Raw genomic sequence first — 223484 nt, forward strand, 5'->3', positions numbered from 1 at the left:
AACATTCAAATTGCACAAATTCAGTCTGGTGCCATGTTACTGAAACTTCAGTAAAACCCTGAGTCTCTTTTTGATAGATCACACCACGTTGCATTTTCTGAGCAGGCAGGTAATATGCATGTCTTCCCTGCCACTTAGACTGTATTTAACATGCTGGTCCCTGGTTGTTTGTCCTCTGCTCTGAGCGTTGGGTGGTCAAGACGTCTGCAATTCCCCAGCTGCTGCACAGAGTAAATAGGCCTTACGTGCTGTGTCGCCATCATCTGACTTTTATTAATGAGCCAATCAATTCCTATTTGTATCACCCTTTCAACTCAAATCCTGACCTCACCACACTTAACTAATTGGCTGACCTGGTGTTGATCACAAGGAACAGAAACGCTCCTTTGCTGCTTTGTTCACATTTTCATTTTCATTGACAATCACCAATGGCTGTTAAATAGATTGTTAAATAAAATCCTTCAAGCCACAGCAATGAAGAATATCAACACCCTGCTGACGTACACAGACACTGAGAGAGGATGTCATTTACAATGTACATGGACAAGTGTAAGTGGACAGGCCACACGCGGTTGTGTAACTTCGGTCTGACCATTATTGTAGATTTACAGTTTTGGTCTGGCTCTTTCTGGAAAAGAGAAGAGTTTCCCAGTTTGCTATGGAGGAGCTTTTACGCCTGCACAGAGCTCTGAACACATCCAACACCTGTGCAGGTTATGAACCAGGTCTCATTGTCCATTATCACTGGTGGTCACTCAATAAAGCTTTTTTGGATGAAGGGAAATAAATCCTCTCAGCCAGGTTCCCAAATATTGTTGAGAGCTTTAACTGGTTGTGATGAATCACACCTTAAAAAGGGTTTGCAAGTTGTCATTGAAGGTTTTATTTGTGGTAATATAATTGATTACTAAAGCTTTGTTTATCAGTTATATTGATCTCCTAAAAGTTGTATAAGTTCACAAGCCTTTAGGTTCCATTCATTCAAATAAATATTATCAAGTTGTATCAATCATTACTTGTGGTTTCAGATTTCTATGAATCAGATTATAGGTGAGTATGTGAACTATGATTATTGACTATGATTCTTTGAGGGTTTATCCAAAGAGACAGTAATCCATTACAGGGTCACAGTGACAAATGCTCTGCTGGAGGATTATTCACCTCCTGGAAAAACCATTCCAAGTTACAGTGGTAAAGAAAATTTGGTAAAACCTTTGAATTTTGCGTTTTATGTGTTTATTTTGTGTCTTAAAATGCAGTCAGATATCAATTATAAACACATACAATTGTTTTTCAAATCTATCTTAGTAACATACAAACATATTATATTGTTCTGGTCAAAAGTTATAACGTTCTTATTGAAGGAAACCTGTGAACCCTGAGGTGTCTATAAATCTGATCACTCTCCCACAATCCATGGTTTTATCAAGCACCCACTCAAAGAAGCTCTTGGCTGCCATCTAGTGAAACGTGGCCATCATTACACCACATTCCTGATAAACTTCGAAGCTTCACTGACACGGAGGGTTTGAAACAACAGAAGATCAACGACATGCTTTTCAATGATGTACAAAGTTTTATTATTGAAGAGAAAGAAAGTGCAGTTACATGAGGGTGCTGAGTTAAAACCACTGTTTCATGTATGAGTGAAAGGAGGGGGAACAAATGTCTGCAGGTTTGTTTATTCTTTTCAGAGATTGTGTGTGAAAAGAATCCACTAACTGAAATCCCCCTTCTGCTATCACATCCATATTGTAGAGTTAATTTAAAAATGCTAAAGTAGATTTTCTATGACTCGCGTTAGCATCATCTGTAGTCAAATGTACTTCAACCTCCAGCATCTGTTATGAGTACATAGTTAAACCTATAACACCTGGAATGGTACATGAAATGTTAATAATGATATAACTGATTTACTTATAAAACAAAGGATTTTGTCATGAAAAATAAGGCCATGTAGATGTTGGTAAAGGATGGTTCTCGATTGCCTCGCTCGATTTTTATTGCATTTTCTCATTTAGTGCAGAACAAATGTATCTACAAGGAATCTAAATGATTGACATATGCATCACAGCATAAATCTCCCTTATGGTTTACTCAGTCCAACATCAGCACTAATTGTTGTGTAATAACAACATAAAACACACAAGTTAATGTCCACACATATAGACTGTGCTATAATAAGCATCTGCCCCTGCATACATAATCCATGAATTCACGTATTTGCCCAGAAAAGAAGAGCCATGAAAAGTAGCGAGCTCAGGCTGTCTCTCACCGGAGTGGAATTCCAGCAAAGCTCCTTAAAACTCAACACACTGTAGCTTGAAACCAGTCATGCATGCACATTGTAATGTGTATCCACTGCTCTGTACAGAAGGGCAACACTCAGTGGGTTGTTGTGCTGACTTTTTGCCACCATTTGGTTTGGAAGCCCGCCTTTAACCACTGTCCTTAAATCAACTGTTTAACATGCCATGCAGGACGTCCTCTGGTTTACTGATGGGGGAAGTATCTGCAATACTTTGAGGGGAGATTCTCTTTACTATTTTATTAAACACCAGGCGGAATTAATGATGCTTTTTTTTTTTTTTTACTCTGCAGGAATCTAATTGATTATCATAGCTATGATTTTGGCATCATCATAACACCTCAATTCATTCAAAGGTATAGAAGCTTTCAAGACACTACACTAACCACATGATAAGACTAACAATCTTTGCTTTACTAACTGCCACTGTGGTTTCAAAGTTATTTAAAGTGGTTTAACAGAAGAAGTGCACTCGCCACTAAAAAAAGCAAAGGGACTTACTCATTTCAAATCAATGTCAAGTTCAGTGCAAAATGAAATCCTCACCACAAATCACACTGACACGTATCTGTCATCAAAGACAGATCAAAACTCAGTAGAAGGCAATGAAAGTGTAATTTAACAATTCTTGTCAAGTGTAACATCACAAAAAAAAATGTGATAAAGGACCACCCCATATGTTTATAAGAACATATTTTCCCATCTTATGTAATAAAGAGCTAATCACATCCATTCAATAAACCTTTGATAGTCTGTAGGTGCATCAGACATCAGTCATTTGGCTGTATGGTCTGGGGACAGGTTTCCTGTTGGCCACTGAAGCACTGATCTCGTTCGCCATGAATCTACTTCAGTCCTGGCCACCCCCTCTCCACAAATGAGACCTCTCCAGTGAAGGACAGTGGTGAGGGGGCATACAGGTCTGAGTCTGTGTCTGATTCCCCCTCTGCTATGAAGGGTCTCACTCTGGCACAGAGTGAATTTCCAGGTACGGCTTCAGTCCCTGCTCCCGCTCCCCCTCCTGAGCCTGTGAAGAAAGGAGGCCCAAAGAAGTCCTCCTTGGCCTGGGAGATGCTGAAGCCGCTGAAGGAGCGCTCCAGCTCCTCGTGGTCAACGGACGGGATGGAGAGAGACGTGTCGCTCTCCACGGCGATGGCATCCTGCTGACACCTCTGCCTCCTGTGGCGCCTCCTGTTCTTGGAGCAGCTCTCTCTGCTGTTGCCACCCGGGCCAGATGACGAGCGGTCGTGGACCAGAGCAGGAGGAGGTCGAAGGCGGAACGGGTTGGGCGAGCGCTCGCCGCCTTCACCGGTCGGTGAAGGCGTGTTGGCCACGCTGCTGTTCCAGGCAGGCTGGCTGAGGGGGTGCTGCATTTGGTGCTGCCAAGAGGTAGAGGGGCGGCTGAGGCTGCCAGAGGGAGTACCCACTGACCTGGCCACAGACTGATGCAGTAGAGGATCTTTCTTTTCAGAGGACCCATCAGAGCATGGGACATCTGCAGGGGAGCAGGTTTTAACCTCCTTTTCTTCCTTCACCTCCTCTCTTCCCTCCTTCTCCAGCTTGATCTCCTCTGGGCTGTGGTAAGGCGGAGCTGGATACAGCTCTTTGGAGTTGAAAAAGGCGTCTGTTTCAGAACGAGGGATGCCCATGCGCTGCACGTACACGTTGACCAGGAAATCAAGTTTCCTGTCCATACCCGTCATCTGCAGGAAAAAAATAAAACACACGAAAGAATGTAGTTCCTTCACCAGAATGAAAATAAACAGCACTGCAAAAAAATGAAGAGACCACAACAGTTAATTACAGTGTCTGTTTGATTTAGAATCTTTGATACATGTTGCAAACAGATCGTACACATTTTTACAGACCTGGGTGAAACATTCCTACCTGTTTCTCCACTTTGACCAGACGTCCATTCATGCTCTGGTCCTCTGCAGCGTCTCCGTCAGCTTTAGGACCTTTGCCAACTATCATGTCAACTCTAGCATTTAAGAGAGGTAACATCAGCGATTATCAGTCTGCCACAAAGGTTTAACATTTTTAGTGAAGAAATGCATGACGCCATTATGAGAATTACTTTTTAAATGGAAAATAAGCAAAGAAAGAATTTATGTGGATGATATTCATCAAGATACAATACCATGTGTTTTGTATGAATGAACACTGAGTAAGTTAGGAATTTCAGGTGGAGGATGTGGATGCATGCATTATGAGGTGAGGCCATTTTTAACTGAAACAAAAAGGTGAATAGAGGGATAATTTTGTCTCAGGTCAAAATGCATCACTTAGCATGCTACATGCTTCATTTCCATTGCATCCTACCAGGGGGAGCTCTCGCTATATGTCTCTACAGTATGAGATCAAGCATCTAGCACTGTCAAACCCCTGTTGAGTCAGGCCATATGACAGGGCTCATTAACACTCACTGAGAAAGTCTCAAATTTGTTACCTTTTCTTAGTTAACAGCTGACATAATGTTACCTAACAGCTAATAAAAAAAACACAACATCATTAATATGGTGCACATAAAACAGGAATTTCATGCATCTCATTTTACTTCGGCTCAATGAGACAGGTCACTCGGCTTGAACTCAAAAGGGGTGCCATCAATCAGAATATAATAAGGTAGCATGTAGCTGCTTCGATATTGTGTCCCTGGTACAAGTAGCATAATGCTGGTCAAATGGTCATTCTAAAGGTGCAGTCTATTGACCTAACCTAGGACCTTCAGTGGACTTCTTATGGCGTGGTGTTGAAGGGGCAGGGGGGCCAACAATCATATCTATCCTGGCAAGGCACACAGAGACGATATGAGTGCAATGCAAAATGAAGCAACGTGGGAATCACATCAGCTGTGGAGAACGAGTCCCGATATATTCCACATACCCAAGACATACAGTGAATCTGACTGTGGATGGAAGGTGTATGTATGTATTTGACTTTTGGAATATATTTATCCTACATATTCCACCTTTAAGGGATCAAGATGGGAGAAACTGATTTGTGGGGAGGGATAACTGATATAGAAAACAATCGGAATCATACATCAATGCTGTATACCTCAAAGGAATCAGAGAGGCCATCAGAGTGAATCAGAATACAACACATGTGGCTGAGCAAATGAAACAGTGACAGTGTCACAACATGTGTGTATCCAGTGACACCACAAACATCACACATCGTTCGTAAAGTGCAACAATACTAGTTATTCTAGGAATACCTTTTAAAAACTAACTTTTAATATGCTAAAACACACTAGAGTAAAATTGCACTTGCCTGGATTGTAGGTTCTTAATGCGACAAAGCATGTCCAGGTGACCTGCAGAGTACTGCTCGATCACATCCATGACATCATAAGGCCGCAGGCTCTCTTTAAACCTCCTCTTTGACACCAGGAACTTCATGATGCTGAGGAGAGACACACACATTGTTTTTTGGGGGATTTACACCAGTTTATGACACCTCAAACAGGATCAGTACAATAATTTGACACTTCCTTGTAATTCCTTGTCAATTGATAACTTATTATAACTATCTTATCTTATTCTTTATTCTTTATGATTGTTTTTTTCCATCTTTACAAATCATCCCGCCCATGGTTTTTTGTGTCTGTTAGCAGGATGGAACTGTGACCTGGAGATTTTATCAAAGCAAGGATCCAGGAATTTCACTTTCTATTAATTTGCAAGATGATGGTAGCCTTAGTGGAGGGATGAGCACTCATTTAGCACTTAAATTTAACCCATGACATGTAGTTGACTCCAGGGACAAGCTCATGAGTAAATGTTGTATGTTTATGTTAAACCAGAGAGTTTTCAAAGACATTAATGACATTTTTACGCTTAAACGTATAGTTTATTATATAAACTAAATGCTCATCATTGTGTGGTCATAATTTGTTATCATATTTTTGCCATACTTTTTACAAAGAAAAACTAGAATGTCACTCAGCAGACTACAAACTTCCACCAAGGCCCAACCATCTCCGTATGAAACCACATTTAAATGTAATAGATCACAAGAACCGTTATTATCTAAACAACCTATTAAGAAATAACCCAGAAGTTTATTTCTATGATATGATGCTCATGTTTCCCCATCTGAAGTATCTTAGTGATGTAGTCATAAGAACAAACATTATTGGACATCACAGATTGGAAATGTGGCCCAACTAAGAAAGTACACTCAAGATCACCCAAACCCTGCAACAGTGACCACAAAGTTAAGAGAAGCTACAAAAATTGCACAATAGAGTAAACACTTACCAGATTGCCCGTATTGTAACCTTCAACCCTGGAGGTAATTCCTGGGAGGCAAAGTCACAGTCGCAGCTCTTGTCGTCAGCCATTTCCTCTCCTGGGAGGCTCGCCTCTACAGAGCAAGGACAAGGACACGCTTAAAAAGGATTTCACTGACTTCCACGCGGCCAGCGTAGACAAGCAAAGCAGAGCGGTCGCTTTCAAGGTGTCAAATTCAATAGTGGTTGGTTTCAAGCCAGTGAGCGAGCTTTGTGGAACAACAGAAAAAAGACAGGATGCAGAATTGAAGGATAGTGCTGATGGAATAAAGCTAGTTTAAAACCTTTAATGACAAGTACTCTCTTCCCACCACCAATGACAGCGTAGATTAGCATAATCGCTAGCATTTTTAGCTTAGCCAGAAGGCTAATCGGCTAATATGGATTTTGGAGCATAGTACATTCAGGCAAAGGTGTCAAGGCTTAATCACTGTTGATCAGATATTGGATGAGAATCTGGTAGGGAAAGTGAGGTATCTTCATGCAAAATAAAGCAAGGATATTGGCCATTTTTGTCACTTGGAAAATTTGAGATCATCGTGGCATCACTTGACTTGAACCCGGTTTAGCTTCTAAAGTACCACCACTGTTAGGAAATATGTATAATCACTCTTAAAATTGTGAGGAACTCTTAAATCATCACATGCTTGCTCTCAGCGACACGTCAGGTTCAGATCCTGAAGTGATGATGGAGGAAAACCCATATATGACAAAATCCAAATAAAACGGGTTCATGTCAAGTGAACAAATATCATCAGATTTTAGCATGCAGGTATCTCAGACTGGTGAAGCTGACTTGTCGTTTGATTATTTTCGCATAGTAGCCGACCAACAAAATATCGACCCAATGTCTTACTTATTAAACCTTCAATTGCTGCAGAAAGAGAGAGAGGAGAGACATGGGGAAAGATTTGTTATGGATTCTAGCAGGATGACAATGGCTGACAAATCCATTCCAAACATGGGAACTGTTGGTGTCCACGGAATGGTTTCTAGTTCATGTTTGAAAAGGCTTGTCTCTCTTCTCTTGCATTTACACTATCCACTGAATGTGTGATTGTGTTTTATGCTTGATAAACTACACATCTATTATATTACAGAGTAAACAGTCTTAACTGAAGACATGCCGAGGTGACTTGTCTAACCTGGAGAACGCTTCAGTCCAAAGATTTGAAGTGCTGATTTCAATCAGCACTTTAATATGCCATGAAGCGGAAGAAGAAAACTAATGACTAAAGGTATAAAAATGTTGAACAAAAAGGCAAATAAACAGTGAAGGAGATACATATATTTGTAGATAGTGACACAGTGACCCGGGTGACGTATGGATGCAGTTGGGCTGTCTGGCAATAAATGATAGATGGACGCTGACGTCCAAACCAACAGCCATCTCTCTCCCCAGCATTATGTTGAAATGTCGGCTGCAAAATGTCCCCATACTCATCATATGTTCAAGCACATGCAGGAAAACTACAGAGCAGCTTTACCTGCATGACAAACGATGCACAGTTACTGCATCTTAAAGAGGCTTGTTTGCAATTCATTAAATGCCATCAACACCCTCCTTCTAAAAATACACACATGATGAGTTTTGAGCTCACACAGAGCTCTAGTGTACATTATTCCACAAGTTCATAAATGTGGAAAGATCCACGGTCAACAATTTACATTAGTCGTGTAAATTAAGATTTTTTTTTATAAGCATCAACCTAAGCATCAATAGAAATATATATCTTTTTATGTATTCACCATCTTGAAGTTATTCAAAACGTGGATTTTCCTAAAAGAAAATACATATTTCTGTTCTTCCTGAGAATTAGATACCACTCTCAACTCTGAATGCTAAATATGAAGCTGGATATTACATTCATCTTGTATTTGCAGGTGCTTGTTGGTGTATAAAATGTGTTCTACTTTGAACATGGACATGCCTGTTGTTACTTCATGTATATAATCTCCATTTTATGTTAAGATAACATAACCAACCACTGGTTCCATCTGGCTTTTATTTGCATAGAAACTGCTTCCAATCTCTATGCTAAAGTATGCTAAACTAAGCTAACCTATAGCTTCATATTTACCATACAGATATCTTAAATTCCACTTCAGTACAATTTTAGGTTTCACAGCTGAGTTTATTTGTTTCATGATATCATAGACTGTATTTAAAGATGGATGAAGTATCTCCTCTTCCTCCTGTTGTACATAAATCAAGCCAAAATATTATGGTTATGGGTGCCACCATCTTGTGCTTTTTATGTCTTCCAGGGTCTATGCAGTAGTTATTTTGGTGTGGAGCCATGGTATCCAGGTCCAACTGAAACATGATCTGGACCAATCTTAGCTGTCAATCATAATTTCAATCTGTTTCTACACCATCATATAACTAAACATGGCCACATTTATGATAAAAATAAACTCAACATACAACAATGTGATAAGAACTACCTAAAATCAACTATGTCATGACCTAAACATATATTTAATGTGTTCTTTCCCATTGACTAACATGGAGGAGGAGGCAGGGTTTATGACCTATATTTCATCCAGCCACCAGGCTGTGATCAAAGTGATATGGCTTCACTTTTGGAGAGCTGTCATTTAAGTCCATCTTTAAAAACAGACTATGTTTTAAATTATAGTAATCTATGTTGCTAAATAAGTGATAGACTATTTGTTATTCAAGAGCTGTCCTTGGAAAGTTTACATTTGACACCACCCTTCTCTGCCCCCCTTATCTGGTCAGATGTTACTGGTCAGACGTCAGACGAGTGTAGGATTCCCTCACCCTCTGAGTTTTGGCGTGAAGCGCTGCCCCGGCTCCTGAGGCTGTAAATGGGCCCTCGGTTCTTCTCAGTGAAGCTCCAGGTCTTGGAGACCTTGCTGGGACTTCCCTCAGCCCCCTCCTCTGCCCCTTCAGACTGGCCCTTTCCTTTGGCCATGGATCCCTTGGACGGACTGGGAAACACCTTGTCCTTCAAGCTGGCCTTCCGACTACACAACACAGGAGGAGAAATGTTCCATATTTCTTTCTTTATAGTTTCAACAATATAAATAACTAAAAGAGACTAAATGTCTTTATCCTACTACTTTGTGGCTTAAGGTGTATTTAAAAAATGTTTATGATTCAGCACTGTTGTGTGGATAATTCTTACCTCAGCAGAAACGCAAAATGGGCAATGTCCTACAGCAGAAGGCGCCATGTCCACATACGAACATAGTGGAGCATTCAGTGGGTCAGGCAAGCGGCAGGAAGCTAAAAGCAAGCATGCATGGGAAGCAGAGGGACCCGGCACGAAAGAGCTGTGGTCTCACTCTGCGCAAAAAAACGTGAACACAAGTCGTGCAAAATAATTCACCATCATACTGTTCACGCCCCGTCTGACATACGGTCAATCAAAAGGAGCCATATTGTTAGGTACTCAGCGTTATGCAAGTTGCCCACTGAACAGAAAGTTTGTATGGGCTGATCAGGCAAACGAAGGCAGCAAGCAAATCAACTGTACACTAAATATAAATCATAAATCAACTGTGACAGGGAGGTAAACAAAGATGTATATATATATAATAAGCTTAGAGCTTTTCATGTAGACATTAAGGGCTGAGCTGCACTACCGTAGGAACTGTAAACTAGTCAAATCGTCTTGTGCGATTCCTCTACCTTTACTGTACTTCTGTTTAAAGAAGAAGGGGAACAGAGGTAGGGATGGAAGGAGACACACAGACTTGCAGTGCAGCTGTTATTATCTGTGCAGCAACTATACCTAATGGTTCTCGGACAGCACCCGCAAAGTCTGTCTTTGTGTGCATTTTCATTACTGGAGTGGTGGGCAGTAGAGGAGACACAAGAAAAGATAAAATAGCAGTGGATACAGTCACAAAAACAGCAGTGTGTGCCATACTGTGATGCCAGTAACACTTTATTGTACTTTAGCAAACTCTTTGTCAACCATAACATGTAGAGCTGAATGTGTCTTTTGTGCTTGGACTGAATTTAGAACTTTTCATACTAAGACACAAAACATGCAAACGGCTTACAAAGGGCTAAGTCACGATGAAGTGTTACTACATTGACAATATTTACACTTGTTTCTTTTGTCAAAACAGAGTGATAAAAAAGTCAAGTGAGCTCTTTCAGTGTTCGAAACCAGTTTTCCTGCGGTGATGCTGAAAGCTATAGAGTTCCAGAGAACAGCTTAGTGGTGAATATTTCATAAAGCTGCCGGTCGGGAGCGAGGCCAAAGTGAGCTGATCTTGGAGCATCATGTGAGCAAATGCAGCATGACTGTTCTTGAAGGAGGCACTTAATACACAGCCACGACCATGTGTGACACGCATCAGAACTGACAGTGTGTCCCGCAACACACACAAACAAATGCACGCAAATCCACACACACACACACAGACACACACACACACACACACACACACACACACACACAGGTATGGTATAACACACATTTCTCCAACATGAGTACACTCCCCCAAGAAGAGTGCGGTTCTTAGCAGCAGCTAAGAGCGGAATTGAAGAGAAGCCAAACAGAGGTGAAGGAAGATATAAACCAATCAGATAACCAACCTTGGGGAGGTTTCTGCCTGAGAATCTTTCCTGTGAGGAGAAGAGAAGCACACGGTTACACAATGCAACTCATTTGTGTATGATACTATGTTATCATCAACACTACTCTGTTTTTAGGGTTGAACATTTCGTTTTCCTGAGGAATCTTCGTTTTGCCTTTAGGAAGGTTTTCTGTGGTAGTAGTAGTTTTTCCTCACTCTAGTCCGAGTCAAGGGCAGAAGATGTGGCACCTTGAACAGATTGTTTAGCCCTTTGAGGAAAACTGTGACATTGGGAATATGAAATATACAATAAAGTTTAATCACTTTCAAGCAGGAGAGAAAACCGGGAGGACTAATAAGTAACTCAAGACACAATTACATTGATGTGTATGGCGAAAGGTTCTTGGTTTAAACCTGCATCTACCCATGTTTTGGCCACTTGGAGGCAGTGCAAACAAGAGCTGAACATAATACACTGAACAGTATACAGATAACACTATTAGCAATACAATCATTCATTTTTAAATGTTAGTCAAACAGTTGCTCTCTTTTAACTCTGTATTTGTCTCTATATAGTCTACGCAGAAACATGTAGCTCCAGTGACGGATCTTGAATTTTTCTAAATCACAGGGCATAAAGGGGCCACAACTTACAAGATATAGTGTATATATATATACACATACACATACATGTATATGTGTATATACATATATATATATATATATATATATATATACACATATACACATATGTATATATATATATATAACAGCATCCATGCACAATTCTTGATTCAGTAAGGTGCACATTTGATCATTCCTTATTTACTGTGAGTTCTTTGAGCAATGCCACACATCATTGAATATATTTTGAATATATATCTTCAAAAAAGCCTTAAAATAAAAAATTGTCGATACATTTTCATGTCGTCTTGTTCGTATTGTTAGTGGATACGAAGTGAGTTGAAAAACTACTGACTAGACTGGGGGCACTTCAGGGCCAATCAGATGTCGGCTGTGACCAGGGACTCTTTTGAAATAAAGTAATCCATTGTAGCTATTTACAAAGCTCTCGAGCAGCAATTAGCTATGACGTGAATTGGAGTCAGATTTCTGGCAAGATGACAAATTTGGCCCAATTAGATTTTCTTTCAGTGGTCTTGGTCACCACCATTTCTTGAGATATTAAATTGAATCTTCGGCCTTGTTAAATTTTCCATTTCATTTTCCATTACAGTACATGTTTTGATTGGCTGCCTGCTGTTGAGTGATAGCTCTCTCTGGGTTTCCTATCATTTCTGACCTCTTCTGTTTTACAGTTATGTCAGCCTTGTTAATAAATAATATTGATCTATGCAGCTTTTACATGGATGGTAAATTATTTTTTTTCTCAAATTTGTATTCTTTATTTCAAGATTATTGGTTCACTGTTAACTAATTCTTATCATCACCTGTATTGTCATCACTAACATCCTGATAGCTTTATCATCATCATTGGCTGCATCACTGCCCATCATGTTTATACCTGAATGACTTGCCCTTCAGGTTCCTCAGCAGGTCCAGTTGATTCAGGGGTGGAATGAGTCTGCGAAAAGACAAAAAAGCATTTTGTCCTTCTGTCAACAGAACTGTTCAGTGTTCAAAGGTTACACGTTGCTGTCGGGCACTTAAAGCTAATTCCATTTAGTTTGGCAGTTCTCTGTTCTCTCCGCTCATCACCTTTTCAACTCAAATTACGACTGGAAAGAAAGTCATCTCCAAACAGAGCAAACAAGCAGCTATCGTCTTCTTCTTCCAGACACTTAAAAGGCAGAAATCTGCACTGTGAAAGTCAAGCTTGACGATATCTGCTGATTCATTCAGCTGGCTGGCAAAAAATAAGTGGCTAATTTACAAAGTAGCCACTGGCAGTGTTTGTCGTTAGAACAGCATTTCAGAGATATTTTTGGTGTCACTGCTAAAACTCCAGCTTCCCCCACTGGAATATTAACCTTTTTAAAGCAAAAAGATAAAAAGCCACAGCACCAGAGTGTGTTTATCCACATCACAGGGTCTTTTATCTGATTCAACAAGGACTTTCTATAGTTGCAGTCATCCACTGGCTTTCCCAGTATTCAGAAACTTATGGCAAAACAGTTGTATTTGTTAGCTGAATAATGCACAGCATTTTGCACAAACAACATTATTCGGCCAGTTTCTTTCTCTTACCTGTACATTGGAATAGCTACAGTCTCCTCATAAAAGTCCCATGTGCAAAACAGATCTGTGCGGGACAGGTTGGTAGCATAAAACCTCCAAGCAGCCTGGAAGGAGAGAGAGATATGTAAGGAGATAATCTGTTTGATAAATCTCTCCATGCTGATGTTATGGTGCAGTGTTTGGTAGACGTGTGAACCTGGATGAGGCCCGCTGCAGGGCTGCGTCTCTTCTGAAAATGTTTTTGCCTGTGCTGCTCCTGGACTTTGAGGGCAAAGCCAGAGCCCAGGATGCCCTGAAAGGAGGAGAAGTTATCAGTGACCTTGATTGACCCCTGCTGGCCAGAGGTTGGAATTGCAACAACAGAAAGTTGTCTCCTCCAACAGCCAAGTGAAACAAGTATCACAGATGTTCACATGTCTGCAGAGCCTCCAGGTGACAGACAAGTTAGAGCATGCTGAGTTCCACCAAAACCATTACAAGTCTACGCAGTGAACATAATGAGTGTTTCCTGTTATCTGAGTGCTGATTGCGCAAAACATGGTCCAGTTAGACTGAACGGGCCTGAGCTGATTATTCACAGCCTACTGCTGACATCCTTAGATGTGCTGTAAAATGCTGAGCATTTAACAGCAACTGACAAACATATCACTGACTGGAGCTACCGCATCATAAGCTGAGAGCTTTCTGAATGTAAGGTGGCAACAGTCCAAGCACCACGGTAGACAGATGCATGATTCATTTAGAGTGCTCTATTTACTAAGTAACTAGAGTAGTATCATAAAGACAAAATATCTATTAGATAAACTAAACTGTATCAGGCTGTGCAAATCATTTTCCAGTGTATATTGTATATTATTGTCATGGGAGATATAGTGGATGCAGTGGTGATCCACATCCAGGATCCTGGATGCTGCTCAATAAGGCAATTAGATGTAACCAAGTCCTGATTGTTATCAGTTCCAACGCTGCTTGTCCTGCTTTGATAACGTTGAAGAAAGTCTGCACATCTATTTTGTGACCAAATGTGCTGTGAATTGTTTCAATGTTCCCTTTGTTTGATTGTTTCTGGAAGCTCCAACTCCTGGACGACCTTTAAAGAAAAGGGCTGCACCTCGGAACGCTGCCTCTCAGCTCACTGTGTTTTCTGTGTCAGAGGGATCAGAGCTGTGGACCTGAGCTGAAACTGAGATGAACAACCAAAACAATAATCTGAAAGTTGCTAAAATGCTTCATAGAGCAAAGAGTTTTTCACTTTAAGATTCATCACTGGTGATAACAACAATACTCATTGTCTTAAGTTATAGGTTCAATGGTGAGAAACACACTGGGTTTTATCTGTAGGGCCCTTATTTGTTTGCCACCCTCTTACATCACCTCACTACTGTCTTATAATGAGGGCTCTCCTCACACACTTAAATGACTGGATGACACTGCAGGTCCAGACTATTTTCACTGAGCTCGGAAAATTCAGTTTTTCTCATCATGCACCTACATTATAGAATAACATACAGAACAATCTTGAATCAAAATTTACATTCAATTTTTTGTTGTTGATTCATTTGTTTGAAATTCAATTTGATGTTCCGTGATTAATTTATCTATTTGGCAAATTTGACAGTTTCTTGTTTGTGTTTTCTCCGGATGTTTTGTTTATTTTCTGTACTCGGCTGTATTGTAAATTAGTTCTCCAGCTCAATGTTTTCCGGACTTAAAACATAGGGATGATTGAGTAATTTGGCTATCACTATAAGCAACACAATATCGATATTTGGTCTTCACGATATATTTTATCAATTTTATATTATTATATTATTTATTTATTTCGAGGGTCTTACAGTGAAAGGAACTGGGGAGAGTCAGGGACTGAGATACATTAAATAGTAATGCTTTGCCATGGAACCAGGGACCTGCTGCTCAGAGCACTCATGTGGTATGTGCTCTGAGCATTACATCTTCCAGGATGTCCATTTTAAACCATTGTTAACATAAAAATATTGATTAGATATCAGCAATAAAGACTGAATTGCATTGGTTGGTTTTAATAGCCGTGCATTTGCTTATATCAAGTACCAACTGGACACAGTCTTTCCGATGGAGGGATAGAGCTGGTATGCTGCACTTATGAACCCCATGACGGACAAAACACAAATCCACACCACTGAGGCTCTTCTACTTCTCTAGCATACTCCTCTATTAATGTTTAGACTGGGTTTATAGAGCTGCTGATGAGCCCTCATACTTACAGCAGGAAGTGCGAAGAAGGCCACCCCGATCATGCTGAACGTGGCGGCCAGCAGGCGTCCGTACCAGGTCTTGGGAACCTTATCACCATAACCTATGGTGGTGAGAGTGATCTGGTGACAAGACAAAATAAAAGTCCTTACATGATTTTCAGCAGGTGAAATGATTAAAATCACAGAATGATATTTTTTCGTTTGAATCTTACCAGTCCCCACCAGAGAGCATCAGCGTACGTCTCAAACTCATTATTTAACTCCTTCTCCACTGAGTAGACAAGGAACGAGGCCAGGATCAGACACAGGAAGCCGATGTACCACGCTGTGATGAGCTCCTGCACACAAAACCAATACAACCAGCATAAGACAGTGTAAGTAATAAAGTGACCTCTGCAGCTTCTCAAAGGGTGGTGATGTCACCTCTGTGAATTGGTCAAAGATGCAATTGTGCAATAATATTGGATATGTAAGTCAGACGCCTTCTGTAGCAAACCAAGTATTTCATAAATGTATTTTTGTTTTCCCGCAGCTTCACACGTACACACACACAACCTGTCCACACCTTATTAGTGAAAGGTAACAAGTCTATTTTAGAGCTGAGAGAATAAGGCTGAGAGAAAAAGTGTTTCCTCACAGTGGAAGATAAATGGCTGAATATTTATCTTAGAAACCATGTCTGAAGTAAACTTTTCATTTTTACTTTAAGTCTTAACATAAACAAATTCAGTTTCAGCTATACAGATTATCACAGAGTGTGTGTAAAATATACACTATATTTGTACCTGATCACAATGTTGACTGAAAAATCAGCTCTTCATGTATGTGAATGTATCTAGTAACATTTGAGTGATGGTATAATTCCAGGAGAACCGGTTAAAGAAGGTCAGTGATCAAGGTGCTGGGTTGTTTGTCTCGGTCGACCGGAGGGAGAGCCTGCGGACATTACAACTTTGGTCTCCTCATGCAGGAATTCTGATTTAAAAAAAAAAATGTAGAAGGGAAGTAAGAGAAGTTTTGCTTTGGTTTAATGCACTTTGTCGATTTTCTTTTTTAATAATCATACTTTTCTCCATAATGTTTTTTTCATATTTTTACATATTTACACGATCCACATAGTTTTGCAGTTACAACTGCCATGGTGGCTCAGGCTTTGTGCAGCACATTATGTAATATATATATATATATGGTGGACTAGTGGCAGAATAATTGGACTATGGGCAGAAAGTTACGGACATCGGACTGGAAGGTCGCTGGTTCGATTCCTTGCAGTGACAATACAACATACCTGCCAGGACAACACCCGGATCTGTTCCAAAGTCCAAAGAGCACTCTCCCTACCCCCACTGTCTAAGTGCCCCTGAGCAAGGCACCTTACTCCCCCAACATCTGCTCTGTGTCCTGTGATGTTCACCAGATGGGACAAAAGCAGAAGACAAATTTCCCTACTCTGCATGTTGTGTGATTGTGTATGTGTTTGGGATCAATAAATGTATCTTATCGTATCTTATATATATATTAAACCTCAACATATGTTTCGTTTTCCAATCACACCGATACCCTCAGTTTTAAGATGCACAGATACCTTATGATTTGTCAATAATCAATAAAAAAGAATGTTGGCAAATAATCCAAAACATTTCCTTTGAATGTAATCCAGGGTTTATAGAATTGTGTTGATCAGATCTGTTTCCAACCAGATAAGCCAGTGACTGGTTCAAACTCTTTAATGTCACAGTAAATCTGAATACACAGGACATCAGCTTTGGTTGACGGAGCAGTCTACTCCTAGAGAACCTCTGCAGACATAAAGGAAACAATGTCAGGATCACCTTGCTGTGGGCGTAGACGACAGATCCGAGCAGCTTCCAGGTGCCTCCTCGTCGATCCATACGTAGCATGCGCAGGATCTGCAGAAACCTCAAGCTCCTGATGGCTGAGGTGGCAAAAACATTGCCCTGCGATCCAGCTGCCAGAACCGACACTGAGGCGATCAGCACCATGATGTCTGGAAAGAGAGAAGATGCGCACAGTCAGATTCCCTGAAGCAGTGGAAGCCAGAGAGTAGTTTACCACTGATCATATCAAAACTACATTTACTGTGTACAATAAGTGGCGGTATTTTCTCACCTATGACACAGAAAGGCTTTCTGGCAAATTTCAGCCTCCCACTCCATCCTCTGTATCGACAGCAGCAGCCAGCAGCCCATATCCTCACAATGTACTCCACACCAAACACCACAATGGTCACAATTTCCTGTTGACCGGAGGAAGACGGTGGCATTAACCTTGTTGTGGACAATATATGTAGCAAGAGTGTTGTAGAATCATTTTTAAAAGACACCCACCAGTATGTACAAGGCACTCTCTGAGCTGTTTTTGAACTCTTTGATTGTTGCAAAGACGGAGAGGATGAGACAGGAGAAGACCAGCAGGAAGCTGGAAGACATGACAGGGTGCAAATAGAAAACAAGTCAATGCAGTTTCTTGATAATGATCCTATATTAGATGGGAAGTACTTCCAGCGACATAGTGAGTTTGACTCATAACCCCTGACTGTAGAACCACAGTCTTTACAACACCTGATGTCAGCAAACATATTAAGACATATTTATTCCACATATGTTACATGAAAGCAACATAATTGTTTTTGATTGCTCCTGGTCAAATGATATGTAAATATGTAATTGTATTTTTCAGAAATAATGTTAATTTGAATCACTCCCAGACATCTGGTCACAACTATAACAGCTCTGGGTGAATTCAATTTGAAGAACTGAATCACAGCTGCAGACCCTGGGGGGTGCCTTCATTAGTGGAAATTTCTATACTTTAGAATGAGTAAGTAGAATGGTAACCAGAACACACAACTTTATCAAGGCCTACTATGAAATCACATTTCATTTCAGATCTTTATTTGGATCTGCACCTTATTGCACATAGTCACAAAAATCTATATCATCAAGATCCATAAATATTTATCTGATTATCAGTGAAAACGTTGAACAGCACCTTGTGGCACATGTCGATGCCACCGGGGTCTCACCACAACAACCACAGACAAACCAGTTGCTTTTCAGCATACTGTTATTCTTTTAACACAGGTGAGGAAACATATATCCAACTCAAGAGACGCCCAAACCTTTTCAGGTTTCTTTGCAGGGCTCAGCCCTGTCTCTGTCTGCGTCCTCTGTGTGTGTCTCTCATGTCTTTCCCATGTGTCTCACTCTGACAGCTCTGCTGCTGCCTTTTAAATATGGGGATCAATCAGCCCTCAGCTCCCAGCCACCCCCATGCCCACACCGCTCACAATACTAAAGAACGTGAAAAAATGATTTCCCAACCCCTGATCCAGATCTGCATTATAATGTAATGGGTTCTTCTCTGACCCAAACCACATCCTCCAACCAATAATATAATACACACTCCTGACACATAAAAATCTTGTTTTTCAGAAACAACCTTCCTCTGGATAAACCTCTGCACACAGTTAACACTGCAGCAGTTTCAGTGTGAGTGGGTTCACAGCAAAACTGAATGAGTAATTACAGCTGCAGATCTCTGAAGGTGGAGCCTTCATCAGTAGTAACAACCTGAACTGCATCAACAGCAGCACAGTGTAGACTAGAGTATAGAGGAATGTGACATTGTCATCAACCTGTCAGTGTGCAACAATACATTACACAGACAATGTGTTTGCAGGCCTGATCAGTCAGTAGCTCTTCACAAGAAACACTTTTGAACCTCCTCCTTACTGTTCAAGGCACACCGTGCACCTTCGTTCCTCAAGGGTGTTTATTGTATTAGTTGTTTTTTCTATGTGCAGCGACACCTCACATAACAGGACAGCATCAGGGGAACCTATTATTGGCTGGGGGATAACACATTTAGAAAAGATCTTCTGGAGGCAATCCAGAGCAGAGCTAATGGAGAGTGAAACCCAACACTGGGACAATGCAGGATTTATAAAAGACACAGGATCAATCTCAGCAGAGACACTGTAACATGGTAGACACCTCCAGTATCTGGTGGTGATCAGGTACATTTTAAATCTCGAGTATCACTCTACAAACTAATTCCACATCTGTCTGTCTGTCTGTCTGTCTGTCTGTCTGTGTCTGTCTTTTCTGTCTGTCTGTCTGTGTTTGCAAAAGATGTGTCTCAAACCGCTCACACTTGGCAGGATTTATTCTCGGTAATCATAAGAAGGGCAGTGACGGCTTTGCTATGATTTGGACTTGCAATATGTTGAGTATTAAAACATTTGAAATAACCTGAGACCAGCGCTCTGTAGAAGACAGTGGAGGTGGGGCACGCTGTCTTGACAGTCTGCAGAACGAGCTGAACATGTCTTCTTTCATTTGATCAAAATGATTGATTATAAAATCTTCATTGAGGATAAACCAGGTAGGATAAAAACAACAATTTCTCTACTTCACTCTGCAACATAGACCATAGTTTATAAATATCTGTGTTCATAACATCCAGGACACAGACAAAAAAGTGACTCTAGGATACGACTCACTAATGACAAGAAATAAATCAGAGGCAGAATTGGAGCATTAAGACAGGACAGGACAGTAGAACAGAACATTCCAAACAGGCAGGCCCAGAGCAGAAACTGCACTAGTTTTAAAGTAAACACACAACCATAAGTTGGTTTTCTCTTCTCATGTTGCAAGTTAAAACATTGTTTAATAGTTGATTCTTTAGTTCTGACCCTCAGTGCAGAATAAGGGTTTAGAGCAGTGATTCTCAAATGGGGGTACGCGTACCCCTGGGGGTACTTGAAGGTACTCCAGAGGGTACTTGAGATTTTGTTTTTATATATTTAAAATTAGCATCCATTCAAAAATTCTTGAAAATTTGTTATTTAACAAACATTCAATAAAATATAAGTGTAAGTTCATGAACTAAATTTTATATTCAGTAGGCTTTTCAATTTAATTATCCTAAAAAAATAGAGTCTCCCCCATACCGATGGTTTGACCCAACCAAGCACACACCACCTGTCATCACCTGCCTTGAAAACTTCAACAATGGAGTCGAGTTGAAGTGCAGCAGCAATGCTGCTGAAACACGGTGGGACAAGCGCCAAAGAAGGCGAAACCAGAGCAGAGAGCCTTCCCTAAACAACACCGTGAGAGCTTGTGCCTCTTCGGAGGCTCGCTAAAACGTAAAAGTTTTCCGTTGTGAAGTTAATGATTCATAACAAGTCCGCGTCTCTACCGGTACCCTTTCAAAATAAAGCATGTAATACAAAAGCGGAAATGAAATTGTATGACCTTAAAGCGAGCAAATATTTCACAATAAAATAACAGAAAGACACTTCAACAATATTAACAATAACATAGATTGGGTTATTTACACTTTTTGCTTTTTCTGTGGGGAGAGATTAGCCAACAGTGGCATTAAGCCACCACATTTTCAGCGGTATCTCCAGACAAAACATGAAAGTCATGTTGGTAAGCCACCTGAGTTTTTTAAGAGGAAACTTTCTGAATTCAGGTCATCTCAAGACACGATGCGAAAAGCCTCCCAGAAGCAGAGGAAAACAAGCTACCTGTCAGTATTCTTTTCGATCCTTAAAGAAGATATTTTAAGATGATAAATATTGAAAAAATATGTTTTGAGCTAATTTTGTATTTAAAACTAAGTTAATGATTTATTTTTTGGGAAGAAGTGTTTAGCTATAATTAAGTTCATGAGTTCAGTTTGAGAACATATCTTTATTATGATCCCAAAAGAGGTCACTTTAAGTTGATAATTATTTTGATGTGCAGAAATCTTTATTTGTATTGAGATAATAATTGTTATTTTTTATATCTTTTTATTTCAAAATAGTTCAAGAGAGACCACTAAAAATGAGCAATGTTATGGAAATTGATGGAGTTTTAAAATGCTTTGCGCTGGTTAGGGGGTACTCGGCAGAATTTTTTCTTCGAAGGGGGTACGTCACTGAAAAAAGGTTAGGAACCACTGGTTTAGAGCACACTGCCCAGTATTTTCTGGGACAAACCAAGTGGTTTTCTTTTCAACAGGAAAGTTCACTTTCCAGACGGTAACATTTCTGTTTTGCTTTGCAATTTATTGACGTAAATTAGCTTCTAAGGTGTTAATGGGGGTCAGTGGATTGTCTGTGAATAAGAATACTGTGTCTAGTTGCCTGCTAATTATGAATCAAGTTAATGGTGTGAATTAAACACCCTATAAAAATGGATGAATATGGTTTTCCACAGGATAAGTGAAGCTATGGTGCCACTGACACTAAGTTTCGTGGAGTTTGGTGAGTACTGCAAATAAAAATATTCAGCTATGTAGTAATAGTACCTTGCCTAAGGGCACTTCAGCATACAGAATGTGTCGGACAGGGATCGAACCCCCGACCTCCTTAGCCAAAGCTGCCCCTAAGGTCGTTTTTGGGAACCCCTGAAGGTCATAGAGGGGTTCCAGGGGGTCCCCGGCAAAAGGGGAAGTGATTAAATAAATTACCAATTGAATTCAATAGCAATAACTGCCTGAAATAAAATGTATAAAAAACGAATGGGTGTCCGTGGTCAGGTGTGTAGGGGTTCTCATCTCATCTCATTTTCATCCGCTTATCCGGGGTCGGGTCGCGGGGGGAGCAGCTCAAGCAGGGGGCCCCAGACTTCCCTTTCCCGGGCCACATTGACCAACTCTGACGGGGGGATCCCGAGGCGTTCCCAGGCCAGTGTTGAGATATAATCTCTCCACCTAGTCCTGGGTCTTCCCTGAGGTCTCCTCCCCACTGGACGTGCCTGAAACACCTCCCAAGGAAGGCGCCCAGTGGGCATCCTTACCAGATGCCCGAACCACCTCAGCTGACTCCTTTCTAAGTAAAGGAGCAGCGGCTCTAATCCGAGTTCCTCACGGATGGCTGAGCTTCTCACCCTATCCCTAAGGGAGACGCCAGCCACCCTTCTGAGAAAACTCATCTCGGCCGCTTGTACCCGTGATCTCGTCCTTTCGGTCATCACCCAGCCCTCATGACCATAGGTGAGGATAGGAACGAAGATCGACTGGTAGATCGAGAGCTTTGCCTTGCGGCTCAGCTCTCTTTTCATTACAACGGTGCGGTAAAGCGAACGCAATACCGCCCCCGCTGCTCCGATTCTCCGGCCAATCTCACGCTCCATAGTACCCTCACTCGCGAACAGGACCCCAAGGTACTTGAACTCCTTCACTTGGGCTAAGGACTCATTTCCTACCCGGAGTAAGCAATCCATCGGTTTCCTGCTAAGAGTCATGGCCTCAGATTTAGCGGTGCTGATCCTCATCCCAGCCGCTTCACACTCGGCCGCCAGCCGATCCAGTGAGTGCTGAAGGTCACAGGCCGATGATCCAATGAGGACCACGTCATCTGCAAAAAGCAGTGACGAGATCCTCAGACCACCGAACTGCAACCCCTCCCCACCACGACTACGCCTCGATATCCTGTCCATGTATATCACAAACAGGATTGGTGACAAGGCGCAGCCCTGGCGGAGACCAGCATCCACTGAGAACGAAACTGACTGGCTGCCGAGGACGCGAATACAGCTCTCGCTTTGGGAGTACAGGGATTGGATGGCCCTGAGGATAGACCCCCTTACCCCATACTCCCGCAGCACCTCCCACAGTTTCTCCCGGGGGACCCGGTCATACGCCTTCTCCAGATCCACAAAACACATGTAGACCGGATGGGCATACTCCCAGGCCCCCTCCAGGATCCTTGCGAGAGTGAAGAGCTGGTCCGTAGTTCCACGTCCGGGGCGAAAACCGCATTGTTCCTCTTCAATCTGAGGTTCGACGATCGGCCGAACCCTCCTTTCCAGCACCTTGGAGTAGACTTTACCAGGGAGGCTGAGAAGTGTGATGCCCCGGTAATTGGCACACACTCTCTGGTCCCCCTTTTTGAACAGGGGAACCACCACCCCGGTTTGCCACTCCTTTGGCACTGTACCCGACTCCCACGCGATGTTGAATAGGCGTGTCAACCATGACAGCCCCTCAACACCCAGAGCCTTTAGCATTTCTGGCCGGATCTCATCAATCCTTGGGCCTTGCCACTGCGGAGATGTTTGACCACCTCAGTGACCTCCACCAGGGAAATTGACGATGAAACACCATCAACCTCGAGCTCTGCCTCCAACATAGAGGGCGTGTTATTCGGATTCAGGAGTTCCTCAAAGTGTTCCTTCCAACGTCCGACAACCTCCTCAGTTGAGGTCAACAGAGTCCCATCCTTACTGTACACAGCTTGGATGGTTCCCCGTTTCCCCCTCCTGAGGTGCCGGATAGTCTTCCAGAAACACTTTGGTGCCGACCGAAAGTCCTTCTCCATGGCCTCTCCGAACTTCTCCCACACCCGCTGCTTAGCCTCCGACACGGCAGCAGCTGCAGCCCTTCGGGCCTGTCGGTACCCTGCAACCGAGTCAGGAGTCCTCCAGGATATCATATCCCGGAAGGCCTCCTTCTTCAATCGGACGGCTTCCCTGACCACCGGTGTCCACCACGGTGTCCGAGGGTTACCGCCCCTTGAGGAGCCTAAGACCCTGAGGCCACAGCTAGCCGCCACAGCTTCAGCAATGGAGGCTTTGAACACCGCCCACTCCGGCTCAATGCCCCCAACCTCCACAGGAATGCCAGAAAAACTCCGCCGGAGGTGTGAGTTGAAGATACCTAGGACGGGGGCCTCCTCCAGGCGTTCCCAGTTCACCCGCACTACTCGTTTGGGCTTACCAGGTCTATCCGGAAATTTCCCCCACTCCCTGATCCAACTCACAACCAGATGGTGGTCGGTTGACAGTTCCGCCCCTCTCTTTACCCGAGTGTCCAAAACATGCGGCCTCAGATCAGATGACACGATCACACAATCGATCATTGATCTTCGGCCTAGGGTACTCTGGTACCAGGTACACTTATGAGCACCCTTATGTTCGAACATGGTGTTTGTTATGGATAATCCATGGCTAGCACAGAAGTCCAATAACAAAGACCGCTCGGGTTCAGATCAGGGAGGCCGTTCCTCCCCACCACGCCTCTCCAGGTGTCTCCATCGTTGCCCACGTGGAAGTTGAAGTCACCCAGCAGAAGTACGGAGTCCCCTACTGGAGCCCCATACAGGACTCCATTCAGGGTCTCCAAGAAGGCAGAGTTCTCTGAACTGCTGTTTGGTGCATACGCACAAACAACAGTCAGCGTTTTCCCCCCTACAACCCTTAGGCGCAGGGAGGCGACCCTCTCGTCTACCGGGGTAAACTCCAACACCGCGGCGCTCAGCCGGGGATTTATGAGTATCCCCACACCCGCCCGGTGCCTCACGCCCTTGGCAACTCCGGAGAAGAATAAAGTCCAACCCTTATCCAGGAGTACGGTACCAGAGCTGAGACTGTGCGTGGAGGTAAGCCCCACCAGATCTAACTGATAGCGCTCCACCTCCCTCACAAGCTCCGGTTCCTTTCCCCACAGCGAGGTGACGTTCCACGTCCCCAGAGCCAGCTTCTGCCGCCCGGGTCTGGTCCGTCGAGACCCCCGACCTTCGCTGCCACCCATGTGGCTGCGCACCCGACCCCAACGGGTCTTCCCACAGGTGGTGGGCCCATGAGATGAAGAGAGGGGGGGTGCCACGTAGTTTGTTCGGGCTATGCCCGACCGGGCTCCGTGGCAAACCCGGCCACCAGACGCTCGCCATCGAGCCCTCCGTCTGGGCCTAGCTCCAGACGGGGGCCCCGGGCTTCCTCCGGGCTTGGTCCCATCTCCTCTTGTATCGATATTCATTGAGGGTTTTTGAACCATTCTTAGTCTGGCCCCTCACCCCTGAGACCACTCTGCCATGAGAGACCCTACCAGGAGCACAAGGCTCCAGACAACACAGCCCTCAGGTTCACAGGGACACGCAAACCTCTCCACCACGATAAGGTGACGGTGTAGGGGTTGTTGATGCTCAAAAGGATGAGAACCTCTGGTTCTTCACTATGTTGCAAATACAATTATTATCTTTTTACTATGAAATGTTGTGCAATAGTAGGAGTAGAATTGACGTTGGCTTATTATTAATAATCATGAAATATGATTATTAAATTAACAATTATTTATTAAAAATAATCAAAAATGATAAAGCTATTAATTAAGAACAGTAACACATTTAATTATAAATGATACGGTTATCCATTAATAATAGTTAAAATAATTAATGAAAACAATAAAATTATCAATTAAGAATAATACAAATCTGTAATCATTGCTTATTGTCGCGGGGCACCACCCTGGTTACAGGGACCAACAATTCAATCTTTAAATATCAGTCTCATAATGATAAATGTCAAATCAATAATCTCAATATTTAATATTAATAATTATTTAATTAACAGTGAAGGCTTCTAAGTTCGAGCACAGGCAATCATAATCCAGCTGCAATCACATACATATGCACAAATAATCACAGACTGCAGATACTTTAATTACAAAAGCATTTATTAAAAAGGGGAAATAAAGTTAGTGTTATTTAATGTTTCATCATTTTAACAAACTCCGATATTTCAAAGATAAACACAGCAGCAGCACTTATCACAAGTCAGAAAGTACATGTAAAACCGGCGGTCTACCTATGTATGTCTGTCATGGTATGCGTGTGTGTCTGTGTCAAAGTGTCTCTCTGTGTGTGTGTGTCTATGTGTGTGCATGTGAAATACAGTTAGTGTTATTTAATGATTCATCATTTTAACAAACTCCCATATTTCAAAGATAACAACAGCAGCCGCTTATCACAATTTAGAAAACACATGTATTCATCTATGTGTATCTGTGTGTGTGTATCTGTCTGTGTCTATCAATGTGTCTCTGTGTCTGTGTGTGTGTGAGAGAGCGAGAGAGAGAGAGAGAGAGAGAAAAAGAAGGGGGGCGTGGCGATGACGAAGTCACGTCACATCTAAGATGGCGGCCGATCATGATTCGTGGAACCAAGGCCTAAAAACTCTCAAAATGGCGAATTGACTACAAAACAAGATGGCGGAGCCGTTATGAATTTAGAGCCAGAATGGGAGGAGAGTGATAGAGGAGGCGTGGCAATAATAGACTCAAAATGGTGGTTTAACTTGCGTTCTTCAAAATGGAGTCTATGTTAATGACACCATGTGGCCGGAGCTCACACTGGTGGTCACATGAATTACACAAAGGGATTTTCAGACAAAGAGAATTCTTTGTCTCTGCTTTGGCGTTCGGCCGCATGGCTTCCAGATGTGTCCAGCCTCTCTGAATATAGATTTAACTATGTCACATGAACTGTATTCTAAATACAGATCGGATGTGTGTATAGGTCGGCTTAGAAGGAGAGAGAGAGAGAGAGAATACAAGGAGAGAGCAAAGCTCTCTAAAAGCACCGTCAGAGACAAGTTGCATTTACTTTACCACTCAGCACCCAAGTGGCGTTGTGTGCTGAGGTTTGACCGGTAAAGTATCTTTACAGTTGTTCAAACGGTCACAATGAGCTGGAGACGCTGCTCACGGCGCTTAAAACTATGGCACAAGGCCGTAACCGGAAACCGGAAGTGGCGAATCGCCGCTAAAACACTGGAGACTCTGCGGTCTCATACAAAACAAATACATTCAAGTATTAAACAATACGCTACGTATTAGATTAACATCTGCCCAGACAATAAAGCCTCTTACTGTGACCTTCACGGTGTTGCATGCGCGTGTCGCGCGGATATTTCGGAAGTCCAGTGAATAATCGTGGCCGCTCAAGCTCTGCTGCGCTGGTTCCTCTGTCGCAGCGGCGTCGGCTGGGCCGAATAGGAGTAGATTCGTCTTGCTCCTCAACGGGATGAACATCGTCCTTCGTCAGGGATGTGGAGGTCGTGCTCCTCAGCGGAATGAATCTCGCGCTTCTGCAGGGGACGGCTGTGGAAGCCGTTTGTAGATTGTTGGGAAAAGAAAGTAAAGTCCGTGGGGAAAGTGAAACAGTCTGAGATTGTTCCGCGTGCAATTTCCTGTTTGGTCTTTTCAAGTTAAAACAGCAAAAGTCCTTTTGAAAATAAAAACGTCGACTGAGATAAAAGACAATGAAAGAAATGAAAGAAAATAATTAAGGTTACCCCCTTTAGCAACTAAAACAGCTGGGAGGCCCCGAAGGGGCCTCATGATGTCTTCAGAGCAGGGTAAAAATGGCTGATAAACTAGAAGTTAAGGTTACCCCCTTTAGCAACTAAAACAGCTGGGAGGCCCCGAAGGGGCCTCATGATGTCTTCAGAGCAGGGTAAAAATGGCTGATAAACTAGAAGTTAAGGTTACCCCCTTTAGCAACTAAAACAGCTGGGAGGCCCCGAAGGGGCCTCATGATGTCTTCAGAGCAGGGTAAAAATGGCTGATAAACTAAAAGTTAAGGTTACCCCCTTTAGCAACTAAAACAGCTGGGATGTCTTCAGAGCAGGGTAAAAATGGCCGCGAACATTGATGTCTCAGTGGTTTTATTCTACCTGAGAGGTTCTGCCTCCTTGAGGTGCTGGTCATGGGATGATGCTGGCTTTTAGCCAATTGAGTGTCAGAGGTCAAAGGAGAGTGGGAGGGGCCAGGAGCAGAGCAGGGGTTTCTGGGGAGACCCCAGGGATTAAGTTAACACCAGAAGATACAATCTCCATGCTGGGTCTTAGAGGGAGACTTTAGCTGGCTTAATCTTGGCTCAAAGGCCACGCTTTTACGACCCATTGTGTGTGGATCCTACCACATGGTTAGTCTGTAGGGACTCTTGCCCAACAGAAACCACAGTTAATATATATAGTAGCCAGCTGTCAGAGAGCTGAGCCAGAGTTTAACTCAAGGACAATGTCTGAAATAATACATTGACAAAGACACAGCAGATATACAGCAGGGTCAGCTCATGCCTTCTGCATCCATAGGTAACTTTTTTATTATGAGTTTATTTAAGTAGTTGGAGAAATTGTTGGCAAGATCCGTGGCAAACTTTCATCAGCTGCTCACCAGATTTTCCCTTTTCTGCTGCTGCAGCTCCACAGTGATCACGTTAAACTCTTGGCAGTGGCCACTGGCCGCCAGCCAGTCAGAGACAAGGCAGCAGAGATCAATGGTTTGTAGCAATGGCCCAAAAGAAAAAAAAGTCAATGGACAAGCTTTTTCCTTTATTATATGCTATATAATTCTTCACCAGAAGCAGAAACTCATGGCCCGGCTGTGGCTGTAGCACTTCTGCATTTTCCACATTGTTGGGTGAGACTCAGGTCATTCCTTCCCACCACTATGATATGTATTTTAGGCATGTCATGCATCATTAATAACTACAGCAGTCGAGGGGCTTGCTTGGTAAAAGGGAGCTCTTCAGGCACTAGGAGTCTGCAGCTTGCCAGTATGTTGAAAGGCAGCATGTCTGACTTCACATCTTGTTGTTTGCAGCATCACAGTCGGTGAAAGGTGATGGAAGCTGATTTGGAAGGAGCCAGGCTTCCAACAGCCTTAATGCTAAGCTAAGCTCCATGTTATAACAAAAATGGCTCGTTCCTGTTCTTAAATCAGCAGATCTCTTTCATTTCTTTGACATATAAAGACTAAAACAAACGTGGACAAGGAGCTCGCAGACCTCAAGCCTTATTGATCATCACTCTCCTGACTTGACCTTGCCAGGCTCATCAGTAGCTGCTAATGAGGACACATGCTGATGAAGGACGGGGACAGAAGCTGCTTCCTTAAGCAGCCAAACATTTAGCTTGTGCAGCTACTCACTTATCCTCCACTTAACATCAGCGGAGCCCAGCTTCCAGAGATCTGTTCATACCTCTCCACACCGCGCTGTATGCAAACAGACGCAGAAGCTAGGGTGTTATTAGAAAGTCTGGATGGGATACGTGGTCAAATAAACATGAGGTCGAGACAGAGCAGAGACAGCAATGAGCTTTTCAAGCATTCAAATATTATAACTGAGTTTGACAGTCCTCACATATGTCTCATCTATGCTTAAAGAAAGTGAGGTGACAATATAGATACAATACTGTCTGTATATGTACACCAAATATGACCAGCAACAATACAATACAATATACAATATGCAAGGAATGGGTATCCCTAAAGGTAATTACCATTGTCAATCAAGCCAGTTACATTTCCAGTACAGTCCTGATCTTTACTAACCGCACTACATACTTAATAGCAGTTAGTTGCAAAAAAAGAAAGGAGAAATTAGGGTTAGGGTTAGCCACTATACAAAGAAAATAATGAAAATAAATCAATGATAAAAAAAATTCCCCCAAAATTTTGTGCAAATTGTATCAACATGTGGATTGACACAGAGAGTCTGTAGATCTCAGTCCTTGTTCCACATTGTCCCATTTCTAAGGCTCCTTCAAATGTGCTCCTTTACCACCGATAAACCATTGCTCCAACCGGGTGGATCCCTCCCGGCCCAACTTATCTAATAGCTTATAATGGTGCCGGCAAGTGACGAGACATTCAGTGCTTAATGTATCTCAAACTGCAACCAAACAGCTTACGGTACACTGTAAACATGTAAGAAGAAAGGTGGCCATTACAACTTTCTTGTTGTGTACAATTTTCAGCTCTTTTGCCAGGCAGCAGCAATAAGAACAGGACAGGCTGGGGAAGGCATCACGGCAAGGTCTCATTTCAGTTCGGCCTTCTCAGTCTCCTCAGGCTACAGAGGACGTGGTCTTCGTGGGTTTGGTTGACTGCTTCCCTGAAGGATGCAGACTCTGAATTGAGAAACAGCCGAGGAACGTATTCCACACAATATTAATATTTACTGATCTATTTATACGATATTTTCATATAGATCATCTGAATCATCTCAACCAATGTTGCAAATGTTGCTTTATTTCAGCGTTCCAAGTATAATCCTGCAATCGGAGTAACTCAGTGATTATGTAGCTCAACATCTTTTCCATTGTTTCTGATTCAATATCAGTTCAATCTTAGTATTCTGATGCCACAGATTCCACAGCACACACACCTGACCACAGAGCTCCCAGTGTTTACCAGAGGTCCAGGCGACATCATATTCAACGTCACTTGAGGAGGCGGCTGCTGTTGTTGCAAAAAGAGTTGTGTGTTTCCCTCTGAGCTGCAGAGATAGAAACATTGATTTGCCCTGTTCAGCACAACACTGCCTATAATTAGATGCTGATGAATTCAGAGGAGAGCAAACGAGGAAGAAAAGATCTTCAGAAAGCAAACAGTGCCTGCGACACCCCTGAGCCACCACTGCTGAGTTGTCTCTGGGCCCCCTGGGGGATGTTTGAGGGTTACGATGACTTTCAGGGGCACTTAAGTTCCCTGAATAAATGTACGAGTGATCCTTCTGCTCCAGCGGCTGTCATTGTTTTCCCTCTGAGCCAAAGGGGCGCCTGCAGTAGCCATTACTGAGAGATACTGATCTTTACATCAGGTCTATTCTACGTGCAAAATAAACGTACTCCGCCATTAATTCATAAATGAAATAAAGAAATAAAATCCACCAAGAATGCACTGTAACAATTTTCTACGTATCTTTAAATTGACATATAATTAATAATATAGAAATATTGACTGCATTAAACACTGGTGGTCAAAATAAACTAAATAATAATGATAATTAGAGCTGAAATTGTTTTTCATAGAATTTTTTTCATTCATTTTTTAAAATGATATTCTGTTATGTTTTTTTATTTAGTTAATTAGTCATTTGTAGCTTCATGAAATATTGTGAAAAGACTCAAAATATGTTATGTTTATGTTGCTGTTGCTTATGGCTGATAGAGATAGAGAGAGCAGCAATGACAAATTAATTGAGGTTCAGTATTGGTAGAGTATGTAAGTAGACAAATTTTATATCAAGCAGTCTTGTCGTAACGCTTTCAGTAACCAGAGGTGTCAATTAACGAAGTACAAATACTTTGTTACCTTACTTAAAGGGGACATAGTATGAAAATTCCACTTTTTTAGTGCTTCTATACGTTCATTTGGATATCTGGCATGTCTCCCAACCCCAAAACTCTGGAAAAAAATCAACTCACGAGGCGTGTTGTGGTTCCTCTATGTCAGAAACGATACGCTTGAGTGCGTCCAATATGATTACGACCGATAAGTACGTTGTCATTTTCAAACCATGCCCATGTAGGGAGTCTCGCTACATTGCCTTGCAATGTCAACATCTCAACCCCCCCCCCCCCCCCCCCCCACACTCATTATAGATGCGATATTTGCCATAGCACCTCACATTTTTTTTGCAAACCTCGGATACACCTTGAATTGCTACCTAGAAGCATGAAGCAAATGAAGCACTCAAGATGCGCTGTGGTCGGCTGCACAGATCCGCACAGATCTGTACAGCCAACAATATGTCCCCTTTAAGTAGAAATGTTAGGTATCTATACATTACTGGAGTATTTATTTTTCAGACGACTTTTTACTTCTACTCCTTACATTTTCAAGCAAATATCTGTACTTTCTACTCCTTGCATTTAAAAAATGGCCTCGTTACTCCTATTCCATTTTGGCTTGTTTTCATTCCGGTTTGTCATCGTTCAAAAACACACAAAAAAAACTATCCAGATAAATCGCGCCATTCGGAGAGAGTCAATTTGGTTGTGGTTGGATGAGAAGTATAAACATGTACCATTCCGACACCCTATTGGTTTTCTACGCCAGCATTCCAAAATCTTTTTTGCGCTACGGACCGGTTGGATGTTGGACAATATTTTCACGGACCGGCCTTTAAGGTGTGGCTACGGACCCTCACTACGGAGGCCCTCTGGTACGGCCTCTGGTGACATCGGAAGATTATTTTTTAATTTAACGAAATTAACGAATTGTTAATACGCGGCCTCAAATTAATTATTGCATGGTAAGATACCAACAAGATGGAGACGGAAGTATACCAAAGCTCCATTACGCACAAGCTGCGCCTCTGTGCGCTTTGGAGAGTTTATTTTTTTATTAAAATTAAAAATGAATTCGTTAATTAAAAAAAATTCCACCGATGTCACTAGAGGGGCGCTGCCTGTGACGAATAAATACGACAAAATAAAATTATATACGACTAGCATAAAAACTGGGGTATTTTCTAAATATAATAATAATAAATGTGTAACTGTATTCTTATGCAACTTTATTAGCAGCACCTGCTTCGCACAGATATGATGTCGGAAATGGCAACAGAATTTTTTCGTGCTGTTGTGCCGATCCCAGGGTATTCTACCGTGACTTTAATCCAGAACACCGGCAGAGTTGTTTACTCGAACATACTATTAAGGGTGCCGTCATTTGCGATCTCCAGCAACTGGTCTTCCTTTTGCACAGACATGCTGGATTCACATGGTTTGTTGACAAATTTGTCCAACAAAAACTGTGTGGGTTTGTGTTTGGCGAAAAAGTCACGTGACTGAGACAAGCATCTTGAAATGCGTAACTCGCAACTCTCCGAGTCAGAACGGAGAGGATCCGGTCATTTTTCAAATTTTTTGTGGCTTCTGTTGTTGTGCATCTGGCAAGACTGTGCCGTGGCTGCTCATGCTGAAGCCATAAGGTAGGCTCTTCAGGGGCTGCCTTTCGGAATGTTTTAGCAGTGTTGGGACATAGTATTGGTGAACAATAGATGGGAACATACATTTGTAGCACAATCCTGACCACATTAACATCTCAATAATAACTCATCATTGATAAGTCATTATTAATAACGACCACACACTGACCAACAGTAGCCGTAAGTTTGGTCCAGGGGCAATTTTCACTGCTAGCTGTGAAGATGTGAATGAGTCTGGGAGGCTGAGTTCAGGAAGCTCGCCTTTGTCTTCAATCAGATCTGATCTGCTACGACTTAAAGCACGTGAAGCGGGATTGGAAAAATCTGTGAATCTTCTTGAAAACACCTGCAATACAGGAAGGACTAGAGGATGATGACTTTGCCTTGTTCTTTGGTTTCACTGGTGGTTTCATGCACTCCTTACTGGTGCAAGTGGCAGTTTCTTCCTGAACTGAATGCAAGTCATCCCAGTTAGTATTGGCTGCTTCTTTCCTGTGAATTCTGGACTTTCCCTTGTGCTTAGATTTAGCTGGTGCTTTCTGCAGATTGCCTTTAGCATTGATGGAAGCAGCAGTTTCTTTATGATCGGAAAGAACATCAGCGACTTTAGTAGAGGATGCTCCTTCACTGCGCACAGCGAACTTTACCTTGCTCTTGTGGTTCACTGGTGCTTTCATCAGTCTGCGCTCCTTACTGGTGCAAGTGGCAGTTTCTTCCTGAACTGAATGCAAGTCATCCAAGTTAGTATTGGCTGCTTCTTTCCTGTGAATTCTGGACTTTCCCTTGTGCTTAGATTTAGCTGGTGCTTTCTTCAGACTGGATAGAGGTTTGATGTAAGCAGCAGTTTTTTTATGACCGGAAAGTGCATCAGCGACTTTAGTAGAGGATGCTCCTTCACTGCGCACAGTGAACTTTACCTTGCTCTTGAGTTTCACTGGTGGTTTTGTCAATGTGCACTCCTTACTGGTGCAAGCAGCAGTTTCTTCCTGAACTGGATGTGAGTCATCCAAGTTAGTATTTGATGCTTCTTTCATGTGACCTGGGGCATAAGGTGAGGCTTGAAATGTCTTACCAGCCGCCTCTGGGTCATTTCCATCCTGGTGCCCCTACAGACTTAATCTGCCTCTAGCACACTGCCTCTCTTCAATCAGCAGTAAACACAATCCGTACAATCAGCACAGTTCAACGACACAATCACCTACAATTATACCTGAAGAATCATCTAATGAATCGACTCTGGGCTGACAGAAAGGTCACCTTAGTTAACAATTCTTAACAACAACAAACTCTTAAGATTAAGTAGTTTGTACACATTTATACACACACTAGTTCTGCTCATGCAGTCATAATGATCACTCTCTTCTAGTTTAAGCAACTTTCTCGTTAATCCCACAGTTGTTTACACATTAATCAGATCTGCTAGTTACTTAGCTTAGCGGTTAGAAATGGCTCTCTTAACCTAAACTCTTACCGCAGTTTTGGGTTTGTGAATCTGTCTTTTCTTATTCGACTCCTCCATGCGGAGCAGGTTAACATTGCTTTCCAGCGCAGCCGACCCCTCATCCAGGGAGAGACGGCTGGTTCTCACTCAGTGATTTGTTGAGACAACTCACTCACCACATCTTCCACCAGAGTGTCGTCTGAGAGGCTTCCATCATCGGGCTGTCCACTGTGCGGAGGAGGAGAGACGTCGTCCACTCGCTGTGGAGACTCAACCAGGAGGCACACAGTTTGAAATTTATCACACGTGTCTGTGTTTACATACTCTTGTCTCTCAAGGTCCTCCATGTGACCATTATCTTCTGCATAAGAACTCAGATGCTGCCTGAATTCTCCTTTCACCAGCTTCCAGAAAAGCTTCCATAACACTTATACCAGAGATTTTCATATAATGGAGTTAGGACCTCATAGAAAAAGCTGTAACCTCTGCAACACTGGTGAGTCAAACTAAAACCTTAACTTCTACTGTGATTTAAAGTGTTGTTTACTGATCCACTTTCCATGCAGTGAATATTATAGCAGGAGAAAGAATGAAAGAAATTAAATTTCTTTGAGTATTCAATTGCAATAGTATATAAATTCAAAGTCGTCTCATGTCAAGCCAGGTTTTACTTAAATCAAAAGTAAGACTTTGCAATCTGTGGTGTAAATGCAGTCTACAAAGAATCCTTCAGATCAACAGAAAAACATTTTACTGTAAAAATATAATTAACTTTAGGCTAAAATGTTCTAATTCGTTGTTGCGTACCGGGACCACAGTACTTAGTTTTATTCCCTCTTATGTACCTCATGTTTTGGAATGAAAATAAATCTTCTTGAATCTGAAACCTGTAACAACTGCTGTGATGTTTTTAATTCTTTTGTCAGTGTAGAGGGGCACAACAAATCTGTGATCACAAATGTGACAAATTAACATCTTTTACACAGTGAAAGAGATGTCTCACAGAAGTGCATTAATGGAAATTACAATTGCAAAAACCACAAAACCAAACCACACACTTTAAACACATCCACAACGGAAGTGAGCAACAGCAAATGCTGGCAATGAATGGAGCAGATTTCCTCACCGCTGTCGTGTGAGTCGTTGTTTGTGAAAAGCAAGACAAGCTGACATTGAGCAAGTGGCAGGGTAGAACCTGTTCAGGTTGCCGGTGTTAAACAGGGTCAACATACAGCGGTGAACAACTATTCACTCTTATAATCACAACAGGTCTCCAATGAACTAGACTGACTATGAGAGGAAGCTGGAGTACCCACAGAAAACCACAGACACCAGGAGAACAAGCACAGAAGACAACACAAAATGCATGTACAAACAAATCTGTGTAAATGAAACGTTTCCAAATCAACCTACTATACTGAATCACTATTGTCTCTCACCAAAGCAGTAGCTTTTAGTAGTGGATCTGCACTCTCTAGCTTTGTTACTTCCACATAAAAATCACATTCAAATATAGAATAGCCAGCAAACCAACTCTGTAATTTCTGTTTCATAGCAACATTTATCTCATATAAGAGACCGTAAACTAAATGTGTCGATGTGAGCAAGGCAGATTTTTTTTCGCGCAAAGCACCTCAAACGAAGCCAAGACCCCACTACAGGACTCACAGTTGACCCAGCAGCTTGGCAGCCAACATCTGTCTGATGCTGTCCTCGCCCTATTTCCTCCCCAGCTCTGTCCTGATTCAGCCAGCTAAGCAGAACAGTGAATGGCCTGACCAAATCCTCAATCTGCCTCTTTGAATCACTTAATGGGGACATATTATGAAAAATCCACTTTTGTAGTGCTTCTACACGTTAATGTGGGTATCTGGCATGACAAACGTCCCAAAAACTTTTGAAAAAAACAAGTCCTGCGATTTGTTGTGGTTCTTCTATGTAAGAAACTATACGATAGAGTGCGTCGAATGGGAATACGACCAGAATTGACGTCATAGTCGGTCTACATGGCATAGCCCCCCCCCCCCCCCCCCCCCGGAGGCGGAGATCTGGTGGAGGAGGAGACCGGGTTACGTTACGATCCATAGCACTGGTGTTACCTGGAAAGCTAGCTGAGGGGGGACGCTAACCAGCCAGTGAGTGGGGTGAGAGGCGGAGATCTGGCCGAGAAGAAGAGCCTGCGGTCGGGGTAAGTAACAAGCCCAAGCCCCCTCCTCAGCTCGGGCTCGCTGGGTGATGTTCTCGGGATGCTGGCTCCATGTCAGCAGCTCGCTTCTGGTGGACCTGTCGGTGTTTGTTTATGGTTAGCAGCAGGGGGCTATCGCTAGCTTGCTGTTAGTTTGTGTTTAAAGTTGCAGCACTTTCTGGAATGGCTGCTTGTGCACGTTTTTACAGCAGTATTGCATTTGGCAGTGCACCTGGGAAGCAGCGGAGATCTGGCCGAGAAGCAGAGCCTGCGGTCGGGTAAGTCACATGCCCAAGCCCCCTCAGCTCGGGCTCGCTATGTGATGTCATCGGGCTGCTGGCTCCATGTCAGCTGCTCGCTTCTGGTGGACCTGTCGGTGTTTGTTTACGGTTAGCAGCAGCCGCCTGACTGATCTCCCCACGGTCAGGGGAGCGTTGACAGTGCGTGTCGCAGTGAGTGTCTTCAACTAGAAAAGCTGTTGTTTTGTCTCGGTAATATACGGTGACATGTAAGCTAGGTGGCGCTAGGTGAGGGGGGGTGGGGCAGGGCACTCAAAACAGGTCAATCTGAGGAAGGCTGTTTTTGACAGGGTATAAAAGGTGCTGTTTTAAATGTTCCTTGTGGTATTTTGACCAAAAAATGTTACAGACATTTCATTAAGACCCCAAGGAGCCATATCAACTGTGGTGAAATGAGCATAATATGTCCCCTTTAAAGAAAATCTCAATGGGGATTTACTCTGGTTTTCTCTGATTGATCACACTCTAAACTCTTTGTTAGTCCTCCTCTCTTTTCTGTGATATTCCTGCGTTCCCCCTTTGGTGCAGTACTGACACATTTTGTCATCTTACAGCGGCAGAGGTCATTTAAGTTTCTCACACAGCGGCTGCTTCCTTCAAGAGGGCGCACAGTAATGAGGCTCCTGTTGAAGCCACACACAGGAGAGGCACCAGAGCTCCAAAATCTGGATCAGTGCAGGGACGTAGATGTGAATAGGCTGCTGAACTGCAGCTACAGATGAGCGTCTGTGGGACAAATTAGTCTGTTGAATTGTTCCTCCCAACAAAAGAAAGTCTGCAGCGGTTCCTCTGACGACAGGCTGTTCAATGAAACCTTTGTTTTCACATTTTCACTCATTAGAAATTGAAACACTCACTCACAGTATTATTGTGCTTACAATTTAGATCCACAGGGAATATCCTTGAGTGGAAAGCAACACAGTTAAAACAAGGTCTCTCCCCTTATTCGTCTGATCTTGTCTGATCTTGGACTGTTGAAAACACCGAAAGGGAAAAATGGCCCTGACCTCAGACGGCTACACAACAGGCGGTGTGACAGAGACATACAGGCAGCCTGTCAGAGAGCACCCTGGAGATACAGTTGGTACTCGTGTTCCACATATTGATGATCCATGCATGCATTACAAACGGGACCATGGAACAAGACACCTGCTTAACATTTACAGAGGAAGGCAGCGAAAAAATAAATAGAGCAGCTGTTGTTGTCCTCAGTTTAAGGTAGCGGTGTTATTTGATTTGAAAAACTTTGTCTTGTGGAGCTTAGAAAAAGAAGGAGATTGAGAGAGGAAGAGATTGATGCCACTGAAGTTAGCACACGTAAGTTTTATAAATCGGCTGAAGTAAAGAGAGTTGGGAGATTAAAAGGTCAGTGTGTAGAATTTAGTGACATCTAGTGGTGAAGTTGCATGTTGCAGCTGAACACCCCTCACCTCACCCTGCCCTTCCACACATGAGAGAGAACCTGTGGTAGCCTTCAGTTGTCATTACAACTCAAAAGGTGTTTAGTCTGTCCAGTTTGGGCCACCATAGAGAGGACCGTCTCCAGATTTAAATATAAAGTACTTATAAAAAGGGCTCATTCTAGGGTGCAGAAAACCACTATTCATACGCTTTGGAGGAAACACACTACAGAAAACATCAAGATTAATTTTTATTCAACACCTGCCATTATGTCCCTTTCTTATGTGTTCTGTCACCTTTCTCCAATCCCATTACTTTATCCCTCTGCAGCACTGGTGCCACTGGTCCTCCTCTAACTAGGTTCCTGCAGCATTTTGGCTACAGATGAGGAATCATATCATCCGACAAAGAGAAGCCCGTTCTGCCTGCACTGGATTCAGCCACCATGACAGCCCTATTTCCTGAGACATACAATGGTCAATAAAGATCTACCGAAAAACAAAACAAATGGCAAAGAGGGGTTAGACTTAGCTGGCTGCCATGGTATTCTGTTAATATTTAAGTGCTCACAGGGCCTGTGTGAATGTGAGCATGCGCACGTGTCTGTGTGGTTTCATGTTAGCACACAGGCTTACTTCTGGGCATCCAGCCTTCTCGGCGGAGTCGATATGCTGTGCACTCTGAATTCCTTAATGCTGTGGCATTTTCAACTCTTCACTATCAGGCATGCGGTTTCACTTCAGGTATGGCTGGAGAGAGAGCTTCCATAGATATGCAGCTGACATTATGAAAAGACCATTTCACACCTGAATATGAAGCACAAATCTGCTGTTGATCACATGCAATAAATCACCAATGATTTGACACATCTAGATAAATTTGCTGTACAGCAGGGTAGTACTTAGGTTGTACAAACCGTGAAGGAGCTTTAGTATTATCTCACAGTGTTGTAAATTTTTTAAAGTACAGTGTTGAATTTCTTTTCGGTTTTGAAGACGCGGTACATTAAGAAATAATAAACATTGACTAAACAGGCGACCAGCGCTCTGTGCCTTCACTTAGAACAATAGTAGAGCACATTCTGTCTGACAATATATTACACAACTGTTTGGGGAGGACTCACTAATGACAGAGAACGTTCAGAAGTAGTTCAGGAGAATTAACACAATCAAATATAACTGGCAAGTGTAGAGCAGACACTGCACTGGTATAGAAAACGTGCACCAAATTATGATACATAACCCACTGCTGCACAAATTCTTGTTGGGGTAAGTCTGCCAACTTTATGAATGAGTAACCACTGACAAATTGCTGCAGTGGCCATTTAACATGTATGAATTGAAGAATATATTGGTTGTTCTTGGCCTTTGTTATATGCCTCAGTGCTGAGAGGTGGCATATCATCGAACTACATATTTATGATGGCTACACTGAAGTCTGAGAAGGTTCCCAGACAGTCTAGTCACTGGCTGTAGTACCCAGAACACTCCCTGTGTGCTGCACGCACTCACACACGCTCCACACTCTCTCTCTCTCTCACACACACACACACACACACACACACACACACACACACACACACACACACACACACACACACACACACACACACACACACACACACACACACACACACACACACACACACACACAGTGCAGAACTAGACTGCAACGTTAATTATGGAAAGTGGCGATGCGGTGCGGAGCTGTCCACGGTGCTGAAACCTACTGCAGCAACATATGAGCCACAACTGTGTGTGTGTCTGTGTGTGTTTGTCCATATGATGGCACATGCATGAGTCTCGTTATTAGGAGTTCGAGCAGGAGTTCTGCAGGTGAAGTGATGCCCTCCTCTAATCAGACTACAGCAGGTTGGCAGCTGGGCCACATTTAAGCCTTCAATGCTCCATTTGAACATGATCCTCAGTGTGGAGAGACCCAGTCAAAAGCTCCACAGCAGCCCCCCCTCCTATACCATGACTCAGTATCATCACTGCACGGCAAAGTAAAAAAGGCCAAAAGTCCACAATCACTCAGGAGGCATCACTTACACATAAGCGTGGTAGATGAACGCCCATCCCCGCGGTCTCTCCAGCGCGTTGTAGAGGAAATTCTGCAGTTTCCGATAGCTGGCATATTTCTTCGACGGTCGGGGTCTGCCTGCGGAGAGGCTGGACCTGCGTCTGCAGAGGATGCTGCCCCGCTTGGTGCTCCCCGAGCCCTCGATCAGCAGCGCGCCGTCCCTGCTGGATTCGGGAGCCCCGGGGTCCAGTCCGACGAACCCGACTTTGTGCTTCTTCTCTCCGGCTGGAGTTGGGTAAGCCCCGCCGTTGAGAGATTTCTGCACCATTCTAAAGTCGCGAGGACTCTGCCGGGGAGTTGTCGGTGCCTCTGCCGCGGGGCTGCATCACCGGCGCTGAGGGGTGTGTGCTGGATGCAGTCCGTGCCCCCCCCTCAGAAAAACCAATCGCAATATCCACGCGAAACTGCACAGTACGAGCTTTTACATTAGCCCCATCCGGCCACTTGACATACACAGCAGGGTTGGACATGCACATTCTATTCACTCTACCCTGCTCAGGTTGAAAAGCAGCAGATTATTGGTTATTTTATAATCATTGAACTGCCCATTGCTGAAGACTTACGTTAAATAGAACATGCACAACCAGTCTTGCTCTGGTGCATTCACTTCCAAGCTGCATGTGTCTTCATTTGTCCTCTTTCTGTGAAAAACAACCACAAGTTTCTTAGTTAGGTGGGTTCAGGATCATAACTGCACTAACTTATGATCCTATAGTCAGCATGTGTGTTTTGGGGAAACAAAGGTTTCCTGTTTGTTTTCCCTGAGATAACCTTCCATCCTCTTCAGGTCCTAACCTGAGCCCATGAGAGAAGCTGGGAGGGAGAGTTCTCATCTGATGATGCATGTTCATGCAATATTCATAAGTGCAGCAACCTTCAGTCAGGGGGTAATGGACACTGAAAACTGTGTAAAGCTGCGTTTTTAAGGTTTGACTGAGCAGCGGTAAAGGAAACACACAAACAGTTCAAACCAAGAGGTAGGGCACAGAAATGGAACATGTCACCTCGTAGCATGTTCACATGTGTAACAATGGCCTTGAGTAGAGCGCCCACCTCTGCCAAGGAGAAACACTCCTTATACTACATATCATTGTCACTGGTGATTAGAAAGAAAAAAAATTGGCAGAAAACTCATTTAAATAAGGTGGATCTGACCTTTAATCCATATCTACACCAAAATGTAATGGGTTCTTCCCATCCCTCCATCCCTCATTAGTTTGAGCCAGGAAACTGTCATGCGTGAAAACATGAGCTCCTCTGTGGAGATAACCATGTAGATCGCTTTGTGGCCATCAGAAAGTGAAAGATAAGAACCAAACGAAGTCTATCAGAGAGTGAGTGAATCCACTTTTCCAATGATAAGCATCAGGTTCACTTGAAAGTAGGAGATGATCAAACATAATGTGATATTTCCTCTGACATAAAGCTAATGTAGTGCACTGAAACTACTTATTGTTCTTTCTCAGCAGCACTTAGTCACTGCTTTTGTGTTTCTTGTGTGAGACTGCAGTAAGAGACCACAGAAACATTGTAACACAGGGAAATTACAATGTGAAAATACTAATTCTACAATCATGTCTGTATGTGGAACTCATATCTCGCTAACCGTTTTCATCTTTTTATCAATTTCACACTTGGCATGTGTATTGTAAATAACCTGAGGAAGAGCAGTGTTGAGTACGGTGCAACAATGACACATGTTCATTATTAGTAAAATTTGATAAAAAGTCAGCGACAATAGTATGCCCCTCATAAATGTTGAATGTACCAAAAATGTAAGTCGCTTTGGACAAAGGCATCAGCTAAATGACATGTAATGCAATATAAACCACATGTGAACAAGAAAAACATTTCATTTTACGAAAAACCATTGAGTATAAATACTTCATTTTAGATAAACCAGGTGGGATTAATACACAAATATTTGCTTACTCTGCTGTGAACCATAGATGGCACACACGTCCAGCACACAATACAAACTGACAGTATGTTGTAGAACTGTTTGAGGAGGACACACTAATGACAAGGAATCATTATGAGGAAGGCCTTGTTTATATGGAAGGGCCAAGAGTCCTTATGGGACGGAAACCTCTTAATCTTTGTGTGTCTGCATTTTCTATGTTGGATCATCAGGGCTCAACACTGCTGCCACGCTGAAAAACATTGTCATACTGTGAAGATTTTATTTACTAGCTTGTTAAGATAGCATTTACATGATCATTTTAGAAAGATTCAACAAAGATGCTTTGTACAGTTATTTTCAGGCAACACAAAAATTGCAAATAAAGTATGTACAGTAATGAAACATTAGAATAATGTAAATCAAATGTGTAATCAGTGACATATTTCTTTGTCCGGCTACACCAACATGCTGCAGTCATTAGCTAATTTAAACACACACTTAAGACCAGGGGTTTTCACAATGTACAATAAGAGCAAACTTGATATGGGAAATGATGATAATGCAAATATCCTCTGAGTTGTGTAGGCAAACCAATGGATGTAAATCTACAGTGACCATGCTACCGCCAGGCGACCTGTCGGGTCGGTTCCAACATGCTCATTTGGAACCGGACCTCTTTTAAACAAATAAAAGGACCAAGTGATCTGCTGATGCCGAACATCAGGGAGGATTCTGGAAGATCATTCAAACCTTTTTTACAGTCAAATACTAACACTTGTCAGTGAAGTTACACTCAGGGACGAGAAAAAAAACAACCTTCTCCTCAAATGCACAGCCACAAATACAAAATGTTTTATATACTATATTATTTCCATAAAAATAATGCATTTTAATGTGTAGCATTACTCTGCTGCCATAAGACACAACCTATCGTTTCCTCTGTCATAGTTACAGTTTGTATGTACAAGATATTAAAATCTTCAGTAAAATAATAGTAATGTTACTGTGAATAAGTCCTGGAGAGATCCCTTTGTTTACATCATCCACAAACTGCTTACAGTACTTTTTTTTACTAACACAGCCACTTGTACGGACCAGTCATTGTGCTTCTTTTCATACCTACAGTAAATATGAGAACATAAAAGCCAATTTAAAAGTAAACACAATGTCTTAGTTAAAAGAAGGCCAATCTTCAACTAGTACATTTTAAGTCATATATTAATAATTTAACGATGATTCAACATCCCGCCCTTTTGACCTGGCTTGTACAGTTAGTTGTAGCTTCCTTTGTCCTGATTGCAGATGAGCCAGCTTCTGTTCATCTTCACTCCCCTGAAGATTTCCTGATGTAATCAAGCTCCATAGACATAAATAAAATGAAATACACAAGCAGTAATGTCTAAAAAAAATGGCATGCCATTGGTCCTTTAAATATTATTCAATAAGTAGGCTGGAATGCTTTTAGATTCTTTAATACCTGATATAGAATAAGTGAGGGATAAAAAAAGCTCCTTCCAGACACAATAAATAACTATCCTTCATATAGTGCAGTAATACAGTACTCGCACTAATCCTACAGTAATTGCACAGTAACCACATGCAACAGGCTAAGGAAAAGAGCAGCCCAGCCTATCATCGGACTTTCTTTTTTTTACCTGGCCCCTCAATCCCTACTTCCATCTTTCTGTCTATTCTTTGACTTTCTGCGTCTATCCAGTCTGCTGTCTCACATGAATACCACATGTTCTACTTCACTTGGGGTCCCAATATTGAGCCCCGGGGAACGCCAGCCTAAACAGAGAAAGAGACCCTCTGGAGTCGCAGTCCAAGGCAAAATGGGATGACATCTGTGCTCAGGGTGACAGTCAGCTCAGCTACAGGTAGTTTGGTTAATCAAGTTAATCATACGAGCTCGGTTATGAGCACAATCGCTGCGGATGTTGTCTTTGTGAGATCTCCCTTCCACTCATGTTGTGAATACTGCGCACCAGATGTCAAGTCAATGGTGAAGACAGACAGCCATAGTAGTAATACTTCTCTCTGGGGTGTTTTTTCCCAGTACAACAGTACATGATTGGTCCTGAGCTTCAGGCTGTGTCAGTGTCCCTGTGGGTGCTCTCAGGTAACTGACATTAGTCATCTGCGCCATCTTGTTTAGTCTGTACTTTCAGCTGAAGACTCTAGTGGTATCCATTTTGGAATGATCCCTGTTTGATTGGGGGCGGTGGAGGGGTCAAAGGTCTTTCCATCACCAGTGTCTCTTGGAGGAAATCCGGTGAGACTCGCCCTCTTTTGCTGCTGTTGTCTCTCATCATATCTTCCTCTTCCACATTCACCCTCTCTCTGGCGAGTTCACTGGAGTGATGCTTTTCTTAGAGCTCTCCGTCCGAGGGTGGCAAACACAGCTTGAAGAGCCTGCAGAAAAAAACAAAAATGCAAATGAGACAAACCACCTTGTGTGCAACCACAAATGGTGCAGTGTACTGACAGTATGAGTTGAGGCGCCTGCTAGAACTGGTTTCTATACATTACCTTGGAGCAGACGGAGGCATCTGGTCCATTACCTTGAGATTTTTAGCAGAGAGCTCAACTCTTGCCCCCTGGTGGAATAGAGAACACATGTTATAAGCTCCACATTGCAGGGGGTTTAATTGTCTTGAAGGGCAACAATACTTATAATGTGAAGAAATACTGATATACCTGATATATTTTCAAGTAAGTATGTTTTGTAGGATTTTGCCTCAGGCATCCATCCTGTATCAATGTTATGACTGAGTTACTCATACTGCATTTGTAGTTTAACTCCAGCTGGATGATTAAAGAATACGTTTTACAGTGACAACAGGATCATACGTTATCATTTAAAACAACATTTATAGGACAACGCATAAAGTCACTGACTCTTATGTAACTGTTCTGCCATGAAGTGCTATACTTTTATGATGCATATAATGCTCAGCTTTTTACACTGTCAAGGAGTTATTTCAGTTATATTGAGCACTGAGGTGAGGGGTGCCGCTGCACTCGACTGTTATATTCAGAAGCGTTTCTAATATTCTGGTACATACTCTCATGTACATAAACAGGGAGGACAAGAAACCAGAAACTTTTAACTGAGATCTCATTAATAAATATATAATTAAATGTAGACAAATCTGAATAGTACTTCATTAAAAAAAAAGAGACAACTGAGTGTATATAAAAGTTGCCCACACCTTAAAGGGATAGTTCAACTAAAAAAGAAAAATAACACTGGGATCCACGTGAGAAAGCGGCTCCAGAAGAGGATTTCAGACGCCATTTAGGCTAAAAACATGGTGTAAATGAGGCTGTTTCAAGACAAACTTGATTGTCGGGACTAGCAGAGACTTACTACGTTTGAAGAATCTGTAACCATTTACTTCTATTGTATTGGACTTGGCTGAAACGCTGTTTACCCCTGAAACTCCCAAATAGTGCTCAGGGGTAAACAGCGTTTCACCCACCCCTCCATCCGCATAGTGGTGATAACATAATGAGTGCATTTACATTTTTCGGGTGAACTGTCCCTTTAAGGGACCAATGCTGGACCCCAGGCTGAGATAATGGGCCCCGTGGTTTACCTGTTTACGCATAATGTCCATGGTCTGCATGATGCAGCGCGGCATGAGGCCGTGGTTCCTGGCTAAGATCATTGCCTGCTCCAGTGTCACACTGAGGGTACATCTGCAAAGAGCAGAGGAGATGAAGATTAGTGCTTGAAACACACACACACACACATTTCCTGTAAACCTACTCTACTACGACTATCTAAGTAGCTTGAACCTAACCATAACCTAACTTTAAAACATATCTTCCCCTTAGAATGTAATGGTTAGCTTGGGGACACAATTTTTTTCCCCATAAGAAGCTAAGTCCCCATAAGGTGAGTGATACCTGGAGACAAACATACACACACATAAATGGATCTGCTGAATCTAGTGAATCTTAATTCAGTCAGTGAGGTACAGCTTCTTTTGAGGGTTCAGAAGTGCACGTCCTCTCCTCTGCACCACGTTGATCTCTCTTCTAGCCGGTGATACTACAGGAGCAGTGGAATAGTGTTGGTGTGGTGCCAGACTGACCTCTGCATGCCTGTGCCACACATGGTGATGTGGCAGGCTCCCAGGCGGTTACACAGCTCAGACGACACACACAGCACGCTGACACCCGACGGGTGGCCTTGAGCGCTCGGGCGCATGTTGATGTACGACTGCATTAGTCGACAGAGGTCGTCCAGTGTGTTGAGGGGTCGCAGCAGCTATGAGGGGATGGAAGTGAAGGTCAGAGAGGTTCAGGTTAGACTTTTAACAAGAAATTAGAAATAGAATATCAGATACGTGTCAATCTTACCAAAATGTTTACACACTACTGAGTTTTAAAATGAGGAGGAAATGTCACTTGTTTTCAGTAAAGTTCTATAACTTTTTGCAATTTACCCGAGACGTGACCGAATAATGTCTCGGGAAAAAAATTCAAAATTATTAGGATTGTAGTCTAGACAAATTCAACAAAAAAATTTGAAAAAGTTTGTCTGAGTTAGAAAGAAGTTATTTATTTAAATTATCTCAAACACTTTATTTCCCAATACTAGACTCAGTTGAGTAACAGACTTGCAAATAACAGGGAACAATACACAAAAAACAAAAGTACAGGTTCAACTCCCTGTAGTACTGAGGATCATGTTACAACATTAAAACCAGTCGCCTGTTTAATGTTGTGGCTGATCCGTGTATATTACAACTATTCTCTTAACAGTTTGAATCATTGGAATCTATTGCAGCTACTGTCAGTTTGGGTCACTAGAACTTTCTTTCTAATCTAATCATCACTGAGGTTGAGTTTAAAATGTTGATGTATTGAGGTTAGTTGGAGTTAATGAGGGGGTGTGGGGGGGGGGGGTCTTGATGAGCTAGTGGATGTTTCCAGTGGAGGGAAACAGGACAACTGTCCCTCTTACTTTGGAAATGCTTGGTTGCAGGTCTCTAACTTCAAGGCCCAGTATCTGTACTTGCATTTATATTCAGTCACAACATTATATACAAATGTTTACAAGAGCATGATATAAACGTATACACATTCCGTGGGCACAGCAGAAGCAGCAGATTGAATATTTACATCGGGATACATTTATATTTACCTGGTCAATCTTCATAGCTGTGGTGTTTGAGTCTGTCGGGAGATTGGACTTCTCCAAATAGAAAGCCCTGGTAGAGACAAGAACACAACTCTTCATCTGGTTCAGGAATCTATACATTTCATCCTCTGCCTCACTTTATGAGAGAGCTGAGTCACCAAACATCTAGAGTACTGCACTAAACAAAAATGCTTTGTTTATGGCAAATATTTCATCAACAACATGAACTCTAATAGACCTTTTTAAACAAAGTCCTATCAATACATTTAATACACTAGTCGAGCATTTTGCAACCGTATTAAAAAAACTGTCGGTAAAGAATCTTACAAGTTAACAATCTTGTTTTGGAATTAATAATTTGTTGTATAGGCAATGATCCTAGTCTCTTATTTATTCTGTGTGAAACACTGGAATCTCATTCTCTATTTCACTGAGCTCACACAACAATGAAAGTGTGTCCTTAGAGAAGCATTAACTCTGCCCATCTCTAGGGTTGATAGTCATACTAATGTTGGAGAAACAATACGATTACATTATGAAGGACTTTTGCGTTACTTAATGAGCAAAGTAAAAAAAAATCCTGTTAGCTGATGTGGGACGGGTTTGAATAAAGGAGGAAAAGTTATCATCTAGAACAATTCTTGACCTTGGAAACTGTTAAATGAAAATAAACACAGTATTCAAAGTGCAGTTTCTGCTTATGCAACACCACAGGGTGAACTCTCCCTTTAAGGTGAAACATAATAACAGTGCTGGTGAGTAAACTGCTGGAGGGCTGTGATGCAGTGTAGCACAGCATACCTGAGTCTACGGTAATAGGCCTTGACTTTCTCTAGTGACACAGCGTTGGTGCGCTGCTGGAACTCCTCCATGGCGCTGTAGTCCTGCTGGGACACTCCCTCTGGACGCTCCAATGCTGGGTAAATCAGGCGGGAAGTATTTGGGTCAACACACATTTATATGATCACATTACATTACACGCTCAAACGTTAACCCCCACTTCTGCCACTGTACAAATTCTTTGTTATTGTACTTAAAGACATTTTACATGTATCTGTACTTTACTCAAGTATATATTTTTCTGAAAACCTTTGATTTGAACTCCTGATTTTTTAACACAAATATCTGTACTTTTCCCATACCTGGCCTTATTTCAATTCAGATCCTCAAGTTAATACATTTCCTCCTGGACAATTTTTCATGCTCAAAATCTTTTTTTGCTTTAACCTCCGTTATAAGTACATCTTGCTTCTATTTGAAACAAAAGTGGTTTAAGTTTATTAGTCGTTTGTACGCCTAATTTGTACTTATTACTTTTTTACTTTAAAGTACATTTCAGACCCTGTACTTTTATAATTATACTTGAACAAAGGGATGAATTAGCACTCATACTTTTGCTTGAGTCAAAGTCATTTTAAAATGCTACCTGAGTAAAGAATACGTGTACTTTTGCAAAAAATCTTTTTGATTTACAGGATTCTTTAATCTGTATGAGAGCATATACTGCTCATATATATGACTGCCATCACACATTCACTCACACAGACCTGCAGTTTCACAAGGTACCAGATAACTTCTCCTCAACCTGTAGCCTACTCTCTTCTCCAGTAGGGGGGGATGTTGATTCAGATATCTGCACTACTGAATGTTTTGTTGCACTTTACTTTACACTGAAGTGCTTAAAAACAATATGAGCTCTCTCAATGGGAAATTAATGGATAATGGCAGACGGGCAGGATGCATAATGGTATCCACTCCCACTAGCGCCGGCTGTGGCTGATGGAGGATTAGAAGGAGCTCGGAAAGGAAAAACAGAATGTAAAGGTGGAGATTTTGTAACGGGCAACAAAAAGATTTAAAACTAAAGCACATAAAGCTATCAGGAACATACGCCCGAGTGAGAGGCTTCATGAGGCACCATGTGTATCTGAATGATTCAATTCTATATAAGTGATTTTGTCTAAAGATAAAATCAATGCATGTGAGATATGTGGCTTCTTTGGAATGTAGAAAAACCAATTCATACTCAGTAATAAATGGAAAAAAATGCTGAAGCTAAGGTACTGTGTATCATAAGGACAACAGCCTACCCTTCTTCATGTGACTATTGCATCACACTCTACCAGCTGATCTACACCCTGCACCTATTCCCCTGCAGTGTTCTCACTTTCTCCAGTTCCTCGTTCCCAGCCTGCTCAGTCTTACCCTTGGTGAAGAGGACCGTGTGGAGCTTGAGGCTGCCGCCGTTCTGCAACCGGCTGGGCAGCTCGCTGAAGTGACAGCTGTCCAGGTACAGGGTGACCCTCAGGGCCTGTCGGCTGCCCTCCACCTGGTAACACACCGGAGTGTCTGCAGCACACACACACACAAATACAAACACACACAGGCAGTAGTTATTATATTGATTAATTATAGTTTTGGCTTTAAGATATTTTGCTACACATGTCTAAAGACTGAATGCTAATGAGTTGATATTGTTTTGCAAATCACTTTGCATTTACAAAACTTTGCATTGAATAGAGAATAACAGTAAATTAATAGCAAAGTTTTTAAAAGAACAGAAAAAGAAACCTCTGCATTTTCGTTTGTTCCTTATTACATCCACCATGAAAGCTAAGTTTCCATCTCTGTTTGCTTGTTACTCAGCTGGATTTACCAAAAACTACTTCACCCTGTCAATTTTTAAGAGTTGTGGGGCATGAACCAAGGAGGAGCCCATTCGATTTTGGTGTAGGTCTGGCCGGATCCTGTTTATTGTGTGTGGTTTCATTAGGGGACTGTTGGGCCCCTGCAAACGTTTTCACTGAATACCAATCTGGTTGTAACAAGACCTCCAATACCTCCAACAAACCATTTGACACTGGATTTCTGTTATAGTGGAGGTTTCCATAAGCCAATAAGGTCAGCACTGCTGCATTGATGAGCATCATCATGTGTGTGTAAGTCTTTCTAAAATGACTACAATTTCTGCAGTTTGATAACATGTTCCACAACAGAAGGTGGAGAACTGACCGTGTCTCCACCATCATCTTTAGTTTTGTCTTGACACTGACGGACTGACACACATTAAAGGAAAAAGTGACACATGTCTATTTAAATGTTACAGTAGTTAACTGTGTACTAGTCATGTTAGGAGCAGCTGGGAAATATCATTGCAAAATGTCATTGTCTGACAGATCTTTTATTCTTAAGAAATTCTTATGCAACTGAAACAATTGCGTTGTTTATAGAATTTGTCATTATTGTGTCACTTGTCTTCAGAGCAGTAACCTTTTCCAATCCGACCATCAACACACAAGTAGGAATCATTTATAAGTCTGACGCTGACTTGCGCTGACGCCTCCTAACATTTTGTGACTGCAAGACACGAGCGGTTGTCGGATAATGGAAAAGATGACCTTTACTGAGCGACCTCTAGGGTCAGCGCTCTTTCCTGGAGAAACCATCAAGATGTAATCCTGTGGAATTGGCTGTGAGTCTTGAGGCTGAACTCAGAGACTTCAGAGTTACAGACTCCGTGTTGCGTTCTGCCTTACTTTAGCTCCCAGGCTGCAGAAGACACCATTAACAAATCAATACTGTCGAATGGACGCTACGACCTGAGCTGATTATTCAACTGCCGGAAAGCAGATGGTTAGAAACTATTCTTCCCTTGAAAGTGAAAGAGTCTGAACACTGTGTTCACCAATAAACATCTGTCACATGTAATAAATAAAGTACAACATAAATGACCAAGTCAATGTGTTACATGTTTATGCAGCGGTTTGTGTGTTTGTGCACAATGTATGCATGCAAACTCCCAATATTTCCATCTGCCGAGTATAAAACCTAGAATAGTAAATCCCTGCCTCATCCATAGCTTTGCCGACTCCTCCTATAATGGGAAATGCATGTTATGCTTTTCCTTTGAGCGGCAATCTCTGCTGGCCATATTGAGGCCGTTGAAAAGAGAACTGATTCAGGATGATGTTGTCATTTGTATCTGCAGGCTTTAAGGCTTCTGGCCGCCTGCAGAACCTTTGGTAAATACAGATACCAAAGTTATTTAAGGCACCAATAGGCCCCGGGTCTTATATACTTTATATACACACGCAGGTCAAGACTCTGACAATGGCCACCTTTGAACAACCCAGGTGCATCCTCAGACTGCGGCAGTACATCTCTGTGTTCTGACCTTGAGTGTTTTGAGGACGGACCCTGTCCAAACCATACATTTTTGAATTTTCATGCTCTGAGAGAGCGATTCTCCACTGCAGCATATACATGTCGATTAAGAATATAACATGTAACAATGTATGTGTATTTAATTGTAATGTTTTCTCTGGGTGTTTCGGCCACGTCTTTTAGACCTGAAGTTTAAATGATGCCCTGAACAGCCTGTCAGGAGGAACCATGTTATCTGTAATGAAAGGACAAAGAAACTACATGCTCTGCCCTTGTGTAAGATGATTTACGGATCCATTATAGTGTTGTTTTAGCTCCCTATTCAGTCGCTCCTCACTGACACGAAAATTAAATCTGCAATGGCAAAATGACAATTTCGCCCTCAATAGCTACCATAGATCCATATAATGGAACAGTATTCAGAGTTGGTGAAACCATACAGCTGCTGATTAGCAGCCGTCTGGTTTGAAAGGGCCAAGTCAGTCTTTGTTGGTGAGGTCTCTTACTTGCGACTAGACACTCGTCCTCCAGTTGCCTGAAGAACACAGTGACTTTGTCCAAGTCCAACAGGGCCGCCTTGGTATCTTCCAGCATGGTCCGTTCCTCTTTCTGTCAGAGGAGAGAAAAAAACGTTCAGGTCACGCCAGGTGGGTTTGGATAGTTGTGACAACAGTGAAATCCATAAATAACCCAGGGTATTTGATTTAGTGACACATTACCAAACTGGATACAACAGGAAATGCACACCATGATTAGGTTTGTTCGATTTTTTCTAAATCAGGGACCATGCAATTTACACTGAAGGGTCAATTATATGTCCAACATCCAAGCAAAATTCCCTGATTTATGTGCACATTCAAATTTGAGTCAGTCCTTGTTTGCTGTTATTTCTGTAGCTTTGATTCAAAACCAAACATGATTGAGTATATTTTGAAAAATGTTCCTTGTTCAAGCACATTGAGTTCTACAAAAGAGTTAAAAATTGTACTAATCTTCATATTTACTGTTAGTAAATATGAGGCCAATCAGATTTCTGTTTTGGTCAGTGCCCCCCTGGCCTGACACCTGGATCCACCCTTGGGTGAGATCTCATCAACTTGTATCACATATTAAAAACCCTCTGTCCTCACCAGGTGCGGTGCTAGCGAGGACTGGAAGTGCAGCAGAACACCGATGACGGATATTTGCTCCAGCCACTTGCGGCTGGTCTCTTTGCCGTCTTCCTGGTACTCGCCAGCGTTGTTGAAGCGCGACCGGAGTGCCGCCAGCAGCTGCTCGGCAAGCGTGCACAGGGCGCCCGTCACCGCCTGGCAGAAGATCACATCCCGGCGCAGCTGCAGAGACGTATCTGGTGGGGGAGGTTGGACAGTGCATTGGAGCAGGTACATTGAAAGAGGGTGTATGGCATGTATGGAGAGAAGAGGGGAGTCAGGAAGACAGGCAAAGGAGAACAAGGTGAGAAGGTCAGTGGGCAGGAGAGGGTAAAGCACTCCAACCGTCCTCGTTTTATCATGTCTTGGACTTGGTCCTATACAAATACTTAATTCCATTAGCCTGACAGCCCCTGAGAGCATGTGTCCCATTAACTATCACCATATGCCACCGTGCAAAGTTCAAAGTGATCGGAGCATCATGTGCCTCGACACCGAACCTTTTCTGTACAAACACATCGAACAACTGGCCTCAACCTGGAAATGATCCCTCTCTGACTTTTTAGAATTATTAAATTATACTGGAAACTAAGTCAATTTAAACATCTGCTACATGTTTGGCAATGAAGCAGATGTCAAGAAACGAAAACATACATGACATGGGGCTATTATATCCACAAGTTTTCCCTATTAATGTAAAAAGTGGATATGCGTATTTTAAAAGAAATAGAGATAATACAAGTACAGCCTGATTAAAGGATTAAAAAGATTTTCAACATAAACATAATCATGATTTTAAATAAATCATTTGAAAATGAATAATCCTTTGAAGATTGTTTTAGGACCTACAGATGTCCTGAGGTAGAACTGGCTGTAATTTCATATGATGGATGATCTCATTTGCAAATTGCTCTAAATGGCAATCATTTAAAATACTCCACTTATGGGACCTATCCTGCTCGAGGTCTGCTGAGAGATTGCACAGCCTGTCTTCACTCCTATTCTGGTGATTTAATGGAAAATTTGAGCCGGTCTCTATCTAGTCTGATTATCTGCCACTACTGTGCTCTAAATATGAATATCGACTGATTCCTGTCTAACACTGACATGTCACTCTACCTGTGCACTTGAGCAGAGCGAGGAGAAGCTGGTTCTTTCCATCTGTAGGGGCAGAAGGAAAACAAGGTGGAATGACTGATTGAAACTGTACACGTCCACATGGCTGGAGAGTGTACATGTGCCGTGTGTGTGTTCAACTAACCGTCCACGAATCTCTGCAGGCTCTCCACCAGGGTTTTGATAGAGCTGGGTAGGTTCCAAGGGTCTTCTTGAATATTCTTTTGGATAACGTAACGACAACGAACTGTCCAGTCTTCGGTCTGGCGAAACTCTGTTTACATAAAAACCAGGAAATGTGTGACGATGCATGTCTGCTGTGTAACAGAAACAAGGCGACACAAACCAACACGCGGATACACACACACACATAGTTTATGCATGTGCACACAGACATAAAGGAAATATGTACCTGGTTGGCTGTGGTCAGAATAAAAGTGCTTGGTCTCCTCACAGGCCTTGGTCATGGCAGATCCTTTCAGTAGGCTGTTGATGGAGTCAACCTTTTGAAATAAAAGCGCACACACATACACAAATTGTCAGGTTATCAATCAGACTTGGTTCACAACTCATTCTCAACACGCAACATCTTCTTTTCTTCTGCCCGCTACCTCATTTCTCTCTGTGTCATTCAAACATACACACATGCTCACACACACTTACAACTCTGCAATAACTTTTAACTTTTAATCTGGGTCTTTCAGCATTAACGACAACAAGGCTTGAGTGTGTTTGAAAGCCCCATGAGCTGCTGTTTCCATGTGGAAAAAAGTATAGCAGTCAAAGAGGGTGTACCCCACGTGGAGTCAAACAACATCAAATGTTGGTAAGAGGAGAAAAAAAGAGAGGTATGGATGTCTTTAACTGAATCCACCTATCAGTTAAAGTCAATGTGTGTGTGTGTGTGTGTGTGTGTGTGTGTGTGTGTGTATGTGAGAGAGAGAAAGAGGGAAAGGTGGGGGAAAGAACAGGAAGAAAGGAAGTCAAGTGAAAGATGAGAGAGAAAGAGAAAAGCAGGATCCTGACCAGAGGACAGACGGAGCTCCAAGAGGTAACTCGGCCCAGATGTTGACTGATTACTATCACAATCATCTGTTCCAAATGGTTTGGCAGAGGGGGTTGGTTAAAGCTGACATGTGTGTGTGTGTGTGTGTGTTCTTTTTTCCATGTCTTACATGTCTTGGCTGTATTTTAAACTGCAGTTTAGTTGGTCCACATTGAAAGATTTTGTATCAAACTTATTTGTCTAGGGTTAAAGGTAGGGTTGGTAATTTGTTTCATGACCGGAGTCTTCAGGAGGATAGACAGACGCCACTGAAGCAGAGATGAGAGTCAGACATACGCGAACAAGTCACAGAAAACTTATAATTTGCATTTTTTCACAGTGCTCTTAATAACTTTTCCAGGATTACCAACCCTAACTTTAAGATTTTGTTAAAGGAAATAGGGTGGCTAAAACGCGCAATGGCACCTTGCCTGCACAAATTCAGCTTACCTGGTTGAAAAGGTGCTCGAGGCAGCCGTGCAACTTGTCCTGTTTGTCCGAGGGAATCCTCATGTCACAGGGCAGCTCGTCCCCTGGCAGCCGATAAATTACCAAACAAATAGACAGGGAGGGATCAGACTCTAGAACACCGGTGCTCACTTCACTTGTTTTGAACAATCTCTATCCATCTACTGATGTAAATTCTGATGCTTTGAATTACAGGCTGTTGATAAAAACAATGTGATGATAAACACATAATGAGCTATGTGGCGTCTATGAAATGTGGGATCTAAAATATCTGAGCACAGTCTCCTCATATCATATCAACATCATTGCCATGATATATGATCATCACCACACAGTAAAGAGTAATAACAAGTTAGAAAACTACTGATCTATATCAATGCAAACATGCATTATTAATTGTCTTTGTTTGACACACAGGAATCGTATATCTGCCTCAGCCTAGATTATGTTGTTTATCTTGAATTCAGTTTCTCATGCATAGGTTCTGAACTGATCATTGTTTCATTTGGAATGAAATGCAAAAAGCCAAAAGCAACAGAAAATGTGTAGCTGACTAAATACTCCAGTACTGCAGATATCACAGTGAGCCATGAACATCAAAGATGGCCAGAAAAAAGTTTCCTTTCATGCCATCCGTTCATTGATTACCTGATCCCATCTCATCGCTCCCCAGGTACGAGCTGTTACTCCGCACACTGGTGTAGGACAGGACCGAGTCTCTGTTGCTGTTGCATTCACTGCAATAACACACAAAACATACAAACACAAACAGTAAAAATCTGTTATACGTGGAGAAAGGGGTTCATTCCAATGTTAAACCACAGAAGGCCTTCTCTGATTTACAGTGCGTGAGACCGAAGGTAATTAAATGTTTCTCACAGTAACAACCAGCCCCTGGGTTACACAAAGAAGCATTCACTCAGCTGGGGCTGTATTAAGACGTCAAAACATTTGCCCGATAATAAATACTGTACATACATTAGAATCAAACTGTGGAGTGGAGCTCAGCTCTTTAATAAACACATACTCTTTTCAGTGCTGTCTGTGTGTTATGGCTCAGTTATCACAGGGTTTCCCCCAGCACTATCTTGTTAAGGCGGCCGCCTTAACAAGACTAGGGCCCCGCCTTGACTACCAATGTACTGAAAAAAATATTGGTGATTGGTCCGCTAACGCCAGCATTTCGGAATGGAAACTTCCTGTTCCATTCCCTACATCACAATAAACCAAAATCACAACTACGACTCTATAATTCGTGTGACAAGTGTGTTAAGCCAGCAGCGTTGTCCGGCTGACGGTGGCTGGTTAGAGCACTTACGGCACGTGTGTACGGTCACATACTGTTATAACGAACTTTCATAACGTGGCTAGCGGGCTAACCACCATGCTAACTGCGGTGGGAACAGCGCAAAAACCCGCTGACTTTAATCCCACGGCTCATGACACTCTTTCTCAAACACCGTCAGGTTAGAAGCAAACACTTTAGATCGATACTAACTAACGGTAGTAGTTAGTATCGGGTGTCCCTGCTGACTGTGTGTGGAAGCTGGGGGGAAGCTAGCTGCCTCCGTGTAGCTTCAAGCTGTTGCAGCTGTTGAATTAGCAACGCAGTTTGGAAACAAGACCGGGGAACCGCTGCGTTAAGACACGATAACATAAGCATTATGACCCGCTGGGTGTCACTTTATTCAGCAAAAACTGTCGCGTCATCAACATCCTTTTTCTGTTAGCTGCCATCGTTCACTGTGTGTGAGGAGCCGGGAGGACGTAAATAAACCAGCGTGGACTTCTTCTTTATACCTCATGAGGTAGGCTTCTCTAAGCTCGACTTCAGTTGCGCCATCTACTGTTCTGGCGGTGAATTGTTTTCACAACAAAAAGGCTCGTAGAACTATAAATCAAAAAGGGTCCGTCCGCTCCGTCCGTCCGTCAGTCCGCAACGGACTCGGAGTAGCATACATTGGCCTTAAGCTGCGTAAATGTCTAGTAATATCTCGATTTTAATTGGTCCATGAATGATATGTAACGTAAAGGCTTATGTGGCATACCATTTACGTAAAAAAGGCACAAAGAATGATGCTTATTTGCGTACATGTTAAATCATACAGAATCAGGTGCGCATGCGCGAAAACTTTTTTTTTCTTGCCGTCCACAATGAATAGGCGGTTAATTTGAACGGAATCCGACATCACAAACTGTCATCTTCAGAGGCAGCTTGATTTTTCTTAAAAACCGGCTTAAACCCTATTTTGTAGTGTCTGCATGTTTTCCACAACATTTGTACCTACTGTTGTTTATTTATATTGAAATAAACAGTTGTTTATTTCATTCATGCGTACTGGCATCTTTGAGCAAAATACCCCCAAAAATTTTCGCCGCGCCGCTACGCGCCGCGCCAACAGCACCGCCACCTGCTTACCACCTTGACTGACAGATTTACTGGGGGAAACACTGTATCAGTATACTACTTCATGCTGGTGCGTGATAATTTTAGCTCTTAAGTCTGCATTTATCTGTAGTACGTGAATCGACATGATAACCGGGCGCATGTGAGAGATTTAAGGGCTGAAAATTATACATTGCTTCTAGTGAGCGCGCTGGCGATCCCCTCAGAGGAGCGCTGAGTGATTCACAGGTTGATTTGCATGACTAATGGCTTAGGGGCGACTATAAGCTATAAAATAAAATCGACTTTGTCTGACTGTACCGTTATCCGGCTGGGCTGGATGAAAAAGTGGGGAGTGTCCGAGGTGGGTATCGACCTGCCGGGTCGTTGTGTGGGGCCTAATGTGTTTGAATATGTTTCTGTGTTGCAAGGGAAGGAGACTTGCTACATCAGAGCTACTGCAATAACAGGGAGAGAGTTAGAATAATGATATTATAGTAGTCTGGCATGAATTCTCCGCTGGCTTTCACTCCCTCACACCCATAATAACACACCATAATAAACTAATATATGTAAGTGTGCTGGTGAATGTTCTTGTCTTTGTCCTCTTTACCTCAATCAACTTCTTCTTATGATATTTCCGTCCTCTCATTGCTTCCCTCTTCGTTTGTTTCCAAATAAACACACAATCCCCACACAATGTCCCTGTATTGTTCCCCTTCTGGCTGCTTCTGCATGGAGAGTTGTGTTTTCCAGCTGAATGCTTAGACATACACACTCGGGCTATCATGCACAGAGACACACAAGAGGTGATTTCCAAATTAAGCTACACACACCTCCTGCCAAATGTATGAGCACCACTGTGACAATTATCCTGCTTGTAATAGTAGCAGATCTGGCCTAAACCTAAAATAAACATGCCAACACACACAAACACACACACACACACACTTGCATTAAGATTTCCATAGAGTGATGTATTCACAGCTCGAGATACAGGTGAGAATGCATTCACAGACACATGGAGAACACATTGCCATCCCAGTGAACAACTCATTAACGGCCGCCTCTGAGGCTGCTTCTTTAATTGTAGCTTGTAGCCATGTCTCATTTGCATACCGTCTATTTCTATGAGTGGCCATATGAGGACCAATGTTAATACTACACTCGAGCATGGGTGTGTGTTAATTGTCCAACAATGCAATTCATAGGGAGTACAACTTTTTCTGCCCGAGTAAGACAAGAAAATCTGCATTGGATTGATTTGAAAGGATCTCTTCTCTGAGCAAACAGCAGTAGTGTACAGGTGTCTTTAGCACGTTAGGCACGGACAAAAGATCCGTTACTAACACTTTCTGATGCTGCAAGTGAAAATAATTGACTTCTAAAATCTGGATCGGGACACACTCTAGATTGGAATGGACACCAGTCAAAAGGTCTTAACAGCAACACACTTGAACGCTAATGATTCGTGACAGACACAGTGTGCCAGACCTGGAACAGACGCTCACACACAGTCGGAGCGTGTGTGTAGAAGAAGCCAGTTTCTCCTTGTCTTTGTTCTCACATTATGTTCCTCACAGGCTGTGCTCGGCCCGTGACCTCCAACTGTTTAACTCTGCTGTGGTCTTTCACCACCTCAAGCTTTAATGTCTGATCCTCTCAGCAGGACACTTAAAAACGAGATACGCCCCCTACCTCTAAAACACAGTAGCACTTTTATTCAAATCCAAAATATTACAAGTTGGACGATTCATCTACATACACGCCTTGCACTGCTACCTTCAAGAGTGTATTCCACTGTTCTTCTAAACCCTGAGTAAACACCTCACTATGTTTGTGTGTGTGTGTGTGTGTGTGTGTGTGTGTGCGTGTGTGTGTGTTTACCACACACACACAACAGCCTACATTTTCCTTTACATTTTAATGCGATGAGGTAGTTGCATTTCACATGCCGTGGCCGGGCTGTAATGACAGAGTGGGTGAGGAGGCCGCGCCCCAAACATTTGGCTGTATTATACACCAGCCCACCGCACCAACAACCAATAACTACATCTTAGTGGGTGGTAGAGGGTGGGGCTCAGTGGAGCACTGCCCAATGAACTGTACAAACACACACACACGCACACGCGCACACAAACACAGAAACATCTGAATGAACTCGCAACAAGCAAATGACACAACCAGATCTGACCAAAACATTTTGAAGTCATTTTTAGCTCTCCATCTTGGTTAAAATGCCAACATCTGGAATGAGTTGCAGCCTCCAATGGGGGGAAATGAGCAGCATTACAGGGGTTATGTTTTATGGAGTCCTGTTAGAAATGTAGGTGTAAAACGGTGGTGTCTCATTTCTTCTTCGCTATATCTGGTATATTTTAGGTTTTTTTCACAACGATCATAACACCAATTAATAGTGATTTATATCGAGCAGCTTTTTGTGAAATAAAGAAAGAAAATTTGATTCTGTAATATTAGATTCTACTGGATTCAGAAAGATCATTCTTTTTTATGCTAGTAAGGTTCCAGTTGGAAACCATGGCAACATTTTAAACTCGAGCAAGTTTATGGTGTCTGCTTTTCTTGGGTCGTTTTCAGATATGTATTCTGGAGAATGTCAACCAATTAGGTTTTGACACAGCAGGGTCGCTGCAGCAGGTAGAGGCTCGAGGTAATTAATTAATTCTGTTGCAGAAATCACATGCTTTTGTTTACAGCACATCCACACCACACAGACACTATCGACGATATCTCTCTTGACATCTTCATCGGTGTCTACCTCATTTATCATCCACATAGATTTGAATTTCTAAGTCTGATCTCCTGCTGTGATCTCACATGGGTTCATTCGGACATTAAACACAGTATTTACTAGGGGGCTGGAAGGAGAAACTCTGCAGAAAGTCCCGAACCTCTCACTCCAACATTTGCGCTCTCACATAAAGCCCCTCCAGAGACTGACAGGAGGGTGCAGTGAAGGTCTGAAAGCTACTTTAGTGACCCAGTCTTTAAGCCAGTTACCTGTAGGAGTCCCTGTAGCTCATCGTGTCGTGACCCGAGTCCTCCTGGTCCTCCTCGTTCACCTTGAAGCAAACTCTTTTAATGCCTCCTTGCTCCACTCTCTCCTGGTCACAGCCGTCCTCGCAGGGGGCCAGAGTTGGCTGAGAAGGTTCGTAGACCGGAGGTTCCCCACCTTCCCCTTGGAGCTGTGTGGGCTCGGTGATGGATGACAAGAGGCTAAAGAGGAAAAGGATAGAAAAACAATATATAAATAGCATCCTGAGCATCAACACCGTATAATTCTTACTGTTAAATACAGTAATCCCGCTTTCACTATCCAACACACACTTCTTCACACCCCTTCCCTCTTTTTTCCTTGATGTTATCTGGGGCCTCACTCCCTGTTCCTGTACTGGCCCGGCCCATAAATATTTTGAGCCTGAAGAATGTTCCTTTTGTAAATCCTGAGCTTTAAATAAGGAAAAGGGCAGACAGACAAAGAGAGGCTGACGAACAGCCTCGGGAGGCCGATGCAGGGATAACAGCTCATAGCTATTTATGCAAAGATCTCAAAATGTCACTTTGAAGGCTATGAAAATCATCAACTTGCATATAAAACACCATTCGCCTGCCAATATTTGATAATATCACCAGCTGCTGAGGCTTAGAATACTTTCTAAATGGAGTAAATGCTTTTTTTTTTAATAGAAAGATGACACCTGTCAACAAGGTTAGAGATGAGAGGGTAATATGGAATCAGATCAAAGAAACAATAATATCCATATTAATATTAAAATGTATTTATGCTTTTCTGTTGTACATAATCAATGTACCTATAGTTTTGGTGAAACTTACACATCGATCTGAGCGACATACTGCTTCATTTCCCGCACAGCAACATCCAGGCGGCTGTGCAAGTGAATGTAGGCGTCCTGGGTCTCTGTGTCTTCGTGTTTGAGCAGGAAGCTCAGACCACCTTCGCCATGGCCGCTCCGTCGCCTGTCCGTCAACCCCTCGTCTCCGTCAGCGGCCACGTCCTTGTTGCCATCGACCTCATCCCCTTCTAGGCCGGAACAGTTCCAGCAGGGAGCTCCCATGCTGGTCACACAATGCTGGGTGTGGGACATAGGGTTCAGTAGTGCTACAGGAAAGGAAAGAAAAGAAAAGGAAAGGAGAAGAGGAAAGGAGACAGGAGAAACAACGTATTAGTAGCGGCTGAGTTAAAAAAAAAATTCACTCTATGACAATACATTTAGCCCAGATGTCCAAAACCTATGAAGTAACACTCTTGTCTGTTCTCAATTTGAACTTAATGGAAAACAACGTCTTAAAGGGCACTTGCGAGTGTGACTGATACGCACAGCAAGAGCAGGATTAGAAAAAACTCTTTACTTTGGTAGAATGCCAAATTTAGATATAATAACCGCATATGTATCAAAACTGCTGACGGATTATTACTTCCTTTCAGTATATGCTATTAGTGCAGAACACAGTGAGCAGAAAGCCCTTAAGACATGTTATAAACATTCCAGACATTTGTTTAATGCCAAGAGTTATAACGCAGGGATCTTTCACCTCAGGTAACACACCTCACCATTTTATTCAGTTTCTAATTGCAGCACTACAGGCTGGCTACACTCTCGCTGGAGAAACCATCATCCCTGTGGCCGTCTGCAGAACACATAATGAAAAACACCAGAGCTGAAGTGAACATCTCCCCAGTGCAACTGCGAGGCAGATGTGTCACTGGCAGCTGGTGCAGAGAGGAAAGATGAGGACGAGGCATACTGGAACAACGTAAGTAATGCTAAATGTCTGCTGTCTAGACAGCTGTATTGCATTTTCATCTTTGCAGAGAGTAGCAGGAGTTCAGTGTTTAAGCCTTGAGACTGTTTGTTAATATCCAGCTGCATCATAATAAAGTCACGTCGATGAGAGACGGGCCTCTACTTTTTGTATCCACGGATTAAAGGTCTAACTTGTATTTTCCTCTCTCTCTCTTGAAACGATTCCATGGTGAATTTACATTCCCCTTCCACTCAATCCCTTCCCCTCGCTTTCTTCTCTCCCCTTTGACCTCAGCAGCAGCAGCAGCAGTAGCGAGTGAATGGCCCACATTCCTACGCTGCCTCCAGGCGCCGTCTTTGCTGATATCATTCATTCACTTTTCATGTCAATAGTATGGCCTGGGGCTAATGGAGACTTAATGGCAGACCACTCATCTAATTTACCATGAGAATGCATTTTTTGAGACCTTACGGCTGCTGCGTGAGTTGGGGGCTGCTGCTCCCATCACGGTGCTGCAGCATTTAAAATGGTCATAGAAGGTAATTAGTCGAAATTATCACTGAGCCCATGTTAGGTAGGTTACGCTGTATTATTGTGAAGAGGTTGGATCTCAGTGAAGCTTGGATGTGGCAGTGGATATGTGACTGAGATTGAGCTAGTGTTTAAATCTTCCTGGAGAGAGGTGTGTGTAAAGCTGTTTTCTCTCATGAACTCCAAAGGATGTGCACACAATTGAGGCTGGACATTATGCAGTTTTGCGTCTGTTGGGTGTTAGAAATGGCATCATCAAATCCACTCACGCATGTGGAGGATCTCCGGCTGTGTTGTCACATCATCTCATTCGGACATTATTCTCAGTTTTTACAAGGAGGCTGTCTGGAGAAAGTCTGGAGAATGTCTGAATACTCTCACACGGACATTTGCGGCCTCACATACAGCCTCTCTGGAGAATGTCAGGAGCTTATCTGGAGCTCAGTGCATGTCTGAAAGCAGCTTGTGTGTGTGCTGTCTCTACCTTGATCAGGGTCCAGGCCAAACAGGGAGTTTTTGCGCCCAAAGCGGATGCTGAAAGTCCTGCCGGCAGAGGTGGCACACTTGGGGTAGGAAACCTGCATCAGGTTGATGTGGCAGTTGGTGGGAACAAAGTCCATGCAGCCCAGCGGGTGTGTGTGGACGCCGGCCTGCCTGAAGGAGGGCCACACCTTGTTCCTCAGCTCCAGGGCAAACTAGGATAAAAAAGGAAGGAAGGAATGATGAATAAGAAAAGTGTAGAGAAAGTTTAGTGAAAATACAAACTGCATGTGACTGACAGCTCTAATATTAGTAATGCATGATTCTAATAATCACTGACAAAACATTGTCAAGAGTTCTTAAAAATTAAGGTTAAGGACAAGTACATTCTAAATAACAAATATATTATTCAAGCTTTAAAAGTGTATAGAGATTTTGGAGGGGCTATATTTGATCATATTTAGGAGAGCTCTGTATAGACACTGACGTATGACCTAAATCCAAATACATATAACTCTCCACAGAGAAGCCTCTAAGAACCTTAGCTGTTGTAAACACTTAAAAGCATGCGAGTGTCAGAAAAATAGGAGCCAGTAAGAAATATACAAAGAAGAATAGAGATTATAGATCTTTTCAAATAAATGTGTGGAGACTGGTGTGAAAGCCAACAACGGAACTTGTGCTATAAAGGTCAATGGGAATGAGCAGAGGACATATTTATGTATAACAATTCACATCTTGTTTGACAGTGTATATATATATATATACATGTGCTGTATTTATGTACAATATGTTTAAGAGAAAGTAGAATTGTGTCGTTGTACCTGTTGATAGCTACTGATACGCCGTCGGATACTCTCCAGCTTGGTGTCACAGATTTGTCTGAACTCGTACTGAGGCATGGTAACTACTCTGTCGCTCTGGGAGATGAGCTGGCTGCAGTTACGAACAAAAAGGCTGTCGTCAGCACAAAATGCCTCCAGGATCTGTAGAAACACGAAACATCAGTGAGGATGCAACACTCCTACAGTCAAAGTTTATTCAGTCACAATCAAGATAAAAATCTAATTCAGAGTAGCGGCAACATTAACAACAGCTTAAACCACAAGGGATGCCAAATTAGCCTTTTGCTGCCATTAGATCTTGTCAATAGTAATAATAAAACTACAGTTTCAGTGAGCTACAAACAGGGAAAGAACCAGGTTGGGACAAGTGGAAAAAAATAACCGAAGTATAGTATGACTTGATGGCGGATCCCCGAGTTATTCTAGAATAAAGTAGCTGACAGCTAAGTCAAATACTTCACCTCATCCTTTCATAACTACCTTAGCAGTGAGGTTGAAGCAACCTTTTGGCTCCACAACCTTCTCCAGCACGTTGCTCTTGACGCCGGCAGTGCTGACATACTCGTAGACCACGCCGTGCTCCAGGTGGACGTTATCCACCGTCAGACTGACCAGAGGCAGCTCATCGAAGAGGGAAAGCCTCCCCAGCCGGCAATCTGTGGAGCACAATATTGATGTTACTCAATGTGTAGGTCATTGAGTAACCATTATGAAGTCAGGAGGAAGAGGAGAGGTAGAGTCATGCCTCATGTTATGTTATTAGCACCTCATCAGCTCTGGGTAGAAATACACTGATTTTATAAATCCCTTTCGCAGTGACGCATATCAAAGTACACAGTGAACTCTACATATGTCAAGTCAGCCTCCTCTGCCAGCTCTGTCGGAAAAACTGGCCACTTAGTGTAAATACAGTAGGAAAACCGAATGTTACTGGATGACGTCCTATGACTGTAGTGTGAGCATATGTAATTTTCAGCAGTGAATTTTCTATTTCCAGAGCAAATTGCCGAGTGCTGAACCCACTTTTTACTGCCACAGTAACTATGACCCGATTCAGAGGTCATCTGAAATAGCCATCGAGGTGGAAAATATTGTTCTATGTAACTTTTTTGGCAGAGACAGATGTTAGTTTTTTCTCTGACATATGTCTGCAATAAATCTGTGATCCCGCACAAAGCAGCTACAGTTCATAATACAGGACACTCCCAAGTAACGCTCATGTTGTTCAGGTATGTTTTGATGCAGGATGGGCCACACATGAAACTTGCTCTGTTATTATAAGCACTTCATCTGGTTTTTCTGTGTCAAAGTATTCAACTTTTTCTCTTATATAACAGTTGTAATAATAATAATAATTATTATTATTATAATTATAATAATAATGATCATAAGGAATTAAAGGAATTTGAAGATAGCATTAGGGCACAAATAGAAAAATTAAGTGTTACAGAAGAAAAACTTTAATGAAACAATTATGTAATGTCAGATTTAATAATATTCTTTAGTTTAACTGAAGAAAAGATACATGTGCACTCAAAGGATGTAACTACAATTAACTATTTCACAGGAAGTAACATCACCTGTTCCATTAGTGCCGCTCCCCTCCTCGTGGTCCGATCCGTTCTCCACTGGATAAGGACTGAAAGGACTCTCCTCCTTCTCTCCTTCTCCTCCGTCTCTTTGCAGCTCCTCTGCATCCTCGAATGCCCGGTACACCCACTGACACTGTGGGAAACAGATCAACGCTGAACAATAAGACTTTACTTCTAATCTGCTGTACTGTGCATCATTGTTTGGTGTAGGGAAGTGAAGGAGAAAGTGAGAATGAAATGAACAGAAAGGGATAGAGTTACAACATTTTGCAAAGATGAAAAGCCAAAGCATGAAAATACAAGCCATTAAGAAATATATTGACAAGATGATAGATTATACATATCTTTTGTATGTGAGGATGCTGATATTAAAATTTAAAACAAAACTGCACTTTTCAGGTCAAAGTTAATGAATAGGGGACAGAGTTACTGTTAGAATTACAATTCCTCTGATTTGACAGTTTATATGTACTGTAATTATCAGCAATAGAATTGCGAATGTCTGTAATATGCAGTAAATCATTGTGAGGTTTACAATTAGGAAGTGAGTGGAGGAGGAAGTGAGTGTGAAATGAGCAAAGCTGACAAGACAAAGAAGGATTTTGGTATATTTTGGTGAAAGCGTTTTTACCAACAGAATGGGAAGGAAATAATCTTAAGTATTTATTCCCTGTGGACACTTTTCACCTGACAGCGATGTCAGGGCTGACTGCACCATACTGAACTCAGCAGTGCAGTCAGCCACATCAACAACATCCTGGTAATTTCTCCTGCTGGTAAATGAACCGGCGAATGTATACTGGAAGAAATCCAAAATGAGGCTGAATCTGTTCACTGTTCACTTAGAGCAGATGGGGTTTATCAGGAGAGTCAGTCGGACTCAACAGATGAAAACAAAATGCTGAGCTTTCAACAGTGGGAAGGACATCCTACTCTGTCTGCAGCCTTGTGAAATTCTGCCTGTAGACATGGATTGCTGCTGCAGGAATGTCAAAACAACCCGGTGGGAGTTTGTCATTTAAGACGTTAGCCATGTAAAGCCAAGTGTAAATACAAGCGTCTAGTCCTGACCCAATTTGGAAACAGTGCTAAATATGCAATGATTACTTTAACACAGAATAAACCTTGAGCTTTCTTGGAAACAGGAATAGGCTGAAATACCATGGGGCTACTTTTTCCTCTTGGGGCAGGAGGGTATTTTGAGTTGAACAATATTTAACTCTCACTATTTGTCGCCTGTAGCGCCACTGACAGCCAGTAATTTATGTTGAGAGATTGCTAGGCCACCCAGTGTTGGAGCCAAGAACGACGACAAAGTCGATGAAATCGCTGCAAAGTCGATGGAATCACAGAAGAGTTTTTCTTCTCAAACATTAAGTTGCTGTATCTATCTCCAGCTCCGCTAATTATGTTTTATGATCCATCTCAGAGCGGGAATGTCTGGGTCACTGGGGCTTTCTGTGAACTGTTCCACATTGTTGAAAGATTAAGTAAATTAACTATCAATGCTAAAGCTAAGTCTAATCATGATGTCTCATGGCATTAAGTAGTCTTATAGTAGTATTATAAATAAAGTATTCAGGAAATGTCCTGATACAGTGAAAGCCATAGTAATATACACAATAACTGATAAACTTCACTGAACACCATGTAAAGAGTGGGTATGGCCAGGTGGGACATTTTTTTGTCTGTTACTGGTTGTATTTGTTAAATATTCTCAATAGATCCATCCATTATCTTTCCTCATTATCCTCTGAGGGTCGCAGTGGGTGGTAGAGACAATCCCAGCTGACATTGGGCAAGAAGCGGAGTAAAGGTTGGACAGGTGCTAAGTCCAGATTACAGGGGCAACATACAGAGACAAACAGTTCACGCTCACATTCACACATAAGGTCAACAGAGTCTCCAATTTACCTAACCTCAGTCTGCATGTTTTTTGGAATGTGTAAAGAAGCTGGAGAACCAGAGGAAACCCACACTAACATGGGGCAAACTAACCGGGATTTGAACCAGGACTTTCTTGCTCTGAGGCAGCAGTGTGAACCGCTGCAACATTGTGATGCCCAATTCTCAATAAATGCCACATTTAAACTCTACACTCCAGTTTTCCCTTGTCCCCTCACCGTCTGCAGCGACTCCTGGTGCGTGTGCTGTGCAGCGAAGTGCTCCAGCACCTCGTCGTAGTTGCTGCAGTTGACGTTGTTGCCGTTGACTTTTAGGATGACCTGGCCGGGCTGGAGACCTGCCCCCGCTGCCTCCCAGCCTGCAAAGTGTCAACAGAGGGTCGGAGGTAAAGGGTCAGCGAGTGGTATAAATACAGCAGAACTGTACACAACACATTGCGCTATTATGGAAAACAAGACATTCGAGTAAGAGGAATAGAAGCCTTTAATAACTTGTATCTCTGGCGTCCATAGTGGTGTTATTTTTAAATGTTTAATCTAATGAAATTAGTTTATTCAAAGACTATTGTTTTAAAGATATTTTTTAGAGTTTTAAAGATATTTTTTAGAGTAAACTCCCATATTTGTACTTAACCTCACTCCTTTAGTTTTCCGGGAAAAACAGAAAATCATGTAACACACTGTCCCCAACCTGCTAATGGCTTTACAGCCTGGGAGTCCAATCAACACCTCCATCTTCTTCAATCTAAAAATACCAGGGCTGGTAACACTTCCTCCCAAGGTACCAAGGATTATCAGACTCCAGGGCTACTTGACCCGTGAATGGCTTGCAAATAAGGGGGCTGATTTAAGAAGAGAAAAAAAAAACACAAATAAAGACCCTCAAAAGAAAAAAAACATCATCGACCAGCAGGGAGCCAGAAGTGATACAGTACACTGGAAAGACAGATAAAAGGAGAAGGAGTGAGTAGAGAAAGGGAAAGTAGTCCTTCTGCCATAATAGCCTAAAAAAAGATCACATTCCTTGGCCAAACAGCAGCTCCTCTTCTCTGTTTTTGTATGTGTGTCCTCTTCTACACTGTCTGGTTTACACATTGGGATTCATCCCTTATCCAACATAAATTTCTTAATTTGCCAATTCAAGACAGTGTTATAAACATCTGGCCATAGGGTCAAAAGGAGAGAGAAGGAAAAATGAGAGGGTAGAGAAAAGGTTTGGATGTTTTTTTTTTCAGTTACCTATTGCACTTTTTGCAGCTCCGATCACACAGCAGTGTGTTTGTGTGTGTGTGTGTGTGTCTGTGTGTGTGTGTGTGTGTGTGTGTGTGTGTCTGTGTGTGTGTGTGTGTGTGTGTATGTGTGTGTGTGTGTGTGTGTGTGTGTGTCTATTAAGGGTCTGAACTCTGACCGCAGGCTGTCTGTCTGACAGGTGGCCATAAAACCATAATGGAGGTTCACTAAAAGCAGAGCGTAACAGGTGGTTGGAGGCTTGGGTTACCTCATCTTTCCTTTGAATGTCTCTGAAATGATTTGTCTTTCTGACACTGTAAACAATTACCGACAGTGATGCTGCAATAACAAGGTCAAATTCTTAAAAATTGGTTGACACAGAGATCCAGCTTGTGTCATAAACGTTTGTTTTAATAGAATTCAAGAAAAATCACATCTCCCTGGGACACGTGAACTTTGCAAACCACTCAGCAGATTACTTTTCCATTACACAAAAAACTGATGCCATCCTGTACATTTATATATATGTAGATGTATGTAGATTAAGGTATATTTCTTGTAACAGAAATCTACATTGCTTTTACATGATCTAAAATTACATTTGAATTAATATGATTAAAAAAGGGGCAGATTCTAAGTTTCCAGATTTTAAGAAGCACGACTGCATATAAAAGATTTATACTATCTAATCAAGAAAGATCTGTATGAACTCAGATAAATTGCCTTAAGTGATGTCCCTTGCCTTTGGTTGCTGCTAAAGAAGTCTGGAAGTGAAAAATATCTGCAGGTTCATTAGAAAGAAAAGAGCTCAAGTCATCAACTCTGCTAGAAGTTGGGAGCTTGAGGTTGCATTCAAATCTCCAACCGAGCTGTCAATTGCGGAGTAGCATTTAGGGTAATGAAGGTAATACAAGGAAGCTCTCTGGATCTGCTGCATCAGTTAGCGTTATATAATCTGTCCATCATAGGTCTGACAGTGCTATAGAAGTGCGAGGCTCAACGGATGGGAATACTCTTACAGAGAGTGAGTCCTTGGTGTGTTATTCAACACATGAAGTAATTATTATGAAATTCACCTAGAAAAAAGCAGTGGAGTAATTGAACTGGCTCAAGAAGTCAGTCGAAGCTCTTACTCACCTTTCCTGACAGCGTGGACATGAGGAGGGGCGGAGCCACACAGTCTGAAGGAGAGGGTGTCTGGGTTGTCAGGGATCTTCACAATCCTAGAAGAGAAAACACCAATGAGATCAATGTACGTGTGTGCGTGCTTGAGCATGTGCGTGCGTCCATGTGTTCCCTCACTCTTTGGCCTTGGTGGCGACCAGCAGTCTCAGGGAGCGTCGTATGCAGAAGGCTTGGCTGATCATGGTTTCCACGTCGGAGAAAGGCCTGAGGAACAGCAGGTCCTCGTTGATGGTGAAGATCTTCCTGCCCACCTGCAGACCAGCCATCTGCACAGACAGACGAACAGATGGGGGACAGAATGCAGTTATTTTTAGGTTGCACTTTGTTTCAACTCCATCTAAACTATTCATTTTCAAATTGGGGGTCATTAAATGTGTGCATTATCACCCCTGTGTCCCAGTGAGATCTAAACTGTGGCAGCATAGGCCTTAGAAAAAGCATGATTAAAGGTTTTTTACCTGACTTGTTTATTACTCAGAATCAAGTCCCTGTTCAATTCATTAGCCTCCAGGATGGAGTTGTATGTTTTTCTAATAGACGTTGAGTCTAAAGAAGTAATTGAACCAAACCAAAACGAGAGAGAAAACCACAGTGTACTGCTCAGTGTTTAAACAGCCTGTTCAGTCTTGTTATTCATCTTCCAGCCCAAGAAAAATATTTTCATAGAGAGTGCATATGGAAGAATGGCTACCAGATAGAATTAAGCTGCATGATAAAGTCGGCTGCTTGTCAGATTTGGACACATTTCCTGAATGAAGTGTAACTTTCAGGGTACACAATAGCGGAGATGCACTTTATTTACATTTCTCTATCTCTCTCTTTCTAATGTAGCCACAACTTTCTATTTTAAACCAGTGGTGAGTTATCAGATCCTGCTGAGTGTATGCTGACATGCAGTATAACAGTTGCACAAAACAAATACACTGCACATGCTCTCAGAGAATCAAACACCCTCAGCTTTGCACAGTTGGATATCAGCTCCTAACATCTTTTTTTTTCTAATCCAACCAACGAACCACATCATTAAATGCAGTCATCTTGCACATCTTCAGCAGCGTTGTGAGAATAATGTCGCCTGTGTACACCCACTGTGTGAGTCCAGTGTCCTGGGCTCAGATCCGGTGGGGTGGCCTTGGCTTAGCCAGGCCCCAATTTTGGATTACGGCCCAAGATTGAGGTAGGAACGACTGGGAGGATTCACAGCCATCTGAATGTGGAGAGATGTATGTGTGGTGCGTGTGTGCGTGCATGTGACTATACAGCATGGGTGCTGGTTTGCACATGACTCTCTATAATAGTATCGTACAGTGAAAGAGCCTAGTGTGCGAGTGAGTGTCTCTCAGCCCCTTTCAGAGCCCCATGGGAATCAGCTGAGCTTCATTCAATGGGCTGGCACACAGGCTGTGTCACAACTAGCAATCCTGTTATTTTGGCAAACAGGGGGCATGGGGGATGAATAAGAGGATAGAGCAAAACTGATGGGGTTCACTGTGGAGGAAGAAGGCCTAAAAGAAAAGGAAATGATTATCCAGAGAGACTGAGAAGAGGAGTAATGTGGGAAAATGAGTAAAATAACAGAAAGAAGTGCTTCAATAGAAGGCTAACAAGAGAAATGAATGTGAAATGAAGTGGTGGAGAGGACGATGGTTAGACTCATGATGCTGAGGGAAAGGTTTTCAATCTCTGGACTCGTGGAACAATTAGGGCATCATCCTGACGTTATAAGAATGCTAGAAACATCATAGCAAGGCAAATCAAAGGAAAAGAAAGAAGAATGGTCTTGTATCAGTCATGCCATTGAAAGGCAGTGGTTGAATCTGGGGGTGGGGGACCCCCTGCAGGGCAGAGCCCCATTGCTGGGGGAGGGTGAAACTAGGTTAAATAAATATGATTGATCTTGGGAAAACACACAAAGAGGAGTTTGCTGTAGAAGTCTCTGAAGTACATAGACATAGTAACGACAGCAGCTATTCTTAGCACCTGTTCATGAATACTATAGAATCGTAGATACTAATAACATACATAATAAAATATAAATATATATATAAATAATCATTTAGGTTTTATCATGTTTTGTCAGCCTTATCTGCATTGAAGAAAATGTTGTGTTTGTGTACTTGCGCATGTGAAGGGGATGCAACTAAGCATGTCTAATGGCTCTACTGCCAATCAGAAAAAAGTCCTGCATAGGGAATGGATGCAGATTGACAGCAGCCGTCCAAACAGTAGACAGCCATTACCTACTGGAACTAATATCCCGGGGCATGTGTGTGTGTGTGTGTGTGTGTGTGTGTGTGTGTGTGAAAATGTGTGTGTGCTGACCATTACCTCAGCATGGGAGCCCCTGGTGACAGATTTCACCACAATGGCCTTGTTTTTCTCCTCGATCTCAAAGCCGTAGTCTTCCTCCTCAGGGTGAATCTAGCACAGAGGAAATCACCTAATTACTGGCCCATTCATACCGGTGACTGACTGCTTCTGCATATGTGTCATGATGCACATATTCTACAGTCATACACATTTTATCTGGATCTGATCCTGTTTTTGCACACTGAAGAAATATGTTGTGAATTCCTAATGTGTTCATTTGCTGCACTGATTCTGCTTTATTTGGTATTATAAAGTTGATATATGCCACTCCCTCCGGGTGGTCTCGGCTTTTTAAGTCCTGCACATTTGCAATGTGTGATTTTCATCGCATGTCAGGTGTCTCGCCTCTGATGATGTTCTCTGCTTCCCACATTGTTTTCCCCAGTGGGTTGAGGCTTAGTAAAACCCTGTCAACGCCAAACACATTAGCCGGCTTCCATTAGGTAAAGCTGCTGGGGCCATCTTCCTGCTGCACGGCCCTGATAAGATGGGGATCTCGACCGTTACATCAGAGGAGATGGCTGCGGTAAATAAAGAGTTCCTACACTTCACTCCAGTAATAGCCAGCAGGGCGGATTAGTTCTGCTAATCAAGGGAAAAAAGCCTTTTGCACTTCTTGTGGATATCCAGATAGCGTTGCTTCTTCCCACTGTGATATAAAACAAGGATGTTGCTGATGCTGCTAGGATGTGGACCTGTATGTGTCTGTGTGGACCTGTATGTGTCTGTGTGGACCTGTATGTGTCTGTGTGTGAGTGCATGTGCTCCAGCTCACCACCAGAGACTTGGCCAAGATGTTTTCGATGAGTTTAAAGTCATTGCGCTGGAGCTGCTTGCTCTTGCTGCTGGTTCCCTCCGTCTCCTCATCCGCATAGAAACGGAAGAACTGGGACTCGTCTTTGAACTCACTCTTTTCCAAGACTGGAAAAGAAAACACACACACACACACCAAACAGAGAGAGCATGTAATCAGAAAGCCAATGCAGAAAGGACCAATGACACAAACAGCAATTAGGTCACATCTCAGTCTTTCTAGTTAAAGGTTGATGATAAAAAGGTGAAGTGTTCCTACAGTTATCATCATACGCGTAAAGGCTCATTTGTCCATTACATATAAAAGCAAATGTGCTGAATCTGTGGAGATACGTGTATTTGCACGAGCAGAAAGCAAAAGAAGCTGCTAATTTACGTGTGGAGACAAACAAGATAACAGTTAATTAGCTCATTAGTCATTGATGCTAGAGAAACATCTGCAGTCAAACCACACCTGGGTCGTATCCAGCAGACGCCGGGGTTAGTAAGACCCTCTGGAGATGTGTGTGAGTGTGTGTGAAGCCCTCTGTTGGGCTGAGCCTTAGTCTAAACACATGGGGCACTTCAAACAGGTCAGGAGCACATTATGCTTCTCTTCTCACATCGGGTTTGGAGCCTGAGCGAAAAATGCCACAGAACCATCCTACTACACTACGGATATTTCGTATGTTTCTCTCAGCCACTGAAGTCGGGCGGTAAATTACAGTACTAACCCTTTATTCTTTTGAACGCCTATTTTCTTAAGTGAGGTCCAACAAATTGAACCTTCATTTTGTTGGTTTCTTTGGAACACTGAATTAAAGGCAGTCGTAAACATGCTGCTCTTTGTTTGAATTGTAAATTCCAGTCGAGTCCCTTTTCCACTGGTCAAAAACGAAAATCAGGCTTTTGTCTGCAAAGGGAGTAAAGTATCCGTAAAATAACAGGACGCCCTCCACAGCGCAATATATGCTTTAACAGCTGGCACTGACAGCACCTCGCCCCCATTTTGTGATGTTCACATCTGGTCTAAAGCCACGATGCGAGTGAATTTTATTTTGTTGAGCAGAATTGAGAAAACATTTTGTTTTGTAAAATCTGTCTCAAAGCTCTAACACACATCCACAGACCTTCAACCAAGGATATTTCCTAATCTTACAAGTGTGTGTGTGTGACTCTGACTCTGGCTGGGGCTAGTAGAGGCAGTGCTGAATACCAAAGGTGCCCAGGTGTTCAGATATTTGGAGAGCATCTGGCATCGTCAGAGGAACAAAAGCCTTAACAAACTAATTACACACACGCCACACCCACCCACACTGGCCTCGTGCCAACTCAAACGTGAGTTATTTCCTTCTGAGTCACAGAGGCTGTGGCCACATAACACATTAACTGGAGGGTGTGCAGCTCCGGAAACTCAGTCATAACCTTATAACATGCACAAAATCTGACTGACACGCACACACACACACACACACACACACACACACACTAACTCACTCACTCAGACAAGACTCATTTTGTTCATACACTTGATTGCATTTTTAACTATGTTGTTAGCGCTGTATATATTATACAATCTGACATATTGGCAGTGGTGGCAGAAGGGCTCAACATTTTAACTTCAGCGACAGTACAAATAAACAGACAAAAATATACTCAAGTAAAGTACAACATACTACTACTTGAGTTAATTGCTTGCTTTTAAATTTACTTTAACTGTTAAATGTGAAAATACTTTTCGATCTTTTAAAAACCATTTAAAAGTCTTCAGCCTGTTCTGAGTGCAGTGGAGTATTTGACTAGGGCCTTGGAAGTGTTTAATGTGAATGATCAACAAATAAACACACTGCAACTTTCCCTGTGTTATTTTCCTAACATCCAGCATTATTTTACCTATATGGTCTAACATTTGATTTCAACTGTTGATACAGTTAATTGCCCTGGAAAAAAAAACCTTTCCTATTGTTTATATTAAACATTAGATGACCACTTCTAAATTACATTTTGGCTCAGGAGTAGAAAGTAACGCTGTATCTTGTGAAGGTGTTTCTGTACTTTGAGCCGCCTGAAAGGCAAAACGCAACAGGTGTTCCCAACTGACATGTAGATGAATGATTTCAGCAGATAAGGGCGGATGAAAGACAATTTAACGGTGTTGTCTGTAAGCAGTGAGGAGCCAGACAGTAAAACAGAGAAAATAGAGAGAGAAGGACGACGAGTTAAAGAGGAACCAGGTGAGAGAGCAGCAGATGTGCTGAGTAAGGACTACAGAAAGTGACGTGAGGAGGGGTCAGGTGAGGTGTAAGCAGACAGGCTGCAAAGAGAAAGGTTGTGACCCTGAAGAAGGGCGGAGGACAGGGAGAGATAAAAGAGAACATGTCATTCCTTCAAACAGATGGTAGAAGGAGGGAGGTGTGTGTGTGAGTGGCAATGAAGCAAGTGAAAAAAGTGAGAAAGCCATTCTGTGACTGTGGAGCGGATCTATGTGTTCAAATGAAAGTATCTTTTCCATTGGTCCAAAAACCTTTAAACAAACACTAACATCTGGCTTTTGTCTGCAATGGGAATGGATACACTGTCTCCAGATTTGCTCAGAGAACTACGACCTTCATCTTAGATTTCAGTTGTTTTGCATCCCTGTGTGCATGAGACAGCGTCAATGGTACATCTCCAGTTATCCAACAGTTACTACTCCTTACAACTGGTTCTCACTTCACACGTAACTTGGCCAATGAAGACGATTAATTCAATTTCAGGCCAGAACCAGTCTGGGTTCAGTCGGGGCAGTAGTGGTAAAAAAATATTTAATATAATAACAAGTGGGTTAATCACCATAAAAAGGTGTATAAATTATATTTTGTATCGAAAGGGTATCTTAACAGTGTTTACCCCCCCACTACAGCCCGGTCATGGTTCAGTGGATTGACCCACACGGCCGTGTAGCAAAGCCAAATAGATCTGGTTAGGGTACATTGCTAATGCTGTTTACGTTCAACATGCTGGGCTCAAACCAAAGCCGCTCCACTGCAACGTGGTCAGTGAGGTTACCAACTTGGCTAGACTGGATGTGCTAATTTACAATGCTCCTTTTTTAGCACCTGACATCATAACGTAGGAGAGGCTAATGTTTTCGTGGTGGAGAAAGAGTGACTTAGGGACCGGTGAAGGACAACACGCATTTCAAGGTAATGAGCAGCACAGAAAAGAGGATGAATGGGTGAAGAGGTAGAGTAAACACATCAGAGCAGGATTAATGACATTTAAATTGTTGTGGCAAAGACAAACACTGTAAATAATAAAAACATCACTGCACCATGTATTTATCAAGACCTAAAACTAAACTGAAGTAAAATCCTCTGCCTAGTGTGTGTGTGTGTGTGTGTGTGTGTGTTTATCCATCCTGCATGTATGCATGTGTGAGAGAGAATTGAACTGACCGTGGTGCATGAAGCCATTGTTGCAGAGCCCCACGCCCAGCGTCACAGCGTCCTCTCGGGTCGAGCAGTCTCCCTGGGAAACCAAATCAATGACGCACACAGTCGGTCAGTTCCGATGCCTGTTTACACCTTCTCATACTCAACAGGACACAGCACAGCTGGGTCGACTTGTTTGTGTGTTTGCTGGTGTGAAGATGGTGATTTGTGAAGCAGCATGTGTAAAAAACATGTGTTGAAAAAAGGATATATAGGGGTGAGAAGACTGGTTCGATATGTTTCAAACTGATTTGGGTAAATTATACATTCGAATAGCAGCTACTGTGTTACTGCACGCTTTCCCTTTATTGCATGTAAAAAAGAATGATTAAATGAAAAAATGCACAATTAAAATGTCTTCAAGGAGACATATTGTGCTTTTTCTATCCTCTTTCCTCTATTGTGTAATTGTTGTTGTGTATATACAAGTTTGGCAAAATGAAAATAGCTTGCGATAAAGGGAGCTCCTCTCCCTCTGAGAAAAGTGATCACGCTCCTGAAATGCCTTGTCAGTCGTCCAGCCAACACTTCTGCATCATTGTCAATGTCCCAACATTTGTATAATGCACACCTTGCAGCCAGTCTGTCACACCCCCTAACAAAGCCAGGTAATGTGAGAGTGGACCAGCTGGCCATTGAGCAGACTGGCTTTATTGGGAGGGGGTCCATAAAGAGACCTAGTGTTTCAGACTGAGGCTGAAAGACGAGCAACAGCAGTGGACAGTATGAGGCAAGTAATGCATTTTCTGGTCCTTAGAAATAAAGCGTGCAGTGAATAAGTACTGTACCGTTACACTCAATGGACACTACAAAAATACACTTAACTGTAGTGATGACAATTGTTTAGTATTCTGTGTTGTTTGGAATAAGTGGAAGTATAAGAGAGACAGATTTCACCTGTGAGAGAAGCCAATCCACCAGTTTGCTCGCAGGCACCACAGATTTAAAGGTTTTCAGATGGTGGTCTCGGTCCCTAGAGAAGCAAACAGGTTTCTGAGTTTTACTAAATAAACGTTCACATTACATCACAGACGGCATGAAGAAAATAACAGACTTCACAGTCAGCAGTTTAATATCAAACAATTGATCAATTAAATATTATTTCTATAACCAATATTCACAGAGCACAATTTGTCTGATAGGCCTTATACGCGAGCTATAACAACAACTCTGGTTCACACCCTTAAGACCATACACGTCTGTTACGTTTTTGTTTTTTTTAATTTACAGATAAAACGGAAGTAACAGCTAAAAGAGAACATTGTCTCGACTTAGAGTTAGGGAATAAACAACATAACATGTCATAATTCATATGTTTTTAGGACTGCACAGTTATTCTGCAGGTTTTGTAAAATCCTGCCACAACAACATTTTACACTCTCACATACACAATCCACGGTTGATCGGCTCGTTCAACATGCAAACAGGAAACACAACAGAGGATGTGCTGTTGCTTGTGTGACTCAGTGGGGTGTATGACATCCGATAAAACTGAACCTCATTTGCTTGAACGTTTCAGTATTGTGAGTTAATCATGGGCTGTATCTGGACCACCCATAATTCTAAACAGCCGCTTTTAGAACAAAATCCTCATTCACTGTCAGTCTGACAGAACAAACAATACATTAAAATCACATGAAAAACAAACTATTTCAAAACATAATTTACAGTCTGTATCAGTAGCAGCATCAGCTTCTCCTGAATGACATAGGTGGCATTCTCAATATTGATTATATATGGTTAATATCTATTATATTATATTAACTTCACTGATTTTGAATGTTATTAGAACGGCTGCCACTCAACAAAGTTTAGTAAAACAGAGGCACATGATTATGATTCATAAAATGTGTCATTTACTAATTAATGGATGCTACTTACAATGCCAGTTTAGTGATGAATATAAAAAGACAGGCTGTATTACATAATATCAGAATAGCAGGCAGAGGGATTGCCTTTGTATGTTAATAGGATTTGTCCCCTGACTAAAAGCTCTTTGTTTGCACCGATGGCGAACCCCGGGCACTTCAATCAGCGGAGAGCGATGGAGGGACAGATAGAGGGGTGGAGGGGGGACAAGAAGATGGGAGGGGCTGCAGAGGACAGAGACAGTGTGTGTGTTTGAGGCCAAGTAAGAGGGAAACAAAGTGTGTTTCCTGTGCACACCATTTGTGCAGTGAAATCACTTCATTGGACTAATTTTGTGACTTGTGTTAACCATTATTAGCCTCAGCCAAGGAGGTTCTGTTGTCAACACTGCTGGACAGATTACCATGAAACTCTGTGGCAGGATGCTGTATTGGTCAGGGAAGAACCCGTTGAAATTTGGTGTGGATTCAGTTTTTTTCACGGTCTTTAACATTGTGAGGCTTTATTTGGTGCAGCTTCATTGAATGTAAGGCGACTGTTGGACTTGGTGGAGGTATGTAGTTATAATAAGTTTAAATTTATTGTTAGTTTAAATGAACAAATAAGGACTGATGGAGTGCTACGTTTGTAGGGGCTCCTACATTCAGTCGATATGTTTATGTTTATGAAAGCAGGAGAGAGCTTGAACAAGAAATAAAAAACAACTGATGGTTTTTTTTTGGTCTAAGTCATGTAAACATAAAGATTAATTTATGTATATCCAAAGAACCCACAACACTGTAGAGATTAAACAAAATAAAAATAACTCACAATAACCAACTTTTCATAAACCTTAAAGACAAACCTCCAATCATAAAAACTTCTAGCTGAACTGAATTCTGAACAGATCGACCCGTAGCCCACAGCACGGTGCCCAAGCTGGAGGGGAAAGAGGCTTGATTGGTTGTCATCCTCGGCTGCACTATACTGTTTGTTCAGTCATTACAGAAAAGGTGAAGTGAGCCCTTCATGAATATGCATCATTGCACCTGGATTGTAGGGATATTAGCATATGAGGAGGGCAGGTACTTACTTGATGACAGACGTGTGGAGGCTGTGAAGGCGGCAGTACAGCCTGACGCCCTAGAACCAGAGGGAAAGAAATGAGCCGCTGAGTCAGAGAACATACACGCCTTAAGTAAACAAGTACAAGCATGGCCCCAGGACAAGAGATTTCATTTCTTGAAACGGGGACTGAGAACAGACGCAAGCCGACGCAACCAACTTATATTTATTAGTAACCTTTGTGCCATTTGTTGGAATTAAGCTTTTGATTAAATTTTCTTTGAGGAGGGATTTAGTTCCTCCAGGGATGGTATTTGAATATGTGCATAAACCGTCAAATGATTTGCATAAATTATAAGAGAGCACTCACTGAGGTGTATGCTCATCTGGACTTACAATTAAAATGTACCTGATTAACAAATGCATAAAGAAGGAAAACTTGCCAATTAGTTTTTTAATATCCATTGAAAATATGCACTGTCAGCACAGTTGTGTTGGTAAAGCTATAACCATCATCAAGTCGTAACGTAAAAGTCTTTGAACATAATATTTTTTATTAATCAACATTCCTTTTTGCGTTAGTACAGTAACTCACGCCTCAATACGTGACACAAATGTGACATTTTCAACCCAGCATTTGTATTAGCTATATAATTTACATAATATTTTTCCTTACTTCCTCGTTTATTTTCTACATGTCATTTCAAACACCAGTGAGGATATCCAGGAGCAGAACTACAGTTACCTTCGACATGATGTCCTCCATCTCACTGCGCGCCTTGTAGGTGCCGTCGTCGTAGCGGAAGCGGTACAACACCTGCTCGTTCTTGAACTGGTGCTTGTCCGACACTGAAATATCACCAGAGAGAGAAAGTGTCACCTCCGTTGGGCTACAAAAATATTTAGGGGATTAAGGGTTAATAATCCAAAAAGTGTGACTAGAGAGTATCTGAGAAATGTTCAATTGCTCATTTCTCTTTTTTTTTCTCCACATATTTCCTAAGAGATCACACACGCACATGCCACTGAAATTACTCAATATTCGTTTTCGTCAGAGTTGAATCATACTTGTACTCAGTCAAATACATGTTGGGAGTGTAAGCTAAAGGTGCCATCACACATGTATTTCCTTTACTGAGGGTTTTGGGGTTAGTAAGTGGCAACATTGCATTTGATGTTTGTGTTGGGGAGGCCATGACATTCAAATATGTAACACAGCAGACAACTGTCAATCCTAATAACACAAATCTCCAAATCAGCATTAATAAACCCAGAAACATCCACAACAAATGCCACACTCATAATCAATCCAACATTGGTTATGTGTACGTAAATGAAAAGGACCAGTACACACACACACACACACACACACACACACACACACACACACACACACACACACACACACACACACACACACACACACACACACACACACACACACACACACACACACACACACACACACACACACACACACACACACACACACACACACACACACACACACACACACACACAGAGAGTGAGATCTGCCAAACGGAGGCAGTTTGGTTCCACCACAACAAGTTGGCATGGGCTCAAACAAGCTAGTGTTTTTCTCGGTCTAGACTTAAAAAGAAACTTGCAAAAACCAAAAGAACGCACCACGAAATCCACCGCTGTAAATCGTCTAACGATGAATTTGATGGATGAAATTATGGGAGACATCAAAACTGCAAACATTCAAGTATGGACTGGTTTGTTTACAGGCTCAAACATGCACAGCTATTTGAACAAAGTTTGCATTTTGTACAATAAAACGCACGTGGTTGTCTGTCTATCCTTGTCTCTAAACAAAACTACAGCACAAGTCAGTAGTGGTCGACTGACAGATTCAAATCCCCACTCTGTCACATAACTGCTCTGTCTCTGACATTTTCTTTTTTCAGTGACTAAGTGGTGATGCTTCCTGTACACCTTGCCTGCAGGGCACGAGCCTCTCCAGTCTTCACACAAAGTCCCACTTTTATCCAACAGAGCCCTGCATGTCATCACTGAATCTCTCTGTGGCTGGAGGCTCCTGTGAGCGAGGACTTCGGGGGATTTTCCACAGGTATTAAGGAATATGAACGTTGGAGCTCAGCAAGGGGGAGCAGTGGGTATAAATGCTGACAGTGGTTTTACACTTGCTATGTACAAGAGCCCCTTCAGTAAGACTCTGGACAAGTGTATACATACATTATTTATAGCTGTTTGTGTGTGCATGTGTGTCTCATTTTTCAATGTACTGTATAATTCAGGTTAGCGGGACAGTGACCGTCACACTCCAGATAATATCAGGGAAGGGAAAATGACGTGGGATACATTTCAATAATTAATAACAGACTTTATCTTTGCTTCGACCCTAAGAGGTGAGGTCCAACAGGAAGTGAGGTAAGCATTCATACGAAAACGAATGAGTGAGTCAAATAATTATGGAAGAATGTGAACCCGCGAGCAGGAAAGAACAAGCGAGGATGAGGTGCCAAAACAAAGTTCGATCATAATAAAAACATGACAGGGGAAAATATAAAGAGCATAAAATATGAGGTAATCCACAAAAGAATAGGGGATGACAGAGGTTTTATGAAAAACTAAGAGAAATAAAGGGTATATGAAGGTGAGAGAGAGGTAGAGTCGTTTGGTCTCACCATGGTGGATGATACCATTTTCCAGCAAAGCTTGTCCCAGGTTGACCCCTTCGTCGGGTTTGCTGATCTCGCCGCTCTCTATCAGCCATGACACAAACTCACTGAGGGCACAAGACAAAGAAGCACATGATGAGGCGTGGGTTATTAATGTGATCATCTGTTCACTGTTTACATTTTTTTAATCTTTGACGTGGGGCTCCTCGATGTGTGAGTGCCACCAAGTCACTATGTTTATTATCTTGGATTCCAGTTTATGAAGTTTGCATCATAAAAAAAGCTGTTTATGTTCATAATCATCAATCAAGGTTTACTATTAAATATAGTCAGTGAAAACAATGAACAATGGGAAAGAAAGGATTAGTATATATATATATACTTTAATTAGGACACTCGAACCACTCGACTAAATCAAAGTAAAGAATGAGCTGACAGCAAAATACATTACTGACTGTGGCTATCATTTGTGGGAGGTGGCACAAACCAGTAATGGCTTATATGAAAACCACACCCGAGCATACACAAAAATAAAATCATAAAAAGCATACAACTCGTTAATAAGGGTTATATATTAGTTTTAAAGAAAAGAAAAAAACATATTAGTAAACCAATCTAAATACAGAGCAGGAAGAATAAAGCCCTGTTTAAGTCTCTTATCACCCAAACCGCATGCTACAGTAATGCACCGGGATTATTTTTACATTATTGATATGAAGTTTAATTTGCTCACTTTCGTATTTCCCCTTTCCTGTAAATAAGATGAACTTAGACTTGTTGATATTTAAGAACTCTTTGTTTGTTTGAAAGCACATAGAAAGATTGAGAAGATCATGATTTATTACTTTAATAAACCTTGTAAGATCTCTACAGACATATAGCACAGATAATATGGGAACTCTATTCCCAACAGAAGCGAGAATTGCACGTTTTGTTTGTAATGGATTTCTATGACACATGCAGAAAGTGTTTACATTAGAGGTTAAAACAGAGACTGCTGGATTCAGTAGGTTCATGTGAAAAAAACAGGGACGTTCATTCTCAAGCTGAGCTGACCTTTATGTATATATATGTATTTAATGAACTACTTTGAACACACACACACACACACACACGCACACGCACACGCACACACAGAGGATATTCTGTGTATATCCTTTTATCTGGAGCTACAAATACGCTTCGCACAGACTTTGATTCATGGATCAACCGTCCAAATCCAAGCGCTGTGACTGTCTTTTCACAGTCAGTATGCACTGAACAAATGTTTGAAGGAGAAAATTACATTCTCCCCTTCTTCGTCTTTTATGCTGCAAAGCAAAATAACTTTCCCAGATAATAATGCAGTGAACTGGAGAGCTGGTGTGTGCTGTATGTGTGTCACTGCCTTTATGCATGGATATGTCATAAAGTGGATGCATGAACGCATGTCTATGAATGCTTAGTGTTCATAAATGTCAGGCATGAAAGGTGCGCAGACCTGTATGTGTATATAATCGGTCATATTCGCCCCTGCTTTGTTTCTTATGCTGCAGAGCAAAATAAGCTCCCCGGATAATTATGAGCACTGTGTGTGTGTGTGTGTGTGTGTGTGTGTACAAGATAGAGAGGAATAGACAACTTGACAATGACATCATTAGCTGTAGAAGACAGAGCTAATGGATTGGTTGGGATATCAGCTTTTTGATCACATTTCTGTCGCTGAAGAATTGTTAATTAACTGGCAACCTATTACAGTGATCATAAACAGTATGAAGTACTATTATACTAATGTAGTAATTTTCAAAATCCACTGTTTAAAGACAAAAATCAACAAACTTTACTGCATCTACTTACAGACAATTACACAATATGTGCGCCATTCTACATCAAACTGCAACTTTAAAGGGCCACTGGAGACTAAACTTCACCCAGACAACACAAAATGTTCTTTTTCCAAACACTTAATCTTGTGTTTTCTAAGATCGCATCGCTATTTATCTGAATTTGGTCCTTTTCCTCTGTGTGTTGCATTGTGGGACGATGGTGTGCATCAACGGCACACGGCGAAACTCAGAGGCTGCTTTGAAATATCACTTTGCATGGCATTGAGACAGAGCTAATGCATATTCCCACAGAGGGCAAGTAAATATTTTTACAATGAAAAAAGCTATTGGAGCAGAAGCTAATGCTGCAATTGTGTCAGTCAACAGCTGAACCCAAATTATTTCTCTCCTCAGCACAAAAAGGTGAGGACAAAGCAATACAAGGAAAGTGTTTGAGCAATCATCACTCAAAACAGTGCTATTGATGTTAGACGTGCTCGCTTGACAAAAAAGGAGCAATTATCCAATGAGAAAATGTAAAGTGTGTTAACACAGACCATTTTTCCATGTAGATGGAAGACAAATGAGGAAATTATACTATCAAGGCGATGGGGTGCTGTCAAATTGGCAGGCGGTATCTCTGCTTAATGCAACGTGCACTCAAACTGGGCCTGACACTAATTTCATCAGCAAGACAAATGCAGAGCTAATGCGGGCTGCACTCATCGGCAGGAAATGGCTGAGCGATAAAGTGTGAAAAAAAATGGGAGATAATAGGAAGCGAAAGTGGAGTTAGTGAAAGAGGCCGACAAACTAGACTGAGAGCGCATGAATGAGGCAAAGAAAGGAGTCAGTGACATGTTGGCAAACACGGGAGTCGGAACCATCTGCTGCTGCCATGGCACCGACTCTGAACTTTGACCTACAAGTGAATGATGGGAGAAGAAACACTATATCCCTTTAAGGACAGTAATAATTAACTGTTCCTAAAACAGTGTGTGTGTCTTCTGACAGGGAAGACAAAGACAAAGACACACACACGCACGCACACGCATGCACACACGCAGAATGTAATTTGATCTAATCAATTTAATTGGACAGAGAGAACACCACATGGACGAGGATGGATCTGTTATCACCATTCCATTTTTGAGGAACTAATTAAAATCACTTCTTGTTGGCTTGGTTGATGTGACACTAGTCAACGTATCATTATTACCTTCCCCAAGAGGGCTATGTTTGTTTGTTGGTTGGTTGATTTGTTTGTTTGTCAGCAGGATTACACAAACACAACTGAACAGATTTCCTATGACACTCTGTGAAAGGATGGGACAGGGGCCAAGACAGATCCCTTTTAGATTTGGCACAGATCAGGACAGAGTGGTTCCAAGAAATTTTCTATCACTTTATTTAACACAGTGAGACATTTTGAGTAATTTCCCAGTTAATAAATAAATATAATAGGGATATCGTATTTATGGGACTGATGTTCAGTCTAGTAGTCATTTACCTGTTGGAAAATGCTATCTAATATGCAAGATGTATTTAATAAATTAAAACATAGGGAGAGCTCATGGAAGCTTTATACAGGACCAGTCAGCAGTCCCCATTGCATTCCAGTTAATTTTGTGTTATCCCGAGATGGTGCCAGACAGATTTAATTTAATTTAATTTGATTTAACTGATCTCACAAATGCTGTTGGGTTAGTAGAGATACTGAGGGAAACTTAAGCAGGTCTCTCATTGAATATTCACTGCAAAGAAACATCAGGGGGACAGAGAGACAAACAGCCTGTTGCAGAGCTTTAGTTAAAGGTCCTCTGGTAATGAGAGTATGGATGGCAGTGTGTATGTGTGGAGAAGATTGGCCCTTACTATAACTCATGAGGGCAGACTGTGAGGGGAGTGGGGACTCATTACAGGCAAGAGGATGCAGGGATAAAACAGTTTAGGCATTTTGCCAGGACTCGGGCAAGCTGGATACCAGCTCTTTTGAAATCCCACTGATCTTATGTAACAACAATTTGTAAAGATCCCCTTGTGAACAGCGTAGCATTGCAGTCACATTCACGGAACCTGGGGAAACCAGACACTGCGGCGGCAAAGAAACTCACTTCCCCATGAAGCACTTGGGCACAATGCTGAGCTTCCTGCGTCGATCCTTTATCAGGTGCCTGCTCTTGCTCATCATCATGTGGTAGAGCTTCTCCCCCTTCTCTGCAATCATCACGTAGGCATCCCGCTCCATGCCCAGTTTGAGACCTGCAGATAACAGAGACAGAAAAGTGAGATTCAAGAGGATTCGTCATATGTTATGCACTAAACCCTCAACTGGGTGAGCATCTTTTGGGTTCGAGAGACAAAAGACAAGGGGAGGGAAACAAAGGAGTAAACAAAATCTCAGCCCATTGAAGTGGCTGTATCACAATGCCAAGAAAGATTGAGCTCACCCATAAAATAACACTTATTTCAACTTCCTTTCTGTTGCTATCTCCACATCTTAAACCCAAGAGCCAAAGGCTGTCATGGTGCGGTTAGAAGAGACAAACAGGCCTTTGCTTGGACGGCCTGGTTGTGTACTGGTATTGTGCATATGGAATGAAGCCAGGATCAGAGCACGGCTGCTAGGGTCTCCCACAATCCTCTGATACAATCCCAGATGTTAATCTCCTCTAGACAAGTTGTCTTTAGAGTGAGTAAAGTTCAGGAGGGTATAGTTATCTTGATCTTGTTCCTGTACTGTTTGATGAACTGTTAGTCCTCTGTGGTAAAGCAGAACATGTGAGGGCCCATTGTAAGGCCCTGCTGCCCAATAAAAACCTCTCCAGTGAGCACACTGTTTGAGCTGCTTAACCTCGTTGCCCAGATTGATGAACTTCTGAATTGCACCATGACCCTTTCTGAATCAGGCAACTCAACTCTGCTACACTGTGACTCCCAAAGCTGCTTAACTGGGCCAAGAGGCACATTAAGCTGCTACAATTGACTTTAAACTGTTCTCATTTACGAGCTATAGCGTGCTTAAAAAAGTACATCTCATATATCTGCAGCATCTGGGAACAATTAATTTATCGTTATATAGAAGGTAAAAAGGTTGAGTGGCAAACGTTGGGCTGGGGGTCTGACCGACTGAGAGGGAGCCGGGTGGGACAAACAATGTGAGAAAAGTTAAATGGCCAACGCTGGAATCCAATTTTCCCCATTGAGACGTTGGCGTTCCGCGCTGGCAGCCTGTGATGGAGGTGGGGTTATATTGCAGTTGACAGCAGCTGGAGTACACTTAAACAATGTGTGTCATTGAACAACAGACGGGGCCTGTCAGGCTCCGAGGCCCCTCCGCTTCTGCTCCAGCTGTCAGAGTTTGTCTTGAGCTGCTCCTCGTCTTCCTGCCTGCGCTCGCTCACTGGCCTAATGCATTATCTGACCCGCCCACGCATTTTCCCTGCACTTCCATGAAAACAATGATCAGACGGAACACCTCCAGCTGGCAGTTGTTGAACAATCAAAGCCTGTCGAGGCGAGACGCATGTATGAGACAGGGCAGAACAACAGCATTACATAGAAAAGGTCAAAGCAATAATTCAAGAAGGAGGGAAGAGGTAAAAAACAAAAATGTTGCCAGGATTTATTGCATTCAAACATCATAATGTAGCGGTCTAGACTGGAGTAGAGAGGCTGGGAGAGAAGGAAGCACAGAGCAAACTGGTGAGCGAGTAATAGAAAGTGAGAGTGTGGGGAAATTGGGCACTGTGACTGATCTGGCATCTGTTAGCCTCAGGTCGATTTCCGCCAGGTTGAAACTTAACACCGCAAGCTGTGGCGCACTCCTTCATACTGACTTGTACTCTGAAACCCTTTCATCGATGGATCTGATGCTGCTGGCCCCGCAGTCTGCTGTCCAATATTTACTTAAACAAGATCCAAATCAGTGAGGCTAATTTACAACAGCACTACATGGTCTAGTTGATGGTGGTAAACCGCAAGAAGTGATAAGCTAAACCAATTAGCACATGGGAATAATCAGCCAAAATCATTTTCAATAGAGTTTGGATCTGAAGCCATCAAAGCTATCAGGTGACCTGTTGGGCACCGCCATCAAATCTGGTTAAAGCCTCTCTCACCATTTAATGCACAGGACGTAGCAAAGACAGATGGCCGGTGCTGAACAGGTGGGGACAGATTTGAAGGCAAAAGAGGGAAGTCGCACGATTCAAGGAAAACAATTTTGGGAGCAACAAGAATATCCGTTTGCGTTACTAATCCTACACTAGTGGTGCTCCGGCTTTCATTCAACATCAGTGCTTTTAAAGTTAATCTCTTAGTGGACTCTTGGATGAGACTTGAACTTTGGATCTCCCACACATTCAGAACTAAAGACGTTCCACATTCTGCAAAACACACTGGAATGGATACAGCTTTGTTTAGTGTCGTTGACAGTAACTCTTGTTACAGTAAAAATAGATGCAGATTAATCGAAGGTGTCTTATGTAACTGTACTTCACTTGCTCTGACATTTCTATTCTAGGCGTGAGACCAAGATGCTGTTTTTAGCGCATCAGCTGTTTGTGAATGAGACATTTGATTTACCTGCCACCCAGAGCTTTAATCAGTCAAAATACCTGCACTGCACTGATTCCTTGAAAGTGAGGAGCAGATAGCAGCCTCTGCTCGGTGCACGGGTCATCCAGACAAACTGTGAACGTTGTGTCACCTAAGCCTCTATTTACAAAACAAAAGCAGGCAGCTCGTTCAAGGTGGGACATAACCGTAGGTCACAAACACGGTATCAAGGTCAGAAGCACATCCACGGACATTACAGTGTGCCAGCTGAGGGAGGACTGATGGTTTGTGAATCTAAGGTGGCAACGCGTTCAAGAGAAGGAAATGACTGGAAATGAATGGATTGAAAAGACCAAAACTGGCCGGATAGGTTAGGATGGAAGGACAAGAAGACAAAATAAAATAGGAAGATCTTGGAGCTCAACAAATCAAACAGAGTCCGGGAGCTTTCACATTTCTAAAATCTGCTTCCTTCATCTGTTCTAAAGTAATGCAGTGCTGAATTTAGTGTGATTTGGACACGGGATACAGTCAATATTGATAAAGTTTTAATAAACTGGCAAATGTTGCTCTGTAGCAGCGGCTGCTGGGACTTGTCAATGTAAGTGACGCTGTCAATCACGACAACGGGGGCGTTCAAGACAACAGCAAGGACAAAAGATTATTTTTATTTGTTGCGGCTCAATTACTGAAACATGGTTGATGGTGAAATATATTTCTTAGCACGCTTAAAAAAAAAACTGAGTTCTGCGGGCGGCCAACTCAAGTATAAAGAAATTGTCTCTGGTTTTTCTGCTTTAAGTTCCATTAAGCCGTAAAACGGCCTTGAAAACGAAATGTTACTCACTCTCTCTCTGCTCCCGTTCCCTCAAGATGGCGTCCAGCCACTTCTGCTTGTCCTCAGCATTTTTGGCCATGCAGACAAACCACTTGTTTTTCGCAGTGTTGTGGATTTTCCAGCCGTTCGTCACTGTGTAGTTGTTGCTGTGGTAGTCCGCTGCAAGGTAGAAAAAAAAAGAAGAGAAAGAATGAATGAAGCAATTAATTTCTTTTATGGGTGAGAGGTCATAATGAATAATATTAAAAGACTTAATAATGGAGCAGACTGAGCTATTATTCTTTTTAGTCTTCTAATGGTCTTTAGGGTTAGGAATATACTTGAAACTAGTCTTTTAATTAAAATTAAAAAAATTTAAATAACTATGATATAAATTATAAAAAATAACTGCTTTTTGTTTTTGGTGTTCTCACGCTGCGACTAAAACCACAGACGATAAAACACTGACCCCAGTGGTTAATATAGGAAGTGAAAATGAGCGTAATTAAATCATAAAGATGTTGTGCAATTTGACATTAATATTTCCTCTGATGAGCATTTACCACTCAAGCTATGATTGACAACATCATTAAAAAGATAAACACAATGCACCTCGAGAGCAATAAAAAAACATCTTTCCACTGACTCAACGAAATCTGCCCTCGCACCCCTTTCTAATTATATATCCATTTAGCTGCAGGTGAGCGGCCATTGAATAATGAATGACCGCTGGTAATAGGGTACATTAGTCTCATGCTCAAAGGTCATATAAATAGATCTGAGGAGTCAGGCCCCACAGGGAGTTGCTCCCTCTGCTCTGGAAGAGCAGGGAACTGGGTTGGGACACGGATACTACAGAGTGTATTGTCTTTTAGCCACTGGGATGGAAAAGATGGATCGTAGTAAGGACTTGCTGAGACGTGTAGGCCGGCATCCATCTGGGCAGAGAGCTGCTGGATGAGTCAGTGAAGAGGAGGACTTTATGAATTTTTTAAATATTAAGAACATTTACGATAATAATATCAAACCATCATGTCATCTTAGTTTTTTTTCCCTTTCTTTATTCAAGAATTTGATCATTCGGTTTAAGAGCAGGACTTACTGATTTCGAATCAGATTTTATAATGCTATAATTCATAACCCTGTGCTTGCAATCAAATAACCCTGCTTGTGCATAGATTTCCAACAGAATGCCAGGTGAGGTATTGATATGGGAAATTCCCCCTCCCTTGTTGTGGGTAAGTTAGCTTTATGTGTTACGGGTGGTTACTTTAACTGGGTTTAAGTACTTCTACTTCCTTTTCAATCTGCAGGTAAGGAAAACGAGGAGGAGTCCAGCAGGTACCTGGTTAACATGTAGCAGCAAAATAAAGGATTTCAAGTGATTTTCTTTACTTCATGAAAACACTGTGGTGAGCAACTATAGAAACAAATAGCTGCACCCCTTTTTCTTTTCCCTCTGTTTTTTGGGGGGAAATAGTGCCAAAAGCAACCAAATTGAGAACGGTGCAATTTAATTAGTCATCGCTACACCTGGCCCTCTATGGGTTGGGGAATTTTGACAGAATTGTAAACAAGAAAATATAAGTGCAGATGATGAAATCCAAGAGCAGTGGAGAAATCCAAGAGCAGACAGGGTTTGAAGTGAAAGGATTACCAAATCTGAACCTGAAATCAATAATTCCTGCTCATGGACCAGACTCTTGAATATAGATATGAAGAAAAACATTTAAACGTATGATTTTAGGTTATAGCATATTTGTTATTGCTCTGGGTTATTGAAACAACTTGAATATTTTATTTCTAGTTCCATGTCCTCTCACATTTCACATCTGTTTTACTTAGTAATCAGGTTATCTGTGTTTAAAGTTCATGTGTGCGCATTTTCAAGGTGGCACCCCTGAGTTCTGTGAGTAGCCTATAGCATGTTTTTGTTTGTGGTTTTCCCTCCAGCAGCCTAAATATGACAGCCCCGCACCAAGAGGCAGAAAAAAAAGGCACGTGATCTTGCAAAAATATTCTGCCAGTGCAGAAGAGAGAAAAAAAAAAGAGGAAACATGCGAGAGAGAGAGAGAGGAAGATGTGTTTCTACATCAGCGGACAACAAGCCCAGCATGGGAACTTGAACAAAAACCGCAACAGCAAAAATTAGCTGTGTGTCGACGGTATCGCTACACGCCATACGATAAGCAGCTCATCTCTTGCAAAATATTTCACCCAATACGAGAGCATGTCAAATGTATGAGCTCGGGGTTGCTGTCGCACCTCTATAGCTGACATCAAAAGAACAAGAAGGTGCAAGCTACATCCTGTTTGAAACTAGGTGCAAGTATGATACTCCACCCAAACTGTCAACAAGTACCTGATTCATATCTAACGACCAGCTACTAAACTGCACAACTGTCATAAACTAAAGTGTGAAATGAGAAATGAAAACAGTTATCAAATTGAAAGTCACCATTTTTACTTTCACTGCACAATATGAATTTCTATATAACCTAAAGCCCCTTTTCCAATAACACCCACCATCATCGAGGGCAAGACAGCAAGGCGAGAGAGCGCCTCAGTTTCAGCTGCGTGTGCGACGTCCAACATAACACATTGGGGGAGAAAACAGAAAGGCCAACGCCTCTCCTTGCTAAGGGAAAGGCATCAAATGTGGCCTTTTTAAAAGGGTTTACTCATGTTTAAACCGCATTTCCCTCCTTATTTTGGTGTAAAAAAGTTATAAGCTATTAAAGTGAATAAACCCTCAGTTTGGGAAGGACAGCTGCATTACATCAGGAATGCATAATAATTTACACAAATGTCCCCGGAGAGTTGCATGAATGGACATATAGACGTTCTCCAAAGTCAACGCTGCCGGACAAACACAAACCTGTTCCATCTTCCACATTTTCCACCTCCATCACCTCTGTGTTGATTCGGCCTCTGAACACATAGAGGGGCCCGTTGATAGACTTGGTCCTCTTGGTGGACTTCTTGCCAGAAACCCTAGCAAATGGGACAACACTGTGGTTACACTCAGGCAGGGAAAACATCCGTTGATGCCAGTGCCGTAGTAAAAAGAGAAGCTGTGCTTGCAACACATGCACATTCATGCACAGACACAGGTATGGGTGCTGCAGACTCATGTAGGTGTTTTTGTTCTGCTTGCATTCTAAAAAAGTGTCAACACACATAGGAATTTGGACTTTTGCTCCAAATTTTCCTCCTACCTTAGTTGGTCAATAAAAAAAATGCTTAGCTGCTCCTCTGACATGCTGTTGTGGTAGCTACTGTAGGTGAGTAAGTTGTGTGGATGTTGCATTTCTTACCTGGACTTCCTCTTACAGTAAACCAAAAGGTTGTCAAACAGGAAGAAGACGCGTTCCTGGATATTGCCTGCTGAGATTTTAAGGAGATTTCCATGAAGCAGTAACTCTGAGCAGATATCTGTCAGGTTGGTTCCCTGGAGAGAGAAAAAGATTGAAACAGAAGATTGAATCAGGTTCTGACACAAATGAGTATTGAGATATTCAATTTGACACAAGAAGGTGATTTACATTCGTCAGAACCGTTATAATTATCCACTTTTTTATGTACAGACAACTTATTTTATTTGAGCAGAGCATGGAACCTCGAGTAGGGAATTGCAATAAAGGACATATTTGTCCTTGTCAACCTCAACAAAACAATACGAAATCCAACTCTGGCACTGTAAACAAGGGTGTCCCCCACCTAACTTCAAACTTGGGCCCAATGCAAATCTACAAACCGATTAACTGCACACTTTTCCCTGCCAAGAGAGTTAGCCTCTCGCTAGTCAATCGTTGAGCACCTAAAAAGTGACAGCAAAGCTTCAGTGGTAGAGGCAGCTTCACAACAAACTACACTTTGGCACAGTTGAGAGTTTCCTGGGGGAATTCTTATGTAGGAATAAAGTCGTTTTATACTCTTTTCAGCTGTATGTGTATAGAGGGTAGTGCATATTGTAGGTAGAAGTGCCACAAGCCTTAAAATGTACCATTTAAGCCAATTAATTCATCTGTAACTATTCAGGAAGATGCAATCTGACAAACTGCAGCCATGACAGGATGTGGTAAACTTTTGAAAACTGAGAACCCTTCTTGATGAAGTAGTGAAACAAGGAACAATGACACATCCAGTGATTTTGGTCTTTTACAGTCAACACAATGAGCCATAAGAGTCGAGACAAACAAAAAGATTGTTCACCCAACATCTACTGCCTCATTTTCAGTACTGAATTATCAAATTAGTTTTAATGATCAAACATGAAGAGGCATCTTTCTCATTATAAACTCACTATTGAAAAAAATGACATGTAAAATGACTATTGAAATGTTGAAAATGAATATTTAGAAATGTTGTCTGTCTTTGTTAATGAAGTTGTCGACATTAATCTGGGACTGATTGACCTCGATTGACGAGAGCTTGCTGTCTAATTAACCTTTTCACAAAGTGTCTGGACTTCACAACCAATGAATCATATTATTTTGGATTTGTTATTTCCAGAAAAAAGATTTCAGCGTTTTCACATTTTCAACTAGAGAACATAAACGGCTTTCACAGATACAGACACACTGCATTCTGGTGCGTTTCTGCCCAAGTTGTAAATGACAGATGAAAAACAGTTCCTAATATCACAACAGGAACGATTAGGAAATTCAAAGGATGAGTAGTATATACATGCGGTTCACCTAAGCTGCCAAAACACGGCTACCGATAAAATAAAACTAATGAAGTTAAAAGATATCACATTACTCACTGTTAACCGGATCATTCCACTCCGAATCATCCGGAACTAAATACACCCATGTGTTGGCTGTGGACAACCTCCCCCCTTTGGCTTGTGGAGTACCCACCACATACCCACAGGCACACACACATACATCACATCTGGACTTCACTGTTGTCTTTGAAGACACCTGTGGAAACCCCGAGCAGCCACACCCATTCTCAAGCATCCATAATTGATTCCCAGGAGTATATATATATATATATATATATATATATATATATAAAGATGATGGATGCTCATCACTGCAGACTTCATAGAGAGAAAATATATTAGCTTTTTTAAGGTGAATACCGACTGGGTTAGGGTAGACGATCAATTCAACCTCATGTAAAGCTGAGGTGGGGGTGGGTGTAAGAGAATGCTCGTCTTGCTCTCTGTGTTTGCAGACATGTCGACGCTTTTCTGCATTTATAATGTATGTACAAATACACTGTATTTTGTGCACAGTACATAGGAACAGCGGTAATGCGTCTGGCCCCTCTTCAGTGCTACTAGCGGGTTCTTCCATTAGGGCTGAAGGTGATTAGGCTGGAGAGTGGCTGGAGAGAGTGAGACTAATGCTGTTAGGTCGAAGGATCTGCAGAGGGGCAAGGTCGGGCTGAAGTGCCTTTCCAAGCTTTTACTGGGTCGTTCAGGGAGAGAGAACAGAGAAATTGCCTTCTGGGTTTAGAGCCGCTTTAATAGAGATGTTTCGAAACATTGTGGACTGAGATCGTTTATACATTCAAAACTCTGTTGTGGTATCAATGTAGCCTTATACTACAAGTATCACAGTCTGACTGAGGATTTCCCTTAAGTTATGGGCTGACTGTGATCTGGTTAACGGCTCATATCATACGAGTTCAATCATCACTTATGATCAACTGACAAAAATTGAGCCAGTTACCAGTCTGAAAGTGTCTCACAGTAACTAAGTCCAAAGGCAGAAGATGTATCCGTCTCAGTGAAAGCAAAGGCGTAGGTGTGATATACTATATGTGATACATACAACATTAACCCTGTTACCGATAGCAAAGTGTCTACTTGCCATCAGGGTTGCATCCAACTATTATTTCAATTATTCATTGCTATGTATCCATCCATCCATTAGGTATACTGCATATCCTTTGAGGGTTTGGGGGAGGGGGCAATCCCAGCAGACATTGGGCAAGAGGCAGAAGGAGGCGGGGAACATGCTCTTGTCAGTCTTTCACAAGGCTAACATACTTAGACAAGCAACTGCTCACACCTACAAGTTGTGAGCCAACCTGAATGTCTTCGGAGGGTAGAAGGAAACTGACGTACCGCGAGGGAACCTAAGCAAGCACAGGGAGAACATGCAAACTCCACACAGAGAGGTAACAGCCAGCAAGTTCCAACACAGATCGTTCTGGCCGTGAGGTGACGGAGCTAACCAGTGTTCCACTGTGCCGCCACGAAGTCCAAAACTCATTTAAACCATCCAAAGAGTATCTAAATTTATAATTAACTGAGTAATACGGCATTTGTTTTACATTTGAGAAGCTCGAGTTTAGTAATGTTTGAGTGTTTTGCCTGTAAAATTGTATTCTAATTGATTATCAGAACCGTTTAATACAATTTCTCCACCAGCAGCTCCACTGATTGGCTGCTTCAGCACTGCTTTGGTTTGTACTTCGGTTTTACATAACATAAAAATGAGAGGAAATCATGGTGGCTTAAGTCCAAACACAGAATAGAAAGACAAAATTTGAATTATTTGTCACAAGAGGAACCAGAACATATCCTGGTCTTTTACTCCCAATAGACTGAGGCTAAATAAATATTTCTTGGTATTTGTTTTCAGGGTCAAGTGGTGACATTTTTCTCCGTGACAGGAAGAAAAGGAGGCCTGTTTTGAAAACCAGATAGTGGGATGTCCCAGAGGGGCCCACTCTCTGGGTCCATCCTCCCAAGATCCCCTCATGTAACCCTCCCAGTGCATGTGAGACTAGCACACTGCTTCCTAGGTCTCTTCTGATTGGGCAGCATGCCCGTTGGCATCCCCATTAGCACCCTGAGTGGGTCGATTGTCCCATTGGTGCCCGCTAAGACAAGGCCTCTGTTGTGGTGGGTGAGAGAGGCGTGAAAAATTCACTGGACCCTTCGCTCGGCTCCCAAGCCCTGTCCATGGCCCCTGGGCTCGGAGCAGTGAATTGGCTGCTACAGTGCTTAACTCAACATAGATAGAGCCTGTGGTGGTTGAGTCGTTCCTAAAATAAGTCTGGCTGTTTAAGTCATTTATTATGATATAGGAGCATTGAGAGAAACAGACTTGTTTCAGGATTCTCTAATAAAAGGGCACTCATTGTGATAATTCTCGGTCCCTTTCTCTTTCCTTCAGTTTTTACTCTCTAAATGTCATGGCGCTAATCCTGGTCTCCTCATGGCTAGTGTCACCCTGACCCCATTCTCATTCTCCCCTTCTCCGTCCGCGATGATCTCACCTCCCAGCCCTCGATGTGGGACTGCAGCTGTTCCAGAGCCTCCAGTTTCTCCATCTGCCTCTTGGTCTCATTGATGTTGGAGCACACTGCCTTCATGGACTGCAGAGCCTCTTCCACAGCTGGATAGTCTGCATGCTTTTTAGGGGTCCTCTTCAGTAGTTCCTATATTGGGGGAAACAGGTTTCTTGTTTTATACCATGAAGCTTAATTTACAGATGAATAAAAGGAAAGTGTCGTTAATATTATTAGTTAACAGCACCATGACATTATTGCAACACTTGTGCGCTACCTTCAGCAGCAGAGGGTACTTGCAGATCCTCTGAATGGGAGTAAGAAGGTAGCCCTCCAGGGGAATGTCGGTGCTTTTCTTCCCTCCTAGTAGCATACAGTGCTGTAGAAGAAAAAACACAACCAATATTAAACACTGTAAAATTACAAACCTTAAATATAAAAAAATGACGAACAGTGCAGTCAAAAGAAATTTCTGCCTGAAATGCAAGAAGTAGATAGCCTGGATGCCAGACGAACTTAGCCCCGCCCACAACATTTGAAGTCGGGAAGTAGTTGATCCAGTAGATTAAAAGCATATACTTACTTGTTGCTCCAACATTAAGCAACAGCATCCCAACATTTGTCTTTCTTGGTGTTGATTTTATACAACATGTTCCGAGGATCATTTTAATTTAATTATTAATCTAATGTCATCCATGTTGAAGAACTTAGCTGTTTGCTCCGTTAAATGTCGGGTGTAAATTACGTATTCTCCACTCAAGCCTATGTGGAGAATACGTAGCCCCCTCTCTCTCTCTTTTTATCTTTATCACTGCTTGTGTGGCTGTAGTGGATGGGCAGAGGGGGACATTTAATAATTTCATTGGTCAAATTAAAACTCCAGGACAACAGACGGGGACTTCAAAGTATGGGATGCATATTTGATCATTTATATCATATAAAATATGTCATCAATATAGTTTAAGATCGTTTTTCAGTGTGTTTCCTGGTGCGATACACTCGCGTCAGGCACAAAAAATAGACTCAATGCCAAAACGATCGCTGCACGGAGCGAGGCAGCCTTGGAGCAGCGCGGTGCTTCAGCCTCCGGTGTGACCAGCACAAAGGTTTAACATGGGAGTGGATGGGAGCCAGCTGTTATTTAAGGCTTGGCACTGTGCTGAAGCGTCGCTTCGGCATCGCTTCAGCGTCCGGTGTGAACCCGCCGTTAGTAAATAACTCACAATGCGCCGCTTAACATACGTCACATACTACATTGCTCTGATTGGCTGTAGGTCTATCCAATTGAGCGAAGAGGAATTTTATTTCCTGGTTCGGTTGAAACACACCCCATAATCATAGCCCAATGGAGCGGTCTCAGACTCACATTCTGACTAGAATTGTGAGTCTGACAACGTCAGGCTAAGAAGTAGACAATGCAAGTTTGAAAAGCGAACACAATCTTTTACAAATGTATTAGAGGAAAATAATGCTTTGGATATATTGTGCAAGGTAATCGGTGGAAAAACAGTTAAAGTTGAACCTGAATTGTTTCTTATTCAGTTTTTTCTTACAGAGTCCATGTCAGCTTTCCACATCTCTTGTATAAAACTTCTTATCTAAATTAATGACCACATCCTGTTACCAAACCTTGGTTTGGGCAATTCAATAGTAGCTTCTGGTGGTTTATTTTCAGTGAGATGTCTTTTTAGCATTTACAGTATTTCTTGTCACGTTTTTCTTTTAGTATTATTTAAAGTGAATCAATGGATTGAGTTTGTGGCTCTTATTGTTGTTTATCAAAACATAAGTTTCCTTCTTCTTCCCTCACAAGAAAACAACAGCCAAGAAAAAAAAGGACACTGTCATTTCTATGGGACCTTGTTTAAACACAAAACTCTATGACATTGACTACGCTATGCTATAATATACAATAGAATACTGTACTATATATAACATTACATTTCCCTATACTATGCTAAAAAATGCAATGCGATGCTATGCTATGCTATGCTATACTACACTTTAGTATAGATAGTATACTACTCTACACTATACTATGCTATAGTATCAATACTTTAAATTCTTAATTTTTACTAGTATAGCACATTGTGTTTTTGAAAGGTGCTATATAAATCAAATTTATTGTTATAATTTGTCCATTATTAGAACTATATTTCTTCTGGTGTGCCACTGAAAAACCCCTCACAAATATTGATGTATTTTAACAGGGACAGTGAGAACCCTCATAAATGTCTCCTCATTCCCCAGACGATTTGGGCTTTTAGAAACTAGCCCCCAGAACCAGTTGAAAGGAGAGGTTTTCTTCAGAAGTGGGGGGTTACAGTTACACTCGTGGTTTCTCTACGCCTTGAATTTTGCAGGAACGTAGGCTGTCAGTATGCTATGAGCTCATTGGACGGGATGAAAGATCAAAAGCAGCCATGCAGATAAACTCCTTGACTTTTCTCCAGTGGGAAAGAAGGCAGGGGATCAGTATGGAGCATTATAATCATATGGCAATTCCTTTCAGCACTGCAGTGAGAAGGAGAGGGTGGCTGGGGTGTGTGTGTGTGTGTGGGGGGGGGGGGGGCTATTTGGTGGGAAAAAAAGCAAAAATCTCATCTTCTAAATTTCACAGATTCCTAATGTATTAATCTCTCCTCTCTTGTTCCGTCTCTCCCACAACCCCCGTTTCTTCAAAGTTTTCCTCAGCCTCCCGTCTCCATTATCCTCTGCTTATTTGTAATCTGCCTGCAGACAGAATTCCCTCTGCTCTTCACACTGACCTCCTTTTGCTTTCACTTCACTTCTCTCTACTGTTCCAGTGCAATTAACACTTCTTTTCTGCGTACAATTTCAGAAGCTCCCACCGTTGCATGATTCAATAAGCGTTGAATATTGTTTAATCAAGAAAATGAATTCCCCTGGATTTAGAAAAAGCTGAAAAAACGGCCTATGGAAATACATTTTACACTAATGGTTAACGCTTTAAGAATTGAGAACTTTATTCTACCGTATATGCTCTACTTTCTAAAATAGAAACACATCACTCGATATTTATCATACCTTTTAATGACAATGCTTCGCGAATTGTGTTTATCAATCTTGTTTCTATTTTGCTGATGGTTGCTACACAAAACACAAATGTTTGTCCAATATTTGATTTAATATTGAGCAGGCCTGACAACTGCTTCATTACATAACCAGATGTTGTGTGGTGATTTTATTTTGGAAGCATTAATGTGGCATAAGACCTGACCAATTAGGCAGCACATGACTGGGCCAGGAGAAGCAAAAAGCCAAAGCACACAGCAACACTGAGCCCACTGTTTCCAGTCCTGTGGGTCAGTATAATGCAATGGAAGCAAACCATCAGGCAGCGACAAATGCAAGGCCTCAGATCTCTCGGCCAATCCCAAGAAGGCTGCCAACAGTCCACAGCTGGCTGGCCCTGGATCCGCAGATGATTTCATTGTTAGGTCCCCGCTCAAAAGCCCTGTGGCCATTCTAAGTTCATTGTCTGGGGCCCATACGTTTGGGTGTCAAAGTACGGAAGCAGCTGGTAGCGGAAACACTACAAGAAAGACAAAAAAGTGACCTTGATGGTGGCTACATCCTGTCCGGGCAGGAAGAACCCCACGACCCTATAACAGTTTCTGCCCTTTATTCAAGTGTGAACATGGAAATACAGGTGTTAGGATGGAGGGAAAGGGGAAGGAGTAGCATGACTAAATGGCAGATAAAGAAAGTCAGCGGACTCACAGGAGGAAAGAAATATAGTGCAAAGGAACGCAGTAATGCTAACAGCAGGATAATAGATGAGAGGCTGATGTAGACAAACACGAAATCAGTAGAGGCAAACATTTGCAAGACTGAAGTGACAGAAATTATGAAAGCGTGGAGATTTGTAAATACAACATGAGGAAGAGATGAGTCAGAGTCATAGGTAGAAGAGGAAGGACGCTCATGAAAATTCGGAACTGTTGTTGACTCTAGAGGTGGACGACGACCGCAAAGAGAAGAACAAATAAGTTATGCAGAGGAGAAGAGCAGTGGTGTCTTACCAGCAGGTAGGTCCTGATGTTGGGGATCTTGTTAAGCTCCATGAGAAGTCGTAAAGCCTTTTCATGGTTACTGCAGTACTCGCCATACACCGAGAAACTCTGCCTCTGCAAAAAGTGAAAGACCAAATTCACAACCATTTTTCTGGCTGGTTGGCAGCATTAAGGACTGACATGAGGAATACGGACAGTGCAGAGCAGAAACTGGGGAGAAGGCTCCAACAACTACAGTGTAATGAGATTCAAATAACGAGGTAAACGGTGGATAACTGCAACTCTACAGCTGTTGTTCTTACTAAATACTAGTAAGGATGGGTATCAAGAGACAGTTTTAAATTGTTACCTGTACCTAATTGAACCAAAATCAATCAATTAATTTTTTTTATAGCCCATATTCATGAATCACAATATGTGTCGTAGGACTATACATGGTGGGACATCCTCTTTCCTTAACCCTAAACAAGAGTAAGAAAATACTACCGGAAAAAAAGATGGAAAACCTCAGAAAGAGCGACATGTTACACTTCTATCCCTCTACTAGGAAGGGCAGAAGTGTAACAGATGTCAGATGTAGCAGAGCACCCATGAGAAAAGATGGGAGAGGTGTATCAAGGTATGTATTGCCAAAAATTGTAGTATAGGTGAGTAGGCATATTGTATATCTTAGCAATATAGTAATAATCATGATCCACCAGGAATCAGGATCACGATCCACCATCAGGATCACAACAATATGTTTGCTATGTTCATTCTTATTTCAAAAGTATCATCTGATTTCCAACCAACCCCTAAGGAGGACAAAGCTGATGCTGTCAGGTGATATTGCGCTTGTTTGATGTTGATTTGATGCTGAGCTTTTGATTTTGAAGCAGCAATGTCTAGCTGACTAGACATTAGGAGCAATATAGTCCTCCTACTACGGGAAACTCCACAAACAATTTAACTAGTTATTTCTGGAAAACAGCAATACAAAAAACTGTTTCATCGTTTCCTATGGGTTAATGCCATATCTTTATTTTTCGCACCAAAGTCTAGAGAGACGTCTCAACAAGAATATAGATTGGTATGGATAAGCAGTATCTGTAATGATACTCATCACTAATTATTAGCAGTAGTACGAGCAGCCACATCATTCTCTTCAGCGGGCTGTGATATGGGAGTGCAAACTCACTGCAACAGCAAAGCCTCTGAAATAATTACCAATTTTCATGTTCTAGTTTTCAGAGAAATCCTTTTCACACTTCTCTTTTTCAGAGAATTCTATATCGTATCAGAAAAAGCCCACATAGCATGCCTACATACAGCACTTCTTCTATTTCCTGCGGGGGACAGCGTCATGCTGCATCAAGACTTCACAGCCCTTCTAGGACTGATGCAGAGGCTTTTGTCAAGCTGCCATTTAGTTTTCTTTTACAATACGTAACATAACCCCTCAGCGAGTGAGTTGACTGCAGCTTAAAATGTATTATTCATGCAGAAAACTGTATAGAACACTGTATGCACAATATCACAGCAGCAGTTGAATTTACACCCCGAGGCTTACTGAAGCCTGTTGTCTATTCTCCACTGTACTACACTAATTGGGATGTGAAACCATGTGCAGTCTGGGGCCTGAGGTGTAGAAACTGAAACTGTCACCTGAAACAACTTGGTGAGCGAAATCCCAAACTGCAGGGGCTCGGACACCACTTTCAACTAAACTAAAACGCCACCGCCTTAAGGCTTTGCTTTTAAACGATAAAACTATCAAATATATATCATTATTCAATCAATAGCTCAGACAAATCAGGGTAAAGATAATATTGGATAATATTATCACATCATCTGTGACCACACCTTCAATAATACAAATTACTAAGGGCAACATATACGGAAGTGCACAATGAGTATGCGTGTGGTTTGCACGCACATGCACACACACACACACACACACATTTTAAACACTTATCTCTGCTCAGTCCGACCAATAGGAGCTGATCAAATTAGATGTACAAGTGAGCAGCACAACATGAACGTTTTTTTAACCAAACATGCAGGCCGGAACACAAACACACCCAAAGACACGTGTGTGCAGGGGATTCCAGTCTGAAGCACCACTGGGAGCAACAGCTGAGCCAGCATATGGTGAGAAACCCCCAATACTGTCAAACTGAGTTAGTACTCTACATGGCTAAAGGAAGGGAGAACGGTAAGGATTTGTATGTACACTAGAGTAAATGTACCACAAGTACATTTGTTCATGTGTACAAATAAAGGTTAATTAGTTGGGAGCGTTTGTGTAGAGAGGATAGAAGAGTCACACATGAACTCGAATCAACCTGATGTACAACTGTATAAAGTAGTGTCTCGCATTTATTATCTAGACTTCTAATTTGTCCCGCATCAGTTTCAAAATTGAGGATTTTGTTTTACTTTTCCTATTAACATAAGATATCTCAAAATAGGTTCCTTTACATTGCATTGTATAGCAGTGTGCAGCACTAATTGCCTCTTGCTCACATGCACTAGCAACCATAAAGTAGCTACTGTCTGCAGACAGTGAGACATCATAATTTCAGCTGCAGTTGTACAAGTAGCTGCAAGTGCAATGCTATGCAGTTCTCTCTCACACACCACAACTTGTCACTCAGAATCCGTGGTCTGTCAGAGTTACGTTCATGAACCGACGCTATCGCCATTCTTTTTTTTTTGTATGGAGTATTTGTTATTTGCTGAATGCGAAATAACCTCTTCATCTTTCATCTGCGATCGAACCCTTTTGCTCACGTTATTCTTTTTTCAGCTGCCGTGTCTTTACCACCAAAATCCTCTCCTAGGTGTTATCATTCCTCAGTGACAACTGGTCCACTGTCAATTCAGGCTGTCTTTAAGTAGCATATAAATGAGACCGGTATTTGAACCTTGAATTTCCAAGCAGTGTATTAAAAAACTGGGACTATCCCAAAAAGACTGAAAGACGTCAGTTGTACCCAGAATAACTCAAAGACTTGGGTTGTCCCTTTGATAAACACAAGTCTTTAGTTGAATTCCTCATCATTGGAATGTTATTCCGGAGGCTAGATGAGAGGGTAGTATCAAACACAGAGAGAGTCAAAGCATAATGGGTGTAGTTCAGAAAGTGCATAATGACGTGACTGTTGCTTCTCGTGCAGTGCTTCACATACACAGTTGTCAGAAACAGAGCAAATATTGACGTCTCTGATTTCTCCTCAAACACGAGTCACCTTTTCACCTTTTGCAGAGTTGGAATAATCTTAAACAAATCCGTGTGTGTTTGGTCAGAGGAAACACACTCCTTCTAAATCATTGGCTCAACTCATGGCTTGAATAACTGCAAATATCCCTATATTCATTAATACTAATATGGATATCTGTAAAGAATTTCAATGAAAACAATTCTGGTCATGTTCATTTATGATCAAAAACGTCTGCACTTTTTCTACATTTGCAGCCTCCCGGGCCATCTTGGCAACATCTGACTTTGAATAAAAATGAATCATCCCATTTGTCTTCCCTAACTGTGAGTGGCAGACAATCCTGTGGAATAATGCCGAAGGTTAATCAAATCCCAGTCATGGTATTGACCCCTGCTACAGGTCAAGGGCTATGGCTGGAGGGTGCCAGACAGGGTCGGCTGATTGGTAGAGAGGTGTCAGTGTTGGAAGGAGACAAAGGTCATGGGTATAGGAGAGGGAAGTGTAATGGATATGCAGTAACAAAGGTGGTGTGTGTGGGTGTGTGTGTGGGACATGGTAGAACACATATTCAAACACACAAACCCATATACACACAGAAAAAAGATGGAAGTGAAATGTGTTTTTCTTGAGAATTTGACATTAATCATTTAAAAGACTGGTTCCACATTTTGGGAAATACGCATAATCCTTTGTTGCTGAGCCTTACATGAGAAGATCAACACCACTCTTAAAAGCAAGCAGCTAGTTAGCCTAACTTAGCATGAATACTGGAAACACAGGGAAACACAGTATATATTAACTGTTTTGGTCTTTTAAGGGGATTCATTTGTTGTCACCTAACAAGAATATATGTAAAAATCTACCCTGATTTACTGCTTTTGTTTTGTTCTTATGAACTGATCATTGGGTAGTGATTGTACTCAGTCTATCTGAGGATATCACCTTGGCCTCTGAGAAATTATAAATACTAGGGTATATATAGCCTCTGTTTTCTGTTAAACCATTACTTTCATGTGTGACATCACTGCTACAGAGGACTTTATTGAGTTTTGCTCCATCACTATGACTCATCCTGAATTCATATCCAAAGGTTACGTCCCTTGCCAAGACTTGAAGAAAACTGAGATGATGAAGAGAATAAGGCTGTTCTCTTTAAACAATTCATTTCACCTAGCGCTTCCCAAACAGCCGTTCTGTCTGCCCACAGCAGAGCGGCGTGGAAAAAAAACAACCATGTCAGGCTCCTTTAATCAATTCTCCACCCTGACACTTCGGCCTGACAAACTCAATGACCGTGACATCTCGCACATGTGTGAAGGTACGATTGGATGAGCCAATTCAACAGAAATTCAACAGATGTGATTAAATGTCAGTCATATGCCACAAGCCAGTAGTGGGAAGATTATTTTTGATCGTGCAATTTCCCTTCAAAGAGGTGGTGTGGTTCATAAAAGGGCACGTAGGTTGATTTTTTATTTAGCTTTATAAACATTTCTCAGAAGCACAAATAGTGATCAACGGTCAAGGTTTCAAGATTTGTGTCGCTAGTACTTGTCCAGGTGCATAAATTATGGGATTTTTGATGATTGAATCAGGACATGATTTTCTTCCTCTGAAATGAAAAACTTCAATCTGCTTATGTTGTGCTGCTGCAACACTGTCCTGCACACCGATACCCTACTGAGCTGTTTTGAGACTTACAATTTGTATTGAAGATAGTATATTGGAGAGAGTGAGAGAGAGAGAGAGAGAGAGAGAGAGAGAGAGAGAGAGAGAGAGAGAGAGAGAGAGAGCGAGCTACCCACAGAAGCATTGTCCCCTCCCTGACTGACAAACCATCTCTTCCTTCCCGGACACAGACCCTTCTTTGTTTGTTCCCTGGGGCCAAACAAGTTCAAACAGAGGGGAGTGGAGGGGATGGTGGGAGGGAGGTGAGGGGAGGAGTGGTCACAGAGCAGAGAGGATGATTTGGATAGAGGGATGGAGGGATAGAGGGACGGAGGGATGGAGAGATGGAGGGGGCAATAGAAGGAGATGGCAGAGACAGTGACTTTCACAGAGTGATGACAAGGGACGGAGGGAAGAGAGTCTTTTTCCTGATCGGATGCAGGCCTGTTAGGAAGAGGATTGTGTGTGTGTGTGTGTGTGTGTGTGTGTGTGTGTGTGTGTGTGTGTGTGTGTGTGTGTGTGTGTGTGTGTGTGTGTGTGTGTGTGTGTGTGTGTGTGTGTGTGTGTGTGTGTGTGAGAGAGAAAGAGAGAATTAAGGTTTTTTTTTCGCAGCAGATTTTGCACGCTTTCCCTGCATCTGTGGTTACGGGTGACCCATGAAAAGAGTTTGTGTGTAGGTTATTGCATTGAAGAGGAACTCTCCCATGCATACGCCCCCCACATGCATGTCCATGTGCCTGTTGTGGCGTGTGACTGTCTGTCTATTTTCTTTGTGTGTGTGTGTCTCATGCACTTACAAACTGGAGGAAAACGTATCCCAGTGAATGCTGGGGCTGGGGTTCAGGCTTCAGACTGGCCTCCACAGCAGACAGCACTTCTTTGTGCAACTCCAGGATGTCCTCAATATTGGAAAACAGAATCTATAAACAGAGGGATGATGTAACGGAAGGGGATACAGAGGAAGGAAGAGATAAAGGGGCAGGGTGGAAGGAAGTGAAGGAAAAACAGCAAGGAAGTGACCAACAGATGGACAGAGATTTGGGAAAATTTGGTAAATAGGAGAATACAAATGTCATCTGAGCATCTCAAGATAGATCATTCCGCCGCCAAGAAGGTTATGTTTTCATTGCAATCTGTCTGTTTATCTGTCTGTTGGGAGGAAAACGTTAAAACTGAACTGATTTTATTATAAACTTGGTGGAAGGGTGGGAAATAGGTCAAGGAAGAAAACATTAACGTTTCAAATGGATTAGATCAAGTGGAAAGATCCAGGAAATGTTTTCACTTTATTTAACCTTGCAAAATAAGTACTGTTTTGAAGTTTTTGTAAATTTCTCATGAAAAACTCAATGGAATGAAAAGTATTTCCAACAAGGGCTCTAAGTGTAGGTGTGTAAATGAAAGGTACTTTTGGAATCAGTCTATTAGCTGCAACCCAGCGGCATTGACTACAATTAGTTTTATTGGGCTATGCGAAAGTCCACAAAATATCCACTAGTTTATTTTACGAATAAAAGTTGGAAATTGTTATTTAGGGTCTTTGCTATAAGTCCGGCCACCTCACACATGTCTCAATCAACGAGAAGTCTCACTCTCAAGTTTCCTGAGACCTTGGTTGTTGTAGGAAGATGGTGGTGGAAACATAGGTTCAAAGTGCATTTGTTATATCAAAAAACTAAAAAAGGAGCAAAAGCAGGTTGCTGTGCATTGTCTCGGACGTCGGCTGAGGGGATTGACTGGATATGTCTGACAGTCTGATGCTGTTTTGTAAATACCATTCATTTAAACACCTACACTTGTACAAAATAGGGCCTAGGTTGATAAATACCAGAATTCCCATTTAAGGGGCAAGCTGGGGCTTGGCGGAGATATATGCTCTACTGACTGACATTCAAGTTTTGTACTGAATTATACGAACAAAAGTATTTCAAGACCGTACCTTGACATGTTCAGGGGACAGACACTGTTGGTCATCTGCAGTTTGTCTGATTCTGTGCAGAAACGCCTGTGGAGGAGACAAACGAAAAGCAGGTTAAAAAAGAAGAAGCACTGTGCTTTATTCTGGGCCTGAAACATTTACATTTAAGCTATAATTCAGTAAGCATCAATTGGAGATATTGAACTTCCAAGTCTGGTTCAACAAGAAACCAAGACAGGTTTTTGAAACCATTTCATGTGCATACAAACGTTGTCCGAAGTGGAAGTCCAGGTTCCCTCTGCTGATTATTTTAAAGGTAGTGTGTGTATGTGCTATTTGTTTTGCGGAAACAGCTTCATGTTGAGCCAATGTTGCATCATTGTGCATGAGGATAAACACACAGACCTCCTAACAACAGTCACATGTACGCTCACATACTTCACGGATAAATTGCATTTCATGGTGCACAATGGACATGTCACAGTTGCTTTACTGTCCTCTATAGGTGCCACAGATTTCTCCATTATATGACATGTGTTTTATTCCATTTGTTTTGTATCACATGAAGCTCCCTGTATAGATTTTGTGTAATGGAAGCGAATGCACCTGAGCATTCAGCTGCAAGACATCAGCCAAAATAACTGCTTCATTCTTGCCGCGTCTCCACAAACCAATTCAGCAAAGAAAACCGTAATAGGCTCATGTCAGTTTAAGCTTTACGCGTGCAGTTTTGTGTGTGTGAGTGCTTACATGCCTGCCAATCAGAAATCCTGACTTAGAAAAACAGGGTAAATGGCAAAAAGAGGGGGAAGTGAATCTGCAAACAGTTTCTTTTATTCTGTCTTCCCCATTTCTCTGTCGATCAACTGTTTGACAGGCTTATCCTGCCTCAGTCTGGCTGTCTGCCTCATCTCCACACTCAAACAATGTCTCCAAATAAGAAAACAGATACAGGAGAGGAGATTTGTATCCCCCAAACCGCCAAATAAAACTCCTGAAGACTCCTTCAACTGGCAGACTCCTGCTGTATCTGCCTGCGTTTCAGTGCCTCAAGCCTGAGAAACGATAGCTTGCCACGTGGATGAAAGGTGTTACGAAAGAAAAAAACATTGGGTTCAATTTAATTAAATTTTTTAATTTAGAACGATTCCAAAATTCAAAAAAAAATTCTGGAGGCTACAGCTGTTATTCAAAAAACCTCCAGGTTCATTTTCAACAGGCAACTTCAAAACTACTCCATGCAAATGTTAAATTGTCAGTAGTACTGTGAGATTCCGTCCAAGTACAATGGAGATTAAGTGAGGCATTGAAAAGCAACATTTGAAAAGTGTTTAGAGCAATGTGTTTTCATAAAATAATGTCAACATCTGCACTAACACAGGAACAATAGGAACAATTGATCACTTAACAATTGTTAACATGAAAAAAAATGACCACATAACACATTTAAACACACAGCTTTAAAAGTTTTCAAATTGAAGAAAAAATCTAATCTGATCAAAGCCTATAAAATGTGACCAAGCACTTCATTCAAACCACTGTTTCTTTTCATTGTTTTTAAACGCCACGCTTTCTGGTCGATCAAGGTTCACTATCACAAAAACAAGTCTCAGTGGAACTACTTTCTGCCAAACTGTCTGGATAAAAACTGACATTGCACACTGTGGATAAACCAGAGGAACCAAAACAATCTGTGTGGCTACTGTGCACACACAATAATGAATGGTTAGAATAAAAAATGCATTTATTTGTAATGTGAGTGAACCGCCCCTTAGTAAAAAAGGGATAAAAAGGTTCCTTGCATGCTCTATAAAGCCCATTATCCTAATACATGTATAACTTACAGTATAAGTCACTTGCCCATAATGACAGACTGACACTCTTAATCACACATTGGCTCTAAAGATAGAACAGCCACCAGGCAGTCAGGGAGCAATCATATCATTTCCTGCGCAGAGAACCGGAGGACTGCTCCCCTTCACTAGATGTTTTTTGCCGTCTTTACTAGCTTGTTGCGTGGGTTGGTTCCAAAACAGAAAGCACAGGTCTTTAACAGTGAGCGACAACCTCCCTAATTAAGGTCTGCGTTAAAGAGAAGCAGTAGTTGTCGTGTTCTTGACTGGTTTTGGGAGTGAGCTGATGGTGCTTGAGGCAAACGCTAATTAAATCTCCCATATGGCAACTTGTGCCGTGTCGACACTGGAGGAGTCACTCATGTGAGAGACCGCTCCCTGGCAGAGTGGACGAAAAGTGGCAGGAAACAAGGCTTTATCCTCGGTTGTGTTCAGATGAAGGAAAGCAGCAGGGGAGAGAAACAGGGGGTGAAGGGGACAATAGTGGAATAAAGGGTAAAGTAAAAGACTAAAATATCCTTATTGACATCGTAGACAGGATTCACTGCTGAAACTAAATGTGCCACACAGATGTGGTGACAGGGGGATCAGCATGGAGGATGGTGGGAAGGAGCAACAAAGAGGTCCTTTCAGTCCAGGTCTCGCCTCATTCTCACCCAGGGTTGTATTGGCTGTCTTCATTGTTCCATCACAAAGCACACAGGTTTATTTGGAGAGAAAACTGGAAGCTCTCCCTGTCCACTATCATGACAGAGACACTGGGTTCGGCCGAGCCAGAGACATTACAAGGCATACACCAGGCATGCACATGATTTTTACAGTCTGGACTGTTGCAGCTTGAGAGCCTGGTCAGAGTCAACGAGAGGAAACGTCCCAAAAGAAGGTGTGAGGAGTTTAATTGGCAGGATGTTGACATCTGATGGACATCAGCTCACTGTGCTTAGAAAGCCAAGCATTATAATTGGACAAACTGCAGCCTGGAGTGATTTTTCATATTCAGCATCTCTTTGTACTAATGACCACCAATCAAGGCAACATCCAGCCGAGTGAAACTCGGCATCACACGGCTAGAGTTACTCAGACTTCAATCTGGCCTGTTTTTACTTCCTCCACAGCCTAAGACCATAATTTGGCAGAAAGGCAGGCTACCAATGATCAGAGCTTCCAGTAGTTTTACGTGACTTCTGTTAGCTTCACAAATTGGCAGATGCAAACATAATGTGCAAAACAAATTCAGAGATGAAAAATCGCACAAAGCCATTATTTGCCACTCGTCTGGATAACAGAGGAAGAAGCAGATGTGATTGCACCCTTAGATGACCCTAATTACAAGTCATGCATCATTTGCATGGAGCGGGCAATACCTCGGAGCAGTGCGGCAAACATGCACTGACAGTAGGATAAGAGATGAACATTCAAAGAGCCATCATGTGGCTAGAGCAGTTGTTATCGGAAAAAGAAAGTCAATCGTGAAAAAACATACACAGGAGTCATGACAAGCAGTGTAACTCTACTCTGACCACTGGACTCAGTTGTTGAGCTCATTACTTATGAAACAACATGCTGAGCGGCAGCAGGATGCGGCTGATGGTCCTTGTTTACTTTCACGAGAGGTAAATGCTGATATAGAGCTCGACCTAAACCCAGTTCCTCCGTTATCTGATGTTGAGATTTTCACCAGCAACATTTAATTAAGTTAGATGGATGAATGTGAATGAGATTCCGTTCAAACCTTTACTGCTTAGCAAACCTGCTTTTCAGGAGCCGTTAACTAAGGTTATGTAATGTCGCTGTTGCCTTTCAACTGGGATTAACATCATTCAAACTACCATTATAAATACTGCATGTAACTTAAGTTTACATGGAAATAGAACTTAATATTTGCTTGTAAATATGTTTGCGTCTGGATAATAAAGGCTGTTGTCAGCTGCAAAGACAACTGAGCAACGATGAGGAAAGTCAGTCTCAATGAATGTTACATAGTTTGTGCTCAAAAGAATTAATTAAAGTAGATTATCATCTTATTATCATCTAAATGATCAATCAAGTTTTTTCACCTCTTATTCCCTTGTTTTATCATATCTGAACCAAACAATATTGTTTATGTAAAAAAATAAAGGTTCACACTTTATTGTTCATTTGACATTTGACATAACCTGTGCCACATATATTTATATTTATGTATTTATAATTTTGTGGTCTGATGGAGCGTTCACAGAGGACAGAGACACTTTGGTACTCTGGGCTGCTTCTGATGGTTTTAGGGGGCGTAGCATCAATGCATCCTCACTGGCGTGGGACCAGTCTCCCATCTGCCTGTCTGGGTCTTTGGGTCTGGACAGAGAACATGATCTCCATGCTCAGATACAGGTGAAGATTTTGCTGGCTCTAAGCTCTGTGGACACACACTACTTTATGGTGTCTACATGGTTTCACTGAAGTTTCACAACTGCCCTCTAATCTCCGGCGTTACAACTTGCTGTCATCAAAACCCCTGAACATTGCTTGGAGGGGGAGGGGGGGGATGGGTTTCAGAGGAGTAGCCAGACACGCAAACAAACACAAAAACCACTCTCCAAATATAGCAGTAGGACATGTCCGTGACCTTGCTGCTCCTTTTCTGACATCAGCACATCGGCATCCTCAGGCCGAGGGTGTATAAATCATGTTCAGTGCAGGATCAGACATGGATGAATAATATTTACGTAATTAAAGGATAGCAAAGTCTCTGTCTTCTGCTGGCTAAGAAAGACAACTTTGTCATTCGGTTAAATCGAATTGTAGTCCTTTACATAAAGACACAGATATATACACTGCAGCGTTTCCCAAACAGGATGCTCTGAGCACCTCACGTTAGATTCTGTGCACAAGATGCCTTGTTACTCTCCAGTACCTAAAAATAGTGATGACATCAACCAGCGTGTTAATAATAGTTGGTCAGAAGGGACACAAATTCATTTTTGATACCCTCCGACTCATAATAATGAGTCAGATTGTTTGCACGGAGGGGCCTCAGCTGCTGCACAGCAGAGATGTTGCACATGATGGTCTCTTGCCACAGGGATGATGGGAAACTGCACATCATCATCCCATGGGACACTGGTAACAAAACCATCAAGCTCCTTAATAGACCACGATGCTGCCAAAGACAACAATAATGCAGGATTGTGCCACTGATGTTTCAGTATGGTGAAGACAGGAATATTCAATATAACCTGGAAAGGAAATATCAAAAGATATTAAAGCTTCAAAATGATTTGTTTAGATAAGTGCTATACAAATATTTACTGTATAAGGTTTCAGAACTAACCTGAAATTTGTCAGAGGAAAAAATACAACAAAATAATATGGTATTATGAGTAATAAAACCGAGGAATGGATGATATGGCTAGAAATTATAGTTAGATTATATCACAATAAATAAGTGCACTTTACTAATTAAATTTATCGAATTCGATAAATACCATTACAAATAAGTTTAGGCAGTTGTTTGCTCCTAAACAACTGTTTAAACCCACACCCAGTAGAGGGTGTGGGTTTAAACTCTATGAGCAGAGAATGACACACACTTGACAGACCGCAAGATATTCTCCAGACCTGAGGTTGATCTATTATGTGTCCCTTATGGAGCTTATTGCAAGAAGTCAGTCATGTTTTCTCTGAGAAAAAAAGGCGAGACCTTTAACAAGTTTACAGATCAAATTTAAACCCTAGCATACAGTTCTCATACAGTTGCTCCGAGTTCTCAGAAACAATTATATTGGCTTCTCATTAACATTTTCACAACCCCACTACCTCATTTACAAACTGTGGAACAGGGCTGTTTTCACGGTTTTGGTAAATATACTTCAATGTGTGACCTCCTTCGAAGCACGTGCAAGTTTAGATAAGCACTGTGAAGTCCACGGGAAATGTGAAATATGACAGGAACGATTACAGCTGAATTTTTTTACCTCTATATTGCAAGCTGCATTTGTGCATATAGCTCCCGATCAGTCTTACTCTAATAAAAAAAGCCTCTTCTGTGTTTAAATGGAGGACAGCGTATAGTTTTGTTACATATGCATGTTCTCATGCCAAAGCAGAAGTGACTCTCCGCCTCTTAAATAACCTCAAAAGAGCCAGTGTAAAACTGCCCTGACAGCAGTTTTACTTAAAATCTGTAAACGTGCCACTGACCGGCCACTTGATCAGTTGGCCTGAAGTTATGTGATCCCACTGAGCTGAGTCACTCACCCTTTACTGCAACTATTTATGCGCAAGAAAATCACACATTCAAAAATACCCAAACTGCAACAGAACGCACGTCTCTGCCAGTATGTCTTAATGTGTGGCATGCAAACAGGAAGTGAAACACGAGCAATCACACATGACAAAAAGGCCATCACTTTTAAGACGCCTAAATCATTTACAAGCATTTTGTTTCTTTCAAGCAGATACGCAGTGTCTCAACTCAGCAAGCAAGGCAAACCAGTCTGCAGAGTGAAGCAGTGCCTCGCCGCAAAAAAAGCAGCAGATGTAACTTCTGGACAGGAAGTGGGGCTTCTGAGAAAAGAAAGTACACAACACATTTGACCGGCCGATTACTCAACTGTGTTCTAAGTGGTTTTGGTAGTAGGATGCAACCGAGCTGTAGCAAACAAATAAATCACATTGTGCACTGTGGGAGTGATTTAAACTGAAGATCTTTGCGTTAACTTTGCGGCTCAACAGCCAGACTACACTGAGAGTGTGACGAGTGACAGATCATGATATTTATTTGTGTCAAAAGGAGCCAACAGAAATGCAGCCCTCCTTATTTACTCCTTTACCACCAATAACAGCACTTGGCAACACACGTCTCACCCAACATCCATTGTCCCCTGCCACCACAGACAGCTGTTTAACACCTATAACTGTTGTCCTATGAGGCATCCGGCATCATCTCATATGAGCAAAAGCCAAAGGGTCAGACGTGGCTTGGCGGGGTGGTTGGGTGGGGGGGTTGTTCAATGTTGAGATTTACCGGAGCGAAGAGGGGCCAGACAGTAAGGTGTGAAGATACAGATGGACCATATGCTGGTGGAGTCCAGCGTCCGCTCCAGTGAACAGTGAGTAAGAGGCCTGCTGCCATCACGTCTGCCTCTGAACACAGTTTTCTACCTGCAGCCAAGCTGGCCACGTAACATGACCCAACATCAGGTCCACTTTCTATCAGTTAAAGAGAGCTCACAACTGCAAAGGTCACTAACGTCACTGTGAATGACACCAGGGGTCAATCTACGATACAAGGATCAAATCTTTACAATAAAAATCATTTCTTGACACAAGAAATCCTGGATGGGTATGATAAAATATAAAAAAAAACAGTAGATATATAACTATAGAGAAGTAAGTAGATGTCATAATTGTCCCGTTACCACATGGGGGTTAGTCAGACGTACAGTCAGGATGAAAGCTGCCGGAGATGCCGTCACTCTGCTGGAGGGGATGTTGCCTCAAGGGTCACTCAGGTTGGGGAGCAGAAGATCCTTTTAATTTGAATGTTTAACTTCAGCAAAAGGTCATCCATATTAAACAGGGATTAATGAGAAAATGAATGTCTGGGAGAACATGATCACAGCCGCCTTGACAGGCTGCTTGGGAGATGTGCTGGTATTACACTGGACTCAACTACACAGAAGGCTTCTTCTAATATGTTATGCGATAAAAAAAAGGATTAAAATGACAAGCAGAAATTAAAACACAAACTGAGGGAATAATGAGGGTATGCTTAATATTTATCTAACATTTTTTTACTGAGCTACTGGATAACAAGATCCAGAAGAACTAAACTATCGTGTCACTGGCTATCATTCATTCCTTAGTTTAGCGAGGATCAGGAGCCTTCATCTGGTAATGATGCCAAATGGAGCTCAAGAAACTGAATTATTGACCTGAAGTGATGGATTCTGTATTTCCTGTTGGCCATATATTGATTCTTAATTTTGCCATTGACCTGGTAACCTTGTTTAGATAAGTGCTATACGAATAAGGTTATTATTATTAGTATATAGAAGCAAAGGCAAGATGACATGGTAACATGGAATATCAGTAGAATGACGATATTAAATGTATCCACACGTCAAAAGGGTTTTGACCATTTCTTGGCTGGAACAAGTGATTTCACTCCTGTGACTACAATCAGCATTCAGCAACAACGCTGGGCCATCTCGCTCAATTCAGATATCTCACAGGAGACCTCATATATCAAGAACAAGCTCTAACACTTTTCAAAGCTTTTTCAGAGGGCCCCGAGAGCCCCCTTTCAATTCGCCCTGGTTCCCACACCTACTGCGACAGTCCTCAAACAGAATCACAGATCCACAGACTCTGGCCTTTTTTCTGTCCAGATTCTCAGGTCACCAGCCTCAAACCCTTTACCGCTCTTCATCCAAGAGAAAAAAACAACAAGCTAAAAACAATGCATCCATTAAGGGTCCCTCTTTCTGCAGAGAGGGTTCTGGGTAGCCAGCCATAAAGAGGAACAGGGCAGTTTTGGAGAGGGGACGGGGGCCAGTTTGGGGTCGACATGGCATGAAATTGAATAAATAAATGAAGAAATCCCCTCTTTGTGTCCTGAGTGCAGCGGAGCCAGAGAATGGCCCGTGGTGTAGCCTCAATGAGGGACCCCAGTACACCATCCCAAACTTCTTTCTCTCTGAAGCTGTAATTCACATCTCTCCTAAACACTTTAAAAACTCCCTCTGCTCCCACCCAACCCTCCAACCAGTCCCTCGCTGTCTTCCAAGAGAAACCCCTTTTTGGCAGAGCCAATCACCAAAAAACAAAGTCCTCTTTGAGTCTTGTCCAGTTTTTTTTCTCCCCTCTCACTCACTTCCGCTTTGAAGCGCTTTAAACTTCAGGGCTTTTTGAACTGCTCACATGGGCGGAAACTTGACACGACAGGGGATGAGACTGTGTCTCAACCACAGAGGACAGACAGACAGCACTGGACCAGGGACTTCCTGTTAAAGACTGCCTACTCATCAAGCACACATTAGCTATGCTACATGAATGGATGATGTTGAATATGTAAAATTATACCAGCAAAAGTCTGTATCTTTTCAGTCCAAATTAATTTTGATGTCTAAATTGCAAAGGACAGTAATAACTATAATTTCTGAGCGTGACTTTTTTTCCCTGAGTTGAAAGGGAGTGTTTATAACTGAGGGCTTGAGCCTTTTTTCTGTCTTGTTTTGCTGCATGCTTTTTTAACAGTGACTTCTTATAATTAATGTGCTTTAAATATCAATTATGGTACATCCACTTTTTCACGTAGCTTCTCTCAGACAATTACACACTCTCCCTCAATTCTGCCTCTCACTACACATCAATCAGAGCAAAAAACAGGGAAGCGTGTGACACTTGCTCTCACACACTCCTCTTGTAACAGCTCGAATGGAAATAGCTTGCAAAGCCGTTAGTGTGGAAAATGTAATTAATACTTGTTATCATTTGTGCACCGACTGTTAGCAGCCGTTTTTGCCTCTGTGTCAACCTATAAATCTGTTAAGATTATATAATTTTATATCGATGTGACATGTTTATTTACTTTCAACGCAGCTAAAATTACACTTTTATTTACCTAATTTAATTTCTACTGTTGCTGACCCTCAATGGAGATTTGTCTAAGAGACCGTTTTCCAAGTGGCTTTCCTGTTTAGGGTGACATGTGGTGATCTGGAGATAACATCATGGACCAGATTGCAGAGGCCATCTGGAAGTTTGGACGCATCACAGACTGGAACAAGCATGGAGAGCAGGGTGTTGAGTGAGCCATCGGAGATGTGCAAAGCTTTCAGAGAGGGATGCAACACAGGCGACCATATAAGCTAAACTAAAGAAACAATACCTGTTCACATTTCATAACAAAAACATGTGTTTTTCAGAACAAACACATGTTTTCGCTTTAATACAGTAGATTTGTGACAGGCAACACCAAACCAAGCAGGCCAACACCTGGCATTCAGCTGGGCAGACGCAAACAGTGTCATGGGCACAGACAGTGAAAAGAGGGTGGACGAAATAAATGAGTATCCAACCCTACACAATAATGGTCATTTGGCAAAGCAGGGAAGGGGAAGATCATAGAGAGCAACCACTGGTTCTAACTCAAACAGTATTTACCAACGTGATACAGAACAATGTTAGTTGGACAGAGAGACAGACAGACAGACAGACAGACAGACAGACAGACAGACAGACAGACAGACAGACAGACAGACAGACAGACAGACAGACAGACAGACAGACAGACAGACAGACAGACAGACAGACAGACAGACAGACAGACAGCTGCTAGTTAAATCCATTTTTGTCCTTTTTCTAGCTCTGAAACCAGGGATGAAGCTGACCTATATTCATTCAACTTCTCGTTTTTGGCAGCCACCATTGGGTAATAATAACTTTCATGTTAATTTCAGTACATTTTGTTTGTGTAATTTTGTATTATATTGTTGTTATATTATCTTATCTGAAGTGAAAACGTAACAATATGCCATTGAAATAGCCCATACTGCTCAAACTCTACTTTCTACCCACTTTTTTCTTTGACAGCTACTCTGTAAAGGATCATTTCAATCCCATCTGGAGACAAAAACCAGCAGTGGTGATTCTTCATCTGCAATTGTTACCTTTTCAGCAGATCAGCACAAAATCATCCGAGTAAACTTGTGCTGTGTTAGTTGGCAAAACTGTGATCAGAAAGAATGAACACGAATAAATAGTAAAAATCGTTAAGCAACCAGGCCAAAAAATGTATCAGCAGCTGTCATGAAAACAACTCATTCGACAGCTTATGTCTAACTAATGGGGTTTAATAACAATAATTGGTGTAACTTGTTTTTAATTCTATTTAATTCTTAGTTTATAGAAGCTAACTAGAAAAGTTAATCCAGCAACGCTCTTCGACTTCCCACTACTGTTCCATCCACACCTTTCACTCAGGATGTCACACAAAGAGCTCTGACACAATTTCCCTTCGGTTTTGTTCACAACACACACACAGTATCAACAGTCTCATTGTTGACATTAAAAGAGCAGACGTGAGCCTGAGGAGCCAACACAAAAGAGAGGAGATTAACAAGAAAATAATTATCATTTTATACAAGGATGACTGGTCACTAGCTTTATTTTGGAGGAGAACATTTAAACAAGACACTTAATGTTACTTCAAAGTGCATTTCCGTACCATGGAACAAAAAAAAAAATGGAAGACCTACTTAAGAGTGTGTGAGTGTGAGAGTGTGTGAGTGTGTGTGTGTGTGTGTGTCACTCCTTCTTTGTCCCATTGTGTCATGTGAACAGTTTCCTGGCTGGGCAGCTTACAGGCCAGGCATACTCTGACCCGCCCTGATCCAGCAAGATTTCCACCGTCTAGTATTATAACCAAATCTAAAATGATACATAACATGTTCTCTAAATTCAAGAAGCTTTGTGTGAAGGTGTTTAATTGTTGTGTTTTCTTGTTCCACATTTTTCCATGAAGAGTATGACCTCTGACCCCTGAAAGAAGCCACACATCTGGTGGTATTTGAGAAAGCAAACAAACATTGTAAGCCTGCCGCCACAGTACGTAGGGCAAACAGGAAGCTCCAAGGGGAGAGACTATTTCAAGACATTCTGCAGGTATCCATCCATCCCATGCATGCACCGCTCGAGAGTGCACTAAAAAAAACATGTGGCACCGCCACTGCACCCAGTGCCTACCCTGAGAAAGTACGTGCCCCGACTTTGTCCGGGTCATGATCTCCAAAGGGACATTAGGGAGCTCATGTTGCCGCGCTTTTACATTTCAGGCCAGGTCACCCATTGTATCGTATATCAGCCTGTTGAAAAGCACTCCACAGAGCCTTTCACACACACACACACGTTTGTTCCCATCATAAAATTTTTCCAAACAGCACATCTTTAAAGTCTCTCGGGCCACATTCTCAACACCATCCGCACTAATGTCTGACACAGAGAAATCAGTTAGCTGAAATGATGCCTGAGTAACTACAGGTCCTTACCTCCACACAAACAGATTCCACACTTTTTTAATATTCTTAACATTAACTAGGAACTACTGAAAGAAAAAGACATTAATTCGTTTAAACCAAAAGAGTCCCCAAAACACACCCACCTCATACTGATCACGCAGAATTACTTTAATCCTATGCTAATTCATGGCTGGAATAATCCACAAACATCTCTTGCGGAGGGAGGGGGTGGAGGGGCTGGGGTGTGGGGGTTGACATCATGCCTCCGGGTTACAGTGGTTTAGACTTGTTAACTTGAATTCTTAAAATTCCTGCTGCAGTCCTATGCCTCAAAGAAATGGCTTATCAACACACATGACTTTAAAAAAAAAACCCTATTATATTGAGTTGGAAGCTGGCATTGACACCCGACAGAAGAATGAAATAGGTCTGCCACTGTAGCCGCACTGCATGGCACCAATTGTCCAGAGATGGAAGGTTGCATGGTGGCAATTATAGCATTAATATGTGTATATAAAAGGAAGCTTGTGGTTTTTGAACTGACTTGGGTTATGGTGGTTCTCTCAGTCTTGGCTCCATAGACAACTACTACTTTTTCATTTGAAAACAGATCAACTCTGCAACGGATATGTCTGGCGTCCACACTGCTCCAGAGTTGTAGAGTAGCTTTAACTGAGAAGTTTGTAAAAACTGCTGGTCCTGTTTTAGTGTGAACACTACAGGGCTGCGTTTAAGTCTGGTTGGGCAGAAAAAACTGAGACGTTTGGACACAATGGTGTTACAACTGCTGGCTGATTTAGTCTTTTTGTTCACGAAGTAGCCTTAACTAACCCCCCCCCCCCCTCCGGAAGAAAAGAGCCAACATTAGCCTCGGCTATCAGTGAAAGACGCAACATGGATAATGAGTTACAGCACGGCTGACCCTGTTGTCTTAACCAACTGCTCTTCCTTTTTGACATTGCTCTGTCTTTTCTGTAGCCTTGCTCTTTCTGCAAGTAAAAACCAAATGCTTCCTGTTTTTCACCAGCGTGCACGTGCCCAGTGTATGTGAATGGTCACGTGATATGCATTTTCAGGCATTTTAGCATTGACAGGGATTAAAAATCAGAACCCTCATGTGGACAGAGGTCATTTGAGCCCCATTTACAAATGAAAACATAGTTGTCAAACATAAACATGAAGTCCAACGCCTGTTTTACCCTGTTAATTCAGGGTAATTTCACCAGGAGGCAACCTCTCTTTAACAGGAACACCCTGATCAAATTCACACAGTTACACACCAGGCAGCTGCCCAGTACAACCAGAGAGCTGCTGGCCACCGAGCAGCCCCTCTGTTCTTCTGGTTATGGACGATAACATTTAGCATGACTGATTGAATGGGCGGTTACAATATTTTAAAACCAAAACGTATAAAGCACGCAGCAGAGAGTTTAAAACCCAGTAAAATTAAAAACCCTCGCAAAATCCCAGCAGCGTGACGTTGTAACTACTCTACCTGCTGCTAGGATGGACCCTCCCTTCTCTTGCTATATATGTGATGTGTGTATGACTTCAGCAGGGCTAAGGTTGCAGTGGGCTAAAACCACCAGCGTTGTGGCCGTGATGAGAGTTAGAATCTGAAGCTATTTATACCCCCCCTCTCCCCAGCCCAGAGAAACTCGATGCTGGTCTTTCCCACTGAGTAGGGAAGGAAGGAGAGATGGAGCAAGAGAAAAAGAAACTAAAGAGGTACGCAAGGCTCAAGTTTGGAGAGGAAGCTCAAGGCTGACTTCCTGCATGTGAGTCTTCCAGGGCACAGGTCGCATGGCGTCTTCTGTGTTTGTGATCATGTGCTCTTGTCATCCTGTCTGCTTTGCGGGGCTTGACAAAAGTGACTCCAGGTCCACGTACAGAAAGATCAACAACAGCAAAGGATGACACGGAGATGTGAAAAAAAACTGCACCTATAAAGTGAACGTGCAATCACACACTGGAAACTCAATATCATTTATCCACACAAACACACATCAGTATTAGACGTGTGTAACCTCACTTGTGTGTGGCCTAAAACGAAAGGTCACAAAGGGCAGAATTTCCAGATGTTTCCTATTATCCTGCAGCACTGACGAGGCCTTCCTGGACACCCTTCTCTCAATCTCTCACTTCTCCGAGTGGAAAAGGGAGGTCGAAGGCTGACTAACTTATTGGCCACACAATTCCCCTGTTGTCTTCACTATGCCATGGGTCAGAGTGGTAAAAACAAATCCAGCAGCCTTTAAATTGGCAAACTCTAACTTTATGGTTCTGAAGGAAATTCCCTCAACTCTACCGGGTATGACGCCACCGACCATATTCCTGTTGTTGATAGCCTACATTTTGGTAATTGTGGCAGGGGAAATCCGTTTGCCTAGATTATATCAACAAAGCGTTGCCCTGAAGAAAATCCCAGCTAATCTATGGCACTAAGAAATTATCGATTCAGAGAGTTGCAACAAAAGCTTGAAACGAGCAGTTATCACCATAAACTTTGAATTGAAAAGGAATCTGCTTAAATGAGGCAGCTAGATTAGAAGATTGACAATGATAGCGCGGAGCTAAATGAATCCCCTAATCCCGTCTTTTCACACCCCCAGCCCCCTACTCACCTCTCCTCTTCCCACCACCCCGACATGCTTCCCTCCAGCACATTGGATGAGCTCGTTGGCACTGGTAATTGCCAGGGGATGAGAGACATGCAGAATGGCTGAGATGCCAAAGTCGGATAACCATCTCTTTTGTGTGTCACTGCAATCATTGCAATTGATAAGCGATGCTGCACAGGGGCTAAAGATCCAGGAGGTTCGAGGAGGAGCACAAAGGGAGGTGCAAAATAAGTCAGCGATAAGGCAATGAAGAATGACGTGGATGGTCGGCGGCTAGCTGCCGTTCAGCCGTGGACATGAGGAAATAATCCCAGTGAGACGTAGGAAATCAAAACCATCAGGTGCCCTCAGATAAGAAGGAAGCTGAGGGCATCTACACAAAAAAGCACCTGGGAATAGGGATGTGTTCTATACTTAAATGTTTAAATTTCAACATGACGTCATGTCCAGATATCCTCAGTGTGGATACAAAGGAGTCTGACAGCAATATTGAAAACACTGAAACCCCAAACCTTGCTGTGTTTCAGTACAAGTATAAGTTTGTTTTTATTGGCTGGGGAAAACATAATTTGCTGTTTCACTCCCACACAGTCTCCTCTCCGGTCTACATGTAGAACTTACAGAGGACGTGTAAACAAACCAAACATAGAGCGTCACAGTGACCATCCACTTCCAGAAGTAAAGTTCTCATTCATTTTCTCCATTGACGTTCCAGAAAATCCTTCTAAAAAGAGTTTAGTGGGATGGGAACCACTCCCATCATCTACAAGATGAATCGTGACCATAAAACATTTTATCCAGACCAAAGTATTCAGTAGAAAAGAGAAAATAGTGCAAAGGTATATCAAGAGTGAAGCAACTATACGTCCCATAAACCATTGCAAATGTTCCCTTCTAATGACTTACCATGTGCTTCTACTGGTTTTTAACCTCGTTGTTTGTTGCAATAGATTGTAGTTTGTGTTGTGTATATGGCGTGTCCTATAGTGTATACTAGTATAGGAACCTAGTGTAGTGATGCTGAACCATCCTTTCATAGCCGATAGGATATTCGCAGTTAAGGTAACTGTCATGGTATCATGTACTTGTAACTTCTACATGAGCATAGAACATCGTTTCACAATCTCGTAGCTTGTGCAGAGTCAACATTGGATGGTTGCAATAATATGGCTGATAATCAACATCTCTATTCAATACAGGAGGGAACCAGGTGGCAGGTTGAGAAAAAGCAGACACTCAAAAGATGCACAGGACATAATTCATCATCACAAAATAATTGAATGAATGAATGCGCTCTATTCATTCCCCATCACCGCGTTAGCATCTTCACACTGAGGGACTACGCATCCCGACTATCCCCCCACCCGGAGCCTCTCTATCTTTACTGAAACCATATGCTCTGAGCTCCCATAGCCAGACTTGCCTTATCAACCCCACTGGGCTGCATGGTGACAAAGCCTCAGCTCCTGCTGAGGGAAGCGGCGCATGCTCGGCTGGACCCTGGATGGAGAGTACTGGGGGAGATTTACTGAGGATTGGCACTGGTGTCTTTGTTTCAAATGTCTCGAAGGCCATTTCCACCTTTAGGTATCTAAGCCACTAAACCCAGATTGCCATAACACTCCTCTATAGTCGACTCAGGGAAAGGTCTCGCATGTAACGACAATATATGCTCATCACATATAGCATGCTATTGTAATCAAGCTTGTTGCCATAGTATTGTATGTGCCCACATGTGAATGACTCGTAATTAGGGCAACCACATCCATGCATTTCAGCCTAGAGAAATTCTTGACAAGATAGTGCAAAAACCCAACATGTCTGTTTGTGCAACACAAAGCAGCAGAGCATGACTGGTTTAGCCTTTCTTAAGCCCTGATTCCTTCAAAAAAAACACAACACCCACCAACATCTGTTTTTTGTCTGCAGTGGGAATGCATACAATCGCCATTCGCTCCCGGGTCAAATGATCTTCCAGTAGACACGGCAGGGATGGAAACCAAACCACTGGGAGAAGGTGTTAATTACCAATCAGCAGGGCGAGAGAGCGCCTCAGTTTTCAGTGCATTGGTAACGTCAAACATGACGCACAGGGGAAGAAAAAACAGAACGGCAAACTCCTTTTCTGGCAATGGCAATAGAGTCATGACTTTTTTTCCGCGTGTTTGCCCAAACAAATCCATATGCCTACTTATTTTGGTGTCAACGAGGTATTATACTAAAAACACAGATTTGCAAGAGCAGAATTCAGACAAAACATATCCTAACAAAATCACACTTAAAAATGTGAGTTAAGTCTTCACACTCAGATTGGCTGCAGCCATATAAAGGGCATTCTATGCAAAGATGCTGGAGATAACAGAATTCCCCTCAAGCCCACACGCAGCACTCCGCTCTGGCTCTTCACAATATGGCTTAAATCAAACGATGCCAATTGATGTGATGATGCGGAGAAGCACAGACAAGGACTCTGGCACTGACAGTTTTCAGATGTCCACAGGAAAGAAAAAAGCCCCCAGACTTCTCAGATAAATCAGTGGGGCTTTGTCTTTATCATTATGCCAGAAGTGGGGGGGTGTTGTCAAAGCATTTCCCTCTCCCGCCTGGTCTGTCTTGTAACAGAAGATAAGCCTTGACTGCCTCTTGTGTAACTGAGAAGAAAAGCAGTGTCACAGGAACCGGCCCCCCGAAAATAATCTTTAAACAGAAGTTAAAAAAGTTGGAACACATCATCCTGTAGCAGCATTGAGTGGGTATCCCTTTGAGAAAGTCATGCTTCGCCAACTGTAAGATCCTTAAGTAGCCTATCTCAGCGGCAGAGACCTCCTGTGCAGGAGGAAGCCTCCAAACATGTGACAGCGCAAGAGAGAAGACGGAACCTTGACTTTTTCCCCCTTTTTATAAATACTTGCCAGATGTTGAAATTTGAAATTGATATTGAATCATTAGCAAGTTCATAAGAATAAGGCTTTTATGAACAAGTAAAGTGTGTGGGGGGGCAGGCTTTTTAAAGAGTCAGCAGGGTGGCAGGGCAAAGAAACCAGAGAGTCTGGATCCCCTCCCGGCCAAGGGGTGATGTTTTGCAGCTGACCCTGACCTTTGACCGTGTTGTGGAGGGGGCGACAAAAAGAGGGGGGGTTCCATTCAGGCACAGTCACGTCGCGGCTCTCGAGTTAAGTGAAACCAATTCATTCAGTCGAAGTTGAATCCCACACCAAATTTTTCTGAAGCAGAATCACCTGCACCGTCCACCTATACCTCACACAATGAGGCATAGGTGGCACAGGGAGGAGAAGGACCGTGACTAATGGGATAGTCTCTCTCTCTCTCTCTCTCTCTCTCCAGCAGCTGGGAGCCAACAGCTACCGGTGTTGGTGTCTGACAGGGAGCGTGTAAAATTACCAGGACATTCACTCATCAGCGGAAGCCGGTGGTGTTGTGCAAAGACTGAATGTATAAGTGAGGGTGCTGAAATGACTCCTTATCAGAGTCTGGAGGAAGAAGGAGGAAGAGGAGGAGGAGGTGTGGTGTGAGAGGGTGCTCATGAATATCTATTTAATTGGAGAGACACACAGACTCTGCCCTTTGATCGTCTTGAACCTGAGCTTTACCACACAATAGTGAGGTGTGAATGATGCCACCCACCCCCCATCGCTCCCCTACATTAGAGCCCATGCAGAAAAAAAGACATGCGAGAACCCAAAAATGTGACATTTGAATATAACCATTCATAACACGAGGCTGACATGCAGCAGTTACACTTATATCAGGCTGCACATCACACATCACATCTGTATGAGGACATCCACACAACCAACCGCTGTACAGTGGGCCCAACTTGTGTTATGTTTACATCCACACACACGCACACACATATATCGATATCAAACACGGGATTGAAAAGTGAAGCTATTATTAGAAGCTTTCATCCTTGTGGAGAGAAGGTCAAACCAAACTCCATGCGAATTTCGCCTGATTTATCCCATAATCGGCACCAGAGGGGGGGAATATTAAGTCTACTTTTGTCTTGTAACGGGTGCCACTTCATATATTGTTTTTTAGCCGAATTAAAGAGTGGAGCCTGCTATTTAATACAGCGTCGACCGCTTCTTAATAACATTCACGAGGCGTTCGTGTTCTCCAAAAGACGAAGCGACATCAAATTGAAGGCTCGGTGACTGGAGTTCGGCGCAGCGGGATGCCCGAGTGATGAGCAACGTGAGTGGCGAATGTGTCAAACTTACCGACTGGAGGAAAAGCAGCGTCCGAACATAATCCCTCTCCGTGTTGAGCATTTCATTTAAGACACAGAGCCGGAGCCGCTGCTGCCGGTCCGAGTCCCTGGCGGCGTGCACACCGTTCTCCATATGCCCGTCTTCCTCGTCCATGGTGGGGAAGTCAACCCGGGGAAAGGTCCGCTCTGTGCCGCAGCGCTCTTCTTCTTCAGGTATATATCCAACGCTCCGCCGGGCTGTTGCTTCAGTCCATGTTGCAGCAGCAACTTTCAGCTCCCTCCTCAAACTAAACACACGCCCTGCAGGCAGCGAGGGGGCGAAGCAGCACGCGCACACCGGAGGGCGAAGTTCCACCCGAGTACCGCGAACAGCCGCGGAGCAAGGAGCGGACAGAGAGCCGCTGTGTGGCCGATACACACCAGCTGAGTGCAGGGGGGACGATGGAGGCTCAGCGCCGGACCCGAGGGGGGAGAGGAGGAGGAGGGACACACACACACTCTACACGTACACACACTCTACACACTCTACACACACGCACACACACAAACAGAGCGAGAGTGAGTCAAATCTCCATGGCTTAACTTTGACTTACATTGATTTCCTGGAGATCAACCATAGTCAATACATACATAACCTTTACATAACTTTAAACTAACATTTACCTTAACTTAACCTAAACTTAACCTTAAACTAACATTTATCTTAACTTAACCTAAACTTAAACTTTAACTAGATTGAACGTAACCTAACCATAAACTACAGCTAACCTTAAACAAAATCTAAACTGAACCCAACCTTAAAAAAACATAGCATTTAAACCACACACACAACCTTGTTCTTCTCAGTGTGGACCTTACCCATCACAAGTCACAACCAATGCCTACCCCTAACCCTCAACTTAATCCAAATGGCAAGTCTTAACCCCAAGGGACTAACTTTGGGTTGGACACTGGAGCGGTTGAGGTCAGATATCATGGTCAAATACTCAGGTTAATTCCTAAATTATTATTTCTTACCAATGACTAATTGTGTCTCATCTTCAGAGGAGTCACTATTTGTATGTCAGACTTACCAACAAACGAGTAGCCAACAGAAAATAAGCTGGAATAAAACTGGGTTATTGTTTGTTAGAAAGTTTGTATGTACTTACTTTGTATGTGCTGTAAAACTGATCAAACATCCTAACATAGAACGATAAACAGCATAAATGTAGCTTTCCCTTCAATCAATGCTTTTTCAGAACCTTTCGGCATCATATGTTACCAAATATAAATAATAAAAAAAACAGATTAACACGTTCATTAGTTATCTTTATACAGCCATACTAGCTTTAGCCCCCATAAGCATACATTCTTGATGAGTTAAGACTGAAACTATTTGTTATGGTTTTCATTTAAAAGATATCACACAAAGAACCAGAAAATACTTTGAATTAAGTATTTTGAAATTATACATATCATCAAATATACTGAATTAAGTTAGCTCAATATTTAGGCCCCTCTAGTTGGTCACAACAGTATCCAATTTGTCTCTGGTAAATTCAAGAGAAAGGCGCCTTCTGGTGGATGCAGATATAAGTGCGCAACTCACTCACCTTCAGCTCTCAACACTTTGTTTACCTGTAGCCTAATCATTTCCCTCCATATTTCACACACTTTGACATGTTGACTTGCTCCTCTTCAGCATTAAGCATGATTTTTCTGATGCTGCAAAATTACCAACATTAACTGTTAATGGTGTCACACCTGCGGTGCGTGGTTATGCTGCAAACATAAATAAAGGTGGGGAACCGTTAGTTGTTAAAGTCAAACAGAACATAATACTATTTTCAGTTACAGTCCATTATAATTGGATAGAGCTCCGAGGCCCGGAGGCTTAGCTGCGGCATCTTTACAAGTTTTATCAAGTTACAATACTCGGCTTTGTTGCTTTCCCTCTTTATTTGACACCAGACCACAACTAACGCTGCAGGCTGTCATTCACTTTGTGGTGCAAATATTTATCATAGAATAACTGTGTATTTAATTTGGCCCCTAGTTATCAGAGTTAACTGAGATCTAAATCTACAACCTCTGCAGGGAAAATGTGATATTTGTTTATGAATTTTTCCCATATATATATCCTTAGAACAAACAGTCACATATTGGAAAGGGGAGAAATTAAAAGCTCATAATAGTTTTAATTGATGCATGTTACATTCAATACCCATTGTGATCCTCCAACACATAATCGCATACATACATAGCTTTTTCTCGCCTTCTCAGATGAATGCAACAGACAACCTGTAAATGCCCTACACTTTCATATATTTACATATCATCCTCCGCTTCTGTACATGGCAAATCCTTAAATATGATCAGAGGAGTAACACAGGATACAATGTATGACTGATTGTATGTAGTTTCTTTGAAGCATATTTAATGTTGTTTTTTTCCTTCCAAAAAAAAGGCAAGTGCATAAAGCACGGTCGTAAAAAGTGAGTCACACAGTTAGACATGATAGGTTTAAAAACTCGCCGGCACCTCTTCCTCATTCATATTTCACAAGATAAAACTCCTCTCTCAGCAGGGGTTTCTTTCAAAATGCACAAAAGTACAAAAGACATGGAAGGGGAACCACAGGGAATAGAAAATAAAACAGAAAATGTGCTCAGTGCATTAAGACTTTCCAAAACATAAGAAACGAGTTGTTTGTCCTGTCCCATCGCTGTGATAAATAAATTCACATTGTTACAGGCAGACAGTGAGGAGAGCTTGAATAGACCAAAGTACAGTGAGTAAACTAAAGTGAAACTGTGAAGCCCCCCACAACAAAATATTTGTGAAAGCAAAACTTTTAATTTCTGTCAACCAAAATGATTGTTAAATTTTCTCTTTCTCGGTTTAGAATTAAAAACAATACAGCTGTGATCAGGCAAGATGGACGTGAGAAACGCTGTTAGCTACAGTGATTATTTTGGCCTCTGAATACATCACCATAGATTTTGTCGACACTTCATCTGTGCCGTGGTTGTTTGTCATCAGCAGAATGGAGGCCTGCACAGCAGCGCTCGCTTCTATTCAGATGTTGTTTGGGATGATCATTAAAACTGCATAGAAATGAGGGACGGTGTGTGCGCCTCCATTTGTCTGCCTCCACTTTAATTCACTGGTTCAGCACCTGTTTGTGTTTTATGGGATGGGCAAATATGTGACACGTTTGAGACGCCAAAGATAAAATGGCCTTGTGGTCCTTGTGTTATCAGCTCTGCGGTCATCAAGTGCAAACTCCAGGAGCTCCGTCACTGCTTTACCGGCACACTCTCGAGTTACCGAGCTTTGACCGAGATTGAAATGTTCAATACTGAATTAACTTTGAGACATTTGTTTTTAAAGTGACATAATTCATCATGAAATGCTTTCTATGGGCGGTTTAGGAGACACTATGCCGTCTTGTAGTGTTGATTATTTGAATAAGGATATATATGGACACACACAAACGCACACAAACACAGTGCAGTGGCTGCTGTGAGATGGGATGACTTTGGGAAGGGTATAGAGACAGTGCAGGTTCCAAAAACTTAGACCCACATACAGTATTAGAACGTGAGTCCTGTAAAACATCTTAAGAAAAAAAACAAAAAAAAAACTCAGTAAGCTGCTGCAGAGGCCGAACTTCTGTTTGCACTGGGAAGACTTTAGCTGACGTCTGGGTGTAGATGATTGGCCGTTAACGATGTCCCTCATGTCTGCTTTCAAGGCAACTTGCCTGAAAGCAGCAGCGATTCGGATTTAACTAACTTTTTTATGACACTTGCATGTTTGTCACCTTGGCAAAGATCCAGCTATGAATCTGTCTGATTACAACAAAAAAAAAACAGATGTTTTTTTGGACACAACTCTGTATTACCAAAACCATCAGGAAGTTCACTCATATCACAGGGTTTAGAGAACAAACATTTTTTTTTTTTGTACAAGTTGAGAAAGGCCAACAGTGTAACTATCGTATTGCAGTTTGAAGACAAGCAGAAACTCGTTTGCCACAAAGCATGAGACCTAATGAGCAGAGACCATTGAAATTCAGCCATTCAAATGTTCCGCGAGAGGCTGCGACACAGAAATGTAGCTTTTCCACCTTGGCATGGTTTTAGACACTTTGCTCTCAGAGTCAAAGGCAGACAGTGTTGATATATGTATTCATATAAATAACAAAATAGTACAGTATAAATATAAAGATTCTGTGTGTGTGTGTGTGTGTGGCGTTGGTGTGTATGTATGTAAATGGTGTAAGAGTATAGGTATAAAGCATGTGTGTGTCTGTGTGCGCTTGTGAGCCAGTGTTAGGACAGGGCAGGGGTGTTAGAGGTGAGGCTTTCCCTCCCCCACCTCATGGAAGAGCGAGGTGTAAAACTCTGGCTCCAGCTGCTTGTTGCGGTAACGCTGGACAATCTCAGTTATTTTCTGCTTCCGCCTCACATGGGGCGGGTTGTACAAGTCACTTTCCAGACGCTTCCGTCGGCACACGTTGATGACCGTCTGACGCACCAGGAACCCTGGGAGAAGGACGCAAACATGTGAGGTCGTCAGTAGTGACAGGAGACAGCTCTGATAGTGGGTTCATACTGTTTGAATGATTGTTTTTATTTGGCATAGTGTTATTTTTGGTTGTTGTGTTTTCTTAATTCCTGTTGTGCGTTTTTGCCGCAGATTTTTCCCAGTTATGATTTGCACTTCAGGGCCACCATGCTATTCCATTTCTCTCTACTACTACCTCCCTTGTTGCTTTTTTAAAGCAGCACATTGAAACACAGGCATTTATCAGTCAAACAGTTTAGATGGAATATATATGAAGCGGCTGTTCTGCACATGATTGATGTGGTGCCTTTATGTTGTTTAGCTGGTGCACAAATTATTTGCATTAGAGAGAAGCTGCACCAATGAGTGATGAGCCCTGTATTATGCTATCTGTTGGCCATAAGGGGTATGCATTGATTTAATGGTTCGGATAAACCACTGGCGCTCTCTCTCAATTTAAGTGATCAGAGAAGATGACACCCATTCCTTCTTCATGTTACAAACCATAATGTACTGAGTGGAAAACATACTAAATATAATACAACTTATAACATTGGGTGTATTTCCAGTGCCTTTCAAAGTAAGACACCCACCATAATATTTTTGTGCACATTATTATTATTATTATTTTTTGTATCCATTTTAGCATCTCTAAAACTCCACAGTAGTGTGGACGCCAGTTGAAGGGTAAAACATAGAAGTGTTGAAGTAGCCTTCGATTTAACAACCCTTATCTTTCTGCTAAGTAAAAGAAGTGAGGTTGGGAGGTGGGGACAAAGTTATGGCGAATGCTGTTACCTAGAGCTCTGCGGCTGACCACCATGCCGTCCACCAGGGGGATCACCATGCCGAATTTGCCCACAGCTCCATGCAGCCGAATCCTGAAGAGTCCCGTCTTCAGAGGCTGGATGAAGATCAATGGAACGTCCTTCTCTAATAAGCCCGACCTGCAAAACAACAGGTAAAAAGACCTTTAGGGATTTGTCAAGATAAAGAAAGGAAGTGGGTATTTAAACTGTGACAAACAGTGATTAATTTCTTGTGGGAGTACAGTGAATTCACAGAGTATTCAGATCCCTTCATACTTTTCATATCTAGTTATACTAAAGCCTTATGCTAAAGTAAATAAGCACAAACCATTACATGTGTCACAGTAAAGAGTCTGAAGAGTTATTATTGTAAACATTTAGTTTTCTCTTTGTGACTATGGCACACTCAGTGTAGACCCATGTGGATTGTTTTATCTTTGGCATAAGGCTGTAACATAACACAATTTTGAAGAGAGTTAAATAATTTATGAATGTACTGTGTTTGGGGAAGAGTGGGACAATGTTAAAACACAGAGAGAGCGCATTTAGATGTAATAAATTAATATAATCCAGTTTATAGCTGTTGACAAACAAAGAGGGGGAAGCACTTAGCAACCTAATACGACTCCAGCCTGAGCCTCTACCATGACAATATTATGACATATATAATATAAATAAGACGTTTAATGTTGCATTTCACTGTACAGAGGCCACCATTCCTGACACATCCTTAATACTCAAGCATAAATACATTCTTATATGCTTGCCAAATTTAAACTTGCATTTTATATCTTGACGGACCTGGCTGCCATCATGTAGCACTTGACTGAACTTAAGTGTAAAAATAGGATTTCATGAAACAACTAGGTAAGCAGGGAAATGTATCTGTCTTACTTGCTGCATTCTCTGCTTCTGCTTTCAAATTTTAATGGCCTCAAGTTATTTGTTTGTTGAGATGACAGGTAAAAGGTCAATCAAAGCAAACTTGAAAATAAGCCAACAACTCATTATCTTGACCTGGGCATTCAGTCAATTATTTGTAATTAATGAAATAAATGCATCATGGTTACACACAACACATTTAAATCCTTTTGAAGAATGTGGTCCACGGGCTCAGTCGGTGTTTATCTACAACCAAGATTTCCAGAGGCAGTTCATACAATCATCACAGCTCTGTGACACTTCCTCTTCTTTGCTCACTTTTGCACACAGCCTGTTGTACTTCCTGTTTTGCTCACTGTGTGTTTATGCAGTGTTTTTTTGTGCTACATACAGTTTTGCAGAGGTGTTGTTATTCTTTATTTTTGCAAAAAGCTAATGGACAATACATTAACAGCATGCGTACCATGCTGTCAGCAAAATTCAAACTTCTGTATACCTGCAGGAAGTGCTGTTGCTCATGCTAGCTTCCAAGCCCGTGCTGGTTTCTGCCAAGAGCTCAGTCAACGGGAAGTTTTCTAAAAACACAGAAACAATGACATTCATGCACCTCAATCCAGTGTTCACAAAGAAACTCCTTTTACCAACATGGAGTACTTTACAATTTTATATGAAGTAACTTACTGAAAAAGAACTAGAATATGATCTACAGATTAGATTCATATTTTTCCATACCACTAGTATCCTCAAACTACAGGTTATGGTAGTGTAAAGAATAGGTTCCTACCAATATCATCAAAGCGCTCCACCCAAACCACGAACACTTTTGTCTCTGGACCCAGTGGTGGGAAGGACTTTCCAGTCGATGACCTCTTTGCCTTCACTAAAGGACTCAGCTAAAAGAAAAGCACAACAAACTGTGTGTTTAAGCAAAATCTTTGTCTGAAAAATTCTAAAATCAAAATACATGTCTGATACAACCACATAAACTATAGTTTACCTTCTTGGCAGTCTCAAGGTTTTCTGAATGGTTTGGGAAGAGCTCCAGTGTGAGGTTAGGTTGTTTGAGTAAACCAGGCACTGTTTCTGTGTTGGTGTCGGCCTCCACTGTGGAGTCACTATGCACCGATGACTCCTCTGGGTAACAACAAAGAGCAAATGGCAACTGTCATTCCTGATTCCATCACTGGCTTTTTATCTTATGCTATATCGAACCACTTCATAGAAGCGAGGACACTGACCTGAGTTTTCTGTCAAAGATGGAACAACGAAGGCAATCTCTGTCAGAGCATCAGCGTAGTACAAAACCTTCTTCTCCCCGTTGAACACGGAGCCTCCTGTGTCCTCAGGAGTAGTTGCTTCCTCTGCAGTAAATAAGTGTGTGTCATTGACTTTGTTACTTTAGAAAAAACAATCAACATAAAGTACATTTGTCTTCAGTTTAAGTGCCAGATAGCTCACCTATTTGTTGTGTATCATTGCTGTCGCTGCAGGAGTTCAGGGACCAGCTGGTATCCAGGTGTCCCGTCCAACCTGGGTGGCGTCCCACGTCCACAGGCCAGCCCAAGGACAGCAGGAACTCCAAGAAGTGAGGCTGGACACTCGATGATGACTCCACATTCCTCAGGATCTGATCACAAGGAGTAAAAATAGATCCATTATTATTCTGAGATATATATATATTCACATATTGTGAGAGAAGTAACCAGGTGAATTCTCAACACTTTCAACTTAAGTTTGCCCCAAAAATTCATCAATGAGTATTCTGAGGGGCTGCGACCATTAGTCAGACTGGCAATTTGACTCCTTTCCAGACCACGCTTTTCACGCAAGCACCAGACCACTAATTTTGTAGGCTAACCTTATTTGTTTATGTAAAGGCAACCAGATTAGTAAACAAGCAGGCAGCGCAGTTACTCACTGCACTTTGCCATCTTTTTCAAGTGCCATAAGAATCTCATCTGTTGCCACAACCAAAACAGTGAAAACATGATATTTCCATCTATCCTGAATTTAGAGTAAAATGGGTAAAAGCTTGATATTTCTATGGTTTTTACTTCGAAATTTACATCAGAATGTCCTGATAATGTTTGGGTGAGACTCTGAGGTGTTGAACTGTCATTGACAAGTTAAATTAGTCTGTGGAAGCAGGTAGTTTCCCAATTTTATTTTGTTACTTGAAATTAAATTTGTTTCATTATAATTTTTGACTGATTATCCACACAGTGGTAATTATAAATCATAATTTATTTAAGTTTCACATACATTCATATTTTTTTTATAATAAATTCAATTCATAATTTATCATTTCTTCATTCAGTTCAATTAATGTTGTCATTCAAATTAATGTTGTCCCGGTGCTCCCAATGTACAGTCAGTGACTGAGTATTATATTAAGACAATCCGTTGTGTGTAGCCGCAACCAATCAGCCAGCGTTCCCTCACCTCGTGGCTACTTTTCTGTCCAGCTCTCACGTAGAAAATAAAGACGGTGTCAAATGGTCGACAGGGAAGGAGGTCCAGGTAGCTGATGTCATCAAAAAATCCTGGCAAGGATGACTCCAGGCCAATCAGATGAGGCGGTAGACGACTGTTGTTGGGCTCCTGTAAAAGATAAATTCATATAAAACATTTGAAATGAACTGTCTTAACGAGATCAATATTATACATATATATAAGAAGAATGTTGTTGTGCGGTATGAATGTGTGTGTGATTGTGACCTGTGTATGAAGCGCTTTGAGTGTTAAGAACAGAAAAGTAATGTGTAAACGCAGTTCATTTACCATTAACAATAGAATCTATGACTAGTATTAATTCCATTACACAAATTATGTTCACCAACCTTCAGTGCCTCCAGAGAGAGAAAGCCGAAGTGGGAGAGGAAGAGACGCGCCGTCTGGAACTCCTGTGACGGAGGAGGAGGTTTGCAGTCTGTCTGTGGGTCAGGGAAAGTGTTGGACTTCCAGATGTCCTCACTGTGCCGCTCCAAGGCGTTCTCATACTCTATCTGCTTGGTCATCAGAATCCGAAGCCTGTCATGCTGAACCTCCAGCTGAAAAGACAAAGGGCATGGGGTGTATTTTAAAGACACTTGATTCAATGTTAGCCCACAAAAGTCAAGTTCTTCAACCCAAATACAGAGGTATTAACTCCCAAAGTTGAAGAGTCAGTGCTGAGCAGCAGTGATTGTGTTGTGTTGTGAACATTTTAAACCTGTGCAATCTAATCCAATCCAGTGCAACAAGCCTTGAATAAACTTTCTTTGAAGCTTTTAATGCTCACTTTCTTTTTAGTCATTGATTCAGACTGAAGTTGGTTGTGGATTAGTAATTTTTTCCAGAGAATGAATTCAATCGATGACGGTAACTGGGGTGCTCATGCATACAGATTCAGAGCCAGAGGTACACACACTGAAGAGTGAAAGATAACCATAGCACGGTATGCAGTAACTCACGGTATTGCGCGTAAGCACCTGGCAAAAAGTGTGAAAAAAATTGGGTTCATTCTTAAACTGTGGCGGGATAAATTAGAATATGGCGCACTGCCACAGTCTAGATAATTAATGGGAAACACTGCTTTTGATAGCGTTAAAAACTACAAAGTGCTGAGTGGTGCACTGGATTGAGAAACCACACAAAACAATTAGAATTTATTGACACCAAACCAGATGATTTCAACCTATTATCCAAGAGACACCCAGTGAAATTTGACCTCTCCGACAACTCACGTGTGGGTAATAACTCAGTGTATTTGTAGCTCTTGAATCATCCTGCCAGTCCAAATAACACGCCTGAGTTTTTACAGCAACAAAGATTGATTAATTTACCTTGTGGTTCTACTTCAGCAAAGACAACAAACAATGTTGGTTTAGCTTTCAGCCAATTAGAATAACTTGTTTAATATTAGTCATAACTTGAATATCAGACCAATATGCTTTGCGCTCACCTCTTTACTGACAATGTCATCCAGGTCAGGAATACTGACGTCAGCCTTGACAAGAGGAATCTTATCCACCTCTTCAGGGAAAGGCCTCTGCTTGACGCTGTATTTTATCCCCACATCGTTTTTCGGCAGAGGACGACCCTCTGGAACAAACACCTGCTGTGGGAAGACAGATGTGTTGAGAGATATTGAGTGTGCTATCAGTGAAACAGATGTGAAGAGATACAGAAATCTAGCATGTCTTAAAATATTTATGGGGTAATGATTCTTCAGCATTGCTGCCTTTCATTAGCCGGTAATCTACAGCATGATCTCACCCTCTGATTGGCCCGAGCTCCTCTGGGTTGGTGGAAGAGCTGCATGGTCCAGGCATGTCTGCCAGCTGTGCCTCGGATTAAAACTGTCACCGATGGACTGGGGTCTGTGGTGACAGAGATCTCCTATGGGTTATTTATTTTAATTGGACAGTGCTAAGTTCATGGTGGGTGATACAGCCTCTACTTGTACATAAAAAAAAAACCCAGTAAAATCTTTATAACACATTACTACCCCCCACATTACAATAAATCGATAATAATTCAAAGGATGGATGATAAGCTACTGACTCTGCTCGTTGCCGAGAGGCTGCTCCAGCATGGCGAGGATGACAGAGTTGTCCAGCACAAAGTAGCGGAAGTTGCTGGCTCCTGTGGCACTGAGTCTGGCGTACCGAATCAGGGTGTCTTCATTCAGTAGGCTGCAGGTGGAGGCAGGCCCGCTGGGAGAAGGGAACGCCCCCAACACCTGCATGATACTAGGGATCACCACAGGCAAAGCAAATACATAAATATGATGAAACTGTGTCAATGAATGCATATTTCACTTTATAGTAGTCATCTGAATCGAGGAACAGCAGAAAAGCAGGGGAAACTATGTAAATAAAGAAGCAGAAAAATAATTTAGTACAATATCTAAAACCAGTTTCTTCTACAAAAGCTGGTATTTCTTTTTATATTTAAAGTTATTTTAATGAGTAAAAATCCTCACAAATAATCAGAAATCATCATTTACATTCTCATAGAAGTGTGTTTGTTGCTTTGTCCAAGATGTCTGAAGCTTTTGAAAAGCCCATAGATAAGTCGGTCGGTCAAACACCTTGATTTATTTTAATTGTTACAGTGGGTCACCAGTACACAAGTAAATGGATGGTGATGGTTAAAGCTTTATTAAAAGAATAAAACAAATAAAAATGTATATTACTATGAGTAAGTACATCCAGTAACTCTAAATCTGATCTTTTCTATATACACTTTGAGTCGTCTCACCAGGACAAAGTTGCCTCAGCAGCGTCCTTCACCCTCATTGAAGCCGGGTTGTGCTCCTTCTCCCCTTTATGCCGAACTTCCTGTTCTTGTCGGGACTTGCTACCAGATATTCCTAGCTCCACAATTTCCAACACCTCTACCAAACAATCCTGATACAAATAAGAGAGTTTGTTTTAACAAACCACTTACCCTCTCTAAACAAACAACATCTTTTTTTACATCAATTCTTTAAACAAACCTTTTCATCCAGCATGTCAGGGTGCTCTGTGAGCCAAACACACAGAAACTGGAAGGCAGCTACAATCATAGAGTGGAGGTCTCGAGATTGAAGAGGAGCTGGACGGCTACACTGGTAAACAATGTACCCACATATAGAGCTGACGGCCCGTTTACGGTCTGAAGAATCCACTCCGACCTTCACCTGGTTGGAAAAAATACCAGAAAGTGACACACATTAGATACATTATCAAAATTCTTCCTTTCATGACACTGGAAACAATTCTGGCAGAGTCCGGTACATAGCAGATAAAGTGTCTTACCAAATAATGACTATTTTGATTTGTTAGGGTTCAAATTTTACTTTTGTCTCCAATGGGAATGGACACAATCAGCATTCACTCCTGGGTCAAATAACTTTACAGAAGAAACTGGTTTTAATCGTCTCCAGCTCCAATCGATTCCGTTGGAAACATTACACTTAGGTAACACTCTAATTTGGCAACACAGCGAGGTAATACAGCACCTCTGTTTTCATTGCATTCATGAAGCACTGGGGGGAAAAAACGAAACGCGAAATGAGTTAATTGCTCTTTATTATCAGGTTTACACATGTTTAAATAAACTATGTATACCTGCTTTTGCTGTGAAAGAGGCATTAGTAACCCAGTTGTTGTGCAGTGTATTGGTCAGCAGAAACTTTAACTTCTGCCTGTATTTTCTTATTTTATCCTTATTTTTCAGGATATTACCCACGTTACATCACTGTTTCCATCTCTCTCCCCTTCTCTACATCTGTGGCACAGATGTTTAAAGAGCTGCAGGTCTGTGTGTCTTTTTTAACCGAGGGTGAGGCTGAGCCACAACCACACTGTGGCCTGCTGATGACAGCAGAGTGTTACAGTGAGTCTCTGTGGTGGTGGCTTTACCTTGGCGAGCCCAGCCAGCAGCTCCAGGGCAGCCAGTGAAATGCTCATGTCTTGCCTCCACTGAGAGTTGAGCCTCTGTGTGACCAGGTGGATACTGCGCACCAGCAACCCCGCCGCCGTATCTGGAAGAGCTAGATCATATAACACACCGAAATACCAAACAACACAAAGAATAGAGCAAAGCACTCAACACATCAACGAAAAAGTCCTGGAAGCTAAACCATTAGATAGGTACAGGTATTGAACCATGCGTTAGCAGAGTGCTGAAAATCAGAACAGCAAACCATTTGAAACTAAATTAGGAGACTGAAGAAAAGGTACATTATAAATTAACTGCTGAGGGATAGGGCTGACCGATGTCGACATTTTGAAACTATGAATTTTGATAACAAAGAAATTAAAACTTTCGATACATACATATATATATTCTATCACAGAAAATCCATGATAGAACAATAAACTGCTAGAAATTGGAAACCTTTTAAGATAAGGCAGTCAAATTATACAGTATGCTTGGGCAGTCACAGCTTAGCAAGCACCAATCACTCAAGATTATTTCTTGAGTGAATGCTGTACCTCGATAACGATTAATAAATTATTATGTAATTATTGTGTGCTCGCAAAGTGTCGAAATTTTTTTCTACATGTTTAAACACGTCTCATTAACCGTAGAGTGAATCAAGCAAACACAATGTAAGCTCCAAGTACCGTAGGTGTCCTTATAACTACTGATTAGAGTTGGTAATTATTGTTAAACTTAGTGTTTGTAATTATTGTTAAACTGGGTGAAAAGTGCGCGCATTGTGGAAAGTAAATACCAAATTAACAGACATCTGCAAATTGTACTCAGAGAAGTTATGTCGGTTTCGATACATTTTTTGTTAATGCCCAGCCCTAGTCTCTAGACTCCCACCTACTCTCTGTGCACAACATGATGTAACCATCCCATTCTACAGGAACCCTGCAGAATCCTGAATAATAGGAATCCTTGAAAATGTTAGCAGCACATTGCTCAGTGATATTACACAAATTTTAAACGAGAGCTGTCATTGTCAGTTTTTTTAATAAAAAAAATCTTAACATAACATTGTCCGACATTTTTGTTCAGTTAAACATTGCTCAGCCCTCCCCAGAGAAAGTCTTTGAAACACTTATGTTTCAGGAACATTATAACTCTGGCACTTCATACTTTGTGTCAAAATATTGATTGAAAGCACAGCATCACAGCAACAAATGACTCTGTATCACCTACAAAGACATTTTACCCAACGCTTCTTTACTCTCCATACCACTTTAACCACGTTAGCTATGAAGAACAAATGTGTTGAGTTAAAAATGCCCATGATGTTACTGTGTTAATTCACAAAGCAAAAAATTGGTGTGTGAATGTAACCGTGTGTCTTACCATAGTCTCGCAGCAGGGCCTGAGCAGGACGCTCGGAATCTGGGCTGGTTGCCTCTGTGCTGCCTCCGCTGGTGAAACTTATGCCGCTGTTGGTGCGGCTGTGACTCTGACTCCTCACTGTCACATGGCTCCCATCTATACTCCCCTAATGTCAGAAAAACACAGCAATCTTGAAGTCAAGTCTACCATGCTGCTAGTATCCTACAATGTTAATAATTCAGCTGGAGGAAAGAGCAATCTCAGCCTTACTGTTTCAGTCTGTGCACCTATGGACTCCAAAAGAGCTGAGTCTTGAACGATATTGAGCATTGCACCTGAGAGGGAGGAAAGACAAACTTAACAAAGAACTATATATAGACTTAAGGGATGTGGAGAGGCAATAGAGATGAAGAGGATATAAATTGGGCAGCAGATACCCAGAATGAGCTGAGTGTTAGTGGGGTCAGTCTCAGTTTGCAGTGCTCCAATCAGGACATTGACGAGACGTAGCCTTAGGGAAAGGAAGGACACAGGCTGGTCGTGAGGCCACCCATCCTCCTCATTGAACTTTCCCTCCAACAGAACCTGAGGCACACAAAGTCAATACTTAACGTGTTTATAGGGAAGCAATAAAAGCCTCTAGGGGCTTGATTCCTTACTGTTATGTGAACATCTAAAGCCTTTCAGAGTTAAAAAATAAAGTTAAAGTGCTGTACACCCTCAAATTGTTCAAATTCTCCAAAAAAGCAAAGGGTAAGATACAAAGGTGTTTAAATAAAAAAGGAATACCTGCCAAATCCTGTATTAAAAAATAGCAGAGGAGAAACCAATTCAATGAAAATTACAAACAACATTGTATTATCTTTAAGATCAATCAGTCCAAGCTGTTACCTCTGATTTGATGTTGCCAAAGTGATGCGGCAACGGCAACATGGCGAGCAGGATGTTGATGGAGGCTCTCCTTAGGTCAGTAGGATTTACATAGATCTTGAATTTCGACAGCTCCCTAGAAGAGTACAACAAATCTCACTGAGACAAGTTTCAGACATCCATCCATTAGCTAGACCACTTATCCTTTGAGGGCATTTGAGGAAAGAGCCAGGGCCAGTTGACCAATCTTAAAACAGTATCCTAAAAATTATTACCACTACTGCTTCAGGATAGGGCAGATGCACAGTAGGCCTTGTGACCTTTTACCATGCCAGAGTAACTGGCCAGTGTGTCGTCCCTCCCCACTCCCAGGATGGCATTGCGCACTTTGCACTTTACAGTAAACACCAAACACTAATCCTTGATCCAGTGTAGATCATCTCACAGCACCGTTTACCATTTAAATTCCTTGTTGCAATAATAGCAAACCCCTGCATACCCAGGAAAACAACAACTCTGAGTGATTAGAAAAGAGCAGGGAAGCTAAATTACTTGTTGTTCAGCACAGAATAATCAACTCAATATATTGGGATGCCAAGTTGGGCCAGTCGAGGCCACTCTTTCATATAGTAAAAGCTATAATCTCTTTTACAGCTGGGTTTTACACCAACCCTACTGCAAAAAAAAAAAATAAAAAAAAAATACGATCTCATTGAACTAACCTGTCTGGAACTATAGTCTCCAAGGCAGCTATGAAGTAGGGCACCACCACATTGATGCCCTTCAGGTCAGTACAGAAGAGAGCGGAAGAGTTGAGAATGATAGAAGCCAGAACTGGTCTGCAGATGAAGTCAGAGATCTGGAGACCCTGAATCAGGACCATGTAGAACCTGCAGATAGAGACGAGATGAGAAGTAATTGATTCACATGTAATTTGTACAGATTGACTTATCCACAGTTCGGCCTGGGCCACACCTATTGAATGACAGCTATGTGCAATCACACATGTGTGTCTACTGCACCAGTGTTGGTGTGGCACTGCTATTGAGATAGACCTTGCACACTGAAAAATTACTAAACTTTACCTCCTATTAACTGGATATCATAATTTAATTACAGCCTGCACTGGGTTTCTACCATAGACTCTATATATAGATCGACAATAAGCCTCGACTATCCTCTACTGCCATCTTGTGCATTTGTAGACTGCAGTAGCAAGGTCTCAGGTCTGGATGACCAATCATGATTCATGCATAGTTTTCAAACATGAAGTTTCACCCCATTTTTATAGCATTAAATAACAAATTAGTACTGCACTTATGGAAAAGAGTATAACTAGACCATACATCATGTTTAACAAATGTATTTGACCTGTACTTTGGGTTTTTAGTTTGCTCCATGTCCTACCCACTAACTTGGACAATACACAGAAGCTCAAGACCTACATCTCTTAAGGGAATAAAACAAACCGCTTGCTGACTTCAACGCTGCTTTCCCCCGTAACTATGTAATATTGTGTTTTAAAATTAAATGTAGATAACCTGTTATATATTTTAGGACCAATATCGTCTGTATGAATATGAGAATGAAAGAAACAAGGAAATGTTTTGAACAATCTGAAGTGGTACATAGCTGTTTATAATGAGGTGATATCATAAATAGTAATTGTTGATTTTCAAACATGAATACTGACGCCTGTAAATACACACTTAAATACATTTCCCATATTACAACACTCATTCTTGCCCGAAATGCCTTTTGTGTACTTAAATCTTCATGTACTAATTTCTAGACGGCAAGGTGACATTTATTACCTATAATGCAGTCAGCCACCAGGTGGCTGGTGAAGCTGATTTAGTCTCAATGAGCAGTCATATAGTACCTTCATGTATAAAAATACAGCCCATTGTTTCTAGTATGACTATACAGTACTTGTTTAGCCTCCATTATTTATTTTATTAACATAGAATTGTTGAAATGAAACTATAATTTAATGTCTTTGACATATTCAGACATACCTCAGACCATACACTATAGTGAATAGTGTCACTTTTATGTAAAGTTGCTAATATGACAATCAACAGATCTTTGTCAATTTTTGCCCATTAAAAATCAGTGAGACATCAAAGGTCTAGATAACATGCTGCTGCAGCGATGAAATGAAAACCTAGATTTTCACGTGTAAGCGAGGTGGGCGGTGTGGCCCAGGGCTAAAATCTGGTATTAATAGAATAAAAAAGTTGATACCTGGAAAGATAAACAGGCAGAATCTCTTCTCCTGTTTTCTTGCTACAGAAGATGCGGCAGAGAGTCCCACAGGCCTCGGCTCGTCCAGCCTCATAGCTCTCTGGGAACTCGTTGGCGTCAAACATGGGGTTTGACACCATGGAGTCATTGGACATTTGAGAACCCTTCCTTCTCAGCTCCAGACCTACTTGAGTGGCTATCGCTGTAGAGAATGGGAAGAGACAGAGAATGAAAGGACACTGAATTGTATTGTCGTCATTAGTATTCATGCATGTATGAGAAACAGGCAAAAATAGACATACACGTGTCTATTATATGCACAGAACAAAAAAAATTTACTGGAAAAACAAAAGCACAACAAAGCAGACATTTAATCATTACTATGAGAAAAAAATAAGACTCAAATGACGGCAAACACACTCATATCTTTTAAAAGCATTCAATAAAGGGAACTCTGACACAAAGAGTTTGCCACAGACGCTCTATCTATTACTGGCACAAAGCATGACAAGGTAAAATGTGCTGGTAATAAAATGCATCAGTCATTCTGTGCTGCAAGACTATTTCACAAAATCCCTGTGTCAGCTCCCTCGCTGCCACAATTATAATACTGTCACTCGAGCTAAAGAACATTCAATTCATGCATTGAGGCACCAAACCAATAAAATCAAACTCAAGTGAACTGACAATACAAAAGGAAATTACAAGGAACAAAACATTAATGCTGGACTTGAGGTGGGGGCTGAAACTAAACAATAAGGATTAGTGTGACTCAAAGAAAAGAAAATGAGAACTTAAAACGGGGGTGGCGTCACAAACTGGCAACGGTATGATCGAGACAAGTGGTCAGCTGGTGAAACCCATCACCTCTGAAGAAACGCTCGGAGAACGCTGGTGAACTTTCATATGTATGACAAGGAGTGGGAACAGAAAACCAATGGTGATAATGGCAATGATCATGAGGAACTCAACTAAAAAGCAGGACAATTTGTCAAGAAACGCAAATCAAGCGAGGAAAAAAAACTGCCGTTCCTACTTACAAGATTTATAAGAAAGGAGAATTTGGATAAAAGAGGCTGCAAGATAACAGAAATAGTGGAGAGACACAAAATCAAAGCAAATCCAATATTTTGGGATCAATTCATATCAGGCATGAATTGCTTTTTTGTTCTCCTCAAAACATGACTTGTGACCCATTACAACTCTTTAACATTAGTCAGACATGGTAGACACGTGCAGGACACTACACCAAAATGAGAAAAATAAATGGGAGAGCCAATGGTATGCCAAATGTATTTTCAAATGCTAAGTGCTTTGTGTGTTGTTGTTGACTCCTCTAGCCATGAATTTACCAGTACAATTGTTCTATATGAAGTCCTCACCAGGTGCTTGTAGTCTATATGCAGTTGTAGCCATGTTTAAACAGTTGGTAGATGCAAATGAATTAGAATCAGATGGAAATCTCATACCAGGCCACTTCTAACCAAGCCCTTCACATACAGAAAAGCACAAAGAAGTTTCTGAGAAAATGGTGAAAAAAGGATAGGATATCCCAACGACATACAATAATAAATAACACAGACAACACAGAGAATTCCACAAAAACATGTATACTAATGAACAGCAACAAAACACCCACCTGACCATGCATTAATGGAAACACTATAGCCCCTGTCTCACTTCTTACCAGTCATGCTAGGGTCTCTGCTGAGGCCGCTGTGGAGCTTACAGTGCACCAGAGCAGCGTCAAAAAGCCATTGGCCGAACAGGTTAAGGATGCTGTTAACCTTCGGCCTTGCCGGGGCAGGCAGAGGCCGAGACTCCCAGCTGTTCTGGTTGGGGCTGGAGAGCAGGGTCGGGGAGGACGAATTTTGCTGCTGCTGCTGCTGCTGTTGCTGCTGGGATGCTTTGGTTGGTTGACTACCACTGCTCTGCAGGGTGGGAAGGGACAGAGAAAGATATGTGACCAGGGTTTCCACAATTGGATCAGTGTAACTAAAGCCGTTTTCAGACATTAACTCTGACGCGTTCACAACAACACAGAAATCTCCGGTGGTCTGGTGTGGGGTGACGCAGCATGCAGTAGGCAGGACGTGGCGTGTAAATATTATCCAGAGTTTCTCCTAGGGGGCTAGCAGGAGAAACCCCAGTCTGAAAACGGCGTAACTAACACATCACACAAAAATGAGTTAAAGAGGATTTCTTCAAATCTCTTCACATGAATTAAGAAGAAATGGCAGGAAATCATAAACACACTGTTACATTTGTTTTAACATTAATCTGTCTGTAATATAGCAGAAAAAAGTGCTCTTATAACTCTACCACTCTATATTTTTTATGGTTTAATGCACTTACAGTTGAACTCTTGCTTGTGGTTTTGGTGACCACTGTGTGCCGCTGCTTGCGGCTGTGAGGGGGCGTGGTGTTGGTGATCGAGGGGGGCGGGGACATGCTCATTCTGTTGACCGGGGTGGGCGGGGCACTGTCAGCTCTGGGACGTGATATACCTGTTGACAGAGAGGTAAAAATGAACTTGGCCGAACAGTTTGCCTTTGCCCCCTCAGTGGGGGCTGGGGAGATTGGGAATGTCTGATTAGTCTAATTAAATTTTCCAGCAGCCGGTACTTTGTTTGGTTAAATATAATCATAATTCCAATTTCTCGTGGTAAGAAAGAAAGAAGGAAGTGAAGAGACTTCAGAGCATGTGAGGTGATCATAGACAATATTCATTAGTTGACATGCAGTTAAAAACAAATCAAAAGTAACTGATCTCCATCCATCTTGATTGACTTTTCATGCCCACAGGAGACACCTTGTTGAAGATCTTGTGGTTCATTCCAAACGCATCATTGCACTACAGCAAAACTAATCCCAGCTGTTAGCATCATCACCACCAATGAAATAGACCATTATATGCCCATCTCATTATTTGACCCGTCAGCTGATGTCTGTACCATGAAGGAGCAGCACTGGGGAAAAAGTGAACACCCTCTCCCGTACATCTCTCTTTTCAACAGAGACACCTACAGTGTAAAGAGAAGAATACAAACTGATATGTTTCTATTTAGAGGTTTTCAAACAGGTAGTATTGACTGACTGACATCCTCCATCTTGATTTTACTCTGGAGTGGTGCCTGTGTGAAAGGAGCAAAGGCTGGATTGCTGGCTCTTAGTACATAATAACTTCACCACTCAACACATATCATTTATGTTTCTACTTACCCTTTTTTAAATACTACATATGTATTTTTCCTTCCTTCCAGAAGCTGTTGGTATCCATTGATCAACACAGTACTAAAATTAACTCGTAACTACATGAGTGTTACTTTGGAAAGATCAGAGTTAACAATACAGCCGCTTTTATTTTTGTCAACCAAAATGTTAGGAAGGACACCCTCTGCAAATCATCACCATCCCACACCACAAAAGCATTTTTTTGACATGAACCAAACCTTATGTTGACATGTTTAAAGTTCATTTGCTAAAACTTCTGAAACAGATGTTGAATCCTTCTGATAAGTCTCACCACTTCCTACTCAAATATCTTTTTTTTAAGCTTTTATACATTTATGTTATAAAGTCTCCCCAAATATCCCTCTTACCCAGGAAGGCATCTACTAGGCAGCTGACCCCCCTCATGGCCCTGAAGAAGATCTGGGGGAGCTGTTTCAAACACGGATGCAGGACCACTTCATGAGGGATACCGCTGGAGTTTAGAAACTGTTCCTGAAACTTTGGAGTGGTGCTCACTATCGCAGGGTTGCTCAGGTCCACTGGATTGCTGGAAATAAATGGACAGTAAATTAATTCATTAGACGGACACCTTAAATAAGCTAAAAATAGTGACCTTAAATGTATGAATTTACAAATAAGAATGGGAAAAAATAAAGACTGGAAAAGATTAGTTAAATAAATGCATAAAAGATGTAAGTAAAGAAGAAAGAACAGAGGAATGTTTTATGGGAATCATCTGAGGTAGTTTATTTTCTCTATGTGCAACTACTTCATTGTCTTTTAAACCCAATGAACAAAGAAAACAATTGTCCATTAGGGTTACTTTAACATGGAAGTTTTCAAGTTGGATCCCAGAGAATGCCCTAAAAAGTATCTAAGAAATATTCACCTAAGCATGTGGAGAAAGCGGTACCACGTCTGTGCCACACAGTCATTGTCCATCTCCAAAGGAATCAGGTTGGCATCCTCATCAGGAACTTTAAACGGAGGGAAGGACGGTCCGTGGGTGAAGCGCAAAAGCCTGAATTGAAGAAACCAACCGAAACAAACACATTGTCTCAGTAGAAAATACAGACTCTGGAGTCCCTTAACAAAAAAGGAAGATTCTTTTTGTGTTTCCTATAGTCAGAATGACAACCACCGATAAACAGTATTTGTCACTTCAGAGGTAGCTACAATTTGTTTAACAAGTAGGATTGCTGCTCCCCTCTGTGAATACAGGTGTTTAACAGGTTAAACAAGCCAACTAGCTGTGGGAAACAATTGTGGAAACACTTCAGCAATACACTATAAACACTATTTTAGTTGATGTGTTGCCAACCTGGAGGTCAGGGCACAGGCCACTCTGCTCCACTGCTCTACGACAGGAGGGTGGTGTCTCCAATTGGCCAGCATCTCCCGAGCCGTCTTCCAGTACGGTGGCGTGGGAAAACAGCGGGCGCATGCCAGCAGCCACACCTCAAACAGCACTGCCATCAATTTCTCTGCCAGTTTCTCTGCCACGCCAACTAAAGGATGAGGGAATTGCAGGTTGTAACTGTTGTTAGTAATTATCACTAATAACTCAAACCGTTTTCCGACATGAATTATTCTGAAGATGGCATTCAAACTTTCTCATCATTTAAACTTTCGTATCACTCTCATTCCGCAAGATATCTATTACTTTTACCTCCAACTGTGGGTGGGGCAAGTAAGGTGTCATTGATGCGTAGCAGGAAGAGCAACAGCACCTCCCAGGTTTCCCTAACCATGGACACAGACTCTCTTGCCAGTTTCTGGACAGCAGTCAGAACCTGCTGGCAAAGCCTGATGTGGTTCAGACTATGCTGGTCAGGCCTGGAGGGGAAGAGGATGTGTTTGAAATGAGGGGACCAGGAAGGAAACGAGAGTGAGAGAAGGAGCAGGAGAGGAAGTGAAGAGGAAACAGCAGGCATGATGAGTTACATAAACAGTCACAGATTTATATGGGATGACTGTTAACAGTAGCAAACCGGTGCAAAAACAGACAACATGCATATCGTATTCGTTTAGATTAAAAAAAAAATTTAACAAAAGGAAGAGATGAACAAAGGCTCATCTGTGAACAATTCTCACATACCTTGGTACGAACACGTTGTAAAGATGTTTAAGGATGGACTGGACATACATATTTGGCTCTTTCACCACAGGCTGAGGCATTGAGTCCCTGGGCGACACCAGGGCCATCATCCAGTCTGTGTACACATCTACACACAGCTTGACCGTGTCCCCTTCTAAGGGGAGGGTGAGGCCATAACACAGCACTTCCATGGTCCACTTTACCTAAGAGCAAAACCAGTCTCATTAATTAGACTTAATATTAAATGTTCTGAGATATTGATTATTTTGTGGCATTATGTAGCATACTGCAGTAAAGCATATATCTTGTCTTGTATCTCACTGTATAAAACAGAGAAAGAATTCCAGTTCTGAAAACCAAGTTTAACAGGAATATATCCTACTATATCTTGTCATTCTGTTGATATGACACTGTACTGTCGGTCTGCATTATGTCAAGTGAGTAAGAAATAGCATTAAGCCCATCTAAGAAACCGATCTGTCTTTTAGCATGGATGGCCAAAGTTTTACGTTGAGAGGATGATGTTAATAACATTACACCTCATCTCTCATACACGTGGTTCTTAGTTTATTGCTAAGTCCAAAACAGATCAAAAAACAAATGGCAAGAGATGGCTGAAAACTCTACAACTGTGGAATTTAAACATTTGTGCACATTTCTAAGGGCACATGACCTTTCTGATGGAAATCGGTCATAGCAATAGAGAACCTTAATCCCTGCTATCAGTAGTGGCAGGTAGGTTTATCCAATCTTTATCCTCAGCATGAAGTGAATTTCAAAGCAACAGTGGTACTTCAGATATACCTGAGAAATATTGCTGGAATATTATTAACTAAAAGTCATGCCTCGTTCTGAGCTCAGTGGTCCCCTTGTTCATCACAATGTGTATTAGCAGACCTTCCTGAATTTCATCAGCGCAAAGGGGAGACTTCTAAGACATCTTTTGGGACAGAGCATGCAAACAGGAGGAAGTCCTGATTCTCATGAAGGCCTTTGAATACTTCAATTAAACATACATTTATTGTTTAACACTTGATATATATATATATATATATCATTTGACCCAGAAGTTTTAGGATATGCCAAAAAGCCATTTACCATTTCTTTAAATTTTTTAAATTATGAATGCACAATATTTAGAGAAAATAAACATGCGCATCGGCACCCAATCTGTGTTAAATTTTGTTTACGTGAAAAGTGAAGTAAAAGCAGAGCTTCACTGACAGCACTAATTGTCTGCCATGTTTCAGGTAAATCATACAAATCCTACAGAGAAAGGAGAACCTACAGTACCACTGTAGTACTTCCTCACTCAGGCCTTTATTTGCAGTACAGTAACAGTATCTACACCAGAGACACTCCTGATCCAAACAACTTATAACAGCCCATCTGGGTTTTGCCTACAGGCATTTAGAAGGATGTTGACAGAGTAAACAGAGATCCCATGACACAAAAATGGCCTCAATGTCAAACATTGCATGTGGTCTAAATCACAGTAAACACAAATGCTATCATCCCAACTGTGAAACAATCTACTGTATGTAGAAGGACAGAAAATAAATCCAGTGATGAAGAGGCTTTTCCTTCAAGTTGATTACAGATCTTATCAATATATCACATTAATGTTTTTTTAGACTGATCTAATGGATACCGATGTTTTCAAAAAACAAACCAAGCAAAGCAATAGCACCACTACACAGTGTGGCAAACAATGTTGTCTACCTCTTCCTCATCTGTCTAATTGTCCTTGGGCATGATTCTGAACCCCAATTGGCTCCTGAAAGCTGTGCTGGCAGTGTGTCATTGATTTGTGAAAAAGAAAGTGTTGACCATAATGCAATGTATATGAGTCTGTACGTGTATGTTACTGTACAGTAAAGTGCTTTTGTCATCGAGACCAGAAAAGTGCTATGTAAATACAGAACACTTACCTCCTTGTCTGTCTTGAGGATATTCTCTGTGGCAACAGGGCTCACAGCTGTGCCCAGAGGTTTGACCACAGCATTCGCCACCTCCGTGCCCACATTGTTGGGAAAGGTGTGCAGAACACTGAGGTGGCCCTGGTCGCTCTGCACCACCAGCTGCAGCGAACGCCACTCAGAGTACATGCTGCAGATGTTTATTGCACTCTACTCACACCACCTGCCTCCACCTGCAGACACACAGACCCAGAAGGGTCAATGTTGCGTTAATACTATCAAAGCTAAGTGGCTTCTGCTGAGAGTAAAACACAATACGATTTCTTGATCGGAAATCCTATTGATCTTTATGACAAAGCAGTTTTAAGTTGTTTAAAGTTTCAGTGTGCAGAATTAAGTGAAATCTAGTGGTGAAGTTGCAAGTTGCAGCTGAGTTCCCCTCACCTTGCCCTACCCTTCCAAACCTGAAGGAGAACCTGTGCTAGCTTTCAGTCGTCATAAAAACGCACAAGGTGTTTAGTTTGTCCAGTTTGGCTTACTGTAAAAAACAGGGTGGCCTCTGTAAAGAGGACCTGCTCCAGATGTAAATATAAAGTATTTCAATACAAAGGGGCCATTCTAGAGTAGAGAAAACAACCATTCATACAATTTAGAGGAAACACACTAGGATTATTTTGGATTCAGTTTCTGCTGATAGATCCCTTTCACCTAAATATTACACACTGAACCTTTAACTCGGTTACACTTGTCTTGAGTATTCGGATGGAAAGAAAACTGAAATGCATTTGATGCGTGCACGGGGAAATAAAGAAGGGGAACGTATCTTTAAACCTGGTTGTAAAGCACTGGAGTCATGTGCACTGACGTGTAGTTTGACAGTGAAAACTACTACCGTCCTTTCCTTTAATAGAAAACATGAAGATATCGGGGCTAGCCTCATATCATGTTGGCTCAACACTAGCTGGCTCTTGTGCAAGGTAAACAAAAACACAATAAACACACTACCCTCGAATATCCTAAACGTCGGCTCGACAACAAGCAGAGGCGTCTCAACCAGGAAACGCTCCTGCAATTGATTAGCTTGCTAACGTGAGCTAGCATTGACATCAAAACATCGTGCAGATGACATTAGCTAAAGTTAGCTTGGGGTTGCTTCCTGCGCTACGCCACCGCCTCCCTGGATAAGACAATGCGCTGTCGTTGAGGAAAACCAGCGGGTCCGTGCGTTGACTTCTCAGCTTTGCACAAACTACGCTGTAGTTTATCCGCCGCTGCTAGCTAGCTTAGCTAATGTTGGCTGCGCTAGCCCCTTCCGCTGACATTAGGTGTCATTCTGCTAGCTACGTAACATTGGAAAAGCGCTAGCGTTTGCTCGACAGCCGAGTTTGCAGCGCGGTTCGCGTTTACCTGGACCGACTGGGTATCTTGTCATAACACGGCTCCGCAGTGAGTTCTTGTCCCGGTCTACACCATCACAGCCTCCATCTTCGCAATGTCCAGGTTTGGGTAGCTGAGCTTGACGGGCTAACGGGAAACGGGATTCGTAGATTGACGCCCCCTATTGTTGGGCACTTGAACTGCGTTGCCGCCTTAAGGTTGTGTGGGGATGTGTTCTCAGTTTATTGTTGACCAGTGGACCCCAACTGGCAGAGAGCAGGTTGTTGTCACCAGTAATTTTAAAGAAGTGCATAAACCCAAATAATCTGCATCCATCCAAACCTTTAGATATTCAAAATAAACTTAAATTATGCAACGATGAACCAGAATCTTGGACAAACTTATTTAACCATGCACTGGACACGTTCAATTAACCTTTGACTCAACTGATTGTTGTGTAAATCAAATCTCAGTGCGAAATGTGACTTTCAAAAATAATTAATAGTAGAATCTATATCTACAAGACTGTTTATTTGACTGCACGGTCACTTTAACTAAATATTTTCTGTGATGAGCATCTGCAATGTTTGTAAATATACACATTTGTAAATAGATTTAGCTGAATAAACTCAGATTCATACTTTGTTTGCAGGTTTATAAGATGTGCACAAGCTGTGGGGAAAGGTCAGTTGAACTATCATTATTATTATTGTATATCACATTTTGTGTATGAGCATTAGCGCCGGTGAATTATACAATAGTAGTTATTATGGCAATATAATTGTCATCAGAAATATGATGAATATGTAATCCAATATATTCAGGAAAATCCGTATGCAATTGCACAGTGAAGAGGTATAACACATCATTGATGTACGTCAGATTTGTAAAATGTTTAGCCCTTTATCAAGTTTTTGTCCCAGCTTATAAAGAAGCGTTTGAAACTGCAATTTTCACATAGGAGCAAAGATCTGGTTTTAATATTAAAATGTATCACAATGGCACGGGGCGGCTGTGGCGTAGAGTGGTCGTCCTCCAACCTGAAGGTCGGCGGTTCGATCCCCAGTCTGAACCATCTGCATGCCGAAGTGTCCTTGGGCAAGATGCTGAACCCTGAATGGCCCCCCATAGAAAAACAAAAGTGCTGCAAGTAGATGCACTGTATGAATGTGTGTGTGTGAATGGGTAAATGTGAAACTGTACTGTAAAAGTGCTTTGAGTGGTCATCGAGACTAGAGAAGCGCTATATAAATACAAATCCATTTTACATTTATTGTGAGAATTATCAATATCGACTGATAAAAATAAATATTTAGATGTAATTTTTATCAGCATCAGTTTATATCAAGATCACAACCTGAAACTGTCGGCCTCATTTTTAGACAAAGCTTAGAAAAAAGCTTCCCTCTTTCCACCTTTGTTTACTTTCCCAGTGACTTTTTGTGACTGACTATTATCATTATTTCATTTGATCCATTAGACACTCAACAGTTAAACAAAAAACCTTGTGTTACATGCCGTGTGTTCTCTCTCTAGCTCTCTCTCTCTATCTCCTCTCTCTCTCTCTCTCTCTCTCTCTCTCTCTCTCTCTCTCTCTCTCTCTCTCTCACACATCTTCTCCAGGTGTGTGCTCTTTTGGCTCCTCCACTGGCCCAGCTGAGACCACTCTGAAACCAAGGAGGGGCAAATAAAAGCCTGAGCAGAGCGTCAGCGGTCTCCAGTGGGCCAAGAGGCAGTGTGGACTTACAGTGAGCAGTAGTTGGTGTTTCCTTGTGTATTGTTTTCAAGGTTCATCTTCTTTTGTTTTTGTTAGAGATTGTCTTCTGTTGGTTCCCCGTTTAACTGTTTCGGGGAAACTGGACAGAACAGAAAAATAATTGCCACAGACCTTTTACTGTTTTGTTTGGGAAAAGAGTTTGCTATATTCAACTTTACAATGCAGGATTAAAACAAAACAAAAAACATTTCGTATAAACAAAATTATAAAGGTCTTTATTATAAGCTCTTGTTAAATGTAAATAGTGGTCAACAAACATAAAAACAATACATTTGCCCTGGGAGACCAGTGAAAGATCAGGATCTGTTCAGTAGAGGGCAGCAAAGTCTCGCTTAAAAAAAGGTAACAGTCTTAAAAACGTAAACAGCATGTCTGTAAATACTGTGCCCTAGTAATTATCATACTTACATGATTCTTGATTAATAAATATGAACGATGGATCTATGTCCACAGACCATTACAAGATTAGTCTTAGTTACACACGTCTGTATTATATGCAGCATTTCCGTAGTTTCAGGGCATGTGGCTGGTCGGGTCGGGTTTCTTGGATGTTGAAAGCAGTCCTGAAGATCCTGCGTTTAGGACAGCCTGTAAATGTTCCCTCGTCACAGACCAGTGAGCGCACACAAAACTATCCAATATATCCGAGCATGTGCTCAAAGAGAATTCATTGAAGTTAAAAGTATTTATTCTAAATTTAAATCAGATGTTCTCTTGAAAGAAAAATGCTGATTTGGGCATGAGGCCCACATATGGAGCAAAGCCTTTCTCCAAAACAAGCTAGATAGGGAACCCAAAATTCCCAGCATGCCCTGCTCTGCATTTACCAAACAGACGAAAGAAACATTTATCTCAAGCTTGCTTTAAACTTTACAGTGAAGCGTTATACATTGACTACAGGTGTAAACCAGACGAAATCGAAATGGAAAAGGGAGTCCCCTGTGTTGCAGAAAGCAGTCATCATGTAGCCGTATTGTCCCACACCGCTCTCAAGTGTCTATGGCTTCCACACGAGTGAGCACTCAGGGAGCCAAACCACACATCGCTCATGCATCATGTCCGCAGAGGGGAGAGCCACGGACAAAATAATTATGGATGAAAGGCAGCATTCTTCTCGCCCTCAGCCCTCCATGTATGGTGAGGTGCACTTGCAGTTCAGGGGTGCTATGATTGGTAGCCATATGCTAACGCATCTAAAAAGTCAGAGGGAGAAAAAGAGGTTAAAACATTCACAAAAGCCAAAGTCAATGCATTTTCTGCGTTTGCACCACCATCAGAAATCAAATGGGATTAACGTGGAGCTCTTCACTTAGTCCAACAGACACATGCTACAGTTTAAAGTATCAGTTCACTCCAAATACTGAACTACAAATGTTCTCATTTCTACTGGTATGGAGACATGAAGAAAAGTTTTATTTCCTGAGGATGTGATTTCAGCCTCCACCCCACTTCAATAATGGCACAAGTCATTTATAGTGCTCACACCATTTAAAAAACCCTTTTTGCTAAGAAGTTACCTTGTTCTCAAACGATTTAAGCAAATTGACTAAATGAGCTACTGAACCACATCAAATGTTAACAATGTGAACCTTGGTCAGGACTTTCAGGTGTAAAAACCAAACAACAAAATAATAAACAGATTAATCGATAATTTTACATGATTGTTAATTGCAGCCGTACTCTTGAAAGGAAAGCAAATATATTTCCAACACTCAATCAATAAAATACCTCATATGTTTAATCTGAACAGAAACAGACATGTAAAAACAACCATAGTGTTGTTTTAGTGGGAGTTATGCGCTATATCGTTTTCACAGTTCATCCATCCTACTTAGAAGTGTGTGCACTGTGGCAACACTCTTAGGAGTTCATTTTCATCAGCTTTCAGTTACACCCCTCAGCTCGTCAAAAGAATTTCCACGTTTTTTGGTGGATGATCTGGCTGCGAACCCAAGCCCCACTCACCTGAATGAAACTGTGCCGTGCAGCACAGTCCCTCCCCACGGGCCATCCGGTAAATGGGTGACACGCACACTCTAGCCGACGGGGGTATGTGCGTGAGGCGCGTCGACAAAGAGTCGGGTGGCAAATAGAGGGAGGAGGGCTGGCCGGGGACAGGGCCAGAGCCGCGCTGTCCCTCCCAGGTGAGCCAGTAGCCTCTCACGCCAGCCGCGCTGCCCTTCCAGTCCACCTGCACTGAGTCACTGCCAACGGTGGTCAGCTGGAGGTCGGCCAGGGCCGGAGTCACTGGAAATGGAGACACACGCAGAGAGGATAATCAGAGTGTAGTTAAAACAGAAAGAGAACTGAGAGGAATGGCAAAAAGAGTAAAGAAAGAAGCTAGAAGTACACAGAATTGCTATAATAGGAGCTGTGCAGTCAGAACTGCCCATACAGTCGTCAAACCTGAACATAGCTGCTTATAATGATCTGAAATTTAATATGCATTCAGGACACTGCTATGTAGGATTAGTAAATGGATCCGGGGTAACCATGTTCCACCGCATTCTCACCTTCCTGAGTGCACACTTTGACGGACATAGCTTTCTCTTTGCCCGAGGCATGCCGGGCGCTGATGGTGACCAAGTATGTGGTGTCTGGTTGGAGGTCCCTGAGGAGAGTAGAGTTTTGATTGCTGCCCACTGTGACAGCGTGGAGCTTTCCCCTGGGCAGGGCCGAGTACTCGATGTAGTAACTCGTCACCTTCTCGGGCTGGAGGGGCCCCCAACTCACCAGAACGCTGGTTGGTCCAGACTCAGAGATGGTCACGGTGGACGGGCTCAGCACCTCTGGAGTGTGGGAAGAGGGAAACAAACGTTGGGGGGGAGAAGAACACTTCATCTCATGGTTCAGCATTATCATTTATTTCCTAATACTTATAAGTGTAGGTACAATTATTATCTCCACTTAATTATTAGCATTAAAAGTCAGTCAACAGTAGTAATGTGTTTACAGAAATATGTCAAAAATAACACTTGTTATAATGGTAATTGATTTAACTTGAGTTTTTCCTATTTGAATATATTAATATTACATTATTTGACTTGTAAGATAAATTTCAGTTTAAACATATGATTGTAAAATGATACTTTGTCAATATAAGTTTCTATATGCTCAAGTAGGCATCTTTTAACTCTTAAATTTGGGGATCTGGAACTAATTTATCTTTGTAAGACTAGATTAAAGATTTGGTGAATAAATTAGGTGTAATGATCAAAGTAAAAGATCACACAATGTGTACATAGGATGTGAGCCAACCTGGGTTTGTTGTGAAGCTGACAGAGAGAGTGTTAAATGCTTGATCGTTGGACTCTGGGGTCAGTGTGGCAGTGTAGGTGGTGTCCGGCTTCAGGCCCGTCAGTCTGGCAGTGCTGGAGTCGGCAGACTGAGTCAGTCTCTGGTAATGACTCCCACCGGTGCTCGGACTGGTCCCAGTTCCTCCTCCGCCACTTGTCGAGCCACCAGTCAGAACCGGGCCAAAGCGTATCTCGTAGTAGCCCGTCAAACCAGAGAGAACAGGTCGCCACTGCAGCGTGGCAGAGCTGGTGGAGACATCGCGGACTTGGATTCGCTCAGCCCGGATTATCTCTATCAAAGGCAGGATGAAGAAAAATGAAGTTACTGTCAGTTTTTGCGAAGGGCTGAGGAAAAGGGTGGTGACAGGGAGGATGACAAGACCGCGTGCTAAAAATGCTAAAGACAGCCACCCAAGTAGACAGCCAGACTTGGCTTTCCAAATGGAGACATACAATAAGACAACTTGAAATAGCCAAACCAGTGAGGCCCTGCAACAAAATAAGAAATTGATATCTGTGATCGGATCCTTAGGCACTCAGTAAGGACTGGTGCATTTTGTCCTGGTTGTACACAAGCTTTTTTTGTACTGTGCATCATATCTTACAGCTGCCGTATATACTGTCTAATTGCTGAGGTGTCCCTCACGAGGGTTTATGCAGTTACCTAATCTGGCCAGAGAGATGGGTGACCTCCCTGCTCTATTTTTATATGAATATGTATATATCTATCTTGTCTGGAGCTCGGTGGCGTTGGAGGATACAACGAGGGAAACCGAATCATGAATCCATTTATAGATCAGCCTCTCTCATTACAGTGACACACACATGCATGCACACACACACACACATGCAAAGAAACTCCCGGCCCCCTGTTCAGTCTCACTGTCTTCAGGAGCATGTGTGGAATCAGGGAGAAGCACAGAGTCATGTAATACATCTGTGTATGAGTGGAAGGCAACTGGAGTGATCGTAGCTGTTTGAAAGGAAGTGATGATGGCCAATTCTACTGAAACAACTGGGAAACACAGTTTGAGCTTTGAAGCAGCTTTTTATATATTTGTCGACTATCTTTTTTCGCCACTTTGAGAGAATTGGAGAGATCCAATGAATGTCAGATAATAAATCTCTGTTTGAACAAGTCCTTTCTCAATACCTTGAGTCACGTGATGATATGTTGATACTGCTGAAATCGATTGATAAATTTGAAAACAATTCATGTTCTGGTTTGAGTTATTGTATTTGCATAAAAAGTTGCAATACATTGTAAAAAATATTACACTTGCTAATTAATACTTGCAATTACTTTAATTTAATATTCTAATTCTGTATTAACGTGGGGAAAAACGAATCATTTTACCATTTTTTTAAAACATCATCGTAGAAGAATAGTTAAGTATTGCTATTTGGTATTCACTTCAATTATTTTAACACAGCTTCTATGAGAAGTTTGTCAGTGATAGAAAGATATTCAAGAATTCCCCATTTATAATTTGATTACTATTAATCACTGGATAATTATTTTTGGTGGCACAATCCAGGTACAATTTCTGATCATGATAAAATCCAATGATGATGATGAACACACTTACCAATGATGGCGTCCCGCAGGTCCTCTGTGATGATGCTCATATCATCGATGTCCACAAAGTAGAGATGGTCCTCCACAGGCGGACTCACCACCTTCCTCAACACCTGATAGTTGCCGTGTCCAGTGGAGACCACCAGTACAGCCACGCCCTCATCCCGCAGCGCAGTCAATGGTCCAACCACATCCCCTGGTTTCACCCCATCCGTCAACCACACCAGCACCCTCGGCAGCCCCGCCCGCGCCCCGTCCGCAGTTCCGGGCCTCAGCACCCGCTCCTTTGCAATCTTCAGTGCCTCCACGGTGTTGGTGTCCCCCCGGAGTGGTTTGATGTTCCTCAAAGCCCCCTGGAGGCCACTTTGGGTGCTGAAGGTGTCGAAGCCAAACTCAAGGCGAGGTTTGGTGCCCACCTGCAGGAGTCCCACCCTCACCTGGTCCTCTCCCAGTGCGAAGGGAAGGAGGAGCTCTGAGAGGAAGCTGAGCATGCTGGAGTGCTCGTAGGACGACACGCTCCCCGAGGAATCCACCAGGAAGAGGACGTCACCCTCGCAGCAGTTCAGCACTGTGGAGGAAAGACATATGGTCTGTATATTTATGTAGTAAATACATGTATTTTCAAGTCTTGATGATCACTCAAAACTATTTAGAGAACAGTTTTGCAATTCAGTTATTCACACATACATAATAGTGCATCTGTGTGCAAGCACTTTCACTCACACACCGTCAGTGGCAATTTGGGGTTCAGTATCTTCGGCACAGGGAATGGGGGAGACTGGGCAATTCACCTTCTGGTTAGTGCTCGACCCACTCTACCTCCAGAGCCGCCCCAATCCAGATCAGTACAGTCATTGACAAGCAAATTAAAAGTTACAGGGAGTTCATGTCGCCTTCGGATGCTCATGTGAGAACCATCATTCCTGCTCCACTCCCACTACTTTTTCCACAGGTTTCCTCTCGTGCTCCACATCCATGCACACATGTTTGGAAACTCCCTCTCTTTTCTCCATTTCTGCCCTCTTTAAGCAACTGCACACTCTCACACAGTCACACAACTTACACAGGGGGACACATGAAACATGAAAGCTGCAGAAATAAGTAATTAGAGTGAAGATAAGGAGAAATCAAAACAAACAGAGGAACCACAACATCAGAGAAGAGTGAAAATAGGCCGTCACACTAACACACAGACACACTCACACACTCACACACACACACACACACACACACACATGCACACACACACACACACACACACACACACTGAGCCAACACTTTCAATATTTCCTAACAGAAGTTAAGAGTGAATGGTGAGGGGAGCGGAGGGAGAGAAAAACAGTAGCTACTGGGGAATAAAGGTAGAGGGGGAGTGGAGAGAGGAGGTCGGATGAGGGAAAATAAGATGACGTTAAAAGGACAAGAGTGGGGCTGGGGTAGGTGGGAGCCTGTGTGAGTGTTTGTGTGTGTGTGGGGGGGTGTTACTGGCAGTTCCAAGTGAGAGACAAAGAGGAATGTTGGATGGCCATACACAGAGGAAGAAAGAAAAGACGCAGCAGCAAGGTTGGAGCCAGAATGTAAAAAGTCATATTTGCAGTGCAGATCTTCACAGTCACTATGTAGTCATCCAGGAAAAGAAAAACGTCCACTGTTAATAAGACCTCAGGGAAAAGTTAAGGACAAATGAAACATCAACTAAGGGAAGGAAAAAAGATTAAGATTGCCTTCGAACAGTAACAGGCACAGACTCGCCACAACACCTTTCTCTAATACTGTTTTTCTTTAATAACTGAATGTTCAACACATGAGATGAGGTGTTGATAAGACTCAGAGGTGCTGAAAGCTGAGTAGGCAGCGAGGCATGTACACACACACACACACACACAGACACACACAGAGATACACACAAACTGCTTTTCCCTCTGTAAGCTTTAATAATTCCTCACAGCTTTCATTGTGTGGACTTAGGAGCGAGGGCTGCTGATTTCACCTCCACCTTTCTGCAGGTACAACTTTATCTATAAAGAAAACCCACATGTTGTTGTCTGGAGATAGCCAAGTCACTCATTCATCTAGAGAGGAGATGTGTAAAGTGTAAAACTCTCACGTGGCCTCTGTTTGAAACATTATGGCAGCAGAGCAGATCCTACAACCTGTTGCACAGTCAATGTATGGTTCTGACGCTCACACATGCAAAATCAAGCCTGAACAATAAAGGCTTTGTGTGCAAGGTTATTGCCAAAAACAACTCTTCTTCATCTGTAAGTGTAGGAGGATCTTTATTAATAACCAAGGATGACAGCAGCAGCAGCAAATGCACCTAAAATAAAGAGCCGAAAACTGTAATCTAAGTTGGTTGTGTCTAATCAGGTCCCTATTAATGGAAATGGCGAAGCCAAAGCATCTCACACATTGAGATGCTAATGCTGTCGTGGAGATGTGCTCCCACTGAGCAGCAGCCCCGCCGGTGTCATCAGCACCAAGTTTAGCCTCTCAGACACTTTCATGCTCATGAACTTTACCAGAGTAGGGCACAACATAACAGGTGATTAGGTTTATTTTGTTGTTTTTGTGATAGATAAAAAAAACTCTGATTTGAATTCAATGTTTTGTACTGATGGCAATTTAATATGTATATAAACATCCAAATAAGATAAGATAAGATTAAAACTCTTGTGCCACCTTGCGCCAGAGTTACAGTATCAAAGTATACAAGAGAGTACAGTGAATAAAACAATAAAATATTTCACAATAAATGTATAAATAAAGATAAAAGTATAAAGTGTATTATAAGTGAAAACAGTGTATACGAAGTAAGTTAATAAACTATCAGAGAGGGGTTTCTCATTTTCAGTCAACAATTTGACTTTTAAAAATTATGAATGTTGTTTAATCATTTATTGTAATAATAATAATAATAATAATAATAACAATAACTTTATTCATAGCCCCTTCCAAAACTGTCGTTACAAAGAAATATATAGAGGATGACTAAAAAAAGTACACAAAACATCATAAGCAGTGAAGCAAATTAAGTAATGCCAAAAAAGGGAAAACTTAATAATATTAGCAGAGCACAGTTGTCATTCCTTCTCTCATTTCTCTTTTTAAAATAGTTTCTTAAAATAATTTGTAAACTGAATTCATAACTTTTCCCCCACTTGATTTGGAGACTGCCACTGCTGCGATGCCAAGAGATTTCATCAGCTCACAATATCGGAGGATTCAGCTCCACTTCTTTTGTTTAGTTGTTGGGCCAGTGATCCTCGCTTTGAGGATCACTGGCCCCAGGCTGTGGGATTTCATCAACTGACAATCCAAGACCTGGAGTGGTGCCATTTCACTGAGAACACTGGTGTAATGTCAACCCCACCCTGATCCACCCTGAGCATCAGCTCCTTTAAAGACCAAGTCACTGCATCTCATATTATAACACCTCTCATTTCACTTCACTGAGGCAGACCTGAGGGGGAACAACAGCTTTACCTCAATTTTGAAATAAGATCAAGTTTTTTATTTTACTTTGTACTTTTTAAGTTGTATCTTTCAGTCGTGCCTCTCAAATACTTCACTCTCCATATTGTCGTGCCAGGTGTGTGTTCCTCGGTGCGCGCCTCCACCAGAGGGGTCTTACCTCCGCCAGGCTTCTGGCTCGTCAGCGGCCGCACCAGCAGACACACGCAGATCCATGTCAGCAGCGCGCGTGTCTCCATCGCCACGACACTGAGTTATAGTTCCTCCGCAGCAAAGTGTCTCACAGATGTTGAGGTTTTTTGGGACTCGACCATATATTCCTCCACAGCCCGGAGCGCACAGCCACTCACTGGATCGGCAGCATAACGAGTCTCATCCAGACCAACTGCTCCTCTTCTTCTTCTACTGCTATTCTCCTCCTCCTCCTCTTCCTCCTGCGTTGATCATGATCAGTCACACGCTGCAAGTTCAACTAAACCCTAAACTTCAGTCTGGAGCGCGCTCCCCGGTCCGCACTGACGCGCTCTGCTCGCACTCAGGACGAGAGTGTCAGTGCTCACAAAACTTTCAAAATAAAAGTAGCCCATTATTAGTTTAGCTGTATGGGATGGCACGCCCTCACGTGTCCTGAATGAAAACACCTCTAGCTAAACCTTTAAAGGGATAGTTCAGCCAAAATGAAATTTCACTCTAACCACCACTGTGCCAATGGAGGGGTGGGTGAAGTGTTTGAATCCACAAAACACTTTTGGAGTCTCAGGGTCAAAGAGCATTGCAGCCATAGTCAAAACATTTGAAGTAAATGTTGACCACTTCTTTAAACTTAGAAAAACAACAACAAAAAAAACATTAAAATGTGTCTCTACTGCTCCTGTGGTGCCCCGACATTCAAATTCAAGTCGAAACAGCATCATTTACACAATGTTTTTTAAGCCTAAATGTCCTCTGATATCCTCCTAGCCTGGAGCCACATTCACGTTTATGCACACACACTGCTCCCGCCCAAGCTGCGCGAGTACTTGCGAAAGCTGCACACACACCTATGTTTTCATTTCAACTTGCAATACACAGAACAGAGATTCAACCGGGGCCTATAGTACAAAGCAATATTTGCGTTTATCAGGGTAACTTCAGATTTACTACAGGGTTTGCGAAACTCATTCATGTCGTATCGGGATGAACTACTATGAAAGGCTAACCTGCTCCGGAGCAGGTTTAGTTGGAGATAAGAGATCAAGCAGTATAAAAGCTTCGCCCACCTAACAATCAATTCCTTTGAAACTTGACATCAGTGTTCTGAAAGAATCCGGAGCGGGAAAGATAAATATAGAAGATTTCATGGAGCTCGTTGCACGGATTGTTAGATTGTCTTTGAGGAGGACAAGGGTCGTCAGAGACTGACAAAATCCTTTCACCTACTTTGATCACAAAAAGTCTTCCTCACCAAAATGAGGGATGCATACTCTACTTAAAGGGAAGGATACAGGAAGTATAAAACAATGTCTGGCTGGTTAAGTCAATCTTCCCTGCTAAGATACCCAGTGAATATCAATTGCATGTTTCTAGATGCACCCGATGCATCCTGTCAAATTACAAGATACGCACAATATCTTTTCTTTGACCATTTTTTGGTGGTGGTAAAAATAATCAGTGATTGCTATAAATATAAATAAATGAAAACAATGTAGTTATTATTACCATGTGAGTAGGTTTTTAATATTGTTAGTGACTTAAGGTTGAGTGATTTTTAACTGATTTATCAGCTCATTGCTAACACAGCCTAATATATTTAGAATCTGCAAATTAACTACAACTTTTAGATAAAGATTGTGGAGTAGGTGTTAAAAGGTTTGAGTTCTAATGCATGGACTTACTGTATGGCTTCGAGCTATATAGCTAAATGTATATGTACCTACCATGCCTCCTCTTCAGACGCTGAAAATGCCCACCCACTTAGCCCCACCCCACTTCATTTTTTTTTTTTATAAATGATTAACAATGAGAGAATTCAGTTTTAGTTAAGTAAAGGTCAGCATGGTAGGATTTTCCTTCTATAACCCACATTCATCAACTTCATATTTTGGCATTTTGGCCAACCACTGACATTGTGCATAGTGTAACAATCTTACAAAGAGGAACAACAGTCAAAAGACTGATGAAAATATGTCTTTATTTTGAAGGTACAGTTGCTCTAACTTCCCAGTGGCTTCTTCTGCTTGACATGAGACAACTCACAGTCTTCACTCCTCCCTGCTCTCTTCAGTTTCCCCAGTAACTCAGAATAGTAAATAGGGCTGAGTTCACCATTCAGGCGTCAACCTCTTGAATCTGAGCCATAATTAGAATTAAGCCTTGAAGTCAAGTTACCATATTACAAGGGACATAAATGCACACATAAAAAATAACTTAGCTGTCCTTTTGGGGAAATGCCAAATATGACATATTTATGCTTAATTGTATGTTTACAACCCCCCCCCCCCCCCCGTGCTCTCTTGATATATTATGTGCACTTTGAGTTGGTCGACAGAGACTTTACCTATTAGCTTCAACCTTGATTTATGCTCTGTATATCTGTCATGGTAAAGACAACCAACAACTTCAGCAATCCAAGAGAAGAGGAAACCTCTCTTTCACCAAGAGAGACCACAACTACTCACAGCATTTAAAACACTGGCAGTGCATCTCGGAAATTATACAGCAACATAGTCGAAGGATGGAAAGAAAAGGTCATTGGCTTTGTCTACTACTCAGCAAAAATATAAAGAATAGGAAAATACATGTAGAAGAGGAAGAGAGGGGACATTTCAGTGTATGTGTGTGTTTGTTTGTGTGTGTGTGTGTGTGTGTGTGTGTGTGTGTGTGTTTGTCTGTGTGTGTGTGGGCCAGATATTAGTAATGTTGTGGGTACTTAAATCTGTTTACAGTTACATTATGAAGAAAAAAAGCAATTAGATTCAGATCTAGATTTAGGTTTAGATTTAGGTTTAGGTCAGTGAAGGGGTTAGGATTAGGCAAGTAGTAATTATTTTTAAAGTTAAAGTCTACAGGAAATCTATGTAAGTCATTGTAATGTCCCCCTAACCCTGTGAAGTCATGGATACACATCTGTGCGTGTATGTGTGTGTGTGTATGAGAGCGAGAGAGAAAGAGAGAGAGAGAGAGACAGAGAGAGACAGAGAGAGAAGAGAAGGAGCAGAGTGGGTAGGAGGGAATAAGTGGATCGAAGAGGATGTAGGAATTGAAGTGGGACCAAACAAAGGTCTGGATTCCTCTGCGATGCATCATGTCTAAATACTTCTATTGTTATAGCTGACAAATTGGCAATAAACACACCCTGCCTTAATACACACCTAGTAACTAAACAAGACCACTAAAGTCCAGTCACTGACACTTTGTTTCAATGTAAACACTCATATCAAAAAACACTTTATACTTGTAGCTGCTGAGTCACCCTTTGTCCACTTGTTGTGCATTGAGAAATGACCCTGGCAGCCATGTATTTGCTACCTTCAATACGAGAACGTTGCTCTGTTGCTATTAAAGTTGAACTCAAAATGTCTGGGGAGCCAAGTGCTACATCACAATCCATTTACTGCTACTGCACAACAGCCAATGCAAGATTACAATACAAGCATTTATTTCTCTGTGGTTCTTGCGTGGCTCTCCTCCAGGGCTGAACAATTTCTCACACGCAGGTTTTGCCGACCCCCCAAAGCCCATTCTCACTGGGAACGGTGCTGTTTGTTTTACTACAGATGGGAGTTCTGTTGCTATGCTTTTTTTCCCTTTTTTTTCTGACCAGTCAGTGAACTGTAAATCAATGAGATACACACAATATACCCCCACCTGGAACCATTTGGCACTGGCTTTTGTGTGACAGAGCAGTAAATAGCTGAACTTGCATGTGCACAGAGCAAGCTGCATTGTTTGAATGAGCTTGAACACTCACATTAGCACATTTATTTCTGTATTTCACCACGTCCAGCATGGCATGAATTGTTAATTTACAGATTACATTCCGCCGACTGACTTTTGTTGAGCCCACAACATGCAGCTCGTGTCAGTATCTGACACTCCGCTGTGCCATAATCCACAGAGATTGCCAGCTGTTCCCACCCACCACCGCCTCATGTCAGCACCCTGTCCCCACTGTCTCAATCAGTATGTCAGATGATGCAACCTGCGCTAGGATTTTTTTCTGCCCCTGGTCACGTATACCATCAGAGTCCCAGTGGGATGACAGCTAAAAGTCCTATTCTAGTGAGAAAAACATGCAACCAGCACAGACAAGTCGACCTTTGAGCACTGGGCAAGGCCGCAGAAGAGGGAGTGGGAGGAATGGGAGGAGAAGCGAAAACTGCGAGATGTCACTGAGGCAATGGAAGAGATGACATTGTGTGGATCACAGCCTTGAGGGTGTGATAAAAAATAAACTAAATATCAGCACATCATTCAGGAGAGGCCTGAATCCTGAAGCACAGTGAAAACAGCCTGAGTTACTGCCTCTTAAACAGCCTCTTGTAACTCTGGCCTGGCAGCCTAGTTGTAATTACCCATTAAAAGTTTGGCTGAGGGGGTTTTTGGCAACGTGTTGAAATGCCACCATCAGTGGTTGAGTGAATTCCACAGAACTATATTTGCCAGTGTTCTCCTCCTTTCTGCCAGACTATGGTATGTGAGGTTTGGTTTATAGCAAACCACCGTTTTTGTGAAGATTTGAGGAAGAAAAAAAGCAAAACTGCTGCCACCTCATCTTGCTCGCTCGCAGAGAAAGAAACTGCAGGATGAAGGGATATAAAAGAGGACAGAAGAAAGGCAGGGTGGCACGGTGATGCACTGGTTAGCACTGTGGCACTAAGCAAGAGGGTAACCTGTTTACCTGGGGTTTATCTTCATGGAGTTAGCACGTTCTCCCTGTGTCAGCCTGGGTTTTTTCCCTTTCAGGGTCACAAGGCGACCTGGAGACATTCCCAGCTGACATTGGGATTGGCTGGGACATTTTCCTCCCACTGTCCAGACACATGCAGATTGGGGTTAGGTTGATTTTAAAATCTAAATCGACCGCATGTGTGAGCGTGAGTGGTTGTTTGTCTCTGTATGTTGGTCCTGCAACACACTGGCGACCTGTCCAGGATGAACCCCGCCTTCACCCAATGTCAGCTGGGATTGGCTCCAGCTCCCTCCACCTACCCTCAAAGGATAAGCAGAATAGATAATGGATGGACTTATAAATGGGCGGGATGAGAGATTGAACAGTGATTGGAGGGACTCGTTAGAGGAACAGAGGTCATGCAGATATAAAAGTGACGTAACAGTTAGATAAATCTAAGGGAGGCTGGATAAAAGCCAAACACAGACCAAATATTTAATATAATTTACGTTTGAACCGGTTATCGGTAAAAGGGAATGAAGCAACTCAAATGGAGAGCCAAGAACACTCATGTCCTCCCACACACAAGGTTCTGACACGGCACATAAATTAAAGCCATTGAACTAAAAATACAGAGAGAGAAGTCAGAGGGATTTCCCATCTCTGGGATGTGGAGAAGACCAGAAATGAGCCAAGTGCCCACTGCCTTCCTGATCAACACTGACCTACGTCAGTGGTACTTTCCTTCCTCCACAGATGAGCTTCCTGTGTATGTCCAAGGTGGGTCTTGTCTTTTAAAAATTGTCTATTAGGGGATTTCCTTCACCTTTATGGTTTAGAACACTTTGTTCCAAGAGATAAAAAAGTAATTTCATTGAGATGCTGCCTGTTGATGTCTCTCTGTGATGCAGGAATCCCAAGGCATTAAACCACGTACAGGGGGGATCGCTCAATCTTAGCCTCCCCTAAACAATTATGACAAGTTACATAAAACACAAGCAACCGTCCAGGTCAGGCCAGCATCGCATTTTCACAGAATAAATCAGAGTGTATATTTAAGTTTGGACAGAAGCAGCCGTGTCTGTGCACTGTCTTGGAGTATATCTGGGTAGAACCATCCTGCCTGTTAGAACATCTGTTTTGCAATAATCAACATTCGCTGAGCTTCCACACTGGTGCGGCCAACACCCTCTGCAAGTTTCCACAGTAAAATGTCACAGGCCGCCTCTGGCACTGCCAAGTTACGTCGATGGAAGTTCTCTCGATAACCGGCTCGGCTCCTCTGCAGAGGCCCGCTCAGACAATGGCCGTATTGTGCAGGAGATTGTCAGGAGGGCTGCATGTATGGATTGAGGATCATTGTACTCATCTTTATTTCGCCCTTTACGAACACAAACTGATCTGGGCAAGTTGGATACACCTTGAAAAGACGACTGGCTCATAGCGCAGGCACAAGGATTTGATTGTTCATCACATGACGCAAAGTGTCAGTGGATTTCTGAGGAAGCTCCCTGAAAGCTTTCTAAAAGCAGAGACAATTCTGATCCAGCGGCATGTGTGAAACTTTACCCCAAGTGAGCCAGAGTTCCTTTGGAAAGGATCCAAATTTGCAAAAATGTCTAAATAGAGCCACTGAGAACTAATAATATATCGCTTTGTGGAGTACAGTTCAGAAAAATAAAAAATAAATTCCATTCACAGTCTTGGCGTGCCCCCGAGTGCTCTCTTGTACTGCATGAAATGAAGTTCTTCCATCCAAAAGTACAATCAGCTCAAAGAAACACTAATGCCAATTTATAGTCTCCCACTCATTCAGAAACCACATGAGAAAGGTCAGTGGCGGTGACTCATCGATGTCAAAGGACTCATCGAACTCTCCAGCGTCTGGCAGCGGGTCGTGTAGCCTGTGGGAAGGAGGGTGGTAAAGACTACATTTGGCTGGATGTAACATTTCTCACACACACACACACACACACACACAAAGTGTATTCACATCACAAGTACTGTAATATTTCCTCTTCTGTTTCGTGACTCGCGTAATCTGGTCTTATTCTTTATTTTCTTTTAATTTCTTCCTCAGTCAGCCCTCTTCCCCAACTCTTCATAATCTTGCAGGTCTATCAGCTTCCTTTCTCTTTTGCACAATCATCCTCTCAGCTGGTTCTCCACAGTGCGTTGGCCTCAGCCGACAGCAGCTGGATTCTCCAATCTCTCCCTCCTTTGTGATTCCTCTTCCTCACCCTCTCCTCACTCCTCTCCCACTCCGCTCCCTCCCTCAGCAGTCCCAGCTGCCTTCCACCCTTAGTAACACTTGTGTATACTATACAAATACACGCACAAGCGCAAGCCCTCACATGCACACTGACAGAGTTACACACGTACACAGTTTGGTGTATATACGGCAAACAGGGGGTCATGCGCTGCACACAAAAGGTCATTGAAGTAGCTTTTGTGGTATGTCTGAAGGTCTAAAAAAGCAGGGATGTGTTGTAATTACAAGTGCATCCGTAGTGGAATCTGTCAGGGCAGGTTGAGCTGGGGAGGATTTGGCAGCCTATCAAAGCTATCACTGAGGCAAAATACCCCCTCTCTTGTATCTGCTTGCTTAAAGGAGTGCACAAATAAAAAGAGCATGTATACAAAGGCTCACATACTGCTCCGGAGCCATAGTCTCCCCCCATCTCCTCACATCAGACTCTTGGCCTGGAAACTAGGGCGCTTGGAACTCTGCGGTGCAAACTTTTACTTGAACGCCTCTCACCAGGTGTGAGGAACAACCCACAATCCTTCTAATGACAGAAGGATGACAAACCTTGTCGTCTGGCCCATCCTGCCTGTTAACACGATCAGCTGACAGCCACGTCCGCTGCCTCCCCAATTAAACCAGGTGCCTTTCACTCCCAGGCACGTTCTTTTGCACACGCTCTAAGTTTCAGCCTCTCTTTGTTATCTGTCTCCAGCTTCCTGTGCACGTAACACACCCTGAGCAGGTGCCCCCACAGGTCACACAGTCCACCCTGTCTTGGCTTCACTCACGCAGCCCCCTACCCCTCCTGCCGAATGTCCAAGTGACAGAAAGGAGAAGTCTGACATTGTCTGTTAGTGATATGGTATGGGGGAGATGGGGGGGGGGGGGGGTTGTGTTTGAACTTGTCTGGCTTCTTGAGCTCTGCCTGTCTGCCTGTCTGTTTTCCAATGAGTAATCCATTGAAAGACTGAGTACACACACACACACACACACACACACACACTGTGGCAGGGAGTATGACATAGCTCGAGTACAAGAGGGAAGAGCAATTTTAGCCGGAGGGAGATCGATGGGTGACGGGTGAGACGTGGAGGCCGCTGGTTAGGTTTAACAGTTTTTTCTTCTTTTTATGGAAAGTTTGCTACTGTGGTTAAAAACAGTATTTGCTCTGAGGGAGTAATGTAAACCTAAGACTGTCAAATATTTACAGCTTTTACTGCCAGTTTGATTTCGTTAGCCGACCTGCATAGCGTACAGGAGCTGTAGAGTCCAAACTGATGCATTTCAGTCACTGGATGGATGGACATGCAAGTCTGTACAGACATTCATGTTCCCCAGAGGATTACTCTCACACACTTACTGATACTTCCTTTTAAGACAATCTACCGGTGCTTTGGTTTGTGTATAAATACCTGGTAAATGAATGCCTCCTATGGTCTTTGCACTTCTCAGTAATTTGCAAATATGAAAATGCTAACACAGGGAACAAATATGGTGAACATGGTCAACATACCACCCACTCAACATATTGGCAAAAGCATGTGTAGTATATGCATACTCACTTTAAAATGACATGGGAAGGGATACATTTACAAATTTTATTTAAGTTCAATTCAGTTGTGTTTAGTGCCAAATCACAATATAGCTTATCTCAAGGCTCTTAACATATGGTCAAGACATTACAAACATGATAGAGAGACCCAACAGTTCCAGATATGAGCAAACAGGCATAGTTACTGTGGAAGGATTAAAAAACCTGTGACAGGAAGAAACCTCTGGCAGAAGCAAACTGAATGAGGGTGGCCATCTGCCTCGACCGGTTGGGATGAGCGGAGTAATATGGAAGAGAAAGAGGTTCAGGAACAGTTAAGTAACTGTCATGTTTTAGAGTGACATTTATAAATGTGATGATGTTATAATATAGAAGCTCAAGTTAATCGTAGTAGAGGTAGTGGTAATAATAATAATCATCATCATCATCATTGAGTAGTGTCAGATCTGGATCCAGCAGCTCTGGAGTCAGAGAGAAGAGGGAGTCAAACAATGGGATCTAAGTTAGAAGGGCTGCTACCAACCACTATTTTAACTGCATGATTATTGACTTGATTTAATGTAAAATATTAAAGAGGTGACAAAAGCCCTTCACCCTTTTTCAGACCCCAAAGAAACATCTTCAAAATACTGGTTTTGACCAATCACTAGACACATTCGAAAACATTTACCGTTTACCATCATATAAAACAAAAAAGGGTATGTTTTTGTTAAGTACTAATAATGCATTATAACACAGGATCATTGAAAATGAAGCTACTTATAGTCACTACAGCTTTAAAAACTACAGCCACTCGTACCTAGAGAAATGCAAGCACTGAGATGATGTCAAGTAAAGGTGTACAAATACACCAAATTTTTATGTGAGGTACAACAGGAGTTCACCTGGTATTATCTTTTCTATCACTGCTTTTCAGCACTCAAGAGTTTCAAAGTCAAACCGTGGGCTTTTATTTTTTCCATGATAACAAGTTGAGGCAGGCAGAAAGGTCAGGTCTGTAAAAGGAGAACTCATACATAACAATTCTGCCCCCATAATACCTCTTATCTCATCATCATAGGGTAGTTGTAAATATTATACTTTTTTAAATCACAATTTCAAACATCTTTATTTATGTCATGTGAAAGAGAGACTCCAAATAAAGACATGCTATCGTTTATCATTTGTAATTTAAACTGTGTCTTTGTTACATATTAAGTTTATGATACATTGGAGACTGCTCAGTCGGCAGCATAAACAGGATGTCTTCAAGGAAGACAGAAATATACAGCCCACGTAGGTTTGGGGATTCCTTCATGACAAGGCCAGGATATCATTTTGACTCACACTGTGCTAACAGTCCCTCCCCGGGAAGACCTGTGGTGGGGATTTAATAGAACCTTTGCATATGTTTCCGGTGCTCGCCTTGCTCTTTTGTCACTGCATAACATTCAGACTGGAAAACAAAAAGGCCGGGATGAGAGCAGTGCCAAGGACACTCAGTAAATGAGATGCTGATGAAGCAGATGGGAAGGGAGTGGGTGAGGAGCAACCGCACAGTATACACAAGAGAAATACAGACATCAGTGTTATATGAAAAGTTGGTGTGGGAACTTAGCAAAGCTAACAAACTATAAATAAGGTGCAGATTTTTCAGGAGCTGGAAGGAAATCGTAGTTTTTTTCCCTCAAAAATAGTATTTCCTTTAATTAGAAGTTTAAACTGATATATTGATTTATGATACAAAGGGGTGGGGTACACATCAGATTTTTAATGATCTGAAACCTAAATGTGTAAACATTTATATTTACTCCCCCACTTGTTGACTATATGTATATGGGTATAGTCACACAGCAAAGCTCTCTATACAGTTTAGTCTTTGACAGGGTTATGATTTTCCCATTCCATGGACACATTCTATCCCGGGTTTAAACTTAGAGAGCCTATAGAAGGCCCAAGGAAAGGTCTTTAGTCTTTTTGTCTGTGGAAATAATAGGAATTTACAAAAAAAAATTGATTTTCATTCGATCGGTTTAAGAAGATGTATTATCTGTCTGTGAGAACGAAGGACTTTGTCTCTAAAATGTCGACTTTTCATTTGCTCAGAAAACTCAACACATAAAGAAACACGTCTTCCTGAAGTTCAGCATAAACATTCAACTTCAACCGATCTATGTGGTTAATACTGTTGTCGGAAAAGTAACTGAAGCTTTCCCTCTTTGATGTGGTTGAGTAGAAAACTCCAATACTAATGTGCACATTACTTTAGTAAATGTATTTAGTTTCTACAACTGGTATATACTATACAGTTGGTTATGGCACTGAAGTAGCTCACATCTCTGCACATAAACAAGTTCACCACAGAATTTCATAAATACCATTCATTCCAAATGCATTGGGTTTTACTAGTGTCTTCTTTTTTACGCTTGTGACTTATGACTATACTAAAACCCATTGATTAACTGCATGCGACTGAACACTGGGGTTTTCTGACGCCTTCTTAGCCACCGGCAACACTTGATCAAAGGATGCCAGTGTGCCTCCTCCACTGTGTCCGTGAGAGGAGCTGTATCCTTGTGTGGGTTGGCAGGGAACCATCCTCACACATGACCTAATGATGCCTGACTGTCACAGAGCATTTGAGAGAACAGGCAGACAGAGTCATAAATGGGCCTTGGAACAACAAAAAACGAAAGTAAGCATCTGCATGAAAAGTAGGCGAACGTTATAAAAAAAGTGAGGGATTCAGTTTGTCAGAGCATTAAGATACATGTCAGAATACGTTGTATAAACAGTTATAATTCAGCCGTCTGAAGGGAACAAGGAAGAGGAAGGGAAATTTGAAAGTAAATGTTACACTCACACCTGCTGGCCACTAGTTGTACTAGCTTGGCTTTTGGGATCTTGTGCCACCAATGGTGTTTCACTAGTGTCTCTGTTCCTCATCGCTCTATAAAGTGATTTTATAAAAAGGAAAATTAAAAATAAAAAGCACACTAGTCGAAAGCGCATTTAAATTCCCTGATTCCTGATTTTTATTTGGATCCGCACCAATATGCACATAACACACTAATAAATACCAGTCACCTAACATGTCAGATTGACAGTGGGAGGCCCTATTGAAATTGAAATTATTATTATTATTATTCAGGCAAACGAATTGGCTTTTTGAGGGCTTTGACATGCTCAAATTTTAACCAAAATTTGCAGAATTTTATGAATATGATGTCCTAATGTAATCGCTTATATCAAAGAAAGTCTTTGCAACCTTAAATAGCCTTTAATTTATAAGAAGTACAGTATGCCACCTCCCAATAATACGCTTAGAATTCAGTAGACTGCATTAACAATACTTGATGCTGGTTGCCATCTGCCAATAAACTCACTGAAATGGCAAAACCAATTAAGGATTTAAACATCAAGAAAAAACCTGATGACATCAAACTTTGTCGTGTGCCAGCTGAATCGAATGTATTCATCTTGCTGGACACACTGGGCTCTGGGACTTATGAAATAGTGCAACAGTGCTTTAAAATAGACACACAGAAGATTGTGGCACAGAAGATTGTATTGAAAGTAGATGGCCTAAAGGAGCTGAACACTCTTGAAGCACTCCGGGAGATCGGTCAAGAATAACTTGGTCAGGTTCAACGGGCATTACACACAAGGTGACAAAATACTTCTGGAATTTGAAAAGCTGGATAAGACTTTGTTTGATGGATTGGAATGTCTGGGGGCAAGGGGCGGCCTCTGTCTGAGATTCAAGCGATCACAAAGCAGCTGTCGGTGTCTCTGACTGCCCTGAAGAGCCTCAATATGGTACATGCAGACATCAAGCCAAACAATATAATGTTGGTGGATCATCAGCGACAGCCCTCAAAGGTGAAGCTGATTGATTTTGGCATGGCTACTCGGGTCTCCAAATTGGAAACTGGACAGAATTTCCAGATTATTGGTTTCAGGGTCCCTGAAGTCATGCTGGGACTTCCTCTGAATGTGGCCATGGATATGTGGGCTCTTGGTTGCATTTTGGCCTACCTGTACCTCGGCAAATGTTTGTATAATCTAGGTTCTTGCAGATATCAGGCAATGAAGAACTTGGTACAGATAAATGGTCAGCCCAATGATAAGCTGAATTCTGGAAGGAACACCAATGTGTGTTTTACAAAGAGAAAATATATCAAAAAACAATTGTGGAGGCTGAAGGAACATTGCTGCTGCGAGGACTTTGCAGTACCAGGAAGGAAACGCACAAAGTCTTCACAAGGGGAGCCCAGCATCCTCTACGATTCAGAAGTCCGGGGAGGTCACCAGTCTCGATGACATTGTGTTGACTCGCCCAGGTGCGGCTGAAAATGAGGACACGCAGGCCTTTTTAAGCCTCCTGAAACAGATGCTGCATCTCGATGCAAAAAAAAGAATCAACCCCAGCGAAGCTCTGCGACATCCTTTCATGACCATGAAGCACTTTCCTAGTGAGTGTGTCTCCAATCCCGACATGCCAATCGGCCCCTGGGAGAAGACGAGTTCGCCGATTGGCAAAATTGGAGAATTGAACGTTCTCAAATTTTTTAAAGGGCTGTTACCTTGCTGAAATGTGGATGCTGCTGATTAAACTCAGGTCTGACCTTGAGGATGTGACGAAAAAAATATATATAAAAATAAACACAGATCAAAATGTGTTACTGTCAACAGATACTGGAAATTCTGGATAAATTGATTCCCAATGTTCACGATAATCAATGACAACATTTTCATATCTCGGTAGATCCCATGTGAAACATTTCAGATTTTTATAACAGTGACAGAATTATTTCAAATGTTTTGAAATTTGTCATCATGTCACCATCTTTCAGTGGGTTTCTCACTCATGGAGCAACCAAACTTTTTACAAATATATTACAGGCATCCCTACACTGTCAAGATGAAGTACAGAAATCAACACAATTTTATCTTGATAACCGCATATCTTTTTTTTTACAGTAGTAATAGTTAGAGTCCTTTAGTTTGTCACGTTGCATCATTAGTGAAGTGAGGTCATCTGGCAGGTAGGTACTGAAGCGTATTTAAAATGGGCTTGAATGGAGCCATCCCTGCCTGGCCCTGACTTGAACACTACTCTACACTCTCAATTAATTTACCTTGTTATATGTATATTTTACAATTATAATAGAAACAGCACTGAGACCATATGTAAGTACATTGCTGGACATTTCTGCCTGTGTTCCCTGAGCAGCTATCACACTTTCCTTAACACCTGATGAGCTCCACGTTTCATCCACATCAGTCACCCTCAGGGCCGACGTCTGTGAACTAGGAGGCAAACAACATGAAATAAACCAGAGCATGGTTTCAGCATATATTTAACAAACCATGATTTTGAAAGTGACAGAGCCTCACCAGTGTGAAATACCAATGGGAAACCTGATATACAATGATGACCTGTCAATTTGATAGAATTATGAAAAATATTCAAGAACTTTACTAGACAATGCATTACCTTTGAACAATTTTAATCCACATGTATTTGCAATATTTATATCATAAAGTGGTTGCAAAGCTGGATGTCTTAGTCTGAAATGAAGCTGAACAAACAAACAAACAAACAAGACGGAATCTTATTCAATATATGAAACTGTTAAGATGCAAACATTCATAGTTGGGCATTGGCCAAAACAAATGTACTCCACATTTGTCAATAGACCCCTGTCCCGTCTTTAGCGTACGTGGACGTTACGTCACTCAACACGTTTCAAACTAATGGTGCCTTCGAGGACAGTCACAAATGTTAGCTTCCTAAAACGAGAAACTTCCTAAATCGAGAAACAACTTCAAGATGTTTTTAGTCGCATAGAACTCTGCATTTTAGAAGTTTTACTATTCTTCCGGGGGATCCTGAAATGAAGTGATTTCCTCAATCGGCTTCAGAAGTTCTACCTGTGGCGCTGTTGTGACACTGTCAGCAGAACGAGCGGTGAACACAACAACAGTTCAGAGTCGTGAGATCAGCAGCAATGGAGGAGAAACCCAGCAGTTCTGCCCACAGACCGTTTGAAGGTCCGGATCCAGGTAAGACACGTGGGTTTATTATCCTCTGCAACACAACTCCTGCTTATATGAACCTGTGGACCTTTAGCAGCTAACTGGCAGCTGGTGTGTCCAGCAGCTAACTGCGAGCTGCGGGGACACTATTCGCCGGGTTGAGGTTCCTTTGTAAAAGTCAAAACTGTAAATGAAAAGTTACAAACACCAGACTCCGTTTGAGTTCAGATCATGGCAGTTCATCGGAGAAACACAAAGTTGGACTCCATGTTTCCTACTTCCGTGAAGCTACTCAAACCAAACCTAAAACCAAACTGCATCAGAAAACCGCACAATTTAACGCTGCATTTGATACAGGCCACATTAAGATATATATCGTGGAGCTTGAGTCCATTCTAACGAATCACTTGGATCTCCTGGGGAATTCGTCATGGTCGCCAATGGTATTAGAGGTTGTACAAGTGTTATGTGCACCGCTCACATGTTAATAACCATATACGTGAAGTATCAGCTTGAGATCCAAGTGTCCTAAACAGGTGCGTGTGTGCCCTGTGCCATGTTGTCTCTGCTCTGATGTGTCTGAGTCAATCTGCGGCCTCCATGTTAATCATTAAACCGTGTCCCGTTATCACCTCAGACCCAGGAGGAGGGCCGGGGACAGCAGCAGCAGCTCCACCATGTGACCAGAGCCCAGAGAACCTGATCGGCAGACAGCTCAGTGAACAGGGCCGCTTCGCCTATGCAGCTCTGTGTGGCGTCTCCCTGGGCCAGATGTGTAAAGGACATGGGAACAGGTACCAGAGCCACTGAGCACAGTGCTGTCTTCTTTACACTTCTATGAGTGAGTCCTTTCCAGTCATACCAGCATGGGCACATTCAGGAAAATGTTGGACCCTGTATAAGAATATTATACTGGACCCCCGAACCCTGAAGTATTTACATTAGATGTACGGCTTCATACTGTATAGTACTGGTATTTATTGGAGTATATAGGACTAGTTTGTATACAAGGAAATACATGAGTCACACCAGAAACCTCACAAAGGCTGTAGTCATAGGCTGGTCAGGTGATGGGCAGTAGTCTCTCTCTCTCTCTCTCTCTCAGTCTCTCTATCTGTCTCTCTCTCTCTCTCTCTCTCTCTCTCTCTCTCTCTCTCTCTCTCTCTCTCTCATACACACACACATACATGCACAGATGTGTATCCATGACTTCAATGGGTTAGGGGGACATGACATTGACTTACATAGATTTCCTGTAGACTTTAACTTTAACCATAATTTCTATTTGCCTAACCCTAACCCCTACACTAACCTAAACCTAAATATAAACCTAAATCTAGATCTTAATCTAATTGCTTTTTGTCGTCATAATGTAGCTGTGTAAACAGATTTAAGTACCCACAACATTACTAATATATGCCCCCCCCCACACGCACACACACACACACAATGCATGATGAGAAAAAGGTTAAAGAACTATTCCTAATTCTTTTTTTTTGTATTTTATTTTTATTCTCAAAAGCACTAGGAATGCAATTATACAATACGCATTTCATTTTTCCATTATCTCCCCCCTTCCCCCCACCCCAAAACAGATCACACTGCTTCAATGCAGAAAATTCATTGCAATATTATAACCAAAGAAGTCTAAGCATTATAGTTGACAAATTACAGGATGATATTATTTTAAAGAAAGAGTATTAAAAAACAAACAAGTAAACAAATAAAAAAAAATATATATAAGAGTGTAATAAGAAAAACCATACACACCCACAGTAATAATAATAAATTATAAAAAAAAACAAGGAGAGTCTAAGGGAAACTGAAACGGTTCATAAATTTAAAGAGTGAGTTTTCAATTCATCAAAGTGCTTTATGATCGGACCCCTAGTGGATTTGAGTGTCTCACGGTGGCCCCGCAGCGAGAATTTAATTTTCTCCAATTTTAAGAAGATCACCAAATCCCTCAGCCACATAGAATAATTAGGCGGATGGTGTGACTCCCAGTCCATTAAAATTCACCTTCGTGCCAAGAGGGTTGAGAAAGCGATTTATGTTTTTGTGTTGATTTATCAAAGTTTTGTCTCCGTCGCCCTGAACACCAAAGATGCACATCCAGGCATTAGGTATAAGATTAATACTGTGCTAGTCTGATACAACTTTGAGAACTTTGTCCCAGTAAGTTGTGAGATGTGGACAGGTCCAAAACATGTGAGTGAGATCTGCTGGTGAATTATGACATCTATTGCAGCTATCGACAACATGAAGTCTTCCTAATTCTGACCACTCGTCAAGAATTGATGACACAAAACGTATTGTGGAGAATGAAAAAAACCCAGAGCTCTATGACCCACACTGCCAGTGTGAATAACAGACACCTGCAACACATGTGTCCTACTGGAAAGCAGGCAGACTGATCCATGTAGTGGACAGAGAGAGGGGGGAAATATAAAGGCTACCCTGATCATTATGCCTAAAACTGAATTGTATGTTGACTTTAGGAGCTGAGTAGTTGTGTGTCTCTCAGTGTGTTCAGGGAACAGTACCTGAAGGGACTGGTCCGCTGGCTGGACCTGGACGAGTCGGTGATGCCAGTCATGGGGGCTTTCCTGTCAGGCCTGGGCTTTGAGGGCTCCGACACTTTCCTCTCCACCCTACAGGCTGAACCTCTGCTGGCCACAGGGGCCACCCCTATCATACAGGTGTTTGACACTCTGAACAGGATGTGATGTCATTGGACTGGGGATTTGGGTTGTGCTGAACCAGCAAATATAGATGTGCCAAAGAAAATGATGACCAGAAAGATTAGAGCAAATTTATATATCCAATAGAAATGTATAAATGAAATAATTGCAGAAAGTCAAGTCTCCGTAACAACATTTTGGTGTATGGCACAAGCACGTGACAAAAAGAGCTTTATATGGTGCCGCACACAGATATACAAGGAACGTTATTATGAGAAGTGACCATTTTTTTTTTTGGTTCATTATGAAACCGTTGCAGGACTAATGATAATATGGTGGACTGTCACAGTTCAGGTAATTAATGAGAAATACTGGTTTCTACAAACATGTGTTGAGCTTTTTTTTTTTCTTTCCAGGACTTGGTGTCTTTTTCTGTCAAAGATGGTAAGAATCCTTTAATGTAAGACATTGAAAATTGGTATAGAGTCATATATACTGTGTATATGTATATATCATTAATGCCTGATATTTTTAACTTTTATGATATGTCATAACCTCAGGCCAGTACGATGCCAGATCAAGGGTTCTCATCCGTCATGTCAGCTTTCTGCTGCAAGTCTCTCCACGGCAGCTGGAGGACTTTGAGGGTACACTTGGAGAGAGGCTGAAGGAAGCAGGAGAAGAGAGCGAGTAAGTTGTGGTTGGGTGGGAGGAGAGAGGGGTTTTCTAACAGACAGTGTGAGTCAGTAGCTACGTTTACATGGAGCAATTTACACTGCTAACATCAAGACGGCACTTGATCTGTGTTGTATTTAATTAAAGGTATTATAGACCTTTAACTTCAGTAATTCAAATGCTCAATGATACTAAAGCGCGGTTTGTCCATCTTTTTGCTGAATCTTGTGTGTGTCAAACACCACAACACTCTGCATGGCACTGCACAAACAAACAGCTATTGTCGAAGATTTAGATGCAGTAAAGGTCACTTGACATTTTTATTTTCGGAGCCAATTATTATTACAGCTAATAACGACAACTGGTCTGACGCTGTTTTCATCAGAGAGGAGTCCACTCGGCGGATCAGGAGAGAACGAGGACGGAAGTTACGACGTTACCTTCTCATTGGACTGGCCACTGTTGGCGGAGGAACTGTGATTGGTGATTATTCCGGATTCAACTACAAATAGACATTGAAAACATCTAGTATCTTATATGAAAGCTCCAAGTTGATCAGCTAATCAACTGATAATAACAACACATTTTATCATAATAAAGGTTCATTTTTCCTTCTGTAGACTGAACTTACCTGTAAAATCCTTCACCTGACAAATATTGGTCCTGACTGAGATCTTTGCATCTTTGCCAGGTGTGACAGGTGGGCTGGCCGCCCCTTTGGTGGCAGCAGGGGCCGGTGCTGTGCTGGGGGCCGGCGGGGCTGCTGCACTGGGCTCAGCTACTGGGATTGCAATAATGGCCTCTCTGTTTGGAGCAGCAGGGGCTGGACTGACTGGTATGAGCATCGTACCACATGTGACTGTTTGTGGAAAAAATATCATCAACTCTAGAATTTCAACCGAGCTGGAAAAGTACACATTTTAACAGCTCATTCATTTTTATTTTTGTTTCTTCAGGCTATAAGATGAAAAAGTGTGTTGGAGCAATAGAGGAATTTGAATTCCTGCCACTAAGCTCTGGGAAGCATCTTCACCTGACCATTGCAGTAACAGGTTGGCTCTGCGGTGGTAAATACAGTAAGTGCGACATCTGCTATCAAATTAAAACCACAAACAATTCCCTAAATCAGTTTTTGTATTGTTTTCTCGCAATGTAAATATAACCCTATTAATTACCTGCAAAGAGAACCGGTTATATGTTTAGGGTGAATTTATGATGGCCACTTAACACAGCATGTTTGCTACATGTACGACATTAAAGACTGATGTAGCGAATTGATGTTTGATCTTACATGGCGAGCTCAGGAAATGTGAGTGGTTGGAAAACAACAGCAACTCCTTACTTTAAGGGATAGTTCACCGAAAAATGAAAATGCATTCATTATCTACCACTATGGCGATGGAGGGGTGGGTGAAGTGTTTGAGTCTTTAGGAGTGTCAGAGGAAAATTGTGTGTAAGCCCAGGCGACCTCTTCTTCAGACATAACGAAACAACAGAAAAAAACTAAACATGCCCCCATACCATCCGTGTGGAGTCATCCCAGTGTCCGCAAGCCCCGACAGTCATATTTATTTGTATAAATTCCTGATTCATATCACATAGTTGTACTTGTTATAATTATGCACTCTAAGCTCTTAGCATACAATTTGAATTGAGATATAATTAGAGCATAATATGTTGCTTGCAGAAGTGCATGATAGACAATGTAGCACTACATTACATTACATTACATACACTGGCTCAAAGTATGCAGCCGTCGGCATCCCTAACCACAACTGTGAAGTAATATAGTAGAGGTTACAAAGCTCTAAAAAAAGAACAGTCCTGTTGGAGAGGAGGGTCAGGGCCTGAGCCTTCACTGCCACACACGAGAGAAAATAGTTACCTAACCCAATTGCTGTGATCTTTTTGAAAAGCATGTTCCTGTGAGGTAGATTCAAGGTCTCAGCCAGGTCAATTACATACAATATTAAATAAGACTAACACTAATTTGATGATAACACATACAGCACTCGTTCACACAATGTGCTAAAGTAGTAGATTACACAACAGACCACTCAAGTTTTGCTCTTACATAAAACATTGCCGCTCTCTTCACCCTCTCAAACAAACACTCAACTCCACTCACTTGGGGCCCCCTTCACATGCATGTTGTGCTTATTCATTTTTGCGACCTTACATAAAAACACAACTGCTGTCTTCTAGGTTCGTTTCAAGCCCCGTGGTGCAGTCTGGGTGAATGCGGGGAACAGTACTGCCTGGTGTGGGAGTCAAGTTTCCTCAGGGAACTGGGCTCGGCCATGGCCTCCCTGTTGGACGGTCTGGTCAGCATGGTGGCCCAGGAGGCTCTGAAGTACACAGTGCTCTCAGGTAGGAGGTGGATCATGCAGGGAGGCTCACTACTAAGTTTTCATTTAAAAAAGAATCAACTTGCTACAGATACGGAACAACAGACAAGCTATTATTACCGTTTTCAAACTTTGATGTAGTAGTATGGATGAAGGCTTAGTCTATAAACTGGATCTGTGTTTACACACAGATGTTGATCAAAACCTTTCGAACTAAAACTCAGCTTTTGTGGTTCACTGTAAAGTGATGGGTTTTTTTTGCTCAACAGTTAGATCTTGCTCATCAAGCAGTTGTCATGTAGTTTTTTATTTATTGTTTGGTTTCCTGTATTGCTACTTTCATACTGAGCAGGCATCGTGACGGCTCTGACGTGGCCGGCGTCCTTGCTGGCAGCAGCCAGCGTCATTGACCACCCCTGGTGCATCTGTCTGAACCGCTCCGCTGAGGTGGGGAAGCATCTGGCGCAGGTTCTGAGAAGCAGACAGCAGGTAGAGCACTTCATCTTACCTCTGTTTATAAACACACTTTATCGTAGAATTTTGTGTACACATGATTAATTGCATTATTTTCCTTCAGAGATAAATTAAATGCACCATTCATTTACCTCAAATAGGACCATATGCTTAGAGCCAACAAATACACTATGTTCAGTGGTTCTCTTTCTGTGTGTATGTGAAGGGGAAGCGTCCTGTCAGCCTCATAGGATTCAGTCTTGGGGCAAGAGTTATCTACTACTGTCTGCAGGAGCTTGCCAATGACCAAGGTACAAAAACTATTGTTTTCGCAGGGGGAAAAAAATTATCGTAATTGTAACTTTAATCATTTAGTTTTCCTTATGCTGACAAAGAAAATGCTCACATCATTTTACTTTTCAAAATGCCCAAGTCATGACTTTTAAAGGCCAAGCTACTTTTTAATGTTAATGGCTCTAAATATTTAATTGTGGTTTTAAGCTGTATAATCCAATTTTAATTAACCTCATTTGTCCCGCTCCCATTTTTACAAAGTCTTTATATCCTACATTGTTTGGACCAACTCATTAATTTCCATGGTACTGATTCCTCAGGGAGTGAAGGCGTAGTGGAGGATGTGGTCCTCCTGGGGGCCCCAGTGGACGGCTCCGAAAAGGCCTGGGAGAGAATGGCAAGGGTAGTGGCTGGAAAAATAGTTAATGGATACTGCAGGTAAAACAAAAACCTAATCCTGAAGCGTTCTTGTAGTTATATGCTTACATTTTGTTGCTCTATATATTTGATATGCATGATGTCAAGTCATTCAGTAAATTACATTCTATATTTCAGTGAATAGACTCTATTGACAGCGAAATGTAGGATTTAAAGGCTGTACAAAACTTTCTGTATCATCCATCTAATAGAGGGGACTGGCTCCTGGGGTTTTTGTACCGCAGTTCAGCAGCACAATTCTCTGTTGCTGGGCTACAGCCAATAAACATCCAGGATCGGCGCATAATCAATGTGGACCTTTCCTCCGTGGTGAGTCAGAGCTTATATTTAGATTAGGACCCGTAATGCCTCCTTAATAATGGAAGTAGTAGAATAGATTTCCATGTTTTTTACCTGAAGGTTTTCACCTCCACCACATGCAGCAGCCACCTTCAAGTCTCACATGTGTTCTAAGGTTCCCGTACTTATTAATACGAAGAAATAAGAACTGACAAAATCCTACCTCACATTACAGACAAAAGAAAAATCTCCAACTTATATCTTCCACAAAATGGATCTTTGGCTGCCTGGCATAGTCTTTCATCTATGTTACAAAGGTTTATGCACATAATGAAGTCATGTATGTCTTGCCTCAGATTGGATACTTTTATTTCTGTTGGTATCAGTCATTTAGGCTTTCTCTTTTTTTTTCGACTGTGGCCCAATTTTTTTTTTCTATTTTTCATTTCCACAACTCCAGAGTTTTAGAGCTGCTAAAACAGTTGATAAGTGCAGCTTAAAGCAAACACACACCTTTTTAGGAGATTGGTATTTTAGTGGGTCATATAATTATTTTACAATGAGATAATTTACATGATGCAAGATAATTAAATACAAGATTTTAATAGCACTTTAAACGAGACAGTAGGATAACGTTTTTTAATAATAATAAAAATGAAGGCCCCTGCTGGTCTGTTTCACTTCACAACAATGTCTTCCTGCCACCTTGAAAATCCATCATATGTAACTGAACACTTACTTTATCATATCATATCATATATTATTTGAACCAGGTAAAGCATCAGAGGTTGAACTTTTCACACACAATTAATCATAAACAAAAAACATTACAAACATACTTGACATATCTGAAGCACCATACAGTATAAACCTGGGGAACAGTAAAACCTTTTTTACAAAAAGAATAAATAATATTCTCAAACTCTTCTTTTTTTTGTTATAAATGTAAAAAAAAAACTACAAATACATTTACATAATTATATATATCCTTTTTTTAAACAGACACATAAAGCCATGTTTCTGATTCTCAGGTAAAAGGTCACTTGGACTACATGCGTCAGATGGACACCATCTTGGTGGCGATCGGAGTTCCAACCAAAGAAGTGCCAGGAGCCTCCTTCGCTCATCCCCAGTCCCTGAAGGTTATAAATGGGGCAGTGTACATTCCTGACCAAGTGACTGAAACACAAAAACCAGCTGAGGAGACTGAGACGGAGAAAAGTGGAGACCTGAAGGAGGACGAGGAGAATGAGGAGGAGTCAGGTGACGGTTGGGATATCGCCGATATCTCTGACCTGCTTGATCAGAGTCAGATCTCCGACACAGAATCAGAGAATCATATCGCAGACAGGAACAATTTACCACGAGCATCTGAGGAGGACACTGACGATGGCTCGGCATCTGCTTCTAATGCACAGTGTGACGGCGTAGAGGAGGCCGACCCGGATAAGGAACACACATCATGGAGCTGGGATGATACACAATGGACAACATAGCCCCCGCACGAACAAAGGCAGCAAAACTTGTAAAGAGCATGTTAGTGGACCAGCTGCTTCCCTGTAAGCTCTCATTCTCTGAAGCTGTTGGAGAAAAAAATGAATTCCCTTTGCAACAAACTGACACGCGAGAGACGGCACAAGAGGCGATGCACACATATGGCAGCTTCAAGTGACAAACCCCAGAAAGACTGCTTTGTTTAAGCACTAAATGTTGTTTGTTTTTGATGTATGTGATAATTCAATAACAATTTAGATTTTTGCAACTGAAACAGATTTTTTTTAAACTGTAAATAATGTGAGAATTTATTTTCTAAACTCGATGTGAGACCATATACCTGAGAACACTGTGTGTGGTTTGCAGGATTCAGTGGATGCCACTTTATAGGTGATTTCTCATCCCTCTCTTCATTCGTTGCTTGGTTGCTATGGATATTATCACAGTAATTTGATTTCCATAAGGCCGCGGGCAATTCTGTGAATGTATTTTCTTCAAGGCCTTTTCTTTCTCTATTCCACCGGCACTATTGTGAGGCCCTGCTTACTTAACAGCCAACGTAGAGAGTTAATATTGCCAATATTGTTTACAAGCCCCGATAACTGGAAATAGCCCTGACATATTAACCCTGACATTTGTTTCCAGACACATTTCACACTTTGAAAGTTACATATAAGTTAAGGTCGAGATCATTCAATCTGTGTTCATTGTTTTTCTGTGAACATGAAAAACACGTTTTTAAATGTGAATTTGTTTTAACTCAAGGTCAGTAAATCCTGAACTGTGCCAGTCTCATTTCTTGTTTCCAATCACTTTCCACTGGCCATTCAATCCAGGGTTTCCACCTGATTGGGAAGAAGCAGAGGCAACTCTATCCCAGCATGCTCGGCATCAAACAGGTTGACAGCATCTGTGGCGGTGGCGGGGGGATGTGTGGGGTCAGAGGCCAAGGGAGAGGGCGGCGTGCTGGCAATGTTGGCCTCTCCTGAGTTGCGCAGAGAGAGGGAGAGCGCCGGCGAGGGTCTCCTTGGCGACAGCGAAGAGCAGCAGGGCAGGAGCTTACCCAGAGCTCGCTTGAAGTCCCTCATGAACAGCGGGTAGATGATGGGGTTCATTGTGCTGTTGCAGTAGCCCAGCCAGGTGATGGCGTCGAAGAGGGCAAGGGGGACGCACTCACACACTGCCTGAATGAAGATGGAGGGAAAAAAAATATAAATGTCAAATTGATTACAGAAACATGCACAAGGACATTTTTCTATCGTGTTGTTGTATGCTGCCAAGAGATCTTGCAATGGGCTGAAAAATGAAAGTAAAAAGAATAGAAAATAGGCAACAACATCACAACACTTAAAATATTGAAGAAAAAAACATCTGCATTGCAAATGTTTAATTAGGAAAGAAAACGTCTTAATTTGTCAGACCTCAAAGAAACAAAGTATAACATTGTAAAGATGAAGACTCAAAAGAGCATCTTTAAATTACACATTTATATAACATTTGCCTCTGAACGATAAAAACTCTGATCTCTAACACAACCAGCAGGTTTAGAGAGGGACAGTGAAGGAGGAGGCAGCTGTTAGAGGAGGGCTTCCAATACTTCCAAGATGAGACGGGGAGGCGGTGGGAAGAGGACCGAAAGGAGGGGTGAGTTTCACACACCACATTGAGTGTGAAAAGGAAGGAGAGCACAGACACAGTCAAGTGGCTGTGCTCCATGTTACGCAGGGGAGAAGCGAGAGGGCACAGATGGGAAATTAAAATGACTGGATCGTTGAGAGCTTGAAAAACAGGGCAAGTGTCATTACCAATTGAGATTAAATTATTGTCATGTTAGTTCACTGAGAAATGAGCGTGTATGTGGGCTCAGTGTAATCACGTCAAAATCAACTACTTAGAAAGAATAGCATGCATAAATGGTCAGTCGCTGTGTTTTTGTTTTCTGGGCTTTGGAATGAGTCATCTGTACGAAGCTGAAATGCCAATCTATTTCCTGGTTTGACGGTGACGCTAAGGCTGGCCACTAAAAGTGTTTTTTTTCTCTCTCTCTCCTCCATTTATTTCACACTCTTTTTGTTCTCACCACACACATGTATTTGTGAGAAAACCTCTGAATCACTGAGATATGTGAAATGGGAGAGCTGCTCCAAATGAGACAGACTGTGTAAAAGCGTGGTGAAATTGTTGTAAATCACGCTAACATGCGAACAGAGGTGAAGGCTATTTGTCCCTCACAGCTCATCTTTAGGACAAGATGGTCAGAAACCCCTAGTACATCGATGATAAGTTGCCGCCCAACAGCCGATGTTACGACCACCAGTGGATGTTAGGGATGTATCATCAGTCGAGCACCTTACTGTCAATGGGTATTTTGGCCTTTTAATCACAAGACACCCTCAGGCTGATCAGACCTGGGTGTGTGTCCCAAACACCTTGGGACCCAGGTTGGGTCTTTCCTCCTGATCCAGAGCCGTTGGCTGCTGCGTTCTGCAGTCACTGATATTTCTACAATTGTCTGGCGCAGGGCTTCTCGATGGCTTCCTAGGTCTTTGAGCAGCCTGATGTGAATGTTTCAATAAGTCTCCTGCAGTCTGGGCAGACCGCACAAAGCCTCTTCCTCTAATTTGCTCATCAAATGCATCCTCCCAGGATACAGTCAATAACGTGCAGGGGGCTGGACCAGAGTACCAGACTGCTTGTGGGGTGGTGGTGGTGGGGACAATTTGTAATGGGATTGTAGGCTGCTGGCCTACATCTGCCAGCTATCCCAGTCTTGTGCTTGCTCCAACTGGACAGTCCTTGTCTGTGGTGGAGAGCCTCACTGTTCCCCCTCTCGGACAAATGGTTTCCATAAAACTGTGCTCGATGACCTGGAGGGCAGAGCATTCGTAGCAGCAATCTTTGATCGGATCTATCTCTATTCCGTGATTTGTTTGACGTATGGGATGGACACTGATATATCATGTTACCTGTATTTTACATTTCTGTGTCTGAGGATTGGCAGAGTCTGGTGCATCTACTGACCTGAGCCATGTTGGTGATGAAGAAAGGGAGCCAAGCACTGAAGAAGAGTCCCAGGAGAACTCCCAGTGTCAGACTGGCCTTCAGTGCCCTCCGGCCGTGCCTTCGAGCCAGGCGGCGCTCACTGTTAACGGACTGCCGTGACAGTAGAAAATGGAAAGAATTGTCATTAATTACACTCATAAGAATATGAGTTTGCATTTTGCTGAGAGAGCTGAACTAAAGGGTCAGTACCAGCAAAACTTGAGGACTAGGGAAAGACTGAGACCGGCTGTATTTGATGGTTGCAAAAACAACTTGCATCTGAAAAGCTGATTAACATGTCTCACTGTAAAACACAACAAAAAAAATTGATTTCATAAAGATTATATATATATATATATATACTGGGTGCAAAATATTTGATTGACCCGTTAGACCCCCTGAAATCTTCAAACTCTAAATTCTGGGGGTCTCTTTTTTTTCTAATCGACTTGTCACTTTCAATTGTCATTAAAATGTCTTTTCAAAGTGTACTCTGTCCAGTATGACAGGGATTTCACCACGTTCATTTTGCAGCTGAGAAGTACATGTTTTCAAACACATTGAAAAAAAGTCCAGCAAAAGTCAACACAACATGAGATAAATTTGATGGTCAGTTAGTTTGAAGAAGGACAGAGATGAGCAGACCAAACAAGCCTCAGTGCATTCATGCGGAGAGCATTAAAATAATCATAATATAATCGAAATAGATGTAATTATTTAAAAAAAATACTTCAAGAATCACAGTGATGACAGACGTTTTTATGTGTGGGCGGGCCGTCACACGCGAGGACGTGATATCCCACACATCATGTGTTGTGCCGGGTGATCGACTGAAAGGGAACTCATTTGACGTGAAGTACATGACTGTATTTTGGCTGACCATCTCTGCAGTTTTTTTTTTTCTTATTTGGAGCGCTTGGTGGGATTCACAGAGACAGGACACTGTGTGTGTGCGAGAGAGAGAGAGAGAGAGAGAGAGAGAGAGAGAGAGAGAGAGAGAGAGAGAGAGAGAGAGAGAGAGAGAGAGAGAGAGAGAGAGAGAGAGAGAGAGAGAGAGAGAGAGAGAGAGAGAGAGAGAGAGAGAGAGAGAGAGAGAGAGAGAGAGAGAGAGAGAGAGAGAGAGAGGTTTTATTGCGAATAAATGTGACAGACTCAGAGTGTGACTTATCCTTGCAGATGGGGACAGCACATCAGACACTGTCTGTACTTTTCCCACCATGATTACACCTCTTTTTTTTTTACAGAGTATTGTCTTTTATCCATTTCTGGGTAAAGATGACAGAGGAGCAAAACATTTTACAGACTGTCTCTTCTGTCCCATTATTTTTTAAGAGCCTGATAACGATGAATAAGTGTTTAAGAGCATCTTCATCTCAGTGTCCTTGCAGACAGCCAGTAAACGACCCAGACAACACACACACATTCACACAGCAGTACTTCTGAACCGGGAGAACAAAAAAGATTAGAGTGGGTGTAGGTCCTGGAAAGGTTATAAAAATGCTTTCAAAAAACAACATTTTGTCTGCGCCACTTACAGTTTCACTTCAGTCTTGAAATTGTCCTATATCTTATTTTGTGTGTTGGTCGGCACTCGTACACTTAGCAACCGAGAGGTCATAATATGCCCTCTGAGCAATTAAACTTCTTTAACCGTATCTGAGTTATCGTACTGGGCTCTCTTTCTTACCGGTGCATTTTGTGACACAGGAGGTTCCTGGTACCCGCAATCATCTCCACCCCGCTGTGCTTGTGCGGCCGCGATCCCGGGTGAAGGAGGCCTGGACGGTTCCCCAAGAGAGGGGTGTGGGTGCGGTGGGTGGCTCAGAGCTGCAACCCTCTTTGCCTGTCTCCGTGCTGCCAGCAGGATCCGGCAGTAGGTGAAGCAAATGGCGCTTGAGGGCAAAAAGAAGGTGAGCACCGAAGCCACGAAAGCAAAAGGCAAGGTTACCCGAAGGCGGCACTGGAAGGAAAGGCCTCCTGGTGGTGACAGCTGAAAGAAGGATTCCGGATACAGTGTGTCAGAGTAGGAGCTGATGTTGCTACTGCTGACGCCCGGAACAGGTGAGTGTCCATTGCCGAGGCCTAAGCTGTGCCATCTCATCTCAATGGGCAGGAAGGAGGCCAGAGCCGCCAGCCCCCAAGCAGCTCCCACGAGGAGTAACGCTCGAGGTGGGGTCATCCTTTGCTTGTAGAGCAGCGGTGAGATGATGAAGAGGTACCGGTCCAGGCTGATGACACACAGGTTGAGGATGGATGCGCTGCAGCACATGATATCAAAGCAAAGCCAAATCGGGCAGAATGCGGGCCACAGCACCCAGGCCCCACACAGCACATTGAGCATGGCCGGGGGCATCACCACCAGTGCCACCATCAGGTCAGATAGGAACAAAGACACCAAGAAGCAGTTTGAGGTGCAGCGCAAGGAGCGATGGGCAAACACCAAAGCGATGAGCAACACGTTGCCACAGACTGTCATGAGGATGATGACAGTCAGCATGAAGGCCAACAGCCACGGGCCGCTGCCAGTGATGTTCCATGCACTGGTGGTGGGAAAGCTGCTGTTGTAGCTTCCCCCAGAGCCAGACGAGTGAGAGTCGGTCATGGTGCCAGGTCCTAGCGATCAATAAAAAAAGCTCCTGAGGTTCCTCTTTAGGCACCAGTGAAGGTTACCGTCTTTGACCAGTGCTCCTTTCCAGCCAAAGCTCTCACTTCATGAACATTGTTGAACAAAGAGAAGACAAAGAGGTCTTTTGTTGAGAAACCATCCAATCCTCTCCCTGTCAAGGTCAATCGGACTGTTCTCCATGAATTCCAATCTCCATCTCCTTTTGGCAGGAATACATCCAGGTGTCCCAGGCTCACTTCCACTGCCACAAGTACACTGACCAAAATAAACAGACTCTCACTCTTCTCCTCTTCCCCTCCTGCATGTCCCTTCCTCATCCACAGCTAAGAGCCAGAATGAGCCATTCGAGGTCTGACAGAGGGTTTCGAAGCAGCATGTCACAATGATGACAGTCACAGGAGGAGGGCACACAGACAGATGAGGCATACGAAGAGAAGTGCTGGGGAAAGAAAAAACGGGAGACGATTCTCAAAATATTTCCTCACCTCACAGAAGTGGTTTTTGCAAGTCCTTTGCTGAGCTGCTACGCTGCTGCCTTTTCACCAGACCCTTTTTATCCGGTGGGGTACACTGCGGAAGGGGGGGGGGGGGGGGGGGAAGCATGAAACCAACACAAAAGTGTGCAGCAGTCGCTTGTCAGCAGCGCTTCATTCACAAGTGCTCTACAGGTATCATGGTCCTTGAGATGCTGCCTCTCTATCTCTCGGTTCCTGTTAATCCCTTTGTCGGCCACTCCAGTGTGCATCCCAGCCTGAGCGCACGCCTACTGAGAAGGAGCGTGTCAAAGCATTGAGCTGTTAATGCATAAGCATGCTCCATCCCAGCCAAGAAATGCTCATTCTGCATCATAGTGTGGGTGGTCTGTCTCTGTATATGGCCATGGTCTTTGTATCTATTTAAGTACAACTATAACAGAATTCTGATGAAGATAAAAAACATTTAAGTTAAATGTTACCTGCTTTTTAAGTTGGTGTATGACTATTTATAACTATTAGACATCTTCTTTCTTTAAAAAAAGGTGATAGACCTGTAACCAGAATAACTAGGCTGTTTTGCCGTCTCTCTACCCAGAGAGATAGTCGTGCCTCAGAAATTTCCTTTTTTTTTTTTTTTTTACTTGATTTATTAAATGATGCAGTTATTGACAGCTGCTGTTGCTAAGGCATTTAACTGCAAACCATCCATCACATCTTGATAACAGATCGGTACACCGCCTGTGCAATCTGTCACCCAGTTAGCTGCACCACTCGTTGTGATGTAGGTGCTTTTGAGAAAAAGGGCTGTGACTACAACGATTTTTATTTTTACATTCGTCTTTTTTTCTGTTGTCAGCGACAAAATACCTAGAGAACTTCTGTACTTAAAGGCGTGGCATTTGTTACTGATGTAAGCAGTAAATAGAGGTTAAATTAATTCTTAGTATTTTCAATGATAACAAAAAATATATTCTCTGTTCTACCAGCATTTTGAAAGTATCTTCACCTTGTTCAAACTTCCCCCTCAAGCTAAACAACAAGCTATGACAACAGTAATAATTGACTTCCCGAGAGGAGCACTTGAATACTAAACATAATACAACTTCATTCACAAGGCAAAGTCCAGTGCACTCCATGATTTCAACAACGCTGTCAAATACTAAACATAATACTTTTTTTTTTTTCCAATTTCATGCCCCCTCATGACTCATCTCCATCACTACGCCCCAGTCACCAGCCACATCCGCTCAACTGCTGCCAACACTCTGACCCTCCTTCACCCACACAGGCTTACCATCTTATGGGAAGGCGTTTGCTTTGCTGCCCTCGCCCCCTTCCTCCCCGATGTATTTGAGAAAATCACTCCCACACGCCCCCTCACATATAAAGCGAAACAAATTAAACTTCACCGACACTTGACTCCTCTTACTCTTTCAAGTAACACCATTACAGCTAGGACCGTATGAATTGTAGTCAGGCTGTTGTAATAAATCACCTAATTATAGTCTACTGCTTTATGGTTTATATTTGGTTTTGTTCGAGCATCATCGTTATGGACTTTGGGGAAATCGAATACAGCTATATATACAAATTGAATCAAGTTTATTTTTTCAAATAAAAGTTTTCATACCTGTGCATGATGATAAACATAAACGCAGGTACCAGTGTGTCTGTGAAAGGCTCATATGGGCAAACGTTTATCAGCCAACTGATAAATAGGTCGTTTTGTCCATTATAAAGCATCTGAGAAAAAACTTCATCACCAGGGCATCATTTTTTGTTGTTATAATTGTTTTATTAAATAAACACAGACTGTCCTGATTAGGCACAAACAAATCATACTGAGTCATACTAGGGATGGACCGATCAACAGAGAGACATTAATCTAACTGTGGAACAGTGCAAATGGCCACTCTCCCATAATCAAAACAAAAAGGACCAATTCAAAAAAATAAAAAAGACAGTCCTTCGTCGACTTGCAGCTATTGCTCCTGTTAAAGAAAACAGAAGACAGTTACATACATTTTGATTAACATGAGCAATAAAAAGGGGTTGTTACTCTTGGAAATAAGAATTTTCTTCTGTAGCCTGTTTAACATTGTATTTGCAAACCAACCTTTTCTCTTCTTTGCAGCACATAATGTGACCTGAGGTCATTCTGACAGTTGGCATATGCCATGCCAAGCCCCGCTCCTGAGCCGAAGGAAATCGGCCATGTGTGCCCTAAAATAAACGAAGAGGCACGTCAAAATATGGTTGAAGAAAATATGAGAAATCATGTGTAAAATCTTTTTCACACACTGGTCTGTTTCTCTTTTTTCCCCCTACATCACTTTATTGATGGACCTGAGAGCTAAATTAAGATGTCAAGATGCACTGCAGCAGCCAACCATTCAAACTACTTACGTTTAAAGAACAGAACAGAAAACACAAGTCCTAACCCCAGTCCAGTGCCTGAAAAAAGACAAAAATAACAATCAACAAAGTGTTTCTAATTAACCATTTATATGTGACAAATATTCTTTTATTTCTATTCATTATGAGCATACGATCACTTAAGTACAAGTATTTATTGTATTGTATATTTATCATGAGCCATAGCAACATTTTGTAATAATTTTATTTCCATGAACTCAAAATCTTGCTATATTTGATGCTCAAATTATTGGCAGAAGCCTGGCTACATAATGGACACTCCTTTATTATTCAGACGCAGCTTCCAAATAAAAATCAAGAATTACAAAAAATAAAATACATACGAAAGCACAAAAAATAAGATACTAGGACCGTTCAGTTCTAAATCTAATATTTCTTAAAACCAAGAAGACTTAGCTAATAAATGTATACATGACCTCGCTTAGGCCCTGAAGTGGCCCTGTCCTGTCAATTTGTGGAGAAAATCCTATTTTCGAAGATTGGCCCCTCTGTGTAAACTGTGGCCCCTTTACAGCCCCTGTTTAAGAAAAGTCCTCATCTATATATTCACAGGGTTCCTTACAACCGATCTATTAACCAGTAAAGCTATAACCTGAGGCAATGTTTAAATAGCATTAAAATAAACATTGGTTGGTGTTTTGAAAGAATGCCGAATAGTGGTTACTAAAGTATCGTAAAAAAAGGTTTTAATGTCGCAACAAAGATGTAAACAAGGCAGGAAGACGTCAATTCAACCTTTTCTGAATGACGTTTCTTCTTAGGTTCTTTCCAAGAAGCTAATAACTCTAATCAGAGAAAAAAGGCAAAGCTATCAAGAGCCGAGGTTAGTCTTTTATAGTTTAAACTACAGAATTAACCCTAATTCACGTGTCACAACAAATAAAATACTCCTGCCCATGTCTGGTCATTCACTTGTCCTTAATAAGTCCTTTGGCGCTAGCTAGTTAGCTCCTGTCCCGCCCAATGACAGCAGAGGAACACAGTGAAACCGCTGCTCGTTCTCTGACGGATTCCGGGAAATGACGCTGTGGTTACACGGGGGGGAATTATCGATAATTACCGATTTTGATGGCACCGTCTGCCAGGCACCGGTCCCACTTCTTCCCCAGCTCCTTCTCGGACATGCTGCACGCTAGCTTGTGTCAAGGCGATGTGCTGTCAACTGGGCTGCTGCGTTCACGGCCTGTCGGACATAAACTGCTGGGTTCAGTGCGGGGGAACAAATAAGAGGAGAAGAAGAAGAGGGTTTTCAGGCAGTTTCTCCATTTGAAATGTGTTACTATGTAGAAAAGATGCTGTTGATGAAGTAAACGAGACTAAAACACCCAAACGGACCAAAATCTCGTTATTGCCTTTGCACGTGAACGCAGCATTGAGCCACTCTTACAAACCTCGCGACACGTTACGCACAAGCTACGCGGCTCAAAGTCGCCATCGTGTGGTAAATAATGTGCAGAAATGAGGGCACGTGCACCAGACACTCGTGCAACTGAGTCCAATGGAATTTGTAGTATTTATTATAACAGTTACACAAAGTTTGTATAAATAGTTAATCCCTGACATGTGTAGAGCTCCATCGCCAATATGTAGATCGTCTCCTCAGGTTTCTGGGTCCCCACCTGCCTCTCCTCTCCACTTTTATTGTTAAGATAAGATACTTTATTAATCCAGAAGAAAATTCTTGTTCCAGCTTGCTACAATATTACTTTAGCAGAATATACAATACAGTTCATTAGAATAAAACCAAATTAAGAGCTTTAATACTAGTATTAAGGATATTAAGTCTAAATCAATCTATAATTGAAAATACAATTCAGATGTAGTCTATTAATGACATTAATAAAAATAAGTTATGTGAGAAAATAAATTAATACTTAAGTGCTACTAGGTAGAAATAATACTTGGAGTAAGTAACATGGAATATAGCACATGATATTGAACCTAATGTGATGAAAATATCATATTATACATGAAAAAACATACTAATATTGCACTCAGGTATTATTTCTCAGTTTCAAGTACAGTACTATTGGGGCCAAGTGTAGCAAGAAAACATTGCCCTTTCAACTCTACCACCAGCTGCCTGAACTGCTGATACCAGGTATTTTGTGTCCATTGAGTACTAAGTGGTGTTACCCCTACCATCTACGGTCAGTATCACATTTTAACATCATGTCAATGATTCATGTGAACATTAACTGATGTGTTTATTGGTGTTCCTAAAAATGGGCTCCGTGAGAATACATAACAGAATAAAACATCCACAGATGCACAATTATTGCATTTATTACAAATTTATTTTAAAGTTTTTGAATGAAATTTTGTTTGACACAAATCATTACACGGTCATGAAGTCATTTCAGCATGTTAACCTTAACACTGATTTCCTGAGATGACAATATAGAATTTCTGAGAACATACAGAGCACAAACATTTAATATCCATTTCAACAAAAGGTTGGCATATTTAGAAATGTAACCATTAAATAAAGATGTGCCATCAGCTGGTACAATTGAATACTCTGCATCCAAAACTAGAAAACTGGTATTTAAGACACTCAATTTAAGTACGAGACAAATGTATCAAGTTCATAAAATGATAGACGATCACAAATATATGAGCCACTGTCGCTACTCAGCAGGCAAACTGTGTGAAACAGCCAAAAGTCGTCATGTTGGCGAAGTGATTATCAAGCACGGCTACTTAAAATGGTGCGACTTACAAGTTGATTTCATCAGTTTCCATCGAGTGAAGTCGTAGCAGGGTGTTGATGAGCTTTTTACACAATGTGAATGGGAGTGAACAGCAAAGGGGCAACAAAGAGGTAGAAACTTTGTACTTAACGAGCAAATGCATCTTTGGCAAAAAACGAAATAAATCCCCTTTGCTTTTGCTGCCTCCAGTACATGCGTGTGTGTGTACATACGTGTGATAGACATATGTGAGAGCTACCATCCAGATATACAACAGGTAAGTGCTCCTGACAGTCAATGATGTCAATTTTGTCAATGAAGTGTTAAGTTTTTTTTGTTGCTACAAAACAGATGCTGTGGTCTGACTGTATCCCATCGCTAATAAGAAAATAAAAACAATGTGGCGAACAAGTTGAAGAAATCATCAACCCTGTCTCCTGGTCCTGAAGGACTTGTTTCCTCATTCACAGTTCACACTGAAGCTGCTCTGGTGACTCGGTGGACTCGGGTTGAGGGGACTGCTCCTGTGCTACTGCTGCTGGCTGGTCGGGCTCCTCTCTCGCTGCCTTCACGGAGCTCTTGCTGATGACCAGGAGGTCTTGCAGCTCCTTGTTTTCAATCTGAACACGAAAGGATAACATTTCATGAAAATAGTACTCATGCAATACTGACTGTTAAAGGTTCAGCTGATCCAAACACACAAGAGATATATATATATTTTATAATATTTTCTTACATACTTAAACTCTACTGGAATCGGGCGATGCAGACATTTTGGGTTTTAGTAATCTATGTTTTCAGACATGTATATTTAGGAAACCCTTCAGCCACAGTCTATTGATTAACATTTATGGTACTCACAGCACTGAAAAATGACAAATTTAGATGAAAAACTACCGGCTCACATTTAGAGAAACATCTACAGTTGGTTCTAATGAGCTCACCTCTAGTTGAGCCAGCCTCTCTTGAACAGAGCAGTAGTGCTGATCATCCACATGCACGGCTTTTCTCATCACCTGGCCCATCTCACATATTCGCTCCACCTGGTTCTGCACTTCCTGGAGAATTCAAATGATATTGATACTCAAGTCTGTACATTTCAAACTTTGCATCTTTCACTGTTTAATCATGTCCTCTGAATGACTGAGCAAATGCAGAAAGCCAGTGTACTTTTGCGTGGTCCTCGTGGAGGCTGAGCACTGGTTTGGTGTCCAGCTCCTTCTTCGCCATCATAAGCTGAAGCATCTGCTTGCGGTATCGACCCATGATCAACTCCAGCGCGTACTGGTGTTCTTCGAGAGACAACCATAGCTCTGCAGAGACAGTCATGAAGAGGGTTTGGGAAAAAAACGGACAACACCAGACATACAATCAACAGAAGTGAGTGGGTTTATTTTTCACCTTTATTCTCCTGCTGTAGTTCCTTGATTTGAGTGTTTTCCTGATTCAAAAGAACATGGGGCTTGTATTTGGTCAGCTCCTGAATTTCAGAAGGGTCGTCTGTGTGCTGGGGGGGGGGGGAGATAATCAATGGAAAAGCTTTCTCAGTTTTAATATCAAATGAACTTCATATATATATATAGAAAGATGCATCTTTGAGAACATGAATTAGATACAAATCTACCCCTCCCACCATAATAATTGGTGAAATAACATGTCCTACAATCATCAATAATGGACTGTCACGTCATTATTGATATCTGACATCTGCAGATCAACAAAACACATACAAGAGTAATGTAAGAAATTAGAAGGACATCATGCAAATTATTGACACATTTGAGAAATGGTTGAGTTACCTTTACCTTTTTTCACAGAAGTAAGTGAGTTCAAATTAACATGGGTCTAAAGCTGCAAATACCGGGTGTATATGAATGATCTTTATATCTATATAAAAGTAACACCTGTGGGGATTTCTGCAGAGGATTAATCATGTAATTAAAAAATTAGAATGCAGTGCTGAAGTGTCGTGTTCCTGCTGAACGCCCCTCACCTCACCCTCACCCTCACCCTCCCCTTCCAAACATGAACGACAACCTGTGGTATTTAGTTTAATCCTACACAGCTCAGCTGAATCCTGTTCGACCACTCTGTGCAGCCTTCTGTGCAGTGCAGCAGTAAATATGTACTCTAATGAACAGCCTTTGTGTGGAGACACTCGTCCATACCTTGTCTGGGAGGTCATTCCCCACCTCTCTCATGCCCTGCACTCTCTGGCTCAGGGCCCCGGACTGTTCTATGAGTCCTTCGGCGGCCGTGTCGTGCTCTTTCAGCCTCTCCAGAAGGGTCCGAGCATCGCCCAACACTTTCTCTAAAGTGCAGGCCATTTACTGGAACCTGTTAAATTAGCTTACTGTCCCGCACGTCACGTAAACAAGCCGCTTCTCGCAACCAGTGCGGTGGAAGCAGCTCGCAGTGTTGGCTAACGCTAGCTGTGTAGCCGAGGCAGCTTCACTGTCTGTACAAAAACTTCATGTTGTGGACCTTTGGATCTATCTGTCGCAAGAAAGAAATAAAACCGACACATTTAAGTAAAACAAATCACTGTAGTTTGTTGACAGGTCTTTTTCCGTGTCGGACCCAGAAGCAAACGATGACGTCCCTTCCGTATAGTTTCTTTCCGTTTAATTGCGGGTTGCGACCAACGACCGGGGGCCTTATCGCCACCTACTGTGTTGGAGTGTGAACCGCAACTATCCACCTATCCAACAACAAAACAGATACATTCGAATGAAAGGAAATGACGACAGGAATGTTCTCAATGTTCTTATTGAGACTAAGCAACTTTTATTCCAAAACAAAGTGGCTAGATTTAACAAAGACCCAGTCATGGTTTATAATGAATGTGTCATCTACACACCCTCTTTACCAGGAAAAGCTGTCACGCTATGTTGCTTGGATAGTAATTTCATTCTGTTAATTTGATTTCAGATCGTGAAACAAACAAAGCACATTTCTGTTTTCTTCATTTAATAATTCTGCCTTGGGTTGAGGGAACAAAGAAAATCAAAACACCTACACAAAGCAAAAATATAAATGATGTTCAATTTGAATGTGGATGGTCTTTCTGAGAGGTTAAGACATGCTGCATGACGGGGGGGGGGGGGGTAGTCTTATTAACCATCTGATGTATGCTGATGATTTGTTGGTCTTTTCTCTTCTCCTTACAGTGCTGGTTTGTTCTCTAAACATACTCTGGCATTATAACATTTTATAATGTTTTTTAGAACTAAGGAGCATCAGAAGCTAAACTGTCTTTCTTTGGTTATGGCAGACAAAGTCTTAAATGTTGTTAACATTTGTGAAAGGAGATCTTGGTCACATCCTGATGGGGGGGGGGGGGGGGGGGCAGTGTCAGTGCTTTAAACTGTCTGCACAAGCCAACATATTGACACCTGTAGTCTGAAACTGATAAATCTTCAGGTGGCAAGTATTGACACAGTTTGGATTATGCTAACAGTTCCGAGATGGACAAGTTCAAGCAAAATGTGTGTGGCTTACCATGTTGCCACTTTTCATGCTTTGCTGAGGAATTTTATTCACAGTTTCATGTTTCGAATCAACTGACTCACATCTGACGCGGCTCAACTGGTTGGAAACACTTGAACAGAAGCCTGTGTGTGTTTCTAAACCCAGCGTGGTGGTAACATTTTTTTTTTTTAATACTGATGGACCTGTGTCTGAAATAAAGCTTTACCAACAAAAAACCTAAATATAGTGGTCTCATATTACGTAGATAGTCCACCGGGAAAATTGTCAATGGTTGGGTGGGTGAAGTGATTCAGTCTACAAAACATTTTTGGAGTTCTCAGGGGTAAACAGTGTTGCAGCCAAATCCATACTGGGTCAAATCAAATCCACCATTACCTCCACACTGGACCCCATGCAGTTTGCATACCGGTCCAACAGATCTTCTGAGGAGGCAGTCTGTACTGCCCTGCAAACTGAACCTCTCCCATCAGGAAAACAAGGACACCTACATCAGAATGCTGTTCACTGACTACAGCTAAGCATTCAACTTAGATCAGCATTCAGCCTAGAACCATACCCCAAACTCTGTGACCAGATCTCAGACTTCCTCTTCTACCAACCACAATCTGTCAGGAATGGAAACACCACTTCCGGGACATTACTCATAAACAGCGGCACTCCTCAAGGATGTGTACTCAGTCCCATACCGTACACACACTCACACACTCTACACACACAACTGCGCAGCCTCACATGAAAACACAAAAATCCTGAAATTTGGTGATGAGACAACAGACCTGGGTCTCATCAGTAATAGCAATGAATCAGCATATCAAAAGGAGGTGGAGGACATGGGGCTGGGGTGTCAAAACAATAACCCGACGCTCAATGTCAGCCAAACAAAGGAGGTGATAGTGGAGCTAAGGAAAGGGAGGACTCAACACACACCATTACACATTGGTGAGACTGAGATGGAAAGGGTAGACAACTTCAAATTCCTCAGCGTCCACATCAGTGAGGACTTCACCTGGACCCAACGCATCACTCAGCTGATCAGAAAGGCACAGCAGATGCTCACAAACAGACCGACCAACGCCTGCAGAGAGTGGTCAAAATCGGCCCAGTACATCACTGGAACGACCCTCTCATCCAACCCATCTCCGCAGGGCATCTATCAGCAGAGGGTCCTCAGAGATCCCACACACCCCCAGCACCACCTTTTCACACTCCCTAGATTTGGCAGACGGTGTAGGAGTGTGAAATGGAGGACCTCAAGGTTCCAGGATAGGTTCTACCCCCAAGCCATAAGAATGACTAGCATATCCAAGCCATTGGCCGTTGAACCTAAGCACCTTGGAAGTAGAGGGTTACCCATTATTAAACTGATCAAAATCATTAACACAATCTTTTCACCTCTGGAGCTGTGTTAGCGTGTGGGTGACACCACAGGAGCTGTATGATTTTTTTCTGTAGTTTATTTACGTTTGAACCATTTACTTCACTTTCTCTCGATTTGGCTGCAACACTGTTTACCCCTGATACTCAAATGGAGTTTTTGGAGGGCTCAAAGACTCACCCAACCCTCTATCAGCATAGTGGTGAGTAGATAATGTGTGAATTTTTTTGTGTGTAATATCCCTTTAACACCATCAGCGCGGTTTAAGAACTTTCTTGTATTACTGTCAATTAGTGTTTTAACTGAATCCTCCAATGACTTTAACTAGGTTTGGTTCGAATTGTCTACATTTATATACACAACTATGCCTCAGTTACAGCATTTTATTATCAACGTAAGCCTAGTTTCCCATGAATCATTGCGAGACAACGATCCAGCTGCTCAGTAGCTTCCACTCTTCCCTGTAGGCTCTCTGGTCGGTCCGTTGAAATATCGCGATATCTGCCTCTCTGCTCACTACGTAATGTGCCGTGCTGCTTCTAGCGGCGCTGGTGACAGTGCTGAAAGCTGTTGGGGTGAGTTTTTATTAATATTCTCTTTTCAAACAACTCTTCAGACATTAGTTTTTGACGGGCCAGCAACAAGTTAACCCCGTGTTGTGCAGTGGGGCCTCAAACACGAGGTTTTTGTCCGGCGTTTCATCATACGCAGAGCCAGGGCCTGGGTGGGGGGCAGCCGTATTTTCCCTGACCATAAATCACCACATACACGCACACACACTGTAGTCAGCAGCATGCTAGCTAACTAGCAGCTAGCCGCGAGTTAGCATTGCAAACGGTCTAGCTACGTTGCTTAATGTCATGCGTTGAGAGCCCAGTGTTGCTGAGAACACGTCGCCATATGCCAGGCTCGAAATTTGTGTGGGGTTTATAGTCGAGCGATGGACAAAAACGTTACAGTTGAATATAAATCAAGTGGCAGTAACGGGGACTCGTCGTTCGCAGCTTCTTTGTTGTCCCGTCCTCGTGCCGTTAGCGCTCACTACCTCTCCTTATGTGTTTTAAAGTAAGGCGGGTTCACAGTGAGCCAAATTAGCTGCAGCTGTACTCGGATCGTGGAACAGCTCGTGTTTTCGGGTCGTTTCTGCGTCACATTCACGTTGGCCGCCCCGAAACTCCGCTTTAGAGGTTGCAGTTCCATCTGTCACCCCCCCCCCCCCGGTGTCGGAAGGAAACCCAGCGTTGCTACGAACTATGATTTGTTTTATGTCTGAGTAACTTTTAGTTTATCACGTGGATGCCGGATGTGTCTGTCCAACTGATATGCCCGGTTCAATTCCCGTTAAAGTCCCTACTAAGTGCACTGATTTAAGAATGAAGCCAGCGAACACTAAAACCCACGTTTTTCGAATGGAGCCTGGTATACGTGCCGCTGTTTTCTCACTCCGATCACTTTTCTTCCAACTTTCCCGTGAGTTTAGAACCCCGCACAAGTGTCAGTCAAATAACTCCCATGAGCTAATTTGTACCGCTAGCTTGAACTGTGGCGCAGTGAACTGGTTTCCATGTGGAAAAGTAGGAAACGCCCGGGGGTATTGGGTGTTTACGACTTAAGCGTTAGCGGCATGCTAAAGCCGTCTGCTTCTGTTTGTCCACACAAGGTCATTGAGACGATAACTCAGTTACTTCATCGTTACTGTGTGTGTGTTATTCCGACGAACCAGCAGTGAGCCGGCGAGGTGTGATAGGTATTTGAACGTGTCGGCTCCTGGCGTGGACTATGGCGAGCTGCTTGGGCCTGGGACGCTTCCCTGCCGCAACGTGTTGGATCAGGCCTCTATTAGCGGCTCCAGCTGGGGATGGCGGCTCGCTGGCAAGTCACATGGCTGGTGATGCTGTCAGGGTGCTCATTGTCCCGGCCACGGACCAGTGAGTAGCACGGTTAGTTAAAAGGACCAGAGACCTGATCGAGGTTCTGGTAGCTACACGGTCTTAACTGGGACTGTCTGCGTTTTTGCAAGTTTGTTCTTGCTCAACTATCACCGAGCTGTGTTTGATGCTCATCAGAAAGTGTTGAAAATGCTATCAGCGCCTGTGCTTTCAGTTTTTTTTAACTGCGCACTGCTGAAAAGGGGAGAGTGGAGCAATCCCTCCTCCTCCATGGTTCACACAAGTGTTGTCTCTTTTCCGCGCTCATCACCTTTAACCCAGTAACCAAAGCCATCTTGTGATCGCTCAAGTGTTTGTTTTCACTACAGCTGTAGTCTTTGTGGGTCTGTGAAAGGAATGAAAACTTAGTGGTACTTCTCACATTAAAACTCTGCTACAAACATGAACTAGGAAGTCGCGAGCCTTTTCACAGCATCGTATATTAACCTTCCAGGAAACAAGTGGGAAGAGTCATTGCGACATAGTCACAGCCGACTAGATATCATGTGTCCTGTGTTGGCCCCCCCAGCTTGTTTTTTTCAAAGCAACATATTTGGGTCAACCCCACTCTGCTCTAACCTACTGATTGAGCTCAGTTGCTAAGTTTCTAACTAGCATTAGCTACATTTACATGTGTAATACAAAAACATTTGATTCAAGCGAGCACATTTACATTAGATCTGGGATAAATTACAAAACAAGATTGTCCAATTTGCTGCCATAAATATCACTGACGGTATGCACAAGGACTTGTTGATTAACAGCTCTTGCCTGGTAGTCAGCTGCCCGGCATTATGGGCTGTATCCAGAGGCATCTGAGGAAAACCTATTTTTATACTTGTGAGTCTGGGGCAAAGAATCTAGTGTTCTCACAAAGCTCTGGTCACTGGTGGTCCTCGGGAGTGTTTCTCATGTGACAGTGCTTTGGTCTTCACCCAAATATTTGATACGTGAATTTGTTGTCAAACAACAAAGTTAAGTAATGTTTTTCTCAACCAACTAAATCTGCTTTTTCTCAACAGTATGAAGTGAAACGGAACTGAATTTTTGTACCATCCGGAACTGCTTCAAGTTCAGATCATAACAACGAAACTGAAGACAAACCTCCCTCAAACAAGCAAAGTTGCAACACTGAAGACACGCAGGGGAAAAAAAATAAAAAAGGATCACTTCAAGGCTTCAAAACGCAAGAAGTAACCAAATCCTGAAACGACCAAAGAAGACGCACATTAGCTCAACCGAAACACAGAAAAGAAGCAAGCCTATGCCCATGCGTATTCTGAATAACTGATCTGAAACCAGAAGTTTGTGCCTACTCAACAGCTTTGACAAAGCACACGTCCCAACGCTGCTCTTAGCCCTCCTCATCCTCACCACACCTCAGACTCACCGCCGGGGTGTGGAGTGGGCTGCTATCTGCTTTTTTTTTTCTCCTCCCTATAGTTCCCCCAACCTATCCTCTTCTCACTGTTTTTCTTTGTAACATTTTCCAAGCAGTGTTATTGCACCTGCGTTTGCCTTTTTTGTGCCAGACCCCCTCCTCCACACATAATTTTTTGCTTTGTGCAACCATCTAGAACTTGTGCCAGAAACGTGTAACAAGCGTGTGTGTGTGTGTTCAACTGTGTGCATGAAGAGATCTGCAGGAACTGTATAGTCATCAAGATCCAGAGAATAACAAGATACAAGACAACAAATAAAGGTAGGTCTCGACTGTAGTACTTTCTTAATATAAGACTTTTTGTGGTGATGTCAACTGTACTTATTTACATATTTCATATGTCACGTTTTCAAGAATTTCTCTTCCAAATGGTTAAGTTATGTGTTGATTGTAGTGGTTTTCTCCTGAAAATATGACTCAGTAAATCCCTGTTTTTACACATTACTCTACACAGCTGTACAAACACAGATTGTGTAACACTCTCAATTCTAGTTCAGTTTGGGCAGCCGTGATGTGCAGACTTTGTTTTCTTATCACTGAGCACCAATCACAGCTCAGTTCATCCTTGTTTGTTTAATCAATATTCAAATTTGACAAACACGTGAGCAACCTTTGTAAATAATGGCTGTCATTGACATTTTTGTATGTTGAGTTTTGGCCTCATCAATTAGTTTGCATTTATCAAACAGCAGCTCATTCAGTGATTATTTGAAGGTGATTATTTCACAGTGAAAGCAGCTGCTGAAGCGCTTCATTGACTTTAACCTTGTACATTGGTCTTAACAAGTAATCACATGTTTGGATCTGGACTTGAAAGCACACAACGTGTAAGTGCAAGATGTAATACTCAGTTGAAGATTAGATTTGTTGTGTTATTGTTAATGTTATTTCGCATATTTATGCTCCACCAAACTGCCACCTCCTCCAATCAGTTACACTAGTTATGCAGGTTTTCTGAGGAATGATTTGATTTCCTTTCCTCAGCCAGTCCCCCGCACTTTTATATTCTGGCACTTAAGACATATCCTCCCTAATTAAAAAAAAATCCTTTTCAACTCTCTGAGCTATTTTTCCTTTTGTTTGTGACACTTGGTACACTGTGACACTTGGTACACTGGCTGACCTATCTGCCTTACCCGTTATGTTTGTTCCTCTCTTCACCCTTGCAGACATCCAGCGGTGTATCGTTGGATGGTAACATTAATAAATACCGCTTAAACGTCAAGCAAAAAAACATCAAAACAAGTAATCAAGTGCTCAAGCAAGTTTGGTCCGAGTTTATGGGAAAATATGGGCAGCCCCTGGAAAGGCTTTGTTGAGTTTACCTTGCCTGCGTCGCCACCCACCGCGTTTGTTAGCGCTGACCTGAGCAGCACCTCCCCTGTCGGACTCAGCCTGTCGCCATATGGCCGCTCCGTAAGTTTCACCTTCCCACCTCTTTTTCAACGTGCTCCACCCCCCATCGAACACCCATCCACCCACTTTGCCCCTGCATCTCTGTGAATGGCCTAACTTTCACCCTTTTTTCGGGCTCCCGAGACTAGCCTCGACTCAAGATATACTGTTACAGGTTGAGGGGGGTTCTGCTGCTTAGACTGTGGAAATTGTATGCTTTTTTTAATGAATCCTCCAAGTAGTAGTTTTTTTTTTTTCCAATTTCTTTTTTTCCCCTCATATTTAATTTTGCATCTCAAACCTGAAGAACCCTTATTGGGTGGTGACATGTGCAAATCATTACGTCTCTTCCATCAAGGAAACGCTAAACTACATAACAGTTGGAAACCTGGAATAACGTTAATTTGTAGTATTTAAATTCTTTGCCCTTCAGAACTGAACCCCTGCATTATCTCTGAGACTAACATTTTATAGTCACGTAATCACTGCACAGGCAGGCAGACCAAAGGTTTAAGCACTCTGCCCTTGTATTCAAGTCTTTAATATCCTGTACCAAGGGTATTCGTGTTAAAAACCTGCATATTGTCAAGTCTGGTTGTATTGGATATTGCAGAACTGGACCTAAAAGATGAGGCTGCTCTGGGACCCCCCTACTCATAACCCATAATCCATCACCAACACTCTGTCCACTGCAGATGCACCGCTATTTGATCTATCATTCGCATTTTCTGGTTCCTCATTTTTGGTAGTTTTATTTTGACGATTTATGACACTTCATGTAAACCATTTCATCTAAAGAACTTGGTTTCAGATTTTAAGTCTGCCTTCCCCAAAGAGCCATTCCTGTTTGATTGCACTGGTATTGAATAATGGTGTGATTTTGTCACGGCAGCATTATCGAAGTGTCATGGTAGCAGCCATTGTTACCGAGTGTCCGCTTACTTTTTGGCTTGATATTTTGTTGTCAGGATTTCTCACAGGTTTTGAGTATTAATGGTGGTTGTAAAGGGGTAATATGATACAAGGTAACTTGAATATTGCTGACATATGGTGCCCCCCATCCCCCCAAAAATCATGCAGGGGTGGATTATGAAATGTCAGCAGTTTAGCAAGGTCAAGTAGAAGAGGGTGCTAGATAATAACTTGTTTTGTGTGATTACAACGAAACAACTTGTGATGACGTTTATTTACAAAATCATTAAATGCTATGTGCACGCTCCTTGTCAAAGCTGTGGCCTCCTCAACAGTATATTCAAGTCCTCTCCCCCGTGTCAGAAATGGAAAGAGACTCCTCTGAACCGCCAGTGGCTTGCAACACTGGCTCTGCCCCATCCACCTCTACCGGTCCCATGTCGATCCCCCGTTCTGCCTCCATCTCTTGCCACCCCTACCCAGGAAGCAAAAAACACAAGCGGACTCCCTTGTATCAGAGATCAGTAAGCGGGCATGATCGTCAGTGCCCACGCTGACTTTAACAGCCCCGTCACCAGCTGTTGTCATGTGACTTTTCGCTAACAGCATGGTTTGGAGTAGCGTGGAAGTTCGACCAGGATGTAGGGGTAAAGTTTGATAAGGGAATTTCACTGGTTTTAAATTGTCGTCTGAGAGGAAGTTGAACTTCTTTTATGAATTTGTCTGTCTAACAAGAATTGCATGAAAGTTGTGTCAGTGCTTAGGTGATGTGGGACTAAAAGCACATTATATAGTGAGTGAATCCTAGTTTGAGTGCATGACACAAAGTCAATCTGAAATGTTGCGGTTTGTTTTTTGAAGATTTGAAGACTGGAAACCGTTCTTTAGCATAAATGTGTTGTCCTCTAAATGGCCAGATAGACCTTGAAGGCTCTAATGCAGCTTTATATTGGCTTTTTTCCCTCCCCACATGCTATGAAATGTGCTTTACATGCATGTTTTGAAGTGTTTTTCAATTTTTTTTGTAAGTTGGAATTTAACCCTGCATTAAATTGCAGCTCCATTTTTGTCTGCTTTATGTTGATCCACTTCTGAATGCAGTTTAACACTTGTCTCTCCTCTCCCCTAGATGAGTTTTGACCCAGGAATGCTCCATAACAATGGACACACTGCATACGCCAATGGCTCAGGACCAGGCATTAGAGAGACTGGCGTGGTGGAGAAGCTGCTGACTTCCTATGGGTTCATCCAGTGCTCTGAACGTCAGGATCGTCTCTTCTTCCACTGCTCTCAGTACAATGGCAACCTGCAGGATCTCAAAATAGGAGGTTAGAGGCCTTGTGCACAAATCATGACTAACTATTGTCTCAATCCTCACCTGTTAACAATAAACGCCTTGAGCCACATGAAGCCATTAAGACCTAAGGAGCAGCATATAAGAACACTAAGCGTTGTTTGAAAATGACCACCTAAAACCTGAGGGTTTTTATAGCAAACGTATATTCCTCAGTCTGTGAAGCAGAAATACGTGAAAGGAAAAACATTTGGCGTTCATTGTAAATCATTGCTGTTTCCCTGAAGTTAATTAACATAAAAAAACTAATATAGATGAGGCTTCTTCCCTCAGCAGGAATCGTCTAAATCATCTTCCTTGTTTTCATCAAAGAAACACTGCTGTTATCGGCTTCAATCTTGCTGGGATTGTCAACCGTCATCAGAAAAGCAACTTTGCAAACTATATTTTCACTTTCATGTGAATTTCAAAACGCGTACATATTTCATCTGACTCTAAAAGGAGAAGCACGCAAACCTCGCTCCCGCTCTTAAAGGTTCATACATGCATGTACTGCATCTGGTTTAAATGGTCAAATGCAAATCAAGCTTCCCCTGTATCATTTGAAGTGTGCTAAATGTTTTCCTGCTTCTCTCTCCTCAGATGATGTAGAGTTTGAGGTATCCTCTGACAGGCGCACTGGCAAGCGCATAGCAGTGAAGCTGCTTAAGATAAAGCCAGAGGTGCTGCCAGAGGAGCGCATCTCGGGCCAGGTGGGGCCAGACCTGCACGCCTATCCCTTTACTGTGCTGCATGGTTATATTCATCCAGTTAAGGAACACCATTTTATTTTTGGTTCTGTCCCTGTCTGTCAAATGATTTATATGGCCCATTGTGTTTAGGGCAGGGGATGATATTCCAAGTACACGGTAACATTTGATCCCCCTCTTATCCTGTATTTAAATGAAGAAAAAACTAATTTCAAGATTTGATGACGTGCATGTTTGCTTGAGGTGCTGAATGTTAAATTGCCCAATGGGTTTATACTTGTCAATGGGCCCGACTGCTCCGTCATTAGGTTGAGTTGACCCAGTAAAGGCAGCGGTGTAACTTGCCCGACTGTCAACATGCTATTGACACTACTCATCCTGTAATGCATTCACATAACTAATCGGACAACATGTAGAACACAGTGTGTTTCCACAAAGCAGCAGACTCGTACTGAATCAATTGCTTATGAATTCTATAGTCAGGTTTAGACGGTTTATAAGATTTTACACTGCAGCACAATCTTGCTCATGCAACTCTGCTAACCTGGAAGTAGTGGTGTAACGGTACATATATCTGAAACTGAAAATTTGCAGTAAAGGCCCTTGGTTCATTACGCACGTGTACCAAACGAATGCAGCGAGTCCACCTGCCAAATTTATTCATAGCTGCTGTCGGCTATGTAACTGGTAACACATCGAACTTGCCCACTGTTTTGAAACCGCATCATAAGAGTCATGGTCCACTAACCTTGGAAATAACTCTTATGTTAGTGGGACATGGAAAAACGAGTTTAGTGCAAACCCAGCTCAACGTGGCATCAAAGCTACTGGGGGCAACATATTTTTATAGTAGCAGACGTGGCCGTTCACTGTTGATGAGAATAACACACACAGAGTAATCAAGCCCCATTACGAAGTTCCCTCTCATCCACATTTCAGCCAGCAAGTCACACCAGCCCTTTATAAACCTCTGTTCCTATAAGGGAGAGTGTTTGTGTCATACCAACAGGGCATCAAACCCTTTCTGCAAACTATGTTGACAGTACGTTTTTTTTTTGTTTTTTTTTAAGAAAAAATTAAAATACAAATGATTAATAGTTCATTTTCATCATGCATCACCTTAATGGATATTTATTTGAGTAATTATATTTATTTTATGAGCATGATTATGTAAAAAAAACGCCATACTTAACCAGGGTTGAATAAAAAGAGAGAAATCAGTTTGTTTCCTGTCCCTTGTTTCTACTGTACCGAAAAACATTCCGACCCGTGACCTCTAAGAAAGAGGTTTGTGTACCGTTACACCCGTACCTGTAAGTGATGCTCTACACCGCTGACACTTAATCTACTTGTTATTATGACATTTATTTGAAATTCAGCCTTTCATCCATCATGTGTCCATAGATTTTTAACTTGGAGTATGTAATTTGAAAGAATATTGCCGAATCAGTGTGGTAATGTTTCCCATTTGTGATCTCCATTTACTGCAGGTTGTCTCATCAATCCCAGTGCACTTGGATGGAAAGTCTGGCCCTGTGCAGGTCCCCAATGGCAGTGTCTGTTATGAAAGAAATGGGGTAAGAAAAGTGACATAGATTAAAACATGCTTGATGCTGATAGCAAGCAACAACACAATCCCTCTTAAAGATATTTTATGTAATCAGAATTGGAGCACCACAGTCTAGGTAATTAAGCACTGAAAGCAGAAGAGTGAAGCTCCCTGCAGTGAAATCTCCTTACATCTCACTCAGTTGTACAGACACCGAGCCAACACACGTCTTTTCTTGTTAAAAAAACACCAGTATTGCTACAGGTTTATTACCCATGGGGAACATTTCCCACAGTGTGGCATCTCCACTCTGTTTATGTATTCACACTAAATTTTATTAGGTGGTTTAGAATGTGACAGTTGAATCATTAAAATGTGTGCCCTAGCCATTTGACAAGGTTTGACACTGATGTTCACAGGAAGTTTTCTACCTTACCTACACTCCTGAAGATGTAGAGGGTAACATCCACCTGGACACGGGCGACAAAGTCAGCTTTTACATGGAGACCAACAAACAGTGAGCCCATCCCTATTGACACTATTGTCTTGATTTCCCAGCGGTTGCCTTTTTTGCCCAATTCATTTCTCTATCTCTTTCAGCACTGGTGCCGTTAGTGCTCGTAATATTCAGCTGGTGAAGAAAAAGCAGATGCGGTGCCAGGGTGTGGTGTGTGCTACAAAGGTACGGACCAATGATCTCCTCACATGAACCTTTTCTAATTTCGTTAATAAGACCTAATAGGATTGTTTGATGGCTGACTTTGCAAAACAAAATGATCAGTCCAGAGATGTTATGGATATGGCCTTTACTTGACAACCCAGATTTAACCAACCATGCTACTTGTTTACCAAATAAGCTAAAATAATCAGAACTGCTGTAGATATGGTGTTTGGTAGTATGATAACTAGATGCCATTTCTCCCGTTCTATTCCATACCTCAATGATTTCCACCAAACTCATTTTGGCTGGTAGGTTGATGAACCATGTGTTGTTTTACAGGAGGCCTTTGGATTCATCGAAAGGGCTGACGTGGTGAAGGAGATTTTCTTTCACTACAGTGAGTTCAAGGGTGATTTGGAGGCTCTGCAGGCTGGAGATGATGTCGAGTTCACCATCAAAGACAGAAATGTAGGTGTCATCAAGCTTTCAACTGTAGCATCCACAAATTATTTCATCATTTTTTTATTTTTATCAGTGTATTTCTTATTACTGGTCTTAACGTGTTTAGAACATTATTTACCTTTTTGATCTTGTGGCTTAGGGTAAAGAAGTAGCTACTGATGTGAGGCTGCTCGCCCAAGGAACGGTCATTTTTGAGGATATCAGCATTGAGCAATTTGAAGGCACTGTCGTCAAGGTCATTCCCAAGGTTCCCACCAAAAACCAGGCAAGTTGATTACAATCCTGTCAAGGTGGATTCTTGCGTATTTCATGAGGTTTTGGTTATAACTAGTGATGCATCTGCGAGTCACTAACCAAGATTTTTTTTTTATTCTTTCCTGCGTCCACAGAACGACCCTCTCCCAGGTCGCATCAGTTCTCGCATTGGTTTCACTGACAAGGAGCTGCCGTTCGGAGAGAAGGACACAAAATCCAAGGTCACCCTTTTGGAGGGTGATCACATTCAGTTCAACATCTCCACCGACCGCAGAGACAAGCTTGAGAGGGCCACGAACATCGACGTCCTCCCAGACACCTTCGACTTCACCAAGGAGACTCGTGAAATGGTAAATGATTCCTAAAAAAGTGCTTGATTTTCACAAATGGTCTAATAAATTATTGAATATATCATTTTATTTGAAAAAAATGGCTGATTTATAGAGACCTTAAGTGATTACCTATTCATAGACAGCTATTGTGCCACCAATACTCTTTCTAGGGGGTGATTGCGGCTATACGCGATGGCTTTGGCTTCATAAAGTGTGTGGATCGGGATGCTAGGATGTTCTTTCACTTCAGTGAAGTGCTGGAGGAGAGCCAACTGCACATCTCGGATGAAGTGGAGTTTACTGTTGTGCCTGTAGGTCCTGTTAATAAGATTTTCACCAAAGTATGTATTTTGTGTTACTACTTTAGCCGCCACATTTCAATTACTCTTTAAACAAATGAAATTAAATGTTCTGTCGTTGCCAGGATATGCTGTCGGCTCAGAGGAACCATGCCGTGCGCATCAAGAAGCTGCCCAAGGGCACAGTGTCTTTCCATACCCAGTCTGAGCAGCGCTTCATGGGTGTTGTGGAGAAAGAAGTTATTGCTGTCAACACAAAGAATGCCAGTCCTACAAAGGTGAAGGAGAAGGTATTATTATGACATATATATATATATATAACAGAATCCACCCCCCATTTCTTAAAAAAACTGTAGCCTTGTTGCTCCAGCCCCAACCTACTTCTACCCCTCTACCCATTTTTAGTTCTAATTTTACTCTTTGCTTTGTCATCATTTACCTCCACCTGTCCATGTCCCTTGTTGGTTAAGAAAAAAGACAAGGTAGGACTGAGACCTTCTGCATGAAGCCACATGACTCATGTCTCACAAATGAGTGATGATGATATACAAATTATTCTTTTATTCAGTAAAATAATTTCACCAACTTTATCCAATATATTCCTAGACTTCAGATGTTTAATAAAAAATTCAACAGTTGACACATAACGCAGTGTATGAAAACAGCTTTTGACAAGCGTGCTGTTGACTAGCCTTGCTGTGTAACAAGTGTTTGTGTTTCTTATTTTTCCAAGGGTAAAGTTGTAGAAAAGGTTGGTCTTTGCAGGCCTCTGGCCAACCAATGACAGCATGGTGTTTCATCACTATTTAACAACACAATTTAGAGACTAAACACTAATCCCCACTACTAGAATGGGTTTTTGGGAACAGACTGTTTAGTACTTGAGGGAAAGAACCCCAAAAATTGTTCACATCAGAATCTGAAGCATAAGATATTTTCAGTTGTCAAACCAACCTGGCCAGCTGAGATACTCCAGTGTTTTTGTCACACTTCTGTTTGTTACAAAAGTGAATCTAGAAGGATGCTCTGAGAGCGAATACCGTGAGCAATACGGTGAGTCACTCGACAAGTCAAAGCAGTGTTTCAATTTTTTATTTTTATAAACCTTCTGACTAGCATTTGAGGTGTAAAAATGATCTACGTGTTGGAGGTAACAATATCGGCAAAATGCATTGCTCATCTATAAAATCATTACAACAATTGAAGGAATAAAATGTGTCTTAAAGGACTGTCCCCAATAATTGAAACTACAGTAGTGAAGCTGCTGTAACACAGAGCTGTCGCAGTAGACTAGGCTAATGCTAACCACCCGTGCTTGTACAGAGTGAAACATTGCACAAACTGAGGCCTCTCATGCTTGTGTAGGCCATCTGCACATCATCTTCTAATACATGCATACTTTAAAATGCTCTGCTCAATTCATCTGAAACCGGGAGCTTAAACACATTTGGTTGAAATGTTTATCACTAATGAGCGATTCAGCAGTGGCTGGGACCAGCTATCAAACAAAGGGTATGCTCAATTAATTTAGTTTGATGTGTCCTTTTGGCAGGAATCGGAGGAAGGAGTTATTGGATATGATGACTGTGGAGAGAAGCTCACTGTGGCCTACCATACTAAAGACCTAGAGGGAGGAGGCATCCCACAGGTTGGAGACAAGGTAACTATAGTTATCTTCAGATTTTAAAGACTATACAAAGACTCATAAGTGCAAACTGCTCACTAAAATGACTTGTGTACCCATTTTGACCTGATGCAACGTATGCATGTGTAAACCAAATTTCATACTTTTCAAGACTCGTGACTGATTCATTGCGGCATGATTCGCTGACATACTGGGAAAGGTGAAATGCATTATGGTAAATGTGTTCGTCAGTGCTCTTAGCCCGCAATTGTTTAATATTTTAAATAGAGTTTCAGGCAAAGGCTGAAGACCAATCAAGGGGATTGATATTGAAGCATAGTGCAGCAGTGGTTAATTGACAAACAATGAATGAATGAAAATAACAATGAAGGCGAATCAGACCCAGACGATGTCCCTGCTGATCCACTGACCAAGGCTCAGTCGGTATAAGACATTTTTGAGGAGGCGTAAGTTTGCCAGCCTAATGGTTTTTAGAAAATGTTCAGTTTAGGGAAACTGCAATGATTCAAAGGCCAAAGATTTTTCATTTCATGTCTCTACCTGCTTCAGAAGCTGATCATTTTGTTGTTATGACTTAATTTCCCTTCGGGGATGAATAAAGTTATCTATCTATTCCTCAGAAAACCCTCAGGTTTTCAGTGATCGAACAATGCTACATGAATCTTTTTAGAGTCTTAATGGGTCAACTGAAGTTGTTCTGCTGAAAAGATGATATGAAGTTTGCTCCTGTAGCTGAGGATCATTGCTAATATCACCCTACTTTTTGTGGCTCTCTGGCGACGAGTGATTCAGTGTTTGTAGCTGCCTTGTTAAACTTACCATGTTTGTCCTCTAGGTGGAGTTCTCCATCAACGAAGTGAAGCGAACCGGCCAGCAGAGCGCAGTCTCCATCAGGGTCCTCAACCGTACCTCCTCCAATGCCAAGAGACTACATGGATTTGTTGCCACACTGAAGGACAACTTTGGCTTCATTGAGACAGCAAATCATGATCAAGAGATATTCTTTCACTACAGGTAGAGTTTAAATTCTAAGATTGTATTTTTTTCAATGACATCCAAATATCTGTGAATTTGAACTCTGGTTTTATTTATATCTGTTTGTTTTCCTCAGTGAAATGTGTGGAGACTTGGACAGTTTGGAGCTGGGCGACACGGTGGAGTACACGCTCTCTAAAGGAAAAGGAAACAAAGTCAGTGCTGAAAAGGTTACCAAAGTGGCTGCAGGTATGAAGAGTTTTAGCTGATTTCTTTCTACGATTCACTTAAGATTTGTTAGCTTGGCTGGTAAAGGGACTTCAATTGAATTGTGAAATATCCCTTTTCTCTTCTAGTGAATGGCATTGGTGAGGATGTTGGTGCGAATGTGATGATGGGGAAAGTCATCCGTCCTTTACGCAGTGTAGACCCCTCCCAAACAGAATACCAAGGGCTTATTGAAATCACAGAGGAAGGTTGGTGACAAATTATGATGGGACTTTGCAGATCCGCTCTTTAATGCAGTTTGTCTTGTAGTGAAATTAAAATTGTCACCCGCTTCTTTGTTGTCTCAGATGGAACAAAGGGTCCAAGTTATCCCTTTGGAATCATGGGTATGGCCAGCAAGGCAGATTGTCTGCAGAAAGGAGAACTTGTGAAGTTCCAGGTTTGCACAGTATCCCAGACTGGACAGAAGATGGCCTATACTGTTGTCCCCCAGCGTAGAGCCTTGGTGGAGTGTGTCAAAGACCAGGTAAGTGATCAACAATTTATTTCCAGATACTGAGGTTATCCTCAAGTGAAGGTTACTGATTTCAATATTTCTTTTGGTTGTCCCCAGTTTGGATTCATCACATATGAGGTCGGTGAGAGCAAGAAACTGTTCTTCCACGTAAAAGAAGTGCAAGATGGCCTGGAGCTCCAAACCGGTGATGAGGTGGAGTTCTCGGTCGTCCTTAATCAACGCACAGGGAAATGTAGTGCCTGCAATGTTCGCAGAGTCAGGTAGGAAATCCGGCTGGTTGCGCACAGGATATTTGATGTTTTCAATCTGAAAATATTTTGTCTCAGTGTTAATCTTGAATTCATATCATGTGCCTAACATTGCAGTGAGGGGCCTAAACCAGTGGCAACTCCTCGCCCTGACCGTCTGGTGAACCGATTGAAGAGCATCACCCTTGATGATGCCAGTGCTCCTCGTCTGGTCATCGTGAGACAGCCCCGCGGTCCTGACAACTCAAAGGTACGGCCGAGCCTACTGCACTGCTACTGCAACCTTTGCCTGAACTCTGGATTATTGAATTTTGTATTATATTGGCATCAACATTAACAAAGTTTGTTTTTGTACAGGGCTTCAATGTGGAGCGCAAGACTCGACAGCCTGGCGTCATCGACTGAGCAATACAGAGCCTAACACCCCACCCCCCATTCAGTGTTGGTGGGATTTGGCAACTGCAGGAGATAAGGGAATTTGATTTGACACATGCTTGTACACACAAACTCAAACATAAATCACGAACACGCATACAGTAATTGGCATGTGTAATCTTTGTCCCCCTCGATACCTGCGAGGGATACTGTCATTTCATGGTTCCCTGCCTCCCATGTATGATGTACTTGATATGGAGTCCACACTGCAGTGTATCTCTGTGTGTGTGTGTGTGTGCGCGCCGTATCCTAGAAGTGATAAGTGTGTAATGGAGGTATATGTTTCTGAGAGCCTTGCCTCTCTAAAATCAGAGTGATGACTGTGTGGCTGTGTTTGTCCCTCTCTTTTGATTCTGCTTTGTCTGGAGTTCTGCACCTGTCCTCTGTCCTGTAGTCTGCCTGGGTTGATGAGTGTATGTCGGCATGTCTTTGAGCTTCTGCTCCCGTTTCTTTTTCTCATGTTGGCCCCTTAATCCATCGAAATTTCAAATGGTTTCATTTGTCAAGTTTCCACTTTCTGTATGCTTTCCTACAAAACGTATATAAAGCAAAGTTCCCTCCATAAGGAGGATCATATTTCTCATATGTGCGAGCTTAAACTGAGGATTCTTCGCTGCTCGTTTTTTTTGAGCAGTTTTAAAATGCTTTATTGAAGAGCTGAAGTGAAAGCATGGTTTGTGATGTATGTGAATGTCAAAGTAGATAATCTAATGGGTTTAACCTTAGCAATCTCGAGCCTTTGGATACCTTTTTGGTATTCACATGCACCACTTAAGCAAATTTTCCCGGGTGCAGAATTCCTTGTGGCATCTTATATCTGCAGTTCTTTTATACTATGTTTTTTTTGTTTCTTGCACATGTTTTTGCTTTTGTTTTTTTCATTAAAACTCAATCTGCTAATATTGAATTAAGTAAGAATAAGGTGCCTAAAAACTACAAGCAAAGTGACATTAAAAAAAAAAAAAAACGTAAAAAAGAACAAAAGAAGTATCCTGTTCCCAGCCAACCGCCAAAATATTCAGAACAATCTTAGGGTGGCTATCTTTTCTAGTAGAGATAATACTGATATGCATCCCAAACCTCTGGGTTGAACTATACTGTATGTAATGTGTGCATTTTTTTTATTTTTTTTTCTTAGAAGTTCAAACTTCAGATATAAAGAAACAAATTTAACTTAAATAATATGGGAGGTAAAGTATTAGAAAATACAGTTTAAAAAAAACATTAAAATTCAGGATATCAGTTATAGCGCTCTGGAGAAGTGGTGGGTGAACTGTTGTGCCTCTGCACATTTAAGTTGCAGTCAAAATTACTTTCAACTTCAGAAATCACCAGGGTTCAGTTAAACCACATTCAGAGGTTCTCATGTACTTTTGTTAATGGTCTTGAATGAAACAATTGAATTAAAAGTTTTATGAAAATTACGAGCTGTTGTGTACTTCTTTTATTTCAGAGGCTTCAGGTCTGCTTTAACAGATCCGACGGAAGACGCTAAAGCATGAAGTAAAAACACTTGAGTTCAGGCCATGAAACCTTTAGATATTTGCAGTCTCGGATTATGAAACAGTAGTACAGGCAGGTAAAATAATAAAATGCATAATCTGTAGTTTACGTCGAAGTTTTGGGGCCAGTTTTACAAAAAATCTGAGCATAATGCTTTTTTTTTGAGTATAAAATTATATATTGTTTTAGAAATAAGCAGCAAGGAGAACTTGTGCTAACCAGAGTTTCATCCCTTCTGGATCCAAAATCTTAAACCTATCTCATTGTGAAACTATGAAACCTTCTGAATGTCATGTAGGTGTCAACAGTGATGTTGAGTGGACAACTACCAAGCATTTCCTCATTCACAAATAGGCAATTTCCTCCAAGTCTATGTAGTTCTTTGTTTGGAGCAGACTGTTAGATACTGATACTTATGATAATGTAGTGCTGGTTAGCTAAAACATCACGTTTAGTTGTGTGAAACCTTTACCAACTGTATAACTTAAGGTGCTCGACATTCCTCATTTTAACTCGGACAACGCTATATTGTCTCTTTAAATTACACAGAGCCCTAAAATGACTTGTCGTAAGCTTACCATTTTATCAATACAAATCTCAGATTTCATTGTAGCCCAACGACCTCAACTGAAAGAGGACATTTTAACTTGTGACCTTAAGAAAAACCACAGATGTAAGTTACGAAATTACTAAAAGTGTTTCTTTAGATAAAGAAATCACAACTTTCAATACAAAGCACTGAAAAGAATCTGTCACACAGTGAGGCATTCACCATATTTTCATGGTAGGTTTTTCTGTCTTTGTATTAGTGACTGTTTATTTGCCAGAACAGAGGAAACCGCTTTGAGGCAAGGGCGCAACTGCACAATAACATGTACAGTACAAAGAATTCCATTATTTACTTCAATGCAGGGTTGAATACACAGCAATCACGAATAATCCAGTAAAATAAAAATAACATGTCACATTTAAATTTGTGCAAAGTTAAAATAATTTCTGTTTTGTGGTTTTTAAAATTCTAAGCTATCCTGTGTCGCTAATGACTTCCTGATGTGACGGGTGTTTGATTTCCACCTCAGCTGATCCCCTGCCCTTGTTCCCTCACTTCTGACATGGAGCCATTTTATGCACAAGGGGGCTCACGGAAGGGAGCAAACCCTGGGAGGGCTGGGTTGATGAGGGTTATTGAGGGCCTCCATCGTAGCAACATACACTAGATACAATGGGTCTTTCATAAACTCAGTACAAATTAAAGAAACACTATGTAACTGTTACTGAACAACAGGGCCCTCTACAGTCACTTGTTTAATTCTGTTTGGCTCTGTGTCCGGATGATTTAGTTGTTTTCATGTAGAGAAAAAACGCAAAACCTCTCAATGTGCTTCATGGGGCTCTGACTGTGTAGTCCTACTTCCTGAACTGCACCACAACTGAATGGATATTACCCATGATTCCCGGCTGCTTGAACTAGAGGAGCTGCTGCTATAATAATAACGCCAAAGTCTGGTCAGAATTCTTCATATTTTATAAGTTTCCGACTTCTACGTGTTTTTAACTGATCTACAGTCCAGCATTACTCTTACACTTCTCATTGTACCCACTCGCCACAGTTACTTACAGCAAGAATACACCTTAAGGTTGATGAGTCTGAATGAAAGCAGCACCATTCTCCTTCTTCCGAGCCAGTGTGCCATCAAAAATATTTGGAAACTGCTATTTTAAGGGCAGAAAGTAGCGAAATGCAAATTAATATTGATGTGAGGAATAAAACAAACTGTCTTACGATAAAGCATTCATCATATTTTACTGGCTTCGTATCAGTGCCTGTTTATTTGCTGCTAAACCTTAGTGCTACCCAGATATATTGTGAGTTCAGTGCGGTGAATCACCTTCTTTTTAGTCTGTAATTGTGTGTTTTGGGCTTCAGACCAGCGTGTCCACCACTCCCTGAGCTCTGTGGGACCCGTGGGCCGCCGCTCTTTTATCTGGTTCGGAGAAACCAGAGCATGAGGAGAGTCGAAGTCTTCTCGGGGCAAGAACTTCCTGTTAACATAAACATCCCCATCAGGATCAGATCGTTGCTGATATGCGTCCTTTGAGGAAAACTCAGTGGCAGCACCACCATCGACTCCTGAAATCATCTCTGAATCCTCTTCAACAACGTTCTGAGGGGCAAAGAAATCAAGCCCCTGCATTTTGCACTTGTACTCCTCCAGCTTGGTTTTGCACTCAACAGCCTTCGCCCTCATCTCAAGGAACTGTCTCTGCAAGTCTTTCTCGTGACCTTCCTCCGCCTTTAATTCATTTCCCCAAAACTTGATCTGCTCCATTTCATGTTCAGCCAGTCTCTTCTGGGCGTCCTGCTCGGCTCTTTGGGCCCTCTGTCTCTCCTCAAGCTCAAAAATCAGTTTGTCTGTGCGGCCTATCTGGACCTGCAAATCCTGCAAACAACTGAGCTGTCGAATGACGGTTTCTTTGAGACTATTTATTTCATCTTCAGCTGCAACTACACTTGAACGGCAAAGGTCATCGTCAGCTTTTGCCTCTTTGCTCTTCTTGCAGCGTTTGCTGTCTTTACCCCTCGTCTGGCTTCCGATGCAGCAGGATGTTTGATTGTCCAAGTCTGACTTGATACTTTTCTGACCTCTGACTTTGCTCCTACTTCTTCGACCCAAGCCATCTTTGTCACCAGTGAGAGACACATCGACGGAGGCATGGTTCCTTTTATCGGTTCTCTTGCTGTTCTTGTCACAGGCAGTATTGTAGACCTTGCCTTTCCCCAGATTCTCCAGCCATTCCCAGGCCTCTTCCATGAGCGTCAGAGACTTTCTTTTAGGTTTTTTCGGGTCCTCCTTCTGGGGCTCAGCTTCTTGCCTCGAGCAAGGCAACGGCGGCAAGCTCCGGCGATGCAAACTCAGTGAACCGCTGCCTCGCCGCATTCGAGCCGCTGCATCCTTCTTTCTCAGGGGCGGCCAAGGCTGGTATCTGCCAACTTTTGTTCTGCTCATTTCATCCCAGACACAGGGTCCATTGTGGAGCAGGGTGAGCTGGACCTCCCGGGCCTGCTCGCCGTATTTCTCCAGGGTCTCCAGAAGGCGTTCGTCGGGGGTCATGCACCGCTCGAAGTCTTTGAATTTCTCCCGCAAAATGTAGCGTCCGGGCTGACCTGTAGAGACAGATGAGCGTGGTCAATAGCTCGCTTACCATGTCGCAAAACATAAATTGTAGAGCCACAAATATACACACTCAGGGCTTGAGCCAACGATATGACCACTTCTTGGCATGTTGTTTCCTCTGTCACTCCGCAGACCACCCGCTGGACGCCGTCCACTGACACCTTCACTTCCATTGTATCCAGCCTCTGCTTTTAGGAAGTGCGCTGTGCAGGGTCTCTTGTCGTCTCTGTAAGGGGAAGTGGTGGAGACAGCTGAAGGACCCTTGTTAGGACTAACTGTAATCTGCCCATCATGTAATGGTCAAGTTTCTGGGCAGCTTGAATCACCCTCTCAAAAATAACTGATCCAGAGAAGACAACACATTTCCTCAAGTAAAATCCAATAAAACAATTCAGAGACCCACCTTTTTTTCCTGTCTGCAGTCCAGATGCCTGGACTTGTCTGTTCAGGGGCTGGACGCTCTGCTGGGGAGGAACTGCGGAGACATTAAGACCAATTAAAATTCCTGATAGCATTTGTTACTGGACAGTGAATGTTCCCACCCATCGTTTACACACAGCAAAAATAGGGTTTGTTTAGACTTCAATGAAATTATACAATTCTGCTCCAGCAGCTACAACCGTGAGTTGCCGCAACACACTGATGCTTCTGTATAATCTAATATAGAACTTGTTCCTGGAAACAAACAGGTCCGGTCTGTGTGTAGTCTCCAGTGAGGATTATACATTAATGCTGTTTATAGATCTGGGTGTTCCCTCTTTATCGTTCAGACAGGAAGCGCGATAACGGTCCAAGTAGAACGTGTAAACATGCTGAGCTTGTAATCTGTGCAACCAAGTCCTCCGCTGTCGGGCAAATACCTCAGTCAGTCTGTGGAATACTTAGAACCTTCACTTAAATAACTTCAACTAATTAGGTTTGGTTTTCCTTCAGCATTTGCTTAAGTATCTTGATGTGGGTCGATCTATGAAACATTTCTAATAACGTGTTTGTGGAGCCTTGTGTATTTATGCTGCTGTGAGCTTCTGTCTGAGGTCTCAGTGTGGCTGTTGGATTAGAGGTTTCAGATTTCATCCCACATGCAGGATCTGGCGATACCTGCGAATCTGACACTAGTCACAATCAGTACCAGACAAGTATTCTCAAGCAACTTCATCTAGATCTATTTATATAGTGGGTATAAACACAGTTGGAACTTTTATTAGCTGCTTTGGGCTAAAACTAACTCACTGTTTTTTTATTGCTTTTGAAATGAGTCAGGTACAGAAAGGAGGTGCAAAACATAAAAGGGACACCTGCTTGTATAATGCAATACAATTTAACAGCACAATGTTGAATCAACACCATGAATCTAAACCATTTATTTCCAAATTGAATATTTAATATTGTACTGAATTATTTTACTGTGGCCAGGTGTACCTAATAAATTGCCAA

The 223484-nt window shown here is 42.1% G+C and overlaps 10 protein-coding genes across 30 annotated transcripts; 2 read left to right on the forward strand and 8 right to left on the reverse strand.

Moving 5' to 3' along the window:
- Positions 1–1254: 1254 nt before the first annotated feature.
- LOC133956103 (potassium voltage-gated channel subfamily KQT member 2-like) lies at positions 1255–40798 on the reverse strand. Its single transcript, XM_062390939.1, has 17 exons — positions 40500–40798; positions 17947–18037; positions 17729–17855; positions 17431–17606; positions 15811–15936; positions 15608–15718; positions 13561–13656; positions 13374–13468; positions 12691–12750; positions 11185–11214; positions 10370–10423; positions 9394–9599; positions 6574–6679; positions 5585–5716; positions 5027–5095; positions 4196–4289; positions 1255–4011 (listed from the first exon to the last, which is right to left on the reverse strand). The coding sequence occupies exons 1-17, from the start codon at positions 40796–40798 to the stop codon at positions 3154–3156; spliced, it is 2730 nt and encodes a 909-aa protein (XP_062246923.1). The 3' UTR covers positions 1255–3153.
- Positions 40799–42380: 1582 nt separating this feature from the next.
- prex1 (phosphatidylinositol-3,4,5-trisphosphate-dependent Rac exchange factor 1) lies at positions 42381–127083 on the reverse strand. 2 transcript variants are annotated; one of them, XM_062391924.1, is made up of 41 exons: positions 126672–127083; positions 107974–108039; positions 106832–106954; positions 101173–101277; positions 97404–97505; positions 97115–97276; positions 93187–93320; positions 92748–92863; positions 89900–90049; positions 86607–86754; positions 82694–82794; positions 80767–80870; positions 80050–80099; positions 78006–78081; positions 77073–77145; positions 73619–73764; positions 72802–72894; positions 70591–70739; positions 70426–70511; positions 68278–68417; positions 66143–66287; positions 65043–65218; positions 64542–64703; positions 63722–63932; positions 61774–62059; positions 60940–61155; positions 56181–56269; positions 55515–55597; positions 54432–54522; positions 54165–54293; positions 54023–54064; positions 52883–53100; positions 52259–52361; positions 49794–49937; positions 48390–48504; positions 47592–47658; positions 47412–47456; positions 46537–46712; positions 46036–46138; positions 44966–45033; positions 42381–44848 (listed from the first exon to the last, which is right to left on the reverse strand). In XM_062391924.1, the coding sequence occupies exons 1-41, from the start codon at positions 126813–126815 to the stop codon at positions 44806–44808; spliced, it is 4980 nt and encodes a 1659-aa protein (XP_062247908.1). In that variant the 5' UTR covers positions 126816–127083; the 3' UTR covers positions 42381–44805. The 2 variants fall into 2 exon arrangements, with proteins under 2 accessions (XP_062247908.1, XP_062247909.1); XM_062391925.1 differs by lacking the exon at positions 47412–47456.
- Positions 127084–128821: 1738 nt separating this feature from the next.
- Positions 128822–152577, reverse strand: ralgapb (Ral GTPase activating protein non-catalytic subunit beta). Of its 7 annotated transcripts, none has more exons than XM_062391563.1 (32): positions 152455–152577; positions 151060–151280; positions 149129–149331; positions 148700–148866; positions 148352–148538; positions 147920–148051; positions 147399–147577; positions 146751–146819; positions 146152–146303; positions 145484–145727; positions 143797–143998; positions 142272–142439; positions 141571–141685; positions 141117–141264; positions 140950–141014; positions 140701–140845; positions 139296–139417; positions 138389–138571; positions 138151–138299; positions 137452–137639; positions 137164–137267; positions 136850–137002; positions 136632–136694; positions 135747–135956; positions 135349–135507; positions 134365–134533; positions 134145–134267; positions 133904–134040; positions 133691–133799; positions 133403–133481; positions 132014–132162; positions 128822–131193 (listed from the first exon to the last, which is right to left on the reverse strand). In XM_062391563.1, exons 2-32 carry the CDS (start codon positions 151234–151236, stop codon positions 131000–131002), a joined length of 4644 nt encoding a protein of 1547 aa, XP_062247547.1. In that variant the 5' UTR covers positions 151237–151280; positions 152455–152577; the 3' UTR covers positions 128822–130999. The 7 variants fall into 7 exon arrangements, with proteins under 7 accessions (XP_062247547.1, XP_062247545.1, XP_062247550.1 ...); XM_062391561.1 differs by having other exon boundaries at positions 136850–137005; XM_062391566.1 differs by lacking the exon at positions 146751–146819 and having other exon boundaries at positions 136850–137005.
- A 1811-nt stretch (positions 152578–154388) lies between these two features.
- On the reverse strand, positions 154389–163096 carry vwa1 (von Willebrand factor A domain containing 1). Its single transcript, XM_062391948.1, has 6 exons — positions 162711–163096; positions 159087–159644; positions 157460–157789; positions 156715–156990; positions 156167–156448; positions 154389–155394 (listed from the first exon to the last, which is right to left on the reverse strand). The coding sequence occupies exons 1-6, from the start codon at positions 162787–162789 to the stop codon at positions 155366–155368; spliced, it is 1554 nt and encodes a 517-aa protein (XP_062247932.1). The 5' UTR covers positions 162790–163096; the 3' UTR covers positions 154389–155365.
- Positions 163097–176938: 13842 nt separating this feature from the next.
- tmco4 (transmembrane and coiled-coil domains 4) lies at positions 176939–186701 on the forward strand. The gene is made up of 14 exons (XM_062391914.1): positions 176939–177268; positions 177879–178035; positions 179769–179943; positions 180342–180369; positions 180486–180615; positions 180986–181083; positions 181292–181435; positions 181557–181676; positions 182806–182970; positions 183301–183437; positions 183628–183712; positions 184016–184133; positions 184325–184442; positions 185444–186701. Exons 1-14 carry the CDS (start codon positions 177214–177216, stop codon positions 185906–185908), a joined length of 1995 nt encoding a protein of 664 aa, XP_062247898.1. The 5' UTR covers positions 176939–177213; the 3' UTR covers positions 185909–186701.
- A 27-nt stretch (positions 186702–186728) lies between these two features.
- htr6 (5-hydroxytryptamine (serotonin) receptor 6) lies at positions 186729–191697 on the reverse strand. Its single transcript, XM_062391915.1, has 3 exons — positions 190636–191697; positions 188928–189059; positions 186729–187090 (listed from the first exon to the last, which is right to left on the reverse strand). The coding sequence occupies exons 1-3, from the start codon at positions 191548–191550 to the stop codon at positions 186734–186736; spliced, it is 1404 nt and encodes a 467-aa protein (XP_062247899.1). The 5' UTR covers positions 191551–191697; the 3' UTR covers positions 186729–186733.
- A 2123-nt stretch (positions 191698–193820) lies between these two features.
- micos10 (mitochondrial contact site and cristae organizing system subunit 10) lies at positions 193821–195701 on the reverse strand. Its single transcript, XM_062392931.1, has 4 exons — positions 195547–195701; positions 194457–194504; positions 194167–194273; positions 193821–194041 (listed from the first exon to the last, which is right to left on the reverse strand). Exons 1-4 carry the CDS (start codon positions 195608–195610, stop codon positions 194033–194035), a joined length of 228 nt encoding a protein of 75 aa, XP_062248915.1. The 5' UTR covers positions 195611–195701; the 3' UTR covers positions 193821–194032.
- Positions 195702–196756: 1055 nt separating this feature from the next.
- Positions 196757–199788, reverse strand: sike1 (suppressor of IKBKE 1). The gene is made up of 5 exons (XM_062392578.1): positions 199348–199788; positions 198581–198686; positions 198350–198492; positions 198124–198237; positions 196757–197799 (listed from the first exon to the last, which is right to left on the reverse strand). Exons 1-5 carry the CDS (start codon positions 199504–199506, stop codon positions 197644–197646), a joined length of 678 nt encoding a protein of 225 aa, XP_062248562.1. The 5' UTR covers positions 199507–199788; the 3' UTR covers positions 196757–197643.
- A 2696-nt stretch (positions 199789–202484) lies between these two features.
- On the forward strand, positions 202485–218795 carry csde1 (cold shock domain containing E1, RNA-binding). 14 transcript variants are annotated; one of them, XM_062392444.1, is made up of 21 exons: positions 202485–202621; positions 204997–205676; positions 206585–206831; positions 208852–209050; positions 209659–209825; positions 211256–211342; positions 211734–211831; positions 211915–211996; positions 212315–212443; positions 212577–212702; positions 212827–213042; positions 213195–213365; positions 213449–213613; positions 214855–214983; positions 215804–215982; positions 216080–216192; positions 216300–216419; positions 216519–216697; positions 216785–216948; positions 217054–217186; positions 217294–218795. In XM_062392444.1, exons 3-21 carry the CDS (start codon positions 206706–206708, stop codon positions 217339–217341), a joined length of 2631 nt encoding a protein of 876 aa, XP_062248428.1. In that variant the 5' UTR covers positions 202485–202621; positions 204997–205676; positions 206585–206705; the 3' UTR covers positions 217342–218795. The 14 variants fall into 14 exon arrangements, with proteins under 14 accessions (XP_062248428.1, XP_062248423.1, XP_062248424.1 ...); XM_062392439.1 differs by lacking the exon at positions 206585–206831 and adding an exon at positions 208040–208246; XM_062392440.1 differs by lacking the exon at positions 206585–206831 and adding an exon at positions 208058–208246.
- A 519-nt stretch (positions 218796–219314) lies between these two features.
- rassf11 (Ras association domain family member 11) lies at positions 219315–222223 on the reverse strand. The gene is made up of 2 exons (XM_062392695.1): positions 222121–222223; positions 219315–222040 (listed from the first exon to the last, which is right to left on the reverse strand). The coding sequence occupies exons 1-2, from the start codon at positions 222221–222223 to the stop codon at positions 220713–220715; spliced, it is 1431 nt and encodes a 476-aa protein (XP_062248679.1). The 3' UTR covers positions 219315–220712.
- Positions 222224–223484: the final 1261 nt, after the last annotated feature.

The sequence above is a fragment of the Platichthys flesus genome, chromosome 7 (genome assembly GCF_949316205.1).
Source record: "Platichthys flesus chromosome 7, fPlaFle2.1, whole genome shotgun sequence".
Taxonomy (NCBI): Eukaryota; Metazoa; Chordata; class Actinopteri; order Pleuronectiformes; family Pleuronectidae; genus Platichthys; species Platichthys flesus.

Coding starts and splice junctions, on each gene's coding strand:
- LOC133956103 (XM_062390939.1), bottom strand. CDS start 40,798: ATGGTGCAGAAATCTCTCAACGGCGGGGCTTACCCAACTCCAGCCGGA. Junction 17,856..17,946: donor AGAGTGCCTTGTACATACTG/GTGGGTGTCTTT, acceptor TCCGGTCAACAG/GAAATTGTGACCATTGTGGT. Junction 10,424..11,184: donor CAGGCAGAAACCTCCCCAAG/GTTGGTTATCTG, acceptor CCACCACTCCAG/TAATGAAAATGCACACAAAG.
- prex1 (XM_062391924.1), bottom strand. CDS start 126,815: ATGGACGAGGAAGACGGGCATATGGAGAACGGTGTGCACGCCGCCAGG. Junction 62,060..63,721: donor TGGCCTGGACCCTGATCAAG/GTAGAGACAGCA, acceptor CCTTTCCTGTAG/CACTACTGAACCCTATGTCC. Junction 61,156..61,773: donor TATGTCGCTCAGATCGATGT/GTAAGTTTCACC, acceptor TTTCCTCTTTAG/CCTCTTGTCATCCATCACCG.
- ralgapb (XM_062391561.1), bottom strand. CDS start 151,236: ATGTACTCTGAGTGGCGTTCGCTGCAGCTGGTGGTGCAGAGCGACCAG. Junction 148,052..148,351: donor GCCTGTGCCCTGACCTCCAG/GTTGGCAACACA, acceptor TCTTCAATTCAG/GCTTTTGCGCTTCACCCACG. Junction 133,800..133,903: donor ACCTTGAGACTGCCAAGAAG/GTAAACTATAGT, acceptor CTTTTCTTTTAG/CTGAGTCCTTTAGTGAAGGC.
- vwa1 (XM_062391948.1), bottom strand. CDS start 162,789: ATGGAGACACGCGCGCTGCTGACATGGATCTGCGTGTGTCTGCTGGTG. Junction 159,645..162,710: donor GAGCCAGAAGCCTGGCGGAG/GTAAGACCCCTC, acceptor TTTCCTCCACAG/TGCTGAACTGCTGCGAGGGT. Junction 156,449..156,714: donor CAAAGTGTGCACTCAGGAAG/GTGAGAATGCGG, acceptor CTCCATTTCCAG/TGACTCCGGCCCTGGCCGAC.
- tmco4 (XM_062391914.1), top strand. CDS start 177,214: ATGGAGGAGAAACCCAGCAGTTCTGCCCACAGACCGTTTGAAGGTCCG. Junction 183,713..184,015: donor GGAGCTTGCCAATGACCAAG/GTACAAAAACTA, acceptor CTGATTCCTCAG/GGAGTGAAGGCGTAGTGGAG. Junction 184,443..185,443: donor ATGTGGACCTTTCCTCCGTG/GTGAGTCAGAGC, acceptor TCTGATTCTCAG/GTAAAAGGTCACTTGGACTA.
- htr6 (XM_062391915.1), bottom strand. CDS start 191,550: ATGACCGACTCTCACTCGTCTGGCTCTGGGGGAAGCTACAACAGCAGC. Junction 189,060..190,635: donor CTGTGTCACAAAATGCACCG/GTAAGAAAGAGA, acceptor CTGTCACGGCAG/TCCGTTAACAGTGAGCGCCG. Junction 187,091..188,927: donor TCATCACCAACATGGCTCAG/GTCAGTAGATGC, acceptor ATCTTCATTCAG/GCAGTGTGTGAGTGCGTCCC.
- micos10 (XM_062392931.1), bottom strand. CDS start 195,610: ATGTCCGAGAAGGAGCTGGGGAAGAAGTGGGACCGGTGCCTGGCAGAC. Junction 194,505..195,546: donor AGACGGTGCCATCAAAATCG/GTAATTATCGAT, acceptor GTCTTTTTTCAG/GCACTGGACTGGGGTTAGGA. Junction 194,274..194,456: donor TTCTGTTCTGTTCTTTAAAC/GTAAGTAGTTTG, acceptor CGTTTATTTTAG/GGCACACATGGCCGATTTCC.
- sike1 (XM_062392578.1), bottom strand. CDS start 199,506: ATGGCCTGCACTTTAGAGAAAGTGTTGGGCGATGCTCGGACCCTTCTG. Junction 198,493..198,580: donor ACTACAGCAGGAGAATAAAG/GTGAAAAATAAA, acceptor CTGTCTCTGCAG/AGCTATGGTTGTCTCTCGAA. Junction 198,238..198,349: donor TCCACGAGGACCACGCAAAA/GTACACTGGCTT, acceptor TGAATTCTCCAG/GAAGTGCAGAACCAGGTGGA.
- csde1 (XM_062392439.1), top strand. CDS start 208,088: ATGGAAAGAGACTCCTCTGAACCGCCAGTGGCTTGCAACACTGGCTCT. Junction 208,247..208,851: donor CTCCCTTGTATCAGAGATCA/GTAAGCGGGCAT, acceptor CCTCTCCCCTAG/ATGAGTTTTGACCCAGGAAT. Junction 211,343..211,733: donor TCTGTTATGAAAGAAATGGG/GTAAGAAAAGTG, acceptor TGATGTTCACAG/GAAGTTTTCTACCTTACCTA.
- rassf11 (XM_062392695.1), bottom strand. CDS start 222,223: ATGGAAGTGAAGGTGTCAGTGGACGGCGTCCAGCGGGTGGTCTGCGGA. Junction 222,041..222,120: donor ATCGTTGGCTCAAGCCCTGA/GTGTGTATATTT, acceptor CTGTCTCTACAG/GTCAGCCCGGACGCTACATT.